Source organism: Pituophis catenifer, unplaced genomic scaffold (genome assembly GCF_029215685.1).
Source record: "Pituophis catenifer annectens isolate HBS135680 unplaced genomic scaffold, rPitCat1.0.hap2 SCAF_14, whole genome shotgun sequence".
Lineage (NCBI taxonomy): Eukaryota > Metazoa > Chordata > Lepidosauria > Squamata > Colubridae > Pituophis > Pituophis catenifer.
The window spans coordinates 2693013-2981370 of NW_027256894.1; the positions used below are offsets into that span (position 1 = coordinate 2693013).

Below are 288358 nucleotides of genomic sequence, written 5' to 3' on the forward strand. Positions count from 1 at the left end.
ATTCTGGTCGCCACGATACCAAAAGGATGCTGAGACCATAGAGAGTGCAGAGAACAGCCAGAAAGACAATAAAGGGTCTGGAGGCAAAAACATATGATGAAAGGTTGCAGGAACTGGGTATAATAAAGCATAATAAAGAGAAGGATTAGGGGTGACATGACAGCAGACTTCCAGTACTTGAGGGGCAGTAACAGAGAAGAGGGGGTTGACTTATTCTTCAAAGGACAAGAACCAATAGGTAGAAGTTTGCTAAAGAGAGGCTCAACCTGGAACTAAAGAGAAACTTCCTATTAGTGATATCAATTAATCAAAGGAAGAGCTTGTCTCCTGGAATTGTGGGTTTTCCATCGCTGGTGATTTTCAATCAAAGATGGGACAATCATTTGTCCGGAATAGAACAAGGACTCCTGTCTTGGGCAGTGGGTTGGACTACAAGGTCTCCTCTAGCTCTATGATTCAAGTCTTAGCAGGAGCTCTTTTTCTGAAGAATCGTAAGTGGGCCATCAGAAAAGATGGGACTTAGTACAACTTTTGTATATCAGGGAAGGGCAGGTGGTTTTCTACTCCCTGGAAGAGTTGCTTAAGAGACAAATCTTGGGAGATGCAAGTTTTTAGCATTGTGCTAGCTCACGATGAGCAGGCAGTGGGTGGGTGGGAGAACCATTGTCAACATGCAGGATTGTGAACTGGGAACCAGACTGACCCAAAGATTTCCAATTAAATATTTCAGGACATCTAGTGATGAAGCACAGTCGGAACCTAGTGGATGTTGTTGTGTGTGAACTCATCCAAAGGAGAATTTGTGCCTCAGCTGGCAGAGTTTGAGATTTGCTGTTTTGGTGGTTGTTTTGAAGTCACAGTTTGATCCTTTCTGTGAATTGTTCTCTGTGCCAATAAATTCGCACACCAAGAGAGCTTTTTCAAACGGCTGTTGAGAAAACAAAGAATGACGCTTTGCCCTTGGCAAACTGGCAGCAGGGGGCTGTGAAGAAAAGGAGGCAAGGAACGTTTCCCCCCTCAGCACCCTGCTCTGGAAAATAGCTTGGCCAAATTGAAGCATTTGGGGACTCCAGGAAAGATAAAGTTACTTTTTAAACACGCAGAATATCTTTCTCCGAAGCAGAGTTTTAACATAAGCAAAACTTCAGGAAAATCTCCAGTGACGCCTTAGAAAACAAAAATCCTTTTGAGTAACTGCACGTCTGAAATGAACACACACAAGTTTTCAGATACCGTACAAAGTGGTTGACATTCGATTTTTACAAACTCAATTGCGGAAAGAAGGTTTTTTTTAAAAAAATAAAAATACTACTGAGCAAGACATGGATATTCTAGGCCATATTTCTCATCCTAAATATAGAACCAGGCTCTGCAATCTAACAGTCTTAACTTTAACAATTTATTTACATTTAAAATTGAAGTTAAATTTATGTTAAATTTAGATTTAACAATTTCCTGACAGGGAGAATAATTCATCAGTGCTTGCCTTCGGAAGTTGTGGCTGCTCCATCACTGGAGTTTTTAAGAAGAGATTGAACAGCCATTTGTCCTGAATGGTCTAGGGTCTCCTGCTCGAGTAGGGCTGGACTAGAAGACCTCCAAGGTCCCTCCCATCACTGTTATTCTGTGATTCTAGGGACTGAAGTGACTTTTTCCTCTCCTGCCATCAGATCTCTGAATGCCAAGAGCTGAGGGAAAGAGTGTGTTATGGGCAGCAGACTAAGAAGTTAACAATGTCAGCAACTCCTGGCACATGGGGACCCCCACCCAAAGGGCCAGTCATTGAAATGTACTGACAGTGAACATAGGGTGCTGTTTTAAGAAACACTGCAGAATGGAAAAGGCAGGACTACTCTGGATTGCTCCCGATCCACAGCATCATTCAATATTCATGTTCATTAGTATATTCAAGAGTAAATTGTACTGTCATTATTTTTAGGCCCCATACTGATAAAACCTGCAACTATTCCTAAGCAGTGGTGGGTTGTCCCAGTTCGGTCCGGTTCTTGCGAACTGGTAGTAATGGCAGCGGGAGGTTCTGCCCACCCGCCCAGACGTCATCATGGATGATCTGTGTATGCGCAGAAGTTTCTGTGCATGTGCGCTCCCATTGCAAACCGGTAGTAAAGGTAAGTGGAACCCACCCCTGCCCCTAAGGAATAATATCATTTGATCTGATGATATTTCTGGGACTGCAAAATATCTTCCTACTAGAACAGATAGGGTGCGGTGGGCATGCTCGGGGTCTCCTCCCTGAAATCATGCCATCTGAGCCACGGTAGCGCAGTGGTTAGAGTGCAGTACTGCAGGCTACTTCTGCTGACTGCTGGCTGCCAACAGTTCGGTGGTTCGATTCTCACCAGGCTCAAGGTTGACTCAGCCATCCATCCTTCTGAGGTCAGTAAAATGACGACCCAGATTCTTGGGGGGCCAAAATGCTGACTCTGTAAACCACTTAGAGAGGGTTGCAAAGCACTGTGAACCGGGATATAAGTCTAAGTGCTATTGCTATCTGATGGGACACTCTTTTTCGTGGCTGCCCCTACCTTGTGGAACACCCCCCCTGCTGATTTATTTATTATTTATTTATTTAATTTGATTTATATGCCGCCCTTCTCCGGAGACTCAGGGCGGTTTACAAGGCGTTAAGCAATAGCCTTCATACTTTTGTATATTTATACAAAGTCAGCTTATTGCCCCCACAAACCAGGTCCTCATTTTACCTACCTTAGAAAGGATGGAAGGCTGAGTCAACCTTGAGCCTGGTGAGATTCGAACTTGCAGTAATTGCAGGCAGCTGGTGTTAATCACAATGCTATCAGTCTGCTGAGCCACCAGGCCCTGGTGATTCCTCAGCCCTCCCCACCCTCACTTCTGGCCTTTTAGGGAGATGCTGGGATTGTATAGGTAGAAAGCATGGAAGGAGATGAGCTGAATCTGCGGTGCCCCAAGCGGGATGATTATGGTGCAGGGTTTTGGTTTATGTTTTATTATTGTTTTATTTCTTGGTGTAAGTTACCCAGAGTTTTTTAAGATTGATGGCCGTATGTATCTTTTAAGTATGTAAGTAAGTAAGTAAGTAAGTAAATTAATTAATTAATTAATTAAAATAAATGCAACATGGATATTGTGGAGTTTCTCATCAGAAGGGATCATAATAGCAAAAAATCAACCAACCTAGGATGGAGACAAAACTAATTTCAAGTGTACAATAATAGCCTGAGATAATGGAGGATTTGAACTCTGTGAGTATTGTTTTTGCCCATTATGAAGACAGAAGAGATCTGTGTGAGATCTGGGGATCCTCAATCTTGGCAGCTTCAAGATAGGTGGACTTCACCTCTCGGGTTTCTCCACTCAACCCCCTAGAACAAAGGGGACCGAAGTTCTAGAGGCACATAATTCAATACTCAATTACCAATTAGGTAGGTTTTCAGTCTCTTGGCTTCCCCTCTTTAATGCAGCTCACTTACCGTTTTGCAGAGAAAATGCCAAATTCACAGCAGTTTGCTCTCAAACATGGCGAGCGTATTCCAACAGATTTAAACTATTGGACATATGTGAATGTCTGAGCCTGGCAGAATAAACTACAATGACTGTCAACAGAGGAAACGACACATTAGAGAAATGTAAAGACTCCCTTGAACTGAGCTTAGCTCCTGACAGCTTCATGGGGTGGGATTTCTGGTGGTCCCTTATCATCAAAGTGCTGCTCTTGCTTGCCGAATGTAATATAATAATATACTTTATTCTACTCTACTGTATTCTATTCATAGTAGAAGCATGTGAGACGTTTAATTCATGTGTACCATATACCATCGTTTCTCAATTTCAGCTACTTTAAGATGAGTGACTTCAACTCTCAGAATTCCCAGCTGGTTAGAGTCCACTCCTCTTAAAGTAATTCAGGTTGAGAAACATTGCTCTTGCCGAGTACTGTATAGAAACACAAGAGCATATAAACATACACTCTTTCATATAAATGCCCACATTACAGCAGCCACAGACAAATACATGGATTGTTTTGAAAAAAATATGCCGTTATAACCATGATTAACCAGTGGAACAGCTTGCCTCCAGAAATTGTGGGTGCTTCAACAATGGAGGTTTTTAAGAAGAGACTGAACAGTCACTAGTCTGAGATGATATAAATTATCCTGCTTGAGCAGGGGGCTGGACTAGAAGACCTCCAAGGTCCCTTTCTATTCTATTCTATTCTATTCTATTCTATTCTATTCTATTCTATTCTATTCTATTCTATTCTATTCTACTCTACTCTACTCTATTCACTTTTAGAAATTGAGCTTATCACAAAACTATTAGAATTTCACTGAATTTTATGTCACACTGCGGATTCAGTGATGTCAGGAAGAAATACCGTAATACATTGCTTAAATACAAATGATTAGTTTTTGATTTAGAAACATTGTGCTGAAGCAGATCGTGCACTATAAGACAATTCAATGTAGAACCCCCATATAAGTTATCAGACTGCTGCACAAGTAGACATGAATTCTTTGTAATCGGTCTTCGGTGTTCCTAAGTGCTTAATAACAGATTATTCTACAAAGCTAACAAATGTTATGCTTTCCTGAAAAAGTGTGTAATTCTTACACCTTCCACAAATAATACGACTTGTATTATTTCATTGCTCCTTACACAGCAGTCATCAAAGCCATGAGACAGTCAACACGGCTCAGGAAAATTAGGACTTCCTTACTGATTGTTTTAACCTTCCCTCTCTGACACCCTTCATGTGTGCTGAATCATTAGTGATGCTTGGACTTGCTAGGGGTTCTGGGAGTTGTAGTCCAGTATATCTGCAGGACACCCGGTCAGGGGAGGCTGCGTTACACAAGCCAAATTGAAACTCCCCAGAAATGAGCCCTGACGGCAATGACACCATATAGAGTAACTTGGGTTGCTTAGCTGCTTGCAATGAACCCGATTCCCATCAGGAACCCCCAGAGAGAGAACTGAAGCTATTTAATTGCAGCTCCCCCCATCATGAGGAATGGACAACCCTGCCTGTCCTCTGCCCTGGACTTATTTTCCCCTCATTGTTAGGGATGCTCCTTAGCCTGTTATCAGCCTGATATTTTATACATAATGAAAAACCAGTGGAAACTAATTTCTTCTGCCTTCTCTTTGACTAAAAGCTAAAGCTGAGCAAAGCTAATCAGGGAGAGTTAATTGGAGGAACTTCAGAAACAATTGCAATGCTGCCTGGGCGAGAAAAGAGCTCCAGGTGACCCCAAATCTAGGCAGCTGGTTTAGGGGTGTCCATGGAAGGCCCCAGGGAGAGAATAAAAAAGTAAAATAACAGGAGGGCACATCAGAAATGTGGACAGGGCTCTGACTGCACGGCTGATGATGCCACCATGACTTTTTTTGACCCCCCCCACTTCTCTTCCGACCCCATTGCCGAAGCCAAGTTCAAGAAATGGTGCAAAGCAAACATCTTTCCGTGGCTGAGTGACTGGAAACTGGTGCCCATTCCTTCCCTTGGAGGATGCCTTGATTCCTGCCAAAGTCCTTCAGATCTCTTTTTCCAGGCTTCCAAACATGAAAGGGGCTGCATTTAAGGAATTACTGAATTCACTTGAATGCTACTAGAACAAAAAGCAGAGAGAAGCAGCTCACTGAATCACGATCAAAGCACCCCTGTTGAGTGTTTATTAGATACATGTCCCACTTTTTCTCATGATCATATGCAGAACATCCCCTCCTCCAATTTTCCACAATTGTGGAAATGTGAGGTAGGCTGGCCTAAGAGAGAAGCAGTGGACCACAGTCATGTTATAGTTGGAGATGCAGTTAAGTTGGGACTTCTCCAGTCTAGACCAACTGCCATCCCATGCAGCCTTTCCAATATGGGGCGTATCTGTTCATGGATGATAAAGTGCTCTCAAGTTGTTGTTGACTCTTAGCAATCACATTGATTTTCTGAATTCCATCCCATACCTAACATGGTTCTTCAGGTCTTCCAACAGCTCTTTATAACTATTGCATTATCCACCCTGCTGCTTGTCATCCTTCTATCTTTCCCAGCATTAAAGCCTTTTCCAGAAAGGTAGGTCTTTGTGTAATATACCCCAAGTAAGATGACAATTTGAGCCTTGTTATTTGGGTTTGAAGTGAGAACTCAGCATTGATTGATTCAGTGATCCATTTGTTTATTTTCTTGGCTGTCCAAGGTACTCTCAAGAGTCTTCTCCAACACCAGAGTTTTTTTTTTTTTTAATTTGATTTATATGCCGCCCTTCTCCAAAGACTCAGGGCGGCTTACAATGTGCTCTGCAATAGCCTTCATCCTTTTGTATATTTATACAAAGTCAGCTTATTGCCCCCACAAACTGGGTCCTCATTTCACCTACCTTAGAAAGGATGGAAGGCTGAGTCAACCTTGAGCCTTGGTGAGATTCGAACCCTGCAGTAATTGCAGGCAGCTGGTCTTAATAACCAGCTTAATAACAGAGTTCAAAAGCATCAATGTCCTTCTTGTCCTGCTTCTTCGAAGTCCAACTTTCACTTCCACAAAATGCCACAGTATCATTGCCTGCACCATTTGGTTCTTTGTAGATATCCTGGCATCTGAAGGTCTCTGCCAAGGCCTTCCTGGCATCTCTAGTAAGCACTGGAGGACTTGTTCCTTACTGTTGATGATTGATCCGGAAAGCCCTTCACCACTTCAGTATCTTAAGTCTCAATTCTAAGGCTTATTGCTCACTGTCTTTACATTTAATTGTGATCCCATTTTTTCCACTGTTCTCCTTGACTTACTAGGGTTTGCTGATCCTTTGCAGTAGGGAGAGAAAGAAGGAAACATTGCATTTAATTACCAAACCAAGCAGGTATGCAAGTTGAGATTTACATGATGATCAACAAAAATAATGACAAGACTGTTCACATTTTATATATTACTTTGTACATCCAATTGAGATCATTTTGTATTATGTGTAACAGGTTAATTCAAGCTGGGTGCAATGGGTAAATGGCTAATTATAAAGCATCATCAGATCCAAAACATCTTTATTAGCGGGGCTGTCACTGAATGTTGACATTTTCAGAACACATTATTCCCTTAAAACACGCTTAAAGAATCAGTGTGGATTATCAATAGTTGAGGTATGGCTGATAAATGAAAATAAGGTTCAAAAACACGCAAGGCTCTTCAGCAGTAAACTCCAGGCTGCAACTGTCTTCTTTGCCCCCCAAAAAGCCTTAATGTAAGTAAATGGGGAACTTAATGTGATTTTTAAATTAAATTAAACAGAAATATGCTTTAGACCAGAGGGCTCTATGTGAAGTGTTGGAAAAGAAGCAAAAGAAAGAGCCGTTTCAGCCCAACTGGCTAAAGGGAAGGAAATTTGTCTCACTTTTAGAAAAAGCACCTGCAGCCACCAGTCCACGGAGTCATTCATTGTAGTGTTATCTGCCAGAGAGGCTGTGACATTGTAGCAATTAAGACAAACTTTCGTCTATCAGTTCACGCCTGCAATCTCTATCCTTCACCTGGAGATGGATGATCCCTTCAAGGAAGGAAGCAGAACCTTTTCCAGGCTGCCTTCAAAGTAACGGTTAGGAGTTGTAATTGTTCAGCAGAAGTTGTTTCGCGCTACAAAGGCCTCCAACCCATTTGGATCCTTCTTCAGAGCTCAAGTGATGGAGCACCACAAACAGAGCCTTCTCGGTAAGCAATTCTGCTTCCTATCAACCACCCCAAGACGGTGGGCTTCTGAAGGACTTCCTCAAGAATAAATAGCAGAGGAGCTGGAGTGCATTAAAAAGAACAATGGCACTGGTCTAAAAGACTCAAGAATGTCTGTTTGCAGGGAAGGAACCTGCGTTATCACTAGTAAGTCTGCACTCTTGATTTCAAAGGCCATTTTGAAGAAAACAGCATTTTAAAATAAGATTGGGGTTAACTGTCGGGATGACAATTTACTGTGAACATGTCCAATTGTGGTTTTTTGTATCTATTTGTATATTTGCATTAGTTTTTTTTGAAAGATATGGTCAAACGACTAAATAAAGTTTCTATTCTATTCTAAAGCAAATTTAGAACAAAGATGAAATATTAGTGATTTTAAAAAAAACCCTGAGGGGCACAATGGCTCAGTGGTTAAAAACAGCTGGACAACTGACAGCCTGGGTTTGAGACCCAAGTGCCATGCAATGGGTGAGCTCCCATCCTCGCCAGCTCCTGCCCACCTAGCAGTTCAAAAGCATGCAAATGTGAGTAGATACATGGGTTCCAGTTCATTGGGAACATAACAGTGTCCTATGCACCTTGGCCACATGACCGTCGGAATGTCTTTGGATAACGCTGGCTCCCTCTGCTAAGAAATGGAGATGACCACTATGCTGTACAGTCGGGACATGACTGGACAGGGAAACCTTTACCTTTACTAAGAAAGACCCAAATTCTTAAACTTTCAGCATAGTCTTTTAATGTCATAATTATTTAGATGGGGGACAAAAGTTGAAGAGGGCAACAGGTCCACGTTTTAGAGTGCAGAGAACCTTTTTTGCTATCAAAGGCTGGACTCCTTTTACACTGAGTCCAGAGGTTGTTGGTTGTTGGTGGACTGGATTACAGCACAATTTCCTTCTTCCTGTTTTTGGTCCTTCTTGCAGAGTAGCTACTGAAGGTTAAAACATCAGAGGGTTGCACAACTCCCAGCCTCGCTTCTTTGAGTTAGTCTCCATTTGACACATGACTCCGTTTGGCGAGGTTAATGGATAGACTTCATCTGGATCAGCTGCAGCTAAGATGCTAAACCCTGAACTAGGTAAGAAGACGCAATCGCTATCCCCCATAATGTTATACACAAACAGATAAATTGCATTATCCAGGTACACCACCTAGAGTCTGGTAAATCGGCAGAAGATATATTGGTGTGACAAATAAATAAACAAATAAAAACATTGCAGCTTAATAGGATGGCACGGTTCACACAACTTGCTAAGTCAATAGGTAACTTTTGACAGTATGGCTTCCCAGACCATCTTCAGTCACCAACTGCCCAGGCTCAATTTAGCCTGGTGTTTTAAAAACCTAGCTATTGCAGCTTTCATTGGTGTTGGTTGAACAAACATACACATTTAATTGAACAAATGAATGATAAGTCACATCAGCCTCAGGCAACATTTGTGGAGAGATAAAGACAGAGAGAGAGAAAGAAAGAAAGAAAGGAAAAAAAAGAAAGAGAGAGAGAGAGAGATCAGTGATTTAAGTATATTTTAGGTTTGCTGAATAGGAACAAACGAAGCTTCCAATCAAAGGGTCCAACTTTGCGATCAACCATGGCCAGCAGCACCTCTTCTGCAGTTCTGGCAAGAATTCCCCTAAGAATGAACTTTAGACCAACCCCAAGGAATTGCTCTACTGCTCAACGTAATAACATCAGCAGCAAATGAAAGCCCAACCCAACTTTCCCTCCTGTTCATCTTCTGCTAAAATCTCTTGATGTCCTTGGTGTCCACCTCGTCCTACATAAGAAGTGAGTATAGGGGATAGTGCAAGCACACACTTGTCTGTTCCAAAAATAAATCTAGCACGCTCCCTTTGGCAGATACTGCTTACACTTTTTTATTCTTTCATCTTGATCCATTTTCTTTCACCGGTCCATCATCTAACGTTCAGTTTCAAATCCCAATCCAAAGCAGGCACCTGACCGAGTCCACAGGACCTCCATTTTCTGCTCATGTCCTTATGCTTAGCTAGCAAAGACCCCAAAGCGTATAAAATACTTGGAGGCCAACATATATACATTCGGTTTATAAAATATATGTTCGTGTTGTCTTAAGGATGCAGGGGGCAGTGAGAGCCGGGGGGGCAAAGGACTCCTGCTGAATTTCTTGAAGAAAAAGACCCCGTCTCTCTCCCGGCAGGCTCCACTCTGAAATGCATTTGCCATGAAGCTCTTGGGAGGCTGCTGTCTCGTGGGAGGCAGCGCATCTCTCTTCCTCTCACTGCGATCCCTGTTGCTGCAAACGCCTCTCCTCCAGGGTCCGACACACCCACATGGAGACCACTTCGGCATTCCCGTCATTGTACTGCACAATAAAGAGGTGGCCCTAAAAGAAGAAAAAGTGGGCTCAGTTAAGAGGGTCAAAGAGCTGAGGAGTGAAGGAAATGCAACATTCTTGTCATCCTGCTAAAGACTTTTGCAAGACATCCCGACTGTGTGAACACAACCTACTAAAAAGAGGGTGGGGTTTTATCATTGAAATATGTAGCTCATGTATAACTATCAGTCTCTCTCTGTGTTTTTTAAGTTGAAAAATAAACTGTGTGTTTTTCTTTTGAAGGCTCAATACATGCTGGGAACTGAAAAGGGGCTTTTCAAGCAGCTGAAGAGAAGACAAAATAGGTTTCCCATGTGCTGGAAACATTCTCCTCTTTGTATTGATTTTGATACATTTCAAAGGCAGGACAAAATGTGGGATCTGCAGTTACACAAAGCCATGGAGAAGCCCCCTTTTCTCTCTTGAGTCCAGGATCATCTAAGGAGGCAACAGGAGATGGCCCTCGTGCAATGTTTTTCAACCGTGGCAACTAGAAAAGGGGTCTCCAACCTTGGCAACTTTAAGACTTGTGGACTTCAACTCTAGGAGTTGAAGTCCACAAGTGTTAAAGTTTCCAAGGTTGGAGACCCCTGAACTAGAAGACGTGTGTGGCCTTTAACTGCCAGAACTCCCCAGTCATGCTGGCTAACGAATTCTAGGAGTTGAATTCTACACATCTTCAAGTTATTCAAGGATGAGAAACATTGTTCTAGGATTCTGAATTACTTTACTGCCAAGGTTGAAAAGCAAAGAACAGGAACCCAGATCTGAAAGCTCTGGCAGATGCTACCAGTTTCTGTGCTTTGTGTTGGGCCATATGAGACCGGCATATAATGCATGATGTCCTGTTCTCAGAAGGCCACAGGACTGTTCTCTGCTCTTCGATTTGGGATGAACGGGAGGATAGAAGGAGGAGCTGTGAAATAATTTTGAAAACGTGCAACTTTCTTTTAGAGGTCTAAGTGACATGTTTTACTCATCTCCAACATACGTAACTTCCTTCAAGACTAATGACTTAGTAACATGGCCCCAAAGTCTTCAAGAAGAGGTGGGAGTGTGAGGAGCAAAGGACTGGTTGGGCTGAAGGGTGTGACACGAAAGAAGCAGATAGGCACAGAAGATGCACAGATGGCGTGGGGACAGGGAGAGAGGAAAATGCTGGTAAGAAGAAGCTTTGAGATGTAATCACATTAGGAAGATGGGGATTTACTTAATCTCCTTTGGACTTCAGGGGAGTAACATGCAAGTGATGCCACAACTGGTGTCCTGCTCTTTAGGCAAGGGAAGGCCTTCCTGTGTCACTTTGCATTTATGAATGCAATGTCTCCAACCCCCCTGGATGGGGTAAAGCTTAGAATTTAGAATAAGCTTTCAGATTATTCTAAATTCCTCCCGTTTCTGCCCCAAGGTAAGTGTGTCCTCAGATGCACCCTTGCTTGACCCTTCCTCCTGCTGATGAATAGTGTTGGGATCTCTTTCCTGTCTTTCTTTTCCCCTGCCTCTAAATAATGTTTTTCTCAACCTTTAGCATGTGTGGACTTCAAGTCCCAGAGTTCCCCAGACACTGTGGCTGGCTAAGGAATTCTGGGAGTTGACATCTACACATCTTAAAGTTGCCAAGGTTGAGGAACACTGATCTAGATGGTTTTGTGCAAGACGAAACCAAAGAATCCATGCTGGATGGGGAATTCTGGGAATTGAGGTCCACACATCTTAAAGTTGCCAAGGTTGAGAAATTCTGCCCTAGATTCTTACAAAAGGAAAGAATTGTATACTTTCAGTGTTATTTGTTTTAATTGCCTAACGTGGTATTTGTCAGAACCCAAGCCAGACCCCTGTGCCCCCCCCCCGCCATGTCCTTCCACTCAAATCCCATGCTTAGTTCTTCAGGACCCAGATTCCTTACAGTAATCACTCTTCAGCAAATGCCACAAGGTTAAATTCGCTTAACTGTTTGTAAAACTCATGGAGATCCCTGGAGGAGCAGAAAAGATGTCCTCATTCACAGTTAAGGCTGGAATTACCTGTCTTGCCTTTTAAATAAGCAGCCACACAAACCCAACCAGAGTCACGGAACAAATCAAGAGGTTGCAGGCAAGGGAGCAGGAGGTTCACAGAGCTAGCAAGATCAGCTATTAGGCAGATTCTGCTGGTTTCCAGCATGAATCTCTTTTTTCCGAGAAAAATGGGCCAAGTCTTTTCTTGGCCCCACCAGCCATCTGGCAGTTCGGCCAAAATTCCAGTCCTCAGAAGACAGTCAAGGGCAAACCTGGAAGTGGCCTCCTGAGTGTCCAATGGCTGGCAAGAGATTTGGAAAAACAAAAATAAATGTCCTCCACTACAGAACACAGAATACAAGGGCTGGAAAGGTCCTCAGAGTCTTCTGCTCAAGGCAGGAGACCACACGCCATTCCGATCAAATGGCTGTTCAGTCTTTTCTTGAAAGCCTCCAATGACAGTGTTAAATTTAGATTTACTGACCAAGAAATAAAGGGAGACGAGTATAGATCTATTTCAAGGTATTTGGCTCTCATCAGCTAGCCATACCCTTCTGGGATTCAAACCCGGGCTACTTGCATGTTAGGTAGATGTATTAACCTCTAAGCCACAGGTTCTCCTCGCTTTGTCAGCTGTACCAGGGGAGAGATTACCGTATTTTTTGCTCCATAAGACCCACTTCCCCCCCCCAAAAAAGTGGGTGGAAATGTCTGTGCGTCTTATGGAGCGAATATGGGCGACAGGCAGCAGTGGTGAACGGCGGCAGTGATCCTGCCGCCTGGAACAACTGATTGGTGGTATTCCGGGAGGCCGATCCAACCGCCAATCAGCTGCTCAGTGGCGAAGGCTCCAGTGTTTCCAGGAGGAGGCAGCAGACATGGAGCAGGCAGCTGACCAGGCTGTTTGTTACAAGGACGCTAGCCAGATGAATACCGGATGGATGCTGGGAGGCAGAGGCAGATATTCCTTTTCTTGTTCTCCTCCTCTAAACCTAGGTGTGTCTTATGATCAGGAGCATCTTATGGAACGAAAAACACGATACTCTTTTTTCAATCAGGGCAACCTGGTCTCCCCAAATATGGGAAGGAGCGTACTGCTCCCCTTTCGCAAAGGCTCCTGGATTGGGGCTGAAAGGCGAAAGGGGAGCAGTATGCACCTTCCCATATCTGGGGAGACCAGGTTGCCCTGAGGCAAGTGGCTCCACTCATTAATCGTTCTCACTGTTTGGAAATTCTTCCTTATTTCCAAGTTGGATCTGCCTCCAAGGAGCTTCCACCCATTGCTTCCTGTCCTGCCTTCAGATGCTTTGGAGGAAAGGTCCATCTTTTTCTTCTCTCTCTAGAGTGGGCCTGACCCTACGAGTGGCTGCTACTGAGATGATTGGACCTCAATACAGAACATTTCCTTGGAATGGACATTTCTGAAAATTAACCAGCCAGTTCATTCTGGAGAACTTTGGGGTTGGTTGCATTACGTGATTCTGATGGAGCGATTTCAATGTCAATGTTTAATTGCCATCCTTTGTAACCACTGTGACATGCCAAGAGTCATGAGATTGCTTAACGCATTGTAAGCCGCCTTGAGTTTCCGGAGAAGGGCGGCATATAAATCAAATAAAAAAAAAAAAAAAAAAAAAGATGGGATGGCAACCTAAGAAACAAGTATGTATGAAAAGCCCAGCAGTCACTGCCGAAGAATGGCTGGGGGAAAAAAAATCTCCTGCAGGAGGATTCCACTTGCTAAGTTGTCCAGACCCAGGAGATGTAAGGGCAAGGCCTCTTCTGCCCCCCAAAGAGAGGTCAGCTTGAGAAATAAAAAGGAAGCAGCAGCAGCAACAGCAGAGAAAGCTGCCCTTGTCTCAATGCTTTCCCCCTTGGCGGGGGTGGTGGTGGATTTTCCTGGGGCAGGAAGAAGCGGAGAGCTGGAGGGAGTGAGAGAGGCTGGAGGGCGGGGGGGGGGGTGGGCACCAGAACAAGCCAGCCACACTGGAAATGGAGCTGGCAGTTCATGCAGGTATAATGAAGTTCCAGGCAGTTAGAAAGAGACAGACCCCATTTGTTAACCCGACATTCTCATTTCTAAAGAACGAAGAAACAAATAGAACACAACAAGCATGGAAGGAAGTAATGGAAAACAAGAGAGAGAGGGAAAGAAAAGAGAATGAGGGTCCTTCTGCGCTTCACCAGCTTCCAGGGGAGGGGGAGGGAGGCCCTTTATTCCTGAGTAATATTGCTCCAGATCTAAAAATTCCACAATTCTTAAATCTCCCAGTAGAGAGTCCCTTCATTTTATCAAGTAATGGTGCAGAAATGTAAATGCGCAGAAGCCTGAAATGCGTTTTCTCTAGCGGTGAACACTCCTCCAGACAAGAGACTTTGTGGGTGAGGGATCTGGCCCCTCTGTTTCTGGAACCAGGGCAGGAGCTGATGTTGCAGAAGGATCCCACAAGGATCCCACTTTAAAGAAGGGAGGGGCCAGCAGTTAATCCAATGCCTCCCAACTGTGGCAACTCCCAGATGTTCAACAGCTCCCAGAATTCCTAAATCCAGCAAGGCTGTTGCTAAGAATTCTGTGAACTGAAGGCCATCAAGGTCAGATCTTGGCTCATGAGCCATTTGGCACCTCTTGGCTTATCACCTTATTCTCTGGGCTTGCCCCCAACTTGGATATCCCTGCACCTGTATCTGATCAAGGCCGGTACTCTTAGTCCTTCCCCTGAGTTTCAGCCATCAGTGGAGAAGCTAGCTTGGCCTTCAGTCCTGTGGCCCTTTCTTGCCTCTTTAATTCAGAGTTCTTTTTGGCAGGACTGGCCTGTGGCCTTGTCTTCATTGAGAGGATGCTACTACCCAATTACAGCACTGCAAGGGTTGCAAGGTAGAAAGAAGGAAAAGACGGTCATGTCAAGGCAACATTCCTACAAGGATGAAGAGCTCCTTGTTTGGCACCAGTGCAGCTCAAAACAATTGTGAGAGATCTAAGGGAATGAATGTGCCTGGTACAAAACCCCAGGACTGAGAGCAGGAGTCCAGCATCCATCAGAATTAGGCTAAGACAGGTAGTCCTCAACTTACAACCAGAACTGACCCCAACGTTTCTCTTGCTAAGCGAGACAATAGGTTTTGCTCCATTTTACAACTTATCATGTCACAGTTATTAAGTGAATTAATGCAGTTGTGGCGTTAGTAATAGGGTTGTTGAGTGAATCTGGCTTCTCCCATTGACTTTGCTGGTCAGAAGGTCGCAAAAGGGGATTGCGTGACCCCAGGAACACTGCAACCGTCATACATACGAGTCAGTTGTCGAGCGTCTGAATTTTGCTCATGTAACCCTGGGGAGACTGCAACAGTCCCTTTTTTCAGTGTTGTTGTAACTTCGAATGGTCCCTAAATGAACTATTATAAATTGAGGACTACCTGTATTAGGTACAAGACAATGAATGTTAAAAATGGAGACACATGTTTGCTTCTCTGTATTTTTAAAGAAACACATCTTAATTTTCCTCACCTTCTACTAGTTCCTTGCTTAATCAACCCACTAAATACCATTTTCCCCATTAAGGAGTCTCTGTTGGCCCAGTAGGACCTTAATCCTACATGGCCCACACTTATCAAGAAGCAATAATAACAATTATTCTCTGCTCGCTGTTAAAGACGAAGATATGCTAATAAGTTTCTCGTGGGCTCAAGGGCTGAAGAAAGGAACGGCTCAAGCATCTTCTGCGGAAAGTCCACTCTTTCGGGGCAAAAGATTCGGCCCCGGTCAGGTCAGGTCAGAGGCCTGGAGATGATAGTGGGTGAGTGTCAGCCAGCCTAATTTTCTTTGCCAACTCTGAAAATGAGATAAACAATGACAAAACAGGCATTTTAAATGAACTTGTCACATCTCGTTTTCTTGAGTAAGGCTGCCTTTTTAGAGCCACCAATTTTGTGTAAGGCGATTAACTCTTTCCAAGACCTTTAGAGAGGAGGAGGAGGAGGAGGCCAAAGAGCATTTAGTTTTGTTCAGCAATTGTGCCTGGCACTTTCCCAATTCCCTTCCTTCTTGGGTTTATCCTTAATCCAGATGTTAAGACTTTCTTCATCTGTTCTGTTGGTAAATGCAGCAAAAGAAACTCCTGGGACGTTGTTTTACCAAGAGTAGAATTACTGTACTGATAATCCCACATAGGCACAGAAGTAGCAAAGCCAGTTCTAAAGTTTTCACGCGAAAACCAGCATAGATAAAATCCCCCCTTTTCCCCTGGACCTCCCAGGGTTCTTTGTCCAACCAATCAATTGCATTCATTTTGTTTTGGGAATGATCTGAGCCATGAACCTCCCCCCTCCCCCCAAAGCAATGTGTACTTTCTTGCTCTGTTTCTGAAGAAACTGAATGAAGAACGGTTGCGGGAACTGGGCATGGCTAGTCTGGAGAAAAGAAGGACCAGGGTGACATGATAGCAGCATTGCAATATTTGAGGGGCTGCCACAGAGAGGAGGGGGTCAACCTAATTTCCAAAGCACCTGAAGGTAAGAAACAACGGATGGAAACTAATCAGGGAGAGAAGCAACCTGGAATTAAGGAGAAACTTTGTAACAGTGAAGATAATTAACCTGTGGAACAGCTTGCCACCAGAAGTTCAACCTCATTGGAGGTTTTTAAGAAGAGACTGGACAGCCTGAAGAACCAATAATGATGGAAATGTGGGAAAAAATATGGGTTAGAAATGTAAAGTTTACGCAAGCCCAAAATTTAAGAGAGAACTTTTATAAAATGTTTTATAGATGGCATCTAGATCCTAAAAAGCTAGCCTGTATGTATCCAAGTTTGCAACCTAAGTGTTGGAGATGCGAATGTGATGATTATCACATATGTGTATTATCATATATGGTGGACATGTAAAAAAATTAAGGCATTTTGGATAAAAATATGGTGGATTATCCAAAATATTCTCAAGAAGAAGATAAAATTTACTCCACAGTTCTTTTTGTTGGGTATAATTACAGATTGTACGGTTATAGAGACCAAATTGATTTTAAATTTAATAACAGCAGCCAGACTTCTGGTGGCGCAGTATTGGAAGAAGGAGGGCTTACCTACTATTGAAGAATGGACATTAAAAGTAGTGAATTTAGCAGAGATGGCAAAAATTTCAGCGTATTTGAAGGACCATTCAAATGAAAGATATATATCGGAATGGAGAAGATGGATTGACTATATTCAAAACAAATATTGGACTAAAAAGTTTCAAATAGCTTATGAATGAAAAAAAAAAAGGAAAACAGAATTATTTTTTCTTTTTGAATTATGTTTTGTTAGTTGAAAGGGGAGTTAAAGAGCAAGAGTCTATAGAAAGTTAGCATATTTTAGTTTATGTTTGTTAAATGCTATACCCTGTATTTGCTCTGGGAAGTCTGGGGTGGGGGTTGGGGGGAGAGGGTGGAGGAGGGATGGGGGGGAGGAGGGATGGAAAAAATTGTTGTAATATTTGATAAAACTTTTTAATTAAAAAAAAAAAAAAGAAGAGACTGGACAACCACTTGTCTCACATTGTATAGTGTCTCCTGCTTGAGCAGGGTTGGGCTAAAAGACCTCCAAGGACCTTTCCAGCTCAGTTCTGATTGAACTTTCCTGAACTTTTTTACCTGCTGAATCCTCAAACAATCAAAAGAGCTTCCGCTTTCCTGAAGAAGCAGAAAGAACGGCATTGTCAGTTATATTGGATAGTTAGTCAAACATTTCTGTTCCAAAACTTTCTTTTGTTACAGCTGGTGGAAGGAGAGTGACTTTATCTAAGAAGGTTGCAGCTGCTCATTTTATTCAAATTTATTATTGACATCAGAATTTCAAATCTGCAGGTTTGGGGTATTTTGGAAGAGATTTGATGGGCTATTTTTCTGTCATCACTTTTTCAATTTTTTTTTTTTAGAAGACTGTGCCTGGGTCGGGTACAGAATTAAACATTCTTGCACAGAGATATTGGGAGTGAGGGAGCAGAACAAGAAACAAAGGATCAAGATGAAAAGAGAACTGTGGCCCATAGGAACATTTTTTGTGAACTGAGGCCCATTTGTTCATAAGGCCCTTTGGCTGGTTATGCAGCTTTTTTTTTATTTTTTCAAATGTAGGCAAGCAAAGTGGTTTATTGCACAGCACAGCATGCTCAGACATACTTTATTGTAATCTTGTGTATGTTAAATGCATTAAGTAATGGAACTTAAGGAATCTAAAATTTGGCTTCCTCTTTAAAGGTTCGGGACCTCAGGTGAGGAAAAATATTCTCAAAGCTCTTTCAGACTTCTACATCATAACAAGCATTTTTTTGGGGGAAGTTGAGCAGAAGCTTTGTAGAGTCCAGCACAGCATTCTGGATCCCACCAACGTCCATCCATCAAAGGCCCAATCCTGAGACCCTACTCGCTCAGGGGTACCTGCTGTTGACATGGATTTTGCAGTAAGGCTTTGCTATGCCCCACAATGGTAAGCAAAAGTGAAAAGCTGAATTTATCTCTGCACCAAAACCACAGAGGCCATCGCCTTTCCTTTAGAGACAAGTCTGAGAAAACATCTGGATCAGAAACAATAAAATAAGATGGAAATTCCCAACTGTTGCAACCGGAAGCTAAGTTGCTGGAAGGGCTGTGGTGCCCTCCGATGGCACTTCAAGTACAGTTTATTAGGGTGTGATATTAAAAGGGTATTTTTATTGCATGATACAATGCAATGAGACCATGGGCCTCTGCAAGGAAGATCTTATATACTCAGAAGCGTAATGAACCCAGAGCCTGTCAAACATTATCCTGTACATTAACCTATCGTTAATGGCACATTAGGGCTGGGGGCATCGCACGCTTGCTGGTCAGGACTTGAGTCAGGACAGCATAAAAAGGAAGGGGGGAAACCCACAGTGCCTTAGCCAGCAGAGAAATTAGTATTTCTTCAGGCTACATCGTTCGATTTGTAAAACAAGAACCTGGCAGCTGAGCATGACTCTGGAATCCTTCTGTACAAAACAGAAAACAGCAATTCTGTAGGAATTCTTTCCTTAAAAATACTCTGGTTTCATGTGGAAGTTCTTTATTGAATAGAAGGTGATACTTATTGGCTGGATCCACATAAAAATTGGCTTGTTTTACCAAGATGTGTTGACTAAGCCACTAAGTCACCCTTAATCATAAGCAAAAAATTCAGGCTGGGTTCATACCACATTCAACCAAATCAACCACATTTACTTGGGTATTTTGGCTGGAAATAATAATAATAATAATAATAATAATAATAATAATAATAATAACAACAACAACAACAACAACAACAACAACAATAATAATGATAATGATAATAATTCACAAGAAGCTGTATCAATAATTATAATTAAGTAATCACAATAGCAATATTATTTGCAGCAAACTGTAATGTTTGTTAAATAGCAATAATAAGATAACAAACCATATTACAGCTTTTTGCAAAAACCAACTGTTAGGCTCCTTTATGTTAGCCTTAGACAGGTCAAAAGCTTTGGGGGTTCAGTCCTGACACACCATCCTGTCCTCTTCTCCTCAAAACCCCGAAGGATTTGCCCAATTGTTGGTTTTCTTTTTTATTTTACGGTTAGCAGAGATCGCCATTGGCTGAATTTCATGTTCCAAAAGAGAATTTGGGCTCCACATTTGACGCATGGAAAGGTTAAGTGGACGAGTCCTCCCTAAGGCTCCCCTTCTGAACACCCAGAAGTCTGCTCAAAGGGCAGGACAGCATTCCCACAGGCCTTTCTGAAAGTCATTTTTCTCTTTCTCTTTATTCCAGATAGTTTGTTTGTTTGTTTATTTCATAATAAATAAAATGTTTGTTTTCTTTTCTTTCTTTTATGACATAACCATATTGTGTGTGTTGCATTATATGTATGTGTGTGTCTGCTTATACATTGCAGAGGATACTAAGCTGGCAGGAATAGCCAACATTCTAGATGATAGGCTCAACATCCAGATGGATCTTGACAGACTTGAACACCTATCTAACAAAATGAAATTTATATATATGTTATATACGATGAATGGTGGCAGGAACTGGGCGTGGCAGGGGAGACATGACAGCAGCCTTCCAATATTTGAGGGGCTGCCAGAGAGGAGGAGGGGGTCAAGCTATTCTCCAAAGCACTCGAAGGCCAGACAAGGAATAATGGGCGGAAACTGATCAAGGAGAGATCCAACCTGGAAATAAGGAGAAATTTTCTGACACTGAGAGCAACCAACCCATGGAACAGAAGTTGCCTTCGGAAGTTGTTGGGAGCTTCATCACTGGAGGCTTTCAAGAAGAGACTGGACTGCCATTTGTCAGAAATGGTGTAGGGTCTCCTGCTTAGGCAGGGGGTTGGACTAGATGACCTACAAGGTCCCTTCCAACTCTGTTAACCTAATCAAATGCTTTGAAAACATATACATATATATGTGTATAGACAGCAAATCCCCTCTCTCACTGAGAGTGGAAGACCCATCAGCTACTCTCACCTGGTCGGCCCATCTGTCCAATTAGTCATATCAACGAAGCCTGGAGGTGCTGCCATTATTTTGCCCCCAAAGAGCTGGTTGCTACTAGCCAGTGACTGTTTCTCCTGTTCCTCTAATTGGGCTATAAGGAAAATGGAGAAGGGTCTGCTTCATCCAGGTGTGACATTTAGAACATGCTGAAATTAAATTCTTAAATGGATCCAGCATTGTTCTCTGGCCTATTGGAAAGATCTTATTGTGCTTCACAGGAAACGAGAAGCTATTACTGCATAAAGAACGAGAAGTGGTAACAAGGAGCTGGAGCCAATGAACGGGCCTTTTATTTGGCCATCTGAGTTGGAACACAAACTTGCAGCCTCCTGCCCAATCCTCTCTACCAGCCACGTGCTTTCAGCAGTAAAAACACAACCCCAGCAAGGAGCCAAATTGAAACTGACTTTTTTCCATCGCTATTTTCCAATGGAGGATTTGGCCTCTCGCATGGTTCGGTGCCCTATTCCACGCTGTAATTAAAATGCTCATTAGCGGACATGAGAGACAATAGATCTGAACCGTACAGTAAGCTCCGGAGTTGCCATTTTAAAATCTCTCCTCCAAAATTGTCGGAAACATTAATCATCCGTGCACTTCAAATGTTCCGATATTCACCTGGCTACACTATTAAAATAAAACTTGCTGCCCCAGGGAAATCCTACTTATTCTTAATTGTTTTGAGACTTTGATGGGCTTTTAATCTAAGATTAATTTATGCAATTTTAAATAACTCTTCTTATGATTAATAAGCTTGAAAATTAAAAGGCGTCTAAAGCAATTATAATGAGCATTTGGTCATAACCTCATTAGGAGAAGGAGAGAGGGAAACAGCACAGGAATCCTTACAAGATTACAATTTAAGGTTACTTCCAGATAAGTCAAATACAGCTTTACAATTTGCCAAGGCAGATTAGACGGAGTCAGGTGAAGGAGAAACGGGGTCTACCTGGACCATTGCAACAACACTGTTACAGGGCCAGGACAAGAGTAAGTATTTTACTCATCATCTGGGTTGCTGGCAATGGAGGTAGAGATTAACACTGTTTAGAGTTGCAAAAGTGTTTGTGTGAATCAGTTCATCATCTACCACCATACTCCAATCTCTTGAGAGTCCAGTGCCTGATTCATTGGCAGAGGGAGAAGGAAATAAAACATGAAACGCTGTTAAGATTTTGGAAGATCTACTAGTCTTTTCATATACGGAAGAGTCTGCATTGTGGGTCAAGGCATAAAAGTACAGATTTCTTGAGCTGGAAAGGAGGAAAGATTTAAGTCTTGGACGCTATTATGCTTAATACAAAAACCAAATTAAAGCATCTCTATACAGTCTCTGTTTCAAATACATTCAAGTCAAAGGCAGCCCACCTGTATATTCTAACGTTCAATTAGATCTGCCTTTCTGTAATTTAGGGATGGCACGGTGGCTCAGTGGTTAAGATGCTGAGCTTGTTGGCTGAAAAGCCGGCAGCCCGGGTTCGAGACCCGAATTCCATGCGATGGGGTGAGCTCCTGTCCTCGTCCCAGCTCTGGCCAACCCAGCAGTTCGATAGCAGGTAAATGCAAGTAGATAAATAAGTACCACTTCAGTGAGAAGATAACAGCACTCTGTGCTGGCCACATGACCGTGGAAATGTCTTTGGACAGCACTGGCTTATTGACCTTGAAACGGAGATGAGCACCACGCCCCAGAGTTGGCAATGACTAGCGGAGTAAAATCCACAGGGACTCCTTTACCTATACCTGTTCTATAATTTAAATCTATCATTCTATGTCCTGCATTCTGGCGCAAGAGCAACCATCCCTGAGCTTCTATGGAATATCCTTTCAGATAGTTCAAGTGGGCTATCATATCTTTTCCTCTTTTCTCTGAGCTCCTTCAGGTTCTCCCCACAAATGTTCTAATTCCCTGGTCATCTTTGCTGTCCTTTTCCAAACCTGTTCAATTTCTCTGAATTCTTCTTAACAAACACTGCCAGAAGTTGGCACCATACTCAAGATAGGGTCTGATTAAAGCAGAATACATTGAGAAAATAACATGGAAATGATACTTTGGTGGATACAGCCTAAAGTTGTATTCCTCCTTTTTCAGAGCCATGGATAACCATCCGGTCCAATGCGGTTTTCAGTCAACCACTATTCCTAATTCTGTTGCACACGTGGTATTATCCCTGTCTTAACACAGTTTCTAGAGATTGGGTTTTTTATTTCCTTAAATAAAGAGTTTTGCATGTGTCTCAATTAATCTTCATTCTGTAATTTGCAGCCCATTTCAATCATCACATTCAATCCAAATCCAAATCCAAATCAAATTCAACACGACAATTCAAAGTTTTGAATTTTCTTTCTCTCTACTGTAAGTATTGTACCCCATACTATCTCTGCAACCTGATAAACATCTCCTCTATCTCTTCACTTAAGTAATTAAATCATTAATAAAAGCTAGCTAGAAAGTCAGGCTTCCATGACAAAACAACCTAGATCAGTGATGGCTAACCTTTTTGCCGTTGCGTGCCAAAAGTGGGGGTTGCAGGGGGGGGTGCACGCGTGCATGCCCATACCCATAATTCAATGTGCTCTACCCCCCCCGTGCATGCACGTGTGACCCCCCCCTGCGCTCCCCCTGCTTTTGGCATGTGATGGCACGATGGGTCCGGTAGGCCCGTTTTTTGCCCTCCCCAGACTCCAGAGGCTTTCTTGGCGCCTGGGGAGGACGAAAACGGCCTTCCCCACCATCCCAGAGGCCCTCCGGAGGCCAGAAACGGCCCATTTCCTAACTTCCGGTGGGCCCGGAAGGCCTGAAAATCAGGTGGCCAGTACGTGCATGTGCGCTGGAGCTGAGCTAGGGCAATGCTCGTGTGCCCACAGATATGGCTCCGCGTGCCACATGTGGCACATATGCCATAGGTTCACCATCACGGACCTAGATAATCTGTGACTTGGCTTCGCTTTAGGTAGAAGTTACAGTATTCTCCTGCAATGCAACGAGAATACAGGATAGTCCCAGGATGGATCTTCTGAAATCTTTTCCCCACTACTGAGGATCTGTTGGAGGAGAAAATACAGGATATCCTCGATTTACGACTACAATTGAGCCCAAAATTCATGTTGCTGAGCAAGACGTTTGTTAAATGAATTTTGCCCCATTTTACAACCTTTCTTGCCGCCGTTGTTAAGTGAATCATGGCAGTTGTTAAGTTAGTTACATGGTTGTTAAGTGAATCTGGTTTACCCATTGACTTTGTTTGTCAGAAGGTCGTAAAAGGTGATCACATGATCCCGGGACACTGCAACCGTCATAAATGTGAGTCAGTTGCTAACTGTCTTAATTTTGATGATGTGACCATGGGGATCCTGCAACAGTCGTAAGGGTGACAAATGTAAGTCACTTTTTTCCAGTGATCTTGTAACTTTGAATGGTCACTAACTGAACTGTTACAAATCAAGGATTACCTGTACCCTCACCTTCTACTGCATGAACCCATTTACCACCGGCTCTCCTGGCTTGCTACCTACCTACCAACCAACCAACCAACCTCTTCACTATTCAGCCCCTGGTCAATTCCACCAGATCAGGGGTAGCACCTCCCTTTCCTTTCTTTACTCCCAGGGAGCTGAATACAGAACCGTGGCAGTGACTGGTTTACAAGAGGGGCTGGCGTTCCACAGCCGGACTTCAATCCCACAGAGGCCGATGGGCTTCTACCGAAGGACCCTTCTCGACTGACTAGTCGCAGGCAAGGCCTTCATGAACCCCAAGGGTGGCTGTGGGCTTGTAGTGGACATTCAAACCAGGAACTGAAAGCCAGTCTATCTAGAAGGAATAATGTAAAATGATGTTTAATTTAAAAATTAGACAGTGGAGCAAGCTGCAAAGGCGGAGGTTGATTGAAACAAAATTTAAATTCCTGTCAAGCCCATTTAAACACAGGGGCCCTTCATAGCCAATTAGCCGCTCCGTATGAATGCCGAAGAAACTTTGGCCTGGTCACTGTGAGAAGAGAAGCAGACCCACTGTGAGGATCTGGGAGGGGGAAAATTAACTAAAATCAGGATATGTATGAAATATTTATCTCCCCGGTTGATGGAGATGGGGCTGGCAAAGTGTAAACAAGACAGAAATCAATTCCTTTATCACCCTCAATGCCGCCCCTCCCCAAACGGTCTGGGGGGCACATGTTAGCTTGGATTCTGCTATGGCAGATTTGGCCTTAATTGTGGTTGTTTATCTCCCTGCGTCCCTGGGGCCCTCATCTCCCCATTACAAATACTTAACACTCCTTCCACATCTCAAGCTACTTGGAATCCTCAACAGGTTTGGCGGGGTGTGTGTGTGCTTGTGTGTTTTTTAAAACGATTGAAACTGTTTGGCCGGGGGGGGGGGGGGAAGAGAGAGAGTGAGTGTGTGTGTGTGTGTAAAGGGCTTTGTCGGTAGAACATTCTCTTGTTCACAACCAGCTGGGTCCAGCTGCCACGAGGGAAGGAGACAACGAAGGTGCTAAAAGGCTCGTTCGCCATTGTGATTGCACCACCGGGAATTCGGAGGAATAAAGCAGAGCACGGAGGGGGAAGGGGGACATCCCATCCATGGGGCAGCCTAACCAAAGAAAGTTCCTGTGATAATGAAACCCTGTCAGTCATCAGGAAATCCAATTAAGGAGCCTTCTGCCTAGCTGCTCTTCACGGAGATCCTGTATTGTCTCAACTCCGTACGCAGGGATGGTGAGAAGGACGACAATTCCCACAACTGGATCCCATGACTGCTGCCCAGGATGGAAAATGCTTCATGGCCATGCACAGGCCCATCCTTGGACTGGATCCTGGAATGGGGGTCTTCCCGGCACCAGGAGCCTCCCAGTTGTGAAGGTCCAATTAAGGTGATCAAAATTCCCATTCCCTAATGGGAGCCCAAGGCCCTTCACACATTACATCAAGAGAAAACGTCAATTCCTGTGTTTCACCCTCCGTCGCTGAGCTCCTGCCAATTCAACCTATTTTAAAGTCTATTTTTACCTGCTGAGACCAATTGTGAAGGGACTGGCACACAAACACAACTGGCTTCGGCGGGGCTAGTGTAGGAAGGGTCCCTGGTGGATGGTGTCCTAGATTAACAAGCAAGCATCATCTTGTCAGCCTCTGCTGTAACTCTCAAATCTGTTCACACAACCATGCACGGAGTCTAGTGTCCCACAGGGCCTGATGGTGCATTTGCACGGTTTTCAGCCTTCGGAGAGAGGCAGGACAATTATGGGGCACGAGGGGTGGGGTGGGGGGCTTCAGGATAAAGGGCCTCCCTGGTGGTGGTGACCTTCACTATCAACGTTTTGAAATGCCTTCTCCTGGGAGTTTTGACTCATTCCTGTCCTGTTAATTCTGACTGTGTTGAGGGAGTATTTTCCTGCTTTTGTTTGCTTTGAGTTTTAATCCTGGATTTTTAAAATATTTGATCTCCTATTAAGTAACCTAAACGTCTTCTTTTAAGGAGAATCAAGGAAAAAAGGTAATTCTTTTAAAGAATCAAGGGGGGGGGGAAGGCAATTTTATCACTTGCTGGAAATCAGTTCAGCCTCCTGACATGGTAAATCAGCCAACAGTAATGAGAACTGGACTAATTCCACAGCTGTGGCTGCTATTCAGCTGCATGTGTCGGACCTTGTGGACAATGCAAAACATGCACAGCCACACCTATATTCCTTTTCCCTCCTGAATGTTAATTCTAGATGACAACAGATCTAGATTCTGAGGCACAAGCAAAACGAGGCCTGGGGGTATCGGTTCAGATCTTCCAGCTTTAGAAGCTGCTGTCAGCCCTGCAGCCATTTTCCCCTGGCACCTTCAGGGCTGCCACAGCGGAGATGAGTCGAGCTGTGGGAACGGGAGGGGGGATTGTAGCCAAAATAAAATTCTTTCCCCGGAGAACCAAGGTCTTTCCCACCAGGTGCGAGGAGGTGGGATCTGAGACCAACTGACCCGTGGCCTGTGGCCTGATTGGACCATGTGATGGATTGCATGGGCAGGTGAAAGAAAAATTTACGTTTAACTGGGAGGGAGACCGGAGGGGAGGGTTTAGAGTCGGGTTTCCCCAGATGCACCAATATGACATGCCTAATAAATCTATACTTTGAGGAATATTTCTGCCTTGGAGTTTTGATTCCGTTGGGTGTGCTACTTGGACCCCTGACACTAACCCGACTCTTGACAGTGGCGTCTAGATTTTATCCTGAGGAGACTGTGTCTGTGAGACAGACTGCCATGAACCAGGGCCGTGATGGCAAACCTATGGCACGAGTGCTACAGGTGGCACGCAGTGCCCCCTTTGTGGGCACACGAGTCCTCGCCCCCGTTCAGCTCCGCCGCGCATACACGAACGCCTCTCACCGGCCAGCTGGTCATCGGGTCTCTGCTGCGCATGCACGGGAGGCGGGGTGTATGGGGTACGTGCGGGGGCGTGAGCGCATGCGGGGGTGGGGTGGTGCGAGTGCACCTCCCCAACTAGTTATTCTTGGACCTACAACTCCACAGTCCATGTTCCATCCATACCGGCAATTCATAAATGCTGGGAAGAGAATGAGGATTCCTTGCACAGTGGCATCCATGTGGTTGGCATTGAGAAGTCATGATTGTCTTTTAACATGCATTAATTTGATCATACAGACATAGACTTTACCATATTATTACCTAATACGTATTAATATATATTAATACCTTTAATACCTAATAATACCATATTATTATCTAATACGCTCTTGATAAATAAATAAATAAACAAATAATAAATAAATAAATAAATAGCTTTTTAAAACCACACCCCCTCCCTTCTCCTGGCCAATCCCTGTTATTGTATTCAAGAGGACTTTCAAGCAATTGGATTAGCTGTTTTTGCAAGGTGCAAAACAAATTCACTGCCTTGTAAATTAATAAAGTGGCTTTTTTATTTTCTTGTCACCAAATATAAAAAAGTTGTTGAGACTCTAGAAAGAGTGCAGAGAAGAGCAACAAAGATGATTAGTGGGCTGGAGACTAAAACATGAAGAACGGTTGCAGGAATTGGGTAGGTCTAGTCTGATGAAAAGAAGAACTAGGGGAGATATGACAGCAGTGTTTCAATATTTGAGGGGCTGCAACAAAGAAGGGGAGGTAACCTACAGGCAGGACAAGAAGCAATGGATGGAAACCAATCAAGGAGAGAAGCAACCTGGAACTAAGGAGAAATTTCCTGACAGTGGGAACAATTAACCAGTAGAACAGAAGTTGCCTTCAGAAGTTGTGAGTGCTACCATCACTGAAGGCTTTTAAGAAGAGATTGGACAGCCATTTGACTGAAATGGTGTAGGGCCGTGATGGCTAACCTATGGCACGGGTGTCACAGGTGGCACGCGGAGCCATATTGGTGGGCACGCGAGTGTTGCCCTAGCTCAGCTCCAGCGCGCATGCGCGCACCAGCCAATTGATTTTCAGGCCTTCCGGTCCCACCGGAAGTTGGGAAACTGGCTGTTTCCAGCCTCCGGAAGGTCTCCAGGGGGATGGGGAAGACTGTTTTTGCTGTCCCCAGGCTCCTAGAAAGCCTCTGGAGCCTGGGGAGGGGGAAAGCGGGCCTACCGTGCCATCGTGTGCCAAAAGCAGTGGGAAGGGCGGGGAGGTCATGTGAGCATGCACGGGAGGGCGGGGCGCATTGAATTATGGATGTGGGCACACGCACCCGCAACCCCCCCGCTCCCACCGCTTTTGGCACGCGACGGCAAAAAGGTTAGCCATCACTGGTGTAGGGTCTCCTTCTTGGGCAGGGGGTTGGACTAGATTATCTCCAAGGACTCTTCCAACTCTGTTATTCTGATTCTGATTTCACAATCCAGAAAGTCAACTCCATTCTATTTACATTTCCTCTGCCTTATAACTACGTAGTTGCGTTTCTACGAGTTTGAACCCCATGAGTTGTCATCACTGCTTATCTGTAGTTTTAGTCAACAGCTTTTATGCAAGGACAAACTTTTAATGGAAGGTAGGAGATCCATTACTTCCTCTCTCTAATGGGCCACAAAACGACATGGACCTCCCAGTGGCTTTAAGGGAGATAATAGTATTTGCCTAACATGGGATCCCATGATAGAAAAACCATTAAAAAGAATAGCAATTTTTTTTTAAAAAAAATTGATTGTCACCTAACTAAAAATACTTGCACTTTATAGTAAACACATTGAATCGAATGCTGTATTCCCAATACTGTACATTTTCCTGTCTTTTATTCTTATCTAAAGGTAGCAGAGGCAACTGGACTTTCAAGAGGCAACTGGACTTTCTTTTTTTTCTTTGAAAGACATTTCACATCTCATCCAAAAAGCTTCTTCAGTTCTGAACTGAAGTGAAGAAGCTTCTTTGGATGAGACGTGAAATGTCTTCAAGGAAAAACAAAGGAAGCCCAGTTGCCTCTTGAAAAAACACCTTTGGTATAACCATGACCTGCATGACTGACCATCTCTGTAGACATTTCAACAACCTAACTATGATTAGATGGACCGCAAGACAATGCACTTCACATAAAACAACCCACATCCCCAGGACAATTTCTGACATTGGTGCAATGATGTTATTGTGTAAATGATGCAACTTAATGCAAAGGACAATTTCTGCTACAGGTACCTGCATCCTGACATCATCACCCAGGATGCCTCAGAGAGGCTGTTTCCTATTTAATGAACGTTTATGAATAACCTTCACCCACCCTCCAGTTGGCTCTTTACAGTGAGGTTTCAAACACACCACCAGCAAAGTCCATCAGCATCAAAAGAAGAGCATGGTCTGTCCTGACTGGCCCTGCAGAGGCTCTTTGTCTCAACTGGTTGGCCCCAACTGCTGGAGATGCAAAGGTGCCTTCCAGGTCAAAAAGATGAAAGATAATCAGGAACAAGTAGGAAAAAACAAAATGTGCCGAAGAGCACAAGGTAGAGCAGGGGTGTCAAACTCAATTTCATTGAGGGCCGTATAAGGGTTGTGATGACCTCGAGGAGCCAGGGGGGTGCCTGTGGTATCCTGAGCACTCTGCCAGGGAAAAGGGGCTCCAGAGCTCCGTTTCCGGCTGTGACCACCTCCTGAAACCCTCTGCCAGCAAAAACGGAGCTCGGGAAGACCATGCGTGGCCCTCAGGAGCTCCATTTTTGCTGGCAGAGGCACTGTGGGTTGATCCTTCGTTGTTTCCAGGGCCAGATCTAAGCACTCCGTGGACAGATCTGGCCCGTTGACACCCCTGAGGTAGAGATTGTGTAGATCTGCAGGATCCAATCTAGGTTGGTCACCAGAACCAGAGGTTTAGTCTTCTGAGCTTTTGGACTCATGCTGGAGCCCATCCTCGGGGAACTTCTCTCTACCACATTCTGGTAGTCTGATCCAGATTGGATCCTGTATCCTGGGACACATTTATTTGCCTTCATTCACTGTCTTTATCTGTGCAGGGGGGAAAGCATGAAAAGCCCATTTGGTATCACTTCCGAAATGACATTTCTGGTTAACCCAGGCAGGCTCTGAATGCAGACAGACAGAGGTGAGAGCCACACACCCCTCCCCTGGCCTTCCGGAACAGCTGCTTGGCCTGGGCTGCTTCCTTGGGGGTGGCTGATGGGGCTGCCCATTGCCTTGGTTCTTAACTTTTAATCTTTTTATTCTATTTTTTATTTTTTTAGCACTTTTGAACTCTTTTATTATATTGTAAACTACCCAGAGTGGCTGTATTGGTGAGATGGGTGGCATAGAAATTCAATAGATGATAGATACATGATAGATAGATAGATAGATAGATAGATAGATAGATAGATAGATAGATAGATGATAGATAGATGATTGCTAGAATATAGTTAGCTAGAGATAGATGATAGATAATAGAGGGATAGGCAGAAGATAGATGATATAGATAGATAAATGATAGAAGATTGATTAGAAAGACAGACAGACAGACTCTTTATCCCCCTTCCCCAAAGAGCCAGCTAGAAGCAGAGGGGTGACGTTAAGAAACCTCAGCATCCACATAGTGTGGTCCAAGGCCATTATTTCCTTTGGCAGGGGCTCCAATAAACAAAGTCGAGGTTCCCCCAGCTTCCCTGGGGTGGGGGTACAGTTTTCTGCAAAGTGCCTTCTGTTCTAGGGCGGAGGGCAGTCCAGTGGAGGGGTGGCTTTCAGGAGCTCCCCGGGACGTTCTCTGCTTTCGGGGAAGAGGACATGCTTCACAAGGAGGACTGGGCAAGGGGCTGCCGGAGCCCCTTCAGAAACACGGTCGTGCTAAAGCCCCACAAGCCAGGCAGCCTTTCTAAACAATTCTCAAAAGCAGGCTAGCACTACTGGGAGACAATTTCCATGTTCGGATGCTTGCTGGAACTCTCCCTGCCACTGAACAGCGAGAACAGATAATAACCATTAGTAAATCAAACTCCTTGGCAATATCCAGCTGTGCCTTGTGCATTTACATACAGATAGAATGGGTATATGTTTTTAATATGTATGCGCTAACACACTTTCCCCACAGCTGAAGTGTGTCTTACGAAAGGAGGCGGTGGATGGGAACGGCATCGCCACGAGATAATAAAGTGACCTAGATAAAGTATTAGCCAGCGATTGATCTCAAACGGGGAAGGCTGTCTCTCTCTGACCTGGTTACTTACTATGCATAGATTCCATTAAATAGAGCTTAGGAACTGAAAGCTTCGGGAAAATGGTGCCACTGAGGCCAAAATCAACGGTGGCCAAAGCCGAGCGCATCGCCGCATGACCTGGCGTCCCACGTGCGTCCCTCTCTCGTGCGTCCCCCTCGTACAGGGCTGCGTCCCTCCGACCAACAGATAAACAGACATCTTTTTCCTGCCTCTTCAAATCAACCCTTTGTAAGCAGGCAGGAACAGGCTCTCTCTTGGATCGATCGGTAGTTTATGAAGGATGTAAGCATTGCAGCCAGGTGAAATGGCGCCGGAAGGTATTGCAAAGGAGGGATCTAAGGAAGGAAGCGATGCACCCCGATTCAAAGCTCGCTTCAGCTATTGCTGTGACAACGTCATCAACATACGGAAACAACATTGGTAGGCGCACGTCAGAGGCAGCTCTCCAGTCAAAAGGGGGACAGAGCACCACTTGGAGTAGTCTTTGAGGGGCCTTGCATTCAAGTTGTTGAAAGGTTCTCTCTGAGCGTCAACACTCTCAGAGAAAGCAAATCCTTTTCTCCCGTGGAAGGCCTCCTCAGTGGACCTGTGCAAGTGTATGTCTTGCTACACCGAGGCCCAGTCCTGGTGGACAGCATTCCACACAGATGTTGGAGAAGATGATGATAAATAACAGTCAAAACTGGATTTTGGAGTCATGTGTCCTGATTTAGCTAACAGAGGCGTGAAAAGCTGCAATACAGTGGTACCTCCGTATTCGATGGCTTCAAAACTTGTCGAATTTGGTACTGGATGCATTTTGATGCAAAAATGTTGCTCCGGTACTCGTAGTTTCTTTGGTATTCAGTGCACTGCAAGAGGACGAGGGGGACGGCCGCAGAGGGCAGACAGGAAGCCGGCCACGCTGGGAAGGTGGATGATATAGGGAAAAGGACAGACAGAAAGTTTTTTCCAGCCAAAACAAAGGGTGACATGGTTTGGCATTCGTATTTTGTAACTCCCCATAACCAATTAATGTCGAGTACCAAGGTATCACTGTATTCACTTTGCTGCCATGGTTTATTAAATGATGTATGGCAGGGGTATCAAACTTATGTTGTCACGTGATGTATCGGGACTTTCCCCCCCACTTTGCTAAACCGGGCGTGGGTGTGGCCAGCGTGTGACGCATCCGGCCTGGGGGTTGGGAGTTTGACAGTATTCTAAAGTAACCATGCAGCCAGAAGAGCCTGTAGCTTTCTTCTCATTCTATAGCTAAGGAGTGAGTTAGAGAGCTGGACTTGTCCAGGAACTTCCTTGATTTGCAACCATTTAACAGGGGTTCAAAGTTACGACGGCCTCAGAAAAAGTGACTTTTGCTGCATCTTCACACGACTGTTGCAGCAGCCCCCTGGTCATGCGACTGCAATTCAAGCATTTGGCAACCAGCTTGCATTTATGATGGCTACAGAGTCTTGTGGTCATGTGCTCATAATTTGGGATCTTTCCAGAGAAGTAAAGTCAATTGGGGATGCTGGATTCACTTAATGACCACAGCAAAAATCAGGTCTGGTTACATGACTTGCTTAATGACCAAATCCCTTAGTGACCGAAATTCTGGTCCCAATTGTGATTGTTAAGTCAAGAGCTACCTGTGGTAGCTTAATTTTCGGTCTCTGCTCCAACTGGTCTATGCCCAACCATTTCTCTCTCACTGTCCCCTTGGCAAAACTCAGCATGTCTGTCCAAAAGATGGCCAATGCCTCATGTTGTCTTGCTAAAAGATTTTCAGAAATCCACCACCAGGATGACATTTGAAACAGTACAGAGAAATTGGTGCAGTTCCACATATCTTTTATTTTATATACACTGAGAGCTTATGCACCAAGACAAATTCCTTGTGTGTCCAATCACACTTGGCCAATAAAAATTCCATTCTATTCTGTCCTGTCCTATCCCATCCCATAATCTATTCTATTCTGTTCTGTTCTGTATGGTTAAGATGAAAATGCTACTTGAACACCTCAGCAGATTCTTGGCTTCCTCACCTGAGGAAACCAAGAAAGACTAGAAGAATAACGGCTGCTGTGTAAGGGGCCATCTTTTCAGCTCCTTCCCCCTCCCCTGATTAAAAAGAAAATCTGTCTGAAATCTTTCAAGTCTTCATGAAACTGTAGGTGAGAATGCCACCGTCTCAGGAGATTTTGGCCATTAAAAAAATGTCCTTCCAATATAACTGGTGGGGCCTAAAATCACTGTTGTGAAGTCATTCACCAGAACAGGGTAGCCAGCTCCCCATCTGCAATTCTGCAGTGTAAGCAAAAACCAGAACCAAATCGGGATGAATCTGGAAAATCAATCTACCACCCTCAGTCCACCCTAGAAGGAAGCCAACGGCAGTGTGGCCAAGCAAGATCACTCACAGATCCATAAGCGAAGAAGACCTCAACCAGGCTTCCCTCCATGGGCAGGAGATCTCGTCAATACCGAAGGGCCAACCTCACTGGCTAAGCAGCTGCTTTAGAAGGCCCCTTTCAAAGGAGAAAAAGCAACCTGAGAGAAAGTACTAAATCTTAAAAGAAGCCCAACTCTCTTTTTTGAAGCTGTCATGCTTTTTTTTAATTATTAAAGGGGGAAAGATACTGCCTTATGAGTTGAACCGAGCACTTCAGGGCAGGTAGTTGGAAAGATATATAACTCTGCGTCTCTGTTCCTATCGGCACTCACCCCTTGGCCTCCGTCTTTATGGCTTTACACCCTGGAGTGGCGTTATAGCTTCTGAACACACACACCGATATATACTGAGGGTTGTGAAGTGCGATCTGCAGATGTTTTATTTATAAGTGCCGGGCCTATTGCATCACAGAAAGTATGCATTTACAAAGAGCTACGGATTTTATGAAACCCCATTCTGTTGGTTTAATAGTCAAGCCACCCAGGCATAGAATAATAACATTGTGTAAGGTAAATGCATCTCCATCTCTAGAACCTGTTCCAAGTTCTCTCGGATGTGACTAAGTGCAGGAACCTTCCAACCATCTCAAGTTAATAAAAAAAAAAAGAAAGAAAGAAAAGAAAAAGAGGCAAATTAAGGCAGCTTCAACTAACCGCATTCAGAAATAGAACGGGTGGTGTGGAGAAAAATACCAAGTCCCACATCGTTTAGGTATATCAAGAGTTGTTTAAATGCTCTTTCAACATCAACAGAAATTACTGGCTTTCAAAAATAGATTCAAGGTCAAATGTCTCACTAACGTGAAGAAAGAACCGAGAAAGCAGCACCTGCGATACTGGAATCAATTCAGTGAAATCTTCAACAACAGTTTCCTTTCCCAATCACTACTGTGCCCAGCACAGATTCCAAAGCAGTTCCACACATACCCTTAGCAGTGAGTGAGGCATATGAACACGGGTCCTGTTGTTTGAAGAAGACAAACCCAAAGCATGAGTTGCGTGATTTTTACGGATCGTGGCCATCCTCCTTTCACTTTGATGGGAACTTGGCATCTACCTTCCTCCGTTTTCCTCTGATATATAAAAAGTACCCCAAACCTCTCACCCAAATAAATGATGTACCCAACAAAGTGAGTATTGAGGTTTTTAGGATCTTTAGGTGCCTTTATTCCTTATTTTTTGTTTCTGATTGTATCCTTTTAAAAAATGTTTTTTCGTGAGCTGCCCAGAGTCATTGGAAGTTGGGTGTTATAGAAATTGAATAACCATAATAAATAAATAAATAAATGAATAAATACTCATTCTAAAGAAAGCAGGAGAAATAAACCTGTTCATCTTTCATGTTGCTACTAACAAAGAGAAGCAAAGAAAACTTGGGGAAATTACAGTCTTTCTTTAGAAATCTTAGCAAGGTGAAGTCTGGCTCTCCCACCCACCCATTTCACAATAAGAATACTGTATAGAGCAGGGGTCTCCAACCTTGGTAACTTGAAGACTTGTGGACTTCAACTTCCAGAATTCTAGGAGTTGAAGTCCACAAGTCTTCAAGTTGCCAAGGTTGGAGACCCCCAGTATAGAGTACTGGATATCACAAATGCTAATGTTGATACACACACACACACACACAAAATCTGGATTTTTTTTAAAAAAAACCATAATTCACCAAATTAAGGAAGGACTCTGAATAATCTCCTTGATAGAAAGTCTCTTTTGACCCAAAAGCCAGAACGTTCCAAGAAGGTTTTGCTAATGCATGTCTGATCCCACCCTTAAATTTTACCGAAGACAATTAACAATGCTAATGAAATCATGAGATCTCAGTAGTGTCTGCTGGATGCCAGTGCTGGAAGCAAAGTTTAGATTTGATATTAGTTAACTTATGGGGAAAAGACAATAAACAAACTTGGATGTATCATAAATCAATATAACTTTTGAGGTTTATGTCTTGGAGGCTGTAGAGCCAGACCGACTCACCATTAATTCTTCAGGGGCTGGTCGTTCTTTTGGTTGCTTCCTCATACTGACAACATGGAGAGAAAAAAAACAAAGTTAGGAAATGTCCCAAGATTTTTAAATATCTCATGATGCTTGAGCAACGGTCATAAACCAAATTGTATTAACCAAGGGGGAATGTTGAAAGATTGCTTTAAAACATGCCCCAAATGGTGTCTTTTAAAGAAAACAAAATATTTTATGCTTCAATGAGCTAAGAAGGAACAAGCTATCTTCTTTCTCAATTTGCTGTAACACATTTTAGATGCTGATTGAGAACATGTCAGGGACTTAAGAAAAACTGGGGAAGCAGGCCTGGGGCAAACCCCGATCATCCAAGGTGACTCAACAAAAGCTCATAAAAACAATCCCTCCAAAAGAGTAGCCAAAAAGGAAATCTGTTCACTTCTGCCACTGAGTTTACTCTTTATTCTCTGATCCAGCTTGTCAAAGGCCTACAAACTTTCAGCTTTTTCGGCTGCAACTTTGGTGTTCTTGTGGGTTTTTCTTTCTTTTCTTTTCTTTTTTTTTTTGAGAAATCCCTTTGGGAATCTCATCACAGGGCCTTATTAGTTTGAGCTTTCGAATGATTTGCAATGGTGAAGTCAGCAATCCTAGAACTGGCCTATTTCTTCTCCCCATGCAGACAGAGGACAGGAGAGAAAGAAGCTGGAAGGAATCTGGATTTTTTTGGTTCGGACCTCTCAATTTCCAAAGTACAGTTCCATTTTTGAAAGGCTACTAGATTGGAAATTATGTGGGGTCCCAAAAGTGCTTTTTCAAAAGGCAACTGGACTGTCTTTGTTTTTCCTTGAAGACGTTTTGCTTCTCATCCAAGAAGCTTCTTCAGTTCTTCAGCCAGAAGTTCAAGGAAAAACGAAGGCAGCCCAGCTGCCTCTTGAAAAAGCACCTTTGGGACAAACATGGATGGCTGAGAATCTCCATAGAATTATGTGAAGCTCCCGGAATTCCTCCTGTACAACCGGCCAGGCTGCACTCTGCCATCGTCCCCGTTCCCTTTCCAATCCCATCTGCAGCATCTCGTCCCTTCCCTTGTCGGCAAAGCCAACCGAGGGCTGCATTCTTTGCAAGCTGTTCTAAGCCACCTTGGCAACACGCTTAATCTGACATTCCGAAGTAGCTGGGTCTTATGGGAGAAGGAGGCTATTATGTGCTATCATTTATGCCTCCACCTGACATCTGTGGACGTATCTGTGGAGGTTAGCCCTCCTCCTGCCTCAATTAAAAAATATAAAAACAATATGCTTTCTGATTAATCTCTGGGTAGAAGTGGAAAGGTACAGCAAGACAGATCACCCATGGTTCCAGCTTTACTACAGAAATCTAATCTACCCCAAAGTGGATCGGCCTTATAATAAACATAAGCCTTGTATTTATTATTTCAATTAACAATAGTCGCACTGTTAATTCCTTCTCTCTCTCTCTGTTTTTTTTTTAAAAAAACACCTCCCTTTGGAATATTCCAGGAGAGGCTTCCGTCATCAGCAGTTATTCCAATGCTTCTCCCACTTGGTTACCTCATTCAAAGTTAATTCTACTGACATCAGTCAAAAACTTTACTTGTAAAGGAAAGTAAAATTAGAACAAAGGAAAATGTGTGTGTGTGTGTGTGTGTGTGTGTGTAGGGTTTTTTTTCATCCATTTTGATTGTTCAGCATCAGTATTTTTCAACAGGGATATTCCTATTAGTACTGCAAGCGGCTGGCCCAATTCTGTGTGGTGCTGAGGGTAATTTTCTTTTATTGGTTTCAGGCATAGCTTTGAATGCTTCTCTCTCCCATCCCTTCCACAAAAGAGAATAGACCTTCAGTTTTTTAAAGTGATGCAACTTTACTGGTATGACTGCTGTCTTTCTCCGTATAACACAGGGTTGCCCTTATTACATTTTAGTAAGTGCAGGGCTTGGTGTGTGGATTTTGTTGTTTTCCATTCCTCTACTAAATTATGCTATTTTGTTTGAGAAGAAAAAGAGTAATTCTAGCTCTCATCCACCATGTTTAGGCCATAAGTTGCTTGTTCTTTTAGCCTTCAAATACTTGTTTATCAGCTTTCCACATAAAAAAGGCACTGAACGTATTTTTGCTATGGTAAGTTAACCTTTTGGTGCTCAGGAGATTCTGACTTTAAACTAGACCCGCTTCCTTTTAATGGTGCTTTTTAATTTAAGGAGCCTTCCTGGCTGACCATTAGCCAGTCTGTCTGGAGGAATGAAAACATGCCCCACAGTGTGGTTTAAATAATGCACCCTCATCAGAAAACCTCCCAAAAACAGACCCCGTAAAATTTCTTCCAAATAAAAAGCCCACAAATTAATCGAGGCTGCAGTTTAGACCCCCTTCAAAAGCGAAGCTTATTCTTCTAAGCAAGAAGAGAAATGCTTGAATAATAGACGGGTAAATACAATGATCTATCATCTTCATCCAAGGGATTTTGAACACATGCCTGTGTGCCTGTAGAAACGCACGGAACCGGTTCTCCGAGAATGCACCCAGATTCCCAGTTGTTTATGGGTGGGGGCAAAAAAGTCCCCCTCCGAAGTACTTTTATGACCCTTTGTGTAAATAACGTTTACATAATTTAAACAGTTTGCTCAGCTTTGCTGGCCCAGCTGGCCCAGCCCTGCCAGGTCCCTGGAGCCCTGGAAGGATTCAGAGGAAGCCATAAGGTCCTGTGATACAGGGAGTTAATGGCATGTATCATTTACATCGAGGGCACGGCACATTTGCAAACGAAGCTTACCATTGAGTGATGAAGTGTACAAACGGCTCCGAGAACTCCCCAACCGGAAGGACAGGAGATTCCTACAAGCCAGTTTTGGCCACGGGAACGGGGAGAGGGCAGGGGAGGGAGGGAGGGAGGGAGGGAAGAAAAAGGAAGAGAGAAGCGTGAGTCCAAATCGTCAAATTGCGCCATCGTTCTCTGACGGCAAACAAATGAAGATGTTTTTAAAAAACAGAATCAAATAAAAGGAAGCCCTGCATTTAAAAGTAATGAGCGTTACACAGTGGGGAAAACACACGTAGAAATCCAACCAAGAGGGAAGTCGGAAACGGACAATGATAGCCACGGGGCAGGCAAGAAGGTAGCGAAAGTGTAAATGAGAAATTAATGATTATTTAAGTAACACCCAAATGGTCTTGTAATTAACAAAGAGCTGGGAAATTATTCTTGTGTTGACCTTCGCTTCCTCCATCATAGTTGCTATTTATTTACACTTAGCAATCCCAAATCTTGTTAGATTTAAGCAGAAGAAGCCAGGAGTGTATAAAGAACTAAAAAAAAAAAAAAGAGAGAGAGAGAGAGAGCCGAGCTAATTAACCAACCGCCCAACAAAAAGAGAAGCCACAGATATATTCCATCAACGAGGGGGAGGGAGGTGTCCCTGCGTTATTTCAAGGGGAAGAGCTCGGTCTCTGTGAAAGGGAGATGCACACATGGGGAGGCTCGGCGGTGCCCCCCTCCCGCCCCAGAATGACAGAGAGACTTGCCAGTGTTTATAGTCTAACAGCTCAGGATGTAATGAAATGGCACTGTGGAGGACTTTAACAGTCATCTCATTAGTCCTACAGTTGGAACAAGAGAGCCACATCCAACAGGAATCAGCTGCAAATGACTTTGCTTCTCATCTATTCTCATTTGCTATTAAAAATATCTTTCGGCAGCTTTTGCTACCGTTTCCCCCGCCACCTTACCCGGCTCTGTCCCCGAGTGCTCTGCAAAGTATGATGCATGCACCTATTTAAATTAACAAAGGAATGACTTATTTTAATCTTGCCGTGCTTTGCCTCTTTTGGCCGTTTGCGAGAGCCATCTATCATCACATACAACCTTCTAATGCTGCAGGCAAGAAACTCAGAGCGTGTAACATTTGGCGGGAGCCAAACAATTTCTCTCGCACACAACTGTGTCAAATGCATGTGAGGGGTTCATTAGGGAGGGTTGCGAGGGAAATGGCTTGGATGCGATGGGGAGAATGGGGGGGGAGTTTAAAAAGGAGAGAGGAGGAGGAGGCTCAAAGCTCTTCCGCCAACACATGTGTGTGCATGTCATTCTCAATGGCGGCGGCAAGAAGCAACCACCGAGCTGCTGAAGTGATTAGTAAATATACATATAATTGCGACGGCCCAATTATCAGAAAAATGAGAGTGGTAATTACAAGATAGAAAATTAACTAGAACTCTTATTAAGGCTTTGTCTCCAATTCAAACAAACAGAAATTGCAGCAAAACACAATTAAATCAAAAGTAACTGAAGAGTACAAGGCGACAAGATTCGGAGCGTTGCCTTTGACACACATTTTGTGGATTGCACAAGGCTGGGCAAATAGAGAAAAGCTCAAAAAAGGCCTCGTCTTAACTGAAGGCCCTCGGAGGCTGTTTGGTTGGGGCTTCCATTACATCAGGGATGGGGAACAATGGTCCTTTTATGACTTGTGGACTTCAACTCCCAGAATTCCTCAGCCAGCTATGGTGGAAGGCAAACGCCTACAAGCTATGCTGGCTCAGGAATTCTGGGAGCTGAAGTCCGCAAGTCATAAAGGGTCCATAGTTCCCCACCTCTATATTACGTGAAGGGAACTTTCAGGGCCGCTTGTGGGTGTTTGCCGTCCACCCAGGGCCTCCGACCTTGGCAACATCAGGGATGGGGAAGTGTGGCCCTTTTATGACTTGTGAACTTCAACTCCCAGAATTCCTGGGCCAGCATAGCATGTGGGTGTTTGCCTTCCACCATAGCTGGCTGAGGAATTCTGGGAGTTGAAGTTCACAAGTTTTAAAGTTGCCAAGGTTGGAGACTGTCGCCTTCCACAATATTCTTTCCAACAGACCTAACAGGTAGACTTGTTAATATGGCATATTTGAGGGGTTTACAGATGTGAGCCCCCTGTGGAATTTGGAAGTGAAGATCTGGGGACAATCACTGGTCCCACATTTAGGAAATCTCTTTGCCCCCTTAGGCCAGGCAAGGCCTCCCCCCATGGAGTCCTTGGTGCCCCTTCAATTGGTTGTTTGCTTGCAGACACTTCATGACCCGACTAGTAAAGTCATCAGCACCCTCCTCCTCCTCTCGACACTGATGTTACAAGTAGTCCTCAATTTATGACCATTCATGTAGCGAATGTTTAAATTTATGACAGTGCTGAAAAAAGCGACTTGCGACAAATCCTCATACTTAGGATGATCACAACATCCCTGTGGTCACGTGACTTGGGGGCTTGGCAACCAGTATGCATTTATGATGGTTGCAGCATCCTGGGGTCATGTGATTCCACTTGGCTTCTGACAAGCAAATGCATTAAGTCAGATTGCCTTCAAAACTGATTAAAAGGGTGGCAAAATCAGTCCTGGGTCACATGACTCACTTGACCGCATTGCTTAGTGATGGGATTCTGGTCCCAATTATGATCATAAGTTGGACTATTTGTACCCAGTCGGATGATGAAACATCTGCAAGCAAACAATTAAGCTCAGAGAGCACCAAGGACCCCACGATTTAAGAGCCGTGGGGCACAGTGGTTAGAGTGCAGTCCTGCAGGCTACTTCTGCTGATCACCGGCTGCCAGCAGTTTGGCAGATCGAATCTCAGCAGGCTTAAGGTTGACTCAGCCTTCCATCCTTCCGAGGTTAGTAAAATGAGGACCCAGATGGTTGGGGGCAAGAGCCTTTAGAGAGGGCTGTAAAGCAGTATATGACTCTAAGTGCTATTGCTATTGCTAATTCTGAGCTCCAGAAATTTTCTCGTTAGGATCTCCTTCCCCATAAGATGCTTGTTTTTCCAACCAGACCTCTGAACTGAATACTTGCATCGCCTGAGCTATGCAGAAGGTTGAGGCAGCTTGAGAAGTCCATTTTTCCTACATACATGTGGGTCTTGTTTTCGTGGACAGGTGCACCATTATTCGTGGACCAACAGCAGCCACTTTGCAAATGGCCACATCTCTCCCCGCATGGTAGCCATTTTGTGAAAGATTTCTCATCAGCTCTCAAGACTCCAAACTGAGCCCAGGAACTCCTGACTGCTCTCGTTGAAGAATCCTGGGCCAGGCTGGTCTCTCTGTCTCCTCCCTTCTTCATCTCCTCAGAAACCCTCCTGAGGGGAGACAAGGCTGAAGGCCAAGCAGAAATTTTGGGCTCCAGCAAGATCTGAATGAGAAATTTCCAACACCTTTTGGGGGATGTACAAATTAGGAGTGAGGATCCAAATCAGCCCCACAGCAGGTTCTCCTAACACTAGTCTCCATCCAAGGTCCACACAGGCCTCCCGAGGAGCCAATGATGGAGGCAACCTCAGTTCTCGCACAGCGCAACCCTCTGACTCTTCTGAACACTGGCAGGACAAGCGCGGAGACGCGCCATCCGGGGTGGCATTGATGGCGGTGGGAGTGTTTTGAGTGATTGCCTCTACCTTGTGAATAATGAACAGTTCAAGGAGGTCAACCCATTACAACAGAAGCTGTTTAATTATTAATTATGCACAATCTCTGAGCGAAAGGACAAGTTCAGAATGTTTAATAGGTGGGAAACTCCAGCCAGAGCCCGGTGTGGCATTTTGCTATTAGACCTCGTCAGCAAGGCACTCAAGCAGAACAAGCAAAGCACGGAGCAGAAAATCTGAGGGGTGGGGGGGAAGAGAAAAAGAGGAGGTTGAACTTTAAACTCCCTCCCTAATATTTAATTTGTGGATGTGACAGCCCTCCGGCTATGGGTGGAGCCACGTGACCCAAGTGGACGGAAGTGGCTGATTTTGGGCTTGCCGGGCTTTGACACACACAGGAAGTCTGGCCAGAGCCATTCCTCAGGCACCTTTGATCCTTTTCCTTAATGCTTTTGATCACACAGACATGCAGCCGATTAAACAAGGCCTCCAGATTTTAATTATTTACTTGATTATGTATGATTTACTTGATCTATACATCCGTAGAATTATCGTGTTTGGTTCTGGCTCGAAATGAACATTCTAGGCAAGTTGCAATTTAAATCAGCAGAGCCCTCCACACACATAATCACACGCCACGTACCCAACGATAAAACAAGTAAATTAAAACATGAATAATAAAATAATTAACTATTAAAAGCCTGAGAAAAGAGAGGTGCCTTTACTGAGTCTCTAAAGGAAGAGACCGGGTGGTGATGCAAATTAACAGAGCGGGGGCCCTTCCGATTTGGGGACAAGAAAGGTGATTAGTCCCTGGGGTCCAAGACCCGAAGGTTTTGTTTCAAATTCATACCCTCAACTCTCCATTTCAAGGAGGAGAGATCTGGGTAAGCTCAGGAATACAAAGGTTTTTTTTAAAAAAAAGTTTAAAAATAGCCAAGTGTTATCACACGTGCATATGTATAGGTAGTCCTTGACTTACAACAACTGAAACCAGAATTTCCATTGTTCTGCAGGGCTGTTGTTGAATGAGCCACCACTTTTATGACCCTTTTTATATTATATTTATATTTTATTAAATTTATATACTGCCCTACTCCCGAAGGAGTTGCCATGGATGTTAAGTGAATCACTGCCATTATTAAACGAACCACATGGTCGCTATGTGAACCCGTCTTCCCCATTGACTCCATTGCTTGTCAGAAGCCAGCTGGGAGCAATCACACAACCCTGGGATGCCACAACCATCATAAATACATGGCTGGTCGCGATGCGCCTGAATTTTGATTATGCAACCGTGGGAATGCTGTGATGGTTGTAAGCGTGAGGAGTGGTCGTAACTTTGATCAGTCACCAAACAATTGGTTGTAAGTCAGGGACTACCTGTATATCTGTACTAGAAAACTGTGCAACCATCCTGTCTTTGTGCTGATGAGTTCCCCCTCCTATGACCAGGAAAAGAGGGCAAGGAGGACCAGGTGGGCAGAAGCTGATGTGAGATGCACTGTCTGAGGGTTCTTCAGCATCCCCAAGAGGGCAGGTTGCCCAGAAGCGATTGGATTCATCGCTTCAAAGCTGCTCATTGTCCTGTGCTGTCTGAAGGACACCCGTGAGCTGGCCCATTTTCAGATTTTCAAAGGTGGCAGGCAGCCGGCAGCCTTTATGGGGGTAGTCCCAGGGATCAAAGAGCCGTTGCCTAGAATCCTTTGATCCCTTCCCTTATATCTTTGATCAGCAAGTTCTCCATAATTTCCCCAGTTTATAACTGCTCCAGAAGAGGCAGGGTTAAAATCATGCTAGGAATTTATATTCTCTATTACCTATTCAATGTATGTTTCACACACAATGTTTTCTTCCTGCACGGTTTATTTCTACAATATACTGAGAAACAAGATGTTAATTAAACACTACCAATAAACAACCTGGAAGATTCAGGACCAACCCATCATCTTAAGAGATCTACCCCAGAATAAGAACGGGGAATAGGAGGACAGCAGTTGGAAAGGGAGAGAGAGATAGTAGCACTGAGGGGCTCCATCCCACCCACATTCCTCCAAGTTAAAATAATTGTTAAAAAGAGACCTTCAAATTCTATTTCCAGTTTCTAGCAGTAGATAAATATTGAGGTTTGCAAGAGGTCAAGGCTCTACGGAAGACAAGTAGGCCAAGTCAGAGTTTTCACACAATGCTGCTCAGAATCCACTTCATATATCCATTTAGCCACAAGAAAGATCTCGCTGCAGAGAAGTCAGACTGCACAATAGTACTTCAGGAACCAGATTGTTGGGGGCAAAATGCTGACTCTGTGAACTGCTTAGAGAGCAGGAGTCCCCCCTCTAAACCAGGAGTCTCCACCCTTGGCAATTTTAAGACTTGTGGACTTCAACTCCCAAAGTTCCTCAGCCAGCTTTGCTATTGCTATTGCTATTGCTGTTACTATTGCTGCACTTTTGGAGCCCTTTCAGGATCAATTAGCAGTAGCAATAGCACTTAGACTTATATACTGTTTTATAGTGCTTTACAGCCCTCTCTAAGCGGTTTACAGAGTCAGCCTCTTGCCCTCAACAATTTTACCAACCTTGGAAGGAGGGAAGGCTGAATCAACCTTGAGCTTGGTGAGATTTGAACTGCCAAATTGCAGGCAGCAGAAGTAGCCTGCAGTACTGCACTCTAACCACTGCACCACCACAGCTCATTCATCTGCTAGATCTGTTACAACGGCCCCGAGGTCCTACTCTGGGGTAGGCTGGGAAAATCTGAAGTAGAGTCTTGGCTTCTAGTTGGTGGGTGTTCATGTGTCTGTGTGCGTGAACACTGATGCTGGTTAACTTCTATTTCAGTACTGATTCGACAAGAGCCGCAGTGGCGCAGTGGTTAGAATGCAGTACTACAGGCTAATTCTGCTGACTGCTGATTGCCAGCAGTTCGATTCTCAAGGTTGACTCAGCTTTCCATCCTTCCGAAGCCAGTGAAATGAGGGCCCAGATTGTTGGGGGCCAGAGGCTGACCCTGTAAACTGCTTAGAGAGGGCTGTAAAAGCACCATGAAGTGGTGCATAAATCTAGGTGCTATTGCTAGTGATGAAATTATGAGCACCCTAGAACACACTCCATACTTCCTTGGCCTTGGGTCTTATTGCAACATGAGCAGTGATGTCTCTTTCAGAAGGTTTGTTCACCATTTCTGGACTTCTTTTTAAGAAGTCCCTGCCAACTTTTAAGAAATGCATCCCGGCATTGATGGCTGCCAACTGCTTTTGACACAACCAAGGAGCTGTCATTGCATCGCTCTTTGCTACAGAAAGCTTGGCAACCTGGACCCTTCTTTTCATTCATCTATTTAAAGAGGGAAGGTTGGACCTAGAAGCCCCTCCCAGAACCTGACTCTATCACAAGAGCCAGATTAAAATGCTGTTAAAATGCTCAGCCTGTTTATTGCTCTCTTTCACCCCATGACGTCTTTCTTGCGTTTTCATAAAACTCTGCTGCATATAATCAGGTATCTCCATTGACACTTGGAAGATTGAGTTTTTAGGAACCTTTAAATGAGTTTGGCCTCTTGGGAAGGTTTGGTTCTCAGGTTGGTCTAAAGGTTCAGCTATTCAGCTATTCCTACCTGTGGTTTCACCTAGTTTCCATCTAGCCTTTGCATCTTGCACCTAGGTAAGGTCACAGTTTCAGGCTCCATGAAAAGGAACAGCAGAAAACATTTGGAATAGGGTACAAGTAATGATAGATAGATTCATTCTGACACTAGACTCTCTTCAGTACAAATGTATTTAATACCAGAGAAAAGAAAATGTATGGCGGGGTGCACATTCCACATTCTTTTCTATTTCTGGAAGTTTTTGAAAGCGTTTCTGCCAAAGAGATGGATGGCCTTAGAAACAAGCCAGGGCTACCAGACTCAAAGCAGCCGACAAAGTCTCAAAGAGCTACCCACATTTGGTGTTGGTAGTTAAGGGGCTACATTTCAGATCTGTCTGTTTACAACCACTTGGCAAAACCCTCTTAACTGAAGTTCGTGACAATATGAACCCACCAGGAAATGTCTTTTGTTCCCAGGAGTAATTTGACCCTGAAACAGCAGAGAACAGAACAGAGAAATGCTACCAATAAAGTGATTCGGCGTGGTTCTTCATCCCACCCAATCCAGGTGGAGCCCAGCGTTTTGGGTGGGTCACCTAAGGGTTGCTCTCTCTTCAACAGGAGAGAAGCAGATGTAGATGGGCCTGGGGGCAGATGAGCCAAACAGAGAGAGGACCAAGAGGCATAGCCTTAGAAGAGGGAAAGTCATCTAGAGAGGTAAATAGTATGAATGAATGAATGAGCTGGAAGGGACCTTGGAGGTCTTCTAGTCCAGCCCCCTGCCCAAGCAGCAGTACCCATACTATTTCAGATAAGTGGCTGTTTAATCTTTTCTTAAAAACCTCCAGTGACTGAGCATCCACAATTTCTGGAGGCAACTTCTGTTCCACTGGTTAATTGTCCTCAATGTTAGGAAGTTTCTCCTTAATTCCAGGTTGCTTCTCTCCTTGGCTAGTTTCCAACCATTGTTTCTTCTCCTGCCCTCCGGTGCGTTGGAGAATAATTTGAAAAAAACAAAACAAAAAAACAAAAAAACCTCTTCTTTGTGGCAGACCCTCAAGTACCATAATCCTAAACTTTCAGAAGTGCAAAAAGACTACAGGTAATCTTTATTTAGAGCCTCGTACTGTCCATTTGCAGTTTTGCAGTCGTTATAGTGACAAAAAAAACCTTTGTGTCCAGTTGTCTAGAGATTCTCAATCATCCAAATCATGGTTGTCCCAAATATGCTTTTACAAAAGGCAGCTGGACTTTCTTAGTTTTTTCCTTGAAAACATTTCGCTTCTCATCCAAGAAGCTTCTTCAGTTCACAAACAAGCTTCTTGGATGATAAGTGAAACATTTTCAAGGAAAAAAACCCAAGGAAGTCTACTTGCTTTTTTAAAAGCACCTTTGGACCAGTCCTTCAATTTCTGACCTTCACAGATCTGTAAAGCAAAGGAAAGCTGAAGTCAGATCATAAGCACAGTTGCTGTTTTGCTTAATGACCACTTCACTTAATGACAGAATTGTAGCCCCCATTGTGGTTGCTAAACAAGGACTGCCAGTATTATTTTTGTTGTGTTCTTGAACACAGCTGACTTACTCATAGAACAATAACTTTCATCCCTCTGAGAGGTGCTGCAGCCTTCTACGAAGCATTCAGTTCTAATTCCAGTTACTTTAGCAATTTGTTGAGTTTCTTCCAAATGCTAATGCCAGCCACAACTCCTGCAACTGGTAATTTAGAGGCCTGCAGATAACAATGATTGTTCAAAATTAACAGCCCTAGATAGACCTGTCTTCCAGGAATTCACCCAATTCCTTTTTTAAAGCCATCCAAATTATTGGTAGTCAATATCTCTCATGGTAATGAATCCTGCAGGTTAATCATGCTGTGTGAAGAGCCATTTCCTTTCGACTGGTCCATATTGCCTAGATCGTGCAAATACCTCCCGGTTGGCGAGATGTAGGAAACGGAGTTTTAACTTGCAAGGTTGTCTTTAAATTAGATATTCTAGTATGCAGAGAACAGCACAGATATGCTTGGAAGGAAATACATTTCTGAAAGAATGCAATCCAGGTGGGAGACGTTATTTTGCTACATGACACGTGAACGGATGGATGGAAGTAAGACAACAGAAGGGGGGAAAAGCTATTGAGCCGCCCTGAGACCCAAGAATAAGTGATAATGGGGCGATCGGGTGATTATCTCTTAGAGAAATATTTGTGTTAAATGTGTGATTTAAGCATAAGTCAATTCATAGACCCTCATGGCAAAGGAATATATTGGAAATCCAAATGCATAGTATGCACGATTTAACTGTTTATGGTGAAAGACTGAGAGTATTAGTGAAAGATGTAAGGATAATTAGAGTTATGAATGGGATACAAACTACTTTTAGTGCCAAGAATGGATCTTGGGGGAAAAGGGGAAAAGAAAAGAAATAAGAATGGAAGTCGAATGACTGCAGGAGGGGAAAGTATGAGTGGGATATGAAACATATTCGAAGAAGACAAGACGAATCTCCCAACTGAACAAATGGAAAATGGATGTGGGGATGAAGATGACAAGTAATCCTCGACTTTACGACCACAATTGAGCCAAACAGTTCCGTTATTAAGTGAGATATTTATTAAATGAATTTTGCCCCATTTTACAATCTTTCTTGCCACAGTTGTTAAGTGAATCAATGCAGTTGTTAAATTAATAACACGGTTGTTACTAAAGTCAATCTGGTTCCCCATTGATTTTGTTTGTCGCAAAAGGACAGGACCTGGGACACTGCGACTGTCATGAATTCGAATCAGCTGCCAACTGTCTGAATGTTGATCAGGTGAGCAGGGAGATGCTGAGTGTGAAAAATAGTCATAAGACACTTTTTCCCAGTGCTGTCGTAAGTTCGAATGGTCACTAAATGAACTGTTGTAAGTTGAGGATTACTTGTACGAAGTAAAGTCACAGAACTGTATGGACTTAACACTAGCAGGAACTATGAAAAAAGATGTTTGTAGGGCGTGAAAGAGGCGATAGGACAGCCCCATCAGGTAAACCAGACTAAGCAAAGCTGGCTGGGGAATTCTGGGAATTGAAGTCCGCCCATCTTCAAGAGGAGCCTGGATAGCTCAGCAGACTAATGCATTGTAATTTAACTCCAGCTGCCTGCAATTAGTAAGTTCAAATCTCACCAGGCTCAAGGTTGACTCAGCCTTCCATCCTTTCTAAGGTAGGTAAAATGAGGACCCAGTTTGTGGGGGCAATAAGCTGACTTTGTAAAATATACAAAAGTATGAAGGCTATTGCTTAACGCATTGTAAGCCGCCCTGAGTCTCCGGAGAAGGGCGGCATATAAATCAAATTTAAAAAAAAAAAAAAAGAGGCCGAAGTTGAGAATCACAGCTTGATCGGATGGTTGCCTTGCCAGCGGGGCTCCTTCTTAGGGACATGTATTGGCCCCGTGAGAAGAAGAAAAAGGTCCTCAGGTCCTGCAGGAATCTACATAAAGTACAGGTAGTCCTCAACTTACAAGAGTTTGTTTAGTGACTGTTTGAAGTTAACAACATTGAAAAAAGTGACTTATGGCTGTTTTTCACACTTATGATCATTGAAGCATCTCTCTGGTCACATGATTAAAATTCAGATCTTGGAAACTGACTCTATATTATTATATTATATTAATTATATTATATTATATTATATTATATTATTATATTAATTATATCATATCATATCATATCATATCATATCATAATGATATCACATCATTATATTATATGAACAGAACAGGAGCCAAAAGGGACCTTGGAGGTCTTCTAGTCCAGCCCGCTGCTCAAGCAGGAGAGCCTATACCGTTTCAGACAAATGACTGTCCAGTCTCTTCTTAAAAACCTCCAGTGTTGAAGCACTCACAATTTCTGGTGGCAAAGTGGTTCCGCTGGTTAATTGTCCTCACTGTTAGGAAATTTCTTCTTAATTCCAGCTTGCTTCTCTCTTTCATTAGTTTCCAACCATTTCATTGTTTCTTGTCTGATGCTATTCCTGTCATTTATGACAGTCGCGGTGTCTCGGGGTCATGTGATCCCGTTTGGCGACCTTCTGACAAGCAAAGTCAATGGGGAAGTCAGATTCACTTAACAACCGTGTTACTAACATAACAAAGTGCAGTGATTCACTTAACAACGGTGGCAGGAAAGCCAGTAAAATGGGACAAAATCCACTTAGCATCTCTCTTGTTTATTAGGAACAGAAATGTTGGGCTGCACTGTGGTCGTAAGTCGAGGACTATAGTGTTGCCATCCTCTCCTAGCCTCTTGGTGGCCTTTTTTTCTACACGAAAGCTATTCTAGGCTCTTGTCGTGAGGCGTCTGAGGCAGCTCTCTTGCCAGTTTCCTTCTCCGCACGTCATTCTCCAGCTCTGTTGTACCCTTTCCCCAAATATCCTGACCAGAATGGCAATTCCCAAAAGCCAAGTTCTCACTTCAAAGCATCTGGGCTTGCTTTTGTTTGGAGGCCTCCCCACTGAGATCTCAGACATTGGAGAAGTCTTCGAACGCTCCCCGTTTACGTACTTCCACAGAAAAAGACTGAGTCCTGGACCACAACCCAGGACCTCACACGCGTGTTGGGAATGGCGCCATTACCCACTCACAGGTGTGAGTGGGGGACCCTGCCAGACAAGGGCAGCTGCGGATGGGTAGCAACGTGGCTCCCCCCCCACTTTGCCCTTTTGAGTTTCCGGATCTTTCCAGTCCTCATTTGCTCTCACAAAGTTGGTGCACAAGGGAGCATTTGGCCCAAGATCATCAGTCTTAGAACACTAAACACTTTTAATAGCTAAGACTTGCGTTATCATGAATGTGCTGAAAACAACAGCAGCTGCAACATATCGGAAAGCAAACAGACTTTTTCTCATGAGGTCCTTATTTAGAAAGAGACACAGACATGAGCCCATTAAGTGGGGACAATTATTCTCCCCCAACAGGGCTGCATCTTAAAAAGAGCTGAGGGAGGAAAGCAGGAAGAGAATGAGGCAGGCATTGAGGGAAGCAAAATCTGTAGGGCACCCACCGGGGCCTGAGGAGAAATGGAATTCATCGCCTGCTGAAGGCAGGGAGCCCAGAAGCCAGCGGGGCTTTCATTGCCCCATTCTGCAGCGCGTGGCGCTCAGAAGCAGGTGGTGCTCCTTGGAGCTCCTCGCTCTCGCGCGGCTCACACGCCCAAGAAGAGAAGCTCATAGTCCTCATGACTGGAGGCAGGGAGCTTCGAGGGTGAGCGGGGCATCTGTTAGGAAAAAAACACCGGAGGCTGGAAGAGCAAATGGAACAGAAAAGCGGCCACGAGAAGTCTCTGGACTTGTTTATGCAGGCAGGAAAATAACATCGTCTCCCTTTGGGGTTGGGAGATTTTAGATGGGGCTAAGCGTGGGGCTCCTTGTACAGGAGACTAAGCATCAAGCTATCCTTGCGATTATCTTTGCAATTATACCCATGCGACGTGGTGTCAGTTCTCTCTCACACAAGCACACACATAAACACGCTCTCCAGCTTGAGGTCTGCAGCATCAACTTGGTGCGCAGTCTTCATTCCAGGCCTACAACAACCGCAGAAAGCACTGACATCTGATCTCGGGATGCTGAACTCTGCCTGGAGTTCAGAAGTCAACAACTGTTGAAGAGTAATTTGCACTTATAAACATGCTGAAGCTGTTTTAAAGACTGAAGTCACGAAGATGCCCTGTCAGAAAAGAGCATTTATTCTGTCTATGGAGATTCTCAGTCGTCCAAGTCACGGTTGTCCCAAAGGTGCTTTTTCAAAAAGCCATTGGACTTTGTTTTTTCTTGAAGACCTATCTGAACTGAAGAAGCTTCTTGAATGAGAAGGGAAACGTCTTCAAGGAAAAACAAAGTCCAGTGGCCTTTTGAAAAAGCACCTTTGGGACAGTAAGAGCCCTGGTGGCACAGCAGACTAAAGCACTGTTATTAACATCAGCTGCCTGCAATTACTGCAAGTTCAAATCTCACCAGGCTCAAGGTTGACTCAGCCTTCCATCCTTTCTAAGGTAGGTAAAATGAGGACCCGGATTGTGGGGGCAATAAGCTGATTTTGTATAAATATACAAAAGTATGAAGGCTTAACGCATTGTAAGCTGCCCTGAGTCTCCGGAGAAGGGCGGCATATAAATCTTTTTTTTTTTAAAAAAAGTATTTGTTCTGGTTGGTTACATTTGAAAAATATCATGCCAAAAGTCTTTGAATGGTGTGGAATGGAGGCGCACCACATATTTCATGGGAAGCCTTGTGAGCAGGACAAGCTGTCGAGTCCTGCCGGAGCTCGCCATCGATGGGGGGTGTGGGAGAACGACAGTTCTGAACGAACGACAAGCCGAGACAAGCTCTGGCTTAACAGAAAAGTTCTGGAATTCAAGTGCAGCAGCTAACCACAAGTAGGCCATCTACCCTGCAGTCTTCTGTGTAGAGCACTGGATTTTATCAGCTTTGGGAGACACTTTGGTTTGGGCCCCTGTTGTAAAGCAAATCAGCAGCAAACCACCTTTTTAAATTTATTAAAATATTTATAACTTCCCTTTCAACTGAAAATGAGACTTTTTGCAGGTAAACAAAAAGCAAAATCCTAATGGAGATGGCAGACAATGAATTGCATCAACAGCAGGGCTGCCTTTCCAAGCTGCACCATCTTACAGACAGGTAAAAGCCAAAGAGGACAAAACCTAACCTGTATCTCTGAAAGTGAGCAAAGAGAGCACCTGTTTTGCTACCTTTGAGTGGGGAGGGGAAACAGACTCATTGCCGGGATAGATATCTGAAGTCAGGGGTCCTTGGTGCTCCCTGAGCTTGGTTGTTTTAAGTAACACCATCAGTACTACTGACTAGCACTGATGATGTTACCTAGTTGGCAGGGGTGGGTTCTAAATTTTTTTACTACCGGTTCTGTGGGTGTGGCTTATTTTGTGGGCGTGGCTTGATGGTCATGTGACAATTATTTAGGATTTAGCAGAGGTACTGGTCTACCAGGCTTTTAACTGCTCGCAGAGCTGTACCAATCTACCCATTTATTTTTGCAGGCACTGGTCTACTCATTTGTTTTCTTTTAACACTGATCAGCTGTAGGGCGACAAGAGTTTAAACAGTTTTTTTCCCTCTAGCCATCAGCTGGGACTCAGGAGGCAGCAATAGATTGGGGGTGGGACCAAATAAAAGGGAAGAATAACGCGGGGTTTGGGGGGCAGAACAGGTTCGGTGACATCATATCATCACCGCTACCGGCTCGGGAGAACCGGGCCGAACAGGGAGGAACCCACCACTGCTAGTTGGGTAAAGAAACGTCTGCAAGAAAAATCTCTGAGCTCAGAGAGCACCAAGGACCCACCAATTCAATCCTGAGATACAAATATTCCCCTTTACAGATATCTGAAGAACGCAATCCTATCATACGCCAACTGTTTTATTTCCCAAGACTAAACAAAGAGAGGCAGTTTTCGCTTAACAACCAGTTGCTTAGTGATTGTTTCAAGTTACAATGGATCTCCCCAGAACTACTTTTTGATGTTCAGATGGGCACATCCCCCCCTCTGGGTCATATGTTTGCATTTTCGGTACTTGGCAATGACGCAGATTTAGAACCATTTGCAGTGTCTCACGGTTGCATAACCATGATTTTCAGTGTCTTTAGCTGGTTTCTGCCATTTACTTCCAGTTTCCGGGAATAATTGCCAATTGGGAAAATGGATTTGTTTAATGACATTTGCTTAACAACCGCTGCAAAAAATATTGTAAAACTGGGTGTGGTCACGGGGCTGAGAGAGAGGGGGGCTGGCCAAAGTCAGCTACTTGGCTTTGTGCCTAAGGCAGCACTAGAACTGGTTTCTAACCAGCACATCCAGGTGGCTCTCCTGATTATTAATATAATGGTGAAATGTAAGCTAGATGGTATTATAAAATGAACTCCTAATTAGCAGGATGATTGCTTAGTCCATAAATAATAGTTTGGGGTGTCTAATATTTTAGATGAAAACGAAATAAGATTTTAAAAGACTTGATAAGTTTGAGCAGGAGGATAAATTTCAATGGCAAGAAATATTTTAAATCTTCTGCTTCTGCAAGAAAAATGAATGACACAAGCACAGGAAATCTTAATTTGGCAATAGTACACGTGAAAACAATTTGGATGTTTTAGTAGGTTGCAAATGGAACTTAAGTCAATAGCGTGATGAAACTCTTAAAAGGGTAAATGTTAACTGGGGGAGCATTGAGTCCAGATCACAGGAAGTAATTGCCCCAATAAATTAATAAAGTAATCAAAGACAGAAGCAACCTGGAATTAAGAAGAAACTTCCTATGAGTGAGGACAATTAACCAGTGGACAGAAGTTGCCTTCAGATGTTGTGGGTGCTTCATCACTGGAGGTTTTTAAGAAGAGACTAGACAGTCACTTATCTGAAATAGTATAAGTTCTCCTGCTTGAGCAGGGGGCTGGACTAGAAGACCTCCAAGGTCTCTTCCAGCTCTATTCTATTCTGGCCCATTATTCTGAGGTAGGACACACATAGAAACTGCAGGGAATATTAGTAGGGTAAGAAATATTAACTATATCTTGGACTCACCCAATCCGTTCTTGCCTGCTAAAGACTGCTATCTATGATGAGAAAGGGTCAAGGGGACAATAATTGACCAAATCCTTAAAGATGTCTTGTCTATGTCTTCAAATCATAACAAGTGAATCTATCCTCACAGTTTGCATGAACTCCAGGATCTATTGGATTCAGAATCATATCAGGGTCAGATCAGAATGTTTTAAATAGCGAAGTTTATCAACTGAAACTCTTTCACAGCATTCAGGAGTCTCTAGAATTGTGCAAGTCTCCAAAACAAACAATCTTATAAAGGTTCCTTTATTACATTCCTGAAGGAAATGTTATACAGGGAGAAACCATATATATATGGTATATGTATATGTGTATATATATATGATATATATGATATATATGATATATGATATATGATATATGATATATGATATATGATATATGATATATATATATATATATATAGATAGATAGATAGATAGAGAGAGAGAGAGAGAGAGGGAGGGAGGGAGGGAGGGAGGGAGGGAGGGAGAGAGAGAGAGAGAGAGAGAGAGAGAGAGAGAGAGAGAGAGAGAGAGAGAAGAATGTGCCAGTCTGACAAGCAATCAAAGAGAGAATGAAAGGGATGTGAAGGCAGTAGAACTTCAGCAGTGGCCATGCAGAAATCTGATAAAATGAAATACAGATACAGATAAAAATAAAAATACAGTAAAAATACAGATAAAAAAAGACATTTCAGCAGACGTTTCAGCAGAACAATGGATCCTGTTAGAAGACTGCAAGTGGTTCAAGAATTTGGACAGACCTGTCCAGATCCGAGACCTGGTCTTTGTCTCAAAATACAACCCAACTCCTCCGAGTAGGGTCCTCAGTCTTATTCAGGAGTAACTGCTCAAGATATGCCCCGCCCCTCCTTTGTTCACCTTGCACTCGCAACAAACAAAAGCCTCTCACCTGAGTGATTATTTTTTCCTCTGGATCCCCCCTCTTGCCTCCGGTGGCTTCAATAAGCTGTTCCTGCAGCTGGCCACAATTCTCACGGTTTCTTCCAGATTCCATTCACTGGTTTTCCCCGGTTCCTAAGCTGCATCCTCCCACCAACCAACCCACCCGCGTTTTTCCTTCTTCAGTAAAGACCTGGTGGGGGCTGAAAGGAGCTCCGGCCTGTCCTGTTTGATTCCCTTGCTTTCCCCACCACAGAAGGCTTGGAGCAACACGGTCTATCTGGAGAAGAACGGAGACCACTGAGGGATGGTCTGCAGTAACCTCCTCCAAGCTAAAGCAGAAATCAACGGGTTCGCTGAGTTCAAGGAAAGAAGGCCCTTCTGCCATCCTATGTACCCTGAAAGGGGCACATCCAGTCCCTTTGCTGCGTAGTGTCCTCTGAAATGCAGGGGCTGCTGCTGCCCCTTCTCACCCAGGGGTCTAAGACAACTCGCTGCGGCCAATTCACCACACCCAACTTCCCACAGGACAACTGGCGACAGGACAATTCAACGCTGTATTAATCATTTCATTCAGGTACTTTTATTATTGGTGACCACGTTTTTGCCGAAATTATTGTAACTCTTGTATGTCCGGATTGACTTTATTTTATTGTTTTTGGTCAGGGTTCTGTCAAAATTAATTTAACTTTTGTGCTTGTTGAATTGTCTCGTGCTGAGCTGTCCTGCGGCCAGGTGACCATGGGGAATTGGCAGCGGTGAGTTGTCCCAATCCGGTCACCCAGGGCAGCAGGTGGGCATTTGCCCGTGTGCTGAAGGAGACACCAGCATCTTGAAGCTTGGATAGGGAGGAGCTCCTGCAGGAAACCTCCAGACTGGGATGAAATGATAATGAAAGGTCCAGATTTTGCAGAAGAGACACGTCAACAACCACTTTCTCCCACAAGACGCCTCCTTCCAATCTGTTCTTGTTTACCACTCAACTCTGACCCCCGTTAATGGGGCTCCCTTTTTTCAGTGCACCTCAAGCCAGCCTCCTTCAGAAGCCAAATCGCAGCTTGCCTTGCTTTGCATTACCTCATCTGGCAAGGCGGAGAGGTGATCAATTAATGCAGGGCTGGCTTCTACGGTCTCCCTTTTCCTTTCCAAGGAGGGGGAAGAAAAAGAGAGAGAGGGAGAGATTTTCCTGAAAACAGCCTCATTTCCCCCAGAATTCAAGAGGAAGACTCAGGAAACGGCACAAAGCAGAACAAGGCCAAGCAGAGTCGACGGCTCAGAGCTGCACAAGGCAACTTGTCTCGCTGTTGAGGACGTCGGGCCATTGTGCTTCATTAGGAAACAAAATATAAGCTTTCCAGTCCATTAGGGATGACTTTAGGAGTGAAAGCACATAAGACAGCGACTCACCTCATCAACAATGCACTGGAGTAACTGGAGAGGCTGTGATGGAAAGGGGGGGGGGGAACAGGGGAGAGAAGTATTAGGCTATATGCAATATCTTTACATGGAGTGGAAAAGGAAAAAAAATCATTAATGCAATAAAATATAGCAAGATTAATCAACAGCAGCAAACTCTTATAAAAACATCGTGGCTCAGGATGTCCTATTATTTCTAATGGTACCTAATCTAATACAGGCAGTTAAAGGTTTGCTTTTTCCGCAAAATGCAATTTGCTAAGTTTAAAACAAGGCATTCAAGCATGCGAAGAAGCAGCCATCAGGAAAAAGAAAAGTGAATTTTTTTCCCAAACTCATAAAGCTTACCATTAAAGATCCCTGGTTTTTCTGAATCTGAAAAGGGGGGAAAAAAAGGGGAGGCAATATGTAATTAGCATGTCATAATCAAAATGACTCACTTGGACACATTATGATCACTGAGAGAAAATTATTGTATCGCTGGTGGCAATTTGTGGGCATGTGTTAACACAATTTACATAATGAAAATACACAAATGTTAATAGCTCGCTTCTCATTTATAGGCGAAAGTCAGCAGAATGTTAATTTCACACAACACTTTTTAGTACCCTCCAGGTTGTATTAGAATAGGGAGAAAAAGCATAATCCATTTCAAAAGGCTGTTTACGATTCAGATATAAATAATGTTTTATATTGCTAGATTGTGAGCACTGCGCTTAATGTTGCAATCATTGCTAATGTTATGAAGCTCACTCTTTTTAAATTAAAAACCGATTTATTTAAAATTGAAATTAAATCATAGTCAGAAATTAGAATTTTGGATTACTGCCAGGGTCTGCTCATAATCCCCTCTTTTTTTTTTTTAAGAAAACTTTAATTATGTAGCTGAACTATCTGCCTGTACTTGGTGAATACTAGTTGATGCTCCACTTTTGAGAGTTTACTACACGCTCTCAAACCCCAAAGCTACTTTCCGTATCCCTACTTTAGGTTCGAGAAATGCATGTCTTTGGGGCAATTCCCCTATTCCCAATGGCCTTGATGGGTGCCTGCAAGACTCAAGCCGCGATTTGAACTAAAATCGTATAGGGGTCTCCTCCAAGTCCCTTCCAACTCTATTCTACCTTCTATGGACGAATCAAATCACTCCAGCAATCTGGGCTTTTGGTAACCTGCTCAGAAAGTCAGTTTCGTGGGCAGGAGAGCCACGGATGGACCAAGAGACCTGAAGGTGTCCTTCCGTAGGTGAAGTCCCTGCTAGCTGCCAGTAATTCATCCAACCTTTTGCACAGATCAACACGTCCCCACAGTTTTCTAGTATGCTATTGGACGCCCTTTTATTTATTCACTAGAATTTATAGTCTACCCCATGCCAAGGGGAGTTTTACTAAAAAAAAAAAAATCTAAAAAGTCCAAACTAAGTTAATAAAAAGGCTGTGAGGTCACAAAGCCTACTTAAAAAGATTTCTGGGATACACGGAAAGGCAGGAACCTAAAACATCTTTATTTTTCTTGCAATGGTTGACCCTTCCCATTCAATATTCCCAGCTCAGCAATGTCAGAAATGATGAATGGCTGGTATGCTGACCATCGGCTTCATGGGCTCTTTCTTCTCAATTTGCTGGAGGCTTTCTCTCTTAAGTAAAAGTTTGCCCAGGTAATGATGCACAATGGAACCCAGCCCAAATCCATAGCTGAACATACGCCCCCACCCCACTCCAAGAGAGTGGGAAGGGCGGATTCAGGAAAAATGGTTTCTCTTAACCAGGAGTGTTAAACTCAATTTCACTGAGGGCTGCATCAGGGTTGTGTTTGACCTGGGGGGGGGGGGGGGCTGGCGGGGCATGGCTAGGGTGGGCATGGCCAGCTCAACATCACTTGTGTCGGGGGCACCTGTGGTGGCCCGAGCCCTCTGCCAGCAAAAATGGGCTCCCGAGTTCCATCGTTGCTTACAACGTCCTCCTGCAACCCTCCGCCAGCAAAAACAGAGCTCGCGAGGATTCCCATGGTCATGTAATCACGATTTAGGCACTTGGCAAGTGGTTATGTATTTACTTTTTTCCCCTACTAATTTTATTAAGAAATATATTAAACAGGTCAAATATGAGAAATTAATACAAAAATACATAAAAAAGAAAAAGGAAAAAGTGTAGGAAAAAAAAATGTTCCAAGGAAGTAGTAAGAAAAAGAAACTTTCTCCTTCATCCCCAGCAAGTATATTCAACATTAAGAATTGATCACTGTCTCTTAAAATACAACCAAATGCATCTTCATTCCATACTTCACCCCATTTCCTCTAAACTTATTTCTAAATCTTCAACTCTCCTTATACATCAGCAAAGGTCCAGTAAAAATTAAGAGACACCTAGCAACATAAATACATAATCTCTGTTTCCATTTAATCTAAATCCTGCTCATCCCTCGCTTTAATAATAAAAACCTAATCCCAATTAATAATTAAGTATTCTAAAAAATTAAACACTGTTAAACATTACCAGAATTAAGTAAATAAGTAAATAAGTAACCCTTATTTACATATAAAAAATAACATAGATATTGCAAGATAAGCCATTTCACCCGGTGAAACATTTTTAAAAAATGCTATCCAGTCAAAATAAGCATCACAAGAGATAGCAAATTGTTATTTATCCATAATCAAATAAACCAACTATGTACTTTTTTTTCCTTCTTCCTCCTGGCCATCATTCAGTCCCACAGATAAAATTCTAATTTCCTGTTTTCTTCTGTCTCTTTTCTCAAAATTGTTGCCATCTTTATCCATTTGTAGCTTTTTTTTAAAAAAAATTTTTTTATTTATATGCCGCCCTTCTCCGGAGACTCAGGGTGGCTTACAATGCGTTAAGCAATAGCCTTCATACTTTTGTATATACCTGCTTAGTAGGGCTTTCAGCCCCCCACAAGCGGTGTTCTTTTTTATACAAAGTCAGCTTATTACCCCCACAATCCGGGTCCTCATTTTACCTACCTCGGAAGGATGGAAGGCTGAGTCAACCTTGAGCCTGGTGAGAATTGAACTCGCAGTAATTGCAGGCAGCTGGAAGCTAAATACTACCTTTAACAGTAGCATTAGTCTGCTGCGCCACTCAGGCTTCTGTGTAGAAACTCCAGTACATTCAGCTTCAAAGGGTAATCCATATTACTCCTTCGATACATTATTTATATATTTTGTCTGCCATGTATTTACCATCATTGCAGCTCCCAGTCACGTGATCGCCATTTAAATTAGAACAAATGAGCTGGAAGGAACCTTGGAGGTCTTCTAGTCCAGCCCCCTGCTCAAGCAGGAGAACCTATACCATTTCAGATCAGTGACTGTCCAGACTCTTCTTAAAAACCCCCAGTGATAGAGCCCCCACCACTTCTGAAGACAATCTGTTCCACTGGTTAATTGTCCTATTAGGAAATTTCTCCTTAATTCCAGGTTGCTTCTCTCCTTGATTAGTTTCCATCCATTGTTTCTTGTCCTGCCTTCTGGTGCTTTGGAGAATAATTTGACCCCCTCTTCTTTGTGGCAGCCCCTCAAATGCTGGAACTCTGCTATCATGTCACCCCTAGTCCTTATTTTCTCTAGACTAGCCAAACCCAAATCCTGCAGCCGTTCTTCATGTGTTTTATTCTCCAGGCCTTTGATCATCTTAGTTGCTCTTCTCTGAACTTTTTCCAAAGTCTCAACATCTTTTTTGTAGTATGGGGACCAAAGCTGGTTGCAGAATTCCAATTCTTACTATAGAGTTTTATAAAGCGGTACTAATACTTCACGTGATTTTTATTCTATGCCTCTGTTTATACAAGCCATTTGTGACTTTCTCAGCTGGAGTCTGACAACCACAGTCAATGGGGAAAGCTGGATTCACTTAACAACTGGAGTCAAAAAAAGTCATAAAATCAGGCAATCATGTGAGGACTCCCAGCTGCATTACTTAGCGATGGAAGTTCCAGTCCCAATTGTGGTCCTAAGTCAAGGACTACCTGTATGGTGATTCCCAGCAAAGAAACCTATGAACTTTCCCCAATCTAGGTATCCTGCAGAGCAACTGGGAATGCTGGGAGCTGCAGTCCTAACATCTCTAGGCAGGCCAAGTTAGGGAAGCCTGTACAGGTAGTCCTCAACGTACGACCACAATTGAGCCCAAAATTTCTGTTGTTAAGCGAGACATTTGTGAAGTGACTTTTTCCCGATTTTACGACCTTTCTTGCCACAGTTGTTAAGTGAATCAGTGCAGTTGATTAGTTAGTAACCCAGTTGTTAAGTGAATCTGGCCTCCCCAGATTTGATTTGCTTGTCAGAAGGTCGCCAAAAGGGGATCACATGACCCTGGGACACAGCAACGGCCGTAAGTATGAACCATTTGCCAACCGCCTGAATTTCGATCACCTGACCGTGGCGATGCTGCAAAGGTCGTAAGTGTGAAAAATGGTCATAAGTCACTTTTCGTGATTTATGTCGTTAAACTTTGAATGGTCACTAAATGAACTGTTGTAAGTTGAAGACTACCTGTATTCTATTGCTCTGGTTTCGATGACAGTAGGGCTGTGGGGATATGCCCCACATTTTTCTTACCCCACCATCTATCTCCTACAGTGGGAACCGGAGGGGCAGAAGATGCAACACAAGAGGGCAACTGGAACCAACTTCTGTGTCCTCAGCTGAACCCATTTGGAGCTACCAGGCCCAAATTTAGCAGGAAATAGCACCGGGGGGGGGGGGGTTAAAGTTAAGCGTTTTACATGTTTCCTCTTTATTTTACTTGATGCAACGTCCATTCCAGGTATCTGAATACAATCGACCCTTCTCCTGCTTCCAGTCTACTGCCTGGGTGGAGAAAGCAGGACATTTTGCACAGTTTCAACACTAAGAAGGAAGGGACCCAGCTAGGATAATGGAAGAAGATGAGCTAAAACCCAGCAAAAGTATTTCACCAGGAGAAGCAGTCAGTATAAAATATATGTGCTGGGAGGATGGATGAAAATGAGGGTGGGGTGGCGTGTTCATAGATGCCACGGCAGGAGGGCCCAGAATATCTGGTGGGAGGGAGCATTCAGGGAGGTTTTGCCTTCTCATCCAAAGAAGCTTCTTGGATGAGAAGCGAAAAGTCTTCAAGGAAAAACAAAGCCCGATTGCCTTTGAAAAAGCACCTTTGGGACATCCCCAGAAGCAGGGGTGAAATCCAGCAGGTTCTGGAGAACCGGTAACGGAAATTTTGAGCAGTTCTGAGTACCGGCAAATACCATCTCTGGCTGGTCCCAGAGTGGGGTGGGAATGGAGATTTTCCAATATCCTTCCCCCAGGAGTGGGGTGGGGATGGGGATTTTGCAGTATCCTTCCCCTGCCACGCCCACAGAACCGATAATAAAAAAAATTGAATTTCACCACTGCCCAGAAGGAAGGTTGGGTGGGTGGGTGGGAAAACTGGTTAAAAATGCAAGAAGTTTCAGATATTTCATGTAATAGTTAAATTCATGGATGTTTTACTTTTGCAAAATACATGCTTGACCTGCACCCAATTCTAGTTCTTTATTTCTTCCTCTGTTATTCTTCCTTGAATAACAATAACAACAACAACAAAAGCCACTTTCTTCAGTCAAGGAACTCTAAAAGAATCCCTTCTTCTGCTCAGGGAACAACCCAACCATTTTTTCATCCTGCTTTCCTTAATATTTGGCTCCTCTCCTGGAGGTTTCCTTAAATACAGTTGTAGCAACTCCTCATAGTAATAAATCTGGTGGTATGCCAGATTAGCAGATCATAAAACAAAAACCAAAAATGAAGTGCAGTAGAATAGCATAAAGTGCAAAGTTACACTGAAAACGTACTTTTGCAACACCTTCTAAGCCCGTGATGGCGAACCTATGGCACGTGTGCCACAGGTGGCACACAGAGCCCTCTCTGTGGGCACGCGAGCCGTTGCCCCATGCGCACATACCTCCCACCAACCAGCTGGTCTTTGGGTCTCTGCCGCGCCTGCACGGGGGCACACACATTGAATTTTGGGGATGCGTGTGTGCGCTTTGGGCACTCAAGTGCCGAAAAGATCAGCCATCACTGTTCTAAGCTCTAAATACTAAAAATAAAGCTGCCTTTCTTTGGTTATATTAACATGACAATTCACTTCTATAAATAATCTGTTTTGGGATCAAAGCAACACTTGTTCTTTTTTCATGCCAACATATGAATCTCATACTTGTGATGTTGTACTTCTGCCTCCCTCCCTCATTCACTCACTCACTCTCTTCAGCTACCCAGTTATGGAAATACATGTAAAACTATGGGAAGCTCTCTGCTGAAACACTCTGGGAATAAAAAGATAATCCTTCAAATGCCTTGTTCTGAACACGGCACTCAGAATTATTCCACAAAGCAATCCATTTTTCCACAGCACTTGAGCTCTGTAGGTATACCGTGCCAGAAAAAGCTACATTGCGTTTCCCTCTATTTGGGTAGCCCATGCTATCCAAACAAACAAAGTGATATTATGCATCTTCTACTATGATATTACTGAAAAGCCGACAGTTAATTGTATCTGTACCCATTCCACTGACTCACGGAAAATGTATGTAAGCAAGTCTGATGTGCTGTAATGCAACAGTGTCATGATTTATTCTTAAATGGGAAAACTATACTGAATTTTAAACTGTATTTTGGTAAGAACAGAAGATGTCAGTTCATGAAAATCTACATATTTGTAGGTGTTCTGTACATATTCAGTGAGAAAACCCGTGTAAAATGAACTTTAAGTTTTTTTTTTTAAATTGAAAGAGTAAATAATAGATTAACTCCTTTATTTTCTGTGAAGACTAATAAAATATAGCTCTTCTTTTCTTACAATTCACCATGGAAAACAGCATTATTTTGACATCAACATGTGAACAATGTTTAATGTCTTTTAAATGGTTCCAAACAGTTATACGTTAAATGACAACAGATTTCGCTGTTATTCTGAAACTGGCTGTTTGCTGCTCTTCAATTATTCCACAAAATAAATGTTTAAATGATACTTCAATCAATTGAAAAAGGAAAATATCAGCGAAGCAGCTTTTCTAGTTAAACAAAATTATATGTCCTTTCTCTCTTCCTTTGACAAGGAGCTCTTACATCAAAATGAAAACAGGCCAAACATGGTCAATATTATGGATTACACACAAGAAAAAGAACCTTGGAGCTTGCTAGTATGAAGGAGCCGGAGCAACAGCTTCAATTAAAACCAGCCAATTACTCACCCCTTTAAGATGCTGCAAATAAATGAATTGCTTTTAAATGGAAGTCCTTGGATGAAGGGTTCTTTGACCCACCATTCAATTGCACTAACAGGAATCATAATGAGGGAGGAATTGCTGAAACAAAATATTTCTTTTCTCCCCACCCCCAAAAGGGAAAAAAATGGCTTTTGAATCAAGAGCTTTTTGCAAAATGTTTGGTATTGCAAAAGGAAGAAGGTCTATGGAGATTCTCAATCATCCAGGTCTTGGTTGTCCCAAAGGTGCTTTTTCAAGAGACAACTGGACTTCCTTTGTTTTTGCTTGAAGACGTTTCGCTTCTCACCCAAGAAGCTTCTTCAGTTCTGACTGAACGGTGGAGAATGGAAGAATCTATATTCCTTGCAGTCATCTGGTCATTAGCACTCTTTCTAAGAGTCGTTGAGGCCACTTGGAAGTTTATCTGTGCCTTAAGGGTCACCTGGATAGTGCAAATGGGTGTGGAACCTTCTTGGAACTGCGGGAGGGACAACACAGTCCTTTCCTTCCATTCTCATCAGGAATCATATTGGAGACGCAACATCCCCAACTCCCTGGACCCATTTCAATGGGAATCTGGGGTTTCATATCCCCCCCCCCCAAAGAGACAGCTTGTCTTTTCAGGTGCCAAAAAGCTTCTGGTCAGTTTTGTCAGCAGCACCCCTCCTGGGATACTTTGGATCCAGCCCCTCCAGACAGAATTAAGGGAAAACGTGGGCCTGACCTTGGAGACAGATTGGTATCTCTGATTCATGCAGGAAGCAGTGATGAAACATCTAATTGGTTGGTCTTAAGAAAGCCATTTCACATTGTTTACATTTTGGAAGTCTTACATTGGTTGTCTTCTGACTAATATTGGTACTGAGGACAGAGGGTAATCTTTAAAGGCCTGTTCAGGTGGACGTCTTTCCTTCGAGAAGATCAGACAGCAGATCCATTCCTCCCATGGAAGAAGATGCTTTATTCAGGAGCCAAGAGAGGGACTTCAAGGGAGGAGATGAGATTTCTCCAATGTGGAATGCTGACTCTGGATGGGTTGGGCTTCTCGGTATCAGGTTAAAATCTTTTGAGTTACACAGACATTTTAAAATAATCTTTAAACAATTTAACATTTAACTATCCTTTAAATGCTGGTTATTTTTAACCTTCACAATATACATATATTTGGGGGCTCATCACCTTCCTGATGCCCATCCAGTTTTCTGTATCTCACTCTTCATTTTACATAGTCGCAAAGTTTCTGTGGTTGGTTTTGCAAGGTAGTCGTTGTGTATATAGCTTTTATTCTTAGTGATCATTTGAGATAAAATGGTCTACCTCAATGAATGAATACAAATATTATGGGACAGATAATAATTTCATTATTGCAGACCTTCAGAATATGCAAACCTTCACAAAATATGCACATTTAATCTCTCTCTGTGATTAAGAGTCTGCTGGGGTCATTGTGTAGAAAGTCCATTTATAATCTTTTCAACTGAAGAGAAAGTCCTGGAGACTCAATTGAAATCACATAGACCAGAATGAGAAAGAAGCTCCTTGGAACAGGAAAAAGTTTCATTGCAAATTTTTCGAAGATGAATTTCCAGGATGAAATAAAGAGTTTTGCAATCATGTCTTGCACTTTGGATTGTGGATTTATAAACTGTTAATATTACTAAAACGGAGAAATTCTAATGTAGGAAGAACAGCTGAGTAATGTCCTCATTTGGAGGCCAGAAGACGAAGAGAGGGAGAGAGCTCTTCCCACCCTTGTGATTATCCATCTTTGTGAAGGTACAATCTGGACAACGGTTTCCCTCCCCAACAAGAGCTGCCTGCTTAAGGCTGTATTTGTGCAAAAGATTCTCTCTTCCACCTTGGAACATCACGTCGTTCACTCCGTGGTGGGCTCTGGATCAGAGGCTCAGCCTTTCCACCCACAACTCCTCTCAATTAGCTGCACTTTGGATGGCGACCTCCCTTTACAAACAACCTAAACAAGGCACAGGCTGCCTTGTGTCCTCAAACCCTCTCGATTACTCACACTTTTGTTTCCGTGGCACTGGACGCTGCTGCCTCTGTCCGCAGCAAAGCAATATGTCATCATTTTGCTGAGCTAACCGGCCTCACAGTCTTGTCCCTTTGAGTTAGGCGCAAGACAGCAACACTCCATCAACCCGTTTGGCCACAGCCAGGCAGGAAAAGGCTGGCAGGAGAGATGGGAAATGGCCTCCCGTTTGCAAACCCTGGCTTGCAATTGGCCATGATTAAAAAGGAGAACAAAAGTTGCCCTTTGGAAGGCAAAGCGCAGACAAGGCTCCTTGCGCTGGTCTCTCACCTTGGCAGATTTGCAATCAGGCATTTCAAGGCCGGCTTGATGATTGCGTGAAAAGGCTGGCTCTGCATTTGCCACTTCTTCCTTTTTGGGGAGGAGGGGGAGGAGGGGGAGAGCTTCTTTTCTCCCTCCCGTCTTCTACTTATCATGCTCCTTATTTGAAACAGATTTTTAACAGATAATCTTGCTCATTATAACAATATCTCGCTTGCATTTTATTCAAATAATTCTTAAAAACAGCTTTAAAAGCCGTTTGGAATAAACACCAAGCTTCCCATCAATCAAAAGCAAAAAAATTTCCGCTGGCGGTTGTATAAACATCAGATCAACTCACTGATGTCTTCAAGGATTTCAAACTGAACCATAAAAAACTCCATTAACTTCTGACAAAGAATGCAAATTAATCGCAACATGGGGTGAGATGAAATTAAAGGCTCTATTCTAATCAATGACAAGGCAGGATGAAATATTTACTTCTCTCTCTCTCTCTCCCTCTCTCTCTCTCCCCTCTTCTCCATGCTTCCTGTATTCAGGTTGGACTCCACAAAGTGAAGCTACATGGCAGGTGCGATTGTCTCAAACTTGGACAAAATCCGCTTGCAGAGATGCACCAGCCACCCACACCCTCACCCAAATCTCAGGTGCAGACGATTTGTTATTCACACTCTCTTGTGCCAGTGGAAGAAAGCCTGGCACAGACAGATGCACAAGGAACCCGAAATGACAGCTCTGCCCTCCGGAAGTGCGATCACTACAGGAAAATCTAGTACAGCCTCCAGGTGAAATGTCTGGTGCTCCATATGGAGCAGAGAAAATTAACAACAAGATGGAAATCTCACAAGCAGCAGGGAGCTGGAATTTTTTTTATGGAAAAAAAATGAAATTTAAAGATGAAGGAGAAGTAATAAATTAATGGGGTGTGAAAACATTCAAAGCTTTACAATACCAGGGGCACTATTTACTCAGATTTTTTTTTTAAAAGAAGGAGGGGGCCAAGCATCCTTCCTTCCAAACTTCAAATCGTTTGATGTAATTTATTAACAAAGATCTGCAAGTGTATCCGAAAACAGGGGGAAGGGTCTTTAGCCAGATTCAGAAGAAATCACTTGAACATATTCCTCACAATCTCTGGCAGCCAAAAAGCGGCATCTCCTCTCAAGGCGACCGAGGGATTCGCCCGGCCTCTAACCGAGAGCAGTTTAAGCACCAGCAGGGACAATTTTTAACCATTTCTCAAAATTTCCTGACGATAAGACGTGGCACTGCCCTGTGCCACCTTTTTATCTAATCGAGACAGCTGGTATCTCTTAAAGAAAAGAGGCAACCTTAATTTCCTGCAGGTTTCTCCAAGACTTGACCCTTGCAAGTATCCTACATAACTCCATGTAGCTCCATGGACCAGGAAAATTACTGTATGTCAAACCCATCCTTGGTACCACAAGTGCACAACTAGAGATGGGGGGGGGGGCAAAGTAGAAAAGTGAAACTAATTTTAAAAGGATGATTCTGTGGTTTGGTTGCTTAGATGATTCACTTAACATGTGGAACATGACTATATCTCTGTCAGGATAGAAGGGTTCTTCTAAATCTCTTTTTGGGGGAACAAAACACTTCGACTCCGGAATTTAGAGTGGTTAAAACTGCCATTCTTTCAGAACATTTGTTTATCCTTGCCAACAAATGCTTGACAAGGATCACCATTATAAATAAGCATCAAACATCTCCGCAATTTGCTGGATTTAGCAAACTGTGGCGTTTGCTTGTAAAAAACACCTGGCGGTAGCAGTGTTTCATCTAATTATCACAATATTTAAATGTTTTCTATGCAAACTGACAATTGCAAATAAACTGCAAACGGAAAAAAGGACAATAAAATTCACCCTACATCAGAAACAGCATCCTAATATAAATGTTTTGACATCTTGTTTTCGTGCCTAGGAACAAGGAGCACATCGTACATAAAGTATACACAGAATTTTTAAGGGAGGCTTTTCTGCCCTGGGCCTTCTCCACAGACACCGGAGGCTCTTCATCCCTCTCTCTGATGGAGTCCTCACACGGTGAAAAGCAAACAGCCTGGTAGCTGATCTGTCTGTTACCAAAACAAAGAACAGATGGAAACGGGGCTTCCTGCCCCAAAGAGATTCACTTCTAGCCTCTTAACACAAAGCAGGCAAGAGAAAGAGGTGGAGGAATCTGAACTGGTTCGAAGAGAAGACGCACTTCACAGAGCTGTCACTCAACATTCTTTCCAAGAACTTCTTGGGGGTTTTGGGGGGGGGGTGTACCTACCCCTATGCTGCAGTCCAGCTTGCTGAGAAACCTGAGGTTGTTGCAGTGCAATCCTGAAATGTTTCTGAGCTCAACTGTAGCTTTCGCTCCCAAACAGAGAAGACTGTTGTACAGGTAGTCCTTGACTTATAACTGGCCACTCAGCGACTCTTTGAAATTATAACAAATTCTGAAAAAGGTACTTATGGCCTGGATTTGGAACTCTGAAGTCCGCCCCCTCCCTGTGGTCACGTGACTGAATTTGGGGCGCTTGATAACCGCTTGCATTTACGGCCATTTACAGAGTCCTGTGATCACATGACTGTGGTTTACTTTTCTAGTCCGGTTTCTGGGCAAAAAATGCCCATTGCAGACAAGGGGTTTGCTAACTGACCACGGTGTTCACTTTGCAATTGCCATGTCCACTTAACGACCATGGCAAAAAGGATTGTAAAATTGGGTGCTATCACGTGATGACTCGCTTAACGGCCAACATGATTTATGACTGTTCAACCAGAGACAGGCTGAGGGCCCCTGATGCTTCTCTTGCTGAGGTTAGCTAATTCCCATAGTTATAAGAAGTATCAAAAAGTCCTTCTCCAGGGCTATCCAGAACAACAGGGAGAGCCCCCCATTTTCTTTTGCACATTTTTAATTTTGCTATGTTGAAAGCCATCATTCACCTGTTGAACAGGCACCTGGCTACTATTCAGCGTCCTTTGAAAGACCCCATTTGCTCCTGAGCCTTTTCCAACTTTGCTGGTCACTATAATAAGTATCCTTCCTCTGTCACCAGGCACTTTTGGATCCAGTGTGTAGCATTTGTGAATGAGAGCTACACACCAGACAGCTGCCAGTTTAAACAGAACCACCCAACAGCAGCAAATTGAGACTAAGCATGGATTGATCTACTAAATCTTCAAGCCCGGAGAAGTATCAGCGAATTTGTTCCATTTAAAAAGAAAAAAGTATTTCTAAACACAAGGAAGAGATCAAATTGCTTCCTATTATTCAATAACCACAGCGGTGAGGCATCTGCATAATCTAACCCTGCATAAATTAGTATGGTTCATTTGCATAATAATAACAAGTTAATAGATGCTTAAAGAGCACAGACCAACACCGGTTTTAAATCAGAGATGCCTCCCGGCCCTTTGGCCTGTATCAACGGGGAGGTTAGGGAAAGTGACTGCCATTCACCCCGGGAATAGTCTGCTTCCTCTTCCTCTGCCGGGGCAGGAGAATTGCAACTTTGCAGTATTGCAACCGCCTGAAATGATAGATGCATTTATGCCCCCAATGAATACAACGAATGTTTTCATTAGGGTTAGGGACGGGCAAGGAATAAACATAACCACTTCCAGTAATTAAATTTTAATCTGTATATCACAGGATTTCTCATACTCTTAAGAACCACAATTATCCACGGACGGTTTGTGCATTCAAAGCCAGGAGCAAAAATGGGCAGCCCACCTCTAGGGAGGGGTCTAGGCCAACTCGACACGGGCAACTTGCCGCGGGGCAACTGGCCAAGGGAGAAGAGTTGCACTAATATCAAAGAAACGATGGAATAGAATCTTAAAGAAAGGATGAAAAAGGAAGGGGGGGGGAAATGATATGTTGAGTGACAAAAATTACAATACGGGTAGTCCTTGATTTACAGCCACAACTGAGCCCAATATCTTTGCTGTTAAGTGAAATGTTTGTTAAGTGAGTTTTGCCCCATTTTACGACCTTTCTTGCCATGGTTGTTAAGTGAATCGCTGCAGTTGGCGAGTTAGTAACCCGATTGTTATGTGAATCTGGCTTCCCCATGGACTGCAGAAAAAACAATGGCTACCAACCTGCCTTCCATGGAGGATCTGTATACTACACGAGTCAAAAAGAGGGCTGTGAAAATCTTTACAGACCCCTCGCATCCTGGACATAAATTGTTTCAACTCCTACCCTCAAAATGACCCTATAGAGCACTGCACCCCAGAACAACTAGACACAAGAACAGTTTTTTCCCCAACACCATCACTCTGCTAAACAAATATTTCCCTCAATACTGTCCAACTATTTACTAAGTCTGCATTACTATTAATCTTCTCATCGTTCCCACCACCCATCTCCTTCCACTTATGACTGTATGACTTTGTTGCTTGTATCCTTACAATTTATATTGATATTGTTTCCTGATTGCTTATTTGTTCCCTATGACTCTCATTAAGTGTTGTACCTTATGATTCTTGACGAATGTATCTTTTCTTTTATGTACACTGAGAGCATATGCACCAAAGACAAATTCCTCGTGTGTCTACTTGGCCAATAAAGAATTCTATTCTATTCTATTCTATTCTATTCTATTCTATTCTATTCTATTCTATTCTATTCTATTCTATTCTATTATTCTATTCTATTCTATTCTATTCTATTCTATTCTATTCTATTCTATTCTATTCACCTGTTCTGTATTCTTTTTCTAATTTCTGATTTCTGATTTCTAATTTCTAATTTCTAATTCTATTCTATTCTTCTTTGCTTGTGAGAAGGTCGCACAACCCGTTTTAGTTGTGATGGATATTATTGTAGAGAATAAAATCCGTAAAGATTCAGCTAAATAATAAAATCCCGCCTGGAGCTGGGACTCTCTTTGGCTCCCCTCTCCCCTCTGTGAGGAATATTCAAATATTCTGAATATTTGAAGAAATATGTGGTATCTTTTCATACGGAGTTCACGTGAATTGGTTTTTTCATTTAAAAGAGAGGGTGGTCAAGGAAAAAGTGGTTTGGAAGAATAAGGAAACTGCCCAATATGGAGTGGTAACTATCATTTAGGATTAATGGAGCTGCAAAAAATGAGCTTGGCCTATCTAGTGTTTTTCAAGCTTGGCAACTTTATGAGGTGCGGACTTCAACTCCCAGAATTCCCCAGCCAGCAACACTGGCTGGGGAATTCTGGGAATTGAAGTCTGCACCTTCTAAAGTTGCTAAGCTTGAAAAACACTGGCCTATACCATTAATGGTCACAGATGGCAGCTCCCATCTCTCTCTCTACAGGTAGTCCTCGACTTATAACCATAATGGAACTTGCTCATTACAGTCATAAGTCGTGACTATTGTAAAGCGGGCAATCCACCTGACCTACCTGAGTTTCCACCATCTTTTTGTGGCAGCCATTAAGCAAATGGCTGTGGATGTTAAGTGGACCCATAGCTCGCTGTTGGGTACTTTTGCCAAAAGCTAGAAGTAAACGTCAAAATGCTAGTTGTTGTCAGTTGCCTTGTAACTCATTATATTATTCCTTATGGGAAAAGTTTGCTTGGTACTCATCATTTTCGGTACTTATTACGCCTCCCGGAATCAATGTAACAATGAGTACCAAGGTACTACTGTAGTACCCTGTTTCCCCCAAAATAAGACATCTCCTGATAATAAGCCCAATTGGGCTTTTGAGCGCATGGCAATAAGGCCAAGCGCTTATTTCAGGGTTCAAAAAAATATAAGACAGGGTCTTATTTTTGGGGAAACACGGTAGTACAGGTAGTTCTTGACTTACAACAGTTCATTTAGTCACTGTTTGAAGTTACAACAGCACTGATCATGTGAGTTATATTTGGACGCTTGACAACTGATTCATATTTATGACGAGTGGAGTGTCCTGGGATCACGTGATCCCCTTTTGCGACATTCTGTCAAGCAAAGGCAATGGGGAATCCAGATTCACTTAATGACCGGGCGACTAACTTAACAACTGCAGTGATTCACTTAACAACTGTGGCAAGACAAGTTGTAAAATGGGGCAAAACTCATTTAACAAATTTCTCACTTAAGCAGCAGAAATTCTGGGCTCAATTGTGGTCGTAAGTCGAGGACTACCTGTATATTTTGAAAGGTCAAATCAGCCTGTTGCTAAAGGCCTACCGATCTACCACCATCACATCAATCCTTTTATGAAACATGACATTCCTGCATAATCAATGGTGGCTGAAGGCCCTAATCTCAAGGAGACCTTTGTGCAAAACAGCCTTTTTGCAACATCCAACCACTGCTGCCTGTCAATCCTGGTGCTGGTTTGATGGAGGGGTGCCTATAAGCAGAGACAAACTTCTTTTTTCAAGTAATTTTCAAGGCCAGCTCAACGAAAGGAAATATGCAAAATAAGTTCTTCTTTCTGAAAACCAACACAGACGTGGAAAAGAACGACAGGGAAGCTGTGGAGGCTCTGGGTGTAACCGGTGACCATGACTGGGATTAGTGGCCTCCATCCTCTTCCAACCAACCAACTCTTCCAACCAAAACAAACTCATGTAAAGAGTTTATATAAAGAAGTCTGTGATCGCAGTTACTTTCTCCTTTTTCTAAAAAAAATGAAATTCTACTTTAATATCTGTGGATTTCAAGTTCCAGAATCTTCCTAGTTCTTTAGAGCAGTGTTTCTCAACTTCATATGTGGACTTGAATTCCCAGCATGCTGGCTGGGGAATTCTGGGAGTTGAAGTCCACGTATCTTAAAAGTTCCCAAGGCCGAGAAATGCTGTTCTAAACACACCGGATTTTGACACACACATCACTTGCAGCCAGCGTGTTGATGGGTAAGGCAGAAAAGCAAATTTGCTCGGCTTCAAACTCACTATAAGCTCCGCTCCGGGAAACAGTCTAAAGGATAAAAAATAAATCTTGGACCTTAAAAGGAGAACAAAATCCATGGCGGTTTTGGACAACTCTGAAGTGATTGCTTTTTGATTTAATGGGGCAGATTTATATGAAGCAGGTGGAAAGACTGACACAATTGCTTGTTGCAACTTCATCCACAGGAATCAATGAGGCAGCAACGAACGTCTTACCTGAGGATAGGGGAACCTCCCGAGAGCAAGCTGGAAGACAAAAAATGGTCTAGTTAGAGAGATTTGCATTAGGGGATGAGCACAAGGAAGGGGGTTGAGAGGGGCTTATGATTCAGAATTGTTTTAAGGGCAAAAAGAGAGAGAGAGACAGAATAAAAAAAAACCCTTAACAGATAAGCAAAATGGCAATATTTTGAAAGGCTATCCATAAATGAGCAGCAGATCTGTTAACACATCTATTTGTCTGCCTGCCTGCCTGGCCAAATTCTCTGCTCGTAAACAAAATATGGGCCTTTTTCAATTCTGTGGCCTCTCTTTGCATTTCAGTTGCTAAGAGATTTGAGCCATTTGGACAAGAGCTGACGGTCGCAATGAGCACAGAGGAAGTGCCAAGGCTTTTGGACAGAGTCCATCCACCGTGGAAGCCAAGTCCTGCCTTTTGCTCTTGAAAGTCAGCATCCCAACGACCATGGCATTGTGCTCCCTCCAATCTCCGCTGGCTCTCCATTCAGCCCCACGGTGATGGATTCAAATCCTCACTTTGAGCTCAGGCGCTTGCTGGTCCTGCTTTTCGTTACTACGTTGATTTTGAGACAGAGGGACTCAAAGGTAACCGGCACCAAAAAGGGCACTTTCCTCCTCCTTGCCTTGCGTCCCATGGACCCAGGAAAATGGCACACAGGCGCAGAATTTCCATGACTAAGCAAAGTGCTTAGTTTTTTGCTCTTGTCATTAAGTGAGTCTGTGCATTTGTATAGTGAATTATGCGGTCATTAAGCAAATCTGGCTTCCCCCATTAACCTTGCTGGTCAGAAGCCAACTGAAAGACTGCAAGTGACGATCACATGACCCCGGGAGGCTGCAACCTGATTGACAAGCATCACGTGACTGTGGGGCTGCCATGGCGTAAGTCACTTTCTTCAGTGACATTGAGACATCGATCGCTAAAGAAATGGCTGTAAACCGAGGGCTACTTGTATCCATTCCTCAGCTTACAACAGTCCGTTTAGTGACCGTTCGAAGTTACAACGGCACTGAAAAAAGGGACACACAACCATTTTTCACATGACCCTTTCAGCCTCCCCAACTGGTTCATATTTATGACGGTTGCAGCGTCCCAGGGTCATGGGATCCCATTTTGCGACCTTCTGACAAGCAAAATCAATGGGGAAGCCAGGTTCACTTATGTTACTAACTTAACAATTACAGTGTTAACAACGGTGGCAAGAAAGATTCTAAAATGAGGCAAAACTCACTTAACGAATGTTTCGCCTTGCAACATAAAATTTGGGCTCAGTTGTGGTTGAAAGTTGAGGAGTCTCGGGTACAAAGGATGTTATGGACACGGCAGAGTCCTGGACTGCTTGCTCTTCTGCACAGAAGCTGCAACATTTCAGATCAACATTTAGGATGAAAATGGCCTTTTGAAATAATACTCAAATGAGTGCAGATGAAAATTTACGCAAATCACACTATTTTATGCAAATATATTCTGAGTGCAGAATTAGTTTTCTCAACATAGAAATTATTGCCATGGACAGCACACACCTTCTGGTGGCTATGTATTTTCAAAGACCAAGGCTTGAACAAGGCAACCCTAAAGATGCCAGCCATGGCGAGAACCTTTGTCTGACTGGGCTGTGCCAAGGGCTCTCCCCCCCCGCCCCAGTCCAAGATTGTCAAGGTAATCTGTAATCTCCCCGAAATAGCCTGCAGATATGTCACTGTACTAAATGTGTTTCAGATTTAATGAAGCTTTAATGTCCTTTTTAATTTTGCCTGTTTCTGTATCACCAGGGGTCGAGCAAGGCAATCAACACTCAAGAGGATGGTTTGGTTTAAAACTAGGAAAAACTCATTTGCTTATGAGTTGCACTGTATTTTCTTAATTAAATTTACTGAGTAAAATGGTTTTAAGTTCAGCCAACCAATGACCTCTGTATGTAGATTTAGATTTATAAATAGGCTAACAGCTAAAGCATGGAAGCCAAAAGATGGGGTGGGGGGGAGCTCTTACATAAAACAAATTAGGGCTTTGCATTGTTCCTGCATAACACGAGCAGTGTGGACTTCCACTGATTTATAATCCTCAAAAGGAAATTGAAAACAGAAAAGCACAGAAGAGAAGGCAATCAGAAAAGTCTTGATAGCACTTCATAAGTTTGAGAAGAGAGTCTTGTTTTCCGCCTTACCTCTGGAATCCTTCTGGCTCAGCCACTTAGCATATCTGTTCCCCAACCATTTTAATTTGTCTCTCTTTGCTCCAGAACATTTTTTAGAAAGCAGAGCTGCCTGCCACAGGCTGAGGTTGTAGGAAGAGACTGCTCTTTTGACAATTTGCAAGACAATGCAGAAAACAGACAGTGGCTGGACAATAACCTCATTTGACCGAATGACAAGCATCTCCTCAGCCTCACCTCTGAAAGTCCTTAGGGAAATACCCAAGTAGATGATGTTGGTAAATTCTAGAAAATGCAACCTCTGCCAGCAAGACATGACCAAGGACTCCAGACCAAACCACAGGCGATATAAAGAAACTGATAATTATAGCTCCAAGCCAAAACAAGGTAAGATCTGAGACAAAGGAGCCACTGAAGACATTTCTGTATCTCTGTGAGGTATCAAGGTATGTAACTCTTATGTCCTAAGTTCTCAACATGACCTCCACGGGCATCACTGTGCCCGAGACCTGTTTCTTGATAACCATCTCTGATTTTTCTACATTAAAAGATGCACATAGGTTTCAGGTTAAATTGGAAACCATTCTTACATCACAATCTAAGTATGGATACTTCATCCAAAATATGGGTTTATTCATGCATAGAATCTGTATTTTATTTACACAAATATAACAAATTTTAATAGCATGAACATACTACCATCTACAATTTCCATATAATTGTGTTGACTTTGGTCTTTGTACTTATTTTAGCTTCTTCAATAGTGATTCTTAGACCAGAACATGCTCTATGTATATAATTATTGATAATTAATTGATATTTTAGAAAGTTATAACCTAGGACCAACTAACAGAGTAAAGGAAGCAGCAGTCAAGAAATGTGCCACAGATTAGCACTGCTACTGAGTCCTTGGGAAAGATATTCAAATGCCATGATGTAACTGCATTAATGTAACTAGAACTCCTGGTGTCCTGGTTTCTAGCCTGTCACCTTAATGTAAACGTTGCATGTAGTTGGACAAGGGAGCGTGTGTGTTTGAAGCCAGCAGCAGCGTGAGAAAAAAAACTGGTCTAGGAGGAACAATTGTCTAATGCAGGCTTCCCTGCCTGGTGTCTTCCAGGTGCATTGGTTGCATAACTGAAAGCCATCTGAAGGGACTTTAGCTGGAACACGTTAGACAAAGGTGATCCAAAGCAAAGTTGCTAGAACTTTTAAGGAAACTTGATCTGGAGTTTTATAGGGAGCATTGCTTGTCCATTTCTGGTCTCTCGGGCAGGTCTCTTTAGTTCACTATCTGGGCTGGACTAAATGGGCCAACAGGTAGAATCCCCGTTTTTATTTCCCTAAAGTTGTCTGTCTGAGTTCAAATGCATTTATTCACAAAAATAATAATTATTAGGGTTTGAGCCTGATGCACTTTGCAATGCTGTTTTTAAGGACAATGGTGCCATAAAGCCTCCCCCACCCTCTACACCCCCAGATTACTCTGCGCGAGTTGCAAGTTTGGTTTTTTAATTTACAGTTATTCTGAAAAGCAGAGGATGGCTTTATTTAGTCACATTCCATGTTTCTCAGCATAACTGCAAATTGAAAATAAGCACTTACAATACTGCTTGTGATCGAGCTAAAGAAGTACTTTATAGTCTGAAATGTTCTAAAATTTGTTCTTAATTACTTTGTGCACATTTTACACAATTAAATTTCCATCTCAAGATTTTGCATTTAGATTGTGCACTGCCGTTAAACTCTCAATTTAGAGGAAAAAAGCGGCACGTTTGGAGCATCCAGACGCTGGAAAGTGGTTTTTTTTTCCCTGTCGCTCTTTAAAACCCAAACATAACAACTGGATTACCTGAAACCACGGCGTAGAGATTTCATTCCCAAGATCAATTTGTAGATTTCCAGATACAAGATTTAAAATCACCTTAACAGTCCCCCGACAAAAGCCCTGATAAATATTAAATACTGCAAAGGGAAGCCATGTCATTTCCCCTTTTTATCTCTACCAATTCCGCCGTCCCCTTATGGCACAATTTTAAAAAGAATCCGTGAGGATATAACTGCAATCTACCCACGTTTAAGTGCTCTGGAGGTTCAATTGGGAAGAGAGCAGCAGCAGCAGCAGAAGCCACCTTGAAATAGGGTTTCAATTAAAGGGGAAGGATTTACTAAACCCCCTCCAAATGGGGGAAAGGGTTACAAATTAATTTAATCTTCTGCCCCGAACTGCGCAGCTGCATTCCAAAGTGCCTGGCTTAAAAACAAAGCCCATCAGGAGGGAGGAAAGCTTCCATTTTTAATATTGCAAGACCTTCAATGGGTGACTTGTGGAATGGACCACACTTCCTGAGGGCTGGGGGACAGGGTGATGGAGACAGGTGAACAGCAGGGCTGCACCAAGACACCACACAGCAGGGAAAATGGGCTCACTTACCTTCCATTAAAAAGTCCTAATGTTTAGTCATTGATTTCAATCCTCTCAATATGTGAGGATCACCTGGGGAAGGGGGGGAGAGAGATCCCGCGTAGTGGATGATCAGATAAGAGGGGGCATAGCCTTTATCAACCCATTCAAGATTACAGGCGGTTCCAAGGCCACATGCTTTGTGTAAATATATTGCTATTCAACAGTTTGAAACAGGCTGTATTCTTTTTGTAACCTCCCAGAAGAATCGAAAATGCTGTTAACAATGACCTGATCTAGGATAAAAATCCCCCTTACAGCCCAAACATAAAAAAAAAGTTACTGTCTACCTAATAAGGATTATAGTCCATCCCTCATGGGACTAAGAATGAAATGTTAATCTCTTTCCCAATGATGTCCAAATTTGTCTAAGAGGCTTCAGGGTTGGGAAGAGGTGGCTGTAGAATCCCTACAATAATTAAAAGTCAGACGAGGGGTCGGCAACCTTAAAACACTCAAAGAGCCATTTGGACCCGTTTCCCACAGAAAAGAAAACACCGGGAGCCACAAAACTCTTCCTGTGCCTGACTATTTCTTCAGTGGCCACAAAACTAGCATATATAGGAGAATTAAAGATTCTGTTTTCTTCTGAAAAATTTCTTTTCTTGGATTTATCCATGATTGGTCAACTGGGAATCAAAAAGCTTAATAAATTGCACGTCGGTGGATGTCGCACATTGGCAGCTGTGACGCATATTTTGAGTGACAGGGAGCTGCAGCAGAGTGATGAAAGAGCCACATGTGGCTCCAGAGCCGTGGGTTGCTGACCCCTGACCCAGACCTTCCTGGATGGTTTCACTGTCCCAAACAGAAACTTCCATCTCCACTGGCCTGTCCCTGCCTCACAGGTGACAAAAAAGTCAAAACATATGATACTCAAAACATGCGTCTAAAAAAGGCAAGGTTTTGATTGTCGTTTTGGATCCCTGCTGCTACCCTGGTCCATTCTATTATTTTCAAGAAGAGACTGGACAGCCAAGTTCTCTGGAATGGTGTAGGTTGTAGGGTGTCCTGCTTGGGCAGGGGGTTGGACTAGAAGACCTCCAAGGTCCCTTCCAATCCTATTGTTCAATAGTCCCCCCCGCCCAATTTTCACATAATGGATACTCAGCTTTAATAGAGAATTCTTAATCTCAAATCATCTGTTAAAACTTTTTGTTGTATTAGTCAATTGGCACCTGTCAACTCATTTCTGTCTATTAAATTCCTCAAATACAATTTTTAAAAATTAAGACCATGCTCTAGTTATTAAAATAATTAATTAAAATTATGGCCATGTTTTTTATTTTAAAAAAGAAGTACCATTAAAAGGAAATATAATAGAAGAATAATAGAAGTATAATAGAAGAGCCTTGGTGGTGCAGCAGACTAAAGTGCTGTTAAGTAACACTTAGCTGCCAGCTACCTGCAATTACTGCGAGTTCAATTCTCACCAGGCTCAAGGTTGACTCAGCCTTCCATCCTTCTGAGGTAGGTAAAATGAGGACCCGGATTGTGGCAGCAATAAGCTGACTTTGTATAAAAAAGAACACCGCTTGGAGGGGCCGAAAGCCCTACTAAGCAGGTATATACAAAAGTATGAAGGCTATTGCTTAACGCATTGTAAGCCGCCCTGGGTCTCCGGAGAAGGGCGGCATATAAATTGAACCAATAAATAAATAAATAAATAAATAGGTTGGATTTTTTTATTATTGATTGGAGGTGGTTTTTTTTGTTAAAAGAGAGATTGGCATAATTGAAAAGTGTGGAAATTTGAAAGTTTCTCAAAATGATGTCAAAAAAGATGGTTGTCCCTGGGTTCAAGAAAACAATGGAAAGTAACAGATTCAAACAAACACAAAATTATTCATGGAGAGAAATCCAAACTTTATCTATAGGTAGTCTGACTGTAATTGAGCCCATAATTATAATTGTAAGTCACTGGGGTTAAGTGGATTACCACATGATCAGACCTGTTTTTGAGATTTTTTTTGGTAGCAATCATTAGCAAATGCCACAGCAGTTTTGCTAGAAACTGGAAGTCAATGTCGGAAACTGGCAAAACAAAACAAAAAACAAAAGAACAGGAAGGGAGACTCTGATTGATGGGCTAATGGCACAGATCCTGTGGAGCCCTCTTGGTTGGGTGTGCTGGCACTCGATGTGCTATCTGCCAGAGGGCTTGGACTGGATTTGTGCACCAAGAAATTTGGACTCCATGCCTCAAAGAGCTCCTTCCAACTCTACAATTCTAAAACACCCAGGGCAGGGATGTCCACAAGAGGTGGTCAAAAAAGTCAAGATGGTGTCTGCAACCAAAACTCTGCCTGGTGTTTGTGGATAACTCCACCTACGGTGCACATCAAAGCCAAGAGTTTGTGACTCCCACCGTTGTAACTCCCATCTTCACTTTTGGCCATATCCTGCGGACATCCCTGCCCAGAGGGTTTCCCACTTTCGTCCTATTTCACCTGCGTCAAATTTTAGAATGTTTCTCCTTGCACTCTGGACCTCACTCTAGGCAAGAGGTTTGGGCACTCCATGTCCCTCAGCCCCCTTTGAGGGCTGCCAGAGCCCACCACGATCATGCTGCTGATCTTGCCAAACAATCACCAATTTTTGGTGGCAGGCTTTCTTGTGTGTCATTTCCAAATAGGTAGGCCAGGTCTCTGAGTTAACTTTTTTTGAGTAAAACAGCATTATCAACACTTTTCCCTTCAAAAATCAAGGACTTCATTATTTCTCCAACTTGCCACCTGAAGTTCTTGAATACCTAATTTACAAAAAAAAAAAAAAAAAAAAAAAATGTAGCCCCAAAAATATTTGATGACCCCTCTGGCAAAAAACATCCTCAGAAATGTAACAATGGGATTATTACTACTATTATGAGATAAATTTTAAGCCAACAAATATAAATGTCCTATCAGGAAATTAGACTTACAAAACTGGATATTAACCAGGGGTGAAATCCAGAAGATTCTGACAGATTCCGATGAACCGGTAGCGGAAATTTTGAGCAGTTCAGAGAACCAGTAGCAGAAATTTTGACTAGTTCGGAGAACCGGCAAATACCATCTCTGGCTGGCCGCAGAGTTTGGTGGGAATGGAGATTTTGCAATATCCTTCTCCTGGAGTGGGGTGGGAAAGGAGATTTTGCAGTATCCTTCTCCTGCCACGCCCACAGAACCAGTAGTAAAAAAAATTGGATTTCACCACTGATGATAACCCTTTCTAATTAGGAACCTGATGTGGGATTAATGGAGAAGTCAGTCCCCGTCTCCGAAGTCATCAATGGGCGTATCTTATTTATTCTAGCTTTGAGGGGGGATGTCTAAAAAGAAAGAGCCCTGGATACTCCTCTCCCCCAGGGAGATCAGAGAATGGGCTGATTATCTTATTATCCCCTTTCTGCAAATCAAAATGCAGCAACACATTTGCCTGAGTATTAAAGCTTAAGAGTTTATGGATTTGTACCATTTAAGATTTAAGAGTTTATGGATTTGTACCATCTCTGTGTATCTTCCTTCCTTTGCTTTGTTGAAGTAATTACCTTATTTGTCTCCCTGGAACCCAACCTTTATATTGTTCCCTGGCAATGAAGACAAGAGAGAGATGGATGGTTTGAGGCCTCAACCTGGACCAACTTTACCTAAACTTTCCACTTTATTGCAGTTTAGTTCACAACGTTCCCCTAATACGTGTGGGGTTACTTCCCAGTGCACCAAGTGGATAAATCATGCTGGAATATTACTCCGGCTAAGTTCTTCAATGACTGGAGCATATGTGCTTCCGAGCCATTGAAGCAGAGCCCCATAAAATACAGTAATTACTAGAAGTTCTGGTCACTGGGTGATTGATAACACTCTGTGAGGCAACCTCTTCCTGCCGAGCTTTTCTGATGGGTCTCACCCGCCACGGAGGCAATTACTTATTCATGACCCAGCCTTGGGCACTGGACTCTGCTTTCCCTTCTGCCACCACTGAACCACCAAAAAAGCTGGACAACATCATATCCATTGTCACGTAGATGACCTTCATTTGGCAAAGTCAACCCAGAATAGCTGGTCTCTTCCTATCTCTCACAGGCTCACAAGCTCCATCGTTTACCAATCTAAAAAGCAGCCGTTTCCCCCAATACAGACCACAGGAATTGAAAGGGAATACCCCAATTCTCCCTATCTACTTCTTAGAACTTGGCTCTAAAGTAGTGTTTCTCAACCTTGGCCACTGGACGATGTGTGGACTTCAACTCCCAGAATTCCCCAGCCAGCTCTGCTGGCTGGGGAATTCTGGGAGTTGAAGTCCACACATCGTCCAGCGGCCAAGGTTGAGAAACACTGCTCTAAAGGGGTTTTTGTCCAGTTGTGTCTAATGTAATTTTCTATTCCGAGGTCTTCCTCTATGTCAGACCATTTCTCTAAGACTGACCAAAAAGGCCCTCTTCAGCTTTCCATCTGCATGTGGACCATAATCAAAGGCTCCCAAAGAAACCATGTTTTTATGGGTTTTCTCTAGCTCTTCTACTTAAAATTCACCAAAAGCTGAGCACTTCCCCAAAGAGTCAAAAGAGATAAGACCAGAGTTTTAAGTAACCAGCTTTTAAAAGTAAGCTCATTCTATGCCAGAATGCAGTTCCAGAGCGAGCAGAAACTTTCCCCCCTGGAGAAGAAGGGGCTGCAAAGGAACAAGATGAAGTCAGATATACATCCCTTGTCCAGGAAGCGAGCTGTCCTCCTTGTTGGTGTCAAATGGCATCACAAACCTGAACAATATTACGTGGGACAGGGATATTAGCTGTATGGAACTCTGTGCTAGCTAGCAGAATAATTCATATTTTTACAAGCTACATTCGCATCTCTCTTTTCTTTTGTACGTACAAAATAGTCCTCGGTTTACAACTATTCATATAGTGAACATTCAAGGTTACAATGGCACTGAAGAAAGTGACTTATGACCGTTTTTCACACTTATGACCATTGCAGGAGCCCCATGGTCATGTGATCAAAATTCAGACACTTGGCAACTGACTCATATTTATGTCAATTGCAGTATCCTAGGGGTTATGTGATCCACTTTTTACGACCTTCTGACAAAGTCAATGGGGAATCCAGATTCACTTCACAGCTGTGTTTCTAAGATAACAACTGCAGTGATTCACTTAACAGTATCAAGAAAAGTCATACAATGGGGCAGAATTCATTTCACAAATGTCTTGCCTTGCAACAGAAATTTTGGACTCAACTGAGGTCATTAAGTCGAAGGCTACCTGCCAGTGGCAACTTCCTCACACATCTCACTCCAAATGTTCTTAGTTTTTTTGAGTCAACATCCTTAACCTTTCTGCCCTTTAGTGGAACACAGATAACCCACTCATCCATCACAGCTCCAACCAAGGTATTCCTCAGTTTTAAATGCTAGTTTCTTATCAAGGCATTCTCCAGTTCTGACTGCTGAATTCTTCATAGATCAAGATGGCTCCATTAACTAGTTTCCATAAAGATGTGAGTTGGGAGAAGCTGGTTTTCATGCTTTTATTTATCAAGATAGTTTAATTCACACCCTCTTTCTGTTTGTCTCATCATTTTTAATTGCTATTCTTCATCACAACTGCTTCATGCTACTATTCTGCCATATTTTAATCGTTTTTTAAAAATATGTTAGCTGTATTGTTACACAGTCTTGGAATTCGGATCCAAAGAAGTGTTTTATTAATGTTATAAATAAAAAGCATATTGGGGCATATGTATAAAGCTGCTATCTATCCTGAATTAGGTGAAATATAACTCCTAAATAAGAATAAATGACATTATCCAGTTTGGAATAAAAATATAATCTTTTAACAACAATAAAAAGCATGCTATTTATATGCCACCTTTGTGCCAAATAAATGGCTGTCGGTGTTAATTTTATGGAAAAATATAGTCTGGTCAATGATGTGAGGCAGAGATTTCCAATCTTTCCAACTTTGCAGATTGGAGGGGGGGGCAGATGGTTTGGTGAGAGCAGCGGGCAACCACGTGAATGCGCAGATCCATTTGGAAACTCCTGGCATGTAGGAACTACCAGAGTAAAACTTTATTGAAAGATCCATTTAGGCACAGCAGAAGTCAAGGTTTTCCCACAAAACCCCCCATTGGTAAAACCCCATTTTCACCCCTGGGCCGCCCACAGTTCATTGCCCACCAATTACACTCAGTACTTTTGTTTTGGGAAAACGTTCTGTGCCGGCTGGTAGCTCTGAGAACCTGGCCTTGGTGGGTATCTCCTCTCTGGGGGAAGAAGGCTCTCATGCATTCCTTAGCCTCCCTCCACCCTAGGAATTCACCAAACCCCCCACCTGTTTCTGTTTGGCAAACTGTGGGCTGGAAGTTGATGCAGGCAACAAAGAAAGCCAGTCATCTTTGACAGGCTCAAAGCCTAGTAATGGGCCACAGCCTGGGGGTTGGGGAACCCCTGATGTAAGGGCTGTGATCCAATTTGATCCCCTTTTTTTGGATATCGTAATTCTGTTTCAACCAGTCTTTTCACCGTTTTATATGATATGGCTGATGCCTTCAAGGTATGGATACAAGATCAGCTAAAGTTGCAGGGTTGCTGTTGGGCAACCACACTTCCTGCCCTCCCTTCCCCTTCCCTTTCTGGGGGGGTCTCATGTACGTGTCGATCAGCTGGAACTGAGTTGAGAAGTGGGGACAAAATCCTGGTGAAGAGATGGAAAAGTACCTCCAAAGCAGCGTTTCTCAACCTTGGCAACTTGAACATGGGTGGACTCAGGGGTGAAATGCTCCTGGTTCGGACCGGATCGCCCAATCCGTTAGCGATGGTGGCGGGTGGTTCGGAGAACCGGTAGCAAAAATCCCTGCGCGCGCCCCCCCCATGCTCAGCTGAGCCGCGCGATCATCAGAGGCTTTTTTTTTACTTTTAAAAGCATTTTTTCTACAACCTTTTTGGCCGAAAAAATGCTTCTAAAAGTAAAAAAAAAAAAAAAAAAACCCTCTGATGATCGTGCAGTTCAGCTGGGATTGTCAGAAGCTTTTAAAAGCATTTTTTCTACAAATGCCTTTAAAAGCCTCTGGGATCCCAGCTGAGTTGCCTGATCGTCAGAGGCTTCTAAAAGCATTTTTTTCTGCAACCTCTTAAGATTGTAGAAAAAATGCTTTTAAAAATAATAATAATAAAAAAAGTTGGCCACGCCCACCCAGTCACATTTCCCGCCCCAAGACATGCCCACAGAACCGGTAGTAACAAATTTTAGATTTCACCCCTGGGTGGACTTCAACTCCCAGAATTCTGGGAATTGAAGCCCACACATCTCCTAGTTGGCAAAGTTGAGAAACGCTGTTTTCAGGGCTCCTGAAGTCACAGGAAGGAACGGCTTCCGAGCTATAAGGCATTTCATTTGAAAAGTATTTTTAAAGGCTGCCACATTTTTTTTTAGTCTGTCTCTTATAATAGAGTGATTTAAAGCCACCAAATCACTGATGGTTCCTTGGATAGTTGGTTATAAAAGGATGATTTTTATTAGTCTGGGGAAAGTTGAAAATGTGGTAGAGAAAACAGTTAAAGCAATTTAAAACAAATCATACCGTAACTACTGAAATGTGCCTAAATCCATCTAATGCGTTCAATTAACAACTACTTGAAATCTTTAGACTAAGAATGAGGAAATAATGCTACTTTAAATGGGATTAGTTAATACTGACCTCCCTATCTTTCAGAAACAGATGCAGAGTTAGAGTTGAGCAGCGCATGATTAAGGTTTACAGGAGCGGAACCAAAAGGGTTACTAGTCATGTCACCTGGTCTAGTAATACAACAATTCTAGGCCACTCTAGAGTTGTGGGCATCAACTCTACGCCATTTCTGAGATGCAAAACCCTGCCTGCTTCTGTTGGGATGCCAGTCAATCACCAAATTTGACTGTTGAAAATGTAAGAGATGACCAGGCTGAGCCAGAGGGAAGGGTCAAACGTGTGATCACTCATGAGTCCCTGCGCACCCAGAAGGGATCTAAGTCCAGTCTAGCTTGAATGCCTTTCTTATCTCCCGCTAATTTCCCTGGACCATTAGTAGTTCAGATTCTTGTAGAGTTGCAATAAATCTTTATACTCATTAGAACTGCCTGAATCTTCTGATTTCCCTGGCGCTTGACAGAAAATGCTGAAGAAAACCACACTAAGACTACAACTCTTCAGGATCGTAGCCACATCTTTGAAGATGAGTGAGGTCACAAAAGACGGCTTCTGGTTTATCAACCTGAGCCTGAACGCAGGGGCAAAGAAATGAATAAAACAATGCCATGGCTGGATTTCAGAGGAATGGCAAATACATCCCAAAGAGTTGTGACAAGAAGCTGTTGGGGCTATTATAGCACAGAGATAAAAATACCAGTCCCAGCACAATATTACAGGATTCATAACCAGGTCCCCAAAGAGGATACATCTTGTTCTCATTTTTCTTCTTCTTTCATAATCTCTTTTAATAGAACCAGAAAAAAGGAAACTCATTGCCCCTTATATTTGTTGTATTTTTCTTTCAAGAAGTACATTTCAAGACAGAATGCTGATCATTAGTAGACTTGATATCCAAAATGAAAGAGGGTAAGGTTCAAATGCTCTTCAGCATCTTCAGAGATGTTTCAGAAGAAGGCATGGAAGGGATGCCCATAAAATCTACGACTGACACACAGCCGGGGAAGGAGGGAGGGAGGGAGGGAGGGAGGGAAGGGAGCCAACATCTCAAAAGAAAGGCTTGGGGTTCAAAAGGTATTGATAGACTTGAACATTGGGCCCTATCCAACGGAATACTCTTCAGTAGTGAGAAATTTAAGGTTCTGCATTTAGGCAGATAAAACCAGATGCGGAGTTATGGAATAGGTGGTAGCTGGCTTGGAGGTTGCACTCATGAGAAATATCTGTGTGTCTTGGTGGATGCAGATGAAGTGTTAGCTAGCAAAGTGCTGCAGCTGCCAGAAGAGCCCGTTGTGGTTTGGGGCTGCACCAAAGAGATCTACAACATGAAGCTCTAAGGGAAGTACTATGCTGCACAGGTCAATATTCCACAATATGGAATATTGTTTCAAATTCTCATTGTCACAATTAACGGATGAACTGGAAAGAGTGCAGAGAAGAGCAACAAAAAGCATGAAGGAGGGGGAGATTAAAGACCTTTGGATGAGCTTTATCTAGATTCTCTGGGTGGAAAACCCACTCTGCTTTCAATCCCTTAAAGCTGAATAAGAACATTCATGGCGTCTTATAAGTTGCAATTACATTAATACAAACATTTGCTCTCATTTGCAACTGATTTTTCTATTTATATATGCTTTTGTGTAAGTTGCAGATAATTGCAAAGATCCAAGTGGTCTACTCAAGTTTATATACTTACTAGCTGGATACCCATGCTTCACTATGAAACTATGTGATGGGGCTTGATAAATTGACACAGCTTGAAAATTAATAAGTAGTTACAATCGGCCTCTCCTCTCCTCTTTTCTCCCTCAGCTTTGCCGCACAGAGGCCTCCCCTAGCCTATCCCCTTCTCTCCCTCAGCCCTGCCCCACAGAAGTCTCCACTATCCTATCCCCTGGTTACTGCTGTGAAAGTAAAACTGAAAGTGAAACTCCTCTCCTCTGCTTGTGTTTTGCATTTGGAACAGATTTCTTTTCAGGTGGGGAGGAGGAGGAGAACTCCTTAGCATCAGAGCGTGTTAATAATAATATAGGAAATACTAATGCTCTGATGGTCATTTCGAAAAATCCTTTCTTAGTGAGCACCTAGAAGCCAAGAGGAACATACGTTGCAAATTTCAAGTTTGTAGGCTTTACGGTTCTGGAGATTTCATGATTACGATGTGAGTGGTTTTCGCTTTTATATATATGGATTTTAAATTAGCTGTTAGCACCTTCATTTTAACCACCTAATTTACATTTTTGTTTGAATCTCAGTTGTCATTTACACACAAAACATCTCACTGCTTGTTCAGGAGGGATCATCAGCTACAGGTTGGAAGTTGAATTTATCCAACTCTTGGCTTAATTAAGCTGCCTCATGATTTTTGATCCACAACTCAACAAAAGAATCAGACCAGGATCTTCACCTGGGAACTCAGAGATTAGTTTCTCGAAAAGAATGAATGAGAACAATAAATAAGTTCCAAAGAATGTATGAATATCACAACAGGAGAGGAAAAGACTGCATCCTATTTTAAAACCACAGTCTTTTCCCCAGTAAAACATACATTGGAAAGAACCTCTTCAGCTTTTGCTACCTAGTGAACCAAAAATGGAACTGTTCAGATTCCAGAGGGATCTGGAAATTCCAGCCTCAACTTCAGGTCCTCCCCGAATGGTCCCCGACCCATCTGAGCATTAGCAGGCAGCGCGTCTTTAATAGCCATGACCTTGGGTGACTTGGGAGAGAGCCACCTCGCCTTCTGCAACACATTTCCCCTCACTTTGCCCGTTTAACACGTCACTCAAATCACTCCAATAAAACAGCGATCATGCTGAAGGGAAGTCTCGGAGGAGGAGATGACACACCAATTAACAAAGCAGAGAGACAAACTGTTCCAGGCCTCTGACTTGGGAGACAGACAAGGCACGAGGAGAATTGGGTGACTGTGTAAGGAGAGAGAATAAGTGAGACCTCCCTTGTCAACCGTAACGGGGCTTTTCCCCCTCCATCACAACCCTGGAAGATCAACCTGTGGTTGTTGGGTTATTACTGTGGGGTGGGGACAGAGGAAGAGGAAGCTCCCTCCCATTTTTCCATCACAATTATGTCTATGGAGATTCTCAGTCAACCAGGTCATGGTTGACCCAAAGGTGCTTCTTCAAAAGGCAACTGGACTTTCTTGAATTGGTAGCAGTGACCAGGCAGAAGTCCAACATGGCACATATGTGGCTCTGGGCTGAGGTTGGTTCTGTCGCCTAATGTGCTGACTTGTATCAGTCGTTTCTTCACTACCATAAGAGCTTCAGATGTGGGAATGCAGATGAAGAGTGAAGTCACATCATAACAAATCAGAGTTTTTTAAACTTTGCTAACAAAGTCCTGTGAATTGTTAATGTGATGGGTGTTGCCAATCAGAGGACCTAATAAAGTGGTTAGATGTTTTGCAATGTTATAAGAGAAGGAGTTGATGCAGCTGACAATTGGTCTGAGTGGAGTTCCCTCTTTGTGGATTTTGGGGAGTCCATATATGCATGGCGTGGAGAAAGTCCAGGAGAAAGCATCTTTGAGACATCCCAGCTATGATATGAGGTAGAACAAGGAGTGCCACGGCCAGGCTAGGAAACCAAAGTCACAGTCAGCCAGAAGCAAGAAAACAATTGCTTGGCCACCTGAGGCCCCCTTTCCTAAAGAGTTCCCATATCATAGATGGTCAATGCATCTGAGAGTGGAAGGAAAACCTTCCAAAATGCTTTATGGAGACGAAGGCCTGGGGATATAAGCTCCATCCAGTATGCTAGCAAATCTTCACAAAACAAATACTCTAAATATGAACTTTCACACAAAGCTGGATCCAGCAATTAGTCCTGACCAAGCAATGTTCAAATCCCAGTCAAAGATCTTCCTCTGTCACCCAGAAGCCCCTGCCATATACAGGACATGTCAAAGAAATACAGCCTAGCACTCAGCATTGGGACAAATGGATTTTCTCCATTCCTATTCATTGGTGAATTAAATACCAGGTTTTCATTAAAAAGCCATGCTTAATATAGCCAGGCATAAAAATGCAGGCAAAATTTAAAAGTTCATGAAATCCCTTTAACACGCCAAAAATAAACCACATCACCCAAAGCAAAACATCTATTAAAGAAGAGAAAAAAATCTGGAGAAAAGTCTGCCTGGACTGATTGGGCTGACCCTGCATTGCAACCAGCCACAATTGCCCAACTCGGATGACAATCACAACTGTTGCCTCTTGACCCCACAAGTCTTGCTTGTACTTGTGGAAAGCCCAAGTGGACAGAGCTGGGGACGGCCTCACTTGTCCCCAAATCAGACTTCAGAGAGGAGCCAGGCTGGACCATTTCCCCAGATTCAGTCTCTGATTCACCAACTTGGCATTCAAGGAGGAAGACTGACAAGCAGGCTGGACAGAAATCCTCTGCTGGAAGGGAACCTGAGAGCAACCAGCCTTAGGCCCCCTCTCTTCCCCATAGGGTGCCAGGGCCTCGCTCTGTGGCTAAAGAACTGCAGGAGACCTGGAGTCTTTCACATACACATTTGAAAGCAAAAGGGGATCAGAAAAGCAAATCACCTACAGGAATTGCACAGGAACAGGTCAATGGAGATTCTCAGTCATCCAGGTTCAGTTCAGAACTGAAAAAGCTTCTTGGATGAGAAGTGAAATGTCTTCAAGGAAAAACAAAGTCCAGTTGCCTCTTGAAAAAGCCCCTTTGGGACAAGTATGACCTGGATGACTGAGAATCTCCCTAGACATATATCTCAGCAGTGCAACCCAAGACTTGGCAAATCCTCTACAAACCCTCATTCAGATAATTTCTCTTCTTAGAAGAGACCGGGGAGCAACTAAGAATGAAGACCTGGACATCATCACAGAGAAGAACCAGCCTGACGGTTCTTCTCCCAGCCAAAGGCTGATGAAAGGCTCTTTTTTGATAGTTGTTTCATTTGCAGTTCAGAATTAAAGGTGTTATTTTGGGGGGTAAACAACAACAACAAAATAACAGGTAAGACACCCACCTCCATGAAGGAAATTCCTAGACTCCAAACGTCAGAATGAATGCCGTACTGTTCTCCGGAAATTCGTTCTGGCTGTTAAAAACAAACAGAGGAAGGGGACAGTTGAACCTAATGAAATGCCAAGAAATAGTAGCATGATAGCCTGTAAATTATGCAAGAAACAAAAACCCGCGTTTCAAACATTCATGAAGTGCCTAAAGGCATTTATTGCCTCCATTTACGGTACTAATTAATACCAGCAAATTTTAATTTTGATTCCCCCTGCTGCTTCGGCAGAATGTGGAGGCTAAGCCGTAGGCCATTATGCACCTGAGAACAGACCCCTCTCCCCTGTGCCTCGGTACCCCCAAGGAAGTGCTTGAAGAGATTCACCTGCATCCCAAAACCCAGAAGCCCGGTGAATGTGAAGCTTAAAGCTGTGAGATTGTGGCAGGAGCTCTCGGATGCAGATTAACAGAGTTGGAAGGGACCTTGTAGGTCATCTAGTCCAACCCCCCCACCCAAGCAGACCCATTTCTGACAGATGACAGTCCAGTCTCTTCTTTGAAAGCTTCCAGTGATGAAGCTCCCACAACTTCTGAAGGCAACTTCTGTTCCTCTGGTTGATTATTCTCACTTGTCAGAAAATTTCTCCTTATTTCCAGGTTGAATCTCTCCTTGGTCAGTTTCCATCCATTATTCCTTGTCTGGCCTTCGGGTGCTTTGGAAAATAGCTTGAGTCCCTCCTCTCTGTGGCAGCCCCTCAAATATTGGAAGACTGCTATCATGTCTCCCCTGGTCCTTCTCTTCACTAGACTAGCCATGCCCAGTTCCTGCAACCGTTCATCGTATGTTTTAGCCTCCAGTCCCCTCATCATCCTGGTTGCTCTTCTCTGCACTCTTTCTAGATTCTCAACATCTTTTTTATGGCGTGGTGACCCAAACTGGATGCAGTATTCTAGGTGTGGCCTTACACACTTTAGGAAAGGCGCTCTCATCTCACCCTCTCCTTGTCCTCTGGCATAATGCAGCTTAACATGCTGGGCAAAGATATCTCTGAAGTTACCACTGGAGCAGCACCTGGGTCAGACAAAGCATCCCTTCTGCAACCCTTTCAATCTCAACAACTCAAGAACACCTGTCCTCCATACAGGTACTCCTCAACTGACCGCCATTCATTTAGCAATTGATCAGAGTTACAATAACGGCCCTGAAACAAAGCGACTTACGACTAACCTTCGGCCACTGTAAGCATCCCCCATGGTCACATGATCAAAATTAATAATCGGCACGTATAGATGATGGTTGTGGCATCTTGGGGTCACTCGATTGCCATTTTGGGACCTTCCCAGCCAGCTTCCAACAAGGAAGTCAACGTGGGAAGCTGGATTCGCTTAACAACTGTGTGATTTGCTTAATTAGCTGTGACAAAAATCAAGCACAGCTCACTGAACAGCCACCTTGCTTACCAGTGGAAAATCTGGTCCCAATCGTGCTCATAAATTGAGGACTGTCTATAACAGTGGTGGCGAACCTTTTAGACACCGAGTGCCCAAACTGCGCGTGCATGCATGCCCAAACTGAAAGGTGAACACGCACGAATGAACGCATGCATGGACATGCGCACACACGCAGCAGAGACCTGAAGACCAGCTGGCGGGCAGGAGGCAGGGCATCCCAACACCAGCAGCGCTGGAAGAGGTAAGATCTTTTTCTGTTTTATTGTTTGCAGAGAAACAGAAGCTCACGAAAGAAATGCCACAGAGATCTGACCTGGGGCAACGGCGTGTGTGCCAGCAGAGAAGGCTCTGCATGCCACCTCTGGCATGCGTGTCATAGGTTTGCCATCACAGGCCTATAAAATCTACGACACTCCCGTCGACCAAGGGCTTCTGGGCTCCCATCCCCCCATTCTCTGTCTCTTTGACCAAGTGTGCTCTGGATCAGGGGTCTCCAACCTTGGCAACTTTAAGGCTTGTGGACTTCAACTCCCAGAGTTCCTCAGCCAGCGACACTGTCTTCGCTGGCTGAGGAACTCTGTATTTAAAGAACTTCCCGAGAGGCCCCTAGAAGCAGTATAAGAATCCTCCAATTGTATGAGCAACGTCTGCTCAGGTTGCAACCTCATTGTCCCAAAGGTGCTTTTTCAGGAGGCAACTGGACTTTCTGGTTTTTCCTTGAAAGACGTTTCGCTTCTCATCCAAGAAGCTTCTTCAGCTCTGACTGGTTGGTGGGGAATGGAAGGACTGATACTCCTTGCAGACAGCTGGTCATTTGCATCCTTTTGGCGAGTCGTTAAGGCCACCTGGAGGTTTATCTGTGTCCTCAGGGTCACCTGGGTGGTGCAAATGGGTGTGCCTTTTTGGAACTGTTGAAAGGACTGTGTTGTAGATTGGAGACAGATGATGTCGTATCCCTCCCCCTCTGTTAAGAGAAGGCTGTTCAATTTTGACATAGATGGCCTCTTTGACCCCTCTTTCAAACCAGCGGCCCTCTCTGTCCAAATGTGGAAGTCCAGTTGCCTCTTGAAAAAGCACCTTTGGGACAACCATGACCTGGATGACTGAGAATCTCCATAGATTTAAAGCCTACTTAATTATATGCAGTCTTCAATGACAGTAAAATACATGGAGCCACTCAGAACATCATTCCCCGCCTCCTCCTCCATCTCCTCCCGGACTCCAAGTAGGTGTTGTAACTGCCTGCCTGCATTAAGCAAGCAAGAACCCAGCTTCCTTTTAAATGCTCCAGAGCTAATGTGGACGGCAACCTCACACCAATTACGGGACAGTTTAATACCCTTTGAGTCAGCCAGGGATGCCAAATAGTCAATCACTCCTGAATTTAGAAGCCGGGGCTGTGTGCATTGCTGAGGTCAGGTGCGGTGTGAAATGCAACAATAAGATGAGGAGGCAAGAACTTCCTTCCCACTGTGCTGTTAATGCACCTGTCTAGTTGAGGCACCTTGTACAACTCCTCCCAGGCTCCTACAAAGCCCAGAAACCTTTAGAGGAAAACAAATGGGTCCAAATTAGTGACAGTTCAACGTACCCAACAAGTAAGTCCTTGAAGCTGTTAATCCCAGGTCAAGAGCTTTTAGCGCCAAGTAAATGTTAAGTAAAAAACACTGAACAGAAAAGCCTTTAAGTCGTTGCCTTCGAGACGGGAGAGAGGCTTAAACCTCCCGCAAGCAGCCACCTGCAGAGATACCAGAGCAGGGCAGGGCGCTCGGGAATGTGAATTCCAATCAGTTTAGGATCTGGATTTGGGTCTCTTCAGGTTCTGCTGAGATCCAGCTGGCAGCCTGTGTCATGACTTCCCTGCTCTCTGTGCCATGAGTCGCAGCTGATGCCCACTCTCAACCTCCCTGGCTTGCAGCGTCCTCCTCCTCCTCTGCCTACTCCAGTGACCATGATGCTCACTGGAGAAGTCAAAGGCTCATGAGGAGACAGCCTAGCAAGGCCTTCACCAGCCCAGAGCTGGGAAATAACAAACCCGTCTTGCCTGGTCCCTGGATCTCCAAAATCCAGAAAAGCTTTGGTGTTCTTGTTGGACATCTCATCAGCTTTCAGATACTTCTAACCAAAAGAGTTGCTTTGGATCCATGCTCTGTCCTTGCAACTTCCATGCAAGGCTCAGCATTTTTTGGCACCCTTTGAATTGCTTGCTGCCAGACGTACAGGTAGTCCTCAACTTACAACAGTTCATTTAGTGACGGTTCAAAGGAACATCATCACTGAAAAAGTGACTTATGACCGTTTTTCTCACACTTACAACCATTGGCAGCATCTCCATGGTCACATGATCAAAATTCAGATGCTTGGCAACTGATTTATGACAATCGCAGCATCCTGGGGTCACATGATCTCCTTTTATGACCTTCTGACAAGCAAAGTCAATGGGGAAGTCAGGTTTACTTAACAATCGTGTTGCTAACTGAACAACTGCAGTGATTCACTTAACAACTCTGGCAAGAAAGGTCATGAAATGGAACAAAACTCACTTAACAAATGTCTCGCATAGCAACAGAAGTTTTGGGCTCAACTGTGGTCATATGTCCGAGGACTGTCTGTACAATGATAAGCAAAGAATGATATTGAGGAGCAAGCTTATGTGGCCAATTTCACAGCATTGTGTCTGCAGTCCAGTTGCTTAAACCTCGTTTCCCCCAAAGCCAACCGCTGATACTTTGCTGAAACGGCAGAAGGTTGGCCAAAGCATTTTCAACCTCCTAAGCCAGGGGTCTCCAACCTTGGCAACTTTAAGACTTGTGGACTTCAACTTCCAGAATTGCAAAGCTGGCTGAGGAATTCTGGGAGTTGAAGTCCCCAAGTCTTAAAGTTGCCAAGGTTGGAGACCCCTGTCCTAAGCAACGTTTTCAAGTTGCTCACATCCAGGGCAACAGCAGGTCGACTGCCCAACATTTGAGATGTCGCTCTGTAAATGCCTGAAAGCAGCTGCTGCGAGGTAGTTGGCACATGGGCTTCCCCTCATTCACGTCTGTAAAAGAACTGCAGAAGGAAGCATGTTTTTGAGGTGTGCAGCTCCCTGGACATGTTTCATGAAGGGACTTCTGGTCACAGATGGAGGCCGAGGGCACACTGGAAAGGGTCAGAATAGAGAGCTGGAAGGGACCTTGGAGGGCTTCTAATCCAGCCCCCTGCTGAAGGAGGAGACCCTATACAATTTCAGACAAGCAGCTGTCCAGTCTCTTCTTAAAAGCCTCCAGTGATGGAGCACCCACAACTTCTGAAGGCAACTTCTGTTCCACTGATTGATTGTTCTCATTGTTAGGAAATTTCTCCTTAATTCCAGGTTTGCTTCTCTTCTTGATTATTTTCCATCCATTGTTTCTTGTCTTGGTTTCTGGTGCTTTGGAAAAGAGGCTGACTCCCTCTTCTCTGTGGGAGCCCCTCAAATACTGGAATACCACTATCATGTCCGTCCCCCTAGGTTTGGTTAGGAGCCTCTAAAGGAAGAGAACTCCCAACCAGTCTTGAAGTCTGTATTTTATTCAGTCCCATGTCAGCATTCTGAACTTCTGGTTGGCACGAAGACTCCAAAAAAGTAAGATTTTTCAATCTCAGCCTGATGGCAACAGATGGAATGGGATACATTCTCTGGCTTCCCTGAGTGATATACATGTTTTTTCTTTCAAGATTCAACCCACCTCCCCAAAATAAGAACTTAGATGAAACAAATTATGTTAAACACAAAGGACATTTAAGAACGGAAGAACTGAAGAAACATCTCACATCTTTAATCCTCTGCTTTTTCAATTAGCAGATGGATGTGTCACAGTCATCCATAAACAGTATGAAGAAAGTAATTTCTTTAAGACACACCTGGGAAATGGATGTGTAATCGAGGTTCGTACATTAAAAGAAATAATACAATTTAATTACTACTGCTATTTAAGGCCAACAAGAAGAGGAGATGAGGAAAATGAATGATTTGAAGTCTCTTCTCTTTTGAAGAGGGTGCTTAGTGTTTTGGAGTCCAAAGTTAGACCAAGCCTTTCAGCAGAGTGCTTGCCCAGGACAAGGACATTGGAGCTTCTTCATACATTCTACTGCCCTCACTTAAAAATTAAGAAAGAGAGAGACAAAAATCAGAATAAGGTAAGATAGATACAGGTAGTCCTCCACTTACAACAGTTCATTTAATGACTGTTCAAAGTTACAACATCACTGAAAAAAATGACTTCTACTCATTTTTCACACAACCATTGCAGCATCCTCATGAACACGCGATCAAAATTCAGACAGTTGGCAACTGACTCACAGTTATGACTGTCACTGCGTTAAGTGTTTGCCAGCTGAGCTTCCATCCTAAGACTTATGGTAGCCTGGCCAGAAAACTTATCTGTAGCAATAGAGATAAAACTGGTCTTGTGAGACATTGGACTACTGCGCATGTCTACATTTTTTTCCTAACTTCCTGATCTTTTTCCTTTGTCTGGTAACGATGTAGTTAGCTAGTTTTTTTTACTTTTATAATAAAATGTTTCTTAGAATACATTCGGGTTTTCTTTCTTTGAAAGTATACAGCATGGAAAACAAGATTCATTCACCTCTAATTAATTACAGTTTCCCCAGGGGGGGAACGAGGCTGATTCACACTTCGACAATGACGTTATGTTGCAGTGTCCTTGGGTCATCAAGCAAAGCAAAGTCAGTGGGTAATGGGTAAACTGAATTCACTTAATAACTTAACTAAGTTTACAGCTGCCATGATTCACTTAACAACTGTGGCAAGATAGGTCGTAAAATGGGCCAAAACTCACTTAACAACTGTCTCACTTAGAAGCATAAATTATAGGCTCAATTGTGCTCATAAGTCAAGGACCCTGTATAGAAACCTTTATCTCAAGACGACCATCAATTGAGATTCTCCATATTCTTGTTTGCATAAGAAGAAAGAACCTGGGAAAGATTCCCTCTTTGGGCAGAAAGTAAATAGTAGGAAAGGTCCTGCATGGACTTCATCCCTCCCGTGAAGGTGGTGGCTGCACCTGGTGCATTGATGCCCTCGCCTGTTTTTATTCGGAATCACTACTAAGAGTACCTTCATTAGTTTGCCCAAAGGCCATTTATGACAAAACTTCATCCTGATTGGGATCAAGCATCATATGGTTTTAAGTGCTTTAATAAATAAATCACAGTTATCTGTGTCTGCACAGCACCGTAAGCCACAAACGATGGTGTAAGACCCACACTGCTGTCCAAATTCAAACAATATTCAAGCTACACCAAGAAACCACATAATGGCTTGTTGTAATGTGGAGCTCATAACTTTCTTTCCCTGAAGCATCTTAAACCTTGGCCTGTGTGCCAAAGTAGGAAGAGAGCAGGTTTGATCAGCAGAGAAAAAGAATCAAGCAAGATCACCCCCACATATTGCCTGTCAATTAAGCACCAAGGTAGACCTGTCCTCTTGAGGTTCCAGAACCTGAAGGGTTCACTAGATTAGCCATGGACCTCAGGAGCAGATGGTTCCGATTTAAGGCCCACAATCTCTGCTAAAGGAGCATCAAAGGTTACTGCCACCCCTCTTCAATCAGCCATGTACATGGAACGGAGGCCACATGTGATACCTTTTCAACCTGTCAATTTCTGAAGGCAAGCAAGAACAATCTGCCCTTGGTTTCATGTCATCCTAGAGCACATTATTTCCATAGCGCTTTCCAGCATTATGATGCGTTTCAGAGACGGAAGCAGCTTCTTTAGACCGTTTGGTTAAGGAAAGTTTGGTCAGATGAGTAAGTTTCATGCTATAGCAAAGAACCTTCCCAGGACCTCTATGGATAAAGAACTTTGAACTACCTTGACTTCATTTTGGGGGGCCCATGTTTTTATATACACACACACATAGTGTAGCAGAAGAGCTGGGCATTTTATTATTCTTACTTACTTACTTACTTACTTACTTACTTACTTACTTACTTACTTACTTACTTATTTATTTATTTTAGAGGCTGCTGTCATTGTCATAGTGCATGTAGAGAAATTCTGTTTGTGTGCCTTATTTATTACATCCCTTTTCAGCTGTCTGTCTGTCTGTCCCTCCATCCATCTGTCCCTCCATCCATTTCCTCACTTTTCTCTCAATATTCAACCATGGGTGGGGGTCTCCTCTCGTTTTATCCTCCAAAAATAGGATGGCATCAAGGTCTACCAGGATGCTCCAGGGCTGAAAGGAAGCTGCTCTTGATTTTGGGGTGGAGGTGGGGGAATCCGAGTCCAAGAGCTTAATCGTAAATTTCTATGCCATTCTGTTATTTTCATGTATGTGTTATGTATCAAACAGATCTTCTTTACTTGGCAATTGGAGAAATAGTAGAGAAACTAATCAAGAAGACAAAACTGAAGTTTTAATTTAAACCAAAGCATCTTCATAAATTTACTTACTGCCATATATGCATTCGTCCCGACGTAGGTCTTTGCTATGGAATTCACCAGCTGTCAGACAAAACAACTTGTTAGGGCCAAAGCACAAATAAAGCAGGTAATTATTCCTCATTTAGCACTAATCATCCTATGTATAAATCAGGAAAAAAATACGTAAAATGGGGAGTGGACAAATTTATCAGCAAAGGCATTAAAATCCAACCCCTTCGCTTCCTTCAAATGAGAATCCTCTTTTAAAATATCTGTAATATTTCAATTTACGGGAAAGAACAAAGGCAACTCTAAAATCTGAAGGAGGAGGCTTGGAGTATTTAGTATCCTACCAAGCAGCTGGATCCATCTATCGGAAAGGGGGTGTATGAAATCCAGCACATTCAAACAGTTCTCCTCCTCCTCCTTCTACTGTCAGCTGAGCCCAAGATGTGAATAAAGCCACCTTGATTATCAGGCTGGAATGAACACTAAATATGCTGAGGGACAACAGATTCTGACAACCTATAATGCAGCCGTGACCTCCTCTTTGGTCCTCATGTTTGGCTGGGAGGAAAGGTGGCTGCAATTCAATTCAACATCGCGGCGAGCGTGAGGGTCAGTTTCACGCGAGATTCTCAGGGGAAGCCCCAAATGGAAATTAATTAAAATTTGTGCTGCACATTGTTAAAGCCCACCACCATTGTTGATCCCAATATTAATTTTTACTATGGGCCAGTCGGTCTCCCCAGACGCCCCTCTCGTTCTGCCCTTCCTTTTGTTTGGTCCAAGCGCTTTCAGAGGCAAGCTGCATATCAATGAAGTTGGCTATTGGTAAGTAGTAATTACAATATCAGCAGTTTTTACTGTCATGAAACAATGAACAATCATATTCTGATGAAGAAAAGTCACCAGGAGATTAAAAAAGAGGGATTGTTATGTTCCCAGCAGAGGAAGCTCTTGGAGGGGAGTCCATTTGTCTCCTTGCCAGTTTGGAAAGCAGAATTAAGAGGACAGGACAACTAAGGAACGCAGAGACGTACCTGGGTGCTCACTCCAAAGTCACATAACTTGACCTGGCCTCTTGTGTTCACCAACATATTAGAGGGCTTCACATCTGTGTTGGAAGAAGCAACAACAAAGGCAGGATAAATCCAGAGAGCATTGATTTAATAGCAAATACAGCTGATGGCCAGCTAAAAGAAATATGAGTCTGTGCAAAAATGTAATTTGAGAAAGCATCTCAGACTTGACCCTCCATAGCTCTCAGAAAGATAAGAGAGAGGGATGGGGGAAGCCCGTTCAGTCTTGCAACCTTCTCTTACTCTAAAGTTATCATAAAAATAATATTAGCTTGGGTGGTTTCCTTGCTTGGCCTACTATGGAGGACTTGTATAAGGTCAAAAGGAGGGGCAGAGGCCAAGAGTGGTCCATTAAGAAGCTGAGGGTAGGTAGGGCTCTGCAGGCAGGAAGGACATCAACTCACCTAGAGTAGGAATCTCCTAAAGAAACCCAGAAAGGGACAAGACGAAGTATGGCTATAAGATTTAAGCAATAGGAGGGAGGGAGTGTCCCATCCCCGAGGGAGATACACCTGGTGGGACCCAGAAGAATGGCCTTCTCTGCAGTGGTCCCCTCTCTCTGGAACATCATCCCCACAGAGATAAGAATGGTCCCCACTCTAATACTCTTCCGGAAGGTGCTGAAGCCTGGGGAACGCAGAGAGGGATGGAGCCCATTAAATGGCTCTGGTGAGGTGCTGTTGCTGGGGCGGGGCATGATTTTAGTATATTATTATATGACTCTTCTTTTATTAGCTTTATTGTTTTTATATGGGGGTTTGACATTCTGTAAGCTGCCTTGAGTCGCCATGTGTGAATAGGTGGCAATATAAATTCCCCAAATAAATAAATATGGAGGCACATCGAAAGGTAATCTTCTAATTTCCGCCGTGCTCTCAAGACCTTATTTCAACAGGCTGGCCTGGCCTAACTTCCTTTTAACTGTTAATTTTAAATTTGTTTTAAAATAATAGGGGTGTTTTAATTTGTTTGGGCCAAATTTTTTAATGTGTTTTTATACTGTTTTTTAAAGTTTGTATTATGTGTATTTTATCTTTCGGCTGTTCACCACCCTGAGTCCTTCGGGAGTAGGGCGGTATATAAATCCAATTATAAAATAAAATAAAAAATAAAATAAAATTACTAGTGAAAAATGAAGAACTTTTGTGAATAGATCTGGAGATGATGATGTGGTCCAGCCAAAGCTTCAAAAAAATCTAGTTATTGATGGTTACTATATTATTATATGGTTATTGATGGTGTCTGAACTGAAAAAAGAGTCCTTCCTTTACAAGGAGACACCCAGTTGGAGTGAGGAATCTGAGAAGCATGAACTTTTTGAGAGCTTGAAATGGTCAAAGTGGAAATGAAATGTACCAAGTTGGAGATTTTAGCAATAAATGGACTGGAATGGGCCATTTAAAGTCAGATGACTACAAGATATACTATTCAGGGCATGAGTCCATAGAAAGGAACGAAGCAGCGATGAAAATGAAAAAGGATTTCAGCAAATATGTGTTCATCTATAATCCAATAAACAACAAGAACATATTTCCCCGAATTAGCGGTTATCAAGTGAACATCAATGTTATACAAATCTATGCACCTACAAAATGAAGGAAGACCCTGAGCAATTCCATGGCAAATTATAGGAGGTGTTAGATGCAACATCAGGAAGGGAGATAATTCTACTAATGGGTAATTGGAATGCATCAACTGGAGAAATGAAGAAACCTATAATTACAGGGAGAAATCAATTTAGTAAATACAATTACATGAAAAGTGGGTTAATAATTTTGCAAAAAAGAATTCTTTATTGCTGGCAAACACCTGCTTCAAATACTATAAACAGAGATGCCATAGCTGGATATGACCAGAAGGATGACATCAGAATGGAATAGATGACAGAACAGGAAACGGAAGGGTAATCCAGCCACAGCTGAAATTTTATCAGGTGAGATTGTGGGACAGACCTTGAATTTTTGGTGTGAAATACAGGTAGTTCTCGACTTACGACCACAACGGAGACCAAATTTTCTGTTGCTAAGTGAGACATATGTTAAGTGAGCTTTGCCCCATTTTACAACCTTTCTTGACAGAGTTATTAAGTGAATCATTGTAGTTGTTAGTAACACTGCTGTTAAGAGAAATCTGGCTTCCCCATTGGCTTTGCTTGTCAGAAGGTCGTAAAAGGGGGGATCACATGACCCCAGGACACTGCAACCGTCAAAAATGTGAGTCAGCTGCCAAACGGCCAAATTTTGATCACGTGACCATGGGGCTGCTGCAACAGTTGTAAGTATCATAAGTTACTTTTTTCATTGCCATTGTAACTTCAGACAGTCACTAAATGAACTGTTGTAAGTTGAGGACTACCTGTATAACAATTAACATGAAAAATGTAACAGACTAAATACGTCAGTGAAATATGATTTGAATGGGATCGATGGAAGGGACAGTTCAATCTGCCCATCTGCTTACAAAGAGGAACCAGGAAATCAGTGTAGAAAATCTGTGGCTGAAGGGAAGCATTTCCCAGCCTTTGAAAGAGGAGGAGACCCAAAGAGCTTTCAGAATGATCCAGGGAAAGGCAAAGGATGAAAAGGTGGGTAACAAGGAAGATGTATGATCGCTTAACTCAGCTTTCTAACAGGAAAGATGTCACTGTCAAAGTTCCTTAAAGGTCAAACCAAAATTTACCGATATAGTGTGAATATTAAGGATCCCACTTTGAGTTCCTGAAGGAAATGTGGAATATAAATCTAACAAATGAGCAAGGAAGGAAGCTTTATGAAGGAAGAAAGCTTGCCTTGCCTTCTCCTCCTGAGCTATTTTTACCAGACAATGAAATAAATGTCACACTGGCGCTTTTTCCTTGCCATTATGCAAACTGTCAAACAAGATTCAAGCCATCTATTACAAAAACATACAGACTGCTTTATTTAGAAAACAAAATGTATTCTCTTCAAAATCATCTTTTAAAAACCAGACTCTCTTCATCTTGTGTGTGCAAGGAGGGGCGTGCAAAATATTTCACCCTGAAACGTTTCAAGCGTGAAACTCTGCAACCATCCTACCTTGAGCAGCCTGGAAGTGTTTTGAGCTGAAAAGCCGCGGCATTTCCTGGATGTTTTGCATTTGAAACAATTCAAAATGAAATGTTTTGCACACCCCACCAGCGCAGTACCGAATTCGAGTTGGAGAAATCTGTACAATACAATCCCCAGTGAGAAATGCAAATTTCCAAGAGCTCATTAGAACTAGCAACACAAGGGTTTTTTTCCCTTTCCCCAGGGTGTCAAGATTGCTGCCTTGGACCCTGCTTTTTCTAGAGAGACGGCTAAAATGCAAGGCACATACAATCCCTTCCACACGTTAGGTGGTTCTCCCTCTTCTTGGCAAAATGTTCTACAATGAATGTATTTCACTTCCACGGTGCCAAAACCTACATGTTTTAGCAGCTGATGGAAATAGAATGGATTCCCTATGAAAAAGCAACCCTCAGCAAAAAAAGATCTGTTCAGTCATAGACTAGACCAGGGGTCCCCAACCTCCAACCCCCGGGTCCATGGACCAGCACCGGTCCGCAGCATGCCAGTAACCAGGCCGTGCAAATAAGCCAAGTTCCGTCCATGGGATGCTGGCAGCACACAAAACCACGCCCCCTCCGGTATGTGGAAAGAATCAGTCCCTGCTGGCCAAAAGGTTGGGGCCCACTTCACTAGACCATTTGATAAGGTATAGGAAGTAAGTGGAGACTCTGACAAAAGATCATACACACACACACATGGAAAGTAGTCTAGCAAGGTAAGGAAGCAAAGAGAAGAAGCTCTGTATTAGAAAAGCTTCAGGAAGATGCCAGGTGCAAAAGCAAACAGTGCAGAGAAGAGCAGTGAAGATGGCTAGGGGACTGAAGAACGGTTGCTGGAATTGGGTATGTCTACTTTGATGAAAAGAAGGACTAGGGGTGACATGGTAGCAGGGCTCCAATATCTCAGGCGCAGCAAAGAAGAACGAAGAAGAGGGGGGGTCAAGCTATTCTCCAAAGCACCTGAGGGCAGGACAAGAAGCAATGGATGGAAATGTCAGGGTTCCAAGTAACACATCCCATTTAATAAGAACTCTGAGGCAGGCAAATTCCACAAAGAACATTTTATTGGGACGTATCAAATTGGCATGCTCCTGATGATTAAGGAGAATTAAGGAGAGAAGCAACCTAGAACTTGTGGAACAACTTACCTCCAGAAGTTGTGAATTCTCCAGCACTGGATGTTTTTAAGAAGAGATTGGACAACCATTTGTCTGAAATGGTATAGGGTTTCCTGCCTGAGCAGGGGGTTGGACTAGATGACTTCCAAAGTCCCTTCCAACTTTGTTATTATTATCTATTATTATTTAATGGGCTAATATTGAATATTCCAAATACATGAAAAAGTGAAACCTCATAAAAGTACTACCTCATAAAATGTTCAGTGTATATTCAGTGCGCAACATTTTGCCAAGAAGAGAGAGGACCTCTAACTTGAGCAAGGGATTATATCTGCCTTGCAGTTTAGCCATCTCTCTAGAGAAAACTTACTTTGAAACAGTGGTGGAATTCAAATTTTTTTTACTACTGGTTCTGTGGGCGTGGTGGGCATGGCTTGGTGGGCGTGGCAGGGGAAGGATATTGCAAAATCCCCATTCCCTCCCCACTCCTGGGGGAAGGATATTGCAAAATCTCCATTCCCACCCCACTCTGGGGCCAGCCAGAGGTGGTATTTGCCGGTTCTCTGAAGTACTCAAAATTTCCGCTACTGGTTCTCCAGAACTAGTCAGAATCTGCTGGATTTCACCCTTGCTTTGAAACCTTACTTTGTTCTGACTCTCAACTCAGTCTTCACAGACCTTCACTGAGGCAAAGAATAAAGGTAAAGGAGATAAAAGATGGGTTTTACTCCGCTAGTCATTGCTGACTCTAAGGGAAGGGTGCCCATCTCTGTTTCAAGGCCGCTGAGCCAGTGCTGCCCAAAGACCTTTCCGTGGTCATGGGGCCAGCATGACATCATGGAATGCTGTTAAAGAGTCAAAGAATGGGTTGTCTTAAGTTCCAGCACAAGCCGGTTAATTTTAAAATCTCAAAATTCCTTTCCTGAAATTAAGTCTGAATTGTGACATTCAGCTGAAACATAAAAGAACAAACATGCAACTCACCTCTATGTAAAATTTTTAAGCTCCATAAATAAGTAAGTCCTTTAACAACCTACAAATTAGGGGGGAAAAGAAATGGGTCAATATATTTAATACATAACATGGAGATGCATATTTTCATTTTCAAGAGCTAGGACTGAAAGCTAGTTAGTGTTGCAAAAATTACACATAAAACAGCGACTCTTATTTCCACTGAGTTGGCTGGGTCAGGACTCGGCAGAGAGTAAATCTGCTTTTCTCTTTGAGGATCCTCTCCATTCTTAGCCCCTTGGTGTAGCTAAGTCTTTCTAGGCTGTTGGCCAAAGTCAAAACGGTTTAGAAGAAGGCAAGAGAAAGAATTCTTCCCTGGAATTTTTTCACCCAAGTATTTTCTCTTGCCTTCTTCCAAACTTTTTGACTTGTCCATGAGATTCAACGGGAGTTGAGCTTTAGTCAAAGCAGCATTTCTTTTTTTTCCTCTTGGAATCTAGAAACCGCCAGCAGTATCTTGCAATAAACTTAGCTATGAGAATAAATCTTCACTTATTTTAAAAAAATGGCCACCATCTATAGACTTTATGATGGAAAGCAACCAGTCTTACGTTTTCAGACCGAGTTTGCAAATATTTCATTATTAGAGAGACAGAGACATAGGATGTTATTGGGGGAAACAGGGATACTACATAACAAAGAGTGCCTTTGTTTTTTATTGCATAATACCGCAGCAACATGTCAGCTCACCTACTGCAGCATTTTCTTTTTATTACAAAGAGTGGCACCATCTGCATGGCTTTGCAATGATGGATTTTTAACATGTAAGAATGCTATCAAGGTAAAGAACAGAACCCCCACATGTAGGAATGCACAGACTCCTTTAGAGGTTGGATGTATCTGTTGAATGAATGGCTATAAAAAGTGCTCTGTTAACTAAATAATAGAGTGATTTTCATTTCTGTGTTTAAGACTGCTTTATAAGTACAGGTCCAAAGATCTCCCACAGCCTCTCATGCATCGATCAGACATCTCACTATTCATTTACACTAAACAAAAGGACATTTTCCAATCTGGGGCACGCACACAAAGTATTAAGCTTTCAGCTGTTAAAGAGATGCCAGCAGAGAACAGCTTTTCACTAGATACTCCAGAAGCCATTGGAGGAACTCGGTAAATAGTAGGTTAGATAACAATGACTTGACAGAGCCTTGACACAGGCAGTTGTTATACCTGCCATCCATCACTCGTTTTTGTGAGAGTTTAAGGACACATCCGAAGGGGGAGGGGGAGAAAGAACTTACAATCAACATTAGCACTTCAAATACAGGGCAAAGTGTCTCTACATCAAGAACAGAAAGGAAAATAAATGGGTAAAATGGCAAGCAAAACCCAAATCCACATTAACTTAGGCAAGATACTGATGGGAGATGCTTAGAACTGGCCCTTCTCTGCTGTCTTTCCTCACTGTAGCAAACACACAAAGAAAGAAAGAAAGAGAGAAGGCATATTCAGACTTTTAGTTATATTTTGTGGTAGGGTGACTGCAATATAGGGTAGGGTAGGGTAGGGTAGGGTAGGGTAGGGTAGAATAGAATAGAATAGAATAGAATAGAATAGAATAGAATAGAATAGAATAGAATAGAATAGAATAGAATAGAATAGAATAGAATAGAATAGAATAGAGAAATTAGAATAGAACAGAATAGAATAGAATAGAATAAAAGAAATAGAATAGAGAAATTAGAATAGAATAGAATAGAATAGAATAGAATAGAATAGAGAAATTAGAATAGAATAAATAGAATAGAATAGAGAAATTAGATTAGATTAGAATAGAATAGAATAGAATAGAATAGAATAGAATAGAATAGAATAGAATAGAATAGAATAGAATAGAACAGAACAGAATATAGAACAGAACAGGTTTATTGGCCAAGTGTAATTAGACATACAAGGATTTTTTTTCTGGCGCATAAGCTCTCAGTCTTTATGCATAACAACAAAGTACCGGTAATAATAATCGTAATATCAAAGTAATAATAACAACAATAATGATACCAGTAAGAGAAGGTAGTGGAACAGATGAGAAGAATACTAGTAATGCAGCCTACTACATGGGTAAATATCCTTAGACATAATACAGCACTGTGGGAATTAGGTGTTCAGCAGAGTGATGGCACAAGGAAAAAACCCGTCCTTGTGTCTGCTTGTTTTGGGATGTAATGCCCTATACAGCATCCCGAGGGGCGGAGTTTGAACAGTTTATGTCCAGACTATGAGGGGTTTGTACCAGTGGTGGTATTCAGCCGGTTCTATCCGGTTAGGACGAACCGGTAGTGGCGGCTGCGGGAGGCTCCGCCCACCCTCTCGGATGTCATCACGTCCTGTTTCTGATGCTCTGCACATGCGCAGAAGGTCCTGCGCATGCGCAGAGGTGGTGCAGGCGCTCGCATTTGCAAACTGGTAGTGAAGGTAAGTGAATACCACCTTCACTTACATATTGTACGTATGTACATCTTTTCTCAGCTCCCTTTCTGACCCGTGCAGTATCCACGTCCTCAATGGAAATCAGGCTGGTTGCAATTGTTTTTTCTGCAGGGACCTAACTATCTGTTGGTGTCAGGTGTGCCTCCTTTCAGTACTCAAGAAAGAAACACCCCGACTCCATTTTCATAGAGAAAGGTACTTTTACTGAGTATGAACTGAATGCAACCAAAGAAAAGCAACGTCTGAAGCAAAAGGCATGAAAATCATATATAGAAAGCATCCTTAAAACCCTCCCCCCAATCGTCCAGTCAGGATTATCCAATCCACATCCCCCCAAGAAGTCACGTGGGGTGCAGCTTCCGATGGCTCCATCCTCCTGGTATACAGTTATATAATTCTTTTAATAATTTTAAATTTTGTATTGGTATGTGTTTTAGTTCTGGCTGTGCACCGCCCTGAGTCCACTAGGAGAAGGGCGGGATATAAATTGAATAAAATAAATAAAATAAAATAAAATAAAATAAAATACCACAACAGTTGACCTTGACTGGTTATCAGCGCGCCTCCCAGCTGCAGAGAAACGCTGAGGAAAAGTTTCTCCAATTTACTCCACCAGCTCACTTCCCCCCCCAGACATCCAGACAGCTCCCCCCTCCCCCCCTTACAATGGCAGCCGAGCAAGCAAGCAATATAAAGGCGGAGGCTGACAGTTGGAGTCTGTACCTGTCCTGTTTGATAGCTGTACCAAACCAGACAGTTATAAAAGTACAGATGACAGACTCTAAAGCAAGTACAAATGAAGGACTCAAAAGCAACTGGAAAAGTTCTTAGACTAAAATAAACCTAAAGTAAATATAGTTTAGAATTCCTGGATTCTCTTAGCATTCTCTTCCCAGATCTGTTTGCCAAAATCTCTCTCACCAATATGCTGTTCACAGGTGGGGGTGGGGGTGGGTGGGAAGAGAGGATTAAACTGTCCCACCCAGCCTCTGTCTCTGTCACCACAGCAACTGGTTGGTGCTTCTATCTTAAGAGTCAGATAGTCCTGGCTATTTCATACACCCTTATTCTGAGTCCATGTTTTAAGATTTGGATGTGTGAGAGCCATCCCTTTAAAGTCAATTTGTCAAACAGGGAGCCAATTCATTGCACAGTCTTCGGCACACTAGGAATTCTTTGCCTGTAAAGACACCACCTGAAATTCTATCTTGTCAGGGTGCACATAATTCCAAGAAGTAGAAAGTCTTTTTAGTCAAATGAAAGTTACAAGCGTAATTATTTAGTAAGTTGCAAATTATCCCAACAGGAAAATGAAACACTTTTCAGCTCGCTGAAACAGGCCACGTGAAAATCCCCAGGCTCTCCCACACTACACAAGAAACCACATTGGGCTCAAAAGTAAAGCCATTTGGAACTGTTCCAGAGGGAGCACATCTGATGAAAAGATGCTCTTTGCGCATGCATCTGAAGTGCAGAGGATGAAGCCGAGCTGTGAATTACAATGAAAGTGGACTAAATAGCTGTCTGCGTTAGATTAAAGGGTTTCAGTTGTCAGCTTGATGTATAATGAGTGTGGAAAACAGGAATTTAATTAAGTAGTGCATTACAGAATAACTCTGATATGCTTTAAACCACTTAAATGATCAAAGCCTGCCTCCGATTTAGCCATTGTGCAGCAATCCTCTTCTCTCAACGGTCAACTGGGCGTCCGTTCCGTTGGCCTTTATTCAGCTTCCAAAGATTATGGTGCGTTCGTTCCAATTTGGTCAATTCTGCTTAAGCAGCCCCTGCAGCGGGTGCAAAGGCACACAGGCAGAATCAGAGCACTTTGCTCTCTTTACCCCAGAAAATACAAAGAGTCTTGTGGCATCTTGAAGATGATTACAGTGTAGGCTTCTCTGAATTCAAATACTCTCGTCATGTGTTTTTATTCAAGTGAACCTTAATCCATGCTGCAATCAATCGGTTTGCTTTCCAAGTATTATAAGAGTCTCTCATTTCCCCCCTTTTTCTCCCTTGTTCCCCTCCCCTCCCCCAATTGCTTCTACTGCACCTGCACATTTCATTTGGCAACTTCATGATTGTGATTAAGCAATTCCACATTTATTAAATGTTTCAAGAACGGATATACCCCACCCGAGGTACTCACAGCTACAGCTATTCTTCCCAAGACGTGCTCTGGAATTTTTCTGTAGACATCTAAGGAGCCCCCTGCAGGGAGAACAAAATATGATCAGCTAAAGCTAAGCTGGCCTTCTCTAAAAATGTCACCTCGATCAGGGTTCGCCAAACTTGGCAACTTTAAGACTCGTGAACTCCCAGAATTCCCCAGCCAGCACGACCTAGATGACTGGGTGCCCACTTTGCTGTCCAACCAATTGGTGAGGAATCTGTAGCTGGTTTGCTCAAGAAATTTATCCTGAGGTGAAAGTGCCAAGTAAAGCAATCTTTAAGATTGTCATTACAAAAACCCAATAACCCTTTAACTGCCATTCCAACCCACAAGAAACACGTAGGACCAAAGAAACAACTTAGAAGGAAAATCTGTATTGGTGACTAAAGCTATTAAGATGAAGGAACAGCTGTTTTGTCAGTTAATACAGATTGCATGGAATTGGAAAATATTAAACCACATATAAACCACCATTTATTATCTACCATATATAAATTTTCAATAAAAGTTTGTGCAACTCTGTTCAAGAAAACAGCACCAAGAAATAACTCTTGCTTGCCTGATGCATTGAGCCTTGCGAATGTTATTATCAAAATACCCCCTTTTTTTAGGATTCGCTTCATAGTTCTAAGGTATAGTAAACCAATATTCTTCAACCAATTCCTTTTTTCCAATTCCTTTTTTTAAACTATGGTCCTTCACCAATGTTATAGTATTTCACTTACCATCCATAAACTCAGTACAAAGGGAAATCCGATTTTCTACAAAAAAAGCACCATAAAATCCTATGATGTAGGATGAATCGCACTGTAAAAAGAAGTGAAGCAAGTGAAATTATTATTTTTTTAGGAAAAATAGCATGCTAAACAGAATTGAAAAAGAAGTGCTAGAAAAAGCATTTACCTTATAAAGGATTTCTAATTCAGACATAATCTGTTTCTGAAGTTCTAGTGTAATATCTAAAGGAATCACCTGGAAATAAACATTAATATTAAATTATTAATTTCGCTACAGAAAATCAGGCAGCACTCAGCAAGAAACATTATTGTACCATTTCTTTTTTTTAATATATAAGCTCCAGTCTGCATCAAGAAAAAAAAATCTCACATGTTTTTGGTGGTACAACTTTTGTCCTCATTGTTACTAAAAACAATGCCATAGCCCTGTCTTTCTCAACCTCAGCCATTTGAAGACTGGTGGACTTCAACTCCCAGAAGTCCACACATGCTGGCTGGGGAATTCTGGGAGTTGACGTTCAAGTGGCTGAGGTTGAAAAATACTGCAATAGTCCACCAGCAAGTGGTTCAAGGAGACCAATCTAGATGTAACTTGACTTTTGGTCCTTAAAATTACATCTCTTCTGAGTGAAGCTCGATTTTTGGCAACTTCATGTAGATGACCCTGTAGCCATTTTCTGGAATTTTCTTTGATTTCCCAGCTTAGTATTCCTGACAGGCACCCATCCATGTATGGACCAGACTCACACTTGCTTAGCTTCCAATCCCACACAAGATGCTGCCTTGTGCAAAACACACCCTAATTATCCTACCATAGGGGGTCCTTAGTGGGCAGCCACCCAAAGAAATCTACCTCTCCTCGGCAGCCCATTTTTAATATGGAAATACATCTCTATAGCTTAATCACTTCAGAAATAAAAATACTTTAATCAGGGGTGTCTACAAGATAGGTTAAACAAAATATTGAGATGGTAGTCATGACCACTCAGTATAAGCCGCCCACCTTTTCAGAAGTATTGCAATAGATGCAAAAAAGGTACAATCAATTGTGTGTTTCCGGCCACCCACCTGTCGTTTTGAGCCTCTCCATGGCTGCCCTCAGACCTCTAACAACAGATATATTCTACTTCAGTATTATTATTATTTCCTCATAGGTTTGTACAGTAGTGTTTCTCAACTTTGGCAGCATTTAGATGTATGGACTTCTACACCCAGGCAGGCTGGGGAATTCTGGGAGTTGAAGTCCACATATCTTGCCAAGGCTGCAAAACATTGCTGTATTTGATTGCAATTCTAAGGTATTTGATCATTTCATTTCATTCTACTGTGTTTTCCCGAAAATAAGACCCTGTCTTGTATTTTTTTAAACCCTGAAATAAAAATAAGGCGCATGGCCTTATTGCTATACACTCAAAAGCCCGATCGGGCTTAATAACAGGGGATGTCTTATTTTGGGGGAAACAGGATATGTATTTTATTTAATTTATAAATAAGGGTTTCTTTTTCTCCTGGATCTGTTTCAGGGGTGATATGAAATCTTTCTGCCACAACTGGATGATTTTCTTCTAGAAAAAAATTAGGGCCATCCCTGGAACAGCAGATTCATGTGATCTGGAAGGAGAACAGAAAGTTCCTATCTTCTCCAGAACATTCTGTGTTCAGAAAGAAATGTTTTGCCCCTCCATAACTACAGCTAGTCCTTGACCTACAACCACAATTGAGCCCAATGTTTCTGTTGCTAAGTGAGACAGTTGTCAAGCGAATTCTGCCCCGTTTTATGACATTTCTTGCTATAGTTGTTATCACTACAGTTGTTAAGTTAGTAACATGGTTGTTAAGTGAATCTGGCTTCCCTGTTGACTTTGCTTGTCAGAGGGGTTGCAAGAGGGGATCACGTGACCTTGGGACACAGCAACCGTCGTAAGTATGGGTCAGTTGCCAAGCTTCTGAATTTTGATCACAAAATGGTCATAAGTCACCTTTTTTATTGCTGTTGTAACTTTGAATGGTCACTAAATGAACTGTTCTAAATCGAAGACTACCTGTATTATTTAAATGTATTTGTAGGACAAAATTATACCTGGAAACACCTGGAAACTCTGACAATTAGACTAGAAAATGTGAGGATGGATCCCACCTGCTCTGAGGGTTCTCTGCATATGTTCAAGAACCTTTCTCCAAACCTGAGGTAAACACTTCCTTCCCCCAAATGCCATCCCTGCCTGGCAAAAACAGGATCCAGACCTACATTTCTCAGAATCTGGATGGGAATTTCAGGATCAAATACACTTTGCAGATTCAGCACAGCCAACGCTCCGCTGCAGCTTGACTCCTAATGGAAATTTCTTTCAATCCCTTGCTCACATCCAGCTGATTTCCAATCCTACATTTTTAAAGTATTGATGTCTGTCTAAACAGGGGGAAAAAGTGCACAACCCATTTCTATCAAGAATTTGCTTTAGGGTTATTTATAAAAGCTGTAACTGTAATAGAAACGCTGCCAAGAAAACATTTAACACATTTCTCCAAATCAATAGTCATTTGCCAACAATATTCACTTACATTTTTTTTTCCTGGATGGAAAGCTTAAAACAAAGTAAACTGCTGGAACCGTTGTATCAATTTTACTCCTTAGAGGAGCAAGGAAAATTTAACCCTCTCCGGACTCTAAAAGAGGCCGTTTTAAACTCAAATGTTCCTTTTCACTTTAGCAACTTCAGCTTTCCTCAAGACAAGCTTGGCCACTGCAAAACCTTCGGCTGGATATTGATCACAGAAGGCAAATTCAGTATCAGCCAAGATAGGAAATGAAATAAGAAAGCCTGAAAGCTGCTGTAACTTACAGGTATATTGATTTTTAAGAACACGGCCCCATTTTGTATAAAATAGTGGGACAGGGCTGCTTCCCCAAATTATATATTTATATTGTATACGTCACACAATGTATTACAGGTACAGATCAGGTGAACAGAGGAATCTTGGAGTCCTAGTGGATAATAATTTAAATATCAGCCAACAGTGTGTGGCAGCCGACAAAAAAGCCAGTGCAGTCCTAGGCTGCATCAACAGAGGAACAGAATCAAGATCACATGAAGTATTAGTACCGCTTTATAATGCCTTGGTAAGACCACATTTAGAATACTGCATCCAGTTTTGGTCACCATATTATAAAAAAAGTTGTTGAGACTCTAGAAAGAGTGCAGAGAAGAGCAAGAAAGATGATGAGGGGACTGGAGGCTAAAACATATGAAGAACGGTTGCAGGAACTGGGCATGACTAGTCTAGTGAAAAGGAGGATTGGCCGATTTCCAGCAAAAAACACACATAAGAATACATTGATTCACTTAACGACTATGGCATTCACTGGGCGATGCCACATAAACTTAAGACTGGTGGGGAAAAAGTTATAAAATCAGGTCCGATCACATGAATTAACATTCATGACTGTCATGACTATGATAGAAATTCCAGGCTCCATTGCAGTCGTAAGTCGAGGACTGCCTGTAGGAGGTGGCTGAAAAGAGCAGAGAATTCAAACTGTGGTCTCAAATGATGTGGGCGACGTTTTCCTTTAAAAATGAAGCAAATTCTTCAATGTTTCCCAAAGTTTGCTAAAAATGTGTCTGTTTGGGATTATGCTGTTGGGAGTATTTGGACTGGCAGGCTCTGGATGCCCAGGCAGGCACCTAGCAGTCCATCTGAAAGTGGTTAAGAAACAGGAAATATAAATAAATATATTTGATTTTAATTACTTTTACTGGAGAAAGAGGTAATGGCTTCTATGAATTTGCATTAGGATTCAAATCCTTATTTCAGTTTATTATTTTAATGATGTAAAAGTGAATCAGGGCAACTGAAGCAGGGTTAGGAAAAACAGGCGTCTTGTCTCCGAATTTAAAATGCCCTGATGCCATCGTCTCTCTTAAATAACCCCCAGGCCACAGAAAAGGGGCTTCTCAAGTCGGATTTCACAGAGAAAGGGTTAAGCCCCACCAGCAATACCTGAGCCATTTTCTCTGCTACACCTCCAGGACAAACAAGGATGAGTTGTCAAGTTAAATACAAGCACTCAAGTGACGGAATTATAATTTACTTGGTGCTCAATTTAAATTAGTGAGAGGCTATTAAAATATACAGTATAGCGATGGCAATTCATCACGGGCTGTCATGGATGACTTCATCTATTTGCTGGAGTTGCGTGTGTGCCACTAAAGGGAATGAGAGCAAAATCACAGGTCAAATTAAGCTGCAATTCCATTTTAATTCACTTATTTAATCTGCGGCAATATAATTGTCTTTTACAGTATGTACAACTCAGAGGAAATTTGGGAGTTCGATAGGCAGTATACAAATGATTAATCAAATGGACCATTTAAATGCTAGTTAAGAGCAGAAGAAACTCCCAGGAACTGCAGCCTGGCACACAGCCGCACTGCTCGCGATGCACAGGTTGGGCGGCCGGTGCTTCATTGCTGCAAGAAAGCCTCGGGCATAAGTCTTGACCACGGCGGTGGGATGGAGGCCTTGGAGAAGATGGCCAGGACCTGTCACAAACCCACTTTTGGGGTTCCCTCCACCCTGACTTTTTTTTATTGCCATCTATAAATGGAAACAATTCGTTCCTCTGTCAAAGAGCCGGACCCAAGCATATGCAACAGGGAACATTTTAAAGGATTTAGAGACATTGGCAATCAAATGCAAGTAGCCCTCGACTTACGTCCTTTTGTTTAACTCCTTTTGTGCTTTTACGTCCTTTCGTTCAGTTACACTGGTATAACTTGTCCTCAAAGTTACAACCATCGCACTATCCCCACGGTAACATGATTGCAATTTGGGTGCTTGGCAAACGGCTTGTATTCGTGATGGTTCCAGTGTCCTGCGGTCATATGATCATAATCCCAGCTGGCTTCCAATAAGCAAAGCCCAATATTTACATTTTGGTTCTCACCACCCACTGGGGCACAAAAACGGGAGTGATCAGAACTCTACACCGCCGGGCTGAAGGTCTGCCTACCAGCAAAGATGGAAAACACATCGATTCTCTTCTTTGTCTGTTATGGAGGAGCTCCTGCTGGGCCTTTTTTTGGATTTGATGAAGGCCCACTTGTTCTGAGGGCTTCCTTGATATGCTTTTTAGCTCTTTCTCTTTTCCACCTTTGCCGGGAGAAAGACCTTCAGCCCGATGGTGTAGGGCTCTGATGACTCTCCTTTTGTATTCCAGTGGGTGGCAAGAATCAAAATGTAAATATTGATCTATGTGTGGGGATTTTCTGTAAACTTCAGTGTTAAGGCTTCTGTCTTCCTTAATGTGGACTGCATAGTCCAGGAAGGCCAGACTATTTTCCTTAACATCTTCCCGTAGGAACTTGATGCATCTGTCCACAGAGTGGATGTGTTTGGTGAGGGCTTGCAATTCCTGTTTTAATCTTGATCCAAGTATCGTCCACATACCTATACCAGTGAGTGGGTGGGATTCCTGTGAAGGAGTTTAGGGCTTTGGTTTCTACCTCTTCCATGTGGAGATTGGCCACAATGGGGGACACAGGGGAACCCATGACACAGCCGTGTTTATTGTCTGTAGAAACCAAAGCAACTGCCTCAAATTTATTTATTTATTTATTAGTCCAATTTATATGCCGCCCTTCTCTGTAGACTCAGGGCAGCTCACAATGCATTATAGCAACAGCCTGCATACTTTTTTGTATATACCTGCTTATTAGGGCTTTCGGGCCCCCCTAAGCGGTATTGTTCTATACAAAGTTGGCTTATTGTCCCCACAATCCAAGTCCTCAATTTACCTACCTCAAAAGGATGGAAGGCTGAGTCAACCTTGAGCCTGGTGAGATTTGAACTTGCACTTATTGCAGGCAGCTAACTGCTAGCACTTAACAGCACTTTAACAGCACTTTAGACCACTGCACCACCGAGGCAAATTTATGATGGTTGGTGTGTTCTGGGACCACATAATCACCTTTGGCGACCTTCTGAGAAGCGAAATCAACGGGGAAGCCAGATTCATTTAACAACCAGGTTACCAACTTACCAACTGCAGTGATTCACTAAAAATGTGTCAAGAAAGGTAATAAAATGGGACAAAATTCACTTAACACAGAAATGTTGGGCTCAATTGTGGTTGTATATGCAGTAAAAATATTTGGGGATGGTAAAAAATTAATGTTTAAGAGGAAGCAATTTTAAGAAGAATTTGTTGTTCTACCAGAACATCACAATGGAGGAGAAGAATTTGACAGGCAATTATTTGTAATTCTCCATCAGAAAGAGGCTGGAGAGACAGGCATCAGCTCTGGAGCAGGCCTAAAAGCCTGAGCTTCCATTCTTAAAGCATTTAAGAGTCTTAATTTTTGAATTCAATCAAGAGGAAAGAGAAGAAACCACAATTTAACAATCTAAGATGAGAAAATTTATGGGATATATGGAGACGCTGACTTCAGATAGTTAAATAATCACACCATCAAATTAAAAACTGCACTGAAGAAAGGCCCCCTGAACACTTGTAGAGAATCTGTAGCTTTTTTTAAAAAAAAATGCTAATATAAAGCCACCATTGTCAGGTCTGCAATAGATTAAAAGTCTTTCCTGCCTGTATTCCTCTCAGGACCAAGTTGTACAACCAAGAAAAAGGAGAAGAGATTGCTTTGTACTTATAAATTGTGCCCTTCAGTCTGGATGTGTTTTCGTTGCAAAAATTGGCTTCACGCAATAAAGTCCTGGAAAAAGAAGACTGGGGCAGGGGAATCTTTTAAAGCAGATTTGTGAACAAACTTACCTTTACGGCTAGTATTTTCCCACTGGGGACGTGGTTTGCTCTGCATCCAAAGAAGAAGACAGTCAGTTTAAAGCAAAGAAAAATCATGGTCATATTTTAAGTTTTACGTGATGCTTGTTAAAGTTTCTAGCTAATGGCATCCCTGAGCAATTGAAGTTGTGTGCTTGGGTGATATATGCAACAAGGCCAGTTCCAGTGAACAACAAACAGCCACAAAAATCAATCCTGATGAGTTATCAATCCTTGATAAGTGTGACTTATCAAGCTGAATAAAGCCTATCAGGCATGTGACACGCTTGGCTAACAACTCCTTGAGTTTCCCATTCCTGTTGCCTTTCCAGAACAAATGGCCCAGGAAAGGCAGACCTGACATACCTCAGCACAGAAAGTGAGGACCGGCGTTAGAAATTATCCTGGCTAGGCTAGTTCTGGGCCATCAGGACATGTTGTGTTCGTAAGACGGACCTCTCTCAACACAAGGGAATGCCCAGAGAGCCAATCGGATGTGCTTGTGCTCTCAAGCTGAATCACGGAATCCAAATTGGAAGTGGCCATTGAGGCACTCAAGTCAAACTCCCTGCTTTGCACAGGGATGCCAGACAGACGCTGGTCCTGCGTCTGCTTGCACACATCAAATGATCAGGAAGCCATCACCCCTTGGGTGCATCATCAAACCATTCTTGTGGCTGGGAATTTTTTTGGCTACAATTCAGCTGAAACTTTTTCCCCCTGTAACTTAAAATAACTTTCACATCCTTCACTCTGGAACAAGAGAGAGCAAGTCCTGACCTCCCTTTGTGAAGGATCCTTTCAGGCATTGGAAGAGGGCTCTTCAGCCCTGTTCCTCCTGAAGGCTAAGCATCCCAGCTTCCTAAGACACAACTTCTGCTCCTCTCCTGATCCCCGTTTCTCTTCTCTCAACCTCTTTCAAGTTCTCAGAAGGCATCTTGAAATGTGGTTGGTGCCCAGAAGCGCCTACAGTACTCAACATGAGCCCCGGAAAAAGGAGAATAAAATGGAATGATTTCTTCACACAGTGCAGAAACCACACATCTTGGAATGGTATTGGATCATTTTTGCAGTTCGATTATCCTACTGACTCCATTCAGTCAGCTACCATCCAAAGCGTCTATTGGAAAGCTATGCCTGCTCCGTTCCAGCTATGGGGAAGCTATGCGTCTGACTTCTGCCCTTTAAGGAATTTTAAAAAGTATCTTCCTCTAAAAAATATTGCACAGAGAAAAAAAATTACCGGTCTTCACAAATGGAATTTTAGCGTTAAAAATTAGCAGTCTGTTAAGTAAATCCTAAAAAACACCGTAAGAAAAATGATTTCAGAGCCAGAGTGAAGCTTCCTCGAGGGATTACTGGGAGGCTGATGGTGGAGAGAGCAGAGTCCTTACATCAGAGCAGGTAAAATGAACCCTAAACTATGAACGGCGGCAAAACATTTTGACTTTCAGATCAGCAGAACGATAACAAAACAGGCTGCTGCGATAGCTTCGTGCTTAACGTCTGTTAGCTTAATATGTCCTGCACCGGGCAGTTTGGCAACTTAATTAGCTTGTCAAGAAAGCCGATCCTTTTGCCCCCCTCCTTCGTCTCTGAGGGGGAGGGGTGGCCTCTTGTTTTCAAGTGAATTAAAAGGAAAGACTTGATGATTTAATTATGATGCACGCCAAGTCATCCGTGGAAGTTTGGGTTAAATTTCCAGCCAAGAGCAGTACCTGGTTTGGTTTACAGAGCATTGACACTAGCAATTTAACATTTAATTATCATTGTAGAAGGGATCACAAAGCGGATACGGTGCCCGTGGGGCGCAGAGCACCCCTGGATTCTGCAAGCACCACAACTCGCTGGAAGAAGAAAGTAAATGGGCTTATTCCAAGCCGCCACGACATTCACCGCTGTCTTGACCTTCTCCAGCGCATTATCCGTAAAGTGATTAATGGAGTCTGAATGGGAACTTTGGTTACTCGGAAAGAAAACTGGACACCTTAGCAAGCCTTTAATTAACAGCAAACCCTTCCAGGTCGGCTGCAGCTCCTGCAGTAATTACCTGTCCCAATAAACTTGCTGGAAAACACATTCAGCCCTAACCGAAGGACCAGAAGTTGATGTTGGCTGTTTAAATTATGAACGTGCTCTCATGGTTCAACTACCCAACCCAACTTAGCATTGCCCAGAAGACTGCTCTGGTGCAGCAATCCCACGCCACTGGCTTCCTGCATTGGCTTCAAGATCAGAATACAGAATAATAGAGTTGGAAGGGACCTTGGAGGTCTACTAGTCCAACCCTTGCGTCAGCAGGAGACCCTATACCACGGGTGTCAAACTCGCGACGTCACGTTGCCATCACGTGACATTTTGTGACTTTTTTCCTTCATGAGCTGGAGGGCTGCCAGTTTGACACCCCTGCCCTATACCATTCCGGACAAATGGCTGTCCCGTCTCTTCCTCTAGTGACGGAGATGGCTGATGGTCCAGTTATGGAGACCTACAGATACAAGGGGGTGGATGTGCTGCTTCCCCTGGCAAAGCAAGTAGCGACAAGAGTTTCAGAGCCTTGTTGACGGTCGCAACCAATGGTTGCCTGGAGCTGCATGGCTGATACAATTTTGGATGGTTTCTATGCCTGCAGTATTAATACAGCCCCTCCTTGAGGGAGATGGGCCATCTAGAAACATGAAATCATAATACAATACAATACAATACAATACAATACAATACAATACAATACAATACAATACAATACAATACAATACAATACAATACAATATAATAAATATAATATAATATAATATAATATAATATAATATAATATAATATAATATAATAAATATAATATAATATAATATAATATAATATAATATAATATAATATAATATAATATAATATAATATAATATAATATAATATATATCATATCATATCATATCATATCATAGTACTATATCCTTGGTGAACCTTCTGCAAGCCAACCACCAAGCTCACACAGCACCGACAATCTGAGCTACAGATATTTTCTGTATACCCTGAGTTACAGGTATTTTCTTCTACTGGAATATTAATATGATGAAAATATAATTTGTGACAACTATGGACTGATTACTCCAAGAATATAAAACCCAGAAAAGGTGAACAGATCCTTCGAGTGAATGTGGGGTATAAAATAAATCACTCCCACAAAGAAAGCAGAGCTTCTTTGAAATTAGAAGGGCATCTTCCAGTCCCTGTTCCTGTGAATCTCATTCATTCATTCATTCATTCATTCATTCATTCATTCATTCACTCATTCATTCATTGCCAATGGCCACCCATCTTACCACAAGGTAACTCTTGGTTTTGGAATCAAGAAAAATGGGGAGCTTTCCTGTTTCCACAAAGCATTTTGTGGACGGGGCACTCAGACATAAGAGTACAGCTCAGATAGGATTTTTAAAATTCCTTTCTTAGTATAAACCAAGCTTAAGAAAGACAATTTCCCCCATCAAGAAAATAACAGCACAGAATTCTCTTGCCAAATGCTACCTATCGGGGTTCGTTATGCTTTGCCTTTTCTGCAAAGAAAAGAACCAGGTGAAAAGAACAGCTTTCAGCAGCATTGGCACAGTTGTGTCAAATATTTTATTAAACTTGACTACTGCCCACGTCTCCAGACACTTGGCATCCTGGAGGGACCACTGCCCGTTTGGCATCCCTTGAAAAACTCAAAGGCTTCTCTGCAGGGCCTTCTGACAAAGCCGTGTGCCCAGACGTGGTAAGAGAGCTATTTTGGGCATTGAAAGACAGACGGTGTGATCAAATGAATGCACACTTCATGTGAGCAAAACCTGCCACATTTCCCCTCCCCTCCCCTCAACCCTGATAGGAAAGTTACAACATGATATATCCGCAAACATAACTGGTGAAATAAGACAAGCTGCCGAAAGCTTTTTTACTTCTATGGTTTCTACTGCAAACTCTGCCCTGAAAGGCCAAGAACGTTGGTGGCTCAGGACAACCTCGGTCCCTTGAAGATGGGTGGACTTCAGTGCTGGCTGGGGAATTCTGGGAGTTGAAGTCCACACAGCTTCAAGGAGCTGAGCTTGAGAAACGCTGGCTTAGAAAAACCATCAGCCTGGACTTGCAGGTAGTCCTCGACTTACAACAGTTCTTTTAGTGACTAGCAATGGCACTCAAAAAGTGACTTATGATCATTTCTCACACTTACGACTGCTGCCATATGGTCACATGGTCAAAATTCAGACGACACATTGGCAACCGACTCACATTTATGACCTTTGCAGTGTCCCAGGTCCATGTGATCTCCTTCTGACAAGCAAAGTCAATGGGGAAGCCAGATTCATTTAACAACCGTTGCTACTAATTTAACAGCTGCAGTGATTCACTTAAGAAATGTGGCAAGACAGGTCGTAAACTGGGGCAAAACTCACTTAACAAATGTCTCGCTTAGCAACGGAGATTTTGGGCTCAACTGTGGTCGTAAGTCGAGGCCTACCTGCACTTCCAGGACTGGGGTAAAAGTTGGGTGCTTCTTTAACCAGCTTGTTGAAAGCAGGCATGAGGGAGCAGTGGGCCAAAGCCCCCCACCCCCAATTAAAGCTTATTCTTCTTAAATGAAGGGCCAGGGAGCATCGGTGGATCTTAAGCCCCAACATTTGGAACACAAAGAATGAACGAGAAGAAGGAAAAGGGTAGCTGTGGAGGCCTCTAGCAAGCTAAGACCCCTCCAATCGTCTCCAGCATTTGCTCTGGATGCCACTCTATGGCGGGCAGCTGTTGCCTTGGCTCCATGAAATGTTCCTCCCCGAAAGCCCTCCGTGCTCAGAAACCCCTGAATCTGACACACATGGAGCCCAGCCCTGCCAAGTCCGAGCGGAGCTTTAGTGAAGGGAAAGCTCATCAATCTCGTTCAGGAGATGTTCAGTGTCTCTAAACATTACACATTGTGCAAAGACAGGAGGGTCACCAGCTGTAGATGACCTGCAGCAAACCATACCCAGACTCCGTTCCAGGCCTTCTCTGGGCAGATTGGATTGAGCTCTCCGCTAATGGCCAGAGTTTGAGAGTTTTAAACGGCAATATTTCCATGTACCGAAACAGCCGTGTGAAAAGAAGAAGAGGTTTCCAAAAAATTACCACTTTGACAGTTGTTGCCTTCTGTAATAGGCGAGCCCATTAGCTGACTTGCTGGCTGTTAAAAAAGGACATTCAGAAGTGAGCAGCCTCATTGGACCTCTGCTCATTCAAAGCCACAAGCGATGCCAACCTGCCTTCTCTCCAAAAATCCCACCACAGATGCTTGAATGATGACCACAAAATGATTCATTATTAACTTGAAGGCGCCCTCTGGCCACAGGCTGTTTGCCTCTAAAATGGACTTTTCCAAGAATGCAAGAGCAGCCTCCCCCCCACCCCCACCCCCAGCCAACGGATGGAAAGATAAAGAGAGTCCTGACATGACAGACAGCCCCATACCTGGGTGGGGTGGGAAGCAGTGGGGAGGAGAAGACCCCAAAAAGAGGAAGAGAGGTTCTAGCCTAGAATCTCAATCTGTTTTGTGTGTTCTCGCCAAGGAGTTTTTAAAGCACAGAGCGGTGATGTAGGACGATCGTTTCTTATCAAAGGAACAGTGTTATCTCCACAAACTACACACAGTCCTGCTTCTTTGCCAAGCTTGACAAGGAGATGTTGCAGAATGTTTCTTGAGATGCCAAAGAGCAAGAGGTTAGCCACAGCAGAGTGGTCTTGCGATCTCAAGTCAGTGCAGATCAAGGGGACTTGCAATTGTCCTTGCTTAATCCACAGGGCTAATCCCCGTGCAGGACAGGAGAAAGCCTCAGATCAAATTTCTTGAGGTTGTCTTAGTGACGTCTCCTTCTGTTCCTTAACAAAACCCCTAGTTTTATTTTTAAATTGAGAACAACTTAACTTTTTGCTGAATCTTCAGGAGGAGGAGTACAGAGTGCAACAAAACAAGTTTAATTTAAGAATCAACCAGTTTCTAATTAAACTGCCATAGGCAGCTGGTTGGATAAGTTTTAATCAGTTTCAGTCACCTATTGATTGGGATGCTGAAGCTTAAAAATTAAAAGTAAAAGTAAAAGATGATTTGGGAATTGCTGCATCTCAGAACAACAGTGCAGCCCTCGGTAAATAACTCCTCTTTTAACCATCAGCTAAATGAACACTTCAATACCGCAGCACAAAGTCTTCTGCAAAATTACTTTAACTAACAAGCAGAAATTTATCAGCTTCAGCCAAAATCAATGCCGAAATCAATTTGAACACTGGTTGTGTCTAAAGGGGCTCATTGGCAATTTACGGAAATTACACCATGTAAATGTCTGTGCTTTAATTGAACAGTTTCATCAACTAGGCCGTGATTGCTGTCCATTTATTTATTTTCTTTCACCGCAGCACTCCTTCAACAGAAGCGATGGGTTTTGTCAAGGCGAGGGGAGACACTTTGTCTTCATTTTATGCACTTTTGTGCCTAACTGGTTTTACGAGCTGGGCCACCAACGGTCAGTGGAAACAAGGGAATTGCAACCCCTAGTCAGACTTGCTTAACCTGTAACAATGGTCCCTGTAAATTCTGGGGGAGGGTGACCCGTTAGACCAGGGCTCTCCAACCTTAAGCAACTTTTAAGTCTTGCTGGCTGGGCAATTCTGGGAGTTGAAGTTCACCACGCTTAAAGTTGCCAAGGTTGGAGAATTAGCCCTGCGTTAGACAAAGATGAGAGAGCAGGAACAGAGAAAGGACAGAGAGGCTCAAGATGTCCTAGAAGAGAAAAAGAGGAAGGTGGCTGGCTTCTTGTCTGGAATACAGAAAATAACAAAGATTGTTTGCTAGGTCAAATTAAGAAGGATATAACAGAAGAGCTGCCCTGCTGAGCCAAAAGGCTCTTGAGCAATTATTATTTCTTTAGCGTATGATGAGAACATGGCCAAGAGAAGCAAACATGTACACACAATCCACATAGTTATATACAAAATGTTGACGGGGGGTACAATAGTGGCTTCAAAACTGGATATATTTCTAGCAGCAGTTGGCACCTGGACCCACAAGAGATGAGGCCAAAGACTGTGTTCCTCTCCTTAAACAGAAGGCGCCCTGTTGCTTAAAGATGCCCCATCAATTAATTCTGGCCACCGTAGATGTCTAAGTCACTTTCATCACATTCATACAAACACGCAAACTTTCTGCTTGAAGACTTCAGCAAGTGTTCATGGGAAGGTGATATTTTGGACCATCTTCCCTATTTGGTTAGAACCTAGAATAACAGAGTTGGAAGGGGCCTTGTAGGTCATCCAACTCCCAGCTCAAGCAGGAGACCCTACACCACTTCTGACAAAGCCTCCAGTGATGAAGCACCCACAATTTCTGAAGAAAAGCAGTTCCATTGGTTGATTGTTCTCAGTCAGAAAATTCCTCCTTATTTCTAGGCTGAATCTCTCCTTGATCAGTTTTCATCCATTGTTCCTTGCCTGGCCTTCAGGTGCCTTGGAAAATAGCTTGACCACCTCCTTTCTGTGGCAGCCCTTCAAATACTGGAAGGCTGCTCTCCTGTCTCCCCAGGTTCTTCTCTTCACTAGACTAGCCATGCCCAGTTCCTGCAACCGTTCATCGTATGTTTTAGTCTCCAGTCCCCTAATTATTCTGGTTGCTCTTCTCTGTACTCTTTCTAGAGTCTCAACATATTTTTATACGGTGGTAACCAAAACTGGATGTAGTATTCTAGGTGTGGCCTTACTAAGGCTTTATAGAGCGGTATTAGAACCTCATGGGATCTTGATTCTATCCCTTAGGATTGTTTTGGCTGCTGCGGCACACTGCTGGCTCATATTTAACTGTTTGTCCACTAAGTCTCCAATATCCCTCTCACAGTTACTGCTATTAAGCCTGGTTTCACCTAATGCGTACATGTACTTTTGGTTTTTCTTGCCTAAGTGTAAGACTTTACTTTTCTCTATGTTGAATTTCATTTTGTTAGATAGGGCCCAGTGTTCAAGTCTGTCAAGATCCATCTGGATGTTGAGTCTATCATCTAGGGTGTTGGCTATTCCTGCCAGCTTAGTGCCATCTACAGGTTTGCCCAGGTTAAGTTGAGAATTATGAATTTTGATAATTGAAACCCAACCTTTGCAGAAAGCCTCAGAAAATACTTCTAGTGCTGAGAGCTCCATTGGAGCACAAGGGTTAGGAGGTCACTTGTAGTTGTGTCCTGCTTGTGAAGGTCCCAGAGACAGCTGGTGAGCTGATGATAGAAAACAGAAAGGACCTGCTTAGTTGGATTTAGCAGGGCAATTCTGAAATCTGGGCCAAATTACCTACATGATTTTGCAGAGAAAAATATTCAGAAGAGTTTGCAAAATATGAGAAAATGCTAGTTGTTATTTACCACTGACAAGTTTCAAATGATACCAATAAGGTGTCTCTGTTACAATTTAATTCCTCTGTACGAATTTTAAAGAGGGGACACCGCCCTATAAATCACATTGTTAGCGTATTTCAAGGAACCCAGGAGCCAATTTAGAGCTGTGTAAATCACCCTTAGTTTAGAAATGTGGAAGAAAGCAAACCTAGTGCTGTGTTTGGCCTTTCCCATGAATTATTTTTCAAAAAAGCAATTTAAGTAAATACCCTGGATGCGGCAGTATACAAATACTTTCCAATATATAAACACAAGAGTCTGCACTTTCCATCATACCTGATTTTCAAAAATATCTGAAGGGTAGATTTTTTTTTTACAATACATAGTTTAAATTAGGTGGAGTAATAAATCTGCAGCCTAACTACACTGGCTTCACCCCTTAGAAAGACCTCGGCTGCCCTCAACTGCAGTCTGCAATGGGCAGACCATTCCTGGCAACTGTAAGCAGCCGTGGGAATTCAGCCTCTCCTGTGCCAGATTCCAGGGGGAAATAAATAGGGGAGGAAGAGGATGCTGAAGGCACGGAGGCTGGAAGCCCGGGGATGTGATTGCCTCCATGTGCCAACCGTTCGCCCAGAGGCTCATCTATTGCACCAGCAGGGATAAACTCTTTATGTTCTTTATGGAACTCTTCAGGTTTAGGGAGAGGAAAAATGCAATTTTGAGATGATCGTGTGCTTGAGCATAAGAGAAAAGAGGCTACATTTCGCAACAGAAATGTAGCAGGAAATACATGAAATGTGTATTAACCGTGAGGAGCAAACTACGTTAATTAAGAAGTACATCAATTATTAAAATATATAATTTAAAGAGACCCTCAGTTTGGTCTCTTTTCTTTTATGGTCAAGCATCATCTCAAAATTATATATTTTTTCTCTCCTTAAACCTGAGGAATTTAATAAAGGACATTTTTCTCTGCTGGTGCAGTAGCTCAGCCTCTCCAAAACAGCCGTGATTTCTTCTCTACCTACGATGTGGCATCGCAGCGGCCAGGGCCAAACGCGTGAAGCTCTTGTGCTGTTTAGTGGCTGCCAAAAGACTGGCTTCTGGCAAGATGAGTCTTGAAAGGCCCTGGGGAAAGAGGAAACCTTCTCAGATGCTGGCCAGGTGCCGTCCCTCCTTGGTTCTTCCCTAGCTGCTAGCTTCAAAAAGCACATCATCCCTTAGTTAAGAAAATGCAAGAAATAAGCTATAAACACAAAGCTAAAAGCTATAAACCACCTTTTCTTTAAACAAACAAACAAACAGAAGGACCAAAAAAAAAAATGGATTCAGCAAGTTCTCCTTAGAAATATTGCTATAGAAATATTGATTTTTTTTACTCAACTCAATTGACTGAAAAGTTGTTTGTATAGCAATATTGGCCCAGGCAATCCACTGGAACAATTTTGCTGCACAGAGTAATCAAGTGCATTTCTGAAGTATAATTATATTGTCATAAAAACGAAACCAAGATAACCTTCTCTTCAAGCAATAAACCTACAACGGCAGTAAAACCGTAAGAGAGACACAGAACTCCATGATAGGGTGTCTTCTGAAGAGCCCAGTCCCCTCCCCACACTTGCTGCTCTTCCCTTAAGCTATGGTTAGCACGAAAGTGATCAATATCTCAATCTCCATAAACTATTTCAATAATAGTTAGTTCACCTGGAAACAGAAACTGAATGTTTCTGCTCAGCGACCTGAGACTGCCTCCTTGTTGGTTGAACGCGGGTAATATTTCATTGCCATAATGGATACGACTCAGCGCAGGGTTTTAGCAGGAGGCGGACAAACACACATTCTTCAGTTACAAATCAATATACACTACACACCTTTCAAAAAAAAAGGGGGGGGCAGGATGTGGGATGCTGGCGGTCAAAAAATACAAAAGGTGTCACCAGGAGCATTTATAATTAATTTATTTGACAAAACAATCATCAATTCTCTCCAGCGAAGGACCCACAGCCGCAGCGGCTGCTAACCAAAACCAACTCAAGCTGCCTGTAAGCAGAGATTCAGTTCGGCTTTGCCTGCAACAGGGATGGTGCCAGGGACGTAGCAAGGGGGCAATTATTTCCAATTATTTGCATGACACGTGCGGTGAGGGGGACAATGAAAGGAGCCTGTCGACGCATCCCGAAAGCTGGCCATGACTTCTGACCAGTTAGCCAAGGCTACCCCTAAAAGCCAGAACCGTTTTGCTTTCTCGGCCCAGAAAGGCCCACCAAATTCATTGGCATTTTGGCAAAGCTCCTGGCACCCCAGACAGCCACACCAACCCATATGCCTGATCTAAGGGGGGGCAAATTTGTACGCGCTTGAGGTTGCCATGCCAGTGGAGGCTACAAAAACTAGATAATTTCATGAAAAATGTGATGGCCAACGTAAGTCAATAAAAGTGTTTTTTTTCCCTCAAATTATAAAAGAAAAGAAAATGACCCAAGGGTGCTTTTTCAAAAGAGAACTGGACTTCCTTTGTTTTTGATGCTTCTCATCCAAGAAGTTTCTTCAGTTCAGTTTTTCCTCAAGGAAAAACAAAGAAAGTCCAGTTGTCTTTTGAAAAAAGCACCTTTGGGACCACCATGGTCTCCATGACGGAGGACAAAAAGAAAACGACACAACCTCAGAAAGTGTTTTGTGTGCTGAAGCCATCTGTCTCTGGATGAAATCTTGATCACCATTCCACCCGAGGTCCTTTTTTTAGGGAATTTTACTTTACTTGAGGAATATGTCCATTATCCTACTGTAGCCTTCTAAGAGGGAATGCTGGTGGATTCAGAGTGTTGCAAGAGTAAAGGCTTTCCCATCAAGACAACCATCTCTTTGTTACTGTAAATCTCAATTTGAGGAATCCTTGGTGCTCTCTAAGCTTGGTGGGTTTCTTGCAGATGTTTCATTACCCAAACTAGTAACATCACCACTGCTAATCATAAAATCTTAATATGTTAAAATTAATAGAGGTTGGCGCAGTGTCTAGAATGCAGTACTGTAGGCTAATTCTGCTGACTGCCAGCAGTTCGGCAGTTCGATCCTGACTGGCTCAAGGTTGACTCAGCCTTCCATCCTTCCGAGGTCAGTAAAATGAAGACCCAGATGTTGGGGGCAATGTGCTATTTAGTATACTGTCTTTGGTGTAAGCCGCCCAGAGTCCTCGGAGAGCGGGTGGCATAGAAATATGAATGAATGAATTAATAAATAAATAAATAAATATGCTGACTATGTAACAGAGGGCTGTAAAACACTGTGAAGCGGTATATAAGTCTAAGTGCTATTGCTATTTATGTATGAATAAGAAAATAAATAAATAAATAAATAAATAAATATGCTGACTGTGTAAACCACTTACAGAGGGCTGTAAAACACTGTGAAGCGGTATATAAGTCTAAGTGCTATTGCTATTTATGTATGAATAAGAAAATAAATAAATAAATAAATAAATAAATAAATAAATAAATATGCTGACTGTGTAAACCACTTACAGAGGGCTGTAAAACACTGTGAAGCGGTATATAAGTCTAAGTGCTATTGCTATTTATGTATGAATAAGAAAATAAATAAATAAATAAATAAATAAATAAATAAATAAATAAATAAATAAATAAATAAATAAATATATATGCTGACTGTGTAAACCACTTACAGAGGGCTGTAAAACACTGTGAAGTGGTATATAATTCTAAGTGCTATTGCTATTTATGTAGAGCAGTGATTTGGGAAATTGGCTAAGAGAGTTTGTGGCACAACATGAAGGATGTGCCTGTATCTTTGAGTGGGAACAAGTATATATAACAAAGTTGGGAGAGGCAGAAGCAGAATAAGGCCATCAATGCAGCTGTAAACATAAGAAATACATTAACTCTCAAGACCAGTGGGGTTCAGTTCTTACTTTCAAACTCTATGAATAGCCACAGAATAATTTCCCTGTCCTGAAAGGATCTGTGACATACCCCAAATTCCTCTCTTTCCCTCACCTGCCAATCAGGACTTCCATTGCAATGGGTCAAGTAAAAAACAAAAGGGCAAATGCATTTGGAGGGAGTAGACCTAGTTCAATTGAAAAGCTGGAAATCCAGATCCTAAAAACACAGACTTCAGAGGATAATTAGGACTGCAGAAAAAACAATTACTACCAAACCTGCCTTCCACTGAGGACCTGTATACTGCACGAGTCAAAAAGAGGGCTGTGAAAATATTTACAGACTCCTCGCATCCTGGACATAAACTGTTTCAACTCCTACCCTCAAAACAATGCTATAGAGCACTTCATACCAGAACAACTAGACACAAGAACAGTTTTTCCCCGAATGCCATGACTCTGCTAAACAAATAATTTCCTCAACACTGTCAAACTAGTTACCAAATCTGCACCACTATTAATCTTCTCATCTTCTCATTGTTCCCATCTCCTCCCACTTATGACTGTATGACTGTAACCTTGTTGCTAGTATCCTTAAGATTTATATTGACTGTTTCCCTATGACTATCATTAAGTGTTGTACTTTATGATTCTTGACAAATGTACTTTTCTTTTATGTACACCGAGAGTGTATGCATCAAGACAAATTCCTTGTGTGTCCAATCATACTTGGCCAATAAAGAATTCTATCCTATCCTATCCTATCCTATCCTATCCTATCCAATCTTATCCTGTCCTGTCCTATTCTAACTGACTAACCAGAGAAATGTCCTGTTGGAATGAGACAGCTCCCGGAAAGAACAATAGTGTGTAGTTACATGAAGTTTATCAACTGCTTTTAGCATCTAATTGGAAGAAAGGCAGCATCTTACATTCCATTGCCACAGCTGAATCAGATAATCCATAACAACTTCATTATGAACAAACTTCCTGAGATATTAATTTACTTGCATAAATGGCAGGATTCTCAAAAGGCTCTCGCAATTCCCATAATGGTAAAGGAAGCTCATGCAGATCCACCACAATTAGTCTTTGTCATCCAATTCCAAGGAAGCTGTCAATACAGCGAAACGTTGCCTGGCTTTGCTAATGGCCTGGGCGAAGGTGAACAAGCTGAAATTAAATCTGGACAAGACAAAGGGGCTGTTTCTTGGTCAATGGGAAATCGGGATCGGCTATCGGGAATGAAGCAGCTCCTAACGTTTGCCGCTTGTGACCATCCTTGGATCCTGCCCTGTTCACAGGGCCGTTGTGGCAGGCAGCATATTTGCACATTATGGTTCATATATCACCTATTGACTCCTCATGAGTCAATCAGACTAACTAGGGTTGCCTGCCTATGCTTTTGTCATATCTTATTAGACTACTCCAATGTGTTTCATCTGGGGCTGCTCTTGAAGAACATCTGGAAACTTAAAAGGAGGATGTCTGCCAAGCTTGTGTAACATCCACAAAACAGAAATGGCTTAGAGTTAATAAGTATCAATCCTATGTGGCTGAAATGAATCCCGGCTATCCACCGCATGAGAAGACAGGGTGGGGTGCAAATAACGTAATGTTGGACTAAACCAATTATTCATCTATCTCAACAGTTCATCTCCCAATAAAAACAAAGAGAATAGCTACAATTATGCTATCATGTTGGCATGCACTCTTCAGCACAAATTGTGGCGCATCAAAACAGCGTTGTCTTGTTCTGGTATCAGACACAGAATTATTCTTCAGAATCTTTGCTAATAGCCATTACAATTATTTCTGGCAACGTTGCCACAGATGGATTGCGCCTTACATGCCTATTATCATATTTTCCATACAGTATTGTCATTTAGAAAGTATTTTTACTTTCTGAAAATATTGATCATCACAATCTTTGCTGGTTGTGAGAGCCTGTTATAAATGTTAGTCTAAATGTATACAAAACATCCTAGAAAAAGTTTATCAATGTGGAAACAGCATTTTTAGTCCACAATGGCAATTTTTTTTGATCCTGCACTAAGATTTATCTAAGGTTCTGATACTGTCAACCAAAAGCTACTTTACTAGACATAATTTAGTCATGAAGGCAGCTCCAGCAAACGTTAAAGATCATCAGCATCTCATAGGGGGAGGACAGCCACCTTGTGACATAATTTTGGGGAGAGGAAAATGCCTCTTCCTTTCCTGTTCCCCAAAGTTGGCGTGAAGGGGGAAAGGGGGAAAGGGACACTCACTTGTAAACGGTTCCTCCATTGCCGTGCCCAAGGATGTCTCGATACCGTATGTCTTGTTCATTCATCTCCACCAGGAAGAAAGAAAAACAAAAGAGATGTCAGGCTGGGGGTGAAGTGTCAAGGAGAAGCCACTCTCGGCCATAAACAACCCGCCGTCTGGGTCATTTCAAGTTCAGCTGCAAGAACGAGGAGATCAATACAACATTTGCTGTCCAATTTATAAAAGACAATACCAGGGGACAAAGTGATGGAAAGTTTAATGACAATTTGTTTGCCTGGGTCATTTCATTAAAGTTTGATAAAAGGTGTCAAAATGGAATGATAACATAGCTCAAGAGGAGCAGGGCACCGACCTGGAGGGGAGCGGAAGGCTCTGGAGCTCAAAGCATCACTACAAGGCCTGGGTCAGGAGGGGACTGGATAGTCCCTCAGCCAATACTCTGACCTGGACGCAGCCACAGACGAGTTCCTGAAACTGACAGGTTTTGCTCTAACAGGGGTGTCAAACTCAAGGCCCGCGGGCTGGATCCAACTCGCGGGGTGCTTAGATCTGGCCCGCGAAGCTGCCCTGGAAACAACGAAGGACCGGCCCGTAGTGCCTCTGCCAGCGAAAACGGAACTCAGGAGCGCTTGGGCCACCACAGGCACCCCAACATGGGTGACGTCAAGCTGGTCACGCCAACCCTAGCCACACAACCCGCCCCCAAGTGAAACACAACCCTGATGCAGCCCTCAATGAAATCAAGTTTGACACCCCTGCTCTAAAGCTAAAGAAGAGCCACAAGAACACGCTGCTCAAATGGCCAGGAAGGATGGATGGCTCACCTGGCTCAAGACACCTCACCGAAGTGGCACACACCACTCACTTTGCAGGTAAGCACTCCATTCTCAGTTCACATGCACTCTTGTTGTGCAGCCATCTTCCCTTCCCACACGCAAATAAGATAAGCCACCAGCCCAGTTACGCTGGTACAACAACCCGAAGGTCAAAATTAGCACCTTGAATTATGTTCAGAAGGTAACGGGTCAATTTGGCAATCAGCTCTCGGTAAATATAAAGGAGTAAAGCCACCTCATGAAAAACCAAACCCTCTGCCAAGAATTTTCCTGAGTAAAAAAAAGCTTTTGTAGAAATATGATGTGAGAAACAAATCATGTGCCAGAACAACAATGATGAAAATAATCTACTGGAAGGCTATAAAAAGGCTCATTTTAAAATGCCTTTTGCTGTACTTCAATGCAATGATTATATAGCCAAGGAAATATTTTTTTTCCAGGTCTAAAACTTGGGCAATCTGTGATTGTTAGAAGTGCAATGCCACAAAAATGGCCATTTATTTTGCCTATTAAGTTTGTTGCAGTAAACTTACTGTTTAGAAATAAATCGACAGATAAAGGACACTCGTGAATCAAAACAAATGTTCATACAATGGGGGTTGTTTTCTAAATGATTTTTCCCCTTTCAGGAAAACAGGCCAAGAAGTAAAGACCAACCTGTACACTATTACTACAAACACATTTTACAAAATACTCTGCTTTTAGAAGGCAGGCCAAGAAAGGACCCAAGAACACCTTCCCTAACGTGATGCCTTCCAGAAGTCTCAGGACTGCCACTCGCTGAAATGCCAACCAGTAGTTTGAACATAGGAAGCTGTTTTTCCAGAGATTTTCCAAGGATCTTTCTGCTCCCCAGGTCAGAAGAATGGCGCACAATGTTCCATAAAAGAAGTGAGGGATACCATCCGTAAGTATTTTTCCTCAAGAAGCAAGGAAAATATAGGAAAAAAAAAATACTAGTTTTTACTGTCAGGAGTGGCTCTTGGGGGGGAAAAAGAAGGTCACAAAAGAAAAGGTAGAAGCAGATGAAATGTAAAGTAGATGAAGAGTGAAAACAGAATGAATGCAGGAAAAGAAATCCTAAATAATAACATCTTAGAAGACTGATTAATCTCCCAACAGAATAAATGGGCATCAAGGAAGGATGTGAAAACAGTTTGAAAAGAATTGTGTTATAAAGGGTTGCAAAAGAGTATGAGTATGCCAAAAGGAAAAATTGACTGATTTTAATTTCTTAATTCTTAATGCTGAAGTTTTTCATTTTTTAATGTTGTGACTGTTTTATATTGTTTTTATATTGTTGTAAGCTGCCCAATCACTTGACAGTGAGATGGAATGAATGAATGAATGAATGAATGAATGAATGAATGAATGAATGAATGAATGAATAATTAATTAATTAATTGATTGATTGATTAATTAATTAATTAATAGCAAGAGCAGTCAGACTTATATACCTCTCCATAGTGCTTTACAAAACTCTCTGAGCAGTTTGGAGTCAGCATATGAGGACCCCAACAATCTGGGTCCTCATTTTACCCACCTCGGAAGGATGGAAGGCTGAGTCAACCTTCAGCCAGCCAGGATTGAACTCCTGGCAGTGGGTCAGCCTGTGATGCTGCATTCCAACTACTGTGCCATCATGCATATTCATAATAAAATAATATGAAAAAGGATTGAAGAAAGGTGGAGAAAAGGGAGAGGGGATATGAGCGCCCTTGTAAAAACTGATATGGGCAGAACTCCATTGCAACATGGATTTCCAGATCTCCTCTGCAAAAGAGAAACAGTCAGGCATCACACACACACACACACACACACACACACACACACACACACACTTTGATTTATGTATTTCTGGATATATTTCTAAAGTGTGGCAGTGGTGACAGTAGGTGTGTTTGGCTGGGGGCACAAAGGTTTGTATATTTTTTATGGTGATGATGCTGGGTTGTTAGCTAAGAACCAAAAGACTATTTGCAGCAAATGTTAGACTGTATCATGGAACAAGAAGTATGAATTTGAAAATCAACAATATCAAAGACTAAGTTAGTGATTTCTGAGACGGAAAGAACAGAACGAATGCAAGTTGCAAACCATGGGAAACTTTAAAAATAGTACATGAATTGGTTTGGCAGTATAGAGCACTTATTAATAAGGGGGAAATGGATGGAGAAAGCTTTGGTTTATGCAAATGTTAATGGAAAAGTAGTAGATTATATAGTTAGTGGTGAGGAAGGGAACATCAAAAGAAGCAAAAATGAGACTTTTATTTCTGCTGGCTTTGTGATGCGTAAAGCGAGATGCAGTAGAGAATGAACAAGGATAAATCCGTATGGACTGCGTAGGAGAGCAAGCAGCCCTTAAGAGAAGCTGGTTGGTAAGATCTGATCGTGTAGCACAGTCTTCCTCAACCATTGCAACTTTAAGATGTGAGCTTCAACTCCCAAAATTCCCCAACCTACACAGTTGGTTGGGGAATTCTGGGAGTTGAAGCAACGTGTCTTAAAGTGGCAAGCCCTGGTACAGAAAAGAACAAATAAAAATCAAACTACAAAACAAATGAACTAAGAAAGAATGGAATGAAGGGATGGATAAAAGTGAGAAAGTTGTGATTGAATGGAGTTAATGTGTTCTTCAAAAAGAAGAAAAAGCAGAATGTGCACAGGATGGAAGGAAGCATGCTTCAAGGAAATAATAATATGGAAAGATCGAGTGACTTCCTTCCTTCCTTCCTTCCTTCCTTCCTTCCTTCCTTCCTTCCTTCCTTCCTTCCTTCCTTCTCCTTTAATTTCTTAGGCTTCCCATTCCCTGATACCTTTTCTGCAATCTACATAATGTTGCCCACTCTCACTGGGACAGCCGTGAGGGTTGAGATGAGTGGGAGCATTTAGTTACACAGAAGCACGTGAAGAGAAAGTTCAAAAGGGCACTGAGGATGGAACACATTTGCAGTATCAAAGCAAACCTGTGGAGGACATTTCTAAATCTTGAATTATCTGAGAGTTATTCCAGAAAGGACAAATAAAGATTTCAAAAGTGCAGCCCTGTTGGCTATTTTGCAAAATTATTTCCACATCAACCTATTTTTTTTTTACTTTAATCTCTTTTGGATCAAGTGGTGGGTAGTAAATGGCTCACTTATTTACCACTTCTTTAACCACTCTAGGAGTTACAGCAAATGTCCTTCAAAGCTCGGCTCTCCATTCTTAGTGATGGAACCCAAAGACCCAAGAACCAACACACCAGAAAGATGTTTGATTACATTTTCAAAAGAATGACTGGAACCAAGTGGGAGACCCTATACCAGTGATTCTCAAGCTTGGAAGCTTGAAGATGGGTGGACTTCAACTCCCAGAATCCCCCAGCCAGCGCTGCTGGCTGGGGGATTCTGGGAGTTGAAGTCTACCCATCTTCAGGCTACCAAGTTGAGAAACACTGCCCTATACCATATCAGACAAATGGCATTCCAAACTCTTCTTTGAAACCTCCAGTGATGGAGCATCCACTTCTGGAGGCAAGCAATTCCACTGATTGTTGTTCTCGCTGTCAGGAAATTTGTTCATAATTCTAGGTTGGATCGCTCTTTAATATTTCACCAGGTACTTCTTGTCCTGCTCTCACATGCTTTCGAGACTAGATCGACCCCCTCTTTCCCTTCAAATATTGAAAGACTATCATATCACCCCTAGTCCTTCTCTTTATTTGTTTATTTATTAGTCATATTTCTATGCCGCCCACTCTCCGAGGACTCTGGGCGGCTTACACCAAAGACAGTATACTAAATAGCATATTGCCCCCTAACAATCTGGGTCCTCATTTTACCCACCCCGGAAGAATGGAAGGCTGAGTCAACCTTGAGCCGGTGAGATTTGATCCGCTGATCTGCTGAACTAGCAGTCAGCTGAAGTAGCTGCAGTACTGCACTCTAACCACTGCGCCACCTTGTTAGACTAGGGCCTCTAGGAGTCTCTGGAGGCTGGGGACAGCAAAAAAGTCACTTCCTGTCTAATCGGAAGTTGGGAAACGGGCCGTTTCTGACCTCCGGGGAGGTGAGGAAGGCCGTTTTTGCCCTCCCCAGAATCTCTGGGAAGGCTCTGGAGCCAGGCGAGAGAGAAAAACGGACCTACCGGGCCATCGTGTGCTGGAAGTGGGGGTGGGGGGTTGCACGTGAATGCGCGGGGGTGGAGCGCATAGAACTATGGGTGTGGGCCTGGTTGCGCGCAACCCCCCCGCCTCTCCTCCTGGCACGCGATGGCAAAAAGGTTAGCCATCACTGGACTAGGCATATCCAGTTCCCACCACCATTCATCATATGTTTTATCCTCTAGTGCCCTAATCATCTTTGTTGCTCTTCTCTACACTGTTTCTCGAATCTCAGCATCTTTTCTGTATGTTAGCAGGTGTGTCCAATGCCCAAGGAAGAAAGTTCTGGAGCTTTCTTGGAAGCTCTAGCAGGGGAGCATAGCTATTATATAATCTTGACCAAAATCAATCTGCTCCTATGCGGGATGGCCCTCCTCTTCCACCAGGCGTGCAGCTTTGGGAAGGACACAAATGGATTGGTGAGGGAAGAAGGGGACACTTGCCTAGTCAACGAGATTGGCTGAATCAACCCTGGGGACCCAAAAGAAAATTCTCAGTGGGCTTGACAGGAACAATAAATGTGTGTTCTGCCTCCTGTATAAATGCCTGAAATCTGCTGTTTCTCAGGATTTCTATTATCCTCTCCACTTGCCGGAGAGGAAACAGAGGCAGCGGAATGAGAATTCCTAGATTATCCTACTCCAGATATACCCCTGCTCAATTCTGGTATGTGCCAGTTCAGCTCAAATGTAACACACATTCAAGCTGACCGCGGTTTGGTTTGACTGTCATCAGAAGCAGAAAGCTCCCATATGCCACCAAAGCATTGGAGCTCTGTATTTTTAAAATCTGAAATTGTGAACTTGAGAATAAAGCTGTTTTCTCTTTTCTTAATTGTTTAGAGCCATTTTGGGAGATTATAATTGCCTGAAAGGCAGGATAAAGTCACACTAAATAAATAAATAAAAAACCCTTCATAAATCCGGTGAGAAATGTCAAGGATCCCTAGCAATTTATTTATTGTGTTTGAGAATTTGAAGGCATCAATCAAATCCTAACAACTACCAACTTTGCAGCAAGCACCAGTGCATTATTTTTTTCTTATGCAATCTTTGATCGGCCACTGAGAGTAAAGGAATGAATCGAAAGTGAAATAGTATCCAATTATGGATCAGCAAATAAAATAGTCTTTGTTTATATCTGCTGTCTTGGAAAGAATCAGCATGCATCTCTTATAAATCATTAGAAAAAAATGCTCAATTAATCCTTATTTGATATATACAGCTACGGCAGGCGCCTCGCCCTGTATGGGCTCCCTCCCCTGAACCAATCAAAGTCCTAATGGCTTCAGAAAGCAGACACAGTCTATGAACAGACAATTGGAGAGATTTAGTAAATCCCACTTCATAGAGCAGGGACTAATCGGAAAACATGAGCCAGTCAAATGTTTCTTATGAACTGTTGACACTACGTCAATGCTCAATCAATTGGCGACATTTTCTCTGAGTGGCAGAAAAGAAATAAATATTTATATCACATAACCTATATCAATGAACCTCGGCAGAAAGCTATTTCTAACCTGTCAATATTTGATTATCTTGAAGAATCATGTCCCCTTTCTGTTAATGATTAATATGAATTTCTTATTAAACCTAAATGGAAGCTTTCGGGCAACTAAAGTCTTTATTAATGCTTTAAAAGAGAAGGCAGGAAAGGCAGGGTTTCTCCACCGGGGCGATTTTCAGATGAGTGGACTTCAATTCCCAGCTATGCTGGCTGGGGAATTCTGGGAGTTGAAGTCCACCCATCTGAAAAATCACCAAGATGGAGAAACTCTGCTCTTGGGGGACTTCACAATTTAACCCTCTCCTCCACTGGTCCTCCTGTGTTAGGCAGGTTCTCACCAACATCAATGGGGCAGGATAGGACCAGCCTGGATCAGGCCCAGATGTGCCCACCCTTAATAATTCAAAGCTGTGTTCGTTCCTGGTACAAGGCACAGGCTCCAGTCCTCTCCATAGGAAAGGCCAAGGTGTTGACGCTAGCGCCTCTTTGCCGCCTTCTGCAGGTGGAATCCTTCCAACCTGAGCTCTGCTCCTGGCGGCTTCTTGGACACGAGAACCACGTGGTTCTCTTCCAGCGCTTGCTCCTTCTGCCAGGCTGCCTGCCGTCCCAATCTAGGCTCCACCCAGAGATCTTTAGGGCTCACCATTCTCCCAAATGCCTCAAAAATGCACTCTGGAATGCCTTCAGAGCTGCTGCAGGTAGTCCTCGACTTACAACAGTTCATTTAGTGACTGTACAAAGTTACAACGGCACTGAAAAAAAAATGACTCATGACCATTTTTCACACTGAGGACCGTTGTAGCATCCCCATGGTCACGTGACCAAAATTCAGACACTCAGCAAGTGGTTTCTATTTATGACGGTCACAGTGTCCTTGGGGCACGTGATCTCCTTTTGCGACCTTCTGACAAGCAAAGTCAACGGGGAAGCCAGATTCACTTAACAACCGTGTTACTCACTTAACAGCTGCAGCGATTTACTTAACAACTCTGGCAAGAAAGATCGTAAAATGAGGCAAAATTCACTTAACCAATGTCTCACTTAACAACAAAAAAGTTGGGCTCAATTGTGGTCGTAAGTCGAGGACTGCCTGTACTTAATGCATTTTTTGAATGAAAAAGCCAGCTCTCTGTTCATTTTTTTAATGCCAAGCATTCAGCAACATTAAAGGAATGTGACTTGAAGTCCGGCACAATTTGAAAACGAAATCAATCTTCCAATTTAAGTAAACCTCCCTATTTTCTTCAGTGCAATTCAGTCATAACAGGCATCTCAAACCTTCCTCAAGAAATCATTTTCCTTCCCAATTAAAAACCTCCTTACCTCACTCAAGGATACTGAAAACCCGTTACCTCGCAAGATGAGGCTTTCAAGAAATGTCTAATAATATTTCATTCCCTCCTCTACCCTTGAAATATCACCTTTATTACAGGCAAGCAGCTGCTGAAGATTAAATAAAATGCAGGGAACAAAAAAAAAAAAAAAAGCAGCAGCACAAAAGGGTTTAAAAATATTCCGTGTCTATCCTTCAGGTAAGACTATGCTTAAAAAAGAAGAGCCAAAATCCATATTCCGAAGTTTTATTTAAAGGCTTCTGGCTGCAAATAAAACAGCCTGCGGTGGAGCAAGGCTGGCAGGACCGTCCTCCTCCATTAAGAGAGCAGCCTTACAGGTGATCCGCTGAAGGACACGCGTGAAGATCTGCTTTTGTCTTCTTGACACGCTCAACTACCACTACTTGATTCATGAAATGCCACGGAGGCTCGGGGAGGTCACTGTGTGAAGGCATTGAATACGCATCTGAGATAATTAAGATTTCAGCCTTCGAAACACGGAAGGGAAGTGAACAGCAGTTAAGAAAATCAATAAGAGTCTTTTATTTGCGGTGACACAGATGTCTCAGTCAATAGTGTCTAATAGGCAGGCTTGAACGGCGTGGACAGGGGCTGCCTCCAAGGCTATCAAAGGGTTTCACCATGACAAACATTAAAACTTATTTATGTGGCTGGCGAAGAATCCCGCAGCCTTGAGGTATTTTCATTTCGCAGTGTATATTTAAAGCCATTAATGCGACGTTGGGACTTCCTGTTCAAATCCGAGTGGCCGGGAAGGGCTGGCTCGGCCTCTCCTCTCACCCATCGCATTCCCCTGCAGGAGTCGGAGCAGGCTGGGGCATTTCTTATGGTTTTTTTCCCCCCTTCTACAGAGCTTCAGGGGACACGCACCCTTTGCTACTGGCTCTTGGGTGGCAGGGCCGTCCGAGCCCATCTGCAAACAGCCAGCAAAGCAGAAACCCTGTTTTGCTATTCAAAATTGATTACGCTTTCTCCCCTAAATTGAGGCAACCGAGTGGCGGGTGTGAAAGGCACTTCAATCTATTTGGAGCTAAATCTGATTAGTGCATTTCGAAAAAGGGGAAGTAAATTGGCGTGCCAATCCAAATCAATCGGGACAGGGGCTCCTCCACCGCACAAGCTCTTTGCCTGCCTTCGCCTCTACTTTATTAAAAGAACACATTACCAGTAAGTGAGCAGTAAACATCTCTGGGGTGATTTGAGCACACAAGGCACATCTGAATTCAGGCAAACATCCATCGTGCCTGCAGCCAGCCCCACGCCAAGTACCTACCTGGCCATTTGCTAGTATTTTCTTCAGCTCAGCAGAGGACTTCTTCAGACTGCAGCATTGGGCAGAACAAAGGTAAAAAGGGAAAGAAGAAGAAGAAGAAAAAAAAAAGAAAGGTCATTGCCCATCTGCACTTTATAGAGGGGGGCTACAACTTGCCCTTTGCTAAAGAGCATCTCGTTGCTAATTGGAACATCTGCCTCGGATTACAAGTGTGTAAACTACACTCTGAGGTAATTAGAATTAAGTGTGTAAAGCACACACACACATTTTCTTTCGTTTATCGCCTCCTTAAAGTGCTGATCGTGGCAAATGAATTTCCTTGGGGAAGTTAATGGTTTCCCAGGAAAACCAAAAAGAACCTGGGAAGGTTGCACAGTTCAAAGGTCCTCATGCAGAATAACAGAATTGGAAGGGCCCTTGGAGGTCTTCTAGTCCAAGCGGGAGACCCTTCCTAGACCATTCCAGACAAGTAGCTCTCCAGTCTCTTCTTAAAAGCCTCCAGTGATTGGAGCATTTACAACTTCTGGAGGCAAGCTGTTCCACTGGTTAATTGTTCTCACTGTTAGGAAATTTCTCTAGTTCTAGGTTGCTTCTCTCCTTGATTAGTTTCCATCCGTTGCTTCTTGCCTTGCCTTTTGCTACTTTGAGGAATTGATTGATCCCCCCTCTTCCTTGTGGTGGCCCCTCAAATATTAGAACATTTCATCCCAGTCCTTCTTTTCGCTAGACTAAACATATGCAGTTCCTGCAACCATTCTTCACATGTTTCAGTCCCCTAATCCCGTGATGGCGAACCTATGGCATGCGTGCCAGAGGTAGCACACAGAGTCCTCTCTGTGGGCACGCATGCCATCGCCAGCTGCTCTTTGGTTTCTGGAACCTGCATTCGTGGTGGCCAGCCAGTCTGTGTGCACGTTGTAGTGCTGGAAACCTGAAGACCAGCTGGCCAGTGTGCATGCACCAACCGATGCCAGCCACCTGGTCTTCGGGTTTCCAGCGCTCCGGCACGCACCAAGAACAGCTGGCCTGCGTGCATGCAGAAACCCAAAGACTAGGTGCTGGCACACACATGCACACCAGCCAGCTGATCTTTGGGTGTTTGGTGCACCAGTGTGCACATGCATGTGCATTCCCGTTTGGACACTCGGTGCTGAAAAGGTTCACCATCACTGCCCTAATCAATTCTGTTGCTCTTCTCTGCACCTCTTTCTCAACATCTTTTTTATAACATGGCGACCAAAACCGGATGCAGTATTCCAAGCGCAGTCTTACCAAGGCATTATTAAACAGTACTAAAACTCCTCTTGATCTTTGCCTTTGTAGCAAAAACCTGGGAATAGCTGCAATTTGCTATTTATTGAGAGGCTGAGCCTGGCGTATTAGTTGAACATCTTATGCTTCCGCCCAGTTTAGCTGGACTGGGAGAAAAGCTGGCTCACAGCACACTCCAGCAGGAGTTCCTCTGAATGGACCGTCCCTTAATGAAGTGTTGTTGTGCATGAACACAAGGGGGTGCTTTTGCGTACTCCCTACTAATTTTATCCAAATATGTAGAAGGAAATTTTCTGGTGTGTCCATAAAAGTTAAATACCAACAACCATTTCTTACTGCTGCCACAGAAAACTACATCTGAAAAAGAGCCCTTAAAAAGAACGATTATGTTCTTGACAGGCTGAAGTGTCTTGATCATCGATCCTGACGGAAATAAAAGAAACTTCTTTGTTCTTTAATAAGCCTCCTCTCTGCTAGAATACTTTAAAGAAAAAGTACTCTGCCAAATGAAATGTAGGCTGATCTTGTCATCTCTTGCAACTAACCGTTTTGTGAACATGAAACAGAGGCAGGCTGTCAATGACTTCAAAACAGTCATTCCTTATGCAGATGGCTTTTGGGAATGAAAGCCAATTAATTGCCCCATTAGATGACAGCATCAACTCAAGCCATTGTTGCAGGGCATTTGCAGAATCAGCTCCAAGTGAGTGTAGCCGAGGAAATAAATGACCACAAAGCAAGGAAACGGGAAATTTGCCCTACAAACCGAATTTAAACATCAGACGTATGATAATGGCAGATAATACAATCTTTGTAGAGAAACTGTAGAGGGTTTTTTTAAAATATAAAATTCCACATTTATCTATTTCAATGCAGGCCACAATGGCACTTATCGACAACACAGGAGGTCCTCCTAGGTCATAGAGAAGGCGATCATGTGCAACTCTATGGAAACCCTTCTTAATGCCAGAGACCATTTTGGCTCTGCTTAGGGGCAAAGGTTTTCTCCTTCTTGGTAAGATATATACCAAAGAGCCACTGGCCCTCTGGTTTTCAGGGTTTCTGCTCCATTTGTTCCTTCCTGACTGGGTTCTTTTCCTGATTGCCGCTCCTTTCCCTTGGCTAAAGGCCCTGCTTTTATCTTTGCCAAATTCAGCACACACCTCATCCTTTCCTTCCGTTATGAGAGCCATCACACCCCACTTTCCAGCAAGGGACTGAGCACAAAAACCATGTTAAGAGTAAGGAGCTCAGATTTGAAGCAAAGTCTGCATTAAACAAATAATATTCCAAGGAACGTTCTTATGATCATTTAGAAAGGTCTACACAGCTCTTACAATTTTTATCCTGTGTTACTTGCAAATGCTTACCTGAGCTATCCCTAGCACTCCCATTTTACAGACCTTAAACTGAGACAAAGAGTTGGTGCCTTATTTACATTAATATTTATATATTTCTTACCTTTGTTTTTATAAATAATGAAGACAGCAGACTATTCCTTTCTCCTCCTATTTTCTCCATAACAGCAGCCCTATCAGGTGGGCTATGAGAGAGAAGTCACCCAGCCACCTTTCATACCCAAGGCAAGACTAGAACTCATTGTCTTCTGGCCAAAGTCGCCTTTCCTGCCAAAGGTGGAACCAGAACTCAAAGCCTCTCGGCTTCTAGCTTGGCACCTTCACCACTAGACCAAACTTGCTTAGATTTCCCTGCTGAATCTATAACTGGACCAACGTTTGAGAACCTTCCGTGCTGCGCCTGTCCAAACGGGTGCCTGATAGCTCAGGCTGCAACCCAGACACGAATGGTTTGGCTCAATCACACTTGGAGAAATTCGTCTTCCCCTAAAATGCAACCGCCGTACGCAGAAGAGGTGACAGAGAGATGCACGCTGCAGTGCATGCAAAGTTTTGCTTAGGGGATGTCAAGGAATCCATGCCGAAGTAGGTCGACTAACAGGCAAGGTTAGTGCTGGATTCACCAAGCTGCAAAAACCTTGCTGAAAACTACTCAACTAAATCCCCCCCAAGTATTCCCACCTTTCCCCGTTTGCTTCTGTTAATTACTATGCAAAAATCACTTCTGGGGCTGTGCCTTAATAAAGCGCAAGCGTGCTTCCCCCCCCGCCCCCCCTCCGACTCTTACCTATGGCTTGGAAGGGAGTCTGGGATGGCCGCACTGCTATTGTTAGCAGACCCTGCTCGCGTATTTACCTGCGGGGGGGAAAAAAGAATCTTTATCCGTAGTTTTTATTCAGAGGACGTGGTTCTAATTAACCTGTAATTTGCCATGAATTTCCTATTTCACTAGGAAGGTTAATTAGCTGGTTGCCCATGGTAGAAATCCAGCCTGTATGTAGGTTACCACATTGTGTTATTGAGGAACTGTGTTCTTTTATTCACTCTGCATTTGAAATGCTTGGTTAGGTAATGCAATCAGGAGCTGGCACACAATACGGCTTTCATTCCGTCTCTATTAAATACATCTCTTCCTTCCCTCCCCGGCCCATCACCTTTTTGCACGAATATATCAATTACCTCTCTCTCATGTCACTGAAAAGATGGAGGCATATCCTGCACACCGAATGGAATTCCTAATTCAACCCATGAACCACCATAAGATTGCCCATAGGAGGGCTAATCGAAAGAAAGGTAACCCTAATCTTACAGCTGCTCTTAGGCAGGTAGACATCTCCATTCGTGCTGTCTTTTGTCTTTGCTTAGGGGTCGTTTGGGTGGTCCAAGAGGAGCGTTTCTGCAGATCTGCCGTATCAAAAGGGGACAGCAGGACAAGCGACTGCCCCAGCGCCTTCAAGGCTGATCTAAGAAACGGGTTCACAAAACCCAGGAAGGAAACAATGCCTCTCCAGGCGCAAGACAGACCAGCCGAGCTCACACCCAGGAAGGATCTGTCCTCTGCTGCGGTTTGTAAAAAATATATAAATATATATGCTTGTCAAGGCTGAGAAAGTACAGTTTTATCTGACATTTCAATAAATGGAACACAGCATTGCAAATCCATCTACGTTTACAGAAACAATTATTGAAATTCCTACCTTCAGGCCATGTATGTTCCTTTTCCCAGGAGGCTTGCAAGCTGAAACAGTAATTGACTAAATTGTAGAATACATCAGCACCATTTACAAATTTGTTCAAAATGAAATCTTTTCTTTTTGTAATGAGGGCGATGCAGAAATTAGTGGAGAGAAATGATCGAAAGGCATCTCCCAGGACTCTCAGCAGAGAGGGTAAAATGGGATCTCTGGACCTGTAGGAGCATATTTTTTTTAAACCAACAAATTGAAGCCTCAACTTATTTATATCTTAAAAGATATTAAAATGAAAGCCATAAAGAGAATCTCCTGCTCCAACTCCCAGTAACTGCAGTGTGTGTGTGTGTGTGTATGTGTTTCTTTTGCCCCCTTCTTTTTACAATATTTCATCTTTGCATGTTTTCTGGTGACACTGTATGGGGGTGGGCAAGTTAACACATCCGCTGGAGGTTGGGTGTTTAATACAGGAGAGCCCATGTGCTCAGCACCCCAAAGAACAATGACCTGCATTCTGTGTTACCAGAAAGAAATCTTCTCTGGTTTTTATGTGGGAAAAGAGAAGCTGGGCATTAAAAGCAGCATTGGGGACATCAGGAATCAGACACAGTATAAATCCAGATGCTCTTTCTTCCTAGCTACGTGCACAGATCTATTGTCAGGCTCTTCTCACAGGCTTCAAGATGAAGTGGAGCCAAAGAAGAACTACATTTCCTTAACGCCCCTGGAATTCCGCTGCCCCTTTCCAACCCAATGGAGTGTTCGGGCAAATGTTAAAGCCACAAAGGCTCGGAGCGATATGTTACGGACAGTTCCCATTTTAAAACTACAGCGCCCTACAAATAGTATGTTAAAGGGCCTGTCAATTTTGATTGATTGTCTGGGAAAGGATGGATTTGATTTCCCCCCTTTCTCTCCCCCTTCTTCTGAAATACATGCATTTCACTCATGGTTATGACAGCAGGAAACAGAGCCATTTATTAGTCAAGAGGACACAGATGATAGTTATTAAACACAGCAGTAAGGACAGGCCCCGTGCAATTTAAACTACATTAAACATTGCTTGCATATCCTTAAATAAGAGATGCTGGGTTGCTAGTGTGTGGACAGAAGGAACGAAAGAGTGGGAAATGAAAAATAGGAATATCATCCAATGGAAAATAAAAACTAAAAACAATAAGCTATTCCTAATTCGGGGCAAGGAGGCAGTGTGATGGCTCAGCGGTTAAGACTTTAGGCTTGTTGGCTGGAAAGCCAGCGATCCAAGTTTGAGACCTGAGCTCCATGCGACGGGATAAGCCCCCGTCCTTGTCCCAGCTCCTGCCAACCTAGCAGTTTGAAAGCAGGCAAATGCGAGTAGATAAATAGGTAACACTGGGAAGGTAACAGTACTCCGTGACATCATGCTGGACCCATGACCGTGGAAATGTCTTTGGGCAACGCTGGCTGAAGACTTCTTAAAACAGAGATGAGCACGTCCCCTACAGTCAGCAACGACTAGCAGAGTAAAATTTGCATGATCTCCCCCAATTTGGGGCAAGGGTGGCAGAAATGCTGTGGCTATGTTTATTTCTTTGGGTGCATGAATAAAAGGGAACCTACGGTAGCTACAAATGTGATCGCTTATGGAACTAAGCCACAAATTGAAGATACAAGGATCCAAGCAATGCAAAATGAGCTGGCTTTTCGAAATGTAGAGTGCTAAATTAAATTAAATAAAATTTAGAGCAATCGGTTGCTTAATTTAGGATCAAATTATGTGAAGGATCAGATTTATCTATGGCAGCGTTTCTCAACCTTGGCCTCTTTAAATGAGCGGACTTCAACTCCCAGAATTTCCTTGTTGACATTCACACATCTTAAAGTGGCCAAGGCTGAGAAACATTGATCTAGGCAATTGCCCACTTACACTAACCTCTGCCTCAATAATCCCTGAAAATGTTTGTTTATTTATTTACCCATTTATAAAATTTATCGGTCACCCATTTTACCATAATGTTAACTTTGGGCAACTTACAGGCATAAAAATTCGCCTACATTAAAACAGTCAATTAAAACCAAGATTAAAATCTGGGACATGTTGGGAAGTGGGGATGGAATGGGGGGAGGTGGGATCTGTTGTTACTCGATCACCCACCCAGCAATATCGCCATGATGATCTGCTGGTTGGTACACACTTGTGATCAAGATCTACCCGCAAACCTCTGGAATCCTTTTCTGTTTAGGTGTTCGTGCAAAAGCTGAAGATCTTCCTTTCTGTGCCACGTGTCCTCTAACTCACTTGCATGTGTGAAAACCCTTCCCCAATCTGTCCCTCCCATGCAGTGGATAATATGCCAATTAGAGCTTCCTTTCCCTTCTTCATTGCTCAGTGAAAGTGTAGCCTTAAAAAGAGATTATTATTACTAACTGTAATACAGGAAGTCCTCGACCGCAATTGAACCCAGAAGTTCTGTTGCTGAGCCATGGAGTTGTGAAGTTAGTTTTGCCCCAATTTGCAACCTTTCTTGCCACAGCTGATAAGTGAATCCCTGCAGTTAACTTAGTTAAGTGAACCTGGCTTCCCCGTTGACTTTATTGTCAGAAGGTTGCAAAAGGGGATCATGTCTCTCCCCAAGACACTGCAACCATCATAAGTACACGCCAGTTGCCAAGCGTCCTTATTGTGATCATCTGATCAGGAGGACGCTGCAATGGTTGTAAGTGTGATTAAGCCAAACTGGCAACTTTTTGAGCAGATTGTGGGAATGCAATGGACATAATAAGGTCTCCTGTCTTCAGCAAAGCATCTGACAAAGGGCCACATAGCATGCCGATGAGCAAACCGATTAAGTATGGCAGGACAATTGGGAAGATATGAAGCAGGCTTGAAAAATCACACTTATCCACGGTTCCCCCTGCAACTGGAGATGGCATTGAGTAGAACCCTGCAATGGTCTCTATTCTTCAACAATTCCATGAATGGTTAGGATGAAGAGCGGGAAGGATGCTTCACATCTGTTTACAGGTATCACCAAAGTGGGCGGGACAGCCTTGGTAACTTTCAATGTTTTATATTTCAGTTTTTATGATGTTGTAAGCCACCCAGTCGCTCGACACTGAGGTGGGCTGAATATAAAGCCAGTCAATCAGTCAAACAGCTAATACCCTAGAAGGCAGAAATGAAGCTTAAAACAATCTTACTAGCTAAGAGAATGAAGAGGGGGAAAAAGATAATAAAATGAAAAGCAATAAAGATAAATGCAAACTTTGCTTAAGAAAGATAAATTGAACATCAAGATGTAGGCTGGGGATATCTGGATTAACAATAACAAAGGTGCAATGGATTTTGAAACTGCTGTTGACTGCAAGGTAGGCAGAGTCAGCAGTGGGATTTCGATGGTAAAAAGGTAAACTGTAATTTCAGGCTGCATCAACGGAAGAAGAGTCCCAGTGCATGGAAAGTTGTATGTCTATGGAGATTCTCTGTCATCCAGGTCCTGGTTGTCCCAAAGGTGCTTTTTCAAAAAGCAACTGGACTTTCTTTGTTTTCCCTGAAGACCTTTCGCTTCTCATCCGAGAGAACCCAGATAAACCTCCAAGTGGCCTCCATGACTCTCACAAGGAGGGCTAACAACCAGATGACTGCAAGGAACATAAAGCCTTCCATTCTCCACTATTCAGTTAGATCTGAAGAAGCTTCTTGGATGAGAAGCGAAATGTCTTCAAGGAAAAGCAAAGGAAGTCCAGTTGCTTTTTGAATAAGCACCTTCGGGATGGAAAGTAATAGTGTCAGATCCCATTCAGAGAAACTGGTCTGGTTCAGAGAAGGGCAAAGGGTCTGGAAGTTCAGAGACTAAGGCAACTGGCCAGAGGAAGAGAAGTGAAGAGGGGAGATAGTGCACTTCTATCTAACGGCTGAAACTTTTTCTTTATGGTCCGGAGGGCAAGACATGAAGTAATAGGTTCATCTTATAGGAAGGCAGATCCTAACAGACTTTTTGGAAAATCTTCCTAATAGGGAGAGCAGTATGAGGGTTCCAAAAAAAAAAAAGGGAAGGCAGAAGATAATCTGCACTTTACTGGGGATGTCTGGATTTCTAGAGCAGGGGTGTCAAACTCAAGGCCCGTGGGCCGAATCCTGCCTGCGGGGTGCTTAGATCCGGCCCATGGGGCTGCCCTGGAAACAGCCAAGGACCGGCCCGCAGTGCCTCTGCCAGTGAAAACCGAGCTCAGGAGAGCTGCCCGCGACCCTCCCGAGCTCCATTTTTGCTGGCAGACGGTTGCAGGAGGCAGTCGCAGCCAAAAACAGAATTCAGGAGCCTGTTTTCGCTGGCAGAGCAATCGGGCGTCCACAGGCGCCCCGTCATAAGTGACGTCAAGCTGGCCACACCCACCCTGGCCCCCCGAGGTCAAACACAAACCTGAGGCAGCCGTCAATGAAATTGAGTTTGATACCCCTGTCCTAAAGGGTTCAGAGCATTTGACTTGACCGTCTCAGTAGTCCTTCCAAATCTGTGTTTAAGAACAAGATTGGGGCACTCTGAGGAAACAGCAGCCTTGTATGTACATGTGAGCAAGGAATGTTTGTATGCAAGAGGGAAAGAGGGACGTTGACCTATTTCTGTTCTAAATGCATCCTTTTTTCAAGAGGAGAATTCCATCTTCCAACTGCTGCCCTCTTTCTAACCCTGATCAGCTTGCTAGGAAACCTGCCGGTTAATTGCCCAATTCAAAATGGAGAGCGTTGTACATAATGAAAAGTCTATAATGTTTTAATTGGAAAGCTTGCAGCATGATTATTTTATGCAGGGGAATAGTTTAGTTTTGAGGTATTTCAATTGATTTATTGCATGGAAATCTACTTGCATTTAATTTCAATCATCAAAAATTATGCTTCTGAAGAAAGTATCTAAGTCCATGGAGAAAGTTACATAACATGCACACATATGTGTGGAAAAATGATATCTCCAGGGTTTACAATATTCCCATTTTTGCAATAGTGAATCGCAAAGACCCTCCTCCCCTCCCGACTACAGTTTGGAGACTATCCATGGCTTTGCCTTATCCCTTTGGGGGAGGCCTGTGCAGTCAGCCACACTGAACTTTTAAATTTCCACATGTTGTGCGGTGCAAACTATAATTTCTGTTATCCTGGTTTGCTTTGGAAAATAGCTGAAGCTAAACTCAAAGAATAGATTTCTCAACCCCAACTTAAGAATAAACTGTAGAATTATCTGTCTTTGAACCTCTAGAAAAGAGAAGACCTGATGGAACATTGGTAGGGGTTAAAAGCTGTGCAAAATTACCTCTTGGATAGATCTGCAGGGGTACGATCAGCTGTCCATTTCCCTGCTGCTCCATTACAGTTGCATAATACTGGAAAAAATAGATAAGAATGGCAAGCAAGTTTGTATATTGTGTTCAATTCCACAATTCCAGAATAGTTGTATTAGAGGCAAACCAATGAATACAGGCTTGAAAAAGTGGCTTTTAAATATTTATCTGCTGTTCGACACTCTCACCAGATCTTACCTGCAGACCTCCCTCATATGTCGGCATGCATGCAATATATCACAACTTTCCCTTCCCTTCCTCTGTACTTGTCTGCCTTCAAAAGAGTTACCAATCTGGCGACTTGGCCCCAAAATAGCAAACTCTGGACTCCAGTTAGCTCTCTTCTGGGTTGGTTGCAGCTGTCAAAGATCTCTGCTCAGCCAGGCTTTAATAGCCTACAGTTCCTCCAATCCAAACAGGTACTTTGAATCTGGCTTCCCTCTGCTCAATCCAAGGCAGGGAGATATTTGTTCCGAGTTACGCTGGACAACCAACCACCTGATTGACTTTGGTTACAGAAACAAATGCTTTCCACTCAGTAAAGAGCACCCAAATTCGATTCAGACCATCAGTTGTAGGATAATGTGCCCTTCGGGTGAACCCTTCCATATCCCAACAGAAATGTAGAAATGCTCATCCAACTATCTTTGGCCTTTGGCCACGCTTAAAGAGTCAGCGGCAGTTCCTGCTGAAAATCTGAGCCAGGAAATACTGTCCAGTACATTGCTAAGCCAAGATCAATTTGAGATAAAGTTATGGCGGGGGTGGGGGTGGGGAGACACAATTAGGTCAGGAAGACCTAAACAGGATGACTGACAAAAAGCAGAAGGAAAAAAGAATGGAAGCCAAAGTTAAATGTAGACATTGTTAGGGGATATCTGGCTCTTGAATTGCCTCTAGTTGGAACTGACTCATAAAATAGGCCAGGACACCTCTTGGAATCGACCACCTAAATCTTCCCGAGTCCCTGGATGTCATCTTGTGGCTGGTATTGACCGTATTGGGGAAGGACTCCATGTCTTGGGAGAGGATTTTGCTGCACCCCATTAGTTCATAGCATAGCATAGCATACTTTATTGCAGTCATAGACCAAAAAAAACAAAACATCCAAGACACACAGCTGGCACACGACCAGACTGAAGTGCAAAACGGCAACAAGATCAGTGGTGGAAACCACTCTGTCAAACTCACAGTTCATGTATTTTAAATTTTTAGCTCCAATCTATATGGACTACAGTCGATTAAAATTGTACATAGGTAGAAAATACTATATTGCAATTTACATAAAATCCACACATCGGCACTTTATACAACTACCAGCTAACTCAACCGCTGACGATCAATAAAGCTGACCTCAGTCAATGGGTCCAGCCCGTCCCTTCCCCCGGCTCTTACATCCCAAGACTGCAGCAAAAAATTTTGCTACCTTTAGTGTAATCTTATAATCGGTATCTTGGAGTAAGAAGCGAAGACTGAGATTTTCAGATAATCCAGGAAATCTTTGGCAAATGGGAGAGATAAGTTCTGACCTTACCTCCCGATAATGGGGGCATGTAAATACGATGTGAGCCAACGATTCCGGAGATCGGCCGTCACATGAACAGTGGGTGGATTTCACACACACACCCCGAGCACCTGCTATCTAGGACATTCGAAGGGATCACATTAAAACATGCCTTTAGAAAGGCCAACCTGTATTTAACAAAGGATAGCGTAGAGAGGTATTGGGGGGAGCACATTCGGGGAGTAATACCGAGAGAAAACGGAGAACATACTCCCGCACCAAGTGCCAGATTCTGTTGTCTTTCAATATCATCCAAGCACTGGAATATCAGCGATCTGGCTGGCCCATTAGTTCATAGTCTCTGGGGCAACCATGAGCCTCTCCCATGTAAACTTGGCGCTAACACATAGTGCAGACACATAGTACGGACCCAATCTTCATTTTGGAGATTGAGGACACTGAACTCTGTACATATGTGGGCTGGGGTGCCTTAGCGACAGTGATTCATTCTTTAATTACCATTGTCACAGCTTTGGGAGATAATCCATTATAGCTGACGCAACATGCAGTGCCTACATTTGTTGAATCCCATAATGGCAGCATAACATAATACTAAGGTTACAGCACTAGTTGCCAACAGGGTTCTGGGCTCAATTCAAAGTGCTATGAATGCCAACAAACCCCGAAAAAGCCTAGCATTACATCAGGGAACACCTTGCCCAGGTTGATCTATGCATCTGAGTAGAGATAACAGGGGCAGGGATCAGGTAGTAGAACAACCTGCCTCCAGGTAAAGCTGTTAAAACTATCATATTTTTCAGAGTATAAGACGCACCTTTTTCCCCCAAAAAAGAGGGTGAAAATCTGGGTGCATCTTATACTCCGAATGTAGTCCCGCCCAGCTTCTCAAACGGAGCTTTCAGATGCTGAAAAAAGCATCAGAAACTAAGCTTCAGGAAAAAAGCCTCCAAACAGAGCTTCAGAGGCTTTTTTTCTGAAGCTCTGTTTTGAAGGCTTTAAAAAAAAATAGTTTTTTCTGAAATAGAGTTTCAGACGTTTCAGAGGCAGAAAAAGAAGCAAAAAAAGCAAGGCCCAGAGCTCACAACCAAGGAACCTGTTGCTAAAAGTCATCTCTGGGAACAGCTGATTGGGGGTATTCTGGGAGCCCATCCACCTGCCAATCAGCTTTTTTCTTATTTTCCTCCCCAAAATCTAAGGTGCGTCTTATACTCCAAAAAATACGGTACATATTCCACTATGCTTTTAAGCAGGATGGAATGTTCCTCTCCACTATTAATGTTATGTTTTTTTTTTTCCCATTCTTTAATTTTATTCTGTTATATGCCACCCTGAATCCTAGGTCTGGGGTATTGAAGACAAATGAAAAAATAAATGAAAATAACTGATAAGACTCACTTTCTCGCCAGTTTACTGGAAGGCTTTAAAAGAAGAATCAGAAAGTTGCTATACGAACATATACAGGTAGTCCTTGACTTACGACCACAATTGAGCCCAACATTTTTGTTGCTAAGCAAGACCTTTTTTAAGTGAGTTTTGCCCCATTTTATGTCCCTTCCTGCCACAGCTGTTAAGTGACTTGCTACAGTTGTTAAGTTAGTAATACGGTTGTTAAGTGAATCTGACTTCCCCATTGATTTTGCTTGTCAGAAGGTCAGATAAACAGATTAACAGAGTTGGAAGGGACCTTGTAGGTCATCTAGTCCAACCCCCATCACAAAAGGTGATCACATGACCCCAAGACACTGCAACTGTCATAAATAGGAGTTAGTTGCCAAGCATCTGAATTTTGATTACGTGACCATGGGGATGCTTCAATGGATGTAAGTGTGAAAAACAATTATAAGTCACTTTTTTCAGTGCCATTGCAACTTTGAACAGTCATTAAATGAACTGTTGTAAGTCAAGGACTACTGGCACACTGATATTCAATGGAAAATGGGTTCAGTTGATGGATTTTTTTGTAACTATATTCCTTTCAACACCCTAAATCTTGGTAAACAGGACTCTGAGAATCATGTATGGAAAATAATTAGTTTGGTTTGGCAGTTGCCAAGGATACTAACAAGCACTTTCGGTATCTCAGATACGCAGAGCATTTTGGTTAACTGCTATATCTTGTTACAATAGGCACACACACACACACACACACACACACACACACACACACACTTCCTACCTGTAATCAACCAGGCCCTTAATCAGAGACCTAGGCTGGGTATTTCCAGAACCTGCCCATCATGCATGCTCCTTTCACAGTATATTAATATGGGTGAAGATGCCAATCCCAAATCACTATGATGAGGTATTAATTTTATACATGTACAAGTATGATACCACAAATTAGGCCAAAGCAAAAGCAAGATTCCCACCCATCATATGTACCAGTAGAAACTAAGTGAAAGACAGAGTCACGTAGAAAGCAGCCCAGTTTGGGGCTAGTTCTAGATCAGAGAACCTCACGGATTCTTCACGGTGAAAGACCTCCAAGAGACCGATTGGAAAATCCAGCTGGGAAATATTGTGGAATTCTAGTGGTTTCCTGGAAGACTGTGCGGCAGTCCATTCGCATGGACCCTAGGGATGAAGCCCAGCTGGTTGCAAAACTTCTCAATGGAAGATCTGTCTAGGCAAAACATGTGACTGACCTGATTAATTATTGTCAAAGGTTCTTTAACTGCATCTAAGGCAAGTCTGTCCGACTTTGGCAACTTTTAAGATTGTGGACTTTAACTCAGGGGTGAAATGTAAAATCTGTTACTACCGGTTCTGTGGGTGTGGCTTGGTGGGGGTGGGGGTAATGTGACTGGGTGGGCGTGGCCAACTTTTTTTTTTTTAACTTTCAAAGCATTTTTTCTACAACCTCTTCAGCTGAAGAGGTTGCAGAAAAAAATGCTTTGAAAAGCCTCTCTGACGGATCAGGCAACTCAGCTGGGATTGTCAGAGAGGCTTTTCAAAGCATTTTTTTTACCACCTCTTTAGCCGAAGAGGTTGCAGAAAAAAATGCTTTGAAAAGCCTCTGACGATCCCAGCTGAGCCACATGATCATCAGAGACTTTTTTTTTTACTTTTAAAAGCATTTTTTCGGCAGAAGAGGTTGTAGAAAAAATGCTTTTAAAAGTAAAAAAAAAAGTCTCTGATGATCGTGCGGCTCAGCTGGGCATGGTGGGGGTTAGGGTTAGGGTTCTCCATTCTCTTGTCTTTAAGGATGTCCCTGATCTTAAAGACAAGAGAATGGAGAACTAAATGAACCTTCACCTTGATCTTGCAAGATAATCCTTCCTTCTAAATAAGGCGAGAAACTGTGGTTGACCCCACTGAGTCCCCTGTATCTCGATCTGCAGGACTCTGCTTCTCTTCTCGTCTAGCATCAGCCTGGAGGCACAAAAAGAGCTGGAAACATGACATTAAAGCCAGAGTTTCAGCTTCAGAAGCAGATTCTTATATGACTCTGACTCATTTTCCTGGGACTGACTCCAGAGAGGCTCTGAGTAGATTTTTCTCTTTGTTTCTTTAAAAATAATAATAATAATAAAATAAAATAAAAGAATGGCCTTCTCCATTACTCAAACGGAGATGACAAGTAAATGAAATATCAATCATGTCAGCTGTCAACCTTCTGGGACAGCAATAACTGTTAACAAGTAGTCTGGAAAAATGGTCCAAAAATGATTTGTCCTCCACATCTCAGCACTTGGGGTTGCCATGGAAAGTTAAGATGCCAGGGGCTATTTGGAACACTCTTCAGGTATTCTTTTTAATGGAAAATTTGCCAGTTATTGATCCAAAACGTGTTCCCTTTGCTTCCAGATGGCTGCAAGCAACTTTCCAATCAGTGACTGTCAAAAAAATTACTGCCTTTTTATACCCATAGAAGACAACAACTGTAGACTAGCTCTGGGGTCACTTAAATGGCTCCTTTTTAATTAACCAAGGGTAAGGCAGGGAAGCCGTTTGGATTATTTTTCAATGAATAAAATGTGCAATTAATAAATCTCAGCGTCCATCTCACCAAGTTAAGTGTTTAGTACCATAGTGGGAAAGCATAGTGCTGGTGGGAAAGTTTAGAAGTAATTCAAGGGACAGAAGGTTTCAGGGGAAACAACCATCTCTGACGACACAGGGATTCCAGTCATTTTTCAATTAAAAACTGACCTTAAATTTCATCTTTATAGTAATTTGCATCAATGATAAGACAGCAACCTTCTAGGAATTATTTCATTCAGGTCTGAAAACTCTTAAAGGAAACATGTATTTCTTCCTATTTCAGATTACAACTTCTGAAAATGCACCCTGGTTTCATGCCACCTATAACTGATCCCACATGAAAACTGAGAGCCAGCTTGGTCTAAGTCAGGGGTGTCAAACTCAATTTCATTGAGGGCCACCTCAGGGTTCTGTTTGACCTTGGAGGGCCAGGGGGAGTGGGGGTGGGGGTGGCCAAGGGGTGGGCATGACATGCCTCCACACACTTGGCTTCATACACTTATAAAAATAGAGGGGCGTACATTTCTGTGATTTTGTTTTTTTAATACTTACTTGATCTACTTGATCACCCTATGAGAGAGATATACCAGATCAAGAAACTGACTCCATAGGAAGAATAAAACTATAAATTATTGACATAGGCTATAGTAGCAGAATCCTGCAAGCTTGAAAGGTAAAATATTTTATCTTTCCTCCCTTTTACAACCTGAGTCAAGGACAGCCTCCTGCAGCATTCTGGAGGCCCCGTTTTGGGCCTGGACGGCTTCCTGCAGCACTCTGGTGGCCAAAATGGGTCGTGGGGACACACATGTGGCCCCCTGCACCCCATTTTTGCTAGCAGAAGCACCGCGAGCCGGACGTTTGCTATTTCCAGGCCGGCCCTGCAAACCAGATCTAAGTACCCCGCAGGCCAGATCGTGAGTTATCTCTTTTGCAGCAGTCATTAAGTGAATGCAGCGGTTGTTAAGCAGACCCATTGACTGCAATGAATGTTTTTTTTCCAGAAACCAGAAGTTTACACTGATTTCCAGCAAAAAAATATCGTAAATTGCCGTCATGTGACCGGAGGACACTGCAAATGGCTATTAATGTGAGCGAGTGGCCAAGCACTCAAAATGTAATCATGTGATCGCAGGTGGAACTTCAAATCCAGGTTGTAAGTAGCTTTTGGAGGGTCTGTCATAAATCTGAACAGTCACTAAGCAGCCGATCGTAAGGCACGGACGCTCCAAAGCAAAACTGAGAAAAAACTTGATACAAATTAAAATTGAATATCCTCATTAATTAAATATTTTTCCAACAATGGTCAGTTGGATGCTTTGACGAGCTCCTGAAGAAAAACATAAAGACCTCAGAAATGTAGAGGCTGTGCAGAGATGCCCAGCTGCAAAGTGTAGCTCACACATGAAAATATTCTCTTCCAGATCATACCCATGCACCTCTCCGCACACAGACATAGAGAAACAAACACAATCAAACCTATCTTGCTGTTGTGGGACCTCTAAACAATTATCAAGATACATTTCAAAAAACTTCTGACATTTCATTTCATAAAAGTGAAGACTTTAGTTCTGAGTATGCATCATCCTGGATATATTTCTTTTTCTCTAAAGATTTAAACATTTTCAAGTGCTATAAAACGGTTATAGTAAAGTGTCACACAGTAAAACTACCACCCTACTTCTTAATTAAAAGGAAATAACTGCAGCAAGATGGACCCAGGTATCAGTTGCCTGAAATCAATCCCCAAAATACAGCTAGTCCTCGACTTACAACAATTCATTTAGTGACCGTTCAAAATTACGATGACACTGAAAAAAAGTGACTTATGACCATTTTTCACACTTAACGGCTGTTGCAGCATTCCCATGATCACATGATCAAAATTCAGACGCTTGGCAACTGACTCATACTTACGACGGTCGCAGCGTCCGGGGCTCACGCGATCCCCTTTTGCGACTTTCAACAAGCAAAGTCAACGGGGAAACCAGATTCACTTAACAGCCATGTTACTACGTTAAGAACGGCAGTGATTCGTTTAACAACTATGGGAAGAAAGGTCGTAAAATGGGGCAAAACTCACTTAACAAATATTTCACTTGGCAACAGAAATTTTGGGCTCAATGGTGGCCGTAAGTCAGGACTACCTGTATACATTTTTAGACTGGCGTAAGAATGCCCAAGGGAAAAGCAGATCAACGATAATCCTAGATCAGAAAGGAACAGGATCTAAAAGGGCTTTTTCTCTTTAGGCTGCGTAGCCGTTTGGGAAGTGTCAGAGACGACACAAGCTGGCTCTATGGGGGCCAGTCCTTGAGGCTGCCCAGCCCTCTCCAAGCCCATTAAAGCAAATGGAGCTTTGTGTGCCAGCTATGATGAACTCTTAACATAGAAGTTACATTGGGGGGCGTTCCAACACATTGAGGGCTGTAAAAGCACTATGAAGCGGTATATAAATCTAAGTGCTATTGCTATCCCTGTCAGGGTGGCAATTAATCCCATTCTGCTTTTGGGTAATTGCACCTTAATTAGAGAATGGATCGTGACCATTTCCTTGAAGTATACTTTAAGAAAATAAACCCGAAGATATATTTTCTAAGAAAAACTCATTTATTTGTTATAAAGAAAATAAAACATCTTACTAGCTAATTAATTACATCTTGGCAAAGCTTTCCCGGGCCACCTCTCCTGGCCGGAGAACAAAGAAAGATAGAAAAGAAGGAAGGAATGTGGACATGCACAGTTAGCTTAGAGATAAGAACTTGGCAAACTACGGTAAGTCTGAAAGTTCAAAAATAAGAGCTCATCTGGTAAATACAAAAACGCAGTGACAATCCCTTCCGCTGGTACAATGGGCTTGTCTAAATGGGGCTGCTCCAATGAAAAAAAAGCATCCATCTGAAAGGAAATTCCCATGCCACCCTCAAAATGACTCCCTCTGCCTCAATAGCAGTGTTTTCCAACCTGGGCAGCTTTAAGATTTGTGGTCTTCAACTCTCAAGGTTCCCAGGGAATCTGCCCAGGTTGGAAAACACTGCTCAATAGTATCTTGGCAAGAGACACATAATCCAGGGGTGCACAGAAAGAGTTCTGGGTGCAGCTGGGATTGAACCCAGGGCACCGAGAGTTTCGGTTTGCCAACATTTCCCTACTTCGTTTGTACCTTTGGAAAGTTTCCTTAGGAGACGTCTTTTACTGCAGAGGTCCCTGACTCCTGGCCCACAGACTAGTAGCGGTTAGGAGCCGAGCTGCACAGCTGAAGGTGAGTGGCAAGTGAGCGAATGAAACTGAACCCCCCCCCCCCGTCCGTGGAAAAATGGTCTTCCATGAAACCGGTCCATAGCGCCAAAAGGGTTGGCGGCCGCTGCTTTAACCGAGCATCGTGGCATCAAAGCTTTGCGTGCAGACATGTCATGTGGCAGATGCTGGGGGTACAATGGACAATGAAATGGGTCCCCTTGAAAGATCCGGTCCATCCATAGCTCAGTTCAGAAGGAGGAGAGTCCTATCCCTCTGCTTTACAGGGAGTCCTCACTTAATGACCGGTTGTTTAGCAAACGTTCAGAGTTACGATGGACCCCATCCCCCAAAAATGTACATTATGAGTTGGATTTGAAGCTCCAAGATCCAGCCTCACATGGTCACACAATCTGCATTTTAGGCGCTTGGCAACGGGTCCACATTTAAGGCTTTTCACAGTGTCCCAAGATCACACAACAACAATGGACAACGGGTTTTCCATTTTCCAGCCCAAAAAAAAAGTGCTCGTTGCAAACAATAGTTTTGCTTAATGACTGTGTTGTCCACTTACAATCGCCACAAAACTGTCATAAAATCAGGTCAGTCACATGGTGACTCACTTTATGACTGGCTCGACTTATGATCGTAATTCCAGGCTCAATTAGGTTGTAAGTCAAGTCTACCTATAATTGAAAAAAAACCCCGGGAATGTCTGAACTCGTACATATTTATAAAGCATAAAGGGCAAGCCATTTATAAAGATATACATAAACACTGCAGCCTTCCTATCTTTGTTGCCATTATTAAAAGACAACGCACTTTAAAATCTTCTCAGCATGCCAAGCCTGCAGCTAAAATATAACTCTTCTGAGAGAAGGGGTGAAGAAGTATCCAGATGAAAGCAGATTTTGTTTTTAAATTTTTTTCAAAGAGCCGAAGGGTTCATTTTTAATGAGCCGTTACTTTAAGTAATGCATAAAAAAATAGAAGAAATTGATAGTCCATTTAGCCTGCACTATATCTAATGCAAAAGTCTTTGGGATATGTTATTCTTAATGCTCACAACAAGATCTGTAAGTATATTATTCACTGGTTTTCCAACAAAAGGAACACTTCAAAATTTCAGACAAAATCCCAGCCACAACTTGTTCAACCAAGATGATAAAAATATCAAAACAAAAAAACACCAACAGCAAAACAAATTATAACGTTTGTGTCTTAATTTGGTGCTATCACTAAAAAAAAAAGAAAAGTTATATGGGAGCATCTGGGGTTGGGAAGCAACAGTAACTTGGAAGACTCCAGGATTCTGCCCAATCACCTTTGCTGCAGTCCTGCAGCTGCCTAATTCTGTAATGGACATACCACCAACAACTCACCACGGCCAACGCCACTGCGGGAAATTCAATAAAAAATATTTAATTTTTTTGTCATTCATACTTCATTCTGCCCCTCCTTTTGCATCCTTTCTTTAATGAGTCTATTCCGCCATTTCTTGATATTAGTGTAACTCTTGTCCTGCGTGAGATGGCCGTGGCAAGTTGTCCTGGACCCTTCTCATTCAACTCAGCCTTTTGAGTGATGCTTGCTAGCAGTTGGTAACTTGGTTAATCCAGTTTATTGAACATATACCTACATAGGACAACATAGCTTTCATTTCTTCATCGCTGCGAACAGTAATCCGATCGCCATCCTCATCTTCATCTGCAGAAAATAAAAGTCTGTGCATTAAAATTTATCGGGTTTAAAAGAAGATCACATATTCGATAGACGTGGAGGAACTTTTGAAATGTGAACAAATGAGGGCCAAAGAATATGAACACACGCTGGTTTTGTCTTAATTTCACTTTAAGGGTGACTACCTGAGCAGGTATGAAAGAGCGAGAACAATGCATGAAACTGAAAAGTCATGTCAACGGGTCTAGGGTGACTTCAGATCTTCTCCATGGACCTCAGCTTTGGGGCCAGGTCAGGCTACAGAAATTATTTCATGATATAATGGGAGGGGGCTTCACAACTGCTGCATTGGGTGCCAGGCTGCTTCTGGATCCAATTCAAAGCATTGGTTATCACCTTTAAAATTTTACCTGTGGAACCATCATTACATCGGCCCCTCTAGTGGGTCAATCAGGGAAGGTATGTTGCAGACCTCATTAATTTTGACCAGCAGGTTGAAGAAGAGAACCTTCTCTGCCACTGCCCCCACCCCCACCCCAGCAGGCACAATGTCTCCCCCAGAGGTGAGGTGGGCCCCTAATCTCCTGGTCCAGTTTCCCAGTCTGAAGATCTGGCTCTGCCATCTCACTTGGGACTCACAGAGGAGCATGCAGCCATGGGCCCGGCTAGCCCTCTGAAGATCTTCCTTTGCTTTTTAAATTTTTAAATTATTATTATTATTATTTATTCATTTAGAGCCTTGGTGGCGCAGCAGACTAAAGCACTTTTAAGTAACACCAGCTGCCTGCAATTACTGCAAGTTCAAATCTCACCAGGCTCAAGGTTGACTCAGCCTTCTATCCTTTCGAGGTAGTTAAAATGAGGACCCGGTTTGTGGGGGCAATAAGCTGACTTTGTATAAATAAATAAACAAACAAACAAACAAACAAACAAACAAACAAACATACAAAAGTATGAAGGCTATTGCTTAATGCATTGTAAGCCGCCCTGAGTCTCCGGAGAAGGGCGGCATATAAATCAATCAATCAATCAAACAAACAAACAAACAAACAAACATTCTTTTTAATTGCTTATTATAATATTTATGTATAGCTCTTATATTTTTATGCCTACTTGTACACTGCCCAGAATCACCCTATGAGAGAGAAGGGTAGTTTCTAAATGTTATAAACAAACAAAGTAAGTTCAGGCTATACCCCCCTTCCCCCAGGTGCAGGCATCTTGCACTATCAAAATTGAGCTTACACTCCTTAGAGTTTATGTTACTCTCTAAAGTCTATCTACACAGAGGGTGGCATAATGACACCACTACCACCATTGTAGGTAGAAAAACTCCTAGGACAGGGGTGTCAAACTCGAGGCCCCTGGGCCGGACCTGGAAACAGTGAAGGACCTGCCCACAGTGCCTCTGCCAGCGAAAATGGGATCCCGATCTCCATTTTTGGCTGCAACGGCCTCCTGCAACCGTCTGCCAGTGAAAGAGTTGCAGGAGGCCTTCACAGCCAAAAACGGAGACTGGGAGCCTGTTTTCGCTGGCAGAGTGCTCAGACCATCACAGGCGCTGACATGAATGCCATTAAGCTGGCCATGCCCCCCTGGCCATGCCCACCCCTCCGAGATCAAAGAGAACCCTGATGGGACCCTCAATGAAACTGAGTTGGACACAGGGGCAAACTAAGTGATTCACTAAGTGATTCAGTCTCCGTTCTATCACTATCTTCGTCTCCCCAAGAGGAGCATAAGGCCTCTCACGTCATAAACAAACATACCGTAATTCTTGTATCTCCGGTAGAAGTCATTAGAATAGTAACGGCTAAGAAAATTCTAAACACAATCTGATTCTAAATAAAAAAAAAAAACAGCTAATAAAAAAAACCAAACCCAGAATAATCAAGAGAATGGGAGGAATTTAAAACAAGGTACCCGGAAGGAGGATTTTGTACTAAAAGGCCACGATTTGCAAAGCTCACAAATAAACGCCACTGAAAAAGCACCTCATTACAGAAGATTAGCTTTAAAAGCTACACAACTTTGAAAATTCTCAGGTGAACTGAAGTGTCTTTCCTGTTCTTACAGTACGCACATTTGGGGATAAAGAAAGACGTGGAAAAGACGCGGCGGCCCCCTAAAAGAGACAAGCGTCATTTGTTATTTGATGGGAGGGAAAAGGGCACTTTCAGGTACTGTATTTCTCTGACTAAGTAGGAAGCTTGCTCACCCGTCCCGCCGGGAGGAAACCACGGAGCCCCGTTCAAGCGATTCTGCAGAATGCGAAGGTTCAAAGGGGGCTTGCCGAGCCCCTCTCCTCGCCTAGAGCGCAAACAACACGATCTTCCAGTCCATTAGGGAAGCAAAAGTAGAACTAAATAAAGCCTAGATTTTTGCTAATGTCACCTCCTCGCAAGACACCAAACAGAAAGCAGCAGATGGCAACCAAATATTCCACAGCAATTTTTGCAAAAGACGCAGTGTGCCGGGCACGCGCAAAACGGTTTGGGATAAAAAGACCATAACGAGCCATATGTCGTTAGTTGTTTTATTTGTAGCAACATGGCGTACAACAAGGTCCAATGGCAACGGAGAATACAGCCCCAGGTAGAGGCAGCCACAGAAGACACACCGGAGATAGCAATAACTAAGCAAACAGGAGCGGAAGCCGCTGCGGATAGCAATTAACTGCCTCCAAGAAAGCCATCAAGTAGCTGAGAAGATACTTAAGCCGGGGAAATTTCAGGCTTTCATTAGGGAGAAGATAACCTAGAAAGCAAACGGCATCAATACACATTAACATATTTTTGATGCACTTAAGTGGCAGGAGAAACAATGTCATGCTGATGCAAAATGACAGGCTAATTCAAGAACTAGAAAGCACAGCAGCAGATGTTAAGAGAAGCCATGAAACCCATATTTCCTGAGAGCAGGTTCTGCCCAGGGCAGCCCTGGACTGCAATCCATGCCCGTTACTGGTACGGAGAAGTCCACTGAGACGCAAAGGGCAGTGGGGAAGACCGGGCTGGCCTGCCACGCGATCTTGAGCCCGGCCACCTTCAACTCTATAAGCCCACATTTGGGGAGTGGTGCCAAAATGGTCACATTATAGGCAATGTTTTTGTACGATGATCTCATAAGACAGTCTATCTAAAATCAAAGGTGTATAAAACAATAGCACGCCCAGTAGCTCTATATGGCACTGAGTGATGGCCAACCACCAAATGCATTGACTGCTTTCTACACGCCACAGAGGTGCACCCGCCTCTTTGGTCATTAGGTGTTTCTCTTGACCATGTCAGCATTGCCACAATGGAACAGCAATTAGGCGTTGCACCAATACCAGAGAAAATGCGGGAGAAACGCCAAGGGGAGGGGAGAGGAGAGGAGAGGAGAGAACAAAAGTACAAAATAATAGAACAGAACAAAATTCTTCATTGGTCAAGTGGGACACCCAAGGAATTTGTCTCCAGTGCATAAGTACTGGAGCGTACTTACAAACAGTGTACATACAAACAACAAAGTGATAGGTCATAGATCATAAATCATAGTTACAATCATTAATCATAAGATACATACAACAAGTAATCAAATTATAAGATATCAATAGGAGAAGATAGTAGGGAAGATGAGAAAAGATGAGAAAAATGGGAAGACAAGAAGGATAATAGCAATGCAGCCTACATTCACGGGCCAGCATTGTTCCCGCATTATAAAAATGGAGAGAGGGGTCATCTCCAGTGTGTGTGAGAGGAGCCTCATTCTTAACGCTCCCAGGTGCTGAACTGCAGACATCTTCAAGGGTCTGACACCAGGGAAGTCCAGGGTTAACCTTCGGAGTCCTGAGCTGCCCTCCAACCTTCTCCCGTGAAGACAATGGCCAGGTGATGGGATCCCCACCTCCAGGGAAGGTAACACGACCATAACCAATTTAGTGCCATATACACAAAAAAGTCTGATTCCCGCAGAGGCCATCTAACCGATTTCTGCTTTTAATCCTACAAATCTGAACATTAAAATCTCAGCACACAAAGCCTCCAGGTACTTTATATTTTTCCTTTAATTTGAGCAATATAATTGCAGTGCGTCCAAAGAGCACAGTAAGGTCAGGATGGTAATTAAAGCTATACGGTAGAAATATGTGCTCTCAAGATGTGATTAAATAATAAAATATTACTTAGCTAAGGTTTATCATTAAACTTGCATCTGTGCATAAATATTTAACTGTGAGATATCTGAACATAAACCAAGATGTAGTTGTCACTGTTTTAAATAAATGATGCAAATATAAACTGCCTCCCACCCGCCCGTCTCTCTGGCAAGCCATACTCACATTCAAAAGCCGTTGTCGTTGCATCCGGAAGAACCTGACTGATTACGTCCTGTAACATTAAAAATGAAGGCCGTTAGTTATATTCGTAACGGAAGACTTTTCACAGAATAATTAATATTCAGCTTTTCCTAGCATGTTAACTCCGGCTGCCGAAAGCAGAAGTGAAGCCGCACATATTTCATCCTTGGAAGAGACCCTCGTGTAGGATTGAAAAATGCCTCTCTTTACCACCCAGAGTTGTTACTCGGCTGATGTAGAGCAGCAGCTCTCAGGGGGGTGTTTGCAAACTCCGTTTATTTGCCTATCATGCAGCTTCAACCTGACGTACAGTAGGCGATTGCTGGCTAGGAAAACTCCAGTCTTTTTCATAAACTCTCCTGTTTCTCTAAAGGAGGGTTGGGGAACTATGGCCCTTTTATGACTTGTGGACTTCAACTCCCAGAATTCCTGAGCCGGCCATGCGGGCTGAGGAATTCTGGGAGTTGAAGTCCACAAGCTCCCCACCACTGCTCTAAGGTAAGAGGGAAAGAAGGAAAACTCTATGATCTTTTCCATTCATTGGCCTTTGCCTCTCCAGACAGCACTTTCAACTTTCAGACAGGTGGACCTCAGAATTCTGGGATCTGAAGTCCACACATCTTGAAGTTGCTGAGGTTGAGTGCTCTACTCCAGTGTCCATTGCGCTTCTGCATTTGGAGATGCCAACAGGGGTGTCAAACTCGATTTTATTGAGGGCCACATCAGGGTTGGGTTTGACCTTGGGGGGGGGGATTGGGCACAGCCAGCTTGGCATCACTCATGTTGGGGGCCCAAGCGCTCTGCCAGAGAAACCGGCTCCCGAGCTCCGTTTTTGGCTGCGACGGCCTCCTGCAACCCTCTGCGGGTGAAAATATTTTTGCTGGCAGAGGCACTGTGGGCCAGTCCTTCAGTTTCCAGGGCGGCCCCACAGGCCAGATCTAAGCACCCTGGGGGCCGGATCCAGCTCCCGGGCCTTGAGTTTGACACCCCTGTGCCAAATGCTTTCCAGAAATGGGGCGCTCTTTGGAAAACCATCCCACCAACTACTTCAAACACTCACTTTATCAGTGAGATGGGTGGCATACAAATTTAATACATACATACATACAGTATCTAATAACACTCCAATGCAATATTAAAGGCCCAGTACAGGTAGTCCTTGACTTATAACCATTCATTTAGAGACTCTTCAATGATACAACAGCATTGAAAAAAATCCTTGCCCTTATGACCACTGAAGCATCCCCAGGGTTATCATGATCAAAATTTGGGTGCATGTATTCATTGATGGTTGCAGCATTCTGGGTCGCATGATTGGCATTTGTGACCTTCCCAACTGGCTCCCAACAAGGCAAGCAAAGTCAATCAGGGAAACTGGATTCGCTTAACGACCTTGTGATTCACTTAACAACCACAGGGATCCGCTTAACAACCCCCTTGCTTAGCAATGGAAATTCTAGTTCCAATTGTGGTTGTAAATCAAGGACTGCCGGTACTGTCAATCTGAAGTTAATTTCAACAAGGAAATGAGCTGCTGGACTTAATGTAATGGTTTTAACGAATAGCCCAAAACGGCATTATTATTCCTATGACAATATGAACCTGAAATGGCTGTGGAGGGAATCACTTTGAGCTCACAACTTATGCTCACTTTATCATGTTAAACCAGTAACAGACGAAACTTCGTAGATACGTGTAATAGAAGTAACAACATAATTTCACAACTAACACATACATGCATATGCTTCCCTCAAATTTCTTTCAATGTTACCCTAATTGTGGAAAAAGAATGAGAATAGACAACGAAAAAGAAAAGGAATATAACTAACTCTTGTTGACACCAATTCTGTTCATTACACTTCTCCACAGCTTTCCAACTTTGCAAATTATCACACCTGTAAACTACTCAGGAACCTACTTTGGCTCTTAAACTTCTTTTTCAGCATCTTGTCAATTTCCCTGCAACCACAACATTCTTCTTTCCTTTTTTTTCTTTCACTGGTCTTTCTTTCATATATTTGTTTTTGACTTTTACTTGTTCTCTTGGTATATCAAACCCCTTCCGTTTGGACTGGCCGCTTTTACATTTAATCCACATTAATTCTGAACCAACAGGTCCTGAATTAATCTGGATTAAATGTAAAAGTGAAAATATCACTTCTTGTTTTACAGGCCTTGTCTATCCCCACCCTTTTCAACTCCTTTTTGTTCTCCTGATACCCAATTCTCACTTCCATGAGCATACCCCTCAGACACAGCCTTTTTGATAAATACTTGTTTCTTACAGCCCCTTTTTTTTTTGACAAAGAGTCATTCCATTATGTTTTTAGCAGCATTTAGTCTGTCTTAAAATTTCTCCAAGTATTTCCTTCTCTTTAGTAATCATTCCATAGGGCAGGCATTCTCCAGGTCCATTCCCTGCTATTTGGACATCAGGGAGACCACAGAAGGGGCCCTTTTCCATGGCTGCTCTTACCCTGTAGAACAGAGTTCCTCAACTTTTCCAGCTTTGCGGACCGGCGCAGGGAGGAGGGGATGGTCCTGCGCGAGCCGCAGTCAACTACACACGTGCACAGCTCCATTTGCACATGGACCGCATGCGCCTGCACTTACCCATTGCTTGTGCAAGTGGGAATGCATGCACACATGCACTCATCAGCCACTTCTGTCGCCCGGTTCCAAAGAGCTCAAGGTCTGGTAACGGGCCATAGTCCGGGGGTCAAAGACCCCTGCTGTAGAACACTTCCTCCCAAAGATGGCTGTTGGAGCACCCTAAATCAGGGATCTGCAACCGTGTCAACTTTAAGACTTGTGGACTTCAACTCCCAGAATTCCTCAGCCAGCAAAACTTTGCTGGCTGAGGAATTCTGGGAGTTGAAGTCCACAAGTCTTAAAGTTGACACGGTTGCAGACCCCTACCCTAGATCAGTGGTCCCCAACCCCCGGTCCGCGGACCGGTGCCGGGCCGTGGAGTACCTGGCACCGGGCCGCGCAGTGGCCGGGGGACATGAACGCTGCAGCGCAAAGGCTCCTGGGCCATGCGCAAAAGCTCCTGGGGCGTGCGCAAAAGCTCCTGGGCCGTGCGCAAAGGCTCCAGGGAAGAGAGCCCCACGCAGGTACGCACGTGTGGCCCAAAGCCCCCACCCCTGCGCGCGCTCAGCGGGCCACGGTAAAATTATCAAAGGCTGATTGGTCCGCGGCGATAAAAAGGTTGGGGACCACTGCCCTAGATGACTGAGGCTCCTGGAGGCTTTGGGGAAATCTTAGTTTTATTTTTCTGTTTACACCTTCATAGTTTCATTATTGCTGAGAGCTGCCCAGAGTTAACCTATGATGGGTAGGTTAAGTAAAGAACTATAAATATATAAAGTTCAAGGCAGAGACAGCCATGCACAGGATTGCAAGAGTCAGGATATTATTATTATTATTATTATTATTATTATTATTATTATTATTATTATTATTATTATTATTATTATTGCTGTTGTTGTCTATTCAGAACAATGCCAAGTCACAACCCCAGTTCGTTAGCTGCTTTATTCACATGAACTAGGATGTTATTGTGGGAATCCAAGCAGTGCAGCCTTTGCCAATTGCCAGATGGACATTTTGTCAAGGTGCAGATTCCCTAAGTGCCATCAAACATTTTTTGGGTATGGCACCCAGTGTGCCTATCAATAACCACTGGAAAGACTGGATGGCCATTTGCCTGAAGTGATATAGAATCTCCTGCCCCAAGAGGGGGTTGGGCAGGGATGAAATCCAGCAGGTTCTAACAGGTTCTGGAAAACCAGCAGCGGAAATTTTGAGTAGTTTGGAGAACCGGCAAATGCCACCTCTGGCTGGCACCAGAGTGGGGAGGGAATGGGGATTTTGCAATATCTTTCCCCAAGGAGTGGGGTGGGAATGGAGATTTTGCAATATCCTTCCCCTGGAGTGGGATGGAAATGGAGATTTTGCAATATCCTTCCTCCAGGAGTGGGGTGGAAATGGAGATTTTGCAATATCCTTCCCTTGGAGTGAGATGGGAATGGGGATTTTGCAATATCCTTCCCCAGTAGTGGGGAGAGAATGGGAATTTTGCAGTATCCTTCCCTCAGGAGTGGGGAGGGAATGGGGATTTTGCAATATCCTTCCCCTGCCACGCTCACCGAACCGGTAGGGGGAAAAAATTCAGATTTCACCCTGGGGTTGGGCTAGATGATCCCCCGAGGTCCCTCCCAACTCTTATTATTCTCTGTCCTATTCAATTCATGCCATCTGTCTTTCCATTTACGAAGTCTACAATAGTCAAAAGATTCAGAGCTGGTGGGAATCCAATCATCCAACCCAGAATGATGGAAGTAAAGTTGACGAATGTAAGCAAAGTGGGAGTCCTTTCTAAAGTTGAGGATGGGTGGGCCTGGTGCTTTTTCCCCCTTCCAGCCTCAGGGTCCTGATAGGGCTGGGTGGTCTGAGACCCATCATCCCCGACCTCCCCCCCCCCGTGCAGGGCCCAGCAGAGCCTCCGAGGCCGGGGGGGGAGGGGAGGGGAGGGGAGGGGGCGACGCCAAGCCCACCGGGGGGGAGGGGCTCTCCTGCCAGGCCTCCGAGGGGCCCCGCAGCCCCCCCTCCCCAGCCCCACGGAGGACGCCCCACGCGCGGCCCAGAGCAGCCTTCCCAGCCCGCAGCTCTTGGCGGCCCTCCGCCGCCCCCGGGCCCCCCAGCGCCGCTTCCCCGGCCGCCCCTCACCAGCACGTCCCGGAAGAGCAGCTGCGGCGCGGGGTGCACGGTCCAGTCCACGGCGCCGCCGCCGTCCGGGATGCGGATGCGGATGACCAGCGCGGGCCGGGCCGGTTCCATCCCGGGGTCGCCCAGGGCCAGCAGGAGCATCCCCGGGCGGCGGCGCGGCGCTCTCCGCGGGACTAGGCCGCGCCAGGCCGGAAGGGCTCGGGCCGCAGGCGCCGCCCCCAAGCGCGCTCCCGCCGCGGCCCCCTCGCTCCCCTGTTCTCCCCCCCTCTCTCTCTCTCGCGGGGGCGCGCACTCGCCCTGCCCGCGGAACGACTCGCCACCAGAACCACCCAAGGCAGACCTCCCCCCCCCCCTCCGGCCTCAGGTTCGTTCAAGGAACGCTGGCAGCTTCTCCTCTCCCCCCCCCACCCCTCACTTTGCAACCCAGCTAGTCCTCGTCTTACAATATTATTATTATTATTTATTTATTAGTTCGATTTATATATGACGCCCTTTTCTAGAATCTCAGGGTAGCTTACAATGTGTTAAGCAATAGCCTTCATACTTTTGTATATACCTGCTTAGTAAGGCTTTCCCACCCCCAAGCGGTGTTCTTTTTTATACAAAGTCAGCTTATTTCCCCCACAAACCGGGTCCTCATTTTACCTACTTCGGAAGGATGGAAGGCTGAGTCAACCTTGAGCCTGGTGAGATTTGAACTCGCAGTAATTGCAGGCAGCTGGCAGCTAAGTACTACTTTAACAGCAGCAGTTTAGCCCACTGCGCCACCAGGTTCTTCTTAGTTCATTCAGTGACCAAAATCCGAAATTACAAAGGTGCTGAAGAAAGTGATTTAGGACCGTTTTTCACACTTATGACTGTTGCCCCCATCCCAGTGATCACGTGACCAATGGCTTGGCCAACAGACTCATATTTATGACGGGTGTTGCAGCATCACAGGAACGATCCCTAATGCATTTATCCATAAATATGTTAAGTAACCAAAAGGGGGGGGGGGATAATGACCTATCTTTATCTTACCTACTACTATTATTAAATTCCCACCACTCTGAATCTAAACTGTAGATTAGCCGCACCTAATAAATTGAAAGATGATGACATGAATCTAATAGGACATAGAATAATATAATTGAAGGGACCACAGGCCCTTAAAATTACCAAGGTTGGATCCCCCTGATTTAAATAAACCTGGTTCTCCTCCTCAGACTGCTCTTCTTTAGATCGAATCCCCAATCAGATTCTCTTCTTTGCCCCTTGGCAGGAAAGGAATCTGGCTGGAGAAGTGCCAAGGGACCAGCAATTCCTTTCCGGCCCCCCAAAGTCCACCTGGGGGCTCTCCTCGGAATATTCAGTTTTTGCCTCCCCTGCCCACTTTCTTATCCTATGTTCTATGCAGGTAGATCTCAACTTCCAGTCCCAATTGAGCCCAAAATTTCTGAGGCATTTGTTAAGTGAATTTTGCCCCACTTTACGACCTATTTTGCCCCAGTTGCTAAGTGAATAACTGCAGTTGTTAAGTTAGTAACAAGGGTGTTAAGGGAATCTGGCTTCTCCCTTGACTTTGCATGTCAGAAGGAGCTCACATGACCCCGGGACACTGCAAACGTCATAAATATGAGTCAGTTGCCAAGGGTCTGAAATTTGATCATGTGACCACAGGGGTGCTTCAATGGTTGTAAGTGTCATAATCCCCTTTTTTCAATGCTGTTGTAACTTTGAGTGGTCACTACATGAACTGTTGTAGGACTACCTGCAACTAGAGTGACTGATCGTGGATTCAATCTAAAGAAGGAGCAATCTGAGGAGGAGAACCAGGTTTATTTAAATCAGAGGTATCCAGGGGTAAAATCTACTTACCTTCCTTACCAGTTCGGAAGTGCGCACGCACGACATCATCAGGTCTGATTTTTGCGCATGCATAAAGCCGCCTCTGCTTGTGCAGAGGGTCAAAAACGACATCCAGGCGGGTGGGCGGAGCCTCGCGCTGCTGCCGCTACCGTTTCGTCAAACTATGCACCGCCGCCGCTACAGGTTCACGCGAGCCGGAGAGAGCTGGCAGGATTTCACCACTGGGGATATCCAACCTTGGCAACTTTTAAGACTGGTGGACTTCAACTCCCAGAATTCTGGGAATTGAAGTCCACAGGTTGTAAAGGGGGCCAAGGTTGGACATCTCTGCTTCACAATGCTCCTCTCCCAAACCTTCAGGAAAAATCCATTGACTGTTGAGTTGGTTTAAGGCTGGAGCTTTTCTTGGCCACAGTTCCAGGTGGAGACATCAGGTGTCAAGCGTCACCTCCTGTCCATTCCTGGGCACACACCCCAACCCAATTTGGGCACAGTCAGAAATGGCATTTGGGGTCCTGGGGAGGACCCAGAAACCCACTGACTTGGCAGGAATCCTCCCACATCAGTGGGCACGAGGCTCCTTTAGGTTGGGTGCTCGTGACCGCTCAATGATGCTTACTGATTAATTTATTGGGAGCAGAGGGCCGAAGCAGTCTGTGTTACAGAGAGGTTAAACTGATGAGAAGCCTGAATGAATTCTATTGGAAACGTGGGGCTCGGATGGGGGTCCTGATGCAAGGAATAATTACAGGGGTTGCTGGTTGCCGTCCTGGCGTGGCTTGTGGCTTGTCCTCTGCGGATGCCACAGCATGAGGATGGCGTTTCCTAAACAAACGTAAACAACACAATGATTTCTTTTCAAAGTGAGATGGGCGGCATATACATCTAATAAATAAATATATAATGAGCAGCATATTAATTTAATTAATCAATAAAATAAAGGTTTGGCCAAGAATGATTCAACACTGGGAAAAGAGAAGCGTAAAGGAGGAGGAGGAGGTGGTTCAGTTGCAAGTTGGGAGAAAGATATTGGAAACATGGAGGCCAATTGGAAAGATGGTTTAATGATGAACAGAACCACCAAGCACACGGTTCTGGTGCAGCTGAGAAAATGGAATTGAGAGTGAGGGGCTTTTATACCTTTTTTGGCCTTTGCACTTGAACTTCCTGTTCCTGTGCAAGAACATGGATCCTATTGGCTGTTGTCAGACTCCCATGGGGCCATGTAGGGGTTATGTAGGGGTCATAGCTGGCTCTATAGGCAAAAGAGGAAATACAAATCCTAGGACGGTGTTTGTCTGAGCTCCCAGGTTTGGCTGAAGCTTGGACTGCTTTGAGATGATGCAATGACTGAAATACCCTTAGGAGATGCAATGTAGTGAGCCTTGGTAGTACAGTGGTCTAAGGCACCCTGTTATTAAGCTGGTTATTAAGACCAGATGCCTGCAATTACTGCAGGTTCGAATCTCGCCAGGCTCAAGGTTGACTCAGCCTTCCATCCTTTCTAAGGTAGGTAAATTGAGGACCCAGTTTGTGGGGGCAATAAGCTGACTTTGTATAAATATACAAAAGGATGAAGGCTATTGCTGAGCACATTGTAAGCCGCCCTGAGTCTCTGGAGAAGGGCGGCATATAAATCAAATTTAAAAAAAAAATGTAGTGAGCTCTGTATCTTCTGCTAAATGTAGTGGGTTAATCCTATTATGTCCTGAAGGATCTTGCCCTGTTCTTCTTAATCCCATTATCCTGAAGATGAAGGTCTTTTGTTTTGTAGATAGGGTGGCCCAATCTTTCTTAATGGGCACAAAGTATCTGCTGAGTGGGGGGATAGACTGAGTCTGCTTTCTGTCTTTCAAAAAACATGTTTCTCCATTTCTCATTTAGGGAAATAAAGTATCTTTCCTTTTTAATATTCCTCAAAGTATTTCATTCTTCTAGGAGGTGGGGCAGAAGAAGAAGGAGGAGGGGGGGAGGAGGAGGAAGTATTAAATTGGGGGATGGAACATTCTGATAATGTGCAGAGTTGAGGACCTGTCCTCTAATGGATCTTCTTGTTCTAGGTTCTGTAGGAGAGTCCTGCTAATGTATGGGGCAAAGAAATCAGCAGTCTGGTTGCGCCTTTTCAGAGTAACAAATGTTATCAAAAGGCGGATAAAAATGTTATTAAAAGCTGCCCCTTACTTCATCACCTGCATAGAATGGCTGAATTGATCTGGGATTTAAAATGGGATGAGGTGGGGAAAATGGAGGGGAGATGCAGCTTCCATCATCCCCTCCCTTCCTCCCAGCCCAATTTAAATCCTACATCAGTTTGTGTGTCCAGTGAAGTGAGCTGCTAACATCACAAAAGTATACGCATTTCAATCAAAATTTGTTAGTGGGAAAAGATGCTAGCAGACTCCTGATTCTTTGTCAGCCAAGAAAGGACCTGGGCAATTTCTTCAAAATTTCAGCTTGAAGCCACTTTGGTGACTCTAGTTGGATGCTTTCTTAACCTCAGGATGGATGAAGTTTACTGATTGAGGAATTCTGGGAGTTGGAGTCCATCCATCTGAAATTGACTGAGGTTGAGAAACACCCAGCTGGCTGCAACTTTTCAGTCTTTTTAGTTTACTTTACTTTATTGTCATTGCATCTTGAACAACCCGGTTTCCGTGCATTTCATCAGCCAAGGTCACAGGGGAGGGACGGGGGTGGTGGCTGTTGTTATTAACGAGGGTCTTAGTCCGAGGGAGGCCACTGTTCCTCAGACGGCTGGATATGAGTCCCTCCTTGTGAAGTGGGGTCATGGGGTGCAGATGGGCCTGCTAGTCACGTACCTGGCTCCCTGCCACGTGGCAGCGGCCCTGCCCGAGCTGCTCGACGTTATAGCCGCGGTGGCGGTTGATACCCCCAGGCTTATGGTCATGGGGGATTTTAACCTGCCATCCGTTGGCAAGGCGTCTGAGGCAGCCCGGGAGTTCATGGCTTCCATGACGGCCATGGACCTGACCCAGTTAATTCATGGCCCTACTCACACGGGGGGGAAACACGCTGGACCTGGTTTTTATCTCTGGCCAGTAGTTGAGTGATCTTGAGATAGGGGATATAGCGATTGAGCCCTTGTCATGGTCAGATCACTCCCTCCTTCGCTTAGATCTTCGAATCACCCCACCCCGCCGCAGGGAGGTGGAACCGATGAGGTGGTTCCGCCCCAGGCGCCTGATGGATCCAGATAGGTCCCAGACGGAGCTTGGGCCACTTCCTGAGGCTTTGGCAGACAGCTCGGCTGAAGACCTAGTGGCCGCCTGGGATAGGGCGGCCGCTGGAGCTTTGGACCCGGTCGTGCCTTTGCGGCCTCTGACCCGGCGCCGGTCTCACCTGGCTCCTTGGTTCACCGAGGAGCTGAGGGAGATGAAGCGCCAGAAGAGACGCCTAGAAAGCAGTTGGAGGGCTAGTCGTTCTGAATCCAACCGAACACTGGTAAGGTCTTATATTAAGACCTACCTGGTGGCGATAAAAGCGGAGAAGAGTAATTATTTTTCCGGTCTTATTGTGTCATCAGATAATCGCCCAGCCGCCCTGTTTAAGGTGACCCACTCCCTGCTCCACCAGGGGGCGCGGGAGGACCCGTTGGAGGGTAGGGCTGAGGACTTTGTACAATATCTGTATGACAAAATCACTCAGATTCGGGAACACCTGGACTCTGACTGGGTAGATCCAGGAGGGATGACGGAGGCAGGTCTTGGGAATATTATTTGGGAAGAGTTTGATCCTGTGACTCCCAAAGGCGTGGACAGAATACTGGGCAGACTGAGTGCGGCCACATGTTTATTGGACCCGTGTCCTTCCTGGTTGGTGCTGGCCTCTCGGGAGGTTACACGAGGCTGGCTCCAGGAGATTATAAATGCTTCTTTGAGTGAGGGTGTTTTCCCCGCCACCTTGAAAGAGGCGGTGGTGAGGCCTCTCCTCAAGAAGCCTTCCCTGGACCCGGCAGTGTTGGCTAATTATCGTCCAGTCTCCAACCTTCGCTTTGTTGTGAAGGTTGTTGAGAGTGTGGTCACGCGACAGCTGCCTCAGTACCTGGATGAAACGACGTATCTGGATCCGTTCCAGTCGGGCTTCAGGCCTGGGTACAGCATGGAAACGGCATTGGTCGCATTGGTTGATGATCTCTGGAGGGCTCGGGACAGGGGTTGCTCCTCTGTCCTGGTCCTGTTAGACCTCTCAGCGGCTTTTGATACCATGCTGCACCGGTTGGAAGGGTTGGGGGTGGGAGACACTGTGTTGCGGTGGTTCTCCTCCTTTCTCTCCGACCGGTCGCAGTCTGTGTTGACGGGTGCAGAGGTTGACCCCGAGGCCCCTTGTATATGGGGTGCCAAAAGGATCGGTCCTCTCGCCCCTTCTGTTCAACATTTATGTAAAGCCGCTGGGCGAGATCATCTGTGGTTTTGGGGTGAACTACCACCAGTACGCTGATGACACTCAGCTGTACATCTCCACCTCGGATCACCCCAATGATACCCTTGAAGTGATGTCCCGGTGCCTGGAGGCCATGCAGATCTGGATGGGGAGAAACAGACTCAGACTCAACCCATCCAAGATCGAGTGGCTGTGGTTTCCGACGTCCCAATATAGTCAGTTGGTGCCATCACTGACTATTGGGGGCGAGTCATTGGCCCCCACGGATAGGGCTCGCAACTTGGGTGTCCTCCTGGACTCACGGCTGTCTTTAGAAGAGCACTTGACAGCTGTGGCTGGGAGGACTTATCAGGTCCACCTGATTCGCCAGTTGCGTCCCTTTCTGGATCGGGACTCGTTACGTACGGTCACTCATGCCCGTGTCACCTCACACCTGGACTACTGTAATGCTCTCTACATGGGGCTCCCCTTGAGGAGCACTCGGAGGCTCCAGCTGGTCCAGAATGCAGCCGCGTGGGTGGTTATGGGAGCGGCATGGCGCTCCCATGTGACTCCCCTCCTGCGCGAGCTGCACTGGCTCCTGGTGGTCTTCCGGGTGTGCTTCAAAGTTTTGGACACCACCTTTAGAGCGCTCCATGGTTTAGGACCAGGGTACTTATGAGACCGCCTTCTGCCACCAGTAGCCTCTCACCGACCAGTACGCTCCCATAGAGAGGGGCTCCTCAGGGTGCCGTCGGCCAAACAGTGTCAACTGGCGGCCCCCAGGGGGAGAGCCTTCTCTGTGGGGGCACCTGCCATCTGGAATGAGCTCCCCCTGGAGATACGGAGGATCCCAGATTTACGCACTTTCCGCCACACTCTCAAAACATTTTTATTCCAGCAGGCTGGTCTGGCTTGACTCTCCCTTTTAATTTGCTTTTAAGTTTTATATAAATTGGGTGTTTTTAAATTCGTTTTTTGGGCCAAAATTATTTAATGTACTTTTAAATGGTTTTTTTTTTTTTTAATTTGATTTATATGCCGCCCTTCTCCGGAGACTCAGGGCGGCTTACAATGCGCTAAGCAATAGCCTTCATTCTTTTGTATATTTATACAAAGTCCGCTTATTGCCCCCACAATCTGGGTCCTCAATTTACCTACCTTAGAAAGGATGGAAGGCTGAGTCAACCTTGAGCCTGGTGAGATTCGAACCTGCAGTAATTGCAGGCAGCTGGTCTTAATAACAGGGTGCCTTAGACCACTGTACTACCAAGGCTCTTTTAACTTTTGTATGATGTATTTTTATCTTGTGGCTGTTCACCGCCCTGAGTCCTTCGGGAGTAGGGCGGTATATAAATAAAATAAAATAAAAATAAATAAAAACAACAAAATTAAATGCCATCTTCAGTGTACATTATAACTATAAAAATAAAACACAAACACACATCCTTCACATTCTATACAATTGAATTGAAAACCCTTGATACTGCATTAATATTGCACCATACAGTAGAATTCAATATAGTTACTGCCCTGGGACAGAAGCTGTTTTCCAGCCTATTTGTCCTTGTTTTTATTATCCTGTACCGTCTGCCAGATGGTAATAGTTCAAAAAAAGGGCGCCCAGGCTGAGATGGGCACCTTTAAGAATGTTTTGAACTTTCTTAAGGCAGCGGGAGCTATCAAGCTCTTCCCAAGAGGGGCAAGGGCAACCAATGACCAATGACGTTGACCCTCTGGAGCGCTGCCCTATCTGCCCCTGTGCAATTGGCGAACCAGACGCAGGTGCAGTAAGTTAAAATACTCTCTATGGTGCAGCGGTAGAAGGTCACCAGCAGTTTTCCATTCAGTTGTTGTTTCCTGAGAAGTCTCAGGTAGTATCATCTCTGCTGGGCCCTTTTGACCAGTGCTGCAATGTGAGCCCCCCAGGTCAGGTCCTCTTTTAGGATAACACCCAGAAACTTAAAACTGGCCACTTGCTCCACTCGGCCTCCATTGATAATCAAGGGCTGGATGTCTGATCTATTCCTTCTGTATATTCACTATAAGCCCCTTGGTGTTAAGGACCAAGTTATTGTCTCCACACCACCACAAAAGCAACCGATCCCCCTCATCTCGATAGATGAGCTTGATGAGCTTCCACAGTATATGCCAGTCGTGCAACGTCTTATTGAGAGGGGCTGCAACTATATATATTTTTCCTCAAAAATCCAACATGTGCAAGACTGAGGTGTCCTTCCCGATTTCCCAAAATATTCCCTGCGTGGGTATGGATTGCACAAGCTTAAAGCATTCCACAACTTTCCTCAGCCAGCTTGAGGGGCTTTGTAATTGTTTTTGCCGACCTATAAATTTTTGAGTAACAACAAAATTATTGTGATTTTTCTTACTAAATTATTCATCTATTACAAAGCATGTATGTAACAAGGGCCATGAATCAAAAGGCATATAATGACTCTATCTTGGAGTCATTTCTTCAAAGAAAAACTCAAAATAGATTTATGTATACAAGTTAACTAAGAGACCATGATTTTAATAGTGTTCATAATTCTACCTGCTCCTTCCCGAGCTTCATACATTTTTTTTTTTTTTTTTAGTGCTACAGTTTTTAAATGAATTTTAAAATTCAGAACTTTCCTTTGGGGAAACAATTGCTTTCCATCACATTTAGCAGTTGGGTCTAATTGGTACTATAGCAATCACTGAAATAACAACTTTGTCATGAGGTAACCCAGAGCTCATAAACTGGGCTTAAAAGGATGCAAATATCTCTAAGAGAAGTCCTGGCTAAGTGTCTTGTATCTTTGAAATAAAAGCAAGATGTTGCCATTGTAGATCATTGATGTTTTTATTTAGTTGTCCCATACAGACGACAGAAACGTCTCAGGTGAGCCTAGAATTCAAAGGCCACATGCCTCAGTTCCTCAAGAGATATTTAATGGGACTTTGATTGGCAGGATGGTGGCTTATTCTTTTCATAAATAAAGCACTGTTATTTACGCTTATATTATAAAACATTATTGTAAACAAAACAATGAAATGCTCTTTATCCAGGATATTTTTGCATTTAATACAAGCCTTCGTATACCAGTCTTTCACAGAACTCCAGCCAATTCACAGTAATGACAACATACAAATTTTCATTTAGGTTATTGGTGTGAGCCAGATTATATTTCATTATCTGTAGTATCTTCAGTCTTATTTTTCGTGGAAATAAAACCTTACAATATTAGGTTTTCAAATATTTCGGACATGTTTTCATCATTCATGAATGATTAGTTTTGTTCAGATTTCTTCTCAAGACACGAAATGCCAAAATACTACTTTAAAAGGCACCTGTGAAATCAAGAAAGAAATCAGTAAGATTTATTTCCTTGCTACTAAGTCTGAAACAGGCATGTGGTTCATTTTACTACAGTATTCTATGTCTTGACTTCTTTCGGCTCTCAAGCTTCAAAAGCTGAAGAAAACGAGGAGATTGCAGGTCAGTCTAGATGACAGAGCTCCGTGCTGTTTTTGTCAAAGCCATCGGTTCCCTCCAGATGTTGCAACTCCCCAAATTCTCAGGCGAAGACTCACCGTTTGGCCAGGACTTGGAGCTGTAGTCTCCACACATCTGGGGAAGCTACGTGGGGAAAGCCAGGGGTTTCCGTCCAAGGGCTTATTCTATGTTTTCTGCATTTCTAACTTAAAATGTCCTGGTTGAAGTTTAGTCCTAGAATTAAAAGAAATGCCCAAGAGGGCCCTCCGATCGATCTTTACGCAAACATCAATGTTTGAGACTATTACATATTGGCATTTGTAGGTATTAATGCAAGCCTGACATTTCCATTAACACGTATACACAAAACATCCAACAAACTTCAGCTTTTTGGATTAGTAAACAACACTCCACGGACGAGGCTTCTGTTAATAATGTTTCTTATTGTTGGAAAATCTCTAGTGGACAAATTTGTCAAACATACAAAAGGTCTAAAAGTGAAATATAGTAATTAAGACTCTCACTTTATTGATTGGGGAGCTTAAGTAATTTTTCATTACTAACATAAGATTTAATACATAAAAGTAGTTAAAGATTCTGCCTTGGCACTAGCCATTAGCATGTAATTGAACTAGTAAAAAAGATCAGTTTAACCTATGTTGATTACCACCTTACCTTTGAAAGGCAATTAAGGATCTCAATCATGGCAACAAGATTTGATTGTGTGGCCTTTATTGGACATCGATCTTTTAGCAAAGCGGTTACATTTTCCATTAATTTACAGTAGCAGTTTAACTCTGGTACCTTAGACCATTGACCCAGATAAGATGTCAGGCTAAGTACTCGTTTAGTTTAAGGTGCTCCCACCACTCATTCCTCTTTAAAAGGGACACCAAAACAAGCCCGATATCTATCAAGCAGACTTAGGCGAAGGTTTCAGTTACTGGCATGTGTTTCATCAGGCTGAATTCCCCGATGTTCATCATCTCTCTCTCCTTTGCTTTTTTAAGCACTGCCCTTCTACCAAAGGAAAGAGATAATTAAAGCAGGGGAGAAACGTCCAAACACAAAGCGGAGCAACTATTGTGTTTCAAAGGATCGCATTTCCTCGAAGGTCATGTATTCCGGGCAGCTTAAATGCATTTTGAAGAGGTATTGAAAATACCTGCCCAGCCATTTTATTGCCAATGACGCTGGAGGGCCAGGAAACGGGTGGGGGGGTGGAAGGTTTGAACAGGATAAAAAAACACCAGAAATAATTAGCCATGTAGGATGGGGGTGGTGGTGGTAGAGGACTGAAAGCTAAGAGTAAGGACATTCCCAAGGATGGAGTGGGGAGGAGATGGGAAAAAAACCCACCACTTATCAGGATATGAAACCAAAAGAGCATGTTCAAGGGATGTTCGCTTTGGGTACAAGAGCTTATTTTATACTACAGTAGATGTGCAACCTTTTCCATTTTCCTCTCTCCTGCAAGTAACATGCTGCAAAGGTCAGATTTGTGCGTGTGAAGGCAGGACGAAGCAGCTTCACATTTGAGATTCATGCAAAACAACCACACAGAAGACATATGTGAATTATTTTAGATCATCTTGAGTTCACGCACTGTAGCAAGCCATCAAATGATCCACTTGGCTTAACATGCTATAGGAACTCCATCACAGGTGTTTGTAAATCACAGGGGACAGATCAGAATTGGGAGAACCCAGCAATTTGGGTCATTAAACAGATCACAGGTAAAACAAGACTAGCTTCGTGTAATGTGGAGACCTGTTTGTTTTCTCCTTAGAATTACCTTTTTTTTTTAATTCAGGGCCCAAATTTTACACTCACTCCATTTTTATCCTTTTAAACAGGAATGCAAGAATAGAATTTTTAAGACAGAGCGTGCTTATATAATTCTTAAAAAGTTGACACAGGCACAAGCCATAGTAGACTCTGAAAGTTGACACAGTGCTAAACCTAAATTTTGGAGTAATTCGATTTACCTCAATTAGCAAATCTGCCGGTTCTTGACTTAAGTGCAAACAGGAAATCCAATCTTTTGTTTTCCAAACAAGTCAGGAATTGGATAAGAACCAGTCAGGTTTCTGACTGTGGGTTGTGGTTTCTATGCCACAACAAATAGGTCAGAGAAGAAACTTGAGTGGCAAGTGCCAACTCCAAGGATTGGAGTCCACGTAAGAACATTCCTACGATCCTCACAGCTTCTGCTTGAAACCTCCAGTGTGGGAAAACTTATGGTCTTCATCACTAATTAGCTCCTATCTTTTGGAATTGTCCCAAAGATCTACCTGGAATTGGCTTCTCTCTCATTGAAAACCATTATTTCAGGTCCTCCATGCTCAACAAAGGAGAACAGCCCTGAGGCCTTCATTGTACTCAATCACAGCTAGCGTGTTGTCTCTTCCTGTGGATTACACCTGTCCCACTAGGTCAGAGGTCTTCAAACTTGGCAGCTTTAAGACTTGTGGACTTCAACTCCCAGAATTCTCCACCATAGTTGGCTGGCTGGAGAATTCTGGGAGTTGAAGTCCACAAGTCTTAAAGCTGCCAAGTTTGAAGACCCCTGCACTAGGTCCTGCAGGAGAGGGTGCTCCAGAACTCGTCTATTAGGGACCATCAGCTGGTGGAAGCCAAGAGGAGACCCTGTTTTGCTGTGGCATCTGCTCTTTGGATGATCAGATGGGCCCCGACTTTGTTGGGTTTTTTTGCAAAGACTTCAAGATGTGGTTTTGTCACCGGGCCTGGAGATCTGGATGTGTAGCAGAGCTGATGCAATCACTGTGTTAAATTTGCTTTCTACCCCAGTTGTTGATTTATTTGTGCATTTTTAAAATACTGTTTATTAGTTTTGATAATCGTGAATTTCAGATGGGCAATCACATAAACTGAAATAATACTACTTGCCTAGGAAAATAGTCCCAAGAGTTTTTTTGATGATACCTACCCAAATTCGTTCCCAATAGAATTAATCTATCCCATCATCTACAGTGGGACGCCTCACGTCAACTGAACAACGCACCTTCTGTTTAAATACAACAAGTAGTCACACAAACAGCCCCTAATGATAACTATTATTGCCTCTGAACTCTGCCCTCAGTCATCTTCCAAGTTCAACCTTCACCATGATCAACCCTTGAAGTACTGGAGATCCATTGATTTTCATGTAATAAAAAGAAAATTTCTTACTACATTTGCCTAATTGTTGCACCATGAGAGCCCTGAGCAAGACTCTGCTTGCTATTAATGCTGCAAACACTATCAAATTCCAGGGAATCAATAGAGTAGTTTGTCAAGGAGATTCTCCAAGGAGGGATGCCCAGCGCTACATAGACAAGGAGCTGCGTTCCCTCCACTTATCGAAAAACAGGTAAGCAAAGTCAGCACTCTCCATTATCAGAAATCAAATAAGCTGCAGCTAGTGAACAGGCCACTCCAAGGGGAAGCTTTATTTATTGCGTGGTAATTAAAAAACATTTTATCAGTCTTGTGTTGAGACCAAACCTTTAAAGAAGAGTATTGACAGAATCGGGAGCAATGAACGAGCAGTATTTGACTTTAACTTATGAGCTGCACTTATTTAATTCTGCCCATTACTGGGAACATAAGTTCCAGCCAATCTAGCAAAATGCTAATAGTCACTTTTATTATTAATGAAGCTTAATGTAACACACCAGCTACTCCTCTGGGCGAACTATTTATTTAACTTGTATTAGGAATATCCTTTGGTATCAAATATACTGGAGTGTTTCCTTGATTACAGATTTAGAGCTGCAGTTAAAACAAAACAAATGTACTACTTGTCTTCTGAATGAAAGCAATTCAAAATTCAATTCTGATGGATTTTAAGAAATATACTTACACAAAATCTAACAAGGGCCTTTTGAAAAATAACTTATATTTTGTCTTACAGCAAACGTCCCAGATGAAAATAGCTTGCTGAAATAATTTAAAATGAACAAATGTTATGCATGCTTTTAGATCTGTTTTCATAACTACATTATTTCTGCAACACTTTATCAGGAAAGCTTTGGAAGTCAAACTAGAGTGACTGAGTGAATATAATTTTCTACATTAAGCACATGACAAAGGCATATTGTGTGTTAATTACTTCTAAATCATGTTGAGTTAACTAATAAAGCATATTTAACTATCTTCCATTGAAAGCAATAGGATTGAACAGGTACTTAATTTCGGCCAGATCACAATCACTCTAGCTGCCTGCAGGTACAAGACCAATCTCCACATTCAACCCTCTGAAATTTCAGGCATTTTTTTTTCTTCAAAACTCTGGATTTTAATACAAACAACTTCTATTTATCAGAGAGGACTGAACCTCTGTTTTGAATATCAGTTATATCTTTTAAAAAATTCATTAAGAAGAAACATATTGCTTTTAAATTGTACTTAAGAATTGGATAATGAGGTAAGATCGCAAAAAATCAAAATTAATTAAGAGGTGAAACTCAGCTTTGGATAAAAGTAGTTAATTCAAATAATTTCCCAGAGTTTTGTTTGGTTTTGCATCTGTGCATAATTCAACATGTATTTGATGTTTTACAGAATCAAAGAAAAGTAGTATGTTTCAACAATAGGGACATGCCTTGAAAAAATACATATACTGTTTGCGTAAGAATGTTGACACAGCAAAAAGTTGAGAAAATAATTCTTTTCTATATTAATTCAGCACACTAACAGTTTTTGAAACCACGTTTTAGTACATGGCACCTTCGTCTTCTTTATTCAGGAAGTAAATAGTGACCGGACCGCAGCATGTCTGAACAGTCTCCGTGACGCTGGCAAAGCACCAAGAGCTAATTCCATATAATAACGTTGGGATTCCTAGTGCAAAAAGAAACAGGTTAAGAGTCGCACGACTCTCACTATTCAGAACAGCTTTACTAATAAACTCAGGATACAGCAATAAAATAAAATAAGTATAAACACCAGCAATTTTAGGCTAAACTATAAGTATTGAACAAGTTTTTTTGGAAAGAAAAAGATCTCTGTCGTGAAAAGGTGGTCCGAGTGACTGCTAGGAATGGCTCTGGGGTCCATCGTTGAGCATCACCTTGCAAAAAAAAAAAAAAAAAAGGAATACAGGTAGTCCTTGATTTACAACAGTTCATTTAGTGACCATTCAAAGTTAAAACGGCACTGAAAAATTGGACTTATGACCATTTTTCAGAATTATGACCTTTGAAGCATCCCCATGCTCATGTGATCAAAATTCAGATGTTTGGCAATTGTTTCATATTTATGACGGTTGCAGTGTCCCCAGGTCACGCCATCTCCTTTTGCGACCTTCTGACAAGCCAAGTGAATGGGGAAGCCAGATTCACTTAACAGCTGAGTGACTAACTCACCAACTGCAGTGATTCACTTAACAACTGTGGCAAGAAAGGTCATAAAATGGAGCAAAGCTCTCTTTAACAAATTTCTCACTTAACAACAGAAATGTTGGGCTCCGTTGTGGTTGTAAGTCAAGGACTACCTGTACATGAAGTCACTAAGCAGCTGGCCAGAGCCAGTGGGATCCAAGTGTCTTGGGGGGAAATGAGGTTTCCAGAACATTTTGAACTGGAGAACTTTCTTGGAAAAAAGGGTACAGAATGCAACTGGAAAATGAAGGGGGGGGGATGTTTCTCCCTCCTTTCCTTAATTGGTTTATTTTGATTGACAGCCACACAGAGTCACTGGGAGCCATGCAAGTTTGCAGGTCAACACAGACCTGGCTCGCGGTGAACAAAACAAAGTGAAAACTTTCTCATCAATGAAAGTGAACCCCTAGCAGCAGCAGAAATAATAATAGAATAGGAGTTGGAAGGGACCATGGAGGTCTTCTAGTCCAACCCCCTGCTTAGGCAGGAAACCCTACACCACTTCAAATGGTTATCCAATCTCTTCTTTAAAACTTCCAGTGTGGGAGCATTTACAACTTCTGGAGGCAAGTTATTCTATTGATTAATTGTTCTAACTGTCAGGAAATTTCTCCTTAATTCTAGGTTGGTTCTTTCCTTGATTAGTTTCCACCCATTGCTTCTTGTCCTGCCTTCGGGTGTTTGGAAAATAGGTTGCCCCCTTCTTCTTTGGGGCAGCCCCTGAGATATCGGAAGACTGTTATCATGTCCCCCCTAGTCCTTTTCATTAAACTAGACATGCCCAGTTCCTGCAACCGTTCTTCATAGGTTTTAGCCTCGTCCCCTAATCATCTTGGTTGCTCTTCTCTGCACTCTTTCTAGTCTCAACGTTTTTTTTTTTTACATCGTGGCAACCAAAACTGGATGCCGTATTCCACGTGTGGCATTATAAGTGGTATTATACAGTAGTGGTATTATAATCAAGGCCTTATTGATGAATGTATCTTCTCTTATGTATACTGAGAGCTTATGCACCAAAGACTAACTCCTTGTGTGTCCAATGACACTTGGCCAATAAAAAATTCTATTCTATTCTAATTCTATTCTATTCACCTGTTCTGTATTCTAATTCTAATCTATTCCTTTCCATATTCTATTTCTATTCTATTCTATTCACCTGCTCTGTATTCTAATGCTAACTCTAATTCTATTCTATTTCTTTCCATATTCTAATTCTATTCCTTTCCATATTATTTCTATTCTATTCTATTCACCTGCTCTGTATCCTGATTCTAACTCTAATTCTATTCTATTTCTTTCCATATTCTATTCTACTCTACTCTATTCACCTGTTCTGTATTCTAATTCTAATTCTATTTCTTTCTATATTCTATTCTACTGTATTCTATTCTATTCTATTCACCTATTCAGTATTCTAACTCTATTCTATTTCTTTCCATATTCTATTTCTATTCCTATTCACCTGCTCTGTATTCTAATTCTAACTCTAATTCTATTTCTTTCTATATTCTATTTCTATTTCTATTCTATTCTATTCACCTGCTCTGTATTCTAATTCTATTCTATTTTTCTATATTCTATTCTACTCTATTCTAGTTTATTCACCTGTTCTGTATTCTAATTCTAACTCTATTCTATTCCTTTCCATATTCTATTTCTATTTCTATTCTATTCACCTGCTCTGTATTCTAATTCTAACTCTAATTCTATTCTATTCCTTCCCATATTCTATTCTACTCTATTCTATAGCTGTATTAACCCTTCAGCTGATCTTGATTCTATCCCTGATGCTAGCAAAAGTCCTCCAGGCCGGCCAGCCAGCCAGCCAGCCAGCCTCTTCCCCATCGTGAGGTTCCTTTCCTGGCCATTGAAAGCCGGGGGTTTAGGCGGCGCAAGCGGGGGGGGGGAGTCGGAGCCTTTGCAAGAGGGCGCCCGCGGGCCCCGCGCTCACCCAGGTTGAGCATCTTGAGGGCGGCCAGCAGGGCGTCCTGGGCGTGGAGGTCGCGGCGGGGCCCGCGGGAGCAGTGGTACTTGACGAAGGGGAAGCAGCCGGTGCGCAGCACGTGGTAGTTGGCGCCGCGCACCGCCCAGTTGAAGCTGGAGAGGCCGAACTGGTCGTTGCGCACCGCGCTGTACTTGACGCAGAAGGAGGTCCAGGGGGGCAGCCGCCGCTGCAGCAGGTGGAGGGTCAGCACCTCCGAGGCGGCCGGCTGCGGAGGAGCCCCCCACGGCCACAGCACGGCCCGCAGCAGCCCCGCGTGCAGCCGCCCCGCCGCCCGCCTCACGCGACCCATGCGCAGCTCCCCTCCCCCACCCCACCCCACGCCCGCCACCGCGCCTGCGCCTGCGCCGCACGCCAGCCCTGCGTGCGCGCCCCCGGCCGGCGGCGTCGGCGTGAGGTGGGAGGCGCCTGCCGCCGCATGCCCCCTTTTTCTAAAGCCTGGCGGACTTCAACTCCCAGAATTCCCCGGCCGCCATTGAGGGACGCTGAGGCGATTTGTTGAGGGATAAGGACTTAAGACTTAAGTCGGTGTTTCTCAACCTCAGCAGCTTTTAAGATGTGTGGGCTTCAACTCCCAGAATTCCCCAGCCGGCATTCTGTTATTTTAGACAAATCTTGGTGTTTAAAAAACAAAACAAAACACAGTTATGACCTGATTTAATACTGGACCCAGCCACATTAGAACACTCAGCAGAACGTTGTTAAAGAAATAATGATGTTTCTGGGAAGCTAGGTGACATATAGGCATCATAGATGGTAATAATCTAAGCCCTCAATGGTATAAGGCAGGGGTCTCCAACCTTGGCCACGTTAAGCCTGGTGGACTTCAACTCCCAGAATTCCCCAGCCAGCTGGCTGGGGAATTCTGGGAGTTGAAGTCCGCCAGGCTTAACGTGGCCAAGGTTGGAGACCCCTGTATTAGAGCCCAAACATGTACCCGCATTTTTGGGGGGGACTTCCCAGAGAGGGACACCAAAGTGCGAACAGTTCCCCCCCCCCGATAATTATGCGCCATCCTTCAACCTGGGTGATCTTCGGAGAGCGAGATTGCACTAATGAATCAAATTCCTGCGCAATAAGAAGGCAGCGCGTGGCTTCTGTCCCGCAATGCACTGGCAGCCCCCTCCCCCCAGCCTCCCGCATGAATCCTAGCAACAGATTTGGGTTCAGCTTTCCCTTTTCATAATAAATAGATAATAAATAGTGGCTTGGTGGGCTGTGAGGGGGTGCTGAAGGGTGGGTGGGATAGCGGGGACCCTTTCGGTGTTGTGGGGCAGTAGTGGGTTGCCCCCGGTTCTGACCGGTTCTATAGAACCGGTAGTAAAACTGGCGGGAGGCTCCCCCCACTGACCCTGACATCATCAGAAGTATGGGCATGGGTATTCCGTGGGCATGCACGGAAGCAAGGTGCGTGCGTGAACGATCCTATGCGAATTGGTAGTAAAGGTAAGTAGAACCCACCCCTTGTGGGGTGGGTAGGCATCTGGCTGTCCTTGGCCAGCCCAGGGCCTGGCCTGGGATAAGCCCGGGAGCTCTTGTAGGATGGACACAGGAGGAGGGACTGACTCTTGGGGAGTGATGCTGAGTCTCCCTTTTGGGGTAAGAACTGCTGCCAGAAAGACTAAGTCAGGCTTGCATTAAGGATGAATGGGACAATGGGACAACTCAACATGGGGCAATTCAACACTTGAATTATTTAAAATAATTTTAAAAAATATTTTAACTTTTGTCATTCGCATTTCACTGTCTCCCTCCTTTCTTGAATGATTCTATTCCACCGTTTCTTTGATAGGAGCGTGACTCTTGTCTAACTTGCGGTGAGTTGTCCTAGACCCGCATTAGGAAGAGCATCCAAGAGACTCCACTCCTCTGCTTGGCCCTGGAAAGGCCACCCCGGAAGTCCTTCTCTGCGGGATTCTGGGCACTGCAAACCCAGAGGGATATGGGCAGGCTAAAGAAGCTTCAGAGGAGGATAGCAAAGATGAAGTGGCACCTTGAGGACATGGAAGAACTTTAGATGTTTGCTCTGGAGCACCTAGCCTCATCTGCAGCCAGTCATTCTTGATCCCCTTCCCCGTGTCTGGCCTTGATATATCTGGACATGGCTAGAGATGTTCTCCAGAGCAGGGGTCTCCAACCTTGGTGACTTTAAGACTTGTGGACTTCAACTCCCAGAGTTCCTCAGCCTTCTCTGCAGAACTCTGCAGAAAAAGGTGACTTATGACCATTTTTCACACCTACAACTGTTGCAGCATCCTCATAGTTGCATGATCAAAGTCCAGACACTTGGCAACTGGCGTGTATTTCTACAATGAAATCTGTATTTCTCACTTCCTTGATATTGCCCGGATCTGTATGGATTTGACTCCGTGTTACAAATCAGCAATCGGTTTAAGGCAGGGGTATCAAACTCGATTTCATTGAGGGCCGCATCAGGGTTGTGTTTGACTTTGGGGGTGGGGGGCATGGCCAGCTCAAAGTCAGTCGTGTCGGGGGCACCTGTGGTGGCCTAAGCACTCCCAAGCTCCATTTTCAGCTGCGACAGCCTCCTGCAACCCTCTGCCAGTGAAAACGGAGCTCGGGAGAGCTGCACGCGGCCCTCCTGAGCTCCATTATCACTGGCAGAGGCACTGTGGGCCAGTCCTTTGCTTTTTTCAGGGTGGCCCAATGGACCAGATCTAACCACCCCGCGGGCTGGATACAGCCCTCTGGGCCTTGAGTTTGACACCCCTGATTTAAGGCCATGTTTTTCAAACTTCAAGGTACGTGGAATTCAACTCCCAGAATTCCCCAGCTGGCCAAGACTGAAAAATACTGATTGGAGAACAAGAAACAGGGCAAATTGTACTAACAATGGGAAAGATCTATTCTTTTTTTAAAAAGTGTAATTTAGAATAGGCAGTAACTTAAGCAGATTTGCTGATAACGCCCATGAATTTAGAATGGGAATCTCAAAAATAGACTATGCTGTATTCACACAGCACCTTTAGCCCGATTACTGAATAAAGCCATTGACTGAGCTTGCACAATTCCTTAGATCATAAATACCAAAGCATCAGGGCTCACAAAACACATGAGATCTTTAAACAAAACTAGCCAAGTTTAGTATATTGTGCAGGCACTAATTTAATTAATTTAGTTAAGCATGTTGTCTGAACTCAGTCACTGTGAGGAACAGGTTTCTTCAAATTTGGATAATGGGTTTTAAATCTTGTTCAGCATAATTACTTCCAAGCAAATGTGCTTACATTTTTTTTTTGAGTAACAGAACAACTCTCAGAAATTTGTGAAGTGTGAAACTATTCGTAATGTAATCTGGTATCGAATATAAAGTCCACTCGTGACTGTTCCTATAATTCCCTTCAGTTCTTACGGATTATTGGCATTGAAAATGGATTGGGATATGACTCCTTGAACCCAATGGATCTTCTGAGTAGATCATCCAATAAAACACACGAAAATGCCTCCTTCTTTTCCATGCAACAGTTGCATTTTAGGCACATTCCTTTAAGGAAAAATAAATTTAAAATTCTTAGAAATTAGAAGAGTCTTCTCACTTCCGACATTGGGAAATCATTTTTTCCAATATAAACACATTGCATTTTATTGGAGGAATAAATACTCACATAAAGCACACAAGAGGAAATTTAATCTAATATTAACAGTTTTTAAAACCTGGGTCACTACTAAGACCTACTTAGCTTCCCTAAATGTGGTTTTCAGAAATCCAAAAAACAGTTTCAGATTTACAACTGTAAAAGGGGAAGGCTTCAAAAGACGAAGAGTTTGAAGATGCCTGGCAAGAATCTCAAGGTGTGAAGAGTGTATTTTAATCTGTTGAAAGACAAAAAAAATAATGAATCAACATTCAAGTATTTTTTCTTCCAAAACAATTACTTTCAATAATTGGTTTACTTTGCCCTAAAAGAGAGCAGGTGTAAATTTCATATTTAGGTTTCTTTGCAAGATCCAATCCGGGTCAGTTACCCGGACCGGAGGTTGAATCTTCTGAGCTTTCCAACTGGTGCTGGGGCCCATCCTCAGGGAACTTCTCTCCACCAGAATGTGTGCTTTGGGCTGCTATTCTGTGCGTCGTATTCATGTGGTGTCTGGTGAAGCCACACCCAATCAGCACCGCATAAATACGAGGCATAGTGTAGCCCATAGCACACACTCTGCTAGACAGAAGTTCCCTGAAGATGGGCTCCAGCATGAATCCTAAAGCTTGGAAGACTAAGCCTCCGGTTCCAGTGACCGACCCTGATTCAATCTTGCAATATTATCTTGGGACACGTATATTTGCCTTTATTCGTGAGGTTTCTTTGTATATGTATTAATTTATATAAATTCCTTGGAATGGTGTTTATATCACCCTATATTAAGTTTTTGGCGTACAACCAAGAGGATGTTATGGAGTGAGGGAACTGACCAATTGCATCCTATTACACATTTTTTCTCTTCCAAGGGGCATGCACGGTGATGACCAACTAAGTATGATTTTTAAAGCTTTAAGCTCAAGCTATCCTAAGGAAAAATGAATGTTTTTTTTTTTTTTGTCTGGCCGACTGGTCACCTATTCAAGCAAAGTGCATGAAGTGTGATTTGGGAAAAGAAAAATGCAAAAGGATTATTGGAAGACGTTATGAATAGAGATGGAAGGTCTACTTACTATTTTTTGGATGTTTTTGCTTTTGAGGCCTCCTTTTTCTCTTCAAATTTTAACTTGTTCTGCTCCGTAACCCCCAAGATCCTCTCAATGTCTTGAATGGCTCCCTAGAAAGAGGTGGAAATGCTGCAGATTAGCCCCACAGATTTCCGCATCCATTCCTCTCACTCATGTCTGGGCTTCTGGACTGACCATAATGGGCATTCACCTAAGGCTGTGTTGATGGAAGTTGCTAAGTTAAAGCCAAGGAAACTGCATCACATTTTGCCCCATCCCTGGTGGTGCACATGGTTTTAATCCTGATGAGCAGGGCTCTCCAAACTTGGCAACTTTAAGACTTGTGGACTTCAACTCCCAGGTGGCTGGGGAATTCTGGGAGCTGAATTCCACAAGTCTTAGAGTTGCCAAGTTTGGAGAGCCCTGCTCATGATTTATGGTGTCATCCAAAGCTGAAGCTACCATCATCTGAAGGTTACAGCCGGGACTCGTAACCAATGGCAAAGTTTGGGTAGAAGTCTTGGTTCCTAGAAACCCAAAATGGTGGCTTCAAAATTTCCCAGGATCTTTGCAAAAATTTAATAGGTTGCCTGAAGGGGCAAATAGCATCTTCTGATTTTTGGACTTGTTTCCATTCAGGAAGATTAGGCTTCAACTTTCAGAATCCTACAACCTGCCCAAAGAACTAAGTATATGCAAGAATGAGATCACCCGATGTCAACCGGGTGTGTGTGTGGTGTCATAGAAGCCATTATGGGGATCACATTCATATAATCAAGAGATGCTCTTTACTTTTTGACATCCTTTGTAGACACTTGTGTGTGGGGTGCCTTCCCTGGGGTTGAGATGGACCACTGCTTTCCAGTTCATCACTCAGAATTGCTGCTGTGTATTTCCAGTGCCATCTTTTGCACCTTTGGAGTAGGAACCAAACCATCACTGTGCAGTAGCACACAAAATACAATTCTTAACAATGACGGTGGGCATTACAGGTTGGAATTACAATTGATGGGTTGCAGGAACTGGGTGTGTCTAGTCTAACAAAGAGAAGAACTACGGCTGATATGATAGTCTTTCCATATTTGAGGGGCCGTCACGGTTGATCTATTCTCCAAAGCACCTGAAAGCAGGACAAGACATACTTGGTGAAAGATTACTAAAGAGAGAGATCCAGCCTAGAATTAAGGAGAAGTTTCCTGACCGGGAGAACAATTAATCGGTGGAATGGCTGGCCTCAGGAGCTGTGGGGGCTCCAACATTGGAGCTCCAAGCGATCGGAGAACCATTTGTCTGAGATGCTATACTGTCTCCTGCTTGAGCAGGGAGTTGGACTCAAAGGCCTCCAAGGTCCCTGCCAACCCTATTATTCCATGTTCTATGTTGGCTGGAGCTGAGCTACAAGTGAGTGGCCATTCACAAAACACCAGCACTCCAGAGGTGCCTTCAACAGTAGCGCCCCCCCCCCCCCAGAGGCTCCCTAAGTAAGTCCCTGCTTTGACAGCCATCATATTGGGCTCTTGGTATACAAGTGCAGGCCCTAGGTTAACCCTTCCATCACCCTTCCATAGCTATTGGAACATAAACAGCCTATTTGTTTGCCTCCTCCTAATGGATGTGCTTTAATATTTCAAACATCTCAACCGTTTCATTTGACGAATCAATAGGAGAAGTCTTTGGGGAGAAGAGCATTTTTTGCTTCTCCAATTAGTAAATCCAAGAGTGGATGTATGCAAAATGAAAATCTAATTTCCTCGGGAGCTAGCCATTCATGCTAGAGAGGGTTGTGTTGTGTTGTGTGTGTATGTGTGTGTGTGTTTTAAACAAATATACCAATCGCTCTCAGCCCAAGCAAATCCATGCTCCCGTACCAAAACCCTTAAATTTAACTAACAGATTCGCCGGGAATCTCACAATATTGACCCGCAAGCTGTGAAATACGTACTGCTACGAGCAGAAGCGAGGATGGTTTAGCACTTGTTTATAATACAGCATGAGGTGTTTTCTGTCCTTGAACAGAAATTTAACGGGGATCGTTAGTTAATTAACACCTCACCTTAAAATTGGTCTCGGCATGCATATTAGGTGCTGATAATTCTTGATAGATGATGAAGAGATGCTGAGCAAAGGTCATGAGGACCCCCTGGAGATGTTCTCCAATTGTTCTGTTAATGATATCCAAAGAAACGTCTTTGCCAATGATTCTATTCGCACGCTTAAAAACAATCGCCCTCTCATTTGGGCCTGTCAGACGGAGGGATTTAATGAATATTTTCAATCTCCGAAGGTGGCAATCTTCAGGGAGATACAAAAGATGAGGCTCCATTTTAACTTGTCAGTAAAAAGGATTTGTGTAATAAATATTTTTTATTAATCAAGTAATGGAGGAGGGCAAAAGCTTGAGTCATTTGAAACACGGGAGTCCTATCTTTGCTAAACCATCTCAAATATGTGAACAGGTAGCGCTGCTGGTTGGCATGAGAACCCCAGTATTATTAATGGCAGAGCATGCTGTTGGAAACTTGGGGTTGCTCAGTTCCCCCATAAAAACAAGAGTTCAGCCGTTTCAGTGAGGCTTAGGCTGTGGCTGCTCTTGAAGAATAGTTACTAGATAAAAATAGTTATGGGTATTTTTAATCTGGCTTTTCTGACACAATTCTGTGCCTTAGCCATCAGGGTATGTTAAGGAGCCATTCTCTCTGGGGTTTAATCTTTCAGAAGACAGGCAAAGAGAAGGAATCTTAAACTCCAGGACTATCAAGGACCAGTGACTCCTTGGGAACTTACATCATCCCAAATGTGTTTCGTTTCTTATCTTCAAACAAGATAAAAACAGTTCCTTCTTTTAGCTGTTGAGAGAGATAAGATGTTAAGCTTTTTTTTTTTTCTGTGTCTGGAAATGCTAAACATACAATTTCCCAAGATCACATGCTAAGGCGGGTTACATGAGAGGATGTGATTTAAGAAAAAATAATAATTTAAGAGCAAGCCAATTAAGATGTTCACTTCCAAACTGATATAAAAAGTTAGTGGTCAAGTATTCAGCAAGAGAAAGTGTCTGTAAACAGAATATATTTGTAATTCCTTCCTCCTCTCCCCATCTCCCTCCACGTCCTAATGACCTGAAATCAGGATTTCAGTATCTGAACTCTATTAATAAATGCACACAATCACAGATTTCATTGAAATCGATCACAGGGGCAAAAACATGGAGTTTCTTTCCCCAAATCAGTTAACGTGTGTGGTTCACGCATTTTAGAGGTTTATTACCCTCTATTTCTTCCCCAACCTATTTTCCTATTGTTATTTCACTGAAATTAAAGCAGGCATCCTTCTTACCCGCACATCGTAGCCGATCCCGTGAGCCTTGCACATCTGGAGGAAGACATTATAGTAAATTAAGGAAAGGTTGTCGTTCTTAATCGAACTGCTCATGAGAACGTAGCGGCTGACCAGGGAAGTCTGGCAAAGGAAAAAGGAGAAAGAGTTAAGGCTGAGGAATCCCTGAGAGATTCCAGCTTCGAGACTGGAGTGCAGATTTATACAAGAGTAGCTAAATCTTAAGCCTCCTGGCATATTTCTTCTTCGCCTTCTTCAAAGAAACAAATCTCAGCCTTTGCAACGACTCCCTTGAACACCAATAAAGGAGGAGGATTAGCGCTGTAACTCAAGGAGGCATCTCCATTCCTTAAGTCCTGTTCACACATCTACCGTCGGACTGCATGGTCTTGATGGAGAGAGCAGCCCTGTGCAGTTTTCCCAACCTGGCGCCCTCCAGACCAGCTCAGTTTCTGTTCCTGCTGGAAGATTAAGGATTGTAGGAGTGGGAGATAGACATCCAAAGGGCACACAATTTGGGAAGGCTCTCTTACAAGGAGCCCTCAGTAGTTAGTGAAGGAGCCACCCAGAGTTGCTCTCAATAGTGAGATAGGAGGCATATAAATTTAATCAATAGTTCAATCAATTAATTAATCAGGATGCAGAAGATACAAAGCAGTTACTAAACCCAACAGGGCTCGTATCTTGAGTGGCAAACTGAAATTCCAAAATGAGTAGCAGCATAATATAAAACAGATATTAAACCTCTCAACGTTTCATTCTATAAATCTGAAGTCAATATACAGTAAATACCCAGAGAAGCGTTTATGTCGTTCATCACTTCGCACCGAGGCTGAGATCTACTCAGTGTGAAAGCTACAAAGATCTAGATTCCTGCTTGGAGAGATTCTGAACCCACTTCAGACATTTCAAAGGCCTCTCACATCCCCCCACCCCCCAATCACTCTGCAAGGAAATTTAGGCTAATTGGTGGGAATCCAAATCTTTTCACACCACACTGAACATCAGTCCAAAATGATAATAAATCCAAAGTTGCTTCATGGTTTGATGCGGTAATGGAAATAGGATCCAGAATAAACACGAAAGGACTGTAGTATATAAATCAAGGGTGAGAAGATTTCAGACATGATCCCCCTCACACCGAATCCTGGGATTTACCAACCGGTACAAAAACCACAGAATTAAAGTACTGAATTCCAGGTCTCAGGATTCTTTTTTTTTAAAAAGCAAATTACAGATATCCTTGATTTACGATCATTTGTTCAGCAACCATTTTTTAAAAAATATTCACAGAAAACAAACATTTAGTTTGGAGAAGTGCCTAACTCATCTCCCCAGAAAAAAATAGCAGGGTCAGCAAGATGGTAGAAATGCTTTAGGAAGGCTAGCAAGATCGGCCTTCTCCAGGCTGCCTTCTAAAAGGAATTGTAGCAGTCCCACAACCACACGTGAATGGTTTTGTGAGAGCATCGATACTTCTCCAGCAGAATTTGCCACGGTTGACTTGCCCAGGCCAACTAATCCTGGCCGACTCACCATGGGACAATTCAACGCCTGATAAGTCAAAAGAGGGAGAAGTAGAATTGCAGCTCATCTCCCCAGTCTCAAGGACTTCTCACTTGAGAAGGTTCAAAACTCAAAGCAAGACAAGATGTCCCTCTCTTGAGTGATCCCATGTTGGATTGCGGCAAGTTGTCCTGTGGTGAGTTGACCGGGATGAGTTGGCTTCAGTGAGTTATCCTAAACCCGTTCACCAGCCCAAAACTGCTGAGAATTTGTTTGAGAATGTAGTAGCTCTCATACATTTTTCTTGTGTCTCACATACACACCAAAATGTTAAAATTGATCTTAAGGTTTCAGTCATACACGTGCTTTCTCACCATGACCACTTTTACTTTTTCCTCCTCCTCTGTTCTTAAAAAAATGTCCTCGGGCATTTTTCAGGGCCTAACAGTAACCCTGAATAGGACAATGGTGGACACGGCCAGATTTTGTTATTTTTCCTCTCCCAAGTATGGGAGGTTTTTAGAATAAATTCATAAATAACTCGCTGTGGCATATCTATTTTGGCCTGCAGCACAATTTTTATTCCCATCACAAAATAGCAGGAAATTCTTGTGCCAACCTTTGGAGTTTTACTGCTGATCCAGAGGGGACCCCGAGGGCCATAAGAAAGGCACGGGGGGGGGGGGGCACTGGCTGCCCACTGTTGTGCCATCGACTGGCTATCACAATGTCAAGAAGGCTAATAATACAATGTTTGCAAAACTGTGCTAAGCAAAATAGTGTCTGGTTGTTGGCAGAAATCGGGGGCGGAGAGGGAGAGCTGAGGGGTTGCAGCCATGCTAGCTGATGGCTGCCAAGTAATTTTGGTGATCATCCAGTAAAGACCTGAATTTCAATGGGCGCATGCAGGGTTCAAAATGTGCCATATGTAGAAAGGCAGTTTGGGAAGCTCCTTAGAACGAGGGTCTCTCGAGCAGCTTTTGTTGATATTCCATATTTCAATGGGATAATTTTATTATTTTATTTTATTTTATTTTTGCTATACGGTATTAGAACCGTGAGAGTAAAGGGTTAGAGGGAGGTTTTTAAGCTAGCTCTCCAATTTAATGGAAAGATATTGTGGATCCAAAGTCCAGCCTTCGGTCCCCTCATCCCAAATCTCTCATTCTCAAGTGTTATTTGTGGCATGAAACTGCTAACCAGAGTGGCAACCCCTTTCCTCGCACACCATGCTCACCCAGGCACTATTATGAGACAGGCAAGCAGGCAGGGCTGGGGTAGCGTCTGGCTGCCTTCTCTCCGGGGCCAGCCGGCTGAAAGAGAGGCTTCCAGAACAGGTACCCAAAGTTTTGAGAAATTTGTTCCTGGCAAAAGACGGCGGCAAATAAAAGAAACGGATGCTTGATAAAATAATCCAAATCGCAGTTTAACAAGCGTAAACCCGAATGTAGCAGCAATAACACCGAACCATTGTTTAAACGCAGGCATCGGTCTGATGAGGTGCTTATTTCAGCTACAAAGCAGACAAACACATGCATAATGAACTGCGGGATGAATTATTAATGTCTTGCTTATTTAGCCTCATCTGTCTCAAAGATAATGTATCCTAAGTATAATGAGTGATTGGTTTTCTACATAATTACAGTAGCGGCGGTATCTAGGAAATTTGCTCTGGCAAAGGAGATTTCTAAAAATAAAAACCATCACTCGTACTCGGTTGCCGCTCCATTTTATCAAAATCAAAGCGAGCAGCCCAGTGAACACATAATAAATTCGCGGGGACAGAAGCATTATTAACATCATAATTTCACATAAAGTGTTTTACTTAATCATTCATTATAGATCATGCACTGTAAAAAGATTTGTCTCTGTTTGTTTCTTCCGGTTCTTTAAAAGATCTGATGTGCTGGATCTCGTGTTTTACCCTTGAATGGGGAAGAGGAAGAAACGATGTGCTGTGGGCAACGGGCAGGTCAAAAGTGACAAATATGCATTAATCTGCAATTATTTTAATTTAAAGAATGGCTGCGTGGTTTACTTTTCATTTTTAAGACCTGGAACTGGAGTTGAATCAGAACTCCCTTGTGCTCCTCTTACCCCATGTAGTAGCTTGAGGAGAAGAGACCAAAAGGTTATCAATCTTGACATTTCGGGGAATGCACAAAATCTGGCTACAAAACCATTTTCCCATACAGCGGCTATAGAAAGTCTACACCCCCGTGCTAAAATGCCAGGTTTTTGAGATGTAAAAAAATCAGATCAAGATAAATCACTTCAGAATTCTTTCCCCACCTTTAACATAACATATAAACGCTGCAATTCAATTGAAAAACAAACTGAAATCTTTCGGGAGGGAAAATAAAAAAAAACTTATAATAACGTGGTTGCAGGAAGTTGCAGATATCAAATGCCAGGGAAAACAGGAGATTCAGGCAGTTCAAATGGGTATAAAGATTTATTGCAAGCTTAAACTCTCTACAAGAATCTGAACTACTAACAGCCAAGGGAAATTTGTGGGAGTTAAAAATAGAAAGGAATTCAAGGTCGGCTGCATTTTGATTCCTTGTGGGCACGCAGGGACTCATGACTGATGACGCATTTGACTCCTCCCTGAGGCTCAGGTTGGTCATCTTCTACAGTACACTCTTAAAGTAATACTTCGTTGAAGGACCTTTTAATTTTATGACATCTTTCAGTCTTAGGGTAGGAGGAGTGGTGTGGTGGCCTAGAGGTGGAGCTCTTGCCTCACAATCAGGAGGCTGTGAGTTCAATCCTAGGTAGAGGCAGATATTTCTCTCTCTGGACACAATAAGAATGCATCCGCTGAACAAAACTCCGCATTGGTGACAGGAAGGGCATCTGGCCAGTAAAACACTCTGCTAGCTCCATTCAGTTGCCCAGACTCCACCCCACAAGGGATTATGGAGTCATTAAAAGGTGAATGATGATTCAGTCTTGGGGTAGGAGTCTATCAGCATGGCACACCTTGCCTTGGGAGCCTTTGCCCACTCTTCCTTGCAAATGTCAGATTGCCTCTCCTGTTCACAGCCCTCTTCAGGTCACCCCACAGATTTTTCAACCGGATTCAGGTTCAGAGTCTCGCTGGGCCATTCCAAAACTTCGAGTATCTTCTGATGAAGCCATTCTTTTGTGGATTTGGAGGCATACCTTAGGCCATTGTCGTCATATTAAAAGGTCAGTTGGAATGTGATTGGCTAATTCTGAACACAGCCACATTCCTACTTATAAATGTGAAGACTTATGCAGCCATAATTTTTATTTTCCACTTAAAAGATTTCAGTTTGTTTTTCAATTGAATTGTACAGCTTGTACATTATATTAAAGGTGGGAAAAATATTGAAGTGGTCTGAGTTTTTTACATCTCAAATCCTGGCGTTTTAACAGGGGTGTGTAAAGTTTCTATATCCACTGTATCTGGTAATCTACAAATATGTTGACTACAAATCCCAGAATTCCCAGGAAGATGGGTTTCCATTGATTATGCCACCTGGGAATTTTGAGAGCCAAAATAGTCAAAAAATATGGAGCTTGGGGAGAATTAGTTACAATGATATATTCAATTTTTATTACAATTAATAAAATTTATTTATTGGTTCGATTTATATGCCGCCCTTCTCCGGAGACTCAGGGCAGCTTACAATGCGTTAAGCAATAGCCTTCATACTTTTGTATATACCTGCTTAGTAGGGCTTTCGCCCCCCCCCCCCAAAGCGGTGTTCTTTTTTATACAAAGTCAGCTTATTGCCCCCACAATCCGGGTCCTCATTTTACCTACCTCGAAAGGATGGAAGGCTGAGTCAACCTTGAGCCTGGTGAGATTTGAACTTGCAGTAATTGCAGGCAGCTGATGCTACTTAACAGCACTTTAGTCTGCTGCGCCACCAAGGCTCTTGGCTCTTGTAAATTAATAAAAGTAATTATCATAATAAAATTAACAAAGAAGTTAGTTACAATGACATATAGAAATATGGAGCTTGGGCTGAGTGTAGTTACAATGACATAGAAAGGGATTTTATGTCATTGTAGCTACACATCAATATGGAAGATTGTTTGCAAAGAACAGTAGCTGTATTTCAGAGATTTCTAACTTAATTATTCTGAAGGGTAATGAAAGTTGAGTATGTGGAAAGTGATATTTACCAGTGTCATTGTTCAACTTCCTGACTTATGGAAGAAAACTAAGTCCCCTTGCGATTAGTCCTTCGTTCATGAAGGATATGCTAAAAGAAGGCTTAAATTTAAAAAAAATGCTGGTAAATAGAGAACCAAATATTCCATAATAACTGAGTTGGAAGGGACCTTGGAGGTCTTCTAGTCCAAGCAGGAAACTTATTCCATTTCAGACAAATGGTTGTCCAATCTCTTCTTAAAAACTTCCAGTGATGGAGCACCTACAACATGAAGGCGTTCCAGTGGTCAATTTTTCTCCTTGTCAGGTAATGTCTCCTTAGTTCTAGGTTGCTTCTCTCCTTGATTAAATTCCATCCATTGCTTCTTGTCCTGCCTTCAGGTGCTTTGGAGAATAGCTTGACCCCCTCGTCTTTGTGGCCGCCCCTCAAATATTGAAAGACTGAATGATCAAAGAAAGATGATGATCCAAGCTTTGGAATGGCCCAGCCAGAGTCTCCATCTATCATATCATCCCTAGTCTTTCTTTACATTCCTTCTATAGATACTGACAAATGCTGGAGAAGGTCAGGAAACCTTCTTGTCAGCCACAGTTGCGTCCCTTTCTGGATCGGGACTCGTTACGCACGGTCACTCATGCCCTCGTCACCTCCCGCCTGGATTATTGCAACGCTCTCTACATGGGGCTCCCCTTGAGGAGCACCCGGAGGCTCCAACTGGCGCAGAGTGCGGCCGCGCGGGTGGTAATGGGAGCGTCATGGCGCTCCCATGTGACACCTCTCCTGCGCGAGCTGCACTGGCTCCCGGTGGTCTTCCGGGTGCGCTTCAAGGTTTTGGTTACCACCTTTAGAGCGCTCCATGGCTTAGGACCTGGTTATCTACGAGACCACCTACTACCACCAATAGCCTCCCACCGGCCAGTACGCTCTCATAGAGAGGGACTCCTCTGGGTGCCGTCAGCCAAACAATGTCGGCTGGCGACCCCTAGGGGGAGAGCCTTCTCTGTGGGGGCACCAACCATCTGGAATGAGCTCCCCCCAGAGATACGGAGGATCCCGGATCTGCGTACCTTCCACCGCGCTGTGAAGACTTTTTTATTCCATCAAGCAGGCTTGGCCTAATCTCCTCCCTCTTTTAATATGTAAATTTTAATCTGTTTTTAAATTATTGGGGTGTTTTAATTTGTCTGGGCCAAAATGATTTAATTTGATTTTAACTGGTTTTTAATTTTTTTGTATTTATGTATTTTATTGTTTGGCTGTTCACCGCCCTGAGTCCTTCGGGAATAGGGCGGTATACAAATCAAATAAACTAAACTAAACTAAACTAAACAGTTTTCTTGTGAAAGTGATAAATCAATATTGTAAGACAATGAGTTTGGCTTTAAAAAGCTGTGCAGGTCCTCATCAGTGGTGGGTTGTCCCCGGTTTGGATCGGTTCGCAAGAACCGGTAGTAAAACTGGCAGGAGGCTCCGCCCACCGACCCAGACGTTGTCACGCTCACGCAGTCCCATTGCAAACCAGTAGTAAAGGTAAGTAGAACCCATCCCTAGTCCTCATCCATGGCAAGACTTTTATGGGATCAGCCCAAGACAGTTGGCTGCCTAAGAATAAAACCAGCAAAGGCCGTCCCTTCTGCTAAGAACCAGAAGCAACAATCCATCAAGAAATTATCTTAGGCCAGTTATGTTAAATCCAACACAAAACACCAGGCACAGGGAAACGACTGGCAATTTCCAAATGTGATGACAACCCATGGATTAGTACATTAAAACTTCATAATGGGTGGAAAACTGGTGGGGTCCACACTGTTGTGTCCCCAGTGCAATGGGGTGATGGTGCAGGAGGACATCAAACAATGGGGAACCAACACCGTTTAGGCCAGGGGTCTCCAACCTTGACAACTTTAAGCCTGGCGGACTTCAATTCCCAGAATGGGAGTTGAAGTCCGCCAGGCTTAAAGTTGCCAAGGTTGGAGACTCCTGGTTTAGGCCACAAACTGCTTATTTGTTTCTTCATTTGAGCATCACTTACGGATCGGGTCTGTTCCTTCTGCACAGGTGGCTTCTTTGAAGGGAGATGTACCTGGAAGCGACTTGACGCGCAGTCGAAGGTCCCCTCTGTCACGTAGAGCGCGACCCGAGTCATGGCCAAATGATCGCTGTAGCGCAGATCTAAGTCCGTGGCCCAAACCTTTGGAGAGTAAGAGATCGGTCAAGCACAGCTTCTCTTTGAGGCTTAAAAATAAACCTGTCAGCATGAAGTGAGGTAGCTGTCAACCCTGAAGTTGGCCGAACTGTGGCCATTTTCCTTCTGTGTAGTTCTCTCAGGAGATTTCTCTCTTTGTTGCTTCAGGGCTGACACAGCCTGGAGCGAAGGGGTCAGGGAGGGAGGAAGGTGTAGAGATAGCTGGGGTGTTGTAGCCTAAATAAATGTTCTGCCCCAGCTACGGACCCCAAAGAACGCAGCACACACAAAGTCTGTACAAACCTTAGTTTACTAAATTAAATCAGTCTTTTTCAAATAAAGGTTGTTAATTAACTTTCTTAACAGCCTACAAAAATCCAAAGAATAAATAACTGTAATCTTACTATCGTTGGCAGAAAACCCAGAAGCAATTTGCAGGAAACTGATAAGAGAACTAAGATCAGGACACGAAGGAGTGAACGAAGTTGTTCCCTGCAAATTGCTTCAGTTGTCATCCTTCCTTAAATAGGCTAAGGGAGTGGCCAATTAGCCCCAAGCCTTACTGTCAAGGAGACCTCCTCCTGAGGAGCCACTCCTGCCTTTTGGCAGCTCTGCGCGCCCGTGCATTGAGAAGAGGCTCCTCCTCTTCTTCCTCTTCACTTAAGGGAGCTTCTGGAGGTTCTGAAGGCCCTGGCTGAATCCCCGCCTCTGGCACCACATCTTCTCCAGCCTCCTCATTGTCTGACTCAAGTGGCAGCTGCACAGGCTGCTGGTGCAGCACCACACCAGCCTCCTTGCTGTAGGAATCAGCTACTAGCTGCACAGGCCGCTGACGGGCCACAACAATAAAATCCTTTCCCCTGGGAATCAAGGACGTTGGTGCAGGTGTTGGAAAGGTGGAGACTGAGGTCACCTAGCAACTGAGCTGTATGCTGATTGGACCATGGGACTGGAGACTCTGGAGGGAAGTGATGAAGTTTTACTTTTAATTGGATGTTAAACCAATGGGAACTTAGAGCTGGTTTTCCACCAAGTCTTGAATTATCTAGGACCAGAATGTTTAGTATATTTTAATTGGTTTTTTATTATTAACGTTTGTATTACATGTATTTTTATCGTTCGCTGTTCACCGCCCTGAGTCCCTTAGGAATAGGGCGGTATATAAATTTAATAAATAAATAAATAAATAAATAAAGTCTGTGCCCATTTGATATCTCCCAATAAAATGTTCTTTGAGGACTTTGCCTGCCTCGGAGTTCTTATTAAGTGGGATGTGTTACTTGGAACCCTGACAGTAGCCTTACTTTATCTCTGAAGAGCACAAGAGGCACCATCAGTGGACTTACTGTCTGAAAAGGCTCAGACAATTTGTGAACCTATCTTACATTTTGTATTTGCCTACAATCTCAAATACAGAAATGCCTCCTCTCTGGTGAATAGAACTGCCTTCTTTTTATAATACCTGGAACGTCAAAAAAAAGAAGTCAATGAAAAAGCAACAAAATGGAGGTCACAGCAGGGCACCATTATAGGTAGTCCTCGACTTACGACCACAATTGAGCCCCAAATGGATGTTGCTAAGCGAGACAGCTGTGAAGTGAGTTGTGCACTTTTGCGATCTTTCTTGCCGCAGTTCTTAAGTGAATCTGGACACTTGTTAAATTAGTAACATGGTTGTTAAGTGAAAATGGCCTCCCCATTGACTTCGCTTGTCACAGATGATCACATGATCACAAAGATGATCACATGACCCCGGGACACTGCAAACGTCATAAATATGAACCAGTTGCCAAGCATCCACATTTTGATCACATGACCATGGGGATGCCTCAATGGTCATATGAAAAATGATCATAAGTCACTTTTTTCAGTGTTGTTGTAAGTTCAAACAGTCACTAAATGAATAGTTGTAAGCAGTGGTGAGATTCAAATAATTTAACAACCGGTTCTGTGTCCTAATGACCAGCTGGGTAGGCGTGGCTTGGTGGTCATGTGACCATGTGGGCATGGCCAACTCAACGTCAATCACGTCGATGGGCACTTTGCCTTAGCTGTTACAATGTAATAAGGGTTAACCAGAGAGGCAGTTTCTGTAAGCAGGGCAATAAAGGTTAGGCTAGAAACAACACCAGAATGTTTCCTTCCTGCCTTCCTTACAGGATTAGCCCTGCAAAGTGGAAAAAAAACATAATAAGATTTCTTCCAACAACCGGTTCCCCGAACTGCTTAGAATAGGTGCAAACTGGCTGAATCCCACCACTGGTTGTAAGTCAAAGACTACCTGTATCATCCTTTGCAGGTACCTTGGGGTAGGAATATCATCAGATGCACATTGCCGATAATGAAACATGACTTTTTGGGGGTCTGGGGATATAGGAAAGGTATGTCAGTGCTTCAGAGGGTTGCAGTTTGGACGATACTAACCTTGTAGTAATGCTGTAGCAGTAGCACTACTACTACTACTGCTACTACTACTGCTACTCAGTACTACTACTACTACTGCTCAGCAGGTGTGAGACTCATGTCCCAGAAGCACAAGCAAGAGACAACGAAGGAGCTTGCTGGACATGCAGAAGGTATGTTCACCAATGCCCACAAGGCATCCGTGGGGTGGGAGATGTGCAGTGCAGTGAAGTGGGAGATAAGCAGAAACTACTAGGTACAAAGATAGTTTCCCCCACCGCCATACTCTGCTGAACACTTGCTGTCTCACTTCTCATCTTTTCTCATCCTCTCGTCTTTCCTACTATCTTCTCCTATTGGTTTTTATGATTTATCAATCGTTGTTTATTATGATCTATGACCTATTATTTGCTATTTATATGTAGAGCATGAGCTTATGCACCGGAGAGAAATGCCTTGGTGCCAATCACCCTTGATCAAAAAAAGAATTCTATGATTCTAGGGCTGACATCTGCAAGTTTCAGATGGTTTGGGGGGTGAATACCTGAAGTGAAACTTGGAAGAAGATTATCAGTGTGCCCAAAGAGGTAAGCACTAGTGTTGTAAACCAACAACAGCGCAAATGCTCAAGAAGGTGCCTATTTATGACTGCATCCATGGCCACCTTCATATTTTTTAATGTAACCATGACACGCTGTATATCAAGCGACTGCAGCAAGTCATCTTCAGTTTCAGTTGTTCTATCTAAAACATATTTATAGTCACATATTTGAAAGCTGGCTCATCCCAGAGAGAGTTTAGGAAACAAGCCATATATCAATTCTACAATTGTATAGGATTAGAAGCGGGCATAAAATAGACCAGGATCTTCAGGGGAACTACTCGGTGCTCTGCAATAAATCACCACATCTGTCTCAATTGAAACAAAATGTCTCCACTACCCTATTCTAGTAGGGCTGGCTAAAGAAGAAGAAGAAGAAGAAGAAGAAGAAGAAGAAGAAGAAGAAGAAGAAGAAGAAGAAGAAGAAGAAGAAGAAGAAGAGGGGGAGGGGGAGGGGGAGGGGGGAGGGGGAGGGGGAGGGGGAGAAAGCTTTGAAAGTTAACTTTTTGTATTAAAGAACTATGAGGTTGTATAACAAAGATGCCTGGGCTACACCTGCAGGGACCCTGTTCCTTCCGTCTATGGCAGTGTTACTCAACCATGGATACTTGTGTGGACTTGAACTCCCAGAATTCCCCAGTCAGCCTTACTGATTGGGGAAGTCTGGGAGTTGAAGTCCACACATCTTCAAGTTGCCAAGGTGGAGAAACTTTGTTTTAAGGGAACATCTGCCCATCCTTTCCGAAGATCTTCCCACGGCCTGGAAATGCACAAATTGTGGTCATGTCAAAGATGGACCAATTCTATGTTTCCAAACAAAAATGCCCCAAACAGATGGTAACTGAAACAATATTCTTAATAGTACCTGGGATTTAGAACAGGCTTGAATATTGCAGACCAACTGAAAATGTAAGAATGCAATGGTAGCGTTGGTATGGCTCAGTTAGCCATAGCCATTTATTAATGGTTTATATAAGCTTATATAAAACTCTTATAAGCTTACATGACACATGGAATGATAAATTAAGAACACTGCCTGTGTTTACATGGCATCCAAGCTAGCAAGTAGGTGGCTATGGTTTGGGGTGCCACTGAACAGAGATAGAGAAGATTAAAATCAGGGGTGAAATCCAGCAGGTTCTGACAGGTTCTGGAGAACCAGTAGCGGAAATTTTGAGCAGTTCAGAGAACTGGGAAATGCCACCTCTGGCTGGCCCCAGAGTGGGGTGGGAATGGAGATTTTGCAATATCCTTCCCCCAGGAGTGGGGAGGGAATGGGGATTTTGCAATATCCTTCCCCCAGGAATGGGGTGGGAATGAAGATTTTGCAGTATCCTTCCCCTGCCATGCCCACTAAGCCACACCCACCAAGCCACACCACACCCACCAAGCCATGCCCACAGAACCGGTAGTAAAAAAATTTGGATTTCACCACTGATTAAAACATGCTTCAAGATGAGACAGCCAATACAGTAAAAGCGGCCAATATTTGGAAATTGAGATAAAATTCAATAGGGAAACTGGAGAGGAGGAGGAGGGGAGGAAATGAAGGAAGAGGGGCAGGAAGAGGAGGAGGAGGTCAACCTATTCAAAACAAAACAAAAGAAACAAAACCAGTTCATCAGTTCCATTCCCCCCCCCCATCCCCACCATCAGAATTGATGAAGCTTCTTGGATGAGAAGCGAAATATTTTCTTCTTCTTCTTCAAAGGGAAAACAGTCCAGTTGCCTTTTGAAGAAAAAAAGCACTTTTGAGTAGCTATGGGACAGCTGCCTTTTTACTTCTGGAGAACTGAGCTTTGGCCGCACACCTGGGCACAGGTTGCTCACTCCCAGGAGGGTGAGCAACCTCACTCCTCCATGAATAGCGGCCCTTTAGAAGCAAATCTCCCCCAGAATGACTTGGACAAGCCACCGAATGGTAAATGGCATCATTATAAGGCTATTAAGGGGTCAGACAGTCAAGGCCTCTTGCTAAACTGGAGCTAATTTCTGAATCATATTACACAATAATGCCCCCTTTTATAATAGCAAATAAATCATGTCAGAAATGGTTAATAATGAACCGTCAAGTATCAGTTTTACTGTTAAATATCCTATTTGTCAAGTTAAATATTTCCCATTGCATGAGGGAAAAAAGAGCTTGGGTCTTCTTTCGGTACAGTTCAGTGCGAAGATTTCCTTCTATTTCACTTCCATTTTGCAGTATTTTCCCCTAGCACTCCTCTTCTAAATTTGCCCTGCAGAGGTGCACATCCTTCGCTGGCCCTCAGAGCTGCCATTTAACTAAAACAAAAGAATGCAAAAAGAAAACTCTGCTGAATCTAACCGAGGGCAATCTTGCCAGGATTTCAACGCCCCCAGGGAGCCCCCAACATTCTCCTCTCGTCTTCCCTGACGACCGGTTGACAGAGGTTTCTTGCCCTGAGACAGAATGGATTATATTATATATTTTGATGCTTGTCTTTTAACTCTTCAAGCAGAAGAATCTCTCTTTCTTGGCCTCTGTTTTACAGGCATATCTGTTCCTAAGGCTAGCTAGCAGATCTGAGTTGAAAAAAAAAAGATGACCACTAGATGGCAGCAATGAGACACCGAGAAATTAAATCTTTGCTGACATCTAGCAACATTCAGATTATTTCAAGCAAATCCGAGCTGCCCATACCTGCCCTCTTCTCTGCTGGCTCCAATAGTTTTCTAATCTGATCCAAGGACCGGGAGTTGGGCTGCCTGCAGCTCTAGAACATTCAAAGCAACATATGGGGAGAAGATCAGAATACAGAGCTACAAATGACAGAGTTGGAAGGGACCTTGGAGCAGTGGTGAAATGTAAAATTTGTTACTACCGGTTCTGTGGGCGTGGCTTGGTGGGGTGGTAATGTGACTGGGTGGGCGTGGCCAACTCTTTTTTTAAAAAAAAGTTTTAAAAGTTTTTTCTACAATCTCTTTGTCCGAAAGAAAAAATGCTTTTAAAAGGCTCTGACGATCCCAGCTGAGTTGCCCGATCGTCAGAGGCTTTTTTTTCTTTTAAAAGCATTTTTTTACAATCTCTTCAGCCAAAGAGGTTATAGAAAAAATACTTTTAAACGGCTCTAACAATCCCAGCTGAGCCGCGCGATCAGAGGCTTTTTAAAAAACTTTTAAAAGCATTTTTTTCAGCCGAAGAGGTTGTAGAAAAAATGCTTTTAAAAGTAAAAAAAAAAAAAAAAGGCTCTGATGATCGCGCGGCTCAGCTGGGCATGGGGGGGGAGGCAGGGATTTTTGCTACCGGTTCTCCAAACCACCCGCCGCCATCGCTACCGGATTGGGCGATCCGGTCCGAACCGGGAGCATTTCACCCCTGCCTTGGAGGTCTTCTAGTAGTCTAATCCCTTTCTCTAGCAGAAGACCGTATACCAATTCAGACAAATGGCTATCCGATCTCTTCTTAAAAACCTCCAGTGATGGAGCACCCACAGCTTCTGAAGACAAGCCATTCCACTGGTTAACTGTTCTCACTGCCAAACAAACAAGCAAGCAAGCAAACAATTTGTTCTCACTGTCAGGGGATTTCTTCTTAGTTCTAGGTTAGATTTTTTAAAATGATCTTCCACCTGTTACTTCTTGTTCTGCCTTCAGGTGCTTTGGAGAATAGATCAACCCCATCTCCTCTGTGACAGTTGCCCAAGTACTGGACGACTGTTATCATGCTAACCCTGCTTGGCCCTCACTCTTTCCTTAGGAGATGCAGCATGAAAAATGCACAATATTGGTCTCACTCAGATCCCTTGCACTCTGCAAAGCTGGCATCATTCCGTAGATTTCATCCACCCAGCTAGATGACTCTATCTAGAGACTTCTATTTATTTCACCTCTTCCAGCCTTAGTTTTTGGTTTTTTTTTAGTAAGGAATGCTATCCTGCCTTGTTTGCCAGTTGCACTCAGCCAATCTCTCATCTGATTCATAATTGGGGAGGATCATTTTTTGCTAGAAGTAAAACAACCAACACCGAGGAAGTAAATACAGCTTGTACATCACAGAGAATTTAAATGCCCAACGCAGGTCATAGAGGCCTTGTTACAAGTGTTTTTATCAAAGACCAAGTAGGACAGATCAGCTTCTATTCTCTGGGGAATAGAAGGAATAATCTAGTTCAGGGGTCTCCAACCTTGGCAACTTTAAGTCTTGTGGACTTCAACTCCCAGAGTTCCTCAGCCAGAATTCCTCAGAGGAATTCTGGGAGTTGAAGTCCACAAGTCTTAAAGTTGCCAAGGTTGGAGACCTCTGAACTAGCTGTTGACACCTGGTGGAAAAACAAAGTCACAGCCCAGCAGCTGGGACCCCGTTGGGAAAGACTAAAGCTCCTGAAGACCTTGTAAGAGCCCCAAGCAAGGCTCGTCTCGACCCTGAATGTATCCCTGACTTATGCCCACCAGGTCCTTCGTAAACCGAAACCCACTGTGGGCTCTTAAATCCAAACTCATTTTCACTCCTTCCACACTTCTTTGGAGGGCTCAAAAGTAGGGGGGCCTGTGACGTAAAGGGAGAAAGGAGAACAAGCTGAGTGGCCCCACTCAGCCTTTTGGTTAATGGAGATATTTTGTCCACCGCAGGGGAAGGGAAATCCAGTTTTTGCTGCTGATGCCCACCGAATGTGATATTGATCTCAGGATGCCTTAAGCAGACAGCATTTTGGCTGGAATCGTATTTCTCTCCCATCACTGTCGTGCCATAACTCTTCTCCTTAAGTCTTTGTGCTGGCATCCATCACGGCCTGAATCAGCTGCAGGCTCCTAAGCCTATCTTCAAAGTTCTCCCTCCCTTCCTCCCTCTGTCCCAGTTTTCTCTCTCATCATCTCACCCTCCTTCCTTCCTATGCCAAAGGCCCATCAACTCCCCCCACGCACCTTAAACACCTTCTCCATGTCTGTTGTCAGCCCTCGTTCATTCTGTTTCTGCCATTACCATCTTCCCCCCCCCCCACCACTTCTTAGTGTAGTGGATCTCCGGTCTCCCCTCCAAGTATTAACCAGGGATAACCCTGCTTAGCATTTAGATCAGCCTAGGTCAGGAGTGAGGGATCCAAGGATGCAATGCTTGTATCACTAGTAGCCAATGAATCCTGTGTCTCCACCCTCCGCTTGAGCTGTGTAGGTCAGGCAAGCTCAGCCAATATGGTTCAGAAAGCCCCAATGGTGCGATTCTTCCATATCGTTCCGCAGCCAAATTCCCTCTTGATGGCGACGGAATGCAAAACGTGCATACAGATCTCATGATTATAGTTGGTTGCCCAGGCAGCCAGATGTTTAGATTGGATTTGGCATTCTTATCCACCTCTTGGGTCCTCCCAAGGCCCAGGATGGGGAGATGCCACGTGTTGCTTGAGGGTGTTAGGACCGCAGGATAAAGTTGCAGGATAAAAGCTGTTCCAAGATTTGCAATTGTCAAAAATGTTCAAGAGTTGCTCCAGATGTTTTGGAATTGCACCCAGTATCATTATTGGTACTATCTTTGCTTTCTTTTGCCATAGTCGTTCTACTTCAATGTGCAGGTCTTTGTATTTTGTGATTTTCTCCACTTCTTTCTCTTCTCTTCTGCTGTCTCCAGGGACTGCCACATCCACTATGCAAACTTTTCTTTGTCTTTCTTATTGACAATTGATAGATCTGGCAAGTTATGCAGCAGGTGCTTCTCTCTTTGAATTCAAAAGGTCCCACAGCACTTTAAGCATCTTCATTTTCTATTACTTTGTCTTTTTTGTGGTCCCGCCACTTCTTGCTTGCAGCAAAATGGTATGTCTTGCAGATCTTCCAATGTTGCTACTTTGTCATGCTGTTGCTTGTAGTCAATTTGTGTGATCTTCTTGCACCAGCTAACTAGATGTACCGCTATTTCTTCAGCTTCTTTGCTGAGGCGGCATTTGCTGTCTGTTGCTGTGTTCTCCATTCTGGCTTTGTATGCCTTTGTTCTTAAGGCCTGGTCTTGTGCGGCCAGGATTAGTCTCCCTGTCTCTTTCTTCCATTTCCCTGCTCTTAGCCTTCGCCAGGTCTTGATATTTGTTTTGCCTTCTAGTCTTTTTATGAACTGGCCATCTAATACTTTGCTTTGCCTACGCCTCTTTTCTCTTCTTCATTTGGCCTTTTTGTAGGCCAGTCTGATCTCCCGGATATCCAGTGAACTTTCATGGTGTACAAACATCAGTGCATCTTCTTTACAATCCTTCGATATTCTCCCAATGCCCTTTGTTCTTCTTCAATTGTCTGATACTTACAACATTTCACACCCACTCATGCGCTTTGGTAAACAGATTCCATCAATGTTGTGGCCCGTCAGCGGCCTGTGCAGCTAGTAGCTGATTCCGACAGTGAGGAGGCTGGTGTGGTGCTGCGCCAGCAGCCTGTACAGCTGGCACTCGAGTCAGACAATGAGGAGGCTGGAGAAGATGTGGTGCCAGAGGCGGGGATTCAGCCAGGGCCTGCAGAACCTCCAGAAGCTCCTATAAGTGAAGAGGATGAAGAGGAGGAGCCTCTTCTCGATGTATGGGCGTGCAGAGCTACCAAAAGGCAGGAGTGGCTCCTCAGGAGGAGGTCTCCTCGAGAGTAAGGCTTGGGGTTAATTGGCCACTCCCTTAGCCTATTTAAGGAAGGACGACTGAGGCAATTTTCAGGGAACAACTTCATTCACTCTCCTTCATGTCTGGATCTTAGTTCTCTTATCAGTTTCCTGCAAGTTGCTTCTGGGCTTTCTGCCAACCATAGTAAGATTACGATTATTTATTCTTTGGATTCTTGTAGGCTGTTAAGAAAGTTAATTAACAGCCTTTGTTTGAAAAAGACTGATTTAATTTAGTAAACTAAGGTTTGTACGGACTTTGTGTGTGCAATGCGTTCTTTGGGGTCCGTAGCTGGGGCAGAACAGTCAACATCACTGCATGGATGAAGGACAAGATTCATTGTCATTATTTTCCTGATTCTCCTACTGAGATCCATTTGAATCCAGTCCACTATTTCAGCTGTAGATTGAATAAATAATAATAATAATAATAATAATAATAATAATTTTATTTCTATACCGCCCTTCTCCCGAAGGACTCAGGGCGGTGTACAGCCAATTTAAAAACACAAGACACAACAATAATTAAAAATTAAAATAATTAAATAAATTTGGCCGATTTAAAACCCCAAAAATTTAAAATACCCCAATTTAAAATTATTAAGTCGATAGCCCGGCCTGGCGGAACAACAGGGTCTTCAATGCGCAACGAAACACCCGGAGGTCGGAGATCTTGCGTATTTCCGGGGGCAGTTCATTCCACAGGGCTGGGGCTCCCACAGAGAAGGCCCTCCCCCTTGGTGTCGCCAGCCGACATAACTTGGCTGATGGCACCCTGAGGAGACCCTCTCTGTGGGAGCGGACTGGTCGGTGGGAGGCTATTGGTGGCAGAAGACGGTCTCGAAGGTACCCGGGTCCTATGCCATGGAGCGCTTTAAAGGTGGTAACCAACACCTTGAATCGCACCCGGAAGACCACTGGGAGCCAGTGCAGCTCGCGCAGGAGGGGTGTCACACGGGCACAACGGGTTGCGCCCATAACCACCCGCGCGGCCGCATTCTGGACCAGTTGGAGCCTCCGAGTGCTCTTCAAGGGGAGCCCCATGTAGAGAGCATTACAATAGTCCAGCCGGGAGGTGACAAGGGCATGAGTGACTGTGCGCAAGGCGTCCCGGTCCAGAAAGGGCTGCAACTGGCGGATCAGGCGAACCTGATAAAAGGCCCCCCTGGCCACGGCCGTCATATGCTCTTCTAAAGACAGCCGTGCATCCAGGAGGACACCCAGATTGCGAGCCCTCTCTGTGGGGGGCAAAGATTCACCCCCAATAGTCAGCGATGGCACCTGCTGACTATATCGGGACGCCGGCAGCCACAGCCACTCGGTCTTGGACGGGTTGAGTCTGAGCCTGTTCCTCCCCATCCAGACCCGCACGGCCTCCAGGCAGCGAGACATCACAGCAAGGGCATCGTTGGGGTGGTCTGGGGTGGAAATGTACAGCTGAGTATCATCAGCGTACAGATGACACTTCACCCCAAAACCACGGATGATCTCACCCAGTGGCTTCACATAAATGTTGAACAGAAGGGGCGAGAGGACCGACCCTTGTGGCACTCCCCATGCGAGATGCCTCGAGGTCGACCTCTGCCCCCCTGCCAACACGAACTGCGAGCGGTCAGAGAGGAAGGAGGAGAACCACCGCAGAACGGTGCCCCCTATTCCTAACCCTCTTAACCGCCGCAGCATGATACCATGGTCGATGGTATCAAAAGCCGCTGAGAGATCTAATAGGACTAGGACAGAGGAGCAACCCCTGTCCCGAGCCCTCCAGAGATCATCCACCAACGCGACCAATGCCGTTTCTGTGCTGTGCCCCCGCCTGAAGCCCGACTGGCACGGGTCTAGATAGATAGCTTCATCCAGGTGCCCGGGCAGTTGTCGTGCCACCACACTCTCAACAACCTTCGCCACAAAACGAAGGTTGGAGACCGGACGGTAGTTAGCTAATTCAGCCGGGTCCAGGGAAGGCTTCTTGAGGAGGGGCCTCACCACCGCCTCTTTCAAGGCGGCGGGAAAGGCACCCTCACTCAGAGAAGCAGTTATAATCCCCTGGAGCCAGCCTCGTGTAACCTCCCGGGAGGCCAGTACCAACCAGGAGGGACACGGGTCCAATAAACATGTGGCGGCACTAATCCTACCCAGGACCCTGTCCACATCCTCGGGAGCCACAGGATCAAACTCCTCCCAGATAATATTCTCAAGGCCTGCTCCTGTCTCCTCCCCTGGACTCATCCAATCGGAGTCCAAGCCATCCCGAATCCGAGCGACTTTATCATGCAGGAATTGCACAAAATCCTCAGCGCGGCCTTGCAAGGGATCTTCCCGCACTCCCCCCCGGAGGAGGGAGTGGGTCACCCTAAACAGGGCGGCTGGGCGGTTCTCTGCAGATGCGATAAGAGCGGAGAAATGATTAGATTTCGCCGCTTTTATCGCCACTAGGTAGGTCTTGATATAAGACCTCACCTGTGTCCTGTCGGAATCGGATTGACTAGTCCTCCAAATGCTCTCTAGGCGTCTTTTCCGACGCTTCATCTCTCTCAGCTCCTCAGAGAACCAAGGAGCCAATTGAGATCGGCATCGGGTCAGAGGCCGCAAAGGCACAACACGGTCCAAAGCTCCGGCGGCCGCACTCTCCCAGGCGGCCACCAGCTCTTCAGTCGAGTCGTGTGCCAGAGTCTCAGGAAACGGCCCAAGCTCCATCAGGAACCTTTCGGGGTCCATCAGGCGCCTGGGACGGAACCATTTGGTCGGTTCCGTCTCCCTGCGGCGGGGGAAAGCGGCAGGAAAGTCTAAGTGAAGGAGCGAATGATCTGTCCATGACAAGGGTTTGATGTCTAGATCCCCTCTACCAAGATCATTCAACCACTGACCAGAGACAAAAATCAAGTCCAGAGTGTGTCCCCCTATGTGAGTTGGGCCTTGAACTAACTGGGTCAGGTCCATGGCCGTCATGGAAGCCATGAACTCCCGAGCCGCCTCTGACGCCTCACCCGCAGACGGAAGGTTGAAATCCCCCATGACAATAAGTCTGGGGGTGTCAACCGCCACCCCGGCAATGACGTCGAGTAGCTCGGGCAGGGTCGCTGCCACGTGGCAGGGAGCCAGGTACGCAGTCAGCAAACCCATCTGCACCCCACGGCCCCACTTCACAAAGAGGGACTCACATCCGGCTATCTGAGGAACAGTGGTCTCCCTCGGACAAAGACTCTCCCTAATAATCACCGCCACTCCCCCACCCCTCCCCTGGGCCCTTGGCTGATGAAATGCACGGAAACCTGGTGGGCACATTTCAACGAGGGGGACCCCCCCCTCTTGGCCCAACCAGGTCTCCGTAATACCTGCCAGGTCCGCACCCCCCTCTAAAATAAGATCACAAATGAGGGGGGCTTTATTAACGACCGACCTGGCATTACACAACATCAGCCGCGGACCCTGGGCCTGAGATTCTGCACAACCCAGGACACGAGTCGCGCATTGGGGGCCGGGGTGCGTAATTACTTGTAGACAGCGTGTGCGCACCCCCAGCACATGATATGGCCCCCTGCGCCCGTCATACCTGCCCCTCCCACTCATTGTTTCAATTACACAGCCCTTCCTATCGTCCCCCTGCTCCCCGGTTAAATTTCCTTTCACGACCCCTCTGTTGCAGCCAATCGACCCATCACCCCGCTCAGTTGCTATCTGAACCCCCCCGGGTCCACTTTTACAACCCCCTCCCTTCCTCCCGGGTCCCCTTAAAATTTTGGTTAAAAATTTAGCTAAAAAACCCCTCAACCCCCTTCTCGCACCATGCCACCTCTCGGGGTTCCAAAGCCCGTCATTAAGGTAGGCCCTCGATAAAGTGGAGGGCCAAACCTGCGAGAGGGGGGAGTCTCGCAGTGCACATAGCTCTGCCGCCGAGTACATCAAATAAGATCAGAATGAGAAAGCAGTTTGGTAGGGTCCACAGTCCTAGGACAGAAGGTCTTTTTATAAGCAGCAACCTGGAATCCCCTGCTCTCTCACAGCAGCGGAAGGAGTTGGTTTATACAGTCAGCAGGAGAAAAGTTTTTCCCAGCCACCCTCTCACAGTGGTCGGCCAGATGTCCAAAAAGCAAGGAATTTGATGGTATCATCCCTTCTGATAGAAGATGGTTCAAACAGCCAACTTCCCTCAGGGTCCACAAAATACTGTCCAAGTCCCCGTCTGCCGGGAGTTTCGATGGAAGTGATTAATATGATTTGATTTGATTTAAAGCGGGGTACAAATAAAGCTGCCCAGTAGTTGCCCAATAATTCCGTAGGAGGATAGATGTATACACAAGGGAGAGGAGAGGGTGAGGGGGGGGGGAGGAAGGCTGACTCCCAGGCCGATAACAGGGCCAGAAAGGGGGGGAGGAGGGGGAGGAGAGGCCACCCATGGAGGCCCCATCCCAGAGCCATCCACCGGACTCTCCAATCCCAGATCTTTCCATCCCCCCTCGTCATTTGAGCCATATCATGCCTCCGTTGGCGACCTCTGCTTCGCCTCTCCGCCAGCATCGAATGTCCAACAACTTCCACCTCACCCTTTTTCGCAGCCATCTTTATCCAGCTAAACATCCCCTCCCAATCGCTGCGCAGCGGCTGCCATTGCCGCTGCAACTCCGCAACTTCACCGCCAGTGCCAGAACGTCCTCAGTCCACCATCGGCACCATTGGTCCTGCCACGTCGTTGTCGCTGTCCTGACAGCCGCCGACCAGCGAGCGGGGAAGAAGCCGGCATCGCTGCAGCCAGTTTCCCTAATCCTCCTCACGGGGCGCCTCGCAGCGTCCTGCAGCCTCCCGCGGCGTTCTTCGCCTCCCCTCACCCAAGCATTCCGGAGGGCGAAAAAGCCCTCAACGGGTTGAGGGGAGACTCTCCCAGGCGGGGGTGGGTCTGCCGATGGTCCTGACAGCCCCAGGAGACTCCGAAACCCCCAAAATGCTGCCCGTCCTGACAGCGACTCAGGCCGGCATCGCCATGTTGGAGCATGCGCAGAGGGCAAAACCCTAACTGGAATAACTGGAATTGCCCAGGTGTTAATTGCCTTGATGGTGTTCCCTCTACTGAGTTTGGACTTTAATAAGCCACGGTAGCGCAGTGGTTAGACTGCAGTACTGCAGGCTACTTCTGCTGACTGCCTGCAATTTGGCAGTTCAAATCTCACCAGGCTGAAGGTTAACTCAGCCTTCCATCCTTCCGAGATGGGTAAAATGAGGACCCAAATTGTTGGGGGCATTAGGCTGACTCAGTAAAGCACTCTAAAGAGGTAGATAAGTTTAAGTGCTATTGCTATTAAGATTTATTAAGATCTTTTTCACTCTCTTGATGTGTTCATTTCTAACCTCCTTCTTGACTTCAGTGTGCTTAATGTTGTAAGCTTGAAGGATGCCCAGGTATTTTTAGTTATTGTCCTCATCCAAACTCTTCATGCTAGTCCCATAGGAGACCTTGATTCCTTCAGTTTTCACTAGTTTTCCCTTGTTGGTGATGAGAGTGACACATTTGTCCAGTCCATTACAATATCTTGGTTGTTATCTTCACACAGTGTTGAGCAGGGATTCTATTTGAATACAGCTTTAGGTTTTCAGATTATCATTACATTACATTACTACCTTACTATTATTAATTTTAATTATTCTTATTTTAATTCAGATTATTATTATTTCTTTGCAACACCCAACAACACAGGAGATTCTCTGTAAAATATAAATGTTCAGAGAGGCACGTAAATGTTTCAGTTTTAAAATCTGAGGAGGGCTGGGAAGCATAAATTCTTAAACAGTTGCTAAATTATCGCTTTTCTTCATTCCATTTAATTGTTTTTCTGCCTCCAATACTGACTTCTATATTTTTTACAGGGAGTGCACCTACTTTTTTTGCGTGTGCGGGGGTTGCTTTTTAAAAGAAGAGGCTAGATTATACAGTAAAAATGCCAATTAGTAAAATATTAATGCAAACCAGTTCTCAGAAGAGAGCGCTCTTTATGATGCTTAAAATTCACAATGGGACTGAACATTTTAGCTGGGATTACAGTTACCTGATTTGGCTGCCATCTAGTGGTGGTTGGTGAAATGTTTTGATTTACCAAACGTATCTAGGCAAAACGTATTACAGGTAGTCCTTGACGTACAAGCATTCATTTAGTGACTGTTCAAAGTTGCAACAGCACTGAAAATCCTCACACTTACAACTGTCGCAGACTCCCCATGGTCAAATGATAAAATTTATCATGGCAACCGGCATGTATTTTATGTTGCAGCATCCTGGGGTCACGTGATAAGACTTTCCTAGCCGGCTTTTGACAAGCAAAGTCAATGGGGGAAGAAAAAAAAATATTGGGAAAAAATAAAAACTTGGTTAATGGAAATAACAGCAGAAGAAATAGAATTTAAGCCAGAAATTTTCTTATTGGGTATGATTAGAGAATATATTAGGAAAGAAATAAAATATTTAATATTGCATATAATTACGGCAGCCAGACTGGCATTTGCTCAGCTTTGGAAAACGGACCAAATTCCAACAGAACAATTAGTAATTCAGAAAATCTACAATTGCTTTGAAATGGACAGGTTAACACTGGAATTAAAGGATAAGGTAGACTCGAAATATTATATGGTATGGAACAAATGGCATGAATGGATAAATAAAAAAAAAAAAAAAGAATAAATGTGAAAGTTTGTAAGATAACAAAATTAACAAATAGACACCGTCAATAATGTACGTATATATATATATATATATTGTAGTTTGCATTGTTATACTATGTGTATCTTCTTTTTTTTTCTTTTTTCCTCTTGTTTTTCTCTCTTTTTTATTTTCTTTTTTCCTTCTCTTTCTTACTGTTCTTTTACTTTACTTAATTTCATATTTTATAATGTATGTAGTTAATGTGATATTTTATCTTTTTATATTTAATAAAGTTTGTTTTAAAAACAATAAAAATAAAAGCAGTGATATGAATTAGGATAAAAAAAAAACAGCAACAAAAAGGTCATAAGGACCAAGACAAATGCCTTGTGTGTCCAATCACACTTGGCCAATAAAATTCTAAAAAATTCTAATTTCTAATAAAATTGGCTGCGACTCACTTAAGAGCCATCTTGCTTAGCAATGGATGTTCCGGTCCCAATTGCAGCTGTGTGTTGAGGCCTATCTGTACAAAAGAGTTCCACTATTGCTGTGAAAGGACACCCACGGAGGTGAGACAGATCCTGAAGGATTGCAACCAGCATCCGAAGGCGGAGGCCTATTCTGGAGAAGTTTGGCTGCTGAGGACACCAATAGCAATGTGCTGCTGATGGCCAAAATATTTTGGGAGGGCAGAAGCATGTTATGAGATTACTCTGCTCTAATGTTTTACTTACTATAGTTTACTGATGGTTTTAGCCAGGGCTGAAATCCAGCAGGTTCTAACAGGTTCTAGAGAACCGGTAGTGGAAATTTTGAGTAGCTTGGAGAACTGGCAAATGCCACCTCTGGTTGGCCCCAGAGTGGGGTGGGAATGGAGATTTCGCAGTGTCCTCCCCCTGCCACGCCACCAAGCCACACCACGTCCACCAAGCCACGGCCACAGAACCGGTAGTAAAAAAAATTGAATTTCACCCCTGGTTTTAGCGTATTTTAGTCTGTGCACACATCCAAGCAGAGGGAAACGTGCTACCTGAAAGGACACAGCCATTTCTACCGGCAAAGAAAAACCTGGCCTTCTTTTCCTGCAAGCAGGTGAAGGAAAAGCACAAGCAAAGAATGGCTTCGAACTCTGCTATTCCGTATTCTGCACTTGGCTCTCTGTTTCTTTGTCCCCAATCTGCATTCCCTATTTGAGTGAAAAATGGCAAAAGGACCTCAATGTCTCTGGAGATCCTCAGACAACCAGATCATGGTTGCCCCAAAGGTGCTTTTTTTCAACTGACAACTGGACTTTCTTGATTTTTCCTTGAAGACGTTTCGTTTCCCGTCCAAGAAGCTTCTTCAGTACTGAACTGAATTGAAATGAAGAAGCTTCTTGGATGAGAAGCAAAATGTCATCAAGGAAAAACCAAGGAAGTCCAGTTGCCAGTTGAAAAAAAGCAAAAATGACCTCCTGATTCTGAAACATTTTGAAAGAAGGGCTGATCCGGCCATGTGGCTGGACAATTCTTGAGCCCTGATGGCGATGCACCAGGGCATAATGGGAAGACTCCCACATGCCCACAAGGGCAGCCGTAGGAGGAAGCCTTCTGTTCTGTCCCCGTCTCACACACGCACACCAGCGGTCGACCAAGAGTTAAAATAAACCAGCAGACAAGAATTTCCTTTGATAACAGAATTGGCAGCAACCCAGTGGCTGCTTGCCAAAAGTTTTTACTTACAAAGGGAGGTTTATCTCCTCCGACCAAAACATCAAAGTAAGTCCACAAAAGCCAAAGAATAGTCAAGTCCAGTCCAAAAATCAATCCAAGCAGAGCATATAACAAAGTTCCAGAAATGCAGAATGACTTGCTAGCTTTCAGTTTTGTCCGTCATAAAGCCTGAATGGCCATCACACCCCCTTTTATCCCCTGTGGGGTGTGGTCCAGTGACTCAGCTTAATCTCTGGCATGCCTCCTTCTCTGCTGCACGCGCTTGTCTCTCCGACACTGTCGGGGATCCAGCCAAGACTTATCTCCTTCGCTGTCTAACTGCAGCTGCTCGGAAGTGCCTGGCACCTGGCCTATCTCTTGGCCTTCGGAAGACACTTGAGGCATTGTCAGAGAGGAGGGTCCTGGAGAGGGAGGCCTTGCCAACTCCTCTCCTTCACTTTCGGAGTCTTCTCCCTCCGATAAGACGGGCTTGGGGGTCGGAGTCACAACACCTTCTCATGCGCTCCTGGAAACAAGCAGGCCGAGGCCCGTTTCCTGCAAGCCACGCATTAAAAAGCCCCATCCCGGAACAGAAGATTCCAGAGAAATGCTCTTTGAATCGTGTTGCATTAAAAAGTAACCCCCGAAGCATCACCGCCTCTCTCTCCCTGCCACTTTCAGGCTGTAAAATATTCTTTTGTGGTTTAGTTTTCTTCATTTCCTTGCAGGAGGTTTAGTTAAGGGCAGTTTGAAAGTTCAGATAAATTACTTCTGTTACTTCCCTTTCTCCAATTTTTTTTTTAGGGCTTCGTTCAAAGAATTCTAAGGCTGCTGGGAAAAAAAAGGAGGAAAACCCGCTGAGCTTCATTTCACGGGAACCCCCTGCTCCTGCTCTTTTTCTCTCTCCTGTTCAACAAGGTGTTTAGAGAGTTCTCAAGATTCATTCTACAGCAGTGTTTCTCAACCTTGGTAGCTTGAAGATGGGTGGACTTCAACTCCCAGAATCCCCCAGCCAGCAGCGCTGGCTGGGGGATTCTGGGAGCTGAAGTCCACCCATCTTCAAGCTTCCAAGGTTGAGAAACACTGTTCTACAGGCTGGGCAAAGTCTTAATTTTCAAGCACAGGAAATCAGGGCAGCTTTCCGCAAGACAGGCATCCATTTCTGAAGCTCAATAGCTTTTGGCAGCCACTTTTTGAAAGAGAGGAATTCAGATTTTCCAAAATAAAAACGAAATGTGCCAGAGATTCCGTCAACCGTTATTAAGCGTTCAGGAAGTGCGGGCCTTTCTAGCATCCTTTTGCAATGAGTCCACCTTATACGTTTCCCCCCACCACCACTCTAGGCCAATCTTCCCTCAGAAACCAGTGTGCAGAATATCTCCCCACAGGTCTACACAAGCACCCACAAGAGAAAAGATGTGAGATGTGTGTTCTGACAGCTTCTTCCTCCAACCAGGATCTTTCCTCCCTTTGGATTCCCAACGGGGAGATGGTTAAAAAGAGTGGAAAATTCTTGAATAGAGAGATATAGCGGGTGGAAATTAGAAGCAATTTCTGGGATTTAAGTAAGACCCCATTTGGAATATTGCATCCAGTTCTGATCACCACAATATAAAAAAGATGTGGAGACTTTAGAAAGAGTGCAGAGAAGAGCAACAAAGATGATTAGGGGACTGGAGGCTAAAACATACAAAGAATGGTTGCAGGAATTGAGTATGTCTAGTGAAAAGAAGTACTTAGGGTAGACATGAGAGCAGTGTTCCATTATCTCAGGGGCTGCCAAAAAGAAGAGGGGATCTATCTATTCTCCAAACCACCTGAAGACAGGACGAGAAGCAATGGATGGAAACTAATCAAGGAGAGAAGCAACCTAGAACTAAGGAGAAATTTCCTGACAGTGAGAACAATTAACCAGTGGGATGGCCTGCCTCCAGAAGTTATGGGTGCCCCATCACTGGAGGCTTTTAAGAAGAGACTGGACAGCCACTTGTCTGAAATGGTATAAATTAGGTCTCCAGTTTGAGCAGGGGGTTGGATTAGAAGACCTCTAAGGCCCCTCCCCACATGAATCCCACTGGTCCTGACTATGGCTGTATTTGCTCCTTTGAGATCTATGAATGCCAAAGCACCTTCTCAAATGTCATCACAAGCGCCAGTTTCCTCCTTAGTAGAGTCCCTGGAAACCGCAATAGAAGAGCACCTCCTATAAGTACCCTTTGCACCACTGAGATGCTCTCCAGAGCGCTTCACCTCTTTCAGACTTAAGGCAGCGCTTGGCAGATTATCCTGCAAATGGTTTCATTCCCCCAATCTATAAAATCACCCAGGATATGTTGAGGTCTAATGGAGGATTACATGTTTTACAAAATGTATTGTCTCACCAATAACCTGCCTTACCATGTTTGCTTGTAATTCCAACTTCTGCTTTTAACAGCATTTGTGAAAAAATAAAGAGCCAACAAAATAAAGGCTCGGGAATACAGATCTTGACAAGCAGAAAGTCACTCAGATAAAGGGCTCCCGTTCCCTTTCTCAAACTAATTTGTGCAGTGTCTGCTTCAGAGTTTGATTTGATTCGTTTTGCTTTGTGATGATGAAGGTTGCATTGGGGAATCAAAACTTTCAGATTTCTTTAATCATTGCAGTGACGAGAGAAAAGTCTTCATGTACCTACTCAGCTTTCCTTAGCCAATTACATATCCCTTTCAACAGGCTAGCTGGGTCATTTCTAAAACTGTTTGCTAAACTAATTAAAAAAAAATCCTACATGAACTGTCTAGCATTTAATCAGTGAAATAACAGATTGAAGAAGGTATTAATGTCAGAAAAAAATGGATAACTATTTTTCCCAGCCAAAGAAGAATTGAGAAGGTGTTTAGAAAACAGTCTTTAAAACAGATTTGCTTTCAAACATTCCTGCTTAATATATACTTAATATATACTTAGAATAGCATCAGGAGTGAAATTCAGCTGGTTCTATCCGGTTCGGGAAACCGGTAGCGGTGGCTGTGGGAGGCTCCGCCCACCCATGTGGACGTCATGATGTCACTTTTTTGCAACAGTTTAAGCCTCTGCGCATGCGCAGACAACGGTGCATCCGAGCGGAGTGAGCGTGCATGCGGCGCACACGAATTTGCAAATTGGTAGGGAAGGTAAGTGAATTTCACCCCTGAATAGAATCCATCACTAAAAGATGCTTCATGGATGCTCTTCAGAAAAAAATGAATTTATAGCTAATCAGAAAGGAAGATGGATTTCTTCTTCTATCTAAAATAATTTCTTGATATGGAAGGTGGACTTATTAATACGCTTCAGCATGCAATAATAATCAAGATCAGTGCAATCTCTGAATGAGGAAAGATTCTGGGCTTAACGGAGGTTAAGGAATGAGGAAATTGGTACATGATTTTCCTACTTAAACATCCTTGTTTGATTGGCATTAGCACTGCTGCCCTCTAGCTTTCCATCCTAGTCCTTCACTTGACCAAGAATTAAGCCAGCAGAAGTCACAGAGGTTTTGGGGTTGGAGAAAATATTGATGTGGGGAAATGAATTGTCTTCCTCACAAGCTTCCTTGGGCATCCCCCAGACCCAGAAGTTCCTGTCTGAAGAAGCAAGGGTGCTGTCTGGAGACTCCAAACCAGAATAGAAATCCTACCACTATCACATCCTTTGGACATCATTTTTGTTCCTTTTGAGTTTTGCCTAGTAGTCACAACTGAAACTTCACATTCTGCCTCCCCACAATTAATCGTGTAATTGGCCATATAGCTTTCTTCCAGGATTTCAAGGTGACTTACCTCATTCCTTACTTTTATCCTCCAGACATCTTGAGATGAGAAAAAGGATCTGGGTCAAAGTCACCCATGGAATTTTCATGGCTGAAAAATGGACTTCAACTGGGATCCCCTCAAGTCATAGACCAACACCTTAGTCACAATACCAGGTGGATTCTGGTTGTGGACCATAACAATAAAGTTATTAGATGAGTTGCTTCTGATTATTCTTATGTCTGGTTGTGGTTTCTAAAAACTGACTTGTTGCTGCTCTTAACTGTGCAGTTTCTTTTCATATTGTCAACCAGCAATTCTTCAAATTAGGAACCTACTCACTTAAATCTTGATCCTCACTGTCAATCAATTCTGTTATTGTTTGAGAAGAAAGTCAGTTCATAAAATCTATAAGTTCTCTTGGAGACAAAACTAGCTTGTATTGTTTTGAAACAAGTACAAAGACAGAAACAGCCTCGTTACTCGAAGCAATGTGATAACACGGCCATATTTGTAGTAAAATAGCACTGTAATTGGCTTACTACATATGAGTTGAGTTGCTGTTAACAATTATTGAAAACATATTCAATTGATCTAATATTTCTAATTGTAATTTTGGTCCATTTCATTCCGTTCCATCTTCTTTGTTTCAGAACCATGGCTACAATACAAATGTTGTACAAATCAGAGCTAACTCAAGATACTACACAACTCTACAAACCTTCCTTGTATAATCTGAAACATATAATCCAAGATCTCTTTTGCCAGGTACCCATTTGTTGCAGAGAAGAGCAACAAAGGTTAGGGGGCTGGAGGCTAAAACATATGAAGAACAGTTGCAGGAATTGGGTTTGTCTACTTTAATGAAAAGAAGGACTATGGGAGACATGATAATAGTATTCCAATATCTCAGGGGCTGCCACAAAGAAGAGGGAGTCAAGCTATTCTCCAAAGCCCTTGAAGGCAGGACGAGAAGCAATGGATGGAAACTCATCAAGGGGAGAAGCAACCTAGAACTAAGGAGAAATTTCCTGACAGTGGGAACAATTAAGCAGTGGAATGGTTTGCCTCCAGAAATTGTGGGTGCTCCATCACTGGGGGCTTTTCAAAAGAGAATGGCCAGCCATTTGCCACAAATGGTATAAGGCAGGGGTCAGCAACCTGCGGCTCTGGGGCCGCATGTGGCTCTTTCACCCCTCTGCTGCAGATCCCTGTCACTCAAAATATGTGTCACAACCGCCAATGTGCAACACCACCGGCACGCAATTTATTGAGCTTTTCAACCCCCGGTAGGCCAACCATGGATAAATCCAAGAAAAGAAAAGTTTCAGAAGAAAACAGAACATTTAATTCAACTACATAGGCTAGTTTTGTGGCCGCTCAAGAAATAGTCAGGCACGGGAAGGGTTTTGTGGCTCCCGGTGTTTTCTTTTCTGTGGGAAACGGGTCTAAATGGCTCTTTGAATGTTTAAGGATGCAGACCCCTGGTATAAGGTCTCCTGCGCAAGCAGGGAGTTGGACTAGAAGACCTCCAAGGTCCCTTCCAACTCTGTTATTCTGATCATTTAACTCCTCCATGACCAGCTCCTGAGTGCTGAAGAGAATGCAGCCACAGGGATCTCAAGACTCTTGCTGGAAACTTGCTGAAAGAGTAAAGGAAATTATTCCCGCATGGCCCAGTTTTAGCAACTGACAATACTAGTTTTTATTATTCCACTGAAAGTCGAAGAGCAAAAGAGAAGTGAAGGAAACATGACCTATGGCTGGGCTTGTGTGCAGGAGTCACTGAGGTGGCAGCATGAATTCTCCCACTATAACCCTAATCCCATGTGCCTGATCAATGGTTTCTGGAGCGGGACAGGAAACTCTGCGGTTATTTCTGAATTGCTTCACTGGTGGCATCCCAAATGAAGGCAGCTCCTAAAATAAATTTCATATTTCATCTACCCCTAAAATGGAAGGATTATCTCAGATCTATGAGCTCCCATTCTGTATTGCAGAAATTTCTGGGATTTTGAAAAGATTCATATCACAAATCACAAATGGGATTTGGGGATATTTAAGTACTCTTTCACTATAGTGGTAACAGATGTTCAATGATATATTTAATTTTTAGGTTTAGCGAAATAACATAGATCATTGGTTATTTTCAGTAAAAAAATAATTCCTGAAGGATGCCTGAGTGTACAATAGTTCTGGAGAATTTATTTCAGCCTTTGAGCTACCGATCTAAAATGGGAAATTAGTGTGAGAGTGTTTGAACAAGTCTAATAGGATTTCTAGTTTGCCAAAAAAATAATGCTTTCAGAAGCACAATCTTTGGTGTAATCTCTCTCACACACAACAAGACAGATGGCATCATTAATTGCCTCTATATCTAATTAAGTTGGGGGGGGGAAAAACTCGGCTTAAGTAATGCTAAAGTTGTGGCACAAACTGGGAAACGTAGGAAATTGCAAGGTAGAACCCCTGGGAAAAAGAAAAATGGGCTGATGTGGACGATGAAAGGATGGAAGGAAATTTATGCACTGTAGGCAAAAGGGCGAAGACTTTGCTCCAGGGGAGGAAATGACATGGAGGAGAGAAAAAGACCAAACCGCTATTTAGTTGGGCACCTTGGCAGCACAAAGTTAAATGTAATACAACTGGACCTCAGCCAGAATAAAATGGAAGGTTTTGCTCCCAAATCAAAACAAACCTTGCTTCGTTTTATTCCCAAATATTTTCATTTGTTTCCAAGATAAGCAATAATTTGGCTAGACGCAGAGGGGAGTCTCTGAGGACAGACTGACTTGCACACAGGGGTCATTTACAGAATCACCAGGCTGTAAGGGACAATCTCCTGCCCAAGGTACAATACCTGATACCATCCTGAAAAACGGATGTCTAGTCTTTTCTTGAAAAACTCCGTTCCCTTGGGTTGATTTATTCTCCAGCTTTAAAACACAAATATTCCACCAGGAATCTACCCATCAGTTTTTAATACTTTCCCCTTGATGTCAAGGAACAGAAAACGGATGGCTAAATGACAAATGTAGATTTTGCAGTCACCCCTGGAGAAATGTAAACAAAGTAGAAAAAGTCCCTGAACCTAAAGGCTAAAAGGGATGAGCATTTATTCTGGATTTTCCACAGCATATATTTCTGAGGATCCGGGGTTAATTAGGGTGCAGGACTAATGAAAGAAAACACTTTGCTGCACACGTACCCTCCGACCCCAGGAACCCAGTGATTCTGCAGTGCTGGCAAGAGTGCCAAAGGAACTGAAGCTTTACCTTTATGGCTCACCTGCTGCCTCAAGGACTGCGGGTGGATGAAAGTCACAAAGTCGATAGAAAAGTATCCAACCACTCCTCTGGATTTGCAGGCCTCCCCAATTTTAGAACACAGCAGATGAAGGCGCTTGGGTTCAACGGACGCCTGAGGAAGGGTCGTTCCCGAAGACCGCAAGGGACCTTCGGCGTGAAACTGGTCCCCGCAGGAAACCATCGTGACCTCCCCGGTAGGTTCAATCAGCATGTCCACGGTGAGGCTGGTGATGCTGTCGGAAGGTGGGAAGGCTTCTACAACTCCACCTGGTCGGAGAAAGAAGAGCACCATCAAGCTAACTCATTGTACCCTCTACAAATGTAGAAAGGATTATTTTTAAAACAATTGTTACGGCCTTATCACAAGCAGAGTTTCCAAAAGTAAATAAGTTAAATTCCATCACTTATTGTAGAAGCTGCTCCTGGTTAAATGGGAAAATTGATTCTGGCTTTGCCTGGACTTGTAAGGTGCAGTTTCTTTGGTGGCTGTGGTTATATTAGCAGGAGAATTGGGTATAGGCTGCGCAACGTGACACTGAGTAGAGAAACCCCACTCCTAATGCTATGGTTGAGTTGGTAGTCTTAGAAATCTAAATTTGAAATAAATGAATCAATTTCTTGGTGTAGGAAAATAGAAGGGCTTCTTATTTCCCCTGAATGGGGAAAAGTATCCTGTGTCAGGGTTCCAAGCAATACACCCATAACGAACAGAACTCTGAGGCAGGTAGATTCCTCAAAGAATAGCTTTATTGGATATATCATATTGGCACAGATCTGGTGAAAACCGACTCTGAAGGTCCCGGTGGTTTTCACCTAAGGACTGACCACACTGCCCATATTCCATCTTTCTCTTTCAGAGCAGAAGGGTGGGGAAGGAGCAAAGTAAGGAAACAGCATCCAATGGTGGTAGGTAGGTAGGTAGGTAGGTAGGTAGGTAGGTAGGTAGGTAGGTAGGAAGAGGACACTCCGTGTTGATAACCTAAGTCCTGCAGGCCCAAAATTCTCCTGGCTGAGTTGTAAGGAACTGTAACCATTTTCTGACTCAATCTGAAAGTCATATTTACTGTTACATAGCCAATGTTGGCGGGTTCTAATTTTCTGTATACAAGAAGAATCGCCAGATTCTTCTTATATACAGAAAGACAAGCGAGAACAAACCCACTTGGGACCTCCAGGGAGGGAAGAGGTATTTGCTGTATATATGTGTATGTATGTATGTACCTATGTATGTATGTATGTATGTATGTGGTAATTGATATATGTAGCTTCTAATTCTTAAACATGATGACTGCAAAACTGCTTGAAAATGTCTCATGTGGTCTCCAGAGGGCAGAGAAGGAGATGAACAGAACTGATGAAAGATGAGGATTCAGTGGCCTTTATCGCTCCTGTTCCTCGCAAATTCTAACTAGCCAAAGTTTGTGAGTAAAGAAAGAAACATGAAACACAAAGAGACATTTTCACAACTGCTCCTCTATGCTGTGATGTCCATGGCCCATGCATGGCCTTGGGCATTTTCCCAGCACCACAATGGGACTCCCCCCACCCCAAGACCACAAATACCATCAGAAACCCAGGGACAGCCTCTCCAAACAGTTTTGTGCCATTTATGTTACGTTTACTCATCCTAAAGCGGGACAGAAATGTAACTATGGAGGTAACTTTAGAGAAGGGAGGGAGGTGGGAGTCTCAAAACCATTGTCCAAAATTGGTGAGATCGAAGATGGCTGCCTGTATTTCATTCTTAAAAAGATAAAAACTGTAACACAGGGAAGGGAAGAGGGTGGAAGTGGAGAAATATCCCAATGAATGAGAACAAAGTGCTGGCGATATAATTATCCCTGATAGCACTTAGCAGGAATGTAGCAGTCTTATTTACCTTGACTCACAAACGTTTGGAGGAATTTCCCCCATGTAGGAAATCGTTTCTCATTGACAGCCTGAGCGTGCTGTGCTAAAAGGCCCGGCAGCTCCTGAGAGAGCTTCACCAAAGCTGGTTCCTGCAGAAACAAATTAAATAGAACCACAAGCAATTTTACTGCAGAAATGAAAACGGCTTGTGGGGTGATTAAAAACCAGGCCTCCAACAGGCAGTGTGGTTACTGTTTAACCACAGCCAGGAAGCCTCTTTTGAAATGTTTCCCCTATCTTCCTTCATGTATCTGGCAACTTTTGGGGGTTCCCCCCTCCCCAGCAATCTCTTCCTTACAAAAGAAAGAAGGGAATATATTTTTTAGCCCTAAATTTAACAACACAAATGGGGAATTAAGAGATTATAACCATTCATGTTTGCTTATTGGGAAGTTTTTAAAAGATAGGGATTATCTCTTTACTCAAAAGCTTTCCCCCACCCTCTCCTGGGGGATCACATGTAGAACCCACATTTGTGGAGTCTCCCCCAATTTTGCACTCCATATAGTTTTCACGTGCACCCCATCGCCCCAGGCCAAGGTATCTGAAGATAGTTAGCGTTGGGGAGGCTACTTTGGATCTCAACTCTTGGTTTGGCTCTGGTGTCATCTCCTCAGCTCTTGTCCTACCTCACAAGTAGTCACTTCTGACTTACATCGTTTTGGTTGTTGGTCCCTCATTCAAAACTGCCCTCAATTAAATCAAAGCCCACATAAGTAAAACTGGGATCAGTTGGGTGCAGGACATAAAGGGATGCTGAGACAAGAGGCAGGCCATGTAGGATGCTTCCCAAGGGCCTAAAAGAGCCACGGATTTGCACACACACAAAAGGCAACAACCCAGGCCAAGGTCTTAACTTCACGGTTTCAATCAGGCCCGCAGTCTGGAAGCTGAGCAAGCACATCAAACTTGGGAACTTTGCACATCGCGTTCCAGGTCACTCTTCTCTCACTACTTCACGATCGCTTCCCTCTTTCCCTTGAGCCTTTTTCTTCTGCTTCACGACCCCTTGAAATTAGAAATGTCCCATGCTCCAAAGAGGACTAATTGCCCCTTCACACCACAATCCTTGGACTCCGTTCTTGCTCCTCCTGACTCCCTCACGCCTTTCGTCCTCCTGCTTGAAGAGGGGCTCTCTCTGTTTCTAAATGCTTTGAGTTGGGGATCTGTGCTTTGTCCACTGAAGAGGGCAGGTACCGACACCTCTCCTTTTCCATTTGTCCAAGGGCAGCTTCTGAATTTCAAACTCCAAAATATATTTTTGGATTGTCTGGAAACAGAACGGCTCCCTCTTCAGCATGTGGGTTGGTTAACTTATTTGGGACATCTACTGCCTGTAGATAGAGAGTCCCTGAACACAGCTAAATCTTTTTAAATGTTTGAATAAAGGTGCAAGAGGTTGGTTCTGGGAGATTGTATGCCACTCAGCCTATCTTGAATCAAGCAGAAAGCAGGAATTATACTGCATGTGGTTCAACAAAACTCAACCAGCAGTTTTTGCAAAGGGAAACTCTTATCACAAGAGGTTATTATTAGTCTTTAAAAAGAACTAGCTAATTTGCTGGGAGTTGGGCAGCATGCTATTATTATGGTTCATCACTCAGCCAGCCAGTTGTTTGGACTGGATCTGGCATTTTTGTCCACCTATCGAGTCCTTCCTAAGCACCCAGGATAGGTAGATGTGGAGCTTTGATGGTTTTAAAGATATTGTGGCAAGATGTAAGCTGCTCCAAGCAAAGTTGCCTTTTGCAATTGACTGATGGGGATTTTGTCAATGTCAGTATTATCATTATTATTAGTAATAATAATCCAGTGATCCCAGTGGTTATTGACACACAGGGTGCCCTTTCAAAAACTCTTGAATGACACTTATAAAATCTGTAGATTGACAACATTTCCATACACCAATACATTAGAACAATGATGGCTAACCTTTTTGTCATCGCATGCCAAAAGCTGGGGGAGTGCAGGGTGGTTGCGTGCGCGTGTGCCCACATTCATAATTCTATGTGCCCTGCCCCCCCCATGCATGTGCACGCGACCCCACCGATACTCCCCCTGCTTTTGGCATGTGATGGCCCGGTGGGCCCGGTAGGCCCGTTTTTTTTGCCCTCCCCAGGCTCCAGAGGCTTTCTAGGAGCCTGGGGAGGGCAAAAAACAGCCTCCTCCCCCCCCCGGAGGCCAGAAACAGCCCGTTTGCTGTCTTCTGGTGGGCCCAGAAGGCCCAAAAATCAGCTGGCCAGCATGTGCATGCATGCTGGAGCTCAGCTAGGGCAACACTCGCGTGCCCACCAATATGGCTCCACGTGCCATCTGTGGCATGCGTGCCATAGATTTGCCATCACGGCATTAGAACATCCTAGATTCTTGGGGAGGACTCTGTGGCCAATACCAGCTAATGAACTGGCCACTGCAACTTCACATTATCATCTTCTTCTTCTTCTTCTTCTTCTTCTTCTTCTTCTTCTTCTTCTTCTTCTTCTTCATCATCATCATCATCATCATCATCATCATCATCATCTGGTTGCTCAGGATTCCTAGATTTTCAGAAAGCCTTTGGACAAGTTACACTTCTTAAGAAGAAGGGAGAGGCCATGCGTAAGGGAAGTCTGTTTGAGCTGCCAAGGTCACTTGATATTAAGAGTGGCAACCATGAATGGTGAACCTTCTCCAGCCTGTGACTTCTTTCTACAGTTGGCAGAGAGAAAATGTGCAGAGCTACGCGGAGGAGGAATGTCTTAATAGGCTATAGATTGCAGTGCCGTGCAATAGCACTGAACCGGCTGAAAAGGACCATATAGACAAGAGAAGGAAGAATGAATGACTTGTGGTTTCTTTCATGTATAACTAATTTGGGAACTAGTGAGAATTAATGATTTCCCATATGGAGCGCAGGGAGGGAAGGGAAGACTGCAGGGTCCACAAAAATGCGCTTTTCATTGATTAACGCTAGTGAGATGTTCTGCCTGCAAATCAATACATACCATTAAGTTGCTTTGGTCTTATTGTCTTCGAATTAGGAAAGGCCATTCCATCCAGTCTTCCTGGGTTGGATCCCAGGATATTTATTTCAGGATATTTAATATCTGAGATATTTATTTCCAATCCAAAAATAAACAAAAACAACCAAATCTTTGTAATGTGTCCTTTCAATGTAATGACTGTTCAAAGGGTTTTTCTTTCCTTCTGTTTGCAATTAATCTGCAGAAGCGAAGATGATTTTACTTCTTAGGAGGTTCATTTGTTTAGGAAGATAGCAAGATAGTTAGAAGACCGCAGTGCTCGGGAAAGGGAGATTTGGGCCTAGTAGTGCCCTTCCCAGGTGCTTTCAACCACTTTAGAGGATTATAACAGACTATAACAGAATAATAGAGTTGGAAGGGACCTTGGAGGTCTTGTAGTCCAACCCTCTGCTCAGACAGGAGACCCTACACCATCCCAGACAAATGGCGATCCAATCTCTTCTTAAAAACCTCCAGTGATGCAGATCAAAGTGGGACATAAAGGAATAATTTCACAAAAGGGAAAAGAGGAGGAAGGGAGGCTGTTATAATAAATTGAATCACTTAAAGTGTAGTCTAATTACAGGTAGTCCTCGATTTACAACAGTTCATTTAGTGACCATTCAAAGTTACAACGGCAGTGAAGAAAGTGATTTATGACCCATGATCATGTGATCAAAATTCAGACGCTTGGCAACTGACTCATATTTATGATGGTTGCAGTAACCCAGGGTTATGTGATCCCCTTTTGTGACTTTCTGACAAGCAAATTCAATGGGGAAACGAGACTCGCTTAACAACCATGTTACTAACATAACAACTGCAATGATTCACTTAACAACTGTGGCAAGAAAGGTTGTAAACTGGGGCATAACAACTGTCTTACTTAGGAACAGAAAGGTTGGCTCAATTGTGGTCGTAAGTTGAGGACTACCTCCTAAACCTAATTATTCATCCACCAATGGCTTTGTCCATCAATTAGACTTAGAATAACTCTATTGTCACTTTAAATGTACACTAATCGGCATACATCAAAACAAAATTTCGTTGCATGCAGCTCTCAAAGGGTCACCACCTCCAATATGCACTACATAAACATGTCAAAATAAATGCAAAATGATGCATATACCCACATATCTCATATGCCCACATATATTAACCGCACCAATGCTGATATATTTCTTAAGTGGGCTTCCTCCTCCCTGTCCGGTTTGCTGTGATTTAAAGTCCTTTCTGGGGAGCCAGGGAAGAAAGTAAACTGCCTCTCCCCCCCCACCCCCCAAATTAGGAGCTGTTCCAGGCTTCAGCCCTTTGAACAGATTGACACACAAAGGATGGAAATTCCCTCCCCTCCAACGCAGGCCAATGGTTTACACACACTCCACAGTTTGTTTTGTTATTCATTTTTTGTTACTCTCCGGAGCCCACACAAAAGAGCAAAAAAAATTGCAGGAAATGTTTTGGGAAGCAACCCATCAGCAGCCGCGCTTAACTTAGAATTCAAATGTGGCTTTTAGGGGCTGCATGCTTGAGTGTGCCGCTGAAAATTTGAAAATTAACAAAAAGTCCTGTGTTTTTTTTCTTTTTTTCTTTTTTGCCCTTCTTTTTTTTTTTTTTTCCGTGAGATGTCATCTTTTGGAAGGTAACATCATGTAAAACAGCTGCCATTACCGAGTCCCGCAAATGGTTTTCCTATGTAAAATGGCTTTGTAAAATATTTGCTCCATCTGCTGAAAGGAGCGAAAGACAATTTTCCTTGATACCTAATGGCCCATTTCAGCTGGATGGGAAGCGATTTGCCCGCCTAGCGCCTTGCGTTGGACCAAATGGCGAGGGCCCTTCCGCACAAGCCTCTTCTTAGGCGGCATTATCTCCCCTCAGCTTGGCTTCGGCTTCTCCTCATTACTGGCCTTTCGCTCGGGATCAGCGCACAGGCCAAGGGCGGCCATTGTTGTGCTTCAATGGCCCGGCTGTTTCCCTCGCCGGTGGCCAGGAGGAGACCGGGCCTCTTGCAACTTTCCGCCACTTCATCTTCCTGCTTTTCTCCCCGCACCGTGCGGACCGCGCTCATCTCTTCTGCCTCACTGAGGTAGTTCTTCTGCGTTCTGGATTTGCACAAATGCACAAAGTGAAAAGGACGCCAGTTTCTCACCCCACGGCTCCAGGCTCCATCGGGGGAACTGGGGCTGAGCAGGAGTTGCTCCGTCTGCAAGCACAGCTCTGCCTTGTGCCTCCCTGACAACCTTTCGCAGCTAAATAAAAAATAAACCCCAAAAAGACTGCTAGAGCAAGCTCCTTGGTGAGCTAAAGCACCAGGAATAAAATATTCTGAAATAAACGTATTTTTTTTTTTTTAAAAAAGGAAACAAAGTGAAGAGAGAGGTGAAGTCTGCAAACGTTTCTAAATATTGACATGTGCTTAAATTCCACAGGAGGAGGACCTGGGCTCACAATACTATTGCTAAATCATTCTTGCTCTCATTAATTTTATTTTGGGCAGAGCAGCGAGCCTGGGCAATTTATTTTGTCAATGGGCTTAAATTCAAAGCCTAACTATGGCAAAGGCAAGTGATGGCAATGTCCTTCGTTAATATGCAGGAGGTATTTTTCTTTAATTAACCAGCGTTGTTTCAGGAAAAGGTATTCTGTGATTTCAATTTTTTAACTTACATTTTTATGCAAAATCTAAATACTCCAAATCGCCTGCCTTCCTGCCCTCCCCGCAACAGAAACCCTGCTGATTTAGGATTTATGTTTAATGTAGAATCAGACAGACCGTCTCATTGCCAAGACACATCCAAGGTACCTTGCTGAAGTTGACGGGAGGTGTGCAAATCAACACATTTTTTCCTGCCTGCATTTTATATTATAAACTAATAAAAAAAAAAAACAGAACTAGAAACAAATACAATTATCTTCTCAGGATTTCTGAGAATGAAAATTGGCCAAGCACAAACTCATTTTTTATTTCCTCCCCATGGCTAAAAGCCATGCTTTTCTTTTTACTTGTAGGCAAAAAAAATCTATAAATGCCACAACACAACCTCAATCAATCAATCAATCAATCGGCTGCAAAAATTCACTGCAATCCTGTATTAACCAATACAAGCCTCTTTTTTAAAAATAAATAAATAATCATCTGGTAGTTATATTTGCACATGGCTAAATTTGCACATTTGTGTTTAGGGCCTCTCTGCCTCTTCAAATTCAGCAAAATAAACATTTAAATTTCCATCTAGACGGGTTATGGCAGGAGACAGGAGTAACAAATTCCTGATTTTCGTTCTCCATCTTATCTTACCCTCCTCGTCTGTGCTCTGGTTATTGGTAAAAACTGGCAGCGAAATTCAATTGATTGCAAATATTCTGGGTCCATATGGCCTCAAACCCCGAAGCTCTGAAGGGGCCTCGCTGCTGCTTTGTACCGTTTGCAAAGTCCTCATCCCCAGATGGTAACATTTAAACCCCCTTTTCTCTGCTTTGTACAATAGACCTTGGCACAATTTCAACTGTTTACTCCGGTAATTAACAGCACTGATACCACAACAATTACAACTCCTACAATCTTAACACAATAATGCTATGAATTAGTGAGAGCTAATGGCTGGAAGGTATAGTGGTTCCAGACTGCGAGATCCGTGAATTTTCCCCAAATAAAATAAAAGGTACCAAACAGCACGGCGGCTCTCGGTAGACAATGATTACCTAGTAATTAGTTTACACAAAGCTTCCTATTTAATGGCAAAACACTGTAATTAACGCGTGACAGAAAATCAAAGGGTGCTTTGTAAGCATATGAAAAATTAACACCGCAGGCCCATAGCTTTATGTACTGATTAGAAGAATATTAAATCAATAGGACATGTAAGCCAACAGCTTGCATATCTGATTATCGAAGGTCCTAGGAATTTAACCAAGGGATATAATTGTGGTGCCTTGTTATTTTACTAAGGAATCAGGGAATCACCTGAAACCTAAACACCAGTAGCCGCATTAAATATAATAATAGCCAACTGAGCAGCCCCGACCCAGCGTGTTTTCTGATGTAATCGGTAAACACAACATGACATCCTATCGACAGCCATGGAGTGGAGAGAATAGCGGAGACCTCTCCTGTTAACTAATATAATTTTAGCATCCACTATTAAGTTACATGATGTTCAGATGCAGCTATCAAAATCCTACCGCCCCGAAAATGCCAGGTTTGTTGGTTTAAGGCCACAATTGGGTCTTAAGATGTAACAATGGCACAAAAGCTAATAATGAACGCCGGTCATTGTTCCCCAGCAGCATCTGGTGAAAGTTAAGTACAGACGCTGTCTTTAGGGGATCAGGGGTAAAGGAACCCCTAATCCTCCTTTCCCAAAGATACGGCGGAGTGAGTCTATGCAGGATGGGAGGGGGAAAAGCAAGACACCCCTTCAATATTTTGTGTTGCCGAAGCATCCAGTCCAGCTCTTGATGGTTGAACTGTGGCTGTTTTAAGCAGAAGAGAGGAAAACGTAGACATGAAAACTCCCACAATGAACCAGAAAAGACATTTTCCTTTTATTGTTAGCCTTCATTTTCCATAACGTGCTCATGCACTTAGAAAAAAGCCAAATCCATCAAGGGTCCAATTGTCTGAAGGGCACTGTTTTTACATGCCAATCAATATACTTTATCTAGGTAAAACATGATTATTTCATCTATTTTCCCACTTATAAATAAAGTCTAGATAAATTCTGCTTTAGACAAGTGTTCCACTCTGGTACAATAAAGGAAGAATGTTTTCAAAGTTTTGGGAGAGAAATCATTCCAAATGTAGATCGATCTCTCTCCCCCCCACCCCTCCTTCCTCCCTCTGGAAATGGGCCTGATCCATGATACTGAATTGATTGGGAAACACACACAGTCCCATCTGACAGCTCCATCTAGTTCAGTGTTTCTCAACCTTGGTAGCTTGAAGATGGGTGGACTTCAACTCCCAGAATCGCCCAGCCAGCGCTGCTGGCTGGGGGATTCTGGGAGTTGAAGTCCACCCATCTTCAAGCTTCCAAGGTTGAGAAACACTGATCTAGTTCTATTTAGCACTCTAGGTTGAAGAAATCTATCTCCTTGGAGCAGGGGTCTTCAAAGATGGCAACTTTAAGACTCGTGGACTTCAACTCCCAGAATTCCCCAGCCGGCCATTAGGTTGAGAAACACTGCCTTAGAGGGTGCACAGCTGGGGTGATTCATCAACAGTCATGCTCAGGAGCTCGGAGGCTTTGACAAGACTCTTGGCTAGTTTGCTTCTTGCCCTGGGGGTAAAGAGGCCCTCCAAACAAACATTACATCCTTCTAGTTAAAACCACGAAGACGAAGTGGCTTGGCCCGCAATGTTCCCCTGTGAGAAATGACTCATGAGAAATGGCTGGCGGAGGATGATCGTGTGAGGCCTGTTTCCATAGCCCGGAATCTGAGAATGAAATAACAAGCGCTAAGAAGTCATAAACTGCCTGGCAGCCTCATAGCAAAGGTCCATCTGTTTCCTGGAGTGCCCAGCCAAATGTCTTTGGGAAGCTCACAGAGAAGAGTAGGAAAGTGACAGCTACCCCCTGTTGCTTCTTGCAAGCATCTGCTACTGAGACTTCAATTCCTACAGCCCCAAGTTCTTCCAAAGCCAGCCAATCTTTCACAAAGAATTTCAACTTCTTATGAACCATGAGTTCATTTCTTTCCAGAATCATAGAGCTGGGAGGGACCTTGGAGGTCTTCTGATGGTTGTCCAATCCTTTGTTGAAAACCTCAAGCAATAGAGCACCACAATTCCGGGAGGCAAGCTGTTCCTCTGCTTAATGGTTGGAGCTGCCTCTGACCAGTTTCTACACATTGCTTGTTGTCCTACCCTCAGGTGCTATGGAAAATAAATTGACATCCTCTTCCCTGTAGCAGCCCTTCAAGTATTTGAAGACTGCTATCATATTTCCACTGAGTCTTCTCTTCATTAAGCTAAACATACCTAATTCCTTTAGCCGTTCTTCATAGGATTTAGCCTCCAGACTCTTCATCATCTTTGTTGCATGCTTTGCATTCATTCTAGGGCCTCAGAGTGCACTATAAAGCAGTATTGTCACTTCTTGTGATCTTGATGCTATCCCTCTGCTGATGCAGCCCAGGAATGCCTTGGCTTTTTTGGCAGCTGCAGCACAGTGCTGGCACCTACTTGAGTGATTGTTCACTAGGACAACTAGATCCCTCTCACAGGCACTACTGTTGAGCCAGGTACCTGTACACCTGGTTTTCCCTGCCTAAGTGCTGGGTCTTACTTTTCTCGCCACTGAACTGCATCTTGTTGGGAGTTTTAAACGGAATGACCTTCCTTGTTTCTCCCTTTCCAAGGTGTTTTGCTCCAGTCCATCTCTCATTTTATCTCAAGGTTGGAGATGTTTAGAAGTTAGCTCATCAATGGTCATCAATGAACTTCTTCCCAGATTCCATACCAATAAGCCTACAAGAGAGCTGCCACAGATGCTAACTACTGGAACTAAATATGGAGAAGTGAGTACAGTTTTTACTTGAGGTTGAAATGACTCTATAAATTCTTGGATTATGTGCTTTCAAATGCTGAAGTCAAGATAGCCAGATGTGCATCCTGGTCAGGATGGTCATCGTTGTATCTCGAGGATCCAACAACTGGCCTACATTTTAAAATGGAATAGCAAAACACAGTAGGAACTCCTACAAACTGCTTTATGCTTCATCGTTGCCCTGCTACATACCGATGAAGGAAAAAAAAACATCCTTGGGATCGTGTCATAAACCGCTATGCAAATGATGCTATTTGTAAGTATTAACATAATTTAGTGCTTAGAGTCATATTCTCATTTCTAATAACTCTACTGGAATGGAGAGTCTTTTGCCATGTACTCTTAGCCTGCAGGATAGTCTTTTATCACAAAGCTGAATTTTTTTAATAACCTGCCAGCATATGTTTGGTATCTGGCAGCTTAAGTCGATGACACAATGTCTTCATTATCAAAAGCAGGTCTCCGTACTGTAATAGGACATTAAAGCATGCCCGTGCTCATAAAGTAATGCTTTGATATCTAAACGCAGAAGTATTACAAGAGCATTCTGTAACAAAGGGAGGTTTTAATCCTTGGCATTCAGAGGCAATACTCAATGGAGATTGCAATTTATTTCTAAAAAGAAGACGGATGCAGAGTGAAAAAAAGGCATGGAAAATGGAAAGGTAAGATGGTTAGAAATCAAGCGCCTTCATCCCCTTTCCTGTGCCTTTGTTTTGGGCATGACAATACCCCTCCGTACAGGTCAGCCGCTCACACAATATGTTTAGATTTGATGATGCAATGCAAAATGATTGTGCTAAGCTGTTGTGCTGACTCTGATTAAGAGAGTGGTTCTAAAAGTAAGCTAAAAATCAGGAGGCCTCTGGTAAGATATTGTCATACTAACAAATTTTGTTAAAACACATCAGCTTTCAGGAACCATAGCTCACTTCATCAGATGCAACATCACAGGATTGTTGTGAGAATAAAATGAGAAGAGACCCTTATATAGGGCATTCCTAGTGAAAAGAGGCCTGGTTCCAGTACGCTAATTTTTAGAACTTTAAGAGGTTTTGTTTTGTTTCTTAAGATCACAAAATTGTAAAACTTATCATTATGTGTGGGCTTGGCTGGCTTGTTGCTTGGTTTCAAAAGCAAAAACAGAAAAAAGGAAGTTGTCAGTGCTTAAAAAAAGCTAGACGTGGATGATATAATATATTGATAATTATGATGATAATGTTCAGGGCCTCAGTGTTGTATTGGATTGCAGATTAAAAGCCCATTCCTTTATTAAACAGAAAAAAAATTAATCAACTGATTAGCTTAATTGAAGAAAGTATTAAATCTATGGATGTCATTAAAGGGCAGATGCTTTCATGTGCTACAGCTCACTTTATCTGATGCATCCGATGAAGCAAGCAGTGGTTCATCAAACAGAATCTTTTAATAAAATCAGTTTCTCTGAAAAGGTGCTAGCAGACTCCCTCATTTTTGGTTACTGTAGAGACTAATACAGATGTTCTCCTACAATGTCCTTTAAATACAGATGTTTCTGTATTCCATGGGTAAGCAACTATGGAAACTTTATGACCTGTGGGCTTCAACTCCCAAAATTCCCGACCCAACCATGCTGAATTCCTGAATTCAGGAATTCTGATTGAATTCCTGAAGCCAGCCATGCTGGCTTAGGAATTCTGGGAATTGAAGTCCACAGGTTGTAAAATTGACATAGTTGCCCACCTCTGACCTATTCATGTTGTGGCCTGTTGACCGCTGGCCCCTCCAGCAGCCAAATCAGAGGAGGAGGAGGAGGCGTGAGAGTCAGGTTCAGCATCAAGGCAACCTGAGAGCTCTGAGGGGGAAGAAGGAATGGAGCTGGCAGAGAGAGAGAGAGACAGAGCCTGGGCTGTCCTTCAGTCCTCAGATGGAGAGTCAATAGCTCCCCGGTCTGGAGGTAGCTGATGAGGAAGAGGAGGAACAGCTGGGTCCACTGCCTGATGCATGGATGCACAGAAGGCAGAGGAAAGGAGAGCACTGGAAATCCGTGGGCCGATCCTTGGGAAGGAAGAGCCACCACTGCTAGCGAAGCCCCCACCCTAGCTCTGGGGATAAAAGGCAGGGGGTGGAGATGAATAGATGTGGCAGACAACTATTCATCTCCCTGCTGGACAGACTTGTTAGCCTGCAGTGAGAGAGAAACTTTTTGCCAAGGCTGCTGGTGCTCTTAATAAAGGAATCATTGATTTAACTTCAGAGGGTTTGTTGTTTTTGAGGAGGTGGGTAAGAACAATTCTGTAGCCTAGTGATGGTGGGGTGCCACCTGATTGACTATCACCTACAAATCATTCATTGGCTCTTCCAGTGGTGGGTTCCTACCAGTTTGTGCAAACTGGTAGCGGCGGCAGTGGGAGGCTCTGCCCAACTGCCCGGATGTCATCACAGATTTTATTTATTTATTTATTTATTTATTTATTTATTTATTTATTTATTTATTTATTTATTTATTTATTTATTTATTTATTTATTTATTATTCAAACTTCTATACCGCCCTTCTCCTTTCGGACTCAGGGCGGTGAACAGCCAAAATAAAAACATTTATACATAACGTTACAATTAAAAATAGATTTAAAATAATTAATAAATTTGGCCTGTAATTTAAAACTTGTCAATTTAAAATCAGTATCAAAATTTTAAAACCAATCCTAAAATCAAGACAGACCGGCTAACTGAAAAAAGTAAGTTTTTAGGGCCCGACGAAAAGTCCGGAGGTCGGAGATCACTCGTATCTCTGGGGGTAGATTGTTCCAAAGGGTAGGTGCCACCACAGAGAAGGCTCTCCTCCTGGGGGTCGCCAGCCGCATTGTCTGGCCGACGGCACCCTGAGGAGGCCCTCTCTCTGGGAGCGAACCGGCCGGTGGGAGGCTATTGGTGGCAGAAGGCGGTCCCGTAAGTACCCCGGCCCTAAGCCATGGAGCGCTTTAAAGGTGATCACCAACACCTTGAAGCGCACCCGGAAGATGGTCTGCGCATGCACAGAAACAATCATGCGCGTGAAGCACATGCGCGTTCACAAGAGCGAACCGGTAGCGAAGGTAAGTGGAACCCACCCCTGGGCTCTTCCAATACAGATGAAGTGCTCAAGGACTTACTATACAGTTTCAGGAATTAGGAATGCCTAGAACTCTTTTTTTTATTATTTAATTTTTTTTTAATTTGTTTAAAGGTACAAACAAGACAAAACGAGTAACAACAAAACATACAAAACATGTAAACAAAGAGTTCGAGTATACATTTTGTCAAAGGTATCGCAACTGTAATACATATTCTTATTTGTATTTTGACTCTTCCTTGTTTGGTCTTACTCATCTATCTATCTTTATGATTCACTGTTAATTTATGTTAGTGATTTATGTTCCTGTTTGTGTAACTCCAGTTGCTCCCTATTCTTTTTTCCTTTTTCTATTTTCTAACCAAGTGTACCACTTTTCCCATACTAGATAGTAGTCGTGTTCTTCTTTATCTTGTAGTTCCTTTGTGAGTCTGTCCATTTCTGCACATTCCACGATTTTACTAATTACTCTATCTTCTGTTGGTGTGTCACTACTCTTCCAACTTTGTGCAAAAATTATTCGTGCTGCTGTTGTTATATGAATGATTAAGTATTTTATTTCCTTTTCATATTGTTCATTTATTATACCTAATAGAAACGTTTCCGGCCTCATTTCTAATCTTCGTTGTGTGATTTCTTCTACTTGTGTTCTGATCATTTGCCTGTATTGTTTTGTTTTTGGGCAGGTCCACCACATGTGATAGTAGGTTCCTTTATAAAGTTTACATTTCCAGCATGTTGGAGAGGTGTTGGGAAACATTCTTGCCAGTCTGGCCAGTGGGAGGTGCCATCTGTAGAACATTTTGTACAGATTCTCCTTATATGGTACCGACATTGTTAATTTATAATTTATTATCCATAGTTTTTCCCAATTATCTAATTGAATATTGTAGCCGAAATTCTTTGCCCAAGTTATGTTTTCTTTGACCACCTCTTCTAATTTGTATCCTCGTAAATAATTATAGACTTTTTAAATCAATTTATCCTGTGATCCTTGTAAAATTTTATCTAATTCGTATTGGCCTTTTTGGAATCCAAAAAGGTTATTTAGTAAATCTTTGTAAGTTCTCATTTTGGTGATGTCCATAGCATTGGGATAGATCTGGGCTTCCATGGTTGATAGCCATTGCGGGATCTTATTGTAGTGTGTTTTTTTGATGCCCTGCCATGTCTGATGTAGTGCTTGTCTGACGATGTGCCTCTGAAAATATCCATGCTGTTTATCGGTGCCCTCCCACAGAAATGCATGCCATCCTCGTTGTAGGTCAAATCCTTCCAAAGTCAATAATCTTTTATTTTTGAGTTCCATCCATTCCTTGATCCAAATTAGTGCTGATGCTTTATAATATGTCTCCCAGTCCGGTAGTGCCAGTCCTCCTCTTTCTCTTGTATCCTGTAGATGTTTTGCTTTAATTCTTGCTTTCTTCCCTTGCTATATGTAATCTGCTATTAATTTATTAAAATCCTTAAAGAAGTTCTTTCCCGGTTTTATTGGAATCACTTGGAATAAGTATAAAATTCTAGGTAGAACATTCATTTTAATTGAGGCAACTTTTCCCAAAAGAGATAATTGTAGTTTTTTCCAAATTTCTAAATCTTTTTTAATTTGTCTTGCCAATTTATCATAATTATCTTCTCTAATCGATGAGTTTTTATTGGTGAGCCATATTCCTAGGTATTTTACCTTCTTTGTCGTTTGTATATCTAATTAGTCTTCTAATTCTTTTTCTTGTTGATTAGTAAGATTTTTTGTTAGTATCTTTGTTTTTTGTTTATTGACTTTGAGTCCCGCTACACTCCCGTATTTTTCTATTTTGTCTAATAATTTAGTGCCAGTTGTTATCGGTTGTTCTATGATGAATACCATGTCATCGGCGAAGGCTTGGAGTTTGTATTCTTCCCCTTTGATTTTCAGATCTTTTATTTCTTTATCTCTTCTGATCTCCTTTAAAATAATTTCTAAGGCTAATATGAATAACAGGGGGGACAGAGGGCACCCCTGTCTCACTTCTTTTGATACTGGAAATTGTTCCGTCAAGTCGCCATTTATTGTTATTTTTGCCGTTTGGGAGGAGTAAATTTTCTTTATCATATTTATGAATTTGTTGCCGAATTTCATAGCTTCCAATTGCAGTACAAGAAATTTCCAATTTAGATTGTCGAATGCCTTCTGTGCATCTAAAAAAATTAGGGCCGCTTGTTTATCTGAATTTATTTCATAATATTCTAATACGTCCATTATTAAACTCATATTGTTTTTTATCTGTCTCTTTAGGATAAAGCCATTTTGATCGGGATGAATATATTCATTAATTATTTTCTTGAGTCGTTCTGTGATAATCAATGTAAATAATTTGTAGTCCACATTTAAAAGTGATATCGGTCTGAAATTTTTAATATGCGTGTGATCTGTCTCTTCTTTTGGTATCAGTGTAATGATGGCCTCTGTCCAGGAATTAGGAATTATAGCTTCCAGAAGTGCATCATTCAGGACTTCAAGTAAAATTTCATCTATTACGTGTTGGCAAGATTTGTGAAACTCTGCAGGTATACCATCTGGTCCCGGGGTTTTATTTGTTTTTTGTTTTTTCCTGGCCTCTGTTAACTCCATCATCGTAATTGGTCTGTCCAATAGATCCCTATGTGTTTCTTCTAGTTCTTTGATATCAGCTTCATTTAAATATTGTTCGATGTCCTCTTCTGAGGACTCTTCCTGTTCATACAGTTTTTGGAAAAATGTTTTGGCTATGTTCTTTTTATCCTTGTTCCTATGATATATCTCTCCTGTGTCGTCCTGTAATTGAAATATTGTCCTTCTCTCTTTTTCTTTCTTCAATTTGTACGCCAACCATCGTCCTGTCTTGTTCGCGTATTCGAAATGGTTTTGTTTCATTGATTTGATTTTCCTGGCTATTTCTGTTTGTGTGATCAGATTTATTTTATGTTTTGTCAAGTTTATTTTTTCTTTGATCCTTTGGTTTTGAGGTTCATTCTGTAGCTCAGATTCATATTTTTTGAGATCTTTCAATAAATTGTCTTTCTTCTGTTGTTTTTCCTTGTTTTTCTTTGCTAAGTATGCTATTGTCAGGCCTCTTATATAGGCTTTCACCGTGTCCCATAAATTCTGGAGGGAAGTTTGCTCTTTAATATTAATCTCAAAAAATATTTTCATTTCTTTTTCTATCATTTGTACATAGTCCTTGTCTTTCAAAATCTCAGTATTCATCATCCATCTCTTCTTCTTCCGATAGCCTTTCTGGATTATTTTTACCGGATTATGGTCTGACCAAATATTTGTCATTATTTCTATTTCTTCTAAGTCTTTCCTAAGATCCGTAGTCATCCAGGCCATATCTATTCTGGACCAGGATGAGTGTGGATTGGAGTAAAAGGTATACTGTTTTTTTTTTCTTTGTTTATTTCCCTCCAGCAGTCCTGGAGGCATAGTTCTTGCGCCATTTCCTTAAAAGTATCTGGGAGGGTCTTTTTCCTAGTTTTATTTTTCTTGGTACTCCAATAGTCTTTTTCCGTGTCTGAGATTGCATTGAAGTCACCTATAATACAAATGTTTTCATAGTCCAGATCTTTTACTTTGTTGTGTATGTTTTTGAAGAAGGCACATTGATTCTCATTTGGCGCATACATCGAAATCAATAATATTGTTTTTAATTCCGTTTGTAATTCAATCATTAAAACTCTTCCCTCCTCGTCTGCATATACCTGTTTTGATTTTAAATGTTTCCTAATGTAAACTGCAATGCCTCTTTTCTTTTGTTCTGCTAGTGAAGTGTAAAGGTTTCCTAATCTTGTATTTTCTAATATCTGTTGGTGTTGTTTTTTGATATGGACTTCCTGTAGGTTTATTATATCCATCTCCAATTTTTTGTAATTTGGTAAATGTCCGGGTTCTTTTAGTTGGGGCATTTAACCCATTTATATTACTCGAAATCATTTTTATTTCCTGTTCCATTTTCCTTCCTATTTATTTGTTGCCTTTAGTTTTCTTGTGTTTCTTGTTATTCTTTGCGGTTTTCCCCTTGCTCCTTCTTTCTCCATTCTTTCTTTCTCCAGTCTTCTCTTTTCCTCTTGTTCCTCTTCTATTTCTTCTATGGATTGTTCCTCTTGGCTCTTATTCTCCGGTTCTTCTCTGGGTTCTTGATCTTCTTCCAGGACAAAGGATTGATCAAAGAATTCCTGGGCTCCTTCCAGACTATCTATCTTAAATTTCTTGTCCTGCCACAAGATTAAGATGCCCTCTGGTAACAGCCAACGAAACATCACTTTGTGTTTGTTTAGTTGTGTTGTGAGGAAGCTGTAGTTTTCCCTCTGGTCCCTTACACGTCTCGGGATTTGTTTCAGTGTTATTATTTCTTTCCCTTTGTAGAAGATCGCGTCCTCTCTCATTTTTCTATATATCTCCTCTTTTATCGTTTTCTTTGTGAATCGGACGTGCACTTCCTTTGGGAGTTTGTTCCTGCGTGCATAGTTGTTATGCACCCTGTAAACTTCATTGATCTCCCTTCTTAGGTCATCTTTATCTCTCTGTATTGTTTCAGCGAAGATCTCCGTCATAGTCTCCCCCAAGTCTTCCTCTGTTATATTCTGGAACCTTAAATAGAATGATGCCTTTTCCATTTCCAGGTAGGTAAGTGAGTTTTCGAGCTCTCGATTACTTGCTATTTGCTGTTGTTCCAGCATTTCTACTTTCTTGACCGTCTGTTCCATTTTGAGTTCTGTCTTTTGAATCCTTTTTGGCAATGTTTTGCTGAATCCTTTCTATCTTGTCATCCATTTTCTTTATGTTGTCATTTATCTTTCCCACATCGGATTTCAAATCATCGCGATTTCTTTTTCTCTCCTCATGGTTATTAGCAATCGTTTCTTGGGTCTTATTCATTGACTCCTGTATCATTGCCAAGATTGACTGAATATTTTGTATACTAGAAATAGAGCCCATCTTTTCTTTTTCTGTTCCAAGCATGGTTTCTATAGATCTCTGTTGGGCAGGGGATGCTGTAAGGGAGGCTTGATTTGAAATTATTTTCTTATTCGCCTTAGTTATGGTGGTTGTTCCGGTACCTGTCATCTTAACTCTTTTTTGTAGGTTCTCCCAAAATTTCATGCACTAGACTACTCTTATTGTATTTCAATATCGTTATTTGTGATAGTATTTTATCAGTAGTAGTGTCTAGAGTCTATGGTCTATATGGTGTAGATCTTCAAAATAAAGGTTAATCTTATTGGATTATAAATTACTTCTATAAATGTCCTTAACACTCTAGTAATCAATAATTAATTAAATATATAAATATGTATTCAGGTAAGGGAGAGGAAAAATAGGGTGAAGGAGGTGGGGGGAAAACTTAGAGTAGGAATGCCTAGAACTCTTTAGAGGTATCTAGAACAAGCACCCAGAATCTATCTGAGCAATTTTCAATCTGCAATTTAACTTTTATGGGAAACTTGCTGTTCAAGTCATTTATCCTAAATTGACCTCCTTCTGTGTGATATCTAGCAATAACACTAGCAATAGCACTTGGACTTATACAGGTAGTCCTCGACTTATAATAGTTCATTCACTGACTGTTTAAAGTTACAACGGCACTGTAAAAGTGACTTATGACCAGTTTTGATCCTTAATGATCTTTGCAGCATCCCCATGGTCATGTGATCAAAATTCAAATACTTACCAACCGACTCATTTTTGTGACGGTCTCAGCGTCCTGGGGTCATGTGATCACCTTTTGCGACTTTCCGACAAGCAAACTCAATGGAGAAGCCAGATTCACTTAACAGCCATGTTATTAACTTAAGAACTGCAGTGATTCACTTAATAATTATGGCAAGAAAAGTTGTAAAATGGAGCAAAACGCACTTAGCAATGTCTCACTTAGCAGCAAAAATTTTGGGCTCAATTGTGGTTGCAAGTTGAGGACTACCTGTATACTACTCCATAGCAAGTTTATGATGTCTCATTTAACAAATGTGGGTGATTTTCTTAATAACGCCAGTGGAAGTGAGGTTGAAAGCCCATCACAGTGACATGATATCTCGCTTAATGAGATATCATGGCGCAGAGTGCGCAGAGTGCGGCCGCGCAGGTGGTAATGGGAGCGACGTGGCGCTCCCATGTAACACCTCTCCTGCGTGAGCTGCACTGGCTCCCGGTGGTCTTCCGAGTGCGCTTCAAGGTTTTGGTTATCACCTTTAGAGCCAACCAGGCTTAGAACCTGGTTATTTACGGGACCGCCTGCTACCATCAATAGCCTCCCACCGACCAGTACGCTCCCATAGAGAGGGGCTCCTCCGGGTGCCGTCGGCCAAACAATGTCGACTGGCGGCCCCCAGGGGGAGAGTCTTCTCTGTGGGGGCACCTACTATCTGGAACGAGCTCCCCCCGGAGATACGGAGGATCCAGGATCTGCGTACCTTCCGTCGCGCGCTCAAGACTTTCCTATTTCATCAAGCCGGCCTGACCTAAATCTTTCCCCTTTTAAATGGAAATTTTAAATCTGGTTTTAAATTATTGGGGGTTTTAAATTTGTTCAGCCAAATTATTTAATTCGTTTTAATCTATTTTAAATTTTGTATTTATGTTTTATTCTATGGCTGTTCACCGCCCTGAGTCCTTCAGGAGTAGGGCGGTATACAAATTCAATAAAATAAATAAATAAATAAATAAATAAATAAATAAATAATGATATTATTATTATTATTATTATTATTATTGGTTAATCTTTAGTGAGATTCACAGCCTTTGAGGCTGGTTAATAGCTCAGCAGCTCGAGTCCTAACCAAGGACCTAGGAACTGTTAAGGTATCGTCGGAGGATGTAAGCTGTTCCGAGTAAGGTGGTTTTTTGTAGAGTCAAAATGTTCAAGTTTGGCAAATTTAGAATTTCTAAATAGCGGGGTAGCCCTTTGAGTATTGCTCCGAGGGCTCCAATTACAATCGGGACAACACACGATTTCTTTTTCCACAGTCGCTCAACTTCAATTTGCAAGTCCCGGTACTTTGTGATTTTTTCTTGCTGCTTATCTTCAATCCGTGCATCATCAGGTATTGCAATGTCAATGAACCATACTTTTTTCTTTTCAACTATTGTTATGTCAGGTGTGTTGTGGACCAAGTGCCTGTCAGTCTGAATCCTAAAGTCCCACAAGATCTTGAGTTTCTCATTCTCTAAAACTTTCTCAACCTGATGTTCCCAGTGGGTGTTGTTGTTGTTGTTGTTGTTGTTGTTGTTGTTGTTGTTTATTATTATTATTATTATTATTATTATTATTATTATTATTATTATTATTATTATTAACATTTTCCAACTTGGCCACCTGTATTAAAAAAAGAAAATGTACCTTAACTTTGTTAATGCAGATATTTTATTTCTACAATTGTCCTTGGGACTGGTTTGTTGTTTTCTACTGTATGTATTTATTGCAAGGATAGATACATAAAGTTCCAACTTTATTAATTTCAGCACAGAATTATTACTGACATCAAACCCTAGTGGCTTAAACTCTTGAAATCTGTGAATCCTCTGGATGGAAATTTATTTGCAGATTTTTTCCCCCCATTACTTTCCCGGACTAAAATATGTTCTATATTTTGAATCTTTCAACCTCAACATCCCAACAGCAGAAAAAGAGACATTAGGAAAATGTGGGTAGCATCACCCAGTGTTTTATGAGTTTGGAAGCTCAGGTTGCCAAATCTCACTTTAATTCTGCACCTGGATGTGTTGTTTCCATTGTCAGTTCACAGAGATCCACCAAGAACCTCAACTTAGAGACCAACGGATCCAAGCAGTGCAATTCATTTTCTGCAATTTTTTTTCCACCATTCATTTCTACTCCATAACAGTTTTATGATATGGTTGGTTTGTTTGTTTTTCCAATTTGTGGCTGATCGTTTTTAGCACTCTCATGCACTGCACTAAAAGCTGCATTAGAATGACCCCAATTTAATTATGTTCTTCTGTCAGATTCCTTTGGTTCAATTCTGGCTAGTACCTGGGACATAAAAGAGGGTCTAGGGTGGGCTATACTCAACCTCTGATTAGTTTCTGGAAGTTCGGAATGGCCAAAATCACGGCCTGCACAAGAGGCAATAAGTAAGCAAATGAAACTACTGAGACCTTCAGAGTAGAGCAATAACAATAGAGGAAGTCTTCGGGTTACAACCATTTGTTCAGTGACTGTTTGAAGTTAAGAAGGTGCTGAACAAGTGGTAGTTACAACCAGCTCTCAAAGTTCTGGCTGTGGAAGAAGGCTGCAGTCACGTGATCAAAATTTGGGCATTTGGTGACCAATCTGAATTGATTAACTGATCACAGCCTCCTCCAGTCATGTTCTCCTGTCTGTTTTAACCTTCCATGCCTACCTATCTCCCTGCCATCTTCCCATTTTTTGTCCAGCCTGGAGTTCACCACCTGCCCATTGACCCAACTGCCACCAGATATCACCTTCGTTGTCTTCTTCATCCTGCTACTAGCCCAGGATCCAAATGCTGGCTGAGGGTGCAACCCAAGATATGTCTGGCCAGCATTTCAGGATGGTGGAGCTTCGTCTGATTCAGGGAGCTTGCCAGGCCCAGCCAGGGGAGAGGCAGCGGGATGGAGCCGGGGAAGGAGGCGGGGTGGTGGTGTGGGTGAAAGACCCTCGTCTTCCATTACTGGCACGAGGAGCAATAGCCCACAGACTGTGGACAGCATAGTGGGGTGGGATGGAGAGCAGTGGCGGCTCCTTGGGTGAAGGTGGCAGCTGTGTGAGAATCAAGGTTTGTGGTGGTGGCAGAACTGAAGGGTGCAGAGGGATAAAGGCACAGTGGGAGCTCTTTAGCTCATCTTAGAAGCTTGTCTGGAGAACCAGCCTGTGGGCTTCAGAGAGGGAGGGAGGGGAGCCCAGTGCTTCATCTGCTTGCTTAGCCAGCTTTCCTCCTGCAAGGCATCGCAAAGGGTCAAGAGCTTCCAATGCGAGCTGGGAGGGGGGGAGAATAGGTATGGAGGGAGGAGTTGAAGCAGAGGCAGTTTGTGCAGGGCAGAGAAGCACGAGATCCTGGCCTAACCACTGCAATGGGGACTGCTGGAACTGTGGCAATCATATGATGTTTTGTTTAGCAACTGCTTCACTTAGCGATGGAAATTCTGGCCCCAAACTGAGGGTCATAACCTGAGGACTACCTCTAGACTAGAGGAAGAGAAGGATGAAATACTCCAGGAGTTGCCTATGGAGATTCTCAATCATCCGAGTCATGGGTGTCTTCAGCTGGAACTGAGCCAGCTTCTTGGATGAGAAGCGAAACGTTTTCGAAGGAAAAAACCCCAGGAAAGTGCAGCTGCCTTTTGGAAAAAGCATCTGCAGTTGGAGTTGAGCACTGGGATTCATGACTGGGATAAAATGCATGATGGGTAAATAAGAGGATACTTCTATTAAGACACAGAAGTTCAAATAAGTATTCAGGGAGTAAACAGTGCATTGTTTTAATACGTTGCATAAAGTTCTATTGTGTTTCCATAAAGCTTTTTGTCAGGTTTCGAGGTCGTCTCATATAAATTGCATTTCAAACAAAGTCTTTGAAGAAAACTCCCATTTATTTAGCATGACATTCTAACTCCGACTGCATCGCAGCCAACACTGACTTCCAGATCCAAAACCCTCCCTTTCCATTCCCCACTCCCCTGCACTCATTGGCCATCTTCCAAGTCACTCTACCCCTAATCTACTGCTCCAGCTCAAAGGAATTTCCCCCCTCCCATCCCATCTCCTAGGGGATATTATCTCCAGGGAAAATAAGTAGGTGAAAAGTCAAGCGTCCCTTTCCAGATGCCTCCGCTTCTCCTTATGTCAGCACTAGAGTAAATGCAGCTTGAAGTGCTGACACTTTTTTTTCTTTTCTGCCCAAAGATTTAAAAATACGGCATAGTCTATATAGACTAACAAATTTATTTTAGTAGACGCTTGCAAGAACTTCAGTATACAAGCATTAATTCTTATTCCACAAAATATTATGTCACTATGGTTTATATATTATTAATATTGGTTAAGATGACATAACATGAGGTCAACCTATCAACCTGATTTGTCCTTAATCAAAGCACTGTTTGAAAATAGTTACCACTGAATTCCTGATAAATTATTATATTTATCAAACTGATATCTGCTACAATTAGAAGAGGTTCTAATGGTGACTGATCCAGAACCGACAGCCTGGAAGGAGAAGAATCACCTGGACTTTCCCTTCTAGGCTTTGCTTTTTGAGATCACCTGCTCAAAATTTAGGCAATCCAAAGTGACTTACATGAGCCCATCTCTTATTCCACATCTCTGGTCCGTATCGATGATGTTCCTTCAGAATCCAAGCGTAGCACTTGAGATGCTTAGCGATGTCACAAAAGGCAGTCCCATTTCCCCCAAATTCATTATCCATCTTGAACACCCAACGTTGCACTTCTGGGTTGTCTATAATCAGCTGACTGAGGGCCTCAATCATCTGGAGGAGAAAAATGTGAAGGTTTTATTTTCCATTTTAGTCCTTCTCGTTCTGTAACTCGGTCCAGATGTTAAAACCTTATTCCAAACCTTGGTCCAGATGTTAAAACCAAGAGAGAAGGAACATAAGAGCACTAGGTACTGTATGATTAGGACCAGAACAGAATAACAGAGTTCGGAGGGACCTTGGAGGTCTTCTAGTCCAACCCCCTGCTTAAGCAGGAGACCTTATACTATTCCAGACAAGTGGCTGTCTAGTCTCTTCTTAAAAGAGATGAAGTGATGAAGCACTCACTTCTGAAGGCAAGCCGTTCCACTTGTTCTCACGGTTAGGAAATTTCTCCTTAATTCTAGGTTGCTTCTTTCCTGGATTAGTTTCCATCCATTGTTTCTTGTTCTGCCTTCAGGTGCTTTGGAGAATAGGTTGACCCCCCTCTTCTTTGTGGCAGCCCCTCAAATATTGGAACCCAACTATCCTGTCACCCCTAATTCTTCTTTTCTCTAAACTGGCCATACGCAATTCCTGCAGCCGTTCCTCATACGTTTTAACCTCCAGTCCAGCCCCCGAGTCATCTTTGTTGCTCTTTTCTGCACTCTTTCTAGAGTCTTCACATCTTTTTTTTATAATATGGTGACATATTATAAAAAAAACCATTTGAAATGTATTATTTCAAATATTGAAACAGTACTTTTCAAACAGTAATTTCAAATAGTGAAATAATATTGACTATTTGAAATATACCGCTATCCATTTTTTTACTAGATAGAAAAATACTCCTTGTTAAGGAGATGGAAAGTATAAACTTTGGAAAGAGACTGACTTGGGAGGAATTTGTTACAGTGGCTCATATACTGGAATTTAAGGAATCTTTTATTATTTGAACAATCCACATAGAATTATTATTTATTTGTTCCGGGTCTCATTATTTGCTCCTTCTGAAAGTCCAATAAATGGGTTTTCTCTTGACGACCCCTACAGAAATGAAATGGATCAATAGAATTGTAAAGATTGCACCAATGGAAAGAATTATGAGCTATCTTTAAGTGAAAATTGAACTGTGCCTTAAATTATTGCCACCTTCCTTTGATTATTTAACACCTCTCGCTAGTATTTCATAAGGAGCTTACAGCAGGAAATGAAAATAACATGAGACAAATAGACGCAAAAGTAGAATTTCAGGGTACAGTTCAAACCAATGACAATAACGTTGTGGTCAACATGTTGGGCACATCACACTGTAGTATATTATTTTTATATAACTATGATTAATAGTTCAGGGTATAAGTTGACCTGCCTGCATTATCTACTTTTTATCTAATGAGAGGCTCACAGCCTGTGGCCCCAGTTTCACACTTAGCACCCCCAGACTGGGACACTAGATTTTCAAGCAAAATGGCTGAATTTTGGCAATGTTTATTTATTGATTTCAGTGAGTGAGTGAGTGAGTGCGAGGGAGGGAGGGAGGGAGGGAGGGAGGGAGGGAAGGAGGGAGGGAGGGAGGAAGAAAGGAAGAAGGAAGGAAGGAAGGAAGGAAAAGGGAGGGAGGGAGGGAAGGAGGGAGGGAGGGAGGGAGGAAGAAAGGAAGGAAGGAAGGAAGGAAGGAAGGAAGGAAGGAAGGAAGGAAGGAAGGAAGGAAGAGGGAGGGAGGGAGGGAGGGAGGGAAGGTAGGAAGATTTTCTGCTTCTCTGAAAATCCTCATTCTTTCGCTAATATCCTTACAAATCAAAGAGCTGTCTTCTTGGGGAGGTCTCGGGATGATTGGTATTTATTTATTTATTTATTTATTTATTTATTTATTTATTTATTTATTTATTTATTTATTTATGGTTCGATTTATATGCCGCCCTTCTCCGGAGACTCAGGGCGGCTTACAATGCATTAAGCAATAGCCTTCATACTCTTGTATATACCTGCTTAGTAGGGCTTTCAGGCCCCCACCAAGTGGTGTTCTTTTTTATACAAAGTCAGCTTATTGCCCCCACAATCCGGGTCCTCATTTTACCTACCTCGGGAGGATGGAAGGCTGAGTCAACCTTGAGCCTGGTGAGATTTGAACTCGCAGTAATTGCAGGCAGCTGGCAGCTAAGTGCTACTTTAACAGCACTTAGTCCACTGCGCCACCAGGCTCCTAATGGTAGGTGAAGTTATAGTCCTTAAACCTGCAAAAATGCCTATGCTCATTATAGGGAAAATACTCTGGAAACTCATAAATCAGCCAAGGATATCTGACCTCATGAAATAATCAGCTGCCAGTGTAGCTATTTTCTCTGGTACTGAGTAAACAGCAGTCTTCTAAAGTATGGGAGATGCCCACTCATTACAAAGCAAGGATGGGTGAGAAGCCACACAGCCCAGGGAGCCTTCCAATACAGCCAAAGATTGGCTTTTTGAGACTTTTTTCAGACCATTGCATCAACCTCTAACATCTTTAGGTTTTCCTGGAACACAAGCAGGTAGAGGATTTTTTTCTAAAAACAATCATTCATTGAAAACTGGAAAAGTGAATGATATAAATAAGTTTTAACCTAATTGTTCATAATTGCTACTGGTGCTCCAGGATGCTTCAGTCCTTGAAAACTAGTAAGAACTGCACATTAAAAAGCAATGTTTTGAGGTAGGAAGGAGACCCATTCAGGTGTTTTCGTTCTGGAAAGCTCAACCTGGAGAAGTGCCCAATGATGTTCTAATGATGCAGGCTTCCCAGCAAGCACCTGTACATTGAGCCTGAATGTCTGCAGGAGAGAATCCAGTTTGGCTCCCACAGATAGGATCTGGCCCCAATGGAAGCAATATGCATAGAGCTGTATACCCCAAATCTTCTGTCCTCCAGACATCCATCTTTTTCCACGCATAACTGCTGTAACTTTGGGAGCCAATGTTTTTTGCGTGACATCAGTAGAAGCTGGAAACGTACCTAGAACACGGATGGGCTGAGTGCTGAGCAAGGACTACATAGGATTACATAGGCTCTATAGGATTCAACTGCAATGAGTCATTTGATGACACGCTACACTTATATTGATAAAAAAGAACATGTATAGCTCAGGGTTGAATTGGGGGAGAGGGTCCTTCATGCTCTCTTGGTGGTTTTCTTGCAGCATTTATGATGTTACCTAGTTTGATAATGAAACATTTGCAAGAAATCCACCATGCTCAGAGACCACCGACAACACCACATTGATATCTTGCTTGCTTGTAATTCTTTATCAATTCTGTCTAATGCTGTAGAAGACTCTTAATTTTTATATGGTCAAAAGGAAACCGTCAGAACGTCCACTTCATGCCTGCATTTTGCAATTGTTCAATGCCAATCTGCCATGGACCTGGGGAGAGGGTGGAAGGAAAGGGGAATGCTTGGGGGAAAGTGAATGATGCAAAGAAGCAGGCCTCTCCGAGATGAGTTCTCAAGGTCATTTCTCTGGGAGAAGAATGCAGCTGCACCAGTGACTGTTTCAAAACCATGTCTTTTAAAACTGATTGGCGATATGTGGGGGGAGAACCAGCAAGGGGAAGTGTCTGGGAGAGAAAAAGTTATACCTAAGGATTTGGCACGTGAACCTCAGTTCTGGCTTTCCTTACGTGGTGGCTCAGTGGCTAAGACGATGAGCTTGTCCATTGAAAGGTTGGCAGTTCAGTGGTTCGAATCCCTAGTGCCGCGTAATGAGGTGAGCTCCTGTTACTTGTCCCAGCTTCTGCCAACCTAGCAGTTCGAAGGCATGTAAAAAATGCAAGTGGAAACATAGGGACCACCTATGGTAGGGAGGTAACAGCGTTCCATGCGCCTTTGGTGTTGAGTCATGCCGGCCACATGACCACTGAGACGTCTTCGGACAGTGCTGGCTCTTCGGCTTGAAATGGAGATGAGCACCACTCCCTAGAGTTGGGAATGACTAGCACATATGTGCGAGAACTTTTACCTTTAATCCACTTGACCTGTAGTAAACTATACCTTTATCAACAAATGAAAGGATCGTACTTGCCTAAAGGTTCAAGTTAAGGCAGGGCTGACAGGTACATGAACTATTTTTAGTTTTGATTTCATTGACAAAACCTATATTCCACAGCACTCCATTCCATCTCCATGTATAAGATTGTACATATTGTTCCTAAAATTGGGTCAATTTAGAACTGGAAATGCCTTCCATTTCCTCCTCCAGAATCTAATTCAAAACATACACTCTCTATGAAGAATAAGCTGCGGTCCTAGATTGGTCTTCACAGTCTCAAATGGTCCCCTATAAAACGGAGAAGTATATTGAGGGACAAAAAGCCTTAACAATTTAAGTAGCTGTAAAATTGGCACATTGCTTCAATAATTATGTAAATGAGTTCCTGTATGCAGATGTATTTGCAGGATAATTCAAGTCCACTGTTTGGGAACTTTATTATGAAAAAAATGTATTGTGGATTATTGTTGAGATCCTTATTAAGATTATTAACAATGAGCAATTGTTATTGCAGTTACTTGGAGAAAAATATATCATTAACTTCAACTAAACTTACTTCCAAGCAAACTGTGAGAATTTTAAAATGGATGGACTTCAACTCCCAGAAATCTCCAGCTAGCATGGCTGCCTGGGGAATTCTGGGAATTGAAGCCCACTCATTTTAAAGCTGCCAATGTTGAGAAGCACTGTTGTAAGGTCTCAAAATGGGGCCCTCAGATGGAGCTTGGAGAAGATTTTGTTGGCCCTCTCATAAAACCACAGCAATGGTGAATGCAGCAAATCAAGAGTGCCCATCATCAGAAGGAGGCAAACTATATCCAGGGCTGCAGTCTGCTGGCATTTTTATTTTCAGAGATTATCTCTGTACTTTGCGTGGAACCAAGTAGGCTCTCTTAGCGGAAAGATGCTTGAGGTTGGTGCTCTGCACTGCAGAATCCTTGTTGCCGAAATCAAGGAATCAAGGAAATCAAGGAAAGAGCACCTGGGCATTACACCAATGCCTTGAATAAAAAAATATGGATGAACAAAGGTTTGCACTTCAACCCTCTGGCAAAGGAACCCATAGCTTCCTGTAATGGTATGTGGGAATGACCTTGGGAGACTGGGGTGAGGGGAGATGCTGCCTTGGGAACGGTCAGATAAGTGAAGGCATAGCCTGCAGCTGCACAATGGGTGGAGAAAGAGGGTCAGAAGGGACCCTCCCGAAATTCTTGGGCTGTAAAAGAGACAGTGGAAGGTTTGTACTTTCTGACTTTCAAGACTGACGACAGCCTTCCCGATCAGACTAGAAAGGAAACACAGCCAGATAAACTAATTCTACTTTATTGTAAGGCTACATTAACGGAATTGGGCAACGAATGAAGGCAAATGTAGGTGTCCCTGGATAATGTTGCAGGATCCAATCTGGGTCACATTCATTCTCTGAGGATGGGCTCCAGCATGAGTCTGAAAGTTTGGAAGACTAAACCTCTGGTCCTGGTGACCGACCCAGATTGGATCTTGCACAATTGTGCAAGTCTGAAAGTACAAATCTTCTCCTTGACAGCCCCAAAACTAGGGAGGATCCCTTCTGAACCTTTTTCTCTGCCCATTATACAGCTGAGGGCTATATCTTCTCTTATCTGATTGTTCCCCTAGGCCAGGGGTCAGCAACCCGTGGCTCTGGAGCCACATGTGGCTCTTTCATCATCTCTGCTGCGGCTCCCTGTCGCCGGTTGGCTCCACAATTGATAGGGCTTTTGGTTAGGACCCGTGGAGGAAAAAATAACACCTCACTAGGAGGAGACTCTGTAGTGGGGGAACTGGACTTCCGGCTGGCTCCAGAATTAAACAGGGGGCTTCCAGTTAGGACCTTTGTGGCTCTTTGAGTGTTTAAGGTTGCCGACCCCTGCCCTAGGCAGCATATGTCTCTCTCCCAAGGTCATTGCCATATACCATAACACTCCCTTACTGACCATTCAGGAACTGAGTTCCGGGGCTGAGTCAATTATGGACCTCAGTCCTCTGATACTTTGGCAGCAGAAGTTGAGGTCTATCCAAGTAAGAATGGAAGGAAAAGAAATGGCGCCTCCAAATAGTCTCAGCTCAGATTTCCTGACCTGCCCAATCCGTGGCCAGTCTTACCTGATGCCTGCTATAGATGTCATATTGCCCGGGAGGCACCGGAACACCTGCAGCATCAAAGACTCTTTTGTTTCCGGACTTGGTGCTGTAAAGATGAGCCACTTCTGGATCAGAACCGAGAATGGGCAAGTCTAGCACATCGGCCACTTCCAGGTCATCTTGGTTCAGAAGGCCTCCCACGATATAGGCTTCCTTGCCTTGGACCAGGTTTCTGACCCTTTTAAGGATCTTAGGGCTGTATTTCAAGAAGGAGGCCAGGGACATGGGGCGGTTCTGGAGGAGGAAGACATTAGTCTCGTTAAGAAGTGCGCTTTCTCTTCCTTCCACCAAGCTAATTTATAATGTTGAGTGCAATAAATACATTATTAATAGCAGGCTGGGTTATGACCTATCCTGTAGCGTAGCAGTTTAAATTGATAAAAGCTGTTGGGGTGAGGTTCCATAATCACTCACATCTTTAGTGTGTCGGAAATGGGCTCGCTGGGAATAAAACTAATTACTACACATCTGTATTTATTTGATCCATGCGGAATTCTCCTTCTGTCACTCGGAAGAGAAGCTTGCAGCCCTCGGATAACAGTGATTCATCTCAACACTTCTGGCACCATTTGATTCTACCACGTCAGGGGGAAAAAATCAATACCAAAAAAATAAAAATAAAAATGAAGAATGCACACCAAGCTGTCCGAGTTTGTATTTCAGCCCACCAAAATCAGTATTTTAAACGGCTCTTTCAGCAAATGATTTCATTTACAAAACACCTTTTACGTGCCATATTCTTTTCCAGAGGATAAACAGTTTCATTAGCTACAAACCCTTCCTACAACAGTCATTCAGGTCAAAAAGGTTTGTTTAAAAGATTAGAAGACAAAAGTTTGGAATGTGTCACAAATTCTATTTTCGGTGCATCTCCACAACATATAGACTGTATATCAGAAAACTGGTTGTTCGCAAACATAAATTGTGCTGGAATATTCATCTGGGATCTGTGATTGCCTGAAACTCTCTCTTAATGATACTCTCAGTAGCAAGCCTATTTTGTCTTTATAATCTGTAAAATGGCCTGCTATAAAGCGTGCCTAAAATAGGAGAGGAATAAACGAAAAATATGTAGAAATGGATAAAAGCATGAACCTGTGCAGGGATCTGGCAACAGCATAAACAAGTAAGACCAGCTGTGTACCTAACCAATTGGTAATATTTAGAGCACATTCTTCTAGAGACTTGTATTGTGTTGTGTTGTTGTATTGTATTAAATTGCATTGCATGTAAAGCCACTATAAATCCGCCCCTTTAATTATAGTGATAGATTAGAAAAAGCTTAACACCATCATATGCTAAAATCTAAATATCTGCATGGGATCTAAAACTCCAGAGCCCTGATGCTTTTTCAAAGATACAGACACCCTCTTATGTCATCTCATCCTCCTGCTTCTGAAAGTCCCCAAAGAGTGCCAAAGAATGACCAAGGAAGCTCAGGCCCTCTCTGTCTATGTAAGCCGCCTAAAGTAGCCCCAGAGCGAGATAGGTAGCAAATAAATTTAACAAATAAATCATAAATGAATGAATGAATGCAGACCCAGAGATGTCCTCCAAGAAATCTGAGCTTATTTTGTTTGCAATCCTCTCATGTTGCATTTTATACTGACCAAGCTCTGATATTATGTTTGCATACAGGTAGTCCTCAACTTACGACCACAATGTTGCTAAGTGAGATGTTTGTTAAGTGAGTTTTGCCACGTTTTACGACCTTTCTTGCCACAGTTGTTAAGTGAATCATTGCAGATGTTAAGTTAGCAACATGGTTGTTAAGCGAATCAGGCTTCCCCATTGACTTTGCTTGTCAGAAGTTCACCCAAGCGGGGATCACATGACCCCGGGACACTGCGGCCGTCATACATGCGAGTCCGTTGCCAAGCATATGAATTCTGATCATGTGACCAAGGAGATGCTACAGCAATCATAAGTATAAAAATGATCATAAGTCACTTTTTTCAGTGCCATCGTAACTTTGAATGGTCACTAAATGAACTGTTGTAAGTCGAGGACTAACTGTACATGACTCTTAATGCCCGTTTCTCATCACATTTGCAGTTCTAACTTTAATTCCAGGGTTTAGCTTTCTTTGATAAAGAATTCATTGTCTGCTCGCCCAAGTTATTGAAAATGCACTCTTTATGCCCCACGCACCCGTGCCTCCTGGCCTATGTTTATTTTCTTTCTTTTTTTTTAACAGATGAAAATAAATTTATTTAACAAAATTAAGAAATTTAGATTGGGGAATTATATATACGTACAATATTTCATTTGCAAAAAGCATTTTAAAAATACAGCAACTTGTGACATGATTAGCAAACGAGTTAAGCATGTACCAGATGACATGACAAATGGATACAGAGTTGGCTTCAAATCACAATGTTTGTCAACAGTTTCTCATCAAAGTGGTGATGTATTAAATGTGATTTTGTAAGATTCAACCCTTTCAACATTTTCATTAATGACATTGATATGGAAGGAATATTTAATGGAGTTAATATTTAACAAAGACATTAGAGAAGCGGAATGAAAAGTCTTCTAATTTCTTCTTCTTTTTTTTTTCATTTATTTTCATTTCTAATGGTCAGTAACAAACTTACTGCTTACATAACAGACAACACAAATGGGCAACACAAAGCTAATAAACTGTATTCAGCAATCCAGATGTTCTGAGCCACAATTTTCCTCTTTCTTCTGGCCAAAAAGAGGCTTGTATCACAAGTCATATATTTAACAACGTCTGTATAAAAACAATGAATCGGCTAAACTATACAAACAAGCTTGTAACAGCACAAAATTTAAGAGCTGGCAGATATGCCTGTTGTGATAGTACAACACAAACAGAGTTCTTGTAGAGAACAGCATCATAATTTTATAGTTTTAATAATGACCCAGAAATCTTCTTCCAGTGAAAAGGATTTATACTTCATGCACAGAAATGAATAAGCAACCCTTGGGATACAGGCAAGATCCCCAACTTCAACAGAGTTTATGGGATTTGCCTAGGACCCCCATTTATTGCATTGCAGCAGGATCAAAAAAATCTAGGGGACCAGAGAACCCTTCCTTTAGAGCGGATATATTATTTTTTATTTTTATCTCACCTTACTGATTTTTATAAATAGCTCAAGGGAGCGAATGTGTCTAATACTCCTTCCTTCTATTCCTCCCACAACAACCAGCCTGTGAGATGGGGACTGACAGGCTGGGGAATCAAATCTGTCTAGACGGTTCAAAACTACGACTAATCCAGCACCCCTCAATTAAAAACAGAAAGTAATTCAAGGGCACGGAGTGGAAAGTCATAAATTGGTGTCAGCGTCTCAGCACTGACGTAGAAAAGGGAGGATGAAGCCTGAACTTTTGCCTGCTAAATCCCTTTGAAGATTCGGTCTCCTCGGAGATGAGGAGGGGGGAAACATTCCTGTGAACTGACGGAAAAGGAATCAGGAGAGTGACTTGGAAGATAGCCAATGAGAAGCAGAGAATTGGGGATTGGAAAGGGAGGGATTGGGGGGCAAAGGTCAGTGTTGACCGCGAAGAGTCAGGATCAGGTTGCTGTGCTCGAATAAAGAGAAAATTTCCTTAAAGATTGGCAGTTTGGAAGTTCATTTATTTTGAGATAGCATCGAAACCTGACAATAATTTTGCTACAATAATAAAAATGAGAGAGGGTAAAGGAGCATAAAACACAGAAAAAATTCTGAACTTATGTTGTTTTTACAGGTCTTATACTGTAGACCAGGGGTGTCAAACTGGCGGCCCGCAGGCTGGATGCGTCACACGCAGGCCACGCCCACACCAGCTCCATGAAAGGGAAAGACATTGCAAAGCGTCATGTGACGGCAATGTGACATGGCGAGTTTGACACCCGTGCTGTAGACAAGTCCTTCACAAGGCTGAAATCCCATAGGCCAGCATGGAAAAGAGCTATTCACTTAGCACCTATCCAGTTTAAACCAGTGGTGGGTTTCAGCCAGTTCGTACCACTTCGGGAGAACCGGTTGTTAACTTTCTGAGCAGTTTGGCGAACTGCTTGTTGGAAGAAATCATTAGGGCAGAGAACTGGTTGTTAAATTACTTGAATCCCACCACTGGTTTAAACCCTGAGAAGGCCCGGAGAGATGAAGGGTCCAGGGTGCCTCCTTGTGGCCTGACCATTAGTGAAACCTCTGCCTAACCACCTAGTTTTGACCTGCCTCGCTCTGTCTGGCCAAAATTGAACAGAATCAGGTGTGGTACTGGAAGACCAGAGGTGGGTTCCAGCAGGTTCTGACCAGTTCTGGAGAACTGGTAGTGGAAATTTTGAGTAGTTTGGAGAACCGGTAGTAAAAATTCTGACTGGTCCCGCCCCCATCTGCCTCCCGAGTCCCAGCTGATCGGGAGGAAATGGGGATTTTGCAGTAACCTTCCCCTGGATTGGGAACGGAATGGAGATTTTACAGTATCCTTCCCCTGCCATGCCCACCAAGCCACACCCACCAAGTCATGCCACGCCCACCAAGCCACACCCATAGAACTGGTAGTAAAAAATTTTGAAACCCACCACTGTGGAAGACGTGCCTCTGCCCTGTATCAGTGGGGATGGAAAGATTCCCCTTGTTGCGACTGTGATGCTGATATGCAACTATTAAACACATTGTGCAAGACTGGCCACGACAGTGTGCATTCTCTGGTTCCCTAGAAGATCTGCACGAAGCAACGCCAGAGGTGACTGTCTGGACAGCTGAACTGGGCATCCAGTTTTGAGGCCACTGCCGATACACCCATAGAATGTTTATCTATAATTACGTGTGGACTGTGTATATATGTTTACTTCTCTTCTGGCATGTTCTCATCATATGCTAAATAAATAAATAATGTCTTATTGAATCTTAGGGCTGGAAGTGATTTGGAGGTCTTCTAGTCCAACCCCTGTCCAAGCAGGAGACCTTATTCCTTTCCAGACAACCGGTTGTCCAGTCTATTTTTGAAAATCTCCAGTGTTGGAGCACCCACAACTTCTGGAGGCAAGCCTTTCTACTGATTAATTCAGGAAATTTCTGAATTTAGTTTCAGGTTGGATCTTTCTTTAACAAGCTTCCATCCACTGCGTCTTGTCCTACTATCAGATCCAACAATTTGTACCTGAGGGTAGGCAATATATAATAGAAAATATAATATAGAATATTTTTATCTACACACACACATATACTGTTGTGACCAAGGCCCAAGTAGTGATTACCAAACACAATTCAGTCCTGAACAAACTTATTTTATTAAAACAGCTGAGAATTAATTCATTCTCAGCTTAGTCCAAAACAAATTCTTCATAACCAGTCCTACGGCCTCATCACCAACCTTTGATGTCTTTGGCAACCTGCCAAAGGCTTTTCTTGGCAAAACCCCCACAAAGTTCAAGAGACGCTGATAAGAAGCACTGGAATCAACATCGCTTTTCTACAAAGAACCCAACGGCTCGTTGCTGCTCTTTTAAGCCTTATGGGAGGGGCCAATCATCTTCTGGCCTTACTCCCGAGTCGTCCTTTTTGCTTCAGCTTTTTGCTTTTTGCTTGCCTTCTGGCAGCTCTTCGCATGCCATGCGTGCACTAGGAACAGGCTCCTCCTGTTCCTCTGCCTCTCTGCTGTCCGCCTCTAGAGGCTCCAGAGTTCACGCATCGCTCCTAGATGGTCTTGGCCCCATCTCTGCCTCCGATGCAGAGCCCTCGTCCGGGCCTTCCCCAGACTCCAGGACTGGCCCATTGTCTTCCCCAGCTTCCTCACTGTCCGACTCCGCTGCCAGGTCCGCAGGCTGCTGGCGGACCACAACATATACACACATACAAATATAATGTGTGTATACACACACACAGTACACACACACACACACACACATATATAATTGTGTGTGTGTGTGTGTGTGTGTGTGTATGTATAAAAGAATATATAATAGAAAATAAGAACTATCTGCACACTTCAGCCACGGGATATGTGAGCAGTATTTTGTGCAATTTGCTTTCCATAATGTGGTCAACCTCTGAAGTTCATCATCTTAAAAGGGGCCAGGCGTTGGGCAGAAATCAGCAGTGAAGGCCTAGCTGAGCTCAGCTTTCAGCCTGAAAAACTCAACTGGACTTTTATTTCTATCACTCTTTTAACTAGTCACTTAATCTGTGCAGCTCTTAACACTTGCAATAATATTTCACTGATGGGTACCAGAGCGTTGCAAGTTATAAAATTTCCAATTTAATTTTACGGCATTCCCCCCAGCTATAGTAATTAGAAGATACAAACTCACAGGAAAACTGTTGATGGCTTCAGGGGTGAGGATTTTGAACCTGTCCTGTAGGTCACCAATGTCCTCGGGGTTCCCAGACCGAACGGCTGGCTGCAGACCCAGGAGTTTATTGTAGTAGCGCAGCAATTCTTCACTTAATTCTAAGGGGCAAATATAGATGACGTCCACATTTGGATCTTTAACGGGAGAAAAAAAACAATGACAAGACGACACATTGATAATCGTTGACAAAAAGGTAACATTGCTTGAGGTTTTCCATTATCCTATCACCTGAGAAAGTAGGTATTTTAACTTTTTGTTCCTTTGACTCCTCGGTTCCATCCTGCTTACTAAAGGCAAAACAACTTGTAGAACAACTGGCTTTCAGAATGAAGTCTGCAACATGCTAGCACAAAATCTCAGGTAACACAGCTAAATGACTGGCTTTGTAGCTTGGCAGGAAGGGTGTGTGGTTTGGAAAACGAAGTTCAACAGACTCTATCGGTGTTTCTCAATATCAGCAACTTTTAAGATGGTTGGACCGCAACTCCCAGAATTCCCCAGCCAGCATGCTAGATGGGAATTCTGGGAGTTGAAGTCCACCCATCTTAAAGTTGCTGAGGTTGTGAAACACTGGACTATACAAAGCTCAGCTACCGGCTCTTAGAAGTCAGCACAGACAGTAATCTCATAAAATCAATCAATCAATCTTGCTTTGTACTGTTTTTTCCCAAAGAAGGTCCTAGTATGGAGCAGTTAGAATGCCTCCTTAGAAGTACTTCTCCTAAGCAATGAGCCTTGTGCTTGTGGCACAAAATGCTTGTGTAAGCGACCCAAAAGCCCTCCAGTTCCATTTTTGTTGGAAGCATCTTAATATGGAGCATTTCCCTACTCATCTTAAACTAAATATACTCAATTCCTTCCCTTTCTTTTCACAGGACCTAATTTCTACTCCTCACTGCACTTACTCTGGATCCTTCTTGAAATGTGGTGATCAGAATTTGACAGAGTATATTTAAAGTAGGCTTTGATCAAAGCAGGCTGTAATGGAATGATTACTTCCCATGATTTAGAAATTGTACTTCTGTTGATGTAGCTTAAAACTGCATTTGCCTCATTGTGCTCGTGATTCACAACCAGCCCGCATCCGCTTAGTATTCCAAGATCTTCAGCAGATGGGGAGACTCACTGACAAAACATCTCAGCCCTGGAGACCAAGCTTCACAATAGTAAGAAAATAGGTGGGCAGGTGAATTAAGCACTTGTGCGAGATTAAGTATTTTGCAAGATCAGGATAGGAAGTTTTCCCCCCTTTGGGAATTAATGCCAAAGCATCCAGGATAACTCAAAGGAATAAAGAAAGGTAGAAGAACAGCAAAGGTTTCGGGCTCTCTTATGTACTGACTTTTAATAATGGAATAACAGAGTTGTAATTGACCCTGGAGGTCTTTGAGATCAAGCAGGAGAATCTATACCGTTTCAGACAAAGGGCTGTCCAGTCTCTTCTTAAAAACCTCCAGTGATGAAGCACCCACAACTTCTGGAGGCAAGCTGTTCCACTGGTTAATTGTTGTGTCAGAATAAGAAAATATATCATCATCATCATCATCATAGATGATTTGAAGAAGTTGTTTAATTGCTTAACGCATTGTAAGCCGCCCTGAGTCTCCGGAGAAGGGCGGCATATAAATCAAATCAAATAAAATAAAAAGTTGTGAAAAACAGAATTTGGTGAAATGATAACCAGGAGTGTAATAAGAGCCTATACGGGGGGGAGGGGGGAGAGGGAGAGGAAGGGAAAGGGAAAGAGAAGGGAGGGAGAAAGAGGGGGAGGGAGAGGGAGGAGAGAGAGGGAGAGCAAGAATGCATAGTTGTTATGAAGTGATGGCCCTGGGATGATGACTATCCTTCTAAACACCATTTCAGAGAGATCTGCTCTTTTCAAGATTACTGAAATTGGGAGGCAACCAAAGGAGAAGTCATCAAAGTCCAAGGGTCCACCACTATTTTATTTATTTTTTATTTATTTTTTATTTGTCAAGAACATATTTGGCAATAAGTATAAGCATGGATTGGATACATAAAATAGGTACAAATAGAAGAAGCATTAGGACAGGGACGGTAGGCACGCTGCTGCTCTTATGCACGCCTATGAATCCATGCAGTTGCAATGGGAAAAGGAAGGGTTTCTTTAGAAAACTCAATTGTGTTGTCCAACCAAGGGGAGAAAAAGGAACGTGCAGGTGCAAAATGAGTATCCCTATCTTAAGAGTGCCATCAGCAGCAAGCGAAACAGAAGGCTCACTGGGTCCTTTCGGAAACTAGATGAGCAGGAAGTCAAAAGGAAACAAAAGGCAGATCAAAAGATTATTGAGCAGTGGGAAAAGTTCTCCATAGGTATTTGTCCCTATGCCTGAACTTCTCAAGAGCGGAGTTGGAGAGCTAAAGCAAATAATGCAGACAGGGGATGAGCCTTTAGACTTTGCTGATAAATTTACTGATTGTCTTAAAGTATTTTCTGGCCACTCATCAGTTAAGGAGATGGGTGATTTCTATATTCGATAAATAAATAAGAAAGATAGATTCTGGGCAGCAAACAATAAAGCAAGACAAGAACGGAAAGAAAAGCTTAATACCTTAAAAATACAACAGACACAAATGGCCAAGTTGGGCCCCTCAAATCAAGTAGGGCCTTGAGAAATGCAAGGTGAGAGGGAGGTGAAACATCCCAGAGCAGGGGGGCAGCCATCTAGCACACTCCACATACCTCTGGCAGGGTGGGGACAGAAGAAGACTCCCCAAATCACTAGGTTTCCCACTGAAACCCAATCATACCCTGTTGAATGGGCCAACATGACCCCATTTTTAAAACAAAGAAAAAAGCAGGAGGAATACAAATCTGATAGGTTAGAAATCTTTGTTTCAGATGCATTGTTGAAAATGTTATAGCTATAGCATTTAGACTTATGTACTGCTTCACAATGCTTTGCAGTCCTCTCTAAACAGTTTTCAGAGTCAGCCTCTTGCCCCCAACAATCTGGGTCCTCATTTTACCGACCTCAGAAGGATGGAAGGCTGAGTCAACCTGGAGCCTGGTGAGATTTGAAGAACCGCCAAGGCTGCTGTAAAAGGAAATCAAGTGCAGGTATGATCTGGTAGTGTTTAACAGAATAATAGAATAACAGAGTTGGAGGGGACCTTGGAGGTCTTCTTGTCTAACCCCCTGCACAAGCAGGAGACCTTATACAATTCCAGGCAAATGGCTGACCAGTCTCTTCTTAAAAGCCTCCAGTGATGGAGTACCTACAACTTCTGGAGGCAAGTTGTTCCACTGATTAATTGTTCTCACTTTCATTAAATTTCTCCTTAGTTTTAGGTTAGTTCCCTCCTTGATTAGTTTCCATCTCCTGCCTTCAGGTGCTTTGGAGAGTAGGTTATTGACCTCTTCTAAAAGAAGGGGTGTGTCAGAAGTGGGATATGAACCCATATCTCCAGTGTTTACCAAAGACTCTTCAGCAATTCTAACAATCATTTTACATTGCTCTATCTTGATCTTTCTCTCCTTCTCTCTCCCTCTCCCACTTTCCCCTCCCCTCTCCTTCTTCCCCCTCCCTTCTCTCTCTCTCTCTCTCTTTCTTCTATTTAACTTGACCAATGACCATGAACAAATGATCCAGGAAGAATTGGGAGTTTGCTGATGGTACCAAATTATTCTGGACACTAAAAAGAATTTTTCATTCTTTGCTTGGCTTCGTTCAGTGTTTCTCAACCTTGAAGGTGTGTGGACTTCAACTCCCAGAATTCCCTAGCCAGCATCTTCAAGCTGCCAAGGTTGAGAAACACTGGCTTAGTTTATTGTGCTTTCCACGTTTTCCCCTTCTTCTGCTTTCTTCGACATACTAAATCATATTGAAAGCTTCCTCTGGACAGAAGTGTAAACAGCATCCAAGGTGGCAGTACTTTATATAAAATCATCAAAATTACAAAGCTGAGGGTAGCAGAATTAATGCTTTGCAATTATCTTCAGCTAATACACCATTACATTCATTTTGTGGGACAGAGTAAGGACAGAGCAATTGTAAGAGTCTTCCTGTAAGTATTTTCTAGGATTCTGTAGAGATTCTCAGTCCTCCAGGTCCTGGTTGTCCCAAAGGTGTTTTTTTCAGGAGGCAACTGGACTTCCTTGTTTTTTCTTTTGAAGACGTTTCACTTTTCATCCAAGAAGCTTCCATTCCCCACCATCCAAGTCAGAGCTGAAGAAGCTTCTTGGATGAGAAGCGAAATGTCTTCAAAAGAAAAACAAGGAAGTCCAGTTGCCTCCTGAAAAAGCACCTTTGGGATATTTTCTACGGCAGGAATGATGCTCCTTCGAGAATCACGGACTGGAGACCTCGTCTCTGAACCTGTTCTGTAGTCTGAGTAGCTGCCTGCTTGCCACGTGTGATGATTCCATGCTGCCCATAACTTTCCAACTCATTCAGAAGTAACAAATCTTCCCTTAAAGAAACACCACAATAGAGAAGAGTTACACTGAGGACAAAACAACATTAGTGCCTTCATAATATATAAAGGCAATTAAGTTATTATTTTAGGCTCCCATAAATTTTGAGGATACATTTTTTTGTGCAAATGGCATTTATGAAATAATAATGATGCTGAAATATACATGGATCATGTAGAGTGTGTCATTCTGGGTAGCCAGCAATCTTGGCCACTAACAAATTAATATTTTTTGCTCTTCTGTTAAAGGAGCGAAGGGGAAAAAACAACGACAAAAATCAACAATTTTATGTTGATTCCCCCTTTTTTTTTAAATTTGATTTATATGCCACCCTTCTCCGGAGACTCAGGGCGGTTTACAATGCGTTAAGCAATAGCCTTCATCCTTTTTGTATATTTTATACAAAGTCAGCTTATTGCCCCCACAAACTGGGTCCTCAATTTACCTACCTTAGAAAGGATGGAAGGCTGAGTCAACCTTGAGCCTGGCAAGATTCAAACTTACTTTAATTGCAGACAGCTGGTGTTAAATTACAGTGCCTTTGTCTGCAGAGCTATCCAGGCTCCCTTTAGGAGCCTCCCTTTAGGTCAGAGATGGGGAACTATGGCCTTTTTATGACTTGTGGACTTCAACTCTGAATGGCTGGCTCAGGAATTCTGGGAGTTGAAGTCCACAAGTCATAAAAAGACCATAGCTCTCCAGCCCTGTTTTAGAGAGACGTAGATCGACTGCCCTCTGTCCTTCCCGGGAAACTTGCTGGGTAATGATTCATAGGTCAGATTCTGACAATACAGCCCCTTTGCAATCACAATCTCACACCTCCCTTCATGCTTCTTTCCAAGTTCCAAGTGGAAGTTCATTGCACTCATTCATAAAAACCTCCCTATCATCCTTGCCAGGAAAACCCCGTGTCTCCCTCTCAAACGTGCCCGTGAAGATAAACCAGGGTTTGTACTGAGCACCATGTTAAATGGCCAACCGCGCCACCTGGAAACTATATTCGGCCCCCAAAGTACACGACCTCACATCAATACGCAACGCATCCCGCCACCCGCCACCCATCTCCTGCAGAGTTGTGAAACTTGCTAAGAAATCCAATCGCAAGCTTTTTGACAGAATTCTTTTTCAAAACGAAGACCAAATATGAGCTAATTTATCAAGAGCCACTAAGGGGCAAATTATTTATTTTATTTTATTTTATTTTATTTTATTTTATTTTATTTTATTTTATTTTATTTTATTTTATTTTATTTTATTTTATTATTTTATTTTATTTTATTTTATTTTATTTTATTATTTTATTTTATTTATTTATTTATTTTATTTTATTTTATTTTATTTTATTATTTTAATTTATTTATTTATTTATTTATTTATTTATTTATTTATTTATTTATTTATTTATTTATTTATTTATTTTTATATGCCTCCCTTCTCCGGAGACTCAGGGCGGCTTACAATGCATTAAGCAATAGCCTTCATCCTTTTGTATATTTTATACAAAGTCAGCTTATTGCCCCCACAAACTGGGTCCTCATATGATTTACATGCATATACCTATGGATTAGTTATTTATTTATTTAGTAAAGTTTAATAATGCAATAAACAAGCCAGAAGACATACAACGGCACTCATATGTCTTCGATACCTATATTTAATTTTCAGCTTAAGTTTAAAACTTTAAAGCTTTCGAAATACATTTCAACGTTAGAACCTGGAACCATAGATCTGGAAGGGACCTCGGAGGTCTTCTAGTCCAACCCTTTGCTCAAGCAGGAGGACCTGTCCCATTCTGGACAAATGGCTGGCCAGTCTCTTCCTAACTAAATAGGAAAGTTTACAAAACAGGAATAAATGATCGAAAGAACTATTTAAGCTCGCACACACCTGGCAGAGCAGCCTGCGATGGTTTAAAACCCAACACAAAATAGCAATAAACCGCAACTTTTAATTAAAACTTCATCAGACAAAACGATAAAATAACGAATAATTATAAAAGCAAACATAAAACCAAATGCACCCATCATAGCAATTCATAAAAAGTGCAATTTTTTTTTTAACTTAAACAAATACTGCAGGCTTGGGGGTTTCTCTTAAAATCAGCCAAGGACTATATTCTCAGAGGAGAGAGATGACAATACAATGGTACCTTAGTAGTCATTGTTAATTGATTCTGGGGGTATGGGGGTGTGTGATGAGTACCAAAAATGATGAGTATCAAACGAATTCTCCCCCCCCCCCCACACACACTAAAGAATGATGTAGTGAGTCACAAGGCAGCCAACACCGACAAGTTCTAGGTTGTGTGTTGACTACTGGGACAAAATTTTCATGTCAAAATGCATTGAGTACCAAATTTGATGAGTTTCAAAGCAATTGAGTATCAAGGTACCACTGTATAGTGTGGCTATTGAACCTCAATTACTTCTAGCCATGCCCCCTTCCTAGGCAGCATTCGATAGAAGGGGAATGGAATTGTTGGTTGGTGCAAAACAGGAAATCATATTCTTTAGGCAGGCGGGATTCAAGTCATGTAGTTGAAACAAGCCCTTTGAATTCTGTTTGAGAGCAATGGAGAGATCTCTCATGTTCCCAGTGGGGAGCATCTAAAGACACTCTGAGTGCTGGGTTCTGGATCCATTGCATTTCTGGGTTTGCTCTTGCCTGCATAATGCCCAGTACCACAAACCTATTTGTGGAGTCCCTGGTGTTCTCTGAGCTTGGTGATTTTCTTGAAGACATTTCATTACCAAGCTAGGTAACATCATCAGTGCAACTCCTTTGGGAGACATGGATCAGAAAAGCCAGGAAAACTCTTTCTATGAAGATGGTAAATCATGCACCGCTGAGAAAAAGGTAAATCATGCACACATTCAGATCTAGCTACTTATGTTTCATCCCAACTTCAGTCTGCTCCATGCTGGGCCCACCCAAGGTTGACCCGCTTGAAGAAGATGGAAAAGAGAAGTAGAGCTGGATGTCATCCACTTGGCACCTGTGATGACTTCCCCAGATACATCTCCAGGTGTCAGCTCAGAGGAAGATGAACCAGTCCCACACATGTCAGGAGGGGAGTTGGTCAATGGCTCCAAGCAGACATCTGAGAGGGATTTGGCTCAAACACAGCTGCAGCAGGACAGCCCTGAGGCTTCAGGTGGGGAAATTATGCAGCTGCAGCCAGTCAGTGATGAGGAAGAGGAACTGCCTCCTGCACCTGATCCCAGAACACGTAGGGCAGAGAAAAGGCAGGCGCAGAGAAGGTCAGCCCGATTACTCATGAGGAGGCAGCCTCGCCCCTCTTGATGGGCTGCACCAGAAGCTGGCTATTTAGCACTGCAGACAGATGGAGACGATGCTGAGAACAACGTGTTCATTTCTTAGCTGTGTGTTTCCTGGTTGTTGTGATTTCTGTCTTTCTTTGGTCTGGCACTGTGCCTTGACTGTGGATCGTGCCTTGGGAACTCTGGACTTTTCTTGCCTCAGGAACCCTCTTGTATTGTGGGTTTAATTTTGCCTGGTGGGTTTATTTATTGTTTGGGAACCTTTCAAGTGCCTTGTGGACTCTTTGGCTGTTGCTCTGTGGACTAGCATTGGTCTGCTTGTGGCTGGACTTAATTGGGACAGTTCTGGATTTTTGTTGAAGGGAAATGCTGGGGAATATTAATAAACCCGCTAAACCACCATTAGGTGTGTGTGTGAGTGAGCGGGACAGCACAGCACCCAGCACCACATTATCTGATAATGACATCCAATGGCTTTGTATAGATCAGGGCTTCTTAACACATCTTAAAGTTGCCAAGGTTGAGAAAACTGGTATAGATATTGAAAAGCACTTTAATGAAGTTTTGGGCACCCCAGGCTGCCAGTAATTTTTGCATAGGAATTGACAGACATTAACTAAGTTTGTACATTATGTAAAGCCTTGGCTTGCTGAATTATGATGTGTCTATGGAGATTCTCAGGCATCCAGGTCATGCTTGTCCCAAAGGTGCTTTTTTTTCAAGAGGCAATTGGATTTCCTTTGTTTTTGCTGGAAGATGTTTTGCTTCTCATCCAAGAAGCGTCCGCCATTCAGTCAGAACTGAAGAAGCTTCTTGGATAAGAAGTGAAACGTCTTCAAGGAAAAACAAAGAAAGTCCATTTGCCTCTTGAAATAAAAAAAATACCTTTGGGAGAATTATGATGTGCTGATTAGGATACATTAAACTGGGTTCCTGCAACCTGGTAAACGAAAGCCCAACGTCTCCGTCGCAGTTTAGCTACTATACAAGCCTTCAAAATGGCAACGAGGGCACAATCTGTTGGCTCAGAAATGTGAATCCATTGAACTGCACCTCTTTTCTTTGGAAGCACAATAGAGGCAGAGCTGCTGGGAGGAATCTGTACCTTTGATCTCGCACAGCCTTCCGAACTGCGATCCCTGATGAACAGCGAAATCTGGGTCGGCCTCTCGAAGGGACTGCTTGTACCCTGAAAGAAAACATCCCAGCTGATTAACACGCATCACATCCATAGAAGGTTCTGTGCTCTTTTTTTCTTTTCTCTTTTTGCTGGGGAGAGGGAATTCAACCTACCACTTATATTTGGGGAAATTTTCCAGAAAAATTAATAAAACTAAAAATGAAACCTAACCTAAGAACTACTGAGCTCAACTTTCAACCAGTGCAAGACCAATTCATTGATCAAAAAAGAAGAAAAACAGTGCAATCCACTTACACTGCATTCTGAATAATTGAAATTTGAAAAAAATTATATACTAGACTAATTCTGAATAAGCTACACAGCCACACTTTCCGATAAAGTATGGGATTTTTTTTGAACATATTACTAGAACCTTAATTTGGCTTTTAAATAATTAGGAACAAGAATTGTATCTCTCAATAATAATAATGATGATGATGATAATGATGATGATGAGAAAGAGGAGAAATATAGCATCCTAAGTTCAAATGCAGTTAAAATTCAAATGAATTTTAGATCGGTATACTGAATTGTGCAGTAAGGTTGCACAATTTGAATAAAATTCAATTTTTTTAACCATCTTGTTTGCTATTATTTCTCTGAGAGCAAGATCTGGTGAAAACTGAGGAATGCCGTAATGAAAAGCAATTAATAGAACTAGCTCTTAAAATGATAGTATGACAACAATCAAATAAATTGAGTGTTTATTAATGGGGATTGTTGTAATAAATTGACATGCAATTTTACTGCACAATTCAGGATGCATACCGATCTATATTTACTAAAATAATGAGCAAATGTCTTTGTTTTTATTTGTATTATCTCACCCACCTTTCTATTCACATAGTGCTCAAAACAGCTCATATAAAAACATGGCAAATACAAGACAAAACCAAAGCTAAAACCGGGACAATTAAAATCACAAATAATAAAATCATCTCCATTTAAAGCCTCGGTTGTCTTTTCCTGATAGAATAATTAAAACTAGAACACTTTCCGTTAAAACAAAATTAATTGAATTTTCACACACATATTCTCTCTCTTGCTCTCCCTTTCGCATTAAGGCATTTTAATTTGCAATTACTGTGACATCTGGATTGCACAATACAAGCAGGTTTTTTGCTGGGCCCTTTCCGATGGAATGCGCGGAGGGTTTTTGCAAGCACGCTGCTGGCTGGATGGCTGAAGTCTGTTTCTCTGGGAATGTGTGAGTAAGATATAAAATAAATACTTCAAAGCGACTGCGAGATTCCTATAAAATGTTTTCTGTTTAACACTTTTGGATAGTCCCATCCAGAAAGATTTTGAAATTAAGCCAATTGCATAGAAACGATCTTGGTATTAAAAAGAAAAGAAGATCAATTGTCAGCAGGAGAGTTTGTCAGAAAATCGATACCAAGTGCTGCTTAATAAGTGCCGGTTTGATGTGCTGCTGTTCTAGCGTGGCTTCCTAACGAGATTAAAATAATGCTTCGTCCTTCGAATTGTATATTGAGGCCTCTGGAATCTTGCAAATGGGTCTCAAATTCCTCTAGAAACCTGGAAAACTGGTATCCCATGTACACATTTTGGGCAAACATGATAGGAGGCATTTTAGACACACCATTCAATTTCTGGCTTTGGGGGAAGATCAGAGAATGAAATCTGACAACTGAAAATTAATTATAGGAAAACAAATTACCTTTCTAGCTAGCACAACAGCTTGTTTTCAGCAGTTGCCAAACAAATGCTTCAAAAGGCTTACCAGAAGATTTTGAAGGCAACTGCCAGGAGCTACATCTGTTTTTATCATTGGATATATGCTTCCGAAGTTCCATTTAGCTCTCAGAGACAATGGTATCAAAAAGTAATCTAAATTCAATCCATTTCAGCAGACTGGGATACCTTAAAATATGTAACCGTTAAGGTCCGAGTTTCTGATACTCTGCTCCTAAACATTTCATTGAGGGGGGAAAATTCCCCATCTGGTAATAGAATTTATTCGCCTAAATGCCTTTAAGTCGTCATAAATGGTCTTGCATGGATTATTGAGACAGAAAGGTGCAAAAGACAACTCGCTCGCAAAACAAGACGAAGAGAAAGTATAACCGGCACTTCCAGAGATGGGTAGAAGCCGGAAAGATCCGAACTGCAAAGGGGGGGAAAACCCTAAGTTTCTCCAAGAGAAAAGTCCCTCCATTCCCTAGCATGATTCTTAGTTTTTTGATTCTGCATGAAAAGTAAATCTCTCTCTCTCTCTCTCTCCCTTTTTCTCCCCCCACCCGTGTACGTGTGTGTATGTAGAGAATAGAATAGAATAGAATAGAATAGAATAGAATAGAATAGAATAGAATAGATGAGAATAGAACAGAACAGAACAGAACAGAACAGAACAGAACAGAAAAAGGAACAAAGAACAGAACAGAATATTCTTTATTGGCCAAGTGTGATTGGACATACAAGGAATTTATCTCTAGTGCATAAACTCTCAGTGTACGCAAACAACAAAATATTATAATCATAAGATACCAACAGGAGAAGATAGTAGAAAAGGTAAGAAGGCTAATAGTAATACAGCCCTACTACATGGGTATGTAAGTCTATTTTGAGCCTCACTTGTATGACAAGAGCCTTGGTGGCGCAGCAGACTAAAGTGCTGTTAAGTAGCACCAGCTGCCTTCAATTACTTCAAGTTCAAATCTCACCAGACTCAAGGTTGACTCAGCCTTCCATCCTTCCGAGGTAGGTAAAATGAGGACCCGGATTGTGGGGGCAATAAGCTGACTTTGTATAAAAAAGAATACCACTTAGTGGGGGCCGAAAGCCCTACTAAGCAGGTATATACAAAGGTATGAAGGCTATTGCTTAATGCATTGTAAGCCGCCTTGAGTCTCCGGAGAAAGGGCGGCATATAAATCGAACCAATCAATCAATCAATCAATCAACCAACCAACCAACCAACCAACCAATCAATCAAATCAATCAATCAATAAATAAACACACTACTTCAAAAAGCAGGGCTGGGTGAAAATTCTTAACAGCTTTACAAAGGATCTAATTCCTGGTCCTGGGATGCCATCACAGCAGGGGATCCTTCCTTGGGGTGGATCTTCCCATACTATAGATCCACCTGATTCTGCCTAGTGCTTAATGGGGATCAAGGGCCAACCTCAAGTCAAAAGCCTGAGTATCTCAGTGTGGCCAACGGCATGGAGAATGAAGACAGGAAACAGGTATAGACCATAGAATGACAGGGCTGGAAGAGACCTCAAGAGGCCTTCTAATTCAGAGGTCTTCTTCTATCCCTCTGGCAGGAGACCTTGGAACCATCCAGTTCAAATGGTTGGGATATTCCAAGATGTTAAAGCATTTGGGTCTCAAAGACTCCTGTCAGGTTTCATTGATGGGGATTTAACTCAAAATTCATGGAGTTCTCAACTCTATCGCAGAAGACACGTATAAAGCTTCTATAGCAGTGTTTCTCAACCTTGGTAGCTTGAAGATGGGTGGACTTCAACTCCCAGAATTCCCCCAGCCAGCAGCGCTGGCTGGGGGATTCTGGGAGTTGAAGTCCACCCATCTTCAAGCTTCCAAGGTTGAGAAACACTGTTCTATAGCTTTATAGAAGGGCAAGGTTTAGATCAGTCTCTCAACTTCAGCCTCTCAACCTCTGCTACTTTAAGGTCGGTGGACTTCAACTCCCAGAATTCCCCAGCCTGTATGATTGGGGAATTCTGGAAGTTGAAGTCCACCTATTTAAAGTTGTTGAAGTTGAGAAACGCTGAGCTAGAGTTGGTTGGGTTTTCTTTTGCAACTTCTCCCAGGTTTGTAATATTGATAACTAGACCTCTTATTCAGCAGTTAAAGTAGCATTCAAATAGGTAGGACGTTAGTGCATTATATGGCAGAAGAAAAAGCCTGCAAAATCATCCATTGGATTGAGTCCCACCAACTGCTATGGGGCAGAGCTGTTCATATCATTAGTAAGTAACCCCCCCGAAAGGCCACATTTTAATTTGATGAAAGATCTTTCATATCAATACAATTCAAAAAATAATGGAATAGAATATTCACATTTGTTTTAAAAATGCCCATATTTATTTGAGAAATGGTAGGATATAACCTTTGTCTATTTTTCTATTATTCTAATTATACAGTCTATTATTAAACTGTATTATTTGTTTGAGGTCCTGAATAATCAGAAAAGAGAAAAAATGAAAAGATTCCCATAGATTAAGAATATATCCCCAACTTTCAATTTAAGAGCATTTCTAATGTGGGGAATTTAAACCGAAAGCAACATCTTAGTAAAAGCACTTCTTCAAGCCACAAAATATTATTCTGTCATAAATTCAACCTAGTGATGGCTCTTCGGTATCAATGGATCGCAGGAAATGACTTTCCAATTATCATTTCAAAGTTTTCATTTTCACAAGCTTTTTATACAGGCTCATGAAATACTGCAGCGTCATTATTGGTTAATATAGCACAAACTGAAGAATAATTAATCACTAAATGTATTCAAGGGTAGCTTTATTTTTTGAATATAAAAAGTTTGTATTGGGCCAACAGGCATGCACACACTTGTAAGAGAAAGCTAGTTAGTTAGTTAGTTAGTTAGTTAGTTAGTTAGTTAGTTAGTTAGTTAGTTGACTTTATTCCTTGACCTTCATGAAATGCAACTAGAGTTTGCAAACAACAGCTCCTGAATGAAGATGAAACTATGCAGAGCACTGGCATCAAATCATTATGTCTAAATGCACACAGTACAATGAAGGGAACCATTTTGTTTGGTTTTTGATTTTGGTCTCTAATCCAGCTTCCCGTCTCCATTTTAAGATGATGCCATCTTACTGGCTTATATTTATGACGGTTGCAGTGTCCCGGGGTCCTTTTGTGACGTTCTGACAAGCGAAGTCAATACGGAAGCCAAACTCACTTAACAACCATGTCACTAACTTAACAGCTGCAGTGATTCAGTTAACAACTGTGGCAAGAAAGGTCATAAAATGGGGCAAAACTCATTTAACAGATGTCTCACTTAGCAACAGAAATGTTGGGCTCAAATGTGGTCATAAGTCAAGGTCTACCTGTACTTTAAAATTGCCTTGAGTTACTTATAAAGAAATAAAGGCTGGATAAAAATCAAACAAATAAAATGAAAGAAATAAAATCTGACTTTTTGAAACAACAATTCTGTTCTTGTTAGATATAGATCCCAACGTTTCTCCAAGAGCTCAAGTCAGCGTACATGGCATTTTTGCCACCTACAACCCTGTGAGGTAGGATGGGCTGGGAGGAGCTTCTGTGGTTGAGGAAAGACCTGAACCTGGATCTCAAAATCCTAAATATTATTTGATGATCTCAGGAAGCCTAACTCTAACCTCTTCCTACAGAGTTTTATAGGGAAGCATCCCATACCACGTATAACTTCAGCCTAAAGATGAAGCTGTTGACCTAAGAGGACAATTAAAAAAACATTCTGTAAACATGTTTAAGTACCCTTTTGGGAGATTTAAAAAAAACCTTGACTAAAAGGGAAAAAAGTGTATTAACATATTAACAAATGTTACTTCAGAATAAGCATGTACTGTATATATATATCATTGCAGGTTTGGTTAAAAAAAAAGTGATTTTATTATTAGCGGCATCAATCAAGGACTCTCAAATGTGGCGACAGTAGCAGCAGAAAGCCACACATTCCAGCTATAGTTTGTTCCTCCAGGAACTGGGACTCAGGACCCTTTGAACTCAGCTGCATTATTTCCATCTAAGGCTATTTTATTCCTTGGAATTACAAAACTGTCCTTCCCAGATTGGGCAAAGACATATATTCTCAAATCTATCAAATCTAACATTTATTAAAACTGCAAGTATGCCAAAGATTATGGTTCTCTAGTTATATTTGATCATGTTATTTTCTGCCTAAAATGTCTTCAAAAAAAGAGCAATAATTTATTTAAAAGAGATTAATATTTTTGCAGATTTTGCATTTGTGACATTTGTTCACAGAAAGGGAAAATAAATGATGTCAAGACTATTAACCCATTTCACTTCCTGAAAAGCCTCCCTGCCTTTTTACTGTATCCAAGACAGGATTCCTGGAAGGATAGATGAGGTGTTGCCTATATCTGGTTTTAAGAAACTAAGGATGTTCTAAAATGCTGCTTGCATGTCAATCAAAAGCAGTAGAAAGTTTGTTTTTTAAAAAAAAAAGAAAGGAAAGAAAAATTTTGTGATGTGCATACCGCAAACTTCAGCGCAGGTGGCTAAATTCTGCACAGCAGCAATGGGGATTCATCGGAAACAGGTGATTAATCCATCATAACTATTTTACGCAAGTAATGCAGCAAACCCTTTTGCATTACCACTCTCTTGCATTTTAGTATTTAATGACTACGGGCCTCACAGTTTAAGGATTGATATTATAGTTAGGCCATGCTGCGTTTTGCTCGTGTGCAACTGACAGATGGAATGCCAAATTGTGATTTTGATCTAGATTTTGATCTAGGAGCCTTAGTGGCACAGCGGACTAAAGTGCTGTTAAGTAGCATTTAGCTGCCAGCTGCCTGCAAATACTGCGAGTTCAAATCTCACCAGGCTCAAGGTTGACTCAGCCTTCCATCCTTTTGAGGTAGGTAAAATGAGGACCCGGATTGTGGGGGCAATAAGCTGACTTTGTATATAAAAAAACACTGCTTAGGGGGGCCCGAAAGCCCTACTAAGCAGATATATTCAAAAGTATGAAGGCTATTGCTTAACGCATTGTAAGCCGCCCTGAGTCTCCGGAGAAGGGCGGCATATAAATCGAACCAATAAATAAATAAATAAATAAATGTTATCTATTGCTATTTAATTCTAGAATTTTTAACTGGATATTGCTTGAGTGTTTTTAACTTGCTCTGGCCTCTGGCCTTTGACTGAAATAAACACTGACTAAACATACCGGAAGCTTCACTTGAGACTTTAAAGGGGGTCTGGAGAAGAGCAGGCTATGGGGGCGATGGCCAAAGATGCTCAGAGATGCCCTTCCATCAACTGTTCAGTGAACCTCTGTAAACGCTACAGCTGCAGCAGCAGCCGCGGCCAGAGAGGGCTGCAGTCAAAAGAAAGGCCGCTCGGATATCTTACTCTACAGACATTTTCTGTACACCCCCCAATTAGAAGAAAGATAGCTGGTTTCTTTTAAAAGGTGGGCCTCTGTTCCCAATTTCAGCCATTTCCTAGAAAGATCCTTTTGAGAAAGATCTTTTATTGACAAACCCCCACTGCTGCACAGGGAAACGGCTCTTAAGGCCCCCCAATTCATAAATGTAATTAAATAATTACCCGAGTGCTAATTAACATGGAGCTGCAGATTATTTAAGCGCACACACAAACACACAAAAACCACCCCACTATTCAACTTCTTAATTATTCTTGTTCACCACAGCATTTCCTTTTGCTGAGGCGCCCAAGGTGCAAATAAACCCTCCCATCTGCTCGTAATTAGAACTAAATAATTTCAGAGAATGCGGCTTATCATTTTGACTGCACATTTGATTAAAAGCAGGGTGCAAACAGCATCCTGGCTTATCGGCGCAATAGCACCCAAGCCAGCAAACCCACATCCCCTCCTTGCGGAAGGCAAGCAGAAACCCTGTCTGTGAGGCTGGGGTACCAGGGGAGGGGGGGGAGGGTGTTTCTAAGGGGAGGGCAGTGAGGGAAGGAAAAGGGGGCGGGAGGGGGGAGAGAATACAACTTTTTAGTTCATTTCATACAGAGGGAAGCGAATTACCGCAAATCACCTCTCCGCTGAATAGCGGCCTCTACATAATGACTTTATTTGCTTAATCCCCAAATTAAACGCCGCCGTTTCAAGTGAAGGCCCTGCGTTATTACTCTCATCATGTCGACAACATTTTCCTGCCGAGACCAATTTGAATAAAACAAGGCCTTCCTTGAACTCAATCAAGGAGTCATAATGCGGTGTGTAATAGGGGTTGCTGATAGACCCAGAGACAAAAGCGTTCTACCTAACGATGGGATATGGATAATCGTCCTCCTAGAGCTCCTGATGCGATTCCAGTTGGCGGCCAGATGCTAAAAATCAAGAAAAGGCATTGATCAGTGACAGGAGGGACCTGCCGCGGATGCAACCCAGCCGAACTTCAGCTGTTCCCCCTCCTCCCTTTTTTCCCACTGTACAGTTAAGCCAGGCATAAATTATATTAATTGATTTAATCACATACTTAAAACATCTTCCCCAATTAATTTAATTAGATGGCTACATGAAGCTACTGGCAGGGGAAGATTAGAGGCTGATCACTTAATTAACAGAATATGAATGAAAAAAAAAGAGAGAGAGAGAGAGAGAAAGCAAACATAAATGAAATGGTGATCACTAATTAAAAGCTTGTCTGCAAACTTAAGTACTTTCTGACAAAGTAGTGACTGCCACAGAGGCGAGGGAGATTGTTTTTGTGGGCCACAAATCAAGTGCACGGTATTGTGTTGTAACGGAAGAGTAGGGGAGAGGGACTGCGGAAGAGAGGGGGTGGGAAGAGGGCACTGCCTTTGCTGCTGGAGGAGGCAGGGCCACACCAAACTGTCTCTCGGGAACACGGAATCCATGCCGTGCCTACACCATCTTGACTACCGCAATGTGTTCTGTGCGGAGCTGCCCTTGAACCCTGAAATTTCCACCGATGCAAAATCCAGCAGCTGCCAGAGATTGCAAGAAGTGCTGGCCTTTAAAACCCACAGGCAGAGTTTCTCAATCTCAGGCACTGATGTGTGGACCTCAATTTACAGCATCCTGGGAGTTTCTTTTTAAAACTTCTGCTAGACCCTTTGTGTAGTTTACCTGATCCAGAAAGGTAGGCTATAAATGGCATAAAAAGTAAAAATAATCTACGGATAAAACTGAAAGTATGGTAGTACTGTACAGGTATCTAGTAAAATTGGAAGGAGAGGACAGAGGCAGGGAAGGAGATGGCGTAATGATGTCCAGGGCTTGGCATTGGCAGAAGCTGGACAGTTGACAGGTACCACCGACCGCTACTATTTCCAGAAGCAACAGTCTGGCTATTAATGCATATCCCCCCCCCGTCTCACCCCCTCCCCTCTTTCTGGGTTGTGCCTTTTAAACCTGAAGTCAGAAAAACTAAAAAGAGAGCAGAACCGAAACGATTCCTCAAAACAACTCTTAAGAAGCATGGTACTAAATACAATCAAAAGCTGTCTATTGCAAACCTACCGAATCCCATTTTTTGACAAGAAGGACCCAAGTCAAATCAGAGGGATTTTGTTTTCTCCATTTCACATCGCAAAGGAAAAGCAGCAGTTGTTCAAAGGGGAGGGAGGGGGGGAATGGAGGCAGACTGTAGCCACCAAAGGCTGCACATTTAATGATGCGTAAAATATGCTTGGACAAGGGTAGTGTTAAATAGGGCGGGGAGGGGGAAGGAACATTTGATTGCAATCATTGGGCACGGATGCTGAGACAAAGGGGCCAAGCAACTACCTTGGTCCTGAGGTGGAAGTTCTCCAGGTGTTTCTGCCGAGACTCCTTCAGGGTCTTTCGGACACGCTGCAAGTGAACGTGGATCAACCAAGAAATGGCAATGATGCCCGAGGCCCACTGCCGATGCCTGAATCCAATGTAGGATTTTCTCAATTTGTAGCACTTCCATGTTGCCTGGATCTTGATGGCGGCTTTTTCGGTCCCGTTTTGGCCTTTGTATCTCCGGCCAGGCTGCTTTAAAAATTTCTGAACGGTGGAGACGTTCTTTAAGACCGAGAGGATTTCCTCCCGGGTGGCTCTCTGGTTTAGCTCAAAATCCGGGACCAGGTCCATCACTTTCTTCCCCATGACGATGGCCAGAGGAATGGCGTACTCCTTCATCAGAACCTCCACTTGCTGCAGGAAGGAGAAGACGCTTCCCCAGAGGAGGCAGCAGTACTGCTTGAACTGAACCAGGTCGGAGGCCGCGTAGTCAAGGACGCCTTTGCAGACGGGGATTTCAAACTCAAAAGCCACCTTCTTGAAGGTCTCCGGCGGGATCGCTTCTGGGGTCTAAAGAGAGGGAGGGAGAGAAAGAAGACGGACTGATATGAAAAAGTGCCCCCCACCTCCCCAGGAGCAGTGGAGATACGCGGTCTTCTCCTGTACAGGCAGTCCTCGACTTACAACCATAAATGAGCCCAAAATTTCTGTTGCTAAGTGAGACAGTTGTTAAGTGAGTTTTGTCCAATTTTAAGACCTTTCTGGCCACAATTGCTCAGTGAAACGCTGCAGTTGTGAAGTTAGTAGCACGGTTATTAAACGAATCAGGCTTCCCCGTTGACTTTGCTTGTCAGAAGGTTGCAAAAAGGGACACTGCAACCGTCATAAATGTGAGTCAGTTGCCGAGCGTCTGAATGTTGGTCACGTGAGCATGGGGATGCTGCAATGGTTGTAAGTCTGAAAAACGCTCATAAGTCATTTTTTCTCAGAGCATTTGCACCTTTGAACAGCCACTAAACAAACTGTTTTAAGTCGAGGACTATCTGTAGCTCATTCTGGTGGGGCACTGAAGGAAAGATGGGTCACAAAACTTAGGAATCAATAAGGAAAATTGACAGTTGTACTAAAATGGCTGTGGTGAGTCTCTTTATTGCAGTTTGAGATCAGTACGAGAAGCAAATCCTGAGCCCTCTGTGAATCTAAATCTAGAGAAACCAGTAAATTACATTGGAGAGAAAATTAAAGTACAGGAGGGGCCTTGGAGGCCTTCTAGTCTTACCTCCTGCCCAAGGCAGGATCCCATTCAAAAGGCTGCCCTCTCTGTTCTTGTACACCTTCAGCGACGGAGCAGACATAACTCCAGGAGGCAAGTTATTCTATTGATTAATGTTCTCAGTGTCAGAAAACTTCTCCTTACGTCTAGGTTGGATCTCTCTTTAGGGACTAATCTTATGCTGCCTTTGAAGAATAAGTCAGTCCCCTCTTCTCTAGGACATCAAGAGCCGTGATAGCCTACTGTTGAAGAATGGACACTAAAAGTAGTGAACTTAGCAGAGATGGCCAAAATTTCAGCGTATTTGAAGGACCATTCAAATGAAAAATATATTTTGGAATGGAGAAGATGGATTGACTATATTCAAAACAAATATCGGATTAAAAAGTTTCAAATAGTTTATGAATGAATAAAGAGATTTTAGAAAGTATTTAAATCTAGTCATGTAAAAGGGGAGTTAAAAGTACAAGAGGGAGATAGGAGCCTATAGATAGTTAGCATATGTTAGTATATGACTGTTAAATGCTATACCCTGTATTTTGCTCTGGGAAGTCGGGGGGGGGAGGGCTGGGGAGGGAGGGGGGATAGGAAAATATTTGTAAAATTTTTAAAAACTTTTTAATAAAAAAAAAAAGAGCCGTGATAGCGCAGTGATTAGAATGCAGTATTGCAGGCTAACTCTGTCCATTGCCAGGAGTTTGATCCTGACCGGCTCAAAGTTAACTCAGCCTTCCATCCTTCTGAGGTTGGTAAAATGAGGACCCAGATGGTTGGGGGCAAGAGGCTGACTCTGTAAAATGCTTAGAGAGGGCCGTAAAGCACTGTGAAATGGTATATAACTCTAAGTGTTATTGCTATCAAAAGCAATGTGATCACACTGCAGCCTAGGGCTGGGAGTTATGGGCATGCTATGCACACAGCTTGTGCTCTTGAAATCCCTTCCTCTCCACTCTCTCTGCTCTGCGGGGGTAGATTAAAAAAAAAGCAAGTGATTTCTGTAGGTAATCTCTCCTTTCCCTGACTGTGCTCCCCTCCCGAAAGAAGATTAGAAAATTTGGAGAAGAAGAGAATGTGACATTGCAACAGAAGAGTCCAGTTTCTCTGCTCTGCAAGGGGGGGAAAAATCACAGGTCAGGCATTGGATAATGTGAACTATGATTGTGATGGGGATCATGTGACTGAGGGGCACTGGTGGGAAGGTTGCAAATGGCTGTAAAATTATTTTTTTCAGTACTGCCGTAACTTTGAGCAGTCCCTGAACTGCATGTCTATAAAACAACCTGACTAGAACCCATGATTAAAACCCAAAAGGAACAATCTCTGTTTAGGCTGTAAATGTGGTACTATCTAAAATTGTGTAGTATGTGGTAACGTCTAAAATTTATAAAAATCTGACGCAGGGGTGAAATCCAGCAGGTTCTGACAGGTTCTGGAGAACTGGTAGCGGAAATTTTGAGTAGTTCGGAGAACCGGTAAATACCACCTCTGGCTGGCCCCAGAGTGGGGAGGGAATGGAGATTTTGCAGTATCCTTCCCCTGCCATGCTCACCAAGGCACGCCCACAGAACTGGTAGGGAAAAATTTTGGATTTCACCCCTGATCTGATGATATCTAAAATGTACATAATGTGATCATATCTGAAGTTACATAAAACTTGGCAAGACCTGAAAAGCCTGTGTGTAGCCGCAGGAAGTTGGTCCATCAAGGCCCAGAATTCTTACGTGGGACTCTCGTACCTTTGCCAACGTCCCAAAGATGCTTTTTTTTCAAGAGGCAGCTGGACTTTCTGGTTTTTCTTTGAAGACGTTTCGCTTCTCATCCAAGAAGCTTCTTTAGCTCTGACTGGATGGTGTGGAATGGAAGGATTTGTCCACCCCAAGGATAAAACACCCAGACAGAAAATGAGCAACATGGTATAGGCAGTACAATGCAGTGAAATATGTGCAGATCTCTACATTGGGGAAACAAAACAACCACTTCATAAATGCATGGCACAACATAGGAGAACAAACACATCAAGACTAGATTCAGCAGTCCATCTGCATTTAAAAGGCAAAGGTCACTCTTTGGAAGACAACAAAGTCCATATTTTGGACAGAGTGGACTGCTGGTTTGAAAGAGGGGTCAAAGAGGCCATCTATGTCAAAATTGAACAGCCCTCCCTCCACAGAGGGGGAAGGATACAACATCGTCTATTTCCAGTCTACAACACAGTCCTTTCAGCAGTTCCAAGAAGGCTCCACACCCATTTGTGACCCTGAGGACACAGATAAACCTTCAGGTGACTTTAATGACCTGCTAAAAGAATGCAAATGTCCAGCTGTCTGCAAAGAGTATAAATCCTTCCATTCCCCACCATTCAGTCAGAGCTGAAGAAGCTTCTAGGATGAGAAGCGAAATGTCTTCAAAGAAAAACCAGAAAGTCCAGTTGCCTCTTGAAAAAGAAAAGAAAAAGCACCTTTGGGACAACCATGACCTGGATGACGGAGGATCTCCATAGACATGTACCTTTGCCAAGCAAACCGAAGAGGCGGCTGACTCCCTTAGTCTCATGGCCTGAAGTAGCTGCTGCTGTTTGAGTTTCTTGGAGGAAATGACGGAGATGCAGGATGGTGGTGGGGCGATGCTCCCCTTGGTTCCTTTCTTCTCCTTTCCACCTTCTGCTGGGTGCTCGGAGACCTGGGTGGGCTTCTGAGAGGGGGAGGAAGCCGCTTCTACCTTCTCGCTCTGCCGAGCCCCATCTATGGCACAGATAAAGCAGCTTTGAAAAGCTTCCAGGAAAAGAAAAGGTCAGGGTGCTCAAAATCCTCAGACATATAATTTTGCCACCCCAAAAGCCACGTTGAACTGAGATCTGATCTATTTTTCTTGCCTACGTTAAACAACGAACAGACCAGTGTTGAAATGTAAAATTTGTTACTATCGGTTCTGTGGGTGTGGCTTGGGGGGGTAATGTGACTGGGTGGGTGTGGCCAACTTTTTTTTTTTTTTTAAACTTTTAAAACCATTTTTTTTTGCAACCTCTTGGCCAAAGAGGTTGTAAAAAAATGCTTTTAAAAGCCTCTGACATCCCAGCTGAGTTGCCTGATCAGCAGAGGCTTTTTTTCTTTTAAAAACATTTTTTCTACAACCTTTTCAGCTGAAGAGGTTGTAGACAAAATGATTTTAAAAGCCTCTGACGATCCCAGCTGAGCCACACAATCATCGGAGGCTTTTTTTTTTTTTTTTACTTTTAAAAGCATTTTTTCGGCTGAAGAGGTTGTAGAAAAAAATGCTTTTAAAAATAAAAAAAAAGCCTCTGATGATTGCGCGGCTCAGCTGGGCATGGGGGGGGGCAGGGATTTTTACTACCGGTTCTTCGAACCACCCACCGCCATTGCTACCGGATCGGGCGATCCGGTCCGAACCGGGAGCATTTCACCCCTGGAACAAACCCACAATCATAGCCAACCAACAGGTTAGAGATTAACCCTCTAATAAAACATGATAACAGGGTCCCAATAAAGGCAAGGGGATCAAACTATTTTCCAAAGCACCAGAAGACAAGACAAGGAACAATGGATGGAAACTAATCCAGGAGAGAAGCAACCTAGAATTAAGGAGAAATTTCCTAACGGTGAGAACAATCAACCTGTGGAATGGCTTGCCTTCAGAAATCGTGGGTGCTCCATCACT

General features: G+C 43.1%; 3 protein-coding genes across 6 annotated transcripts in view; all 3 read right to left on the minus strand.

Moving 5' to 3' along the window:
* Positions 1-8436: 8436 nt before the first annotated feature.
* Positions 8437-169827, minus strand: MAP2K5 (mitogen-activated protein kinase kinase 5). 4 transcript variants are annotated; one of them, XM_070953371.1, is made up of 22 exons: positions 169644-169827; positions 164895-164943; positions 160533-160600; positions 150120-150189; positions 144838-144878; positions 143928-143995; positions 140509-140559; positions 131394-131462; positions 116846-116885; positions 110225-110293; positions 110047-110128; positions 109298-109359; positions 104692-104740; positions 99481-99554; positions 98468-98518; positions 90579-90650; positions 73243-73272; positions 56920-56946; positions 56563-56595; positions 38411-38472; positions 35633-35678; positions 8437-10083 (listed from the first exon to the last, which is right to left on the minus strand). In XM_070953371.1, the coding sequence occupies exons 1-22, from the start codon at positions 169782-169784 to the stop codon at positions 9976-9978; spliced, it is 1362 nt and encodes a 453-aa protein (XP_070809472.1). In that variant the 5' UTR covers positions 169785-169827; the 3' UTR covers positions 8437-9975. The 4 variants fall into 4 exon arrangements, with proteins under 4 accessions (XP_070809472.1, XP_070809473.1, XP_070809475.1 ...); XM_070953372.1 differs by having other exon boundaries at positions 131394-131458; positions 140511-140559; positions 169644-169826; XM_070953373.1 differs by lacking the exon at positions 8437-10083 and adding an exon at positions 15754-15900.
* A 9389-nt stretch (positions 169828-179216) lies between these two features.
* CUNH15orf61 (chromosome unknown C15orf61 homolog) lies at positions 179217-187030 on the minus strand. The gene is made up of 2 exons (XM_070953377.1): positions 186688-187030; positions 179217-184197 (listed from the first exon to the last, which is right to left on the minus strand). Exons 1-2 carry the CDS (start codon positions 187028-187030, stop codon positions 184070-184072), a joined length of 471 nt encoding a protein of 156 aa, XP_070809478.1. The 3' UTR covers positions 179217-184069.
* Positions 187031-191406: 4376 nt separating this feature from the next.
* Positions 191407-288358, minus strand: part of IQCH (IQ motif containing H) — a 127557-nt gene continuing 30605 nt past the window's right edge. The window contains exons 8-21 of the mRNA XM_070953366.1: positions 287192-287454; positions 283429-283980; positions 281939-282005; positions 273870-273953; positions 265004-265179; positions 258691-258963; positions 252428-252619; positions 229455-229575; positions 227556-227842; positions 202427-202585; positions 194738-194860; positions 194186-194247; positions 193455-193563; positions 191407-191511 (exon numbers count right to left, since the gene is read on the minus strand). Of these exons, the coding sequence (XP_070809467.1) occupies positions 191407-191511; positions 193455-193563; positions 194186-194247; positions 194738-194860; positions 202427-202585; positions 227556-227842; positions 229455-229575; positions 252428-252619; positions 258691-258963; positions 265004-265179; positions 273870-273953; positions 281939-282005; positions 283429-283980; positions 287192-287454 (2573 nt within the window). The remainder of the gene's footprint in view (positions 191512-193454; positions 193564-194185; positions 194248-194737; positions 194861-202426; positions 202586-227555; positions 227843-229454; positions 229576-252427; positions 252620-258690; positions 258964-265003; positions 265180-273869; positions 273954-281938; positions 282006-283428; positions 283981-287191; positions 287455-288358) is intronic.

Bases quoted from the DNA above. Each gene is read 5' to 3' on its own strand.
- CUNH15orf61 (XM_070953377.1), bottom strand. From the start codon at position 187,030: ATGGGTCGCGTGAGGCGGGCGGCGGGGCGGCTGCACGCGGGGCTGCTG. The intron at 184,198-186,687 runs GTGAGCGCGGGG...TTTTTGCACTAG, and splicing joins CCTCAAGATGCTCAACCTGG to GAATCCCAACGTTATTATAT.
- MAP2K5 (XM_070953371.1), bottom strand. From the start codon at position 169,784: ATGCTCCTGCTGGCCCTGGGCGACCCCGGGATGGAACCGGCCCGGCCC. The intron at 109,360-110,046 runs GTAAGTGAAATA...TTCTCCCTGCAG, and splicing joins TTGTACTGAGTTTATGGATG to GGGGCTCCTTAGATGTCTAC. The intron at 35,679-38,410 runs GTAAGCTTCGTT...CCATGTTGTCAG, and splicing joins GTACACTTCATCACTCAATG to TATGAGGAAGCAACCAAAAG.